This window comes from Rhineura floridana, chromosome 2, assembly GCF_030035675.1.
Source record: "Rhineura floridana isolate rRhiFlo1 chromosome 2, rRhiFlo1.hap2, whole genome shotgun sequence".
NCBI lineage: Eukaryota > Metazoa > Chordata > Lepidosauria > Squamata > Rhineuridae > Rhineura > Rhineura floridana.
This window is the reverse complement of record NC_084481.1, coordinates 29824281-30112638: the sequence shown is the minus strand read 5'-3', so window position 1 is coordinate 30112638 and position 288358 is coordinate 29824281. Positions and strand designations below refer to the sequence as shown.

General features: G+C 41.6%; 3 protein-coding genes and 1 long non-coding RNA gene across 17 annotated transcripts; 2 read left to right on the top strand and 2 right to left on the bottom strand.

The window, feature by feature from the left end:
• Window positions 1-27758: 27758 nt before the first annotated feature.
• LOC133376317 (uncharacterized) lies at window positions 27759-64230 on the top strand. Of its 3 annotated transcripts, none has more exons than XR_009760451.1 (3): window positions 27759-27990; window positions 40401-40475; window positions 64117-64230. It is a non-coding gene; the product is annotated as an uncharacterized LOC133376317 (long non-coding RNA). The 3 variants fall into 3 exon arrangements; XR_009760450.1 differs by lacking the exon at window positions 27759-27990 and adding an exon at window positions 28321-28524; XR_009760452.1 differs by lacking the exon at window positions 27759-27990 and adding an exon at window positions 39993-40114.
• A 5755-nt stretch (window positions 64231-69985) lies between these two features.
• HIBCH (3-hydroxyisobutyryl-CoA hydrolase) lies at window positions 69986-150025 on the bottom strand. 6 transcript variants are annotated; one of them, XM_061612891.1, is made up of 14 exons: window positions 149595-150025; window positions 147458-147500; window positions 145625-145765; window positions 140899-140983; window positions 139377-139457; window positions 133790-133842; window positions 98462-98540; window positions 92141-92286; window positions 91343-91429; window positions 89266-89324; window positions 86796-86877; window positions 77059-77178; window positions 74519-74552; window positions 69986-70259 (listed from the first exon to the last, which is right to left on the bottom strand). In XM_061612891.1, the coding sequence occupies exons 3-14, from the start codon at window positions 145760-145762 to the stop codon at window positions 70141-70143; spliced, it is 1083 nt and encodes a 360-aa protein (XP_061468875.1). In that variant the 5' UTR covers window positions 145763-145765; window positions 147458-147500; window positions 149595-150025; the 3' UTR covers window positions 69986-70140. The 6 variants fall into 6 exon arrangements, with proteins under 6 accessions (XP_061468875.1, XP_061468879.1, XP_061468876.1 ...); XM_061612895.1 differs by lacking the exon at window positions 149595-150025 and adding an exon at window positions 149269-149494; XM_061612892.1 differs by lacking the exon at window positions 149595-150025 and adding an exon at window positions 148753-148776.
• A 31030-nt stretch (window positions 150026-181055) lies between these two features.
• On the top strand, window positions 181056-235708 carry MFSD6 (major facilitator superfamily domain containing 6). 2 transcript variants are annotated; one of them, XM_061608206.1, is made up of 7 exons: window positions 181056-181539; window positions 196390-197989; window positions 210920-211017; window positions 220126-220287; window positions 222240-222338; window positions 230086-230366; window positions 235253-235708. In XM_061608206.1, the coding sequence occupies exons 2-7, from the start codon at window positions 196446-196448 to the stop codon at window positions 235433-235435; spliced, it is 2367 nt and encodes a 788-aa protein (XP_061464190.1). In that variant the 5' UTR covers window positions 181056-181539; window positions 196390-196445; the 3' UTR covers window positions 235436-235708. The 2 variants fall into 2 exon arrangements, with proteins under 2 accessions (XP_061464190.1, XP_061464191.1); XM_061608207.1 differs by lacking the exon at window positions 196390-197989 and having other exon boundaries at window positions 181081-181539.
• Window positions 235709-239205: 3497 nt separating this feature from the next.
• On the bottom strand, window positions 239206-263459 carry NEMP2 (nuclear envelope integral membrane protein 2). 6 transcript variants are annotated; one of them, XM_061608212.1, is made up of 9 exons: window positions 263332-263459; window positions 261090-261205; window positions 254753-254981; window positions 254577-254685; window positions 252827-252920; window positions 249956-250070; window positions 246751-246976; window positions 242434-242610; window positions 239206-240305 (listed from the first exon to the last, which is right to left on the bottom strand). In XM_061608212.1, the coding sequence occupies exons 2-9, from the start codon at window positions 261177-261179 to the stop codon at window positions 240074-240076; spliced, it is 1272 nt and encodes a 423-aa protein (XP_061464196.1). In that variant the 5' UTR covers window positions 261180-261205; window positions 263332-263459; the 3' UTR covers window positions 239206-240073. The 6 variants fall into 6 exon arrangements, with proteins under 6 accessions (XP_061464196.1, XP_061464193.1, XP_061464194.1 ...); XM_061608209.1 differs by lacking the exon at window positions 263332-263459 and adding an exon at window positions 263083-263310; XM_061608210.1 differs by lacking the exon at window positions 263332-263459 and adding an exon at window positions 263083-263308 and having other exon boundaries at window positions 254577-254649.
• Window positions 263460-288358: the final 24899 nt, after the last annotated feature.

The window sequence follows — 288358 nt, the reverse complement described above, 5'->3', positions numbered from 1 at the left end:
TCCAAATCCGGACTATACAGGAGGTACCTGTCGAAGAATTGTTCTCAGGAGCCTACTCCATTCTCTTCGTTGTGCCAAACTGCGACAAGACAGCCTGGAGAGCAAACTTAGACTTGAAGTTCCTGAACCAGTTTGTCCGATACTGAAAGTTCAGGATGGAGTCTCTTTCAACCCTCAGGGAGGCTCTCCATCAAAATGATTGTCTGGCATATTTACAGGCCAGGAGGCCTATTTACATGTTCCTATTCATCCCCAACTAAATGATATTTCTATTTCTCCTACAACCATCAGCACTACCAATACCACAGAATGCCCTTCGGTCTATCATCCACTCCCCGGGTTTTCATGAAGATAATGGTAGCCCTGGTAGCCTACCTTCGTTGCCAGAGTGTCCACCTTTATCCCTACCTCAACAATCTGCTAAGCAGAACGGGGCATTGCTCTTATTCTACAGATTCTGACGTCCCACGGGTTTCTCGTCAACTACACCAAGAGTTATCTGGTTCCCACACAACACCTTCAGCAATTGTGGGTGATTCTTGACATCCAAGAGGCCATGATTCAACTTTCTCCAGAAAGGGTGGGAATTCTGCAAGCGATCTCAAGGGCACTAATCAACTCGATGTCAGCAGAACTCATGCTCCTAGCTAAGGCTCTTGGCCTTTTCATATCCACGATCCAGATAGTTCCGTGGGCATGCCATCATTCCCGCCTGTTGCAGTGGTTCCTGCTTCCTTATCAGCCGGACATCATGGCCTCCAAACACAGTTGGCTATACCTCCCCAGTCATCTCATTCTTATGGTGGATGGCCTCGTCCAACCTCCAGAGGGCCATCCCCTTCCGGAATCCATTGTGGGTGGTGATTACGACAGATGCCAGTATTTCAGGGAGGGGCACACATTGTCATTTCCTATGTCTCCAAGGACAGTAGTCAACAGAAGAGACACAGCACAGCATCAATTGGCCGGAACTCAGAGCCGCCAGATTAGCCATCCAGCACTTCGTTCCAAGACTCCACCTTTGCCACATTCTGGTTCAAACTGACATTTGTACAAAAGCCCATATCAACAAACAAGGAGGGACGCTGTCACAGAGTCTGCAACAAGAGGCTGCCCATCTCCTCACATGGGCAGAACTCCATGTGGACTCGGTGTATGCAGAACATCGCAGAGGAGACATCAACATTACAGGCAGGCACGAGGGTAAGAGGTCAGGGGGACAATTGAGGCAGCAAATAGGCTGGCGAGGGAGGCAAAGGGCAATCGAGGCGGCGAACAGACTGGCTAAGTCGCCAATGGCTTCAATCAAGGGAGTGGAGACTGCATCTGGAGGCATTTGCTCAGCTACAGCACAGATTTGGCAACATGAGGGTGGACCTCTTCACGTCTCCCATCAACCATCAGCTTCCCCGGTTCTTTGCCTGTTACCCATCGAGCCAGGCAGAGGCAGTAGATGCACTTTCAGCCGCCTGGCCCTGGGACTCCTGTACGCCTTGCCTCCAACTCCTCTTTTAGCCCACACTTTTAAAAAGCTGAGGGAGGAACTTGCAGAAATAGTTCTGATAGCATCCTACTGGCCACGCCGGCTGTGGGTTTTGGAGCTAATCCACCTGTCAATCGGCCCACCTTGGAAATTTCAGTCTTACCTAGAACTTCTGACGCAAGGACCGATTCAACATCCAGACCCAACTTGGCTGAAACTGACAGCCTAGTGGTTGAGCAGCACTGTCTAGCCCCCCCATTAAATCATTTTTTAAACTACTGTATAGCACTTCGTAGCTTTAACCCGCCCGTTCAGGATTGCAGCCAATCAGTGAACCGTTTGGTTGACCTGTGGCAGTGTCTAGTAAACCTCATTGCAAGGCCAGAAAATGGTGGTTTACCCCCCTGTTTATCTGAAAATCTCATAAATTGGGTAAGTATATACATTTCAACACCCTAAGGCATCAAGTTTCAGCATTATCATCGGTGTTGTCCTTTTGCCCTTCGGGAGTTACAGGTTCCCATCCTCTAGTACAGCATTTTCTCAGAGGAGCTATGGCCCTGTGTCCACCTACAGTCCACAGATACCCTGCACTTCAGAAACCACCTTTTGAACCTCTTAACACTGTTCTTCTCCATCTACTGTCCTTTAAGGTGCTCTTTCTAGTGGTAATTACTTCGGCCAGATGCTTCTCAGAGCTCAATGCATTGTCTGTAGCCAAGCACTTCTGTATATTTTGCAAGGACTGTGTCATCTTGAGATAAGCGGGGCCCTACTGTATATGGGCTGTATGTATTTATACATCTGCAGTATGTGTGTGTGTAGTCTTTCCAACAACCCGGTGAGGTAGGGTTGGAAACCAAGGCAGCTCACAAGAAATAGAGCCATTTAAGATCCAATAACCATAAAAACAAGTATAAACAGTTGCAAAACAGCGTAAAGTGGCATGATTCAGAATTTTGGGTTGTGTGAATGAAGTTTACCACTTGAGGTTGCAGTTCTGTCCCTATTTGAGTAAGTTCCACTGAATACACTGGGACTTGCTTCTGAATAAATAAACCTAGGATTGCACTATTAATATATTTACAGTTTTTGTAAATAATAAATATATTTGATAGTCATGCTTATATAGATATTTCTTCATTTATCATATTTTTGGTTTTTGGTTAGGAATCCTGACTGGTTGTGAGATGCTTAGTTTTCTGCCTTACTCATAGGAATCTTGTTGTGGTTGGTATGGTATTACATTTAGGAAAGTGTTACTGCCTTCTGTGTCTTTTTTTTCTATTTGCATTTCACTTATCTGTAACCTCACTCCGTTACAGCTATAGAAGCAACAGCAGCATATGCAAGATAATTAACTCCCATTAGTGATAAGAGGAAGAACTTAAAATTATTATTTTAATTAAAACAAGAGGCTTATCAGTACTTTGAAGAGGACCAGATATTTATTTTGTTTCTGAGCCCAGGACTGGGTCTTTCATGATGCCCGGTGGGGGGGGGGAGCAGGAGAGTAGTCGATAAGACAGACATCCTGGCATTGGTAATCTAATTAGCAAGGTATGTGTGGGGTTGTTGCACACTTCCATGCCCAGATTCATTTTGAGTATGGAGGTGGAACCTGTGTAGATGTGGTTGATCAAAGGGAGAAGAAATTTTGAGTTAAGCAAAGCTCTGCTTTTATAAAACCTAAGAAACGCACAGATACTTTGAATGTCTGAGTGCCTGCACCAGTGGAATACGGGAGGAACTTGTAAAACTTGCTGCAACAGTATTTAGAACTGAGCGTGTGGCGTGAAAGACTCCTTTTCCTAACATTTTGGCTTGTTTTTCTCCACCCACCACATCTCTGAAATATGTTGTATACGTAATGGTTAACCGTACTGCTGCCCTGGCTTTCTTTATTTGTTGCTATTTTGTGTTTTTGTTATGTTTTTATATTGATTGTGCAATTTTATTTTTTTTATATATTTGTAAGCTATGCTGAGCTCTGTTTTTAACAGCAGAAGGGCAGGATATAAATCCTCTTAGTCGATCAATCAACATTCCATAGCGTTGGAAACTAGAGTCTAGGCATTTAAGGCTGAAAATGTTAAGTTTTTTTAAAAAAAAGATTTCTCACATCTTTCCCCAGTTTTTGGTGCTAATTCCTAGGCACAAAAACAAAACAACTGGACAATCCAAATATTAATATGCAAATAATTTGCATAATATGCAAATTAGCCTGCCAGATTTGTGGAATATGGCAACCCTAACCCAGAGCCGCCCCGCCCCTAGGCATCCTAGGTCTGGTACGGGAGGAGGTCATGGGGGTGACACCATGAGTTACTGCACCGGGTGATACCAACCCTAGTGACACCACTGATCACTTGCTCAGACCTAGCGTTATAGCTCCTAATTGCTTTTGCTACATCACTTCTCACTATTAAAGCAACCCCATTTCTTCTTAATTTCTCATTTCATGCATAAAATATTTTGTAGTTGCCTGAATGAAAATGTCCCTTTCCTGTCCATTTTAATTCAGTTATGCCAAATATTGTAATGTTGAAGCATTCCATTTCTTGCTTGACAATTTCTAACTTTCCCTGGTTCATGCTTCTCACATTCCATGTTCCTATTGTGTATGTCGTACAACTCCAGACTCTCCTTTCACATCAATCTCTGGGCTTCCTTTCGGCTTTGACCCAGTTGTGTCATTAGTCACAGCGCTACTTGTACTTGTCCGTTGTTCTTCCCCAGTAGCTCACTGAGTGCCATCTGACCTGGGGGGTCTCATCTTCCGGCATTATCTTGTGTCACATTTTGGATGCTCTGTTCATAGGGGTTTTGTGGTAAGAGGTATTCAGAGGTGGTTTACCATTGCTTTCCTCTGAGTCTGGATGCATCTTAGTAATGGTTTCTGCAAATTTTCATGTTCTGTACTTTAATCTCTCTATGGCAGGCATGCACAAATTGAGAGCTAGAATTCAGTTCACAAATACAAATACATATTAAATCCCTCATTTAGAGACTAATATCTCTCCCTACCACCTGATTGCAGGGAGGGAGTGCTCATCCTAAACCGGTGCCTGGAGGCTGTTAAGGGCTGGATGTGGGCTAACAAACTGAAACTTAATCCAGATAAGACAGAGGTACTGCTGGTCAAGGGAAAAACTGCACCAGGGATAGGGTTGCACTCCCCTTGAAGGAGCAGGTCCGCAGTTTGGGAGTCCTCCTGGATCCTGCCCTGCTGCTTGAATATCAGGTGGCTGCGGTAGCCAGGAGTGCTTTTGGCCAACTCAAACTGGTCTACCAGCTGCGTCCATTCCTGGAGGCAGTTGACTTGGACACAGTGACACATGCATTGATGACATCAAGGCTTGATTACTGTAACTCACTCTATGTGGGGCTGCCTTTGAAAACGGTTTGGAAATTACAGTTGGTTCAAAATGCAGCAGCCAGAATGTTAACTGGAGCATGGAGCAGGGAGCATATCATCCCTGTGCTTTATCGACTCCACTGGCTCCCAATTTGCTTCCGATCCCAATTCAAAGTGCTGGTTCTGACCTTTAAAGCCCTAAATGGCCTTGGACCAATGTACCTGAGAGACTGCTTACACCCATATGTATCTGCCTGGGATTTAAGATGATCTGCCTCTGATCTCCTCTGTGTGCCTGGAGTGAAAGACGTTAGACTGACAGGCACGCAGGAGAGAGCTTTTTCAGCTGTGGCCCTGAAGCTTTGGAACACCCTACCCCAAGAAGTCCACTCTGCTCTCTCCCTGATGGTTTTCCGGAGACTTCTGCAAACGATCTTGTTCCGGAGAGCCTTTGGAAGGGACTGAAGGTAGAGCCTGACACTGATTTTATGATTTTATGCCTTCTACGTTAAATTTTACCCTTGTAGTTCCCTTTAGTACCACTCCCTATATATATATTGTATTTTATGTATTTTAATTTTATTTTATGTCTTTTAATTTATTTTAATGTTTTGCGATTTTATTGTTTACAAGTTTATTATGTACGTGTTTGATTTTATTTTTGTAAGCTGCCCTGAGTGCCCTATTACAGGGTAGAAGGGCAGGATAGAAATATTTTAAATAAATAAATAAATAAAATATTATTCCTCTGTGATCTGATTGCTTAGGCTTTGCTCTTAAACACACAATATCATCCTAAAATGCCCTAAAGCTATCAATTGTGTCACAATGGCTGTGTGAACAATGCTTGCCTAGGAAACCTTTCCTGCCTAGTCAAGAGATGGCAGTTAGTGGTGTCAAAAGTTTATCAGAGCTCAGAACTAAGGAACCAGGAACAAAAATAACTTGAAAAGATATTACAGCTCTTGTTTAAGGTACAGTTTTTTATCACCTGTCACACACACCAAATAATGTTACTTTTAATATGCTACTGTATGTTTTGAGCAGATGACTGTTGAAATCAAAATTTGAATAGAATCAGCAAAAAAGAAATCACTAGTTCCAGTTCCAAAGATATGTTGTATCCAGGGTAGTCAGCTTCTGTATTCCAAAGGGACACCCTATTCTCCAGCCACTTGTCTAAGAGCTGGAATAATCTAACACCATCTTGGTTTATCAGGTTTAATAAGTGAAGGTGGCATTACATAGCAGTAAAGGTTTGATTGTCTCTACATGTATCCAGATCTTCATTAAACACCCTTCTCCAAGTTCACATGTGAGGTATAGCAGGGGTTACATGGGAGTGTTCTCAGTGGTGGCAGAAGCAGTCAGCAGGGAGAGGCACCACCAGTGTGACTAAACCACTCTCACCTAACCACCACCCTGCCTCACCCCCCCCATTGTCCTGAGGCAGGACTGGAGGCCAGGCCTGTGCTGGCACCCCTCCACCCTGGCCATTCCTGGTCTCCTGATTATAGAATGCTCTCCCTAGAGAGGGTCCCCTGGTGCCTATATTGATGTCATTTCAGTACCAAGTGAAGTCCTTCTCTGGTCTTTTAATTTTAAGATCAGTGCTATCTTCATTGATGGATTTATGTTTTTATGCTGCTCTTTTAGATTCAGCTGCTTTTAGTGCATTTGTGTTTTCAACTTATTTTGTTATATTCTGAAATTTTGCAAGATCCAGGTGCCCTGGGTATTTAATTGAAGGGTAGGATATAAATCCTGATGATGATGATGACGACAACAACAACAACTTCACAGATATGGAGCACATGATGGTATGTTATCTTAAGGTGGGGAGCACTAAGGAACAATTTTTTTCCTGAAAGATCCCCTTAAGAGGCAGGCTGGCCTTCCAGTCTGTGCCTGAAAGAGCTGTGCATTTAAAAAAAAAAAGTGTTAGGGCTACCAATGCCAAATAAAATTCTTCAGGAGCTATATCTGGTCCATCAGATATCAGTTTATGTTCCAGATTTCAATACCACCTTTCAACAATGTTTTTAGGATGGTTTACAAGAATACTTTAAACAATAAAATCAAAATGTTATAAAGACATGGCAATCATGAAACGATTGTTTTAAAAGCAATTAAAATAAGAACTAAAACAGTTTCAAAAGCCTGAGAGAATAAAAAGGTCTTCACCAAGCACTAACAAGATAATAGCTTTGACATCAGGTAAGCTCCTGTAGGAGAGAGTTCCACATATGTGGTACAACACCAAAGACAGCCCTCTACCAGCCTGCCAACTACCTTGTCTCAGAGGTCAAGTGGCTTGTGGAGGTCTCCATAGCTTGTCTGAAATGTATTACCAGGTTGATGAGGGAGCAGGCATTACTTCAAGTACTTGAGTCCCAAGTGGTGTAGGGCTTTAGGTAAGCAACAGCACTTTGAATTGTGCTTGGAATAGACCAGGAACTAGTCAAGCACTGATGAAATATATTCCCAACTACCAGCAGCTGTATTCTGGAAGACTAACAGTGAAAATCTAGATGATGTGAGAAGGAGCAAGGTAGCAGATCTGCCACTACATCACAAGCCTGGCAGTTTCTGCTGGCTAGCAGAGAGGTACCCCTGCGCCATCTTAACTTCCCTCAGCCATGAACTTTAAAGGTTTAGGATTGTTGTCTAGCTGTAGTTTCCAAGAAGTCTTCAGTGCATTTTGGTAGTCCAACCAGGAGGTTTCCAGAACAGTGACTGCGGTAACTAAGCTATCCCTGTCTAGAAGAGGCTGCAGTTGACACGAGAGATGGGGGAGAATATTCACATATTTGGATGTGATATCTAATTATGAGAGAATCTGCAAACCCAATTTGTCTTCCAATAGGCTCTGACTCTTCGTATCTGTTCGCGGCTGTCAGCGACACCAGCTTTAAAAAAAAAATCCGCACCAAGATTTACATAATTATCTTTGTAATCAGTTGTTAATGATCGCTATTAACAACTTGCCTCCATCTTTTTCTTTGTTTTGTTAATTCACAGCAGTGGCTGTTGAAATCAATGTTTATTTATTTTTTAATGTGTCCCTTTGTTTTCTGTCAAATAGCCACCTCTCTCAGAAACCCTATAAATGTTACAAAAAATGCCTTTTGTTATGTATATATCTATTCCAAATGTTATTATGCAACTCTTTTTGTGGCAATGAGAAACCATTTTTGTTTGAACTGATAAGTTGGCTTTACAGTATTTTATTTTTATTTCATTTGCGTGAAAGGGACCAGCAAGCAGTAGCCAATATAGTCATCATCACTACAACACACAGAGTAAATTGAATTTAATAGGATTTACTTCTGAGTAGATTTGGTTAGTATTGTCCTGTTAGTCACACTCTCGCAAAGGATCTGGGGGGGGGTGTTTTTCCAGCAAACACGATGGAGATATGCTGATATTTTTTGTAAGAGTGACAAGCAAACAGTAGCCCTAGCCAAAATGGTCATTACCACAACACAGCAACCAGACAAGGCAGGACACTACAAATCAGCATAAGATGCCCCAGACCTGAGACTCCCTCATTCAGGAAATGTTTATTTAATTAAAATGCTGAACTGGCTTGACATTTATTTATTTTATTTACTATTACATTTTATGCTGCCCTTCCTCCCAGCAGGAGCCCAGGATGGCAAAGCAGGAACAATCCTAATCTCATCTACCCAGGAGTAAAGTCCATTGAATTTAATAGGATTTACTTCTGAGTAGACATAGTTAGGATTGTACTGTCAGGCTTGTTGGCAGACTAATGCTGAGAAAATAGATCTGAAAAAATGAGACTGACTTTTAAAATGAGAATATGCTGTCATTCTGGGCAGGCATGTGTTTACTTGCTTAATGCCCCCCTCCCATCTTGCTCATAACATCCTAGAAGGGCAGTCTGAACACTCACTACATGCTTAGGATAAATGGAGAGTGATTGCCTCCCTCCCCCCAGTTTGCCCCAGTTTCTGTGGACTCTCTGCTTCAGCATATTGTTAGAGTGTATTAAGCTTATTATTAGAATGTATTAAGTATACTTTATGAGTCAGTCAGTTATACTTTTGTATCATAAAGTAAACCCGGATGAAATCCTAAAGTGCGTGCTTGGGACAAAGTTTCAGTGAGTGCACTGAACATACACATACAGGGAAATATGCATAAGGGGAAAAAGAAGGCTTTCTAAAGATCACTGACTTCACCCTTCATCAGCAAAGGGGACAAAACACTTTTGAAATGCATATAAAATAATGTCAGAAGAAGTCACACAAATATGTAGATGTTGAAAATGTATTGCAAACGTTTATTTAAGTAAGAACTTTTTGTTTAAAAATATGCATTGGCAGATATAATATAAAAACAAAATTAAAAAAACGCTTGCAAAACTACTTTCTCCTAAAAAAATCCAAAACATTCTGATTTAGTTTACAATATGTAATTATGTCTATACATTGAAAGGCACTCTATTAACTCAGCAGAAGTTGTTTAGTTTTAAACTGCAAAATCAGAAGTACTGAAAATGAAATTCCAAAGAAAAAGAATAGTTACATGGGGGGGGGATTCTTGACAGGCTTTGGGCAGCAGGAAGCCTGAGGCAAGATACAGAGCTGATGGGCAATTATATCCCTAATTTACATTTAAATAGAAAAAGAAACAGACAATCAGTAGAAAGAATGATAGCAGCATTAGGAATTATGGAAATAATTGTGTAACTTTTCTGATAGGGAAAAAAAAAGGATCGGCATTCATGAAAACAAAAGGGGGGATGGCGAATCGTAACTGCCAGCCAATCTGTTGGAATGCATAATGGAACATAATCAACAAACATACTCCATCTCTAGTTGGCATAACAGTCTCAACAGGCCATGCAACCGAGCACAAATTAGTTCTAGAGCCAATCCAAGCTGACAGACTCTTTAAGGGGAGTGCAACTCCATTCAGAAAAGGTTGAAAACCAGATCCTTAACCAAATCAAACACCTGCCCATATAACTTAAGGTTGTATTTAACATTGTGCTAAGGAGATTGTTCCATCAGCAAAAACATTTCTGCTTGCCTGACAAAACAATCTCCCTTGTCCCACTCCCTTCTGCACTGGTTAGGAGGTTCTTTTGACCCTCCAGAGCTGATTGGGGGATGTGGGGTCTGCAGGGGTAGGAGAAGGGGAAAGTCTTGTGCTATCAGGCATCCTTGTGCTGGCTTCTGCTAGTACAATTTAGTTTAATACGGCCCGTTGTCTTATCAGTGTTTAATTTCAACTAATTGATTTTTATTTACCAGCATCAGTTCAACACTTCCACTACCTCACTTGATTTATATGTCAAAGAGAAGTAGAGTTGGATATGATCAACATACTCATGACACCTCTGCCCAAATCCCCAGATGACCTCTTCCATGGAAGAGCTGTAGTTCAGTGGTAGAGCAAATATTTTGCATGCAGAGGGAGGGGGGAATAATCTCTGAAATTGCCCAGTCAGCAGTAATTTCCCAGTCCCACATTCTGGAAACAAGTGCAGATAGGATCAGAATCACCATGACACCATTCTCCAACCCCTTTTCATGATACCCACAATCAGCTATCTGAGGAGCAATGCCCCCAAGTTACTGCCTAACTCTAAAGGTGGAACCAGCCCTGACATGGGGTGTCGCTATTCAAGGGGGAAAGGGGGGGGATACAGTTGGTCACACCTAAAATATCTCTAGCAACTCAAGCCAGTATTCATCAATAAAATGTTTGTTTCTATATTAAGAGAGCTGAGACAGATGTTACTTGTTCAAGTGCTTTACTTCTGCCAGCTCCAAACAAAGCTGTCCCTCCCCTTTGATTAGATGGACAGAAGTCATTCACTCTTTCTACACCAGTTTCTAATACAGTTTAAAAATATACTGGTAAAAATCAAAATAACATAAGAAGAAACTGCAGGATCAGGCCAATGGCCCATCTAATCCAGCATCCTGTTGTCATAGTGGCCAACCAGATGCCTATGGGAAGCCTGAAAGCAGGGCCTGAGTGCAACAGCACTCTCCCTACTTGTGATTTCAAACAACGCAATCAGAGGCATACTGTCTCCGACAGTAGAGGGAAAACATAGGCATTGTAGCTAGTTGCCAATGATAACCTTATTCTCAATGAATTTATCAAATCCTCTTTAAAAGTCATCCAAGCCGGAGGTCATCACTACTTGTAGGAGTGAATTCCATAGATTAACTATTAGTACTCATTAGTATGCGCTGTGTGAAGAAGTACTTAGTTGTGCCCTTGTTGTGGCCATGGAACTACTGGACATAGCTTTCTAAAATAGATACTTACTATACATTTCCAGTGAAGGTTTTACAAATATTTCCAATTCTTTGGAGCCAGCACATTTTAGGAAATATTCCTGGAAGAGCTAAATAAATATTTCAGCTTCCTAAGTGGCAACCTGACAGTAAACTGGAGTTTTTCCAGCCCCTGTTCCAACATTATGCTGTTACTGATCTTAAAAGAAAGATGTAACACTACTGTAGTGGAAAATATAGGTATTTCAGGATGCCTTAGACTACACATGCAATAGAATAAGGTGGCATAATCATCAACTACTAGAGTGGAGTGAACTGTACCACTTCAGGATACAGTTGAGGGGTGCCATTTTTAAAGTTTGCCCAAATACAAAAAACTTTGCACATTAAAAAAACCCACAAAAATGTAAGAACAAAAGAAGAGCCCTGCTAGATCAGGCCAAAGACCTACCTATTCCAGCGTCCTGATTGCACAGCAGGCAAACAGATGCCTATGGGAAGCCTATAAGCAGGACCTGAGTGCAATTTTACTTTCCCTACTTCTGAGTCTCAGCAACTGGTATATAGAGGCATGCTGCTTCTGACACTGGAGGTAGAATATAGCCATTGTGGCTAGTAGCCATGATAGCCTTATTCTCCATGAATTTGTCTAATTCTCTTTCAAAGCCAAGTTGATGGCCATCATTACATTTTGTGGGAATGAATTCTGCTGCGTAAAGAATAGTTTTTTTGTCTTTCCTGAATCGTCCAACATTCAGCTTCATTGGATGGTCCTGAGTTCTAGTATTATGAGAGAGAGAAAACTACTCCCTATCCACTTTCTCCACATTATGCATAGTTTTATACACCTCTATCATGTCGCCCCTTAGTCACCTTTTTTCTAAACTAAAAAGCCCCAAAGTTGTAACCTTTCCTCATAGGGAAGTTGCTCTCACCCCTTGATCATTTCGATTGCCCTTTTCTGAACCTTTTCCAGCTCTAAAATATCCTTTTTAAGTTGAAGCAAACAGTACACAGTATTTTGTGTGGCGTTATGATACAGGCAGTTTTATTTCCAGTCTCTTTCCTAATGATCCCTGACATGCAACAAAACAACCCTAACATACAAGGAAGAAATGTGCTAGAGCAGCTTGTTTCCTGTTCTGCTAGGGTTTTTTGCATGCTGGAAAGGGTTTGGGATATTTTTACCTGAGGAATACTCAAAAGGTAGTTGCTCTTGGTGGTCTTTGCGCAGCTACACATAAGATCTGCACTTGTGAGACACTTCAGAAATCTCAAGGGATAAAAGACAGGAGCCAGTTTCTTTAGGAAGGAGATGTGCATGCCTGAAGGACAAGCCACTGCTTGCCCTCTTAGTTCTCTTTTGACTGAATTGCTCCAATAGAGCTACTAGGGAGCTTTTTCCAAAGCTCACTGGGTGACCTTGGGCCAGTCGCCTCTCAGCCTCAGAGGGAGGCAATGGTAAACCCCCTCTGAATACCGCTTACCACGAAAACCCTATTCATAGGGTCACCATCAGTTGGAATCTACTTGAAGGCAGTCCATCATCATCATCAGTTGTCTTCAGAGCTGCTTCTTCGGCTAACTTGATGCTTGGTGGGACTTCATTTTTCTATTTCTATATGGGGCGACACTTTCAAAAGGTGCCATTGTTGCACAGGAATAAATCCAATTTTGGATGGTCATGATTAATGTAGTTTAAATTTGGGTGAGAAACAATGCTAAAACCTGTACCTGCTACCTTAATATATTTATTTATTACATTAGTATCCTGTATTTCCTCCAAGGAACTCAAGGCAGTATACATAGTTCCCCTTCCATTTTATCCTCACAGTTTTGTAAAATAGGTTAAAGTTAGGCTGCAAGAGATAGTGAGTAGGCTAGGGTTATACAATTAGCCTCATGGCTAAGTGGGTCTTTGAAACTGGGTCTCCTGACTCCTGGTCTAACCCCTTCACCACACTGCCTCTAACTCTTTACTAACCAAGCCCTCCAAAATCATGGCTTCTCTTTAGGAGCAGCCAACCCTGGTATCACATCCAGCCTCAAGAATATCGTGTCCTGCTTCCAAGCATTATTTTTCCAAGCCAGATGCTTCAATTTGGTTTGGTGGCTCCTTACACCTTCCTGTAATTCTCCAGAATCAAGTTTGGACCACTTGCACCACCTTTTTGACATACCACACACTTCATGGCTGAGGCATCTTATTAGACATCCAGATAATCCTCTCCTCCGAAGAGAAAATCAAGTATATTTTTACTTTCATCCCTTCCAGATGCTTGTAGGTATTACCTACATCACTATAGATCTGTGGATGACAGGACAGCCCATTAAACAAACTTCTTGCCATTACAGGGGGACAATCATTTATTATGGGATGACCATCTCTGTTATTCCCTACCCCATCTAGTTACCCTTGCTCAAAAGTCATATTTCTATGACACAAAATACTTCTATTATCAGTGGAACTCTGTGAAATACTCTCCTCATAGGGATCACTACTCACAAGGACTATTCTTTTTGCGTATTTTTGTCCTCTGTCTTTGTAAAGCACTGTGCTTTGGATGTGAGGGCCAGATCTGACACAGCATTTGGATAGTCACAGCCTTTTCTCTAGTTTGTCTAAATCAAATACCAGCTAAGTCTTCTTGCTTGTATCCCAAATGTGTGCCTGAACAGAGATATTGAAGAAGAAAAACAGGTTGATTACCTGTAACTGATGTTCTTCAGCTGATCTTATGTGCAGCTCCAAAAGCCAATCCCTTCCCTACTGCAGGCTTCCTGAGCTCATGATAACTAGGACTATAGTGGTCAAGAAAGAACTGAAAATGAAAATATTTCCACACTCCTCAAGGCTTATGTATATTGCAGGGATTTCCCCCTTAAGAACTTGAGCACCTGTTCCCACCTTTTAGCCCTAGACATTCCCAAGATACTTCTATGTGCAGGTATATATACAATATATATAGGTGAATAGAAGACAGAAGAACCATCACGTAAACCTATTTATTACACACACAAACCTCTCTACTGACTGAAATAGTACTATCAAGGCTTTTTTGTAATGGCACTCACCGACACCTCTTTTTTGGCTACCCTGGCAACCATTTTGTGCAGGCATCCATAGCACTTTTATCAAGGTATTAGTACTGGTACCTCATTTTTTTTACAAAACAAAATACTGGGTACTATCCATTTTACCACCTCCTTATGCAGCATGTGTAGAACTTGTATTACTGTTATTATACTTCTCCTTGTGCAGAATGTGTAGATCTTGTATCATCATCATCACAACAGTTTTCTATCTACCAATTGACTCCTGATTTATTTATTTATTACCAGCTGTCAGCCTGACTTCCCAGCTGTTTATGTTTCTGATTTCTGGTTTTTCAATCATAAATCACTTTGATCCTCTTTGGAATATTTTAATAGCCTCCGTTCACTTAATCCCTTTCCTGCTTGGCAGATACGTGCTGTACACTACTCTCTAGAATTCTTGATAATGTTTTCTACTGTGTTGAACGGGGTTTTGTTTGTATTGATGTGAGACTTTAAGAAAACCGATAGAAGAAAAAACTGCTTTTCCTCTAAAAAATGGTATCTCCATTATGGGGGTTAATTTATTATCTTATATATACATAGTCTTGCATGTTTCAATCAGTATTGCCCATTACTGAAATGTTTTAATCAGTTAGTCAGCCTTTGAAGTGGTTTATCAATTTATTTAGTTAAATGTATTAAAATCAATATTCATATTACTAAAATCTCAATATAGGTGGATTTTGTTTTGCGTTTGGGATTTTTTTTTTGAAGGAAGTATGAGAAATTCTAGCTTTTTTGTGTGAATAAAACTATATGTTTTTGTTAGAAAAGCTCATCTTTAATCATTTTTTTACATTGTCTGTCCCAGAGTGTTGGTGAACCTTCTAGTAATAGGCAATTCATCCTTAGCCTCAGAAATCTAAATGTGTTACATTGCTTAATGAACCAAAGCTTAACTAGACTGTGCAGCCCTAGTTTAAAATTTTCATACTAGATGATGTTTTGCAATTCTTAATTGGCCCTGTCTTACAATTTCTTGATTTGGATCCAAACATATTTATACTTGGAGAAGACCCATTGAAATCAGTGGGACTTATTATAACTCTAAGTAGGATTCAACCTAGTTTGTCTTTAACCTAAAACAGTTCTGTAAAATGCACACAAAATGTAGTTAAAATGATTCAGAAAGAGTAGTTAAAATATCCACCTCAAGCTTTGATTTCAATAATACCTTTATTCTATTTTTTCTGTACGTAATAAATTCCAGTGTGAAAGGTGCACATTGTAGTTCTGAGAGGGTAGAGAGTCTATGTGCTTACTAGTCATCTGCAAATGAGATCCCTAAAAAGGGAGGGATCTATAGCTCTACCTGTGGAAAGCACTGCAGCTCTGTGTTTGAAGCAGAAGAGTCAGCTTTCTCCTTGTATAAATGGATTATTCATGAGAAAAGAGTCCAGTCTGCCACTCCAAACATTTGGCTTCCATGCTTCCTTTACAAATAGATTTGTTTCAGAGATAAATATCATCCTGTCTCTTCAAAGGAAGAGGCATTGCAGAGTACTGCATTGCAATTAGATCTTTGTACAGGGAATTGCTCTAGCTTGCCATTTCATACAATAAACTGGATGAAGTGAATGTTCCTTGTGATGTGCATCTATCTTTAATGCAATATTGACTTGCTTGTAACAATAGAAGTGGGAGTCTAATAATTAATACCAATGGAGACCAGATTGCTCTACTTGTTACTCTCTGGTACATCCTGAGAGACATAACCTAGATAAACAGCTGCTGCATGTATGCTGTGCTTTTTATCCATATTTGTCCAGGTCCCAAACAGTCTATGTATTATTTCTTAAGAACAATGAGAGTGATTTTCCCCTTAATGCTAGCATAGCCCCAGTCCATAACTGGTAGCTTGAAAACTGGCCTGCTTAATGGAGATATGGAGGAGTCTTGCTGAAGGAAGGAGAAACCTATAAATGCCTTTGCTAATTCTTCATTGCAGCTTCTTCTCCAGTTGCTGATAAACTCTGGATCTTTAGTGTATTTCGTTCCTAAAGGAAACATTACAAAAGAAAGAAAGATATTGCTGTGAGGAAGTGTTACACTTGCACAATTTTGGGGTACTTTTTTTAAAAAAAGATTTCCATACTTGGAAATACTTGGATATGTCAAGTATTTACCCATTAAATACTTAAAAAAAACATTAAAACAACAAAACCTTTGAAAGAGTTCCAAAACTGCTTGGATCATGGTGGACAATATGGGTGTGGTGGCTGATTGTGTTATTTGTCCTCAGCATTAATATAAGTAGCCATGGCTGTCGCATCAAAATGGATACACATTTATTGCACCAATGCCAATTGCACTGTTGGGAACTAATTCTGCAAAATCTGTTTGACCAAAGACTATAGTGGACAGAAAAAATGAACTTGGGTACTATGGTTAATGAAAGATCAATACCGCCTCTCAGAAAACCTGTCTGTAGTGTACATGGCCACTGTCTATTTTAAGCCATAATTTCCCATATACAAAAATTACTTTTATCAGAAGTCTCAAGGATTGAAATTATACTAGTGTTACACTAGTGGACCAGATGATAAGCTAAGTGTCCATATAATGTCATGCCTTTAGGAACAATTCCACATGACAGATTACTTACAATTGTCAGTTTGTCTTAATTTAAAAGAACCTTACTTACAGTTTGTCTTAGTTTAAAAGAACCTAAGATAACCATTGGTAAAAGTACCTGAAGAGTCACCCAACCAGTAAGTAATGATCATGTGTGTAGATCCTGCTGTTAAAACAACATCACCATGTTGTCTCCTCTCTTCCACTAGTATTTAGTAATACAAAATCAATGACATGATGTTTTTGGTTTCTCCACCCCTGGAAGTGGCAGCCAATGAAGTGAAGGCATGCTCGACTGGTGGTGTTGCATAACAACTTTGTACTACTAGACGATATAGAGAAAGAGGAGGTGCGTGACTCCTACATTGGGCAGGAATTACTGTTGTTGCGTGAAACAGCATACATTACGTTGGAGTTAAGTTGAGCAAGAAACTTCTTCAGAGCATTAGAGCATGTTAAGAGTCTTTATTAAGACATTATGGCCAAAGGCTTAAGAGTAAATACATGTAGAGTTTCTTCAGTCACCCCCCTTCTGGTTCATCTCTCTTCAAAGGTAAACACAGAAGACAACCTCTCAGTTCAGAGGCAATACACAGAAGACTCAGCTTAACACAGATAGCTGCTAGAACTTTTCCCAGTTTATCGCGATGGCTACCATAGCAACGGCCTTGGCAGTCCGTTCCCAGACTGGGCAAAGACATAACTCCCCCTAGTTACAGTTTTTCAGACTTGATGGAAAACAAACTCAGTGACAGTGCGGTTCAATGGTCAACAATCCCCCCCTTTTCCCCATCATGTCTGTAACTCATTACAACAATAACAACAATACATTTCTCCAATACATCTTGCAATACAGTTCCTAATTACATCTCAGTACATTACAGTACATTTCAGAACATCTCTGTACATTTAGCTAGAACTTTATTCAATCAAATTTCAACTCATTCCAAGCCTTGTCACCAGTTTGCCAAATTTCTCCTCACACAAAGGCTTGGTCATTATGTCAGCCACCATGTTTTGTTTCTTGCTGCTCCAGTCAATGCATGACCCGTGCCACATCACAACTATGCCAGAGGTTGACTTACGACTGCTCAGTTCCCCTGCGTGATCTGCATCCACAAAACATTCAAGACCTCCTGTCTTTGCTCCTGACAAAACCAGACTCTTTGTCTTCGTGCCTTTCAGATTTATGTCAAGATCTGGTTTAAATGTTTGCGCTTGTGTTTCTGGACACCAAACTCTGAAATATACATTCTCTTGTGCTCTTGGTGCACGTTTGCCACGTCTCTTACCCTGTGGCTTGTAAACTCGGCTGCGATGCACTCTTTCAGGCATCAGCCTGACTGCATTACATGAATACTGTGGCTGTGTGCTTTTAACAGCTGTCTTCTTACAGCTCTGACCGTCATTCTCTTTCCGCCCCATTAAACTCAAGGCATCAGCACACTTCACACCCATGGTCATTCTAAACTGCCCCTGTGTCATGAATCCCTGGCAGACAACTTTGTCTCTTCTCTGCATAAAACATTTTCCTCTATCAAATGTTACACAATACCCAGAATTCACCAGTTTTTGAACTGATAAAATATTATGAGCCAATTCTGGAACAAACAAACATTCTGACATTATCCCAAGTTTATTAAATCTCACCAGTCCTCGGGCTTCCACCCGTTTCTGTGATCCATCCGCAAGTTGCACAAAATCCTGCACCTCTTCTGAAGCATAAAACAAACTTCTGTCTTTGATTAATATATGGCTTGCCCCGCTGTCAACAAGCCAGTCAATAGGTGCTAAGGTTTGTGGCTTCTGTTTACAAAGTTCACACTTCCCTGCTTCAAGCCTCCGTCCCTGGAGTTTCGCTTGACTGCACAGTCTTTCTGGAGATGCCCACGAGCCCCACAGGCATAACAAGACTTCAGCCTTTGATGCTTGTAATCCTGTTTGCTTTCGGTTGCCCCCTCCGGTTCGGCACTTTTCTCCTCCTTGCTTCTGACAGCTTCCATCAGCTCGGCTCTCTGCGCCTTCTGCCTCCGCTGCCATTCCTGAGACAAATCCTGCAACGCGTCCCACATCTGTTTGGCCGACGGCTCATCTCTCACACACATCAGTTGAGAATCCGATAGAGCCAAGATTATAAACGCCTGCGCCCTCTGATCTTTGCACTTCCAGGCCGCGGTCAATACCGCCGGGGGTGGTTCATCTATAATGTCCCATAAATCCTCTGTTATCAGCAAAGCCCGCATCCTCGGCTTCCAGCTGCCATAATTCTTTTCCGTCAATCTTTCCATTGGCAAGCCTCCCCCAGACAGGTTTACAGCCATGTTGCTCACCTCTGTCTGGTACAATCAATCAAGCTGCCCTCTGGAACTCCATCTGCCGTTCAGACCAGCAACTTACTCCCGTGTAATGCGCTGTGGATCTGGGCCCATAACCCTGTTGACGTGTGTGCGTTGTTGCATGAAACAGCATACATTACGTTGGAGTTAAGTTGAGCAAGAAACTTCTTCAGAGCATTAGAGCATGTTAAGAGTCTTTATTAAGACATTATGGCCAAAGGCTTAAGAGTAAATACATGTAGAGTTTCTTCAGTCACCCCCCTTCTGGTTCATCTCTCTTTAAAGGTAAACATGGAAGACAACCTCTCAGTTCAGAGGCAATACACAGAAGACTCAGCTTAACACAGATAGCTGCTAGAACTTTTCCCAGTTTATCGCGATGGCTACCATAGCAACGGCCTTGGCAGTCCATTCCCAGACTGGGCAAAGACATAACTCCCCCTAGTTACAGTTTTTCAGACTTGATGGAAAACAAACTCAGTGACAGTGCAGTTCAATGGTCAACAGTTACATGTTTGCCCTAACATATCATTTAATATTTCTTAACATTACTTGATGATATTATTGCTTAATACCCCATCCTGATTTAAATATATGCTTCATTTAATTCAACAGGATTTACTCCCAAGCAAATTTATTCATTTATTAATACTAATTATTTATATTCCACTTTTAATAGATATTAAAGTGACTTAAAGAATTAAAACATAATGAAGAAGGGCTAAAGCTCAGTGGTAGAGCATCTGCTTTGCATGAAGAAGGTCCCAGGTTCAATACCTGGTATCTTCAAGTAGGGCTGGGAATGTCCCCTCGCTGAAACCCTGTAGAACAACTGGCAATCATTGTAGACAGTACTGAGTTAGAGAGATTAATGGTCTGATTTGATATATGGTTGCTTCATATATTCTTATGTAATAACAATAAAACATACTGAAACAATTCAGCAACATTAAAAACAGGAGAGCAGCTAATCTGATTAAAAAACAAAAAAAGCAATCCTACAATAATATTCAGTAATACAAAAAAGGTTGTTTTCAGTACCCATATAAAAAGGAGAAGAGAGGAAGCTTCAGATCTCCCTGGGGAGAGAAGACCACAAAATCCCCATCTAACAGCATCATCCCTGGATTACATTTTAGCTTGTTCACGTTCATCCAGACCAGAACGTTCAGCAACAAATTCTCAGAACATCCCTTTAGGAAGGGACTAGTTTTGTTATGTGCCTTCAAGTCATCACTGTAAAATAGTGCATCTCGGTTCTACCGTGGTAATGCACTCCAGAAGAATACTATGGATAGTTATAGCGAAAGCCAGAAGAATCAACAGGATTGCACTCTCCTTGTCCATCACCTGGCACAGGTGATTCACCAAGACAATTTCAGTCCTAAAACAGGATAGAACCCAGACTGGAACGGATTTCAAAGTATTGGTTTTATCCAGAATATATAAATTATTTATATATATGCTGCCCTGGGCTCCTACTGGGAAGAAGGGCGGGATATAACTCTAATATAAATAAATAGATTTAGGATTCTTAGAATTCCTGCAAAGCAAGCAGAAAAGACTTTGTTGTAAGAAGCAGAAAAAAAGAGCTCCAGATTGAAGGCAACCATAAAGGCTTTATTAAATTTAATGTTTAATTCTGATCATCATCAGGTCTGTAGTAACTGTTGGAGAAAATTTGATTGACCAAATTGTAAATCTATCTCTAGTTTATTCTTCATCTTAATTTATTTCACTACAATTTATGTATAGCAAAATCAATAATCATTTGAACCTAGTGCGTAAAATAACCCTTGAGATAACTATTGCTGCTTATCCTGTTATTCCTAAACTCTTCTCCTCAAACATCCTGAAATGCAAGCCTGAAACAAATCAATATGTTGTGTGTTATCTGTAGTAACTGTTGGTAAAAATTTGATTGACCAAATTGTAAATCTATCTCAACTTTATTCTTCACCTTAATTTATTTCATTACAATTTCTGTATAGCAAATCAATAATCATTTGAACCTTGTGCATAAAATAACCCTTGAGATAACTATCGCTGCTTATATGTTTCTTTTAAACAACTTTATTGCTTTCTACATCTTTCTACATCTTCTGTTTGTAGTCATTCGTTGTGTAAAACCAATCTTTTAGTGGAAAGAGTTGGCTGCTCCAAAATAACTGAGTCTGGAGATTAATGATGTGCCCCTAAGTTTATAGCTACTACGCAAGAGACAATTACTGTCAGCAACTGTCATTAAAATGGTTCTAAATTAGGGCAGTACTGAACACTTCAATACAATATGCCAACAGAAAGCCAAACTTATTTTGTATCACCACTATGAGGCTAGCATGAAACGGTGTTCACGTTTTTAAAAAAAGGTTAAAGAAATGTCTTTGAGGGCCAAACTGGGCATGACATTCATGATTTTTGGCCACGTGTGATGGTGGGGGTGGTTTTTAGCAAATAGTTGGCACAGGGACCCCAAGCTAGATCAAGACTGTGGGGTGTGGGTGGGAGGCTTTAATCCTTTGCCTCTGCTATGGTCCCCTTCAGAATCATTCCTCTTCACATCTGCTATTCGGAATTCATGGAAAGTTCCTATTTATACCAATAAGAGCTTTCTTCCCATTGTAAATAACATGCATGGGACCCCCCAATTTGTATCAGGACATTGGCAGGGGTAAATGATTAAAACCTCCCCCCCTTGCTGTGGTTCCAATTACGGATGAATGAGAATTCTGCTGAATTCAGATTTAGAACCAGTGTCCACATATTCTCCATCTTTGCACAGCGATCTTGTTTGTTCTGAATTTCAGTGGCTTTCTCCTAATACCAGATTCCCCCCCCAAATATTCCTTCAGATATATTTTTTTATTGATTTTACTCACAGCACAGCAGTAAAGGTCCCTCTCTCCCTCTCTCCCTCTCCCTCTCTCCTCCCCCCCCCACTCAAATAATCCAAGCTCCAAGCGGGAGGAAGCAAGCCAAACCTATAATAGAGATTAAAAGGCAAGCCTAGCCTGAGAGAGTCTTTAAAGAGCCCTTAATGTGGGTGAGTCTCTCTAGACTTTCCTTCTAATCTCTGTAGTGTTAACCCATTAAATGATTAGAAGGCAAGGCTAGAGAGTCTTGCCCACGTTAAGGACTCTAGGCTTGCTGAGGAGGAGGTGGAGAATGGGGGATACTGAAAGCTGCTTTCCACCTTTCCTTTCCAAAAGGAAAACAGCTGGTCTCTGCTTGCTAATGTGAAAACTGACCAGTCTCAGTCACAGTGGAGGAGGAGGCAGCAAAGCTGCTTTCCTTTATTGATATTTCATTTGTTGATATTTTCTTTCAAAACATTCATATTGCAACAAAGTTAATGGGAGGCAGTAGTGTAGTGGCATATTCAGAAGTTTAGGATCCCTTCTTGATAGTTCATTATTTAATTTATTTATTATTGTATTTATATCCCGCCCTTCCTCCCAGCAGGAGCCCAGTTATGCTATACCCCATCACAGTCACACACCCATTTCCATTTCCCCATGTCTCCCTTGCTCTTCCTGTTGTCTCACAAGTCCACACTTCACTACAACAGCCATCCCTAGGAACCAATCAGCATTAAAGGGGAGGCTGTGTGTTAGCTACTGAGAAGAGTTTTCTCAGTGGCTGACCCACTTCCTTTCACTCTGATTGGCTCTAATCAGCATGAAAGGACAAGGACACTTCTCAGTGCCTCATATACTGCCTATTCATGCTGATTGGCTCATACATAGGGACTTGGCTGGGACCCTGCTCCCCAGAAAATAACAGGTCTGCAACCCCATGTGACTACACTCCTGATGGGAGGCTAAAGTTAAGAAGTTTAAACTTGATTCAGCAAAAACCATACAGCATCTAGCACTGTGTGTTACAACTGCTACAACAGGCAGAAAAATCATTACGCTAAGACCTTGAGCAATTTTTAAGTGATCCATAGGGGGGAAAGTTTGGGATCCACTGCTCTAACTTTTGCAAAATAGTTTGCACTTCTGGTTCTGCATGGTATTTAGTGCTTCCCCTGATTGCAAATCTCCCACAAAATAGAACAGTCCCTGATCGACTACAATTCCTTTTAAGTGGCACCAATAAATCCATATCGTTTGGGGTCGCCAAGTTTCTCCACCTGGCTCAATCCCTACGATGTGAAAATATCACAAACTCAAAGTGATGACAGATGCAACCTCTGCATAACCTGCCACTTTAATCTTATATGTTTGTATTTTTATTTTTAATTTTTAGCTTCTAATATTTTATGTATAACGGGTCTCTGGCCGCACAATAAAATTTGAATTTTGGTATTTAGTGCTTTTCATAATAATCTCAGTAATCTCCAGGGCAACACAGTACATCATCTGAAATGTGCCATGGCTGCAACTGTCTTCTCCCTCCTCCAACCCCCACCTCTACCACCACAGTTTATATCCTCCTCCCCTTCCCTGTTCTTTCTTCCGTCCTTCTCTTCCTGCCTGCCACAGTCTCTCTGGTGCTCCGGGTCCTCCCACCACTGCTGTTTCCAATCTAGGACCATCCTTCCCACTCAATGCCTCACCCCTCAGACCGAGGCATTGTGGTTAAGATGACAACAGAGAGTGCCTGTGCCACTTTGACACAATAGTGGCAAATACTGTTTAAAGTTTAACAAAGACTGTGGCCTTCTCAACCACAATGGCTCCCTCTGGAGAACAACACCTTTCTCAGAGTGGTAAGTGGTAAGGCTAGAGAGGCCCTTTGGAGTGCCAATAGCTGCATTCCTACAGCAATGGTGCTTCACAGCAAGCAAGCAGGTGAGTACCAGTGAAGGCAGCTGCCACTTCAGTAACATCCCGAGGGATGGTGGATGGTGAGCTGGCCACCAGCTGTGGAGCTGGTGCGGCAGCAGTAACAGGGAGGCATGCCAGACCTTTCGTATGAGGTCCCAAGGGGAAGTAGTGAATATTTCAGGTGCAAAGTATTACTCTTTATTTAAAACACTGAGATGACTGATATACTAGTTTCTGAAAGAGAACATCAGTTTAATCTGATGCTCCCCTCCACGCCTTCTCCACAGACAAAATCAGACTTCATACTAGTTTGTGAATATCAGTAAGCAAAATTAGTCAGTCAGGTGGGTTGGCCAGCTACAAGCATTTCTGGATGAAACAGATTATCTAGACCCATTTCAGTCTGGTTTCAGACCTGGATACAGCACTGAAACAGCCCTGGTCATCCTGGTTCAGGAGAGAGATGTGGGAGTGCTACCCTGTTGATTCTTCTTGACCTCTCAATACCATTGAAAGTAGTATAATCTCGACTTCCGGGAAGGGTGACTTCGCTTGTGCCTGCTTTTGAGACGGGCTCCCGCCTCAAAAGAAGCTTATTCAGATATAAATCAGTCAGAACATTTTTTTTTGACTGATGAAATTTCTCCCGGGCAGGGAGAAACGTAGAGATCAACCTCAAAAGCCTGTTTTTGTTGGGAGGACTGGATTTCATTAATTTATGAGAAAAGGTCCAGCCAACAATGCCGGACGGACTTCCAAACTTTTGCTGTATCTGTTTAATGCGATACGTTTATCTTTTCTTCAAAGAGAAAACCGACTAACAGGCAAGCACCCTTCTTTCTATTATTTTTCTTACTTGGTTTAAATTGTTGCAGCAAAAGGAGATTTGTCAGATTGATCGGCTTTGAAGTACTCCTGGGTGAGCTATAACTCTTCTCTGTTATTCACGAAATTAACAGCTTATCTCTGTTTCTGTTGCAAAAAGCTGTCCTGGAAGTGCATTCTAAAGATATAAACAGAAGAGGGATTTCTATTCCGAGGAATGTTATATTGTCTGGGACTATTCTCTTTTTGGTCTATTTTATTTCGACGAATCTGCTTCTTCACGACGCCACTAACTGTTTTGATGCTGGGAACCAAATTTGTTTTGTATTCTTGAACATAGAGAGATAAGGCAGGCTGCTCTGTTTATACTGTGATGTCATCAAGCCTGGAATATTAACCCAATTGTTGCTGAAATAAGAAGTGGTTCTTCTTTACTTCTGTTTTGCTTTGTTTTCGTGGTTTTAAAAATGGCAATCAAGAAAGTGGCTGAGAATCTGGAAGTAATTATGTTTCAGAAAATAATGGATGAGATTGAGATAACGAAACAAACCCTGCGACAGGGCAGTAAGGAGCTGAAAATTGAACTGAGCAAAATGACGCAGGAGCTTAAAGAAATAGGGGATCCTGTGAGAGAGGAGAATGAGATCAGAGATGAGAAAAGAAAAAATAAAGGGAAGATACAAGCCCTGGAGATTGGAACAAATGTGGAATTGGAAAAAGATCTGGAGTTTATGGATATTAGAAATAAAATCTACTGTTTGGAATTTAACGTTATCTCTGAAGAAATTAATGAAGATATTAGAGATAAAGTTATCAATGGCTTGGATAATCTTCTGGACTGGAATGACGTGATGGAGTTTGATATAGTGAAAATCTATGGAATTAACTGCAGCCATGTGACAATGGAAAAACTCTCAAGAGATGAGCCAGTGCATTTTGTAAAAAAGAAGAACAGAGATATGACTTTACAACAGTACTTCAGCAACTTATTCAGAATGGATGGCAAGAAAATATTTGGGATAGAGGAAATTCCCATCAGACTCTTATTATATGACTGTGGCTATGACAGCAAGATTATTATGGAATACTGATAATGGAAGATTGGACACTGAAATTACTGGACTTAACAGGACTATTGAAGATGGAAGATGAAATTAATAGGGATAATGGAATAATGGCTATTGAAATTATTGGACCTAACAGATTTTGATGAGATGGATTAATCGAAATGTTTATTTGGAGAAAAATTGATAGATATATTTCTTAAAGAATTGAAACCTCTCTTTGACTTTTTGTGGAAAGAATAAAGTAATGTTTATGAGATTTGATGATTAATTAAGATAACTACTGGAGGAAAGTGATTTTATAATATAATTTAAGAGACAGGATTGTTATATATTGTAGACCTATAACTGATTTGATCTGTGACAAATGGGAAGTCAATATTTTATTTTTTTTGCTTAATCATTTTTGTTTTGTTTTGTTTTTTGTCTAATGTTTTATGATTTTGTTTTGTATGTTTTATGAAAATTTGAATAAAAATTATTGTAAAAAAAAAAAGAAAGTAGTATAATCTCAGAGTCCTTAGTGGGTTAGAAGTTGAAAGCATTATATTAGTGTGGTTTTGCTCCTACCTGCATGACCACTACCAGAGAGTAGCATTAAGAGCCTTCTGTTTAACTCCTTGGCAGTTGTGCTGTGAGCTTCTGTAAGGTTCTATCTTGGCTCCCATGCACACTGGGAGATGTCATATGGAGATTTGAAGCACAGTGTCACGAGTATGCTGATGGCACCCAGCTCTCTCTCTCCATACCATCTGAGTCAGGGAGGCTGTGTAGGTGCTGGACAGGTGTTTGGAGGCAGTGATGGGTTAGATGAGGGCCAACAGAGATTAATCCTGACAAGATTAAAGCTTTATGGGGCTGGGGCTGAGAATTAGGTAGATGGCCTGTTCTAGATGGGGTAGCACTCCTCTTGAGGACAAGGTATATAGTTCGTGGGTACTCCTAGATCCCAAGCTATCAGTAATGTAGCCTCAGTGCCAAAGAGTGCCTATTCCCAGCTCTGGCTGTTCTTGGGCTGGGACAACCTCCCAATTAGATTATTGCTATGCACTTTGTGCAGGATTGCTGTTGAAGCCTGTCTGGGAGATGCAGCTGGTGCAGAATGCTGCTACCAGTTTGTTATCTGGGGCAGTGAGGTGGGATTTATACTTATTATGAAAGCATCACACTGGCTGCCAATGAGTTACCGGACACAGTTCAGTGTGTTGGTGTAACTGCACAAAGATCTGAACAGCTTGGGACCCAAGTACTTGAAGGAGCTCCTTCACCAATATCAGCCACCTCAGGTTTTGAGATCTGTGGGAGACACCCTGCTTGTGGTGCTCTTAATGATGGTGACTGAGGGCTACAAAACAGGGTCTTCTCAGTGGTAGTATGCTGGCTGTGGAACTCACTCCCTGTTTAGGTCAGGCTGTCTTTTACACTATTTTAATTCAGGAGACAAGTAAAGACCTATTTATTTCTGCATGCTTTTGGAACATTGAGTTCATTGTTTTAATTTTATTGCTGACTATGTTGTTGCTGTGCTGTTTTATGTTATTTTGAATTGTGATTTTAATACTTGTTTTTAAAGATTGTTTTTGTGAGCTATCCTAGGGTCCTGTGTGAGGAAGGCTGGGGTATAAGAGATCCAGTGGTGGTTGTGGTGGTGGTTGGTAGTAGTAGTAGTAATAATGAAGCCAGCAAATATAAATAATATAATTGAACCAGATTACAATTAACTACAGATGAAACTATGCACACTGTCAACCCCCCCACACACACAGATTAATAAAATGTTAGCTTTGAAAATATCTCTTGAAAGTGTGACCATTCCCTAATTTTGTTTCTGACAAATCTCTCACTTTTTCTTTTTAACTGGGCACCTCCTTGAATTGTCACGTTCGTTAGACGAAGCAGCTCCATTCGTCCTCCAGGTGTCGCTGCAGTGCTGTGTAAATGGCACGGTTTGGCGATTGGATGGTTAATTGTACAGGTCAAGTGCAATAAGGCGCGGATGGATTGCACGGAGGTGGCTGGAATTTTCTAAACAACCGGCAGTTTCAATTCCTGATCAGAATAGTCTATAGGATCTATTAACGTCTGTTGCATGCGAGACAGCCCGACCTTGGGCCCGCTGTATACTGTAAAAGATGCATTCCCTAGTCTCCAGGCAAGCAACGTTTGGAGCTGCAGCAACAGCCTCGAAGAGGAGAGTGAGTAGCCTAAGCAGAAGGACGCCCTGTCCTCCAAATCCCTTCTCTTTTCCATAAGCCATCCACTACGAGAGGGGCTGCTGCCGGTGCCCTTCGGGAATGTGGGTGATTGGTAAACCAGAGTTGGAGGATTGTATGGTATCAGCCAATCTCCGTAGCATGCGTGCATCGCCCTGGAAGGCAATTTATCTGCCAGGCGACGTGAGTGAAACGGAGGACGGGAGGGACGCAGGGCAGGGCAGGGCGCTTTCTCAAAACAAGGCTGTAAGACGTTCCCGGGCCACCAGGGGGTGAAGAGCAATTCGTGTGATTTGATCGCGTACGGCTTGTGTGTTTTTTCTGTATAGATATTCCCCACCCAGATAAAAGTATCCGGAAAGCTGTTTGCGTTCACAGGGCTGCCCCTGCCCCACCCATAGCTACTGCTTAATTTCTAATCCGTTTCTTTCCTTCCCCTCCCCCCACCAAGTAGTTGAAAGGGAACAAACCACCTCCTTCGGTTAGCTTCACTGAAGCCAACATAACTAAGGCGGGGTAAGTGGCTTTAATACCAGTGGCACCATCCCTTGCGAAAGGTGGGCTTTTGAATCGTCAGCAGTGTGGAAAGAACGGCTTGACGACTTGTCTAGCCGTCTGTTTTCGGGAGGAGCTAGTGGGACTAACCATCGTGTTCCTTCCATCTCTGCTAGACACATGCAAAACACCATACGTCAAGGGGCATTGATACATGTTAGCCTTCAGGCTTAGAGCTGTCTCTAGTAGCGCAGTTCCTAGCCCGCTTTCTCTGTGCTGTGATGGAAAGCACACATCTGGGACTGGGCTGGCCGATATTCGGGGAGAGTTTCTTGAGTTCTCTTTATTGGGCTTCTTTGATTCCACCTGTTCCCTCCCTTAAAAAAACACCTTAACGACAGAATTTGGAAACGTGAAATTCATAGAGGAAGAGGAGAAGCCAGCAAAATGTGACACTGGCTAAGCTTAGATAAGGCTGTTTTTTACATACGTCTTGTGGACCACTTTTGTGGACAAACTTTATTTAATATACACCAATTTAAGCATACTCTTACCTAGACAAAGGGGCTGTGTTATCTTGGCAACCACTTTTCAAGATGGAGCCTGAATTATAAAGCAACCTGGCTAAGTAAATAGCTTGCAAGTGTCTCTTCACTGCAGCCTAGATGTATAGGCTGATGGTCAAGCTAATAGGTTTTGCACTTTTCTAGAAGGTGACTTAAATTCTTCAATCAAACATGGCTTCTTCATTCAAAATGTTGTGACAAGCTGTAATCATTACTTGCTTCTAGATGGGAAAATGAGGTTGCACTCCTGTAACAACTTGCATGGGAATGTCCCACTGAATTCAGCGGAGTATATTTCTAAGTATGTGTGCATAGGATTTGGCTGACTGGTGATCAAATTATGCTTTGCCTGTTCCAGCTTCATGATTAGTTGTTTTACTCTTGTGCAACTAGATGTGCTGAAAGTAGCATAGCTGTTGCTGAGGCATATGTGAGTTGGCAGAAAATATACCGATGAGTGCAGAGTCTTTCAGCTGCTTTATTTGAAGTCACTTGGAAACCATGGACAAGAGTGTCATATTCATGACTGTGTTTGAAATCATTGTAAGAGACACATTAAGCTTCTGGCTTCTTACACACTTGGAATTCTTACACAATTGGAAATTGCTGTTAACAAAACAAAATTATCAAGAAGTTGGAAAAACTCCCCTATGAGGGAAAGTGGCGTGTGTGGCTTTAAAAGAGGATTAGACAAATTCATGGACAATAAGTTATCAGTGGCTGTGTTCTATTTTCAGAGGCAGTATGTCCTTGAGTACCAGTTGCTGGGAATCACAAGTGAGGAGAGCACTCACATTCTGCTTGAGGGTTTCCCATAGGCATCTAGCTGACCACTGTGAACACAGTATGATGGACTTGATGGGTTTCTACTTCATCTAGCAAGGCTCTTCTTATGGTCTTAGCATTTGCTGTTGTCATGTGCCTTCAAGTCGATTACGACTTATGGCGACCCTATGAATCAGCAACCTCCGGTAGCATCTGTCGTGAACCACCCTGTTCCAATCTTGTAAGTTCAGGTCCGTGGCTTCCTTTATGGAATCAATCCATCTCTTGTTTGGCCTTCCTCTTTTTCTACTCCCTTCTGTTTTTCCCAGCATTATTGTCTTTACTAATGAATCATGTTTTCTCATGATGTGTCCAAAGTATGATAACCTCAGTTTCATAATTTTAGCTTCTAGTGATAGTTCTGGTTTAATTTGTTCTGACACCCAGTTATTTGTCTTTTTCGCAGTCCATGGTATGCACAAAGCTCTCCACCACCACACTTCAAATGAGTTGATTTTTCTCTTACCCGCTTTTTTCACTGTCCAACTTTCACATCCATACATAGAGATCGGGAATACCATGGTCTGAATGATCCTGACTTTAGTGTTCAGTGATACATCTTTGCATTTGAGGACCTTTTCTAGTTCTGTCATAGCTGCCGTCCCCAGTCTTAGCCTTCTTCTGATTTCTTGACTATTGTCTCCATTTTTATTAATGTCTGTGCCAAGGTATTAATCTTTGACAGGTTCAATATCCTTATGGTTGACTTTAAAGTTACATAAGTCTTCTGTTGTCATTACTTTAGTCTTTTTGATGTTCAGCTATAGTCCTGCTTTTGTGCTTTCCTCTTTAACTTTCATCAGCATTCACTTCAAATCATTACTGGTTTCTGCGAGTAGTATGGTATCGTCTGAATATCTTAAATTATTGATATTTCTCCCTCCAATTTTCACACCTCCTGTCCCATACCCTTTCCATTTGAGAACCAATCGGTTTCTCCATATTCTGTCCTTACAGTAGCCTCTTGTGCAGAGTATAGGTTGCGCATCAGGACAATCAGATGCTGTGGCACCCCCATCTCTTATAAAGCATTCCATAGTTTTTCATGATCTACACAGTCAAAGGCTTTGTCGTAATCTATAAAGCACAGGATGATTACCTTCGGAAATTCCTTGGCCCGTTCCATTATTCAACGTATGCTTGCGATATGATCTCTGGTACCTCTTCCCTTTCTAAATCCAGCTTGGTTGTCTGGCATTTCTTGCTCCATATGTGGCGAGAGCCTTTTTTGTAGAATCTTGAGCATTACTTTACTTGCATGGGATATTAAAGCAATAATGTGATAATTACTGCATTCCGTGGGATCCCCTTTCTTTGGAATTGGGATGTATATGGAACGTTTCCAGTCTGTGGGCCATTTTTTTAGTTTTACATATTTGTTGACAAATTTTTGTCAAAATTTGGACAGATTCAGTCTCAGTAGCTTGTAGCAACTCTGTTGGTATGCCATCTGTTCCTGGTGATTTGTTTCTTCCAAGTATTTTAAGAGCAGCTTCCACCTCACATTCTAAAATTTCTCGCTCTTCATCATACAGTTCCTCCATGAATGACTCTGTCATCCTTGCGTCTCTTTTATAGAGTTCTTCAGTGTATTGTTTCCATCTTTCTTTTATTTCATCTCGGTCAGTCAGTGTGTTCCCCTGTTGATTATTCAACATCCCTACTCTTGGTTTAAATTTCCTTTTAATTTCTCTAATCTTTTGGAATAGGGCTGTTGTTCTACCCTTTTTGTTGTCCTCTTCTATTTCTATACAATAACCATTGTAAACGTTCTCTTTGTCCCTACATACTAGTCGCTGTATTGTTGCATTTAGGGTCCATGTTTCTATCTCCTTTTGCTTTTGCTTTTCTTCTCTCTTTAACCATTTTAAGAGTTTCTTCAGTCATCCATTGAGGTCTTTCTCTCCTTTTAATTAGAGGTATTGTATTTTATTTATTTATTACATTTATATACCGCCCCATAGCCGAAGCTCTCTGCAGAGTTTACAGCAATTAGAAACATTAAAAACAAATATGAAAATTTAAAAAAAACATTAAAAAAAAACAATTTAAAACCATGTGCTAAAATGCCTGGGAGAAGAGGCAAGTCTTGACCTGGTGCCAAAAAGATAACAGTGTTGGTGCCAGGTGCACCTCGTCAGGAAAATCATTCCATAATTTGGGGGCCACCACTGAGAAGGCCCTCTCCCTTGTTGCCAGACTCCCAACTTCCCTCACAGTAGGCACCCAGAGGAGGGCCTTAGATGTTGAGCATAGTGTACGGGTGGGTTCATGTCGGGAGAGGCATTATTTATTTATTATTTATTATTTATTTCGTTTCATTTCTAGACCGCCCATAGCTAGTAGCTCTCTGGGCGGTGTACAAAACTAGATTAAAATACAATAATATAATAAAATCAATAACACATAGCAGCAAATTAACTAACAAAAATTAAACGGAAAAACATTAAAATGCCTGGGAGTATAGCCAGGTCTTAACCTGGCGCCTAAAAGAAAGTACCGTAGGCGCCAGGCGTATCTCCTCAGGTAAGCTGTTCCAGAGTTCGTATTCCATCAGGTATTGTGGTCCCAAGCAGTGTAAGACTTTATAGGTTAAAACCAGCACCTTTAATCGAGCTTGGAAACATACAGGCAGCCAATGCAAGCGGGCCAGAATCGGTTTTATATGTTCGAACCGTCTGGTCCCTGTTACCAATCTGGCCGCTTCATTTTGCACTAGCTGCAGTTTCCGAACTGTCTTCAAAGGCAGCCCCACATAGAGCGCATTGCAGTAATCTAACTTGAAGGTTACCAGAGCATGGACAACTGAAGCCATGTTATCCCTGTCCAGACAGGGGCATAGCTAGGCCACCAACCAAAGTTGGTAGACGGCATTCTGTGCCACCAAGGCTACCTGAGCCTCAGGTGACAGAGATGGTTCTAGGAGAACCCCCAACCTATGAATCTGCTCCTTCAGGGGGAGTGCAACCCCATCCTTCAGGGGGAGTGCAACCCACCATCTGGTCAGAAGAACCACCCACTAACAACATCTCAGTCTTGTCTGGATTGAGTCTCAGTTTATTAGCCCTCATCCAGTCCACTGTCGCAGCCAGGCACTGGTTCAGCACATTGACACCCTCACCTGAAGAAAATGAAAAGGAGAAATAAAGCTGCGTGTCATCAGCATATTGATTGTAACGCACTCCAAAACTCCGGATGACCGCACCCAACAGTTTCATGTAGATATTGAACAGCATAGGGACAGAACTGACCTCTGGGGGACCCCATACTGGAGAGTCCAGGGTGCCGAGCAGTGTTTGCCAAGCACCACCTTCTGGAGCCGACCCACCAAGTAGGAGCAGAACCACCGCCATACAGTCCCTCCAACTCCCAACTCAGCCAGTCTTCCCAGAAAGATACCATGACCAATGGTATTGAAAGCTGCTGAGAGATCAAGAAGAATCAACAGAGTCACACTCCGTCTGTCTCTCTCCCGACACAGGTCATCATACAGGGCAACCAAGGCTGTTTCCGTGCCAAAACCAGGCCTGAAACCCAACTGAAATGGCTCCAGATAATCAGTCTCATCCAAGCATGTCTTCCCTAATAACGTCTCTGACTTCACTCCATAGTTCTTCTGGTTCTCTGTCAACTAAGTTTAAAGCCTTTAATCTATTCCTTATTTGATCTTTATATTCTTCTGGGATGTTATTTAAATTGTATTTTGTCCTTACAATTGCTTTGTTGCTTTTCTTTAGCTTTACTCTGATTTTCGATATGACCAGTTCATGATCTGTACCACAGTCTGCTCCTGGTCTTGTTTTCACAGAAAGTATGGAACCTCCATCTTCTCCTACCAATTATATCATCAATTTCATTCCTATATTAACCATCTGGTGATGTTCACGTGTACAGTCGTCTTTTTGGTTGCTCAAAAAATGTATTTGCAAGAAACAAATTATTGGCTTCACAGTATTCGATAAGTCTCCTGCTTCATTTCTATCTCCTCAACCTAATTTTCCTACAATTCCTAGTTCTTCTCTGTTCCCTACTTTTGCATTCCAGTCCCCCATGATTATCAGCACATCTTGTTTTGGTGTGTGATCAATTTCTTCCTGTACTTCTGTGTAAAATCTCTCCAATTCCACTTTTTCTGCATTTGCTGTTGGAGCGTAGATTTGGATGATGGTTATGTTAATAGGTTTCCTGTTAGATCTCATTGATACAACTTGCTCAGACCTTGCATTATAGCTCTTAATTGTTTTTGCTACATCACTTCTCACTGCTAAAGCAACCCCGTTTCTTCTTAATTTCTCATTTCCTGCTTAATATATTTTGTTGCCCCAGGGAAAATGTCCCATTCCTCTCCATTTTAATTCACTCACGCAAAGTATTGTAATGTTGATACGTTCCTTTTCTTGTTTGACAATTTCTAACTTTCCCTGGTTCATGATTCTCACATTCCATATTCCTATTGTGTGTGTCTTACAACTCTGGACTCTCCTTTCGCATCTGTGCACATCAGCCTCTGGGCTTCCTTTTGGCTTTGACCCAGCTGCGTCATTAGTCACAGCGCTACTCGTACTTGTCCTTTGTTCTTCCCCAGTAGCTCGGTGAGTGCCTTCTGACCTGGGGGTCTCATCTTCCAGCACTATCTTGTGTTGCATTTTGGATAGTCTGTTCATAGGGTTTTCGTGGTAAGAGGTATTCAGAGGTGGTTTGCCATTGCCTTCCTCTGAGTTTGGATGCATCTTAATCTGGTGTCTCAGCTTTGACCATTCCGCCTTGGGTGCCCCTGCTAGGAGTCTAGCCTCTTGGTCGAGACTCCTGACGTCATTGCTTTCAGCTTCTTCAAGACTCTTAAACCCCCTCACCACGTTAAGGTGTGTATCCTAGAGGGGGCATAGATCTTAGGTCTTATAGATCATAGGTCTTAGCATAGATAACCTAAATTTTACCTAAATATTTTCCTTTCATACTGTTGCTTGTGAACACCTTTTGTAGTCTAGCATTGGATATGAACTGGGTAGTTTGGTTAAAAGTGGGGGAGTTGATTTATATAAGATAGTAGTAGTAAGGTGGCAGGATTAGGTTGCTGTGTGTGTTAAGCTTGACCAGTGTTTAGTTTGCTACAGAATACCCGTTTAAATGTCTTTGCTTTTAGTATACTGTCCTAAGAGCCAAGAAAATGTATTAGGAGAAGCTGAGAACTGACTTGACTGTTGATTAGTTACTGAAAATACAAGTGCCAGTGCTGTTGCCCCAGAAATCCATGAGTTGAAGAGCTTGGGCATTTTGTTCAGACTGTTAAATCGATAGGCCAGATTTCTAACACAGGCCCTTTCAGCCCAGCAGCAGTATTGTAAGATTTTGGAGTAAGTTGGAGCTGCTACTCTTGGGCATCTTTCTACAAAATTGAGAGCATAAAAAATACTTAGCCTGAGGACTCATCGTGGGTGTCATTGCCTGTGTAGGTAGGTAATTCCTGAATCAATCCCTGAGACTGGATAAATTGTATTGCACTGAAATTATTATTTCCTTCACTTCTCAAGAGAATCTCAGATGTGAGATGTCAGTGTTATTGAAGCGACTGGGAACTGTGAGTGGCTGTAATGCTATAAAACTTAGCGGACAGGTATCAAGGAAGTCCAACGTGACCACAGTTAATTTCAAAAGCTCAAATTTATTAAAAAAATGATTGAATTAGTTAAAAGGAAGTTGAAAGGGAGAGTCAAGAGGGTAAACTCTCTGCATGAGAGAGAGGTTATTGGAGGCTATTTAGAGCCACAATAAGATCAGTTCGAATGTATTCCACAGAGTAGGAAGTACCAATAAATTACCAGCATAGTTAGCAAGGAGATTCAAAAAAACTATAAAGGCCAAAATGTTTTCCTTCAAAAAATGGAAGCCTTGCCCAGATGAAGAGAAGGAAAAAGAGTGCAAGATCTGGCAAAACATATGTAAGATAACAAGAGGCGACAAGTGAAGAAATAATTTGAAGAGTATATTGTTAAAAATATTGAGATAAACAATACAAATTTCTTTAATTGCATCAGAAATAGGAAACCAGCTAGGAAGACGGCTAAGCCATGAGATAATAAAACATGTGCTTGGATGTATTCCGCTCCCCCAAAGTTGGTGTTTGAAGAACAAATCCAGGAGACAAGAGATGAAGTTTTATAGTTCACTGATAAATTAACAAGTCATCTGTCTGGATGGCACCCACCCAAGAATTCTTAGAATTCAGATTTGAAATTTCCAATCTAACAAAAACTAAGCAGCTTTCCCCTAAAATTGGCCTTAGGGTCAAATAATTGGAAAGTACGCAGTGTAAGGCCAACAACAACAAAAATATTGTGTGTGGGGGGGTAGTGAATTACAGGCCAGTTAGTTTAATGTCTGTTCCAGGTAAATTTTTGTGGAAAGCATTAGTAAAGGTAGGATTATTAAGCATATAAGCTAAAAGGTGTTGCTGTGGAAAAATCTCATTGCTTCTGCAAAGGGAAGTCCTGCCTTTCCAACCTTTTAGATGTGTTTAGTAGTGTTGGGAGACTTGTATGGGTTGGTCTGGTACACATGGTATTAAATTTTCTTTTTAACAAAGCTCCCTCATCACAAAGGCTTCTAAATAAACTTAGCGGTTATTGGATAAGAGGATAATACTTCTTATATATTGGTAACTGATTGCAGAACAATAGGAATAGATGGACCGTTATCGCAATAGAGAGAAGTAGGAAGTAGGCTTCTTCAAGCATCTATATAGGGAATGGTGTTTTTAAACTTGTTCTAAAATTAGTTGTATTTATGGGTGAGCTGTGAGATGACCAAATTATTCAGGGTGGTGAAAACCAAAGCGGACTGCAAAGAGCTTGAAAAGGATTTGCCCAAACTGGGTAACAGAATGGCAAATGCAGTTCAGTGTGTGTAATTTTGTGAAGTGATGCAAATAAGGGGAAATCTTCTTAACTTTACATATGCACTGATGGGTTCTGAGGTAGTAGTGACTAACAAGGAAAACGATCTTGGGGTTGTGGTGGATAACTCAGAGCATCAAGCCAGTGTGCGATTGCTGTGAAAAAGGCAAATTCCATGTGAGGAATTATTAAGAGAGGGTTCAAAAATAAAATTGCCAGTATTGTAATGTACTTATGCAAATCTGTGGTGCAGCTCCACTTGGAATAATGTGTGCAGCTCTGGTTACCCCAATTCAAAAAGGATATCGTAGATCAGGGAAACATACAGAAAATTGCGGTCAAAATAAACATATTCTCTATGTGGAAGATCTACAACATTTGTAATTTTTTAGTTTAGAAATGAGGTAATGGGGTGCGGGACAATAGAGGCTTATAACATGTAGTATAGAGAAAGTAGACAGAGAAACTTTTTTCTCCCTCTCCCACAGCACTACAGTACTGCGTAAGCCAGTGATACTGATAGCCAGGAAATTCAGTACATAGAAAAGGAAGTACTTCTTCACACAACTCATAATTAATTTTATGGAATTTGCTGCCACAAGATAGAGTGATGGTCGAAAGCTTAGATGGATTTAAAAACGGGGATTAGACAATTTAATCAGTGGCTATTAGTCATTATTTGAATTTTCCTGGTTCAGAGGCAATATGGAACTGAAAACCAGTTACGGGGGGGGGTGCAGCAACAAGAGAGGGCAATTAACTTTCAAGTTTTGATTGTGGTACACAGAATTGCTGGACTTGATGAACTTTTGATTTGATATGGCTATGTTCTTAAGATTCTGCATTTTGTTTGGAATAGTTCTGATTCATAACATCAGGTGGATTGCCCCAAAGTTGCTAAATACATATGGATTGAACAGATTAGAGAGAGACAGATTGTGCAAGCATAGTAAAGTTGGCTCAAACGCCAAGACCCTGGCATGTAGTGCAGACTTTGCTGTTCAAAATACAAGAAACTTTACTGTTGTTGGCACTAGAGTACAAAAGAACAGAATAGTTTAGCAAAATAGAGAAGAAATCAAATATACTTTTTCATAAAATTGTACAGAAATCTCTACATACGATTACTCTAAATTGCTAACTGTTGATAGCTGCAGAGTTTGTGAAAGTTACTGCCAAGTGGAAATACCGGTGCCAAGCATGAAATCATACTTTTCACACTAAAGATCACTATCTGACCATTCTTTCCCACTATCACACATTACTGAAGACTTTTTGCCTGTTTTGCATTCTGCTCATTTTCTTTGCAATAACCTGTCCTCCATAGTTTCTGAAACAGGCTGTGTTAGTGAAGTGATTGTGACCATTTCTTATTAATGTTTAATATTGCAGTGGGTCTGGCTGTACTTGCTCCTCTAGAATAGCTGTAATCCCATCACATTCAACATTTTGTATCTGGATGAGTGGTGATGGGTGGTGGTGATGGAAGGGAAACTGCATACTGGCATTTTGTGTCCACATGTGAATGTGCACTAGAGTAAAAATGCATCCTCCTATCCCACAAACACTCTTGGGTTTAACTTGTAGAGATTCTGAGAAGAGGCAACTCTTTTTAAAGGCAATCCTAAGATCTCTCTTAAAATGGTGTTTTACCAGGGAAACATACAAAGTAGAGACTTGCTCTAGGAACTGGGACCAGTAAAAGAGTGTGTTACTGTAGAGTTGGCACTGGGCAATTCCATATGATGCTGTATTTAAACACATAACCTACTGATTTAATGCTGAAAGAGAAAATAAATTAAATGCTAATGTACTGATAAGGGCATTTCTGTGACAGTCTTTTCAGACTAATTTTATGAATCTTAGGTCTGAAAGGTACACTAGATTTTGCCTGGGAAAAATATATTTGCTGTGGGAAAAAATGGAAATGGACTGCCTTCAAGTCGATTCTGACTTATGGCGACCCTATGAATAGGGTTTTCATGGTAAGCAGTATTCAGAGGTGGTTTACCATTGCCTCCAGGCTGAGAGGTAGTGACTGGCCCAAGGTCACCCAGTGAGCTTCATGGCTGTGTGGGGATTCGAATCCTAGTCTCCCAGGTCGTAGTCCAACACCTTAACTACTACACCACACTGGCTCTCTATATTTGCTGTAGCCATAGTTTTAAAAGATAATGGTACTATTTTCTGTAATGACAGAGAAAGTGCGGGAGTACTCTTCCACTATATGGTGTGAGCATGGTAAGAGAATTATAGGCTTAGTAGTTAATACAGTAATTTGCTTTGGCTCTTCTGCTTGAGGATTAATCTTCTGTATTTAACCAACACCTCTGTATACCTACAATTGCCACTATGCTTGTGGAAGGGGCTTTATCATGTTTATAGCATCAGCTTGTATTTTGTAAATATGACTGGAGTAATGTGTCTACTTTTAAAGAAAAGAACTTGAGATACTGTCAGTCCAACCCTAACCTACATATTCTTGGAAGTAATTCCCAGCTAGGGTAGCCAGGTACTTCTGTACCTTTAATAGTTGCGTAGAAGACAGAATTTCAGCAGGTGTAACTTGCAAATATTATTAAAGGTGCTGGAAGCTTAGAGTCTTTTTTCACCTGATCATCCTAACTCCCACTGAGATCAGTGAGAATTACTTCCAAGAGACAGTGCTCAGGATTTCAGCCCGTGGTTTTCAAATGTTGTCTGTAGCAGGAGTAGCCATAGTGGTGCCCTCTAGATGCTGCTGGACTATGACTTCCATCATCCTTCACCATTGGCTGTGTCAGCTGAGGCTTATGGAAGCTGAACTCCAGCAACATTCTGGAGAGCACTACATTGTCTACCCCTGGTCTATATCAAGAGCTCATTTTTGTAGTGTTGGAAATGTTATTTTTAATGCTGAGGGGTTATTTTTGACTGTTGAAAATTTAGGAAGCTTTATGTGATATAGGGATAGTTAAACATCCACAGCTGCAGCCTGTCATTCTAAAAAGCCATCTTATTTGACCTTATAGCAGAGTATCCCCTGTTGTCCAAGGAATTGTATGGTAGATTGAATGCGATAAGGTGGCTGCACAATATTTGGATATAAATAATAAAAAGCATCTTGACTTAAAGTGGATATCTTCAAGAGAAATATCTTACCCAGCTATGTTTATGAAGGTCTTTAAAAACGAAAAATAGAAGTCTGGACCTCCCTCTGTAAGAGTTGTATATTTTACCAAGTAGTGCTTTTTCACATCAGAATGCTGTGGTAATAGGAAAATGCATAAATGTCTGCATGTCTGCTCAGAAGTAACCCCCATTAAGTTCATTGGAATTTACTTCTAGGTAAGTCTGTATAGGATTGCTTCCTTAATGTTCTTTTCTGGGCAAAACATACAGGAGCCCTCCTAAGTTTTAGACTTTACTTAAAAACTAAACCACACTTTTCTACACGGAAACCACATTGAAAATGCTTGCCAATTTAAAACTGCAATCACAAGCACACTCTCCAAGAAGTAAATCCCATTGAACTTGGTGGGACTTACTTCTGAGTAAACATAGCTGAGTTGGACTGTAAGATTCATATGAGGTTACTGGGCTTTAACGAGAACAAATTCTCTGCGTTATACAGGAACCTAAACTGGGAGCTGTGCCTCGTATTCCGTGGATCATTAGGAGAAATACAATCAAAGGAAGGTACTAATTGGTAAGTGGCCTCCATAAACATTTAAGGAAAAGGCTGTGGCTAGATTTTCCTCTTTTCAAAAGCAGTATTGGCACATCTCACTGTAGTCTTAGGACAGAGTACTCTGGCAGACAAGGCCCTGTTCAGGAGCTGTAAATTGTAATGAGAAAAATGTTGCATGCCTAGCTGGTCAATTAGGCTCAAGAATGCTTAATTTAATAAAATGAAATAAGCAGGGACAGAAAACCTGTATGGCACAGAATGTAGAACATAGCAGCTTGAGCAGAATGTTAAGATTTTGGCGGTTGTATTGAACTAAGGCGTACTCAGAGTAAACTCATTGAAATTAACGAACCAAAGTTAGTCATGTCTGTTAACTTCAATGGGTCTACTCTGAGTAGGAATAGCACTGGATACCACTCAGGTCCACTTTCTTCACACCATGCATAATCTTATACACCTCTTCCATGTCCCCTTTTATTCACATTTCCCGCCTTAACTAAAAAGCCTCTAATGCTATACTCTTACCTTATAAGAAAGTGGAGTTGCTCCTGCCCCTTGATCATTTTGGTTGCCCTTTTCTGAACCTTGTCCAGCTCTACAAAATCGTTTTTGAGGTGAGGTGAACAGTACTATACAGAGTATTTTAAGTGTGATGGCACTATAGATTTGTATAATGGCATTATCATATTGGCAGTTCTATTATTGATACCTTACCTAATGATCCCTCACATAATCTCTAATGATCCCTCACGTGGAGCTATCCAGTATGGCTCCAAAGTCTCATTCTTGGTCAGTCACTTCCAGTTCAGACATCATTATTTTATATGTGAAATTAGGGAAAAATTGTCCCAATATGCATCACTTTACAAGTGCTTATATTGAATTGCATTTTATTGTCCATTCACACAGTTTGGAGTGATTCTTTTGGAACTCTTCACTGTCTTCCTTTGTTTTAACCAGCCTGAACAATTTGGCATCATCATTAAACTTCGCTACCTAAGTGTTCACCCCTAACTCTAGAGCACTGTTCTTCAAAATTGGGTCCCCGGATGATGGACTACAACTCCCATCATCCTTGGCCATTGGCTGGGGTTACTGGGAGTTGAAGTCTGACAACATCTGCAGGTGTGCATCTGCAGGTGTGCATGCATTTGGGCACGTGGGGGAGGGAAGCCCTCAACTGCCGCAGCATCTTGGAGAGAGAGGTTGGGGAGGGGCAGAATGTAGGTGGAAGAAAGGGAGGACGCTGACCCACACACTTAGCTTCAGAGATGGGGGCGAGCAAGTCCTGAGCTTCCTCTCTTTGGCTCTGTCTGGGCCTAAGGTGAGATTGCAGATGATACAAAATTGGGGGGTATAGCTAATACCTTGGAAGATAGAAACAAAATTCAAAGGGACCTTGATAGGCTGGAGCATTGGACTGAAAACAACAGAATGAAATTGAACAGGGATAATGCAAAGTTCTACACTTAGGAAAAAGAAACCAAATGCACAGTTATAAGATTGGGGATACTTGGCTCAGCAATACGACATGTGAGAAGGATCTTGGAATTGTTGTTGATCACAAGCTGAATATGAGCCAACAGTGTGATGTGGCTGCAAAAAAGGCAAATGCTATATTAGGCTGCATTAACAGAAGTATAGTTTCCAAATTGCATGAAGTATTAGTTCCTCTCTTTTCAGCACTGGATAGGCCTCATCTTGAATACTGCATCCAGTTCTGGTCTCTGCACTTCAAGAAGGATGCAGACAAACTGGAACAGGTTCAGAGGAGGGCAACAAGGATGATCAGGGGACTGGAAACAAAGCCCTATGAGGAGAGACTGAAAGAACTGGGCATGTTTAGCCTGGAGAAGAGAAGACTGAGGGGAGATATGATAGCACTCTTGAAGTACATGAAAGGTTGTCACATAGAGGAGGGCCGGGATCTCTTCTCGATCGTCCCAGAGTGCAGGACATGGAGTAATGGGCTCAAGTTGCAGGGAGCCAGATTTCGACTGGATATCAGGAAAAACTTCCTAACCGTTAGAGCCATACAACAATAGAATCAATTACCTAGAGAGGTAGTGGGCTGTCCGACACTGGAGGCATTCAAGAGGCAGCTGGACAGCCATCTGTCGGGAATGCTTTGATTTGGATTCCTGCATTGCGCAGGGGGTAGGACTTGATGGCCTTATAGGCCCAACTCTACTATTTTATGATTCTATGATCTGGGTGGCTTCACAAATAAGAATAATTTTTAAAAAGAGGTGTCAGCGAAGCAGGAGCCAAGACAGGCAGGCTGACTGCCAGGAAGGAAGGGGGAAAGCAGCCTTTCCTTGTAGCCTTGCTTCTTTTTGCTTTACGAAAAGCCCTCTCCTCTCATTCTGAGTAAGGGCAGCAGCAGCAGCAGTGCGAGGAGACAGGAGTGAGCGATAGCAATCCCCTCTTCTTCCTGGAAGCTTCACCTTCAGCCTCTTTTGGCATCTGCCATATGTTTTAAAGGCAGATGCTTGCCCTAAAAGACACTCTGGTGCTTCAGCAAAAGTTCTCCCCTCTCATTTGGAGCAAGGGGGAGGTGTCATCTGCAGCAGCAGTGGGGAGCAGACAGCTTCCAGGGAGTGAAGACTTTTTAAAAATAATAATAATAAATAATTCATTTCTTTATTGTTCATGGTCCCCTCTGGATTATATCGTGGGCCCCATGGCAGTCACAGCCCCTAGGTTGGGAACCATTGCACTAGCTTTTAGACTTCTAAAGCAAAAAAACTTTTTTTTCATTTAGCACATCTCTCAGCAGGGAAGAAAAGCCTAGTTGCTAATTTCTCCCACAAAAGGCTTAGAGGCAGGTCGGTGAACTAGAGGATGATGATAGTGCTTAGCAGCATAGGTGCCATTAGCAGAGGTTACTGCACACTTTACTAAAAACATATGATTAGATGTTTACTTAGAGCTCTCAACATACAGAAGCTCAGCAGTGTCCAATACTTCTAAGCAGTCAGAATTTTGCAAGCATCTGGCAGTGCTAGACCATCATTAACTTCTTCTATTTAAAGCAGGGATGGAGAAACTCTGGACTGAATTAGGCCCACCAGGGGTCCTAGTTTGGCCTGTGAGCAGTTTTTCTCTAGTCACACTCACCTACCCCACTCCTGATGTGCAGACATGTCAGATATGAGATGTACGTTACAAAGTAGGAGAGGAAAGGACTCTTCAGCAGTGTACCTCAATTATGAAATAGCCTTTTCAGGGAGGCTAACCTGGCACCATCTTTGTGGTCTTTTCGGTACCAGGTGAAGACCTTTCTGTTCACCCAGGCCTTTTAAATAAGTAATCTGGGCCTCTGTGTTTTTTAAATGTTTTAATTTTGTGGTTGTGCCAACCTCTGTGGTTGTGGTGACTTCTGCAGCAGCAGAAAGTGATGGGTGGCAAGGAGGCAGTTAGCTGAGATAGGGAGAGTGGGGAAAGGTACATAGCTTTACAGCAGATCCCACCCCCTTGCAGAAGCACTGCTTCCAAGAGGCTGTTGTTTTTGGGAGACAGTTAACATCAGGACTAGCCCTTGCTGTGGCTCTTTTTCTACTGATGTAGGGTGGGCAGGGCCAGTGCCAGGGTGGCCAGGTTGGACCCTGGACAAGGGCCCTTGAAGGGCCCCTCCTTAGGATGAATGCGTGGGTAGCACTCCTGTTCCGCAGGCATGTGCACACGTATAGTACACATGCGTGCCATCAGTCAAGATGGCATCCAAGGCATCAGCCTCTTAGAGAAGTCTCGGCTGCCATCTTGGTTGATGGTAGGCATGCGTGTGCAGCGCAGCCAGCATTCACCACAGTGGTAGAGGTAGGTGGCACATACCCACCTTGTTAGGTGCGGAAGGCTTTAGTCATGCCTGGCGGCAGCCCTGAAATCAAGTAATAAATTTAATAACATTTATGTAAGCTTTTTTCTTTTTAAGGGTTTTATGTTTTACTTTGTGTTTCTACTTATTTATTGTAAAGTCACTCAAATTTTTTTTTTTTTTTAGCATACAAATGTCAATCAAACGGTGGTGGGAAGCAGTGGTGGTGGCTTTTTAGATCTTCTTTTGTGGTAACTGCTATTGTTTTCTGAGCTAGGACACACATTTCAGTAGATAGTTGAACTGAATGTTTTTCCACCCTTTTTGGAGTATTAATCAGCCTAGTTTGGGTTTAATTTTTGAACCCGTGTGCACGTTGACATCTACAAATATACAAAATATAGATAACAGGCTTACATATACTTTATGCAGCCTCAATATCTACTTTAAACAATATTGTGCCTGAACGTGTGATGTTAACAAAAATGCTGGAAGCAGAATAGGCAAGTGCAGTGTAGGACAGACTATTTTAAATTCAAGGTCAGATTCTAAAATGTATTGAGCTGCTGCTGCTTCAAAGCTACTAGTTTTCAAGAAAACTATTATCCTCTAGTATTCAAGGAAATTATCATTGCACTTCATCCTACTAAGGATCACCCTATGCCATAAACAATTTAACTAATTCAGGAGAGCCGGGGGTAAGGCAAACAAGGAGTTTGAGTGCAACTGTACAGCAGGGGTTCCACTTTACTGAGATTTTACACCAGAAGGATTTATCTGTATTTATCTAAACAACATATCCATACAGACAATAGAAACGACAACAAATGTATTTATCAATGTCCTGTAACCACAATGGAGCACTGGTTAAAATCCATTTAAACTGGAAGCAGTCTTTATCAAGATACTCTTTTATAGGTAATTGGGTCCTGTTACTGGTTGATTTGTTCTGAGGAGGCCCTCACTGTGTTTAGAATTTTATTTACAACATGCATGTTTACTTTTCACATGAGTTGGAATTCATTTGCTAGATAGGGCTGGAGGACATTGCTGGTTAGGGATGACTCCTCCTACAGGTCATGACAGGCAGGGTCTTGAAACGTCTTAGTCTCCTCTCCAGGGGTAGGAGTGGTCCCACCCTCCAGACTGGCCCTGCCTGCGGTCTGTGAAGGTTGGCTCTTTTCTTCTCCAGAACTTCCTTTTATCTCTGTTTTTGCTGTTCTGTTCTTTCTGCTTTCAGTCATTCTCCTCTCCTTAATTTGTTAGCTATTTCTGTCTTCCGTCTCCGTCCTTTTCCATTTGTCTTTTTCTCCCACCCCCCACCTTCACACTGTGTGTCCGGGGCTTGGGAGGATTGTTGAGCCCAGCTGGGCTTTGTGGCGCCATGTTAGGTGTTTTTGACACTGATGGGACTGATGAGACTAGAGACAAGAAGAAAGCTCTACCAATGGCTAAAAAAGATGAATGGAAGAACAGGCAGAATCAGTTTTTTCATTCCTCAAGGTGGTTCTCCAGATTTAGAGAACAGTCTTCCAGCAGGTTTCGCTGGGGCAGACAGAACAGAGGTGGTGGTCACATCTCCTCAACAAAATTGGGAGTCACGTCTTTTTCCTCAGAGAGATCCCAGAAGGGTGCCCAAAAGGACACCTGACTGGTGTCCTCCAGGGGTCTCTCACGGGGTGGGAGCAAGGCTGCTGGAGTTTGTTTCCCCGGTGGAGAGACATCACTTCGGACAAATGGGTGCTGGAGACCATATCCATGGGATATGCAATAGAGTTTGTCCAAGTTCCACACAATCTGTTCTTGTCCACTCCACAGTCTCAAAAACTGGAGAAGCACCAAAGTTACTTGGATGCTATTCAGCATCTACTGAGCATTCAGGCTATCGAGCCAGTAATTCCCTCAGAGAGGAAATCAGAGGTCTATTCATTCTTTTTCTTAGTAGCCAAAAAGAATGGTGATACCCGGGCCATCTTAGATCCATAATGGCTCAACAGGTGGGTGTCCAAAAGACATTTCAGAATGGAAACTCTTCGATCCATAACAGCGGCTCTAAGAAAGGTAGATTGCTTGACCTCTGTGGACCTCTCCGAGGTGTATCTGCACATTCTAATTCACAGGCAACACAGGCGTTTTCTCCAGTTTTTATATGACAACAGACATTTCCAGTACCGGGTGTTGTCTTTTGGCCTCCCCTCAGCACCGAGGGTGTTCACCAAAGTGCTGGTGGCCTATCTCCAGACAATGGGGATCTGCATACATCCCTACTTGGACAATATATTGGTGAGACCACCATCATAGAGCCACTCCCGTATAGACACCAATTCTTGAAGCATTGGCCTGGCTTCAAGGGCTGGGTTTTGTGGTAAACACAGAGAAGAGCATGTTGATCCCATCCCAAGCGATTACACACTTGGGGGTGCCACTGGACATGCACCTCCTCTGAATGAGTCTCATGGAAGAAAGGGCATTGAAACTCAATCAACTGCTTCTGGAAGCAACTTCATCTCCTGAGATGGACCTGATGCTTCTAGCTCGTCTCCAAGGCTCATGGTGTCGTCATATGATGTGGTTCCATGGGCTCAATTCCACTCGAGGACTCTACAACAGCTTCTTCTACCCCACTAGTCCGGCGCAAACACTTGATAATAATTCCTCCAGCAGTGAGGGCAGAGCTCAGGTGGTGGTTGAACTCCCAACAGTTGACCTAAGGGGTCAGCCTGGAAGATGTGCCACGTATAATCATGACATCAGATGTGAGTCTATATGGATGGTGGGCTCACCTGGATCACTGTGTGGCACAGGGCACCTGGTCAGTGGCAGAATCGGAGCTCAGTATAAATGTCTTGGAGTTACAGGCTATCAGGCTAGGCCTGAGGGCTTTCGTGTCAGAGATCAAAGGACAGCATCTCCTTATGTGCACTGACAACTCATCTGCGAAGGCGTATGTCAGCGAACAAGGGGGCACTCAATTGAGGGATCTAATGCTCAAAGCGGAGCATCTGCTCAAATGGGTGGAGCGTGGCTTTCTTGAAGGCCAAACACCTGGTGGGCACAAACAACGTTGTAGCCAACTGGCTCAGCAGGACAGTGATCAAGGAGGCGGAGTGGCAGCTGAACCCAGCAGTTTTCACCAGGTAGTGTGACAGTGGGGTGAACTGATAGCAGATCTGTTCGCCACCCACGAAAATGCGCAGCTGGACAGATTCTTCACTGGAACACCATGTCCCGAGGCCCAGGGTACAAACGCTTTTGAGTTGCAGTGGCCACAAGGCCTTCAATATGCCTTTCCTCCATTCAGGTTGATACAGTGCACAGTTCAGCAGGTTTGGACCTTGAGGGCGGAACTGATTCTTGTGGCCCTGTATTGTCCAAGACGACCTTGGTTTCTGGACCTGTTGAATCTGTCAGTCAGAACTCCATGGCAGCTGCCAACTCAGCCGGATCTTCTGATACAGGGTCCAGTTTGCCATCCTCGCCCAGAACTATTCCAGGAAACAGCGTGGAGGCTGAGTGGCTCTGGTTGAGAGACATGGAATTCACAAGGGAAGGGTTAAACACTCTGCTAGCTTTCTGTAGGCAATCCATGAAAAGGGTCTATTCCTCTACATGGAAGGTCTTCTTGTCTTGGTGTTCCAAGAATGAGGCTGAACCATTGTCCAGGGATGTTCCAAGAATGAGGCTGAACCATTGTCTAGGTCCTCTTGGGGTTTCTTCAGTCAGGTCTGGATAAGGGGTTGAGCGCAGCTACAATCAGGCGTCAAGTGGCTGCCCTTAGTAGCATTCTATTCAGTATGGGGGGGTCCTTTGTTCTCGTCCAACCCTTTAATCAAGCACTTTCTAAAAGGGGTTGTACTTGTTCTCCACAGATGATTCATAGGTTCCCAATCTGGAACATTAGCTGGGTCCTGACGGCGTTAGCAGTTCTGCTGTTCGAACCAATGGCTATCTGTCCCTTGAACTTGCTGACTTTTAAAACAGTATTTCTGGTATCTATTACCTCAGCATGCAGGGTTTCTGAGTCGGGGGCCCTATCTTCAGACCCCCAATTGTGTGTGTTCCATCAGGACAAGGTGGTCCTCCCCCCAGACCCGTCTTTTCTACCTAAGGTCAACTTGGTTTTCCACAGGTCCCAGGAGGTGGTTCTGCCTTCTTTTTGTCCCACTCCCTCCTGCGCTCAGGAATGTAGATGGCATTCCTTAGATGTGAAGAGCGCAGTTCACTTCTATGTAGACTGTACACTAGAGTTTAGGAGGTCAGAGGCTCTCTTTGTGTCTTTATCTGGGAAATTGAGAGGGTGCAAGGTGACCACCTCATCTATTTCCTGCTAGCTAAGGGCTGCTATAGCCCAGGCATATGAGGCATTGGGTAAGGGACCCCCGTTGGGTACAACAGCACACTCAATTCGGGGGGGGGCTGCCTCAGCGGTATGTAAGGGGGGTTCCTGATTGTGGATACCTGCAGGGCGGCCACCTGGGCCTCCCCACGCACTTTCATCAGGCACTACAAAATAGAGTCATTTTCCTTAGCTGATGCTGCATTTGGTAGGATGGTACTCCAAAAGGTGTTGCCTCATTAGACAGAGGAAGCCCACCCTTTGTATTAGTATACTACTCTGTTATATCCCTAACCAGGAATGTCCTCAAGTCCTATCTAGCAAAAACGGAAATTTTCCTTACCGTGATTTTGTTGGTCAGTGAAGCATTATGTGAGACTCACAGACAGGGTTTTTAGCAGAGAAAGGAAAACCTGAAGCAGAAGGGTTAAGCTGGAAGAACAGAGCACCAGGTTTGCCAAGGTCAGCAGCTGGCTGGCAAGCAGATAAGAAGGGATTCTTGCAGAAGCTCTGTGTGGGGGAAAAGTCGTTTTGTTGAGAGAACTGTGTCTAATGTCTTTGCCTAGTAAAGACTCTTACAAGAAACTTGCCTGGCCTGGCTTATTTACTGTTCTATGCGACACTTGGATTTCTTCCTTGTATGATCTCTATACGCACGCACCGACAGGGGTTATGGGCCCAGCTTATCATACAAGGTAACGGGTTCGAGAGTCGTTGACGTGACGTTGTTGCAGAGAGAAATGAAAGTGCGAGAAAGAGGCAAGTAAGAGTGGGCAACATGGCTGTGAACCTATTATCCGGGATGCCGATGGAGAGGCTGAATGCTGTAAACTACTCCAGCTGGAAATGGAGAATGAGAGCAGTTCTGATTAAAGAAGATTTAAATGATGTTGTAGAAAAACCCCCTCCGGCAGCTCCTGCAGCAGCATGGTTGAAGAAAGATGAGAAAGCGAAGGCTTTTATTACTCTGGGGCTGTCTGATTCTCAACTGTTGCTGGTGAGTAATGAGCCAACAGCTAATCAGATGTGGGAGAAGCTAAGAGCCGCTCATGTGCAGCAAACTGCAGGGAGCAGGCTGTGTTTAGCACGGAAACTTTATCAGATGCGTTTTACAGAAGAAGTGACTATGACAGAGCATCTGGCTGAATTTCGTAGATTAAATGCTGAGCTGCAAGATAGAGGAGTGCATCATAGTGACATTCAGATGGTCTATATACTGTTATCTTCATTTGATCAAAAATGGGATGTCATGGTCTCGAGCTTGGAAAGTTTACCAGACGGAAATCTAAATTTGGACTTTGTGGAACAGAAACTTCAACAAGAGTGGAATAGAAGACAAGAGAATAAGAAAACAGAGTTAAAAGAGACTGTGGCTGTACAACAACAACAATATCAAAGAAACAGGCAAGAGAATAAAATATGTTATTTTTGTGGGTCTCGTGGACATATACAGAGACATTGTTTAAAGAAGAGAAATAACAGGGACTTTGGAAGTCAGAGAACAAGCGTGAACTTTGTTACTAAGGAGGACAATAAACTAATTAACTCTAAGTGGCTTCTCGACAGCGGAGCGTCTAATTGCCTGATCACAGACTCTAGTTTATTTTACACTTCAAAGCCGATACAGGAGAAGATTTATCTGGCTGACGGATCGACTCAGGACGCGATTGCAAGAGGCACGCTCAGGTTATGTAATTTGGGAACTATATTGACAGATGTGTTATTGGTTTCTGGTTTAAAATATAACATTCTGTCAGTGAGAAAATTGGCTCAAATAGGTTGCAAAATTACATTTGAAGGGGATAGATGTTTTGTGAGAAAAGATGGTGAAATATGTATGCAAGGGAAATTACAGAACCAAATGTTTATGGTTGAGAGCAAGCTTGATAAACCCACGTGTGCCTGGATAGGAGTTAATAAAAATAAACATGAAAATTGTTTACATGAATGGCACAGAAGATTGGGACACGCACATTTTGAAAAAGTGAAAAACACCCCAAAGCATAGTCAAGATTTGAAATTAACACATTGTGAGCATGTGGATGAATGTGAGGTATGCTATAAAACAAAAATGACTGTGACTCCGGTAAATAAGAGCTGTGAAAGCACGACCACTAAACCCTATCAGCTCATACATGTGGACTTGGCTGGACCTTTCCAGTGTTCAAAAGGTGGAGCAAGGTTTTATTTAGTGATTGTGGATGATTTCTCCAGATTTACACATGTATTCTTATTGAAAAAGAAAAGTGAAGCAGAAGAGAAATTAAAGGCATTTATACAGAGGATAGAGACTCAATATGGGGTTGTTATCAAGAATATCAAATCAGATCAAGGTGGGGAATTTACCAGTAATTCATTTAAAACATATTTGGAAAAGAAGGGAATAATACAAAGTCTCACTGCTCCCTTCAGCCCATCCTCCAACGGAACTGCAGAGAGGAGGAACCGGTCATTGCAGGATTCAATGAGAGTCATGCTAGCAGATGCAGATATGAATAACACTTATTGGGGTGAATGTATTCTGTACACTACATACATTCAGAACCGTCTTGTGCACAGAGTAATAGGCATGTCTCCATATGAGAAGTTGACTGGAAGAAAGCCCAGGGTGAAACACATAGAACGTTTCGGGGCAAAATGCTGGGTACACGTTGCAAAACAGAAAAGGCATGGTAAATTAGGCTCAAGAGCTCAGGCAGGACGCGTTTTGGGATTTCAGAATTCATATTATAGAATTTGGTTGCCTGAGAAACAACAATTAGTGTTAAGCAGAAGCATAAAGGTGATAGATAAACCTTGGAGAGACAGTCAAACAGTTATCCTTGAAGGTGCAAGCAAGCAGGAAGCAGCAGATGTTCCTTTTGGGCATCAAATTCCATTAAGAACTGCATTGACTGATCTAATACACAGTGGCAAACGTACTGTAAAAAGACTGAGGAGTGAAGACATGGCAATGCAAGATACAGAAGTGCCAGGTACTAGTGCAGGTCCAAGTAAAATCGAAAGTGAGGAAGAAATGGAAATAAATAATGTTAGGAGATCAGAAAGAAAAACGAAAGGACAACCACCTCAGAGATTCACATTTAATGTTACACAACAGAATGATGAGACAGATGAATATCCTGTAGAATGGGAAAAAAGAAGGGCCAAAAGATAAAGAAACAATGGATCTCATGTGGAAGTTTTGTATTGAGGAATGAAATATAAAAATGTGTTAACAAATAAAAGTGAACAAAACATTGTGAAACTTGTGTGAATAAAGAAATAAAACCTGAACTGAAAATGTAAATAGAAACTGTAAGGAAACAAACCATGTACTGATGTGTATTGTAATGAAAAGTTAATATTATAGAAATGTAATGATGAACAATGAAGTTTTGTAATCTGTGAGTCTCAGGTGGGGGCTGTTGGTCAGTGAAGCATTATGTGAGACTCACAGACAGGGTTTTTAGCAGAGAAAGGAAAACCTGAAGCAGAAGGGTTAAGCTGGAAGAACAGAGCGCCAGGTTTGCCAAGGTCAGCAGCTGGCTGGCAAGCAGATAAGAAGGGATTCTTGCAGAAGCTCTGTGTGGGGGAAAAGTCGTTTTGTTGAGAGAACTGTGTCTAATGTCTTTGCCTAGTAAAGACTCTTACAAGAAACTTGCCTGGCCTGGCTTATTTACTGTTCTATGCGACACTTGGATTTCTTCCTTGTATGATCTCTATATGCACGCACCGACAGATTTTCTATTTGTAGATCAGGCTGGAGGACATTCCACCCACCTCTCTTTCCTCTGCTACGGCTTTCTGGAGCGAGGGGTTGGGGGCTTAGGGCTTCTGCCAGCGTCTTACATTTTCACATGATGTTTCGTAATGTGTGTCTCCACTACTGTGTGATGTTTTTCTCCAGTTGTCTGGTTCTGTCTCTATTACCTTTTTTCTAGTTATTACCTTGTACAGGCTTCTACTCAAAGAACGTCTGCGTGGTTGGAGTTAATGGGATTGAGGAGGAGTTCTTGCTCTGTCAACTCCATCTGGAGGGTGGGACGATTCCTCCTCCTGGAGATGAGACTAAGACGTTTTGAGGCCCTGCCTGTCATGAGCAGTAGGAGGAGTCATCCCTAACCAGGAATGTCCTCCAGTCCTATCTACAAATAGAAATTCACAGTAAGGAAAACTTCCGTTTTTTCATTCTTCCCTTGCTTTCTTCTTCCTACTGGAGGCCTTAGAGTTCATTACCAGTAGCCTACTGACCTTCTCCCCACTGTATCCCAAATGGTTTCCATGGCCTACATGTAAGTCCTGACCCCCTGGTCTGGGCACTCTCACCTAAAAAAGATGATTGTGATGTAGCACATGGACCAGTACCTTCTAAATTTCTGAGACCTGATGTTACTTGACCCATGAATTTAGCTTAATATTCTTGATGCTACTTTATCTGCAGGTTTTCGTTTCAGAAAAATAAGGGCAATACAGGGCCACTTAGTTCTTATTACATAGCAAGGATCACCGCTTGTTATGTATAAGGCTTTATTTACAAGAGAACATTCATCTGAAGTAGTGGCTGCAAAAACTGCTTCCCACCTACTTGAGAGGAAAAAAGTGAAGCAGTCGAGACTTCTTATAGAATAAAGGTGACAGAGTACAAACAGCAATGGCTAATAATTCTCCATTACTTTGGGTAGCACATTAAAAGGTTCTGAGTTATAAAACTCTGTAATGGTGTTCCACAGAGCAACTGCAATACTTTGTGTGTGTTTAAAGATAGAGGCAAATGCATTTGTTTAATCTATCTTTTAAAAATCTAGAACTTGATTAATCTAGTAACAGGGTGTTGAGAACCCAAGTTCTTTAATTCTGTCCTTTGTCTTAGCATGGCTTTGAAAATTCAGCAGTTTATAAGTTTATAAGTGACTTGGTGAATATTCACACTGCTATGTAATATCTGGGTGTTGGAGGCTTTTGTGTCTGTCTCCATCCCCTTCCTAGTTATCAGGAGATAACATTTGTGAATCTGCCTGATTCACATACAACAGTAAACCATGGTTTAGTGCTACATGGAGGAGCAACCACAAACCAAAGTGTTAGATTCATGTGTTTCCCTTCCCCTTGTCTTGCATGGCAGGAGGACTTATACCTAATTTAATTTCACTTTTAAAGAATCTCAACCTTATACCTAAGAGTAACTTGGGATCTTCGCTTACAACAAACTTTGGTCAGTTTTATAATATATCAACTTCAAACCCTGAGTGGCTTCAAAAGAGAGGAAGCATCTGAAAAATGACAGGACTGGTAAAAAAGAAGTTGAAAGGGAAAGTTAAAAGGTCAAAGAGATATATCATCATTTATTTGTATGCTGCTTTTCCACAGCTGAGCCATGCTCAAGGCGGCTTACAACCTCGAAAAATTACATGATTCATTCTGACAGTTACAAAAATAAAACAAAATATAGTCAAACCACAGTCATAAGCAATAAACTAATGAAAACATCTCTATAAATATACAATAAAATTAAGCAATCTCCACATACTTCATAATAATGTCTAACTATAAAAATACAAAGCTATACTCCCTAAAACAGCAAAAGTGCACCTCTAAAATTAAATCTTGACCCCCAAAAGAACTCCTTAAAAATATCCCCAGTAGCCTATAGACATCCTGAGCAGCAGGTCTTTCAGGTTTAGTAGCAAGATGGCTCCTCGCCCTTTCAGCAGTTGCTGCTTTTGTCCTTGTTGTCTTGATCTTGATCAATGATCTTGTCCTAGTTGAACATTCTGGGGAAATTAGTCCTATTTCCATCTCCATGTCCTCGGGCTTGCTCAGCTGCTGCTCCCTGGGCTTCTGCTGCTGCTGGTTCATGTGTGGTGGTGGCGGGGGGAGCTCGGGCTCGGGGGCCTGGGCCTTGCCTATGAAGGAAACTCCTCCTGCCACTCTCTGCCTTCTACATCTCAATAACCCGATAAAAGGCTATTTGAAATCACTTGACATATAAGACTCCTCCGTTTCGAACACAACGCAGGGGTGGGGTGGGGGAGGAGATTATTGTTTCTATTTTCATTGGCTTTGCTTGCGCCTCCAACATCTCATGTGACCATTGTCAACGGATCAGGCAGCACCGGGCGGAAGTTCCTCTATTCTGAGGATTTATGGTTAGACTAGATATATACTACACTAGATAGATACTATATACTAGATAAATATAGACTATCTCTAGCATCAAAGAAGGAACAGCTTTATTATTTCTGGTTGCAGAAAAAATGTCTGATAATGTTGAATGGCCTTTTCTATTTGAAACCACTGGAAGCATATACATTTGGTGAAAAATTGAAAACATGGCTTCAGGCAATGTACTCAAACCCAAAGGCAATAAGTGTGTATTAATGGGCTATCATGAGAAATGTTTAATTTGACTAAGGATACTAGACAAGGTTCTCCTTTATCCCCACTATTGTTGTTATGGCAATAGAGCCACTTGCAGCTAAAATTAGGCAATGGAAGAACATCAGTGGAATAAAAATAAGTATGAGGAAAAGATTAAATTATATGTGGATGATATAGCCCTAATGTTGACAAAACCTATACAATCAGTCAGGGAGGTAGAAAAACAATTAGCATAATATGGAAATATGGCTGGATATAAGCTGAATAAGCAGAAAACAGAAGTGATTGAGATATGAATATGCAGACTAGTGTTAAAAAACAAATCAATTTCACTGGATGGACAAACAGGTACTTTATTTAGGAGTCAGATTGACAGGCAGGACACAGGAGCTATACATAAATAATTATGAACTGTTATTAAAGGAAAATTAATCTTTAATATAAGAGTGGCAAAAACTGAATTTGGCTTTTTCAGGTAGGATCTCTGCAATAAAAATATTACTGAAAGCTAACTTTTTGTTCAACATAGGGTTGCAAGAATTATATAAATGGAAACAACTAATAAAAAAGCAAGGTTAAAATTCTGTGTGATTATTAAAAAAGGGTGAGTACCCAAATACTGAGTTTGGCTCTACTGTATGTGGCTAACTGTTTGGACTGGATCATAGTCTGGATCCAGTCTGGATTATAAACCCAAACTCTAATATAGTAAAATTTGAGTAAAAATTGTTAATAGTTCCCTTACATCAAACTCTATGGGCAAACACCAAAGATAGATTTTAATAAGTGAAATCTATTTTTTTTAACTAAGTTAATTCTTTAACTAAGGGTTTGGGATAGAGTTAGTATCCCCATTGGAATCTCTATTAGATAAAATAAAGAAGCACACGTCATCAGCATTTCAGCTATGGAAAGATAATAAGTAATTTGGAATATAGGATTTAGAATACATGAGAATGTAATGGATCTTCCAGAATTTGAAAAGCTAATTATGAAAAGCAAAAGCCATACTTCAGCAAAAATCTACTATCGTAACTAAATATTATTTGGAGCCTGACAAGGTAAAGGACATGAAGATCAAATGGGCTCAAAATATTGGGGAAAATGTTCCAGTAGAAGTATGGGAACATCTTTGGAAAACAACACATAGTTTTTCCCTAAACACAACAATTAGATAAAATTGTTACAATATAATAAGCAGATGGCACATTACTTCAGTTAAAATTGAACAAAAAATTGGCAACAAGCTGGAAAATGTCAAAAAGAATCTGGAGAGTACTTTCATTTGTGGTGGAAATGTGAGTAGGAAAACAATATAAGCAAGCAGGTAAATGAAATTATAGGCTATCAAATTTCATTATATCCAGTGATTTACTTAGTGAGTTATGTGAAGGAATATTATCTATTATAGAGTGGTATGATAAAATGTGGGAATTTGCCATAATGCTAATTAACTCATTATTTGAGAAACAAAGAAGGCAAACAAAGTAATAACTGTCTTATAAATAGATGGACAGATTGTATTTCTTACTGTAATAAGCAGAGATGGATATCTAATACAAGTTATGCATGTATAATATTTTCATATGTATAAGGGGATTTATGCTGGCCAGCAGGCAGCCAGGTTGCGCACTGGCTGAGGGGCCCTGGTGCTGAGAGGGGCCCTTGTTGCTGGGGCTGAGTGGGTATAGCTCCTACTCCACTATCCACACTAGCATTGGGTCATGGAGCATGTGCCCCACAACCCTGTGCTGACGTGAGTCAAGTGGCAGCCACCCTCTCAGGACACCCCTTACCACCAGCATGGACTGGTTGCCCAACTTCCTATGGTGCCACAGTGCTGTGTCAGCTCATTGTGTGCATGCTTACTATCACCCAGGGGCATCAATACCCCCCCACTATCTTGGGTTATGGCAGACGTGTGTGTAGTGTGCTGATCCATAACACGGCTGGGCCTATTTAAGCTCTTGGTGGCAGGAGTTGCCAGTGCTGAGGAGTCATGCAGTCTGGTGCCCAAGGACCCACTGCAGGCTGGTGCTGGCCCTGGATTTATGGAACCATTATGGTGAAATTATAAAAACCTGAAAACGTGATCTATTTATTTATTTATTTATTTATTTCATTTTTAAACCGCCCATAGCGAATAGCTCTCTGGGCGGTGTACAAAAGATTAAAAGTACAGAAATACAAAATATCACAATAAATAAACTGAAACAAAGAGATTTAAAATTGTAACATTAAATGCATTAAAATGCCTGGGAGCATAGCCAGGTCTTAACCTGGCGCCGAAAAGATAGAAGCGTCGGCGCCAGGCGTATTTCTTCGGGGAGGCTAGTCCACAATTCGGGGGCCACTACAGAAAAGGCCCTAGATCGAGTAACTGTCCTCCGGGCTTCCCGATGGGTTGGTACCCAGAGGAGGGCCTTAGACGCTGAGCGAAGTGACCGGGTCGGTTCATAGCGGGAGAGGCGTTCCACAAGATACTGCGGTCCCACGCCGTGTAAGGCTTTATAGGTCAAAACCAGCACCTTGAATCTAGCTCGGAAGCAAATAGGTAGCCAGTGCAAACGGGCCAGAATAGGTGTTATATGCGCTGACCGGCTGGTCCTCGTCAGCAGTCTGGCTGCTGCGTTTTGCACTAGCTGAAGCTTCCGAACTGTCTTCAAGGGCAGCCCTACGTAGAGCGCATTACAGTAATCCAACCTAGAAGTTACCAGAGCATCTATCAGGATGTATAAGATTGATGAGCTTCATTTTTGTTGTACTAACAAGTATATTATATAGAATACTTTTATTTGGTATATTGAGCAGTGTAAAGTTTAGTGATTATTCTGTAACAAATAATTTCTGTATGAATATTAGAAAATAAGTATTTATATAAAATTAAAAGCAACAGGACAGATCTGTCCTGTACGGTTGCCAGGTCAGAACAGTTGCCAGAGATTTCAGGGGCAGGCCCTAGTGATGTCATGGGGGTGTGCCCTAATGATGTCATAGGGGCAGGCCCTAGTGATATCATAGGGGTGGGCCCCAGTGATGTCATTAAGCATGATACAATGAGCATCAACCATAGTTGCTTGGAGTATACCACTCAAACAAGAATTTCTCGGATTGGAAATTAAGATAGAAATGTTAGGTAAATGAGGGTGTTTCCAGGTCCAGCTGAAGTGATGGGATCATCCCTTCTCACCTGCTTAGAAAGCCTGAGTAAGGAACATTCAATCTAGCCTACTTGCTTCTGGCAAGAAGGGTTTAAGTGCTGTCAGACCAGGCCAGTCACCAGAAGGCCATTGTAGGACGAAAGCCTAGTGTTATGGAGATGTTAGATGGGATCACTCAGGACTAAAGATGGATGCCCCTGAAGGCCGCAATTCTAAACACATTTACTAAGGAACTAAGCCCCATAGAACTCAGCAGGACTTACTTCTGAGTAGATATGGGTAGGTTTGTGCTGTTGGTCAGGCTTGAGTAGGGATCCTCTGCAATGATATCCATATCAAAGCAGGGTTGGCAACCCCCTGCCTGGAATGCCCTGCCTGCCTTTTAACGTGGCTGCTCCAAACTTTTTTACAAACTTGACCCATCAGTGCAGAGAGAGGTTTGAGAAATGAGTAAGAGTTAAGAAGATTCTCTACTCTTTCCTGCCTATTCTGTGGACTGCTATAAACTCACTTTGACAGCCAATCCATTTCCAGTGAGTAATAATTGACAGAGAGAAAGCACACATGGTTTGGTCTGCCTTCACAGGCAGTAAATTGGGAACAGCAGCAATTGAAGCCACATTTCCCAGTATGTGAATTCTCTTTTACCACTATTGGACAAGAAACAAACCATCATGCAAATAACAAGGTGCATCATCAGTGGGTTTTAAGGGGGTTGAGCTGACCACATGGAACCACTGTTGTTGTTTCTATGGATGTAAGGGAGTAAGGTCAAGAGGTAAATGAAATGCAAGTAGAAAAAGAAAAAAGTGATGATTTCCTAAATGCAATACCATAGCAACCACAAAAAGATTCCTATGAGTAAGACAGAAAACTTAGCATCCCAGAACCAGTCACGCTCCTTAACCAACTAAAAAAATCCTGGCCGCCAGTCAGCCAAGGTCACAGAAATCCCCATGCAGCACAACCTGACCCAGAGGCTGCAGTTAGTGCAGAATGCTGTGGCATGATTGCTGACGTGAGTGAGACCCTATCAGCATATAATACCTCTACTCTGAAATCTGCACTGGTTGCTGAATTGCTGCCAGGCCAAGTTCAAGGTGTGCTTTCCATGTTATAGGTCCCATATAGTACTTGTTCTGCTCTTGTAAGAACTCGATCCTTTAGTGTGGCAGTACCTACACTTTGGAACTCCCTGCCTGTTTACATTAGGCAGGCACTTCATTGTATTTATTTTGGCACCTGCTGAAAACATTTTTGTTTAGGCAAGCCTACCCAGGCATGTAGAAACTATTGTGTTTTTTATCTGTTTTTAACTCATTGTTGGTTTTATTATTTTGAATGTTTTTCAATACCTGTCTTTAACTGTTTCTGCTAATAATTTCATTGTTTTAATTCCTTCTATTAACCACTTTGAGGTGTTTTGTTTTGTTTTTTACAAAACAGCTGTATATAAATGTAAATAAAATACATATATAAATGTTGGAGTCACTGTGCCCCTTGGGTCTCTTTCCTCTTTTAGGCAGAAAGGAATCTGCTTTATACTGAGTCAGGTTGTTTGATACCATCTAGCTCGTTACTGATGATATGGACCAGCATATTGGCTCTCCAGGATTCCAGGCAATAGTCTCTTCCAGAGATTGAATTTTGGATCTTTGCATGCAAATCATGTGCCCTACCACTGAGCTACAGCCCTGTTTAAAAAAGTATCTTTTAACATTGTTCTTTTCAATTCACTAATGGATGCACAGCATTGTAGGGCAAATCTACACCATGCATTTAAAGCACAGTCAACATACATTTGAAGCACATGAATCCCACCACAGAATCATGGGAACTGTAGTTTGTTAACGGTGGTGGGAACTGTAACTGAGAGGGGGGGAAGTACATTACCCAGAATTCTTTGGGAGAAGTCATGCGCTTTAAATGAGAATTGGATGTACTTTAAATGTATTATGTGGCTTTGCATTACTTTATAAACTGTCTGCATATAAATCATTTTAATTACATTTTAAAATGGAAATAAACTACACAGTTTACTGGGTGACCATGGGCTATGCACCATCTCTCAGCCTAACCTGCCCCTCAGGGTGAAAACAACAGAGTGAGATCATGGCCACCCCAAGGAAGAAGGGCACACTTAAAATGTAGAGGAAATAATAATTTGTAAATAATAATTTACAACCATAGTGTGAAATCAGATACATATCAAGACATAGTATGAAGAAATATAAGCATGACTGTCAAAGATTTTATTATTTGCACAACCTGTAAAGATATTTATAGTGCAATCTTATGCATGTTTATTCAGAAGCAAGTCCCAATATATTCAATAGGGCTTACTCAGACAGGGAAGTATGCACAGAACTGCAATTCAGTGATAAGGAACTTCACTCACCCAATCCAAAATTCAGAATCATGCCACTTTAACTGTTTTGCAACTGTTTTATACTCATTTTGTGGTTATTGGATTTTAAAAGGCTTTATTTCTTGTTGTGGTTTCCAACCCTACCTCACAGGGTTGTTGGAAAGATGCCATATACACAAAAATTATTTATTTATTTATTTATTATTTCCATTTATATACCGCCCTTAGCAGAATAGCTCTCAGGGTGGTGAACAAACAAGATAAAATACAATATATCATAGTAAAAAATCACAAAAACATGTACAAACAAACAACAGAAAGCACAACAAAAACGAAATACAACACAAATTAAGAAGGATACATGTTAAAAGTAGAAAGATTAAGAAAATTAAAAGATTAAAATGCCTGGGAGCATAAAAAGGTCTTTACCTGGCGCCGGAAAGATAGAAGTGTAGGCGCCAGGCGTACCTCTTCGGGGAGGCTGTTCCACAACATACACCCTGTATAATAGTTTATTGTCAAAACCTTTCGGTCATTGCAGAACTTTTTTTTTAAGTATTAGTTCCCTGCCACATAAAAGCAGTGATACCTAAGTAAGCCCTGTCTAACTGCTTTTAAAAAAGGATTAGAGGGAGAAAGATTTATAACACAATCCTTTTCTATGTTCACTCAAAAGTCTCATTAATTTACAGCACAATCCTATCCATGTCTACTCAAAAGTAAGTCCTACTGAATTCAATGAGGTTAACTCCTAGGCAGGGCCGGCGCCAGAGGGCGGCCAGGTCAAGCCCTGGCTGAGGGCTCCTTAGGGTGGGTGGGTAGCACTCCCTTCCGCAATGCATGGCAACATTGGTTCCCAACCCTGCTGTGGATTGTGAGAGGGAGCTCCCAGGCACCCCCTACTGCTGCACAGGCCTGCACACCCCCCTGCCTCTCCCTTGACATAAATGCTGGTTACACTGCGGGAGCAAGCCTGCCATCAACCAAGATGGAGGCCGAGATTTCCCTAAGGGGCTGATGCCCCTGCTGCCATCTTGGTTGATGGCTAGCATGCACGCACAGCATGGGCAGCATTCACCAAAGGAAAGGTAGGTAGGTAGGACATGCATGCGGGTTCTGGGGCCTGAGGCAGGCTGGTGACCAAGGGCTTTGATATGCCTGGCGCCAGCCCTGCTCCCAGGTATGTGGAATTAGCATTGCAGCTTTACTCCAGAAAAGCTTAATATTGAGAAGGGTTTCAAAACAGGTTATAAGACAAATAAACGGCCCTCTTCAGCAGTACAGTAAAATTTAAACTTGTTTGACTCCTTAAGTAGAAAAGTATAACACTGCAGCATGTATACTTTTTAAAATGTCTCTTCAAAAATTATTTGAAGATAAAATGTATACCATTTTTGTAAGTAATTACAAAAACGTGCATGCACACTTTTATTGTAATTATAACTAAAATTGTTTACTGTGCATGCCCACCAGAATCCTGTTGTGATCTTCTGTTGTAGTGCAATCCTATGCATTTTTACTCAGAAGTCCCATTCCTGTACAGAGAAAGTATTCTATGCTGCTGAAAGCTATATATATACTGAATTCCTGATGTGAGACAAGCAGGAAAAGGACACTGTGGGTTTAGGTATTGCCTGGGGGTCAACAAATCTTGTCAACCACAACCGTGACTTCACTTATTGGCTAACAACCTGAAAGGGCAGGGATTAGAGCAGCTGGTACTAACAGAAGTTGCGGGGGGGGGGGGATGCCGACATTTTGGTTTATATCTTTTGAACCAGACCACCTAGAAACTTAATTAACCCTATTAATTAAGGTCAAGGAAGCAATTAGAGACAAGGAGACTTTCTTCAAAACTGTTTTTGTCAAAATGAGAACAAAAAAAAGATTACACAGATTAAATAGAAGCAGAAAATAAGGGATGCAAATTTTTGTTATCATCTCCTCTAAAAACAAGCAACAGAATTTCTTTATAAACATCAGAAGCAGAAAACCAGCTGCAGAGGCGGTTGGATTGTTGGATTACAAGGGCTAGTGGACCCTCTGGAGCTGGTTTTAAGGGTGTAGGGGAAGTCCCATTGTGCAAGTGGAATTCCAAATGTGCAGAATTGGATATGATCCTTTTTGTCAGCCTTCAGTGCAGAAGATGTAGGACAGATACTCGTGCTTGAATTGATATTTTCAGAGTGTGTGAAGAACTGAGGCAAATAGTGGTGAGAGAGATGAAGTTCTAGGCCTTATTGATAAATTACAAATGAACACGTCACTGGGCCTGGATGGCACCCATCCAAGAATGCAAATGTGAAATAGCTGGTCTTCTAAGAAAAATATGCAGCTTACATTTAAAATTGGTTTCTGGATGAGGAGATTGGAAAATGCAATCCCACTTTTAATCAAAGGAATGTAAAGGCAATGCAAATTACATTGCCTAAGACCATTAGCATAATGTATGTCCTGGGTAAATTGGTGGAAAACATTGTTAAAGATAAATTAGGCATATAGAATTGCAAGCCATGCTGAAGAATAATCAACATGGATTCTATAAAGGTATGTCCTATCTCACTAACATTTGAAAGTGTTGACAAGCACATGGATTGGGGTGATCTAGTAGATACTGTATACTTGAACTGTCAAAAAACTTTTGAGGAAGTCCTTTACACAAAGGTTTCTAAGCAAACTTAGCAGTTACGTGATAAGAGGATGGGTGCTGTTATGGATTATTTATTGATTAAAGATAAAGTAGGAGAGTGCAGGAATCGATGGACAGTTCATGCAGTAGAAGGAGGATCTATATTCGGACCAATGTTTTTTCAATTTTCATAAATAATCTGGAGTTAGGGATCAGGAGAGCAAGTTTGCCAATGTCACCAAATTATTTAGGGTGGTAAAAACAAAAAGGGACTGCAACTAGCTAAAAGAAATATCTCTAGGCTAGATTAATGGACATTAAAATGGCAGATGCAGTTCAGGGTAAGTAACTGTAAAACAAAATGGCAAAAAATCCCTATCTCATATACACTGATGTGGTCTGAGTTGATGGGCAAATGATAACAGCTCCATAAAAACATCAATTCGGTGTGAAGTGGCTGTGAAAAAAGGCAAATTCCATGTTAGGAGTCATTAGGAAGGGGACTGAAAATAAAACTGAAAATATCATAATGCCTTTATATATACCTATATTGCAATCACATGTGGGATACTGCATCCATATCTGGCCACTGCACCTCAAAAAAGCTACTGTAGAGCTGGAAAGGTACAGAGAACAGCAACCAAAATGATCAGGGGACTGGAGCAAATGCAGTCTAAATCCAGTTAGGCTAAAATGTGCCCGTCTATTCATATCTGGGACTAGCAGTTAAGGTGCATTGAACAACTCAGCAGAAGAAAACGTGCAAATAACAATCTAGCTATACCGTGGATAACAATTACGAAATTAACATTTTCCATTTTTAAAGGCCTAAATAAAAAACAAATCACAAGATTTTTTTAAAACTCTTGACTAGCAAATCCATCTCTTAAACTGCTTTTAAATGTGCAGAATACAAAAGCAAACTGATCAGAACTTCTAAAAACAAGTACTTATCTAAACCCTACTATGTAAACTGTTTTCTTCACAGATATCGGGAGAGAGAGATATTCTCACCTCCACCCACAAGGAAGTGGCGTTCTTGATCCTTCTTCAGTACTTCAAGGTTGACTGTGCAGCTAAATCAAACTTTTTTTTACTGCTGTTTTACCATGGGATGTATTAAATCTAAAAGCCCCTTCCCGCACACTATCCTAGATGATGGAAGCAGGGAAGTCAGCGAATATACTGCTGGATGTAACATAGATAAATCTTCCCTTATCCAGGCAAAGTCTGGGATGTCATCTTCAGCAAATCCTGCGGTGTTGGACTTTGCTCACCGTCTCTCCCTAGAGATTTTGGATCAAGCTGTGAAGCAATGGGCAATGGTTGAAAGCAAATACAGTGGCATCCCCTTCATAGAAAGTGACGATCCATGAATTACAAGGCTTGACTCCTCACTTTGTCAGGCCTCTCATGTTTTGGTGCTAGTGCAAATAAAGCAACATTCATACAACAGCAGTTGTGATTTTCGAAGACACCAGTTGTACAGATGCAGCTAGCCTTGATTGTGGTAATGTGATACCTTGCCTTTACTATTCAATTTTTAATAGAACCACAGCATCAAATGGTTCTAGGACTAGCACGTAACTTCGTGTTTCAGTACGTTGTGTTCAGTATCGACTGCAGCACTAAAAATGAACAAGAACAAGGCATCATGTGTTTAAAACCTGTGGCACAATGGGCATAAGTGGAAAACCAAGATTGAGCCTGGGTCTCAGAAATAAGGTTATGGCTATATTAGCTGTGCTGGTGAAATGGGCATGTAAATTAATCTAAGAGAAAATGGTAAATTTTAATGTGGAATACAGTGTTGCCAAAGTTAAGCACTTTCAGTCCCATTTTATTTCACTAGTAGAAAATTAAGTGAGCTTTTAACTCTCCCACTGAAATTTATGGTATATAAGTGCTTAATATAGGGATTTTACCATGTTAATGGTTCATACCACCGCCAAAACGTCCTTTCCGAGACATATCTGATCAGTCTTGATGAACTGGAGCTAGTTGTTTGCAACTTCAGTTGAACACACAAATCATAACTTTAACCAAAGACTTGCTAATGTAGAGGAGATGAAATAACACAGTAATAACCTTGAATGCTTGTTAAGAAACAAATTACAATGAAAATATGCAACAGATTATGAAAATTCTTGGGTATTGTTAAAAATCATTCCAGCCTGTTTTACGTTTAGTGACAAAGTAGGGCAATATATTTTTTTTACTTTAAAAAATCATATTTTTGTTCAAAGAGCTTTTGTCTAAGCCATAGTAGTCCAGCAACAAGAGAGACTGGTTAAGAGTAGCCATGGTTTAAAACTATTTGAGAGAGATCAAGGAAAATGCAGTAGACAGAATGGAAAACAAAATTAGAAGGAAGATGGAGCTAGATAAGTTACTTTGAGGATTTCATCAAATTACAGACAGTTCTACTTAAAGTGCTTGGAGTGTCCTCACCGCTGTTTTCACTGTAGAGTAAGTTCCAATACAAGGCAAATGGAATGGGGGCTATATCAAAGGCAGCATAGGAGTCATACCAGTAACTGTTCTGGCAATATCAATAGCTTGTGAAAAGGAAATTAGTTACAAATATCCTTGACTTCTCCCTGTTCTTAAACCAACCATACACTTCCACATGCGATACCATTTCCTAACACTGCACTAACATTTCAATATTGAACAGGGGCAAAAAGTGGAATGATCCCCAAGCAGAGCAATCATGTTAGGTTGTCTGGTGTGTCTCACTGTAGTAAAATTATCTGCAACATGTGAAAGAAGTTACCTCTCCCAGACGCTGTATAGTTCCACTTTGGAATAGAATCTCTATCAGCAGCTCTTCGGTGCTGCTAACAGGCACATTGCAATTTGGAAATATAAAGTCTCAAGTGCCCAGGAGCAATAGCAGGAAAGCAGCTGGACTTCTCCAGAACTGCAACACCTGATAAAGTTCTTAACATTTCTAAACATATTTCATTCTACATAATGTCACTAAAGTGGTCCTAGCCCAAATAAAATGTCATGGTAAATACTAGACTGGACCCCATTAGACTTTATCAAAGCTATAGTACAGTGTTATACCAACGTATCACAAAAGGTCTAGCTTCTGCTTCAATACTGTGTAATATAGGAGCTAAGACTCTTAATTTTGAACTTTTTTTTTCATTTTAAATCAGGACAATGATAAGTAAATATGGCAGCTGCCATGCTTTAAAGCACTACTAACAAACAGCACAACTTTGTAAAGCTGGTATTTCAGCAGCACAAGGAAGGAAGCTGTACCCTAAACTATAGCTTATTACAATATATTTTTATAGAATGTATGTTCTCTTTCTGTCCAAATGATTAATCACTTTCAATTGAGTTTGAATAAAGAATATTTCATACTTTTGTGTATTTATCTGGAAAGCAAATATACTTAGGAGAGTTAAATGTTTTTGCCCCCTTTAAAACATATACAACAGCTTGAATGGTGCATGGGGTAAAAACAGGCATCATGATATTGTTGAGACATCAATGTGGAACTAGGTAGTGAAGACATAGCCTGTCTGATATTCTTCCCTTTGACTTGAATGCAAGTATTGAGCTTGTAATTTGGTAGCATTTTTTTCTCAAAAGCTGGATGGGTGCAACTGTGTCACAGTGGAATTTAGCTTTCTACCAAGAATAGCAAAGTCTCAATACAGTAGGGCCCCGCTTACCGGCGCTTCGCTTACCGGTGTTCCGCTAATGCGGCGGCTTTCGTTTTCTATTTTAAAGCCGATTTTTGCTGTTTTGCGACGTTTTCGCATCATTTTTGCGTGACGGCCCCATTATAGTCTATGGGTTCCGCTTTACAGCGATTTCCGCTTTACGGCAGGGGTCCGGAATGGAACCCACTGTATAAGCGGGGCCCTACTGTACTAGTTGTTAACATCTAGAGCCAACAGTGTGCTACATATAGTAATGTATCCATGGTCTTAAACAGAGAGCCAATATGGGGGATAGGCTATTGGATTTGAATGCAAGACGCCCAGGTTTAGTTCCACCCATCCAAATACTCATGGATAGTCTAGGATAAATTGAAAATGCCCATATTCTTTCAGCTCCTTGGAAAAAGAGTGGGATACAAATTTAATAAAACAAGCAAGAAGCTAACAAGCAATCTGCGTTTGGGCTTATTCCCTCCCCCCCCCCCGATGTTCAGGAAGAAAATAGTAGTATAGCAACAATTTTTTCCAAGCTAGGAAATGGCAAAGAAAGCCAAGAAGACCAACATACAAATAAGATCATGCTCTTATCTGCCCCCTCCTATCACATCTGGCTGGAAAATGGTTCAAGAAGAGAGCAAGAACAATTTAAGTGGAAGGAATTGCAGAGAGGGGGTTCCTTCTGCTTACATTCCATGTAGTGCAGCTTGCAAGGAGATGGAGGACACAAGTTGAGGGGGGGGAGACTCTCTAATCTTGGTAACAGAAAAATATACAATAGGTTTGTCTGTAGGTGTATTTTCTTCCCATTTATGGAAATTACCTTCTTAAATCTCTTGACTTGTGGGGCGACAGATGAGTAATGCTGCTCTTTTGTATTTCTGGTTTGTCATTCCAGCCTGTTTCTCATGAACTGTTACTGAACACATTTCTTTTCACTACTTTTTATTTATCTTGACTCTTTAGAGAAATCTAAATTTTGAAATTGTGACATCATCTATTGCCATGGAAACAAGTAGAAGAACAGTAGTTTGACCTGCCTTACTATAAAAAGCATATAGATGTGTGCAACAAATAGAATGAAGAGCCACAGCTAGTTGTGACATGTAAATTTTCATTAGCTATAACTAAAATCAATAGAATCTCGTTGCAGGGCATTGCTACATCTGCAAGAGCCCAAGATACAGAAGAACTGCTTAAATGCTAGCAAACTCATGTGAAGCAGAGAATGTGTAGCCACAGAGCGGGGTGGGTGGGGGTGAGAAGTATGTGTCCACTAACATTTTTTGTATTTGCATTGCAGCTTCTCGAGCCCTCAGGTGTTTCCTGGAGGCCAGGCTGCCTCCTACATCAGTGTCTTGCTTCGGTAATGGACTGGTTGAGAGCCAATAAACTGAAGCTTAATCCAGACCAGACTAAGGCCCTGTTGGTGGTTCTCTAGACTGGATGAATGGGTTGTGGCCAACACTGGATGGGGTTACTCTCCACTGAAGGAGTAGGTGTGTAGCCTGGCAGGGTACTTCCGGATCCATTACTGTCAGTTGAGGCTCAAGTGACCTTGGTGCAGAGTGCCTTCCACTGGTGGCCCAGCTGCACCCATATTATTTATTTATTTTATTTATTATTTAATTTATATCCCGCCCTTCCACCCAGCAGGAGCCCAGGGCGGCAAACAACGCGCTGAAAACACTTTAAAACATCATAAAAACAGATCTTAAAATACATTAAAACAAATTAGTGTTAAAAAACATTTAAAAAAACAACTTTAAAAAAGACTTAAAAATATTATTAAAAAACATATTAAGCAATTCTAACACAGACGCAGACTGGGATAGGTCTCAACCTAAAAGGCTTGTTGAAAGAGGAAAGTCTTCAAAAGTCGCCGAAAAGATAGCAGAGATGGCACCTGCCTAATATTCAAAGGGAGGGTACTCCACGGGGTAGGTGCTGCCACACTAAAGGTCCGTTTCCTATATTGTGCAGAACAAACCTCCTGATAAGATGGTATCTGCAGGAGGCCCTCACCTGCAGAGCGCAGTGATTGACTGGGTATATAAGGGGTAAGACGGTCTTTCAGGTATCCTGGTCCCGAGCTGTATAGGGCTTTGTACACCAAACCTAGAACCTTGAACTTGGCCCGGTAGCAAATGGGCAGCCAGTGTAGTTCTTTCAGCAGCAGGGTGACATGCTGGTGATACCCTGCCCCAGTGAGCAGTCTCGCTGCTGCATTTTGCACCAGCTGCAGCTTTCGGACCAACCTCAAGGGCAGCCCCACATAGAGGGCATTACAGTAATCCAGCCTGGTGGTTACGTGTGTGTGGACAACAGTGGTCAGGTTATCCCAGTCCAGAAACGGCAGCAGCTGTCTCACCAGCTGAAGCTGGTAAAAGGCACTCCTAGCACTGGACAGGCATAGCCTAACTTTCATTGTCTATGCTCTAGGTTAGACTACTGCAATGTATTATACATGGGACTGCCTTTGAAGACAGTTTGGAAACTCCAGATAGTGCCTAATTCAGTGGCCAGATTGCTGGCTCAGGTAGGTTGCTCCATACATGTAATAATACCAGCTCTGGTTCGGCTGCACTGGCTACTATTAGTTTCTATGCTCAATTCAAAGTGCTGGTTTTGACCTATAAAGCCTTATGTGGTTCAGGACCTCAATCTCAAGGACTGCCTCTTCCCATATACCCATAGGTATTCATGGATCTTGCATGTACAGCCCACTCAGATACAAATCAACTCCTGACTCATCAGGAAAAAGCAGTCAGATGTGGCCAAGACAGAGTAGCTACACAGCACACTCTTTTGGTCCACTACTCAATTCTTTGGGATCACAGCTCAACAGCACGGAACAGTCAATAGCAGCTCATCCCTCTGGCTTGATTAACTTTCTATGCACTGTGGTGAACAAAGTAATTGCCATTATTTTAACCTCATTTTATCTTGTAAGCCATCCTGTAATATGTTACAGGATAGCATATAAATAGCATGAACATAAATAAATATGCAGACAGCATTTAGTTGAACCAAGATTATATGAATCTTTATATGAATTAATCTTGTTTATTTAGATGGAGAAGTAAAAATGCAAAAACACAGGTGGTAAAGCTCTAGGATGGCAATCAGGTTAACACCTGATTGGCACTGCCCCAACAATTCCCTCAAACCCAATGCTTAACTCCAAAAACTAAGTGCACTTTATTACATAACAGCAACAAACATTTCACTCAATGCCAGTTACCCCATAGATGCCGAATTCACAATTATTCATTAGTCGTGTTAAACAAAAACTAGAATTAAAACAGATTTAGGCTGGCAGTAATCCAAATCTATTGTAACTTGAGATCACCACTTCCAAGAGACTTAAAGCACAAGTCCAAACATTCATCTGTTATTTCTTCTAGAGCTGCTGGCTTCCACTTTGGGGACTGGTCTTTGTCAATAATCACTACCAGGGAAAACAAAAAAATGAAACATTCAACAGTAATTTTGACAGCCCGCACTGCATGCATCACAACTTTGAACTTATGTCATGCAAAGTGCCAGACCAGGTGATCATAATGGTTCCCCCCTTTCCCCCCAAGAGCCAGAAATTTTGCTTATATTATTTGTTTTTCAAAAACCTGCTATGCTTTATGGGCATTAATATCCCTCTTTCTGTTCTATGAGATTGCCCATGTCTCCTCCAAGGCCCAAGAATCCGTGCTGATTTTTGTTCTGTTTTTTTTGAAAGGAAGTCAAACAAGACTACAGAGGCCTCTTAGTTATGACATTTGCCACAGGAAAAGCAGAAAGACTTTCCCCTAAAATGTAGAATGTCACAAAGGATTCACTGGAGAAGGCTTTTTACCCTTCTTGAGCTACAGGAGGCAGCAACTATGGTTTTCAATAGGCGGAGAAAGAAGAATCTTCTATCCAACACAAAGTAGGAGGGCCAACCAGTGTACAGCACACATAGTCATAATAGGGTATTGCATTACCATCCTGGGAATGGGGAACCCGTCACCCTCTGGAAGCTGTTGGTCTACAACTCCCTTCAGCCCCAACCAGCTAGACCAATGGGCAAGGATTATAAGAGTTGCACTCCAGCAACATCTGGAGGGCCACAGGTTTCCCAGCCCTACTCTATCCTTACAAATTAATGGATAACTAGATTGCAAGAGTTTAAGATTCCCCTCCTGTCAATCACAATGACATCAAGTGACCCATTTCTTTTGCCCATGTAGTTTGAAATCAACCCTGGTCAGCAGTGTCTATGAACTCTGCTTTTTGCTGAGCCACGTCTTTACCTGCCCCACACCTGGCATTACATCTAACATCAGGTGTAGGGCAGGTAGGTGTGGCTTGGCCAAAAGGGCTTTGCAGACCAAATGGGGAATCCTGACAGGCCTAATTAGGCCCATGGGCTGAAGGTTCACTGTTGCTGTATTAATGTATTTTCAAATCAACCAACAAGGTTACATTAAGCAAGCTTTATTGCGAGGGGGTGGGTTTTATTAGCTAGACAATCTTCAGCATGAGCATACTGGGCATAATAAGGTTAGAAATTTTATTGTTCTAGTGACAGTTTGAGAGTTACAGCTGACACCGTCACCCTCAGTTTGGTAGTATTCAACCTTTACGTCAAAAAGAAGCTATTCAAATAGGTAATACATTATCTACAGCTGCTCTGAATGTTTATTTCTCAGTCAGCACTTCATGCAGCTATGTAGATCGGCATGATGAGTAATCTGGTTCTGCCCTCTGTCTGACTCCTAGATGGCTTTAATAATCTTGCGTGTTAACAATGAGAATCACAAATATTGGTATTCCTGTCTGCTTTGAATGAGGGCTCCAGCTTCCATCAACAGCTCTGTCATCACTACTTGCATTTTTCCCCAAGAGGGATAAGAAACAAGTATCTCCCTGTCATAATGGATAACACAATGAAGTACATAACAAATAGTTTGAAAAGCATAGGAACTGTATTATAAACACTTTCATTATGAATCCTATAATTTGCTTGCAAATTTCTACCTTAGATAAGCTGATCGATCAATGTTTCTCAATCAAGGAGAACAAAAGAAGTCTCAAATAAAATTTGAAATGGAACATATCCTGTACCAGAATCTTAATTTGTAAATATGCCCCATTTTCCCATCTCAGGCGATATCAGCATTGATGTGTGTTATGTCTGACCATCATCAATATCCGTCCCACAACAGAATGCTGAGCCACAGCTACTACAGGAAAGGCTACATCCTTCATTTACAGTGAAAGATGCAGCTCTGTGGTGATTATGGCAGATGGTGGACAAATACTATGGCTCCCAAAGGGCACATTTATTAACAGGTTAACAAAAAAAGGCACATAATTAAAAGCAAATGCACATCCATATTCCAAGCAAGGCTCTCAATTTAATTTACAAGGAGAACATTTTATTTATATAAATTATACAACCACAAGAGTGGCTGTATACTATAGTCAGCATGGATTTTTCACATTCTGCAATGTGAATTTTTTTAAACTGTAGAAGATGAAGGTCAGAGTATGGGGCAAAATCAGTAATAGGATTACAGGTATTCTGTAAATATTGCTGATTTTTAATTAATTTCAACAAATTATGACAATTCAGACAGAAAAAAGTCCAAAAGGGGTGTTTTTTCTCTCTCTTTACAATTTGAACTCTCAATTCTCTCTGATTGTTTTGTGTATCGCCATGAAAATTTAGAGAGTTGTTAAGCAAGCATTGCTGAGTACAGGAATATAAGTTTTGTAAGGTTTTGTTTTGAAATGAGTTTATGGGAAGCATCAGAATGGCATGGGGGTATTTTCAGTTTAACATTGCAAAATGCAAAAATCCATGATGGCTATAGTATACAGCCACTCTCGTGGCTGTATAATTATCATCATCATCATCATCTAAATCAGCTCAGTTTCAGGCAAGTCACATCCTATACTATACAATACACATAATGTATTCACAAGTACAGCAAGATAGGATAAAAGCCAGTTTGAACTTGTGAGAACATTCTGAGGCTGCTATTATAAAGCTTCTGTGAAAACATATTTTTTTACCTGAGGCACTCTTGTGATCTGTGTACAGCAGGAGTGGAGAGCCTATGACCCTCCAGATCAGGAGCTGACACACCACACAACCAAGCACACACCACAACCTATTCTATTGGCTATAAGAGAATGCTTCTTTTAAGTCTAATTTCACGGGGGGGGGCAGGAAAGGCCTCTGTAGGCAAATATATGCCCAAGGTATCACATTGGCAACCCCTGATCTACATGTTGCTGGACTACAACTCCCATCATCACTCACCATTGGCAGTGCTCCTGAGTACACTATCATTGAGGGGGCATAGGTTCTCCAGCCCTGGTGTGCATGGTTCATCTTATGATAAAATCTGAGGATGGGGGGTTTATTTCAAGAGCCATGAAGAGTTAATTAAAGGAAATTAATTAGCTCTTCTTTCTCAGAATAACTGTCCATGTAAAACACTTGTATATGCAATTCTGTCTGGTACAATTAGTAACTATTTTAACAATTAGTATTATTATCATTAAAAAGTTAAACAGTACCTCAGATAGGTAGAGGTCACTGGATATTCACATTGCACAACTATCCTTGAGAAACTTGTGTGACTCAAGACTGTTCACTCAAATTGCACTGGGACTTTATATACATGCAATGCCTGAAACAATCCTAATATTCCTGGATTGTGTGCCCTAGCAGTTCAATAAAATAGCTGCCACCTCATTTTTAAAATAAGGCCCAAAGGCATTTGATTGAGGCCTCTAAACAGGTCAAGCCAAATCAATGACAAGGTTGGTATTAGCATTCACATCTCAGTGGCCTGTTTGCTGCTGCTTTCCAGTCTCATCGGCCTTGCAGTAGCCAAGTGGTTCTGGCACAAGAGCGCTTTATTGTGCCCTTTCTCTTTCATATGAAAAAAATGCCCTGAAATACAGTATTCAGGTGACAGCAAAATACAATTCCTGTGCTACCGATGTTGAGCCCTGATAACTGTTACCTTCTATTTTTTCAGTCTGTTAAATCAAAACAGGAATGAAGAACTCCCAGTAGTCCTTGTCACTGGCCTATGATGCAGTACTGAGAGTTGCGTGAAAGCAATTGCCTCTGCTGGCATCTTGGCAAGTTTGAACTTTTGACTCTTCAAAATATTCTCCAGAGTTCACTAGTTTATTAGAAGGAGGCAATAATGAGGGACAGATCTCTAACTCAATTTCTGTCTTCAATCTTAAGTAATAATGGGTCTATATTATCTGCAACTGACCTGCATCCCACAGTAACATTCAGGATGACTAACACACACAAACATTGTGTGCTGCAACTGTAGCTAATGATGCAAGGAAAACATTAAAGAAGTGAGAGTACGATGGCTGCAGTCCATCAAAAATACAGGTTATAAGGCAAATGAATTACTATCCACAAAGCAAGGCTTCAGATATCCAGAAGCCCAATAACCTTGGCATCTTAAACAGGCCTGGTGACTGGCACTTGGGTAGCTGCAGAGGTCAGGAAACAGGGTTCTCCTATCTGGTTTCTAAGTTTTGCAAACATTCTGCACCCATACTGCAAAGGTTTGTGGTACTACAAATCAGTCAAATAGGCTGTTGCTATTTTATCAATGGTAATACAGAAGCAAAACAATTACTAGAGCAAACCCACTAGTTAAGTTGAAATGACCTCCATTTTACCTGCTCGGACACCTTCATAGAAGTCATGGCCTCGCTGGAAGATAAAAGAACTCATTGTAATACAATTCCCTAGCACACTTTGAGAAACAAACTCATCCTGTATTTTGTTCGTAAGGCAAACTTTAACCAGTCCAGTCAATATTAGATCTGGTTGAGATAGCACAATCTGTATAAGTCAAATTTCAACATGGTGTTTTTATTTGTCATTATCACACACAGTTGGATCTTCTATTCGCTCCAGGAATAAATCTCCTGAATCCAATGATAAAATCTTCCAAATATGCTTGGAAGGTCTGCATGGTGCTTTTGTGTAACTCCAAGTGGAACAAAACCTGGAGGGTCTACTGCTGTAGACTAACTAGCATTTTACAGTACTGGTCAAAGAAAAATGTTTCATTCTGTGAGAGTGTCTGAGCTTAATAAAACTGATAGTATGCCGTCTGCTAGACTGAATGTTTACACGTTTTGGTCTCCTCTTTTTAAAGTGACATTTATGCAAGAAATGAAGTTTTTACAATTACTGCCATTTACACCCTAATCCAACTCTAGTTGTATATTAAAACAGTATTTACACATGACTAGTTACATATGAACATTCAACCACACATTCATCAAAAGCAATGCACCATGGATAGACAACCCTGGATACTATCCTGCTGCACAACCAAATTACATCTGCAATTCTTGATCCTGCATCCATGAAATGGATCTCCTTTGAATCAAGGCATTTTAATTGTTTGCCCATACCCAATTCTCTTTTTTTAAATAAATAAATAAATAAATAATGTGAAGACATGTTTGACACAATGCCTTGTGATCTCAGTACAATCACAAATTACCTTAATGCAATTAAAACCATGGGCTGAGCCCCTAAACCTTTACAGTCTACATAGAAGCACCACGACAAGTCAGGGTAAAACTTTGAAAATAGCAGTTCTTGCTGGAATGCTACCAAGGATTATGATTTGTCTAAACAGCTGGAAAACCCAATCACCAATGCTGCATCATCATTTAGAACAGTTTAAAAAAACTCTTCACCACAACTGACTACAAATATGACAACAGGCACTAATCATTCTATTCTGAACGCGGTTATGTGTAACATCTAGACTGGTTCAGAACCTCAGCTTACTTTTTTTGCTTTGCTGTTTCTCTCAGTATGTATCCAACACACCCCATGCATCTCTAAATGGGACTGCCTTTGAAGAGTGTTTGGAAAGTGCAGCTGGTGCAATATGCAGCAGCCAGACTGATATCTGGAATGTGTTTTATGGTTTAGGATCAGGGTATCTGAAATCATGATCATACAGGCCTGCCCAAAATTTATGATACTCATCAGAGGCCCTGCTACAAGTCACAAGCTAGGTTGGTGGGTGCCCAAGACAGCCTTTTTCTGTGCTTGTGGAACGCCTTCCCTAGGCAGATGTGGTTGGCCCTAGCTTTAGCAAGACTATAAAAAAAAGGTTTGTTTCGCCTGTTTTCATGAGTTTTAAATTCTGCTCTCCAATTTTGTTTTAAAAATAGTTTTGTTCTGTTTTAACTGGTATTTTTATCAGTATTGTAGTTTTATATTTTTATACTGTTTATTGCCTTGGGGAACAGAAAGGCAATTTAAAAATACTTTCAACAAATAAGGCTGCAATCCAGTACACACTTACCTGGGAGTAAGTCCCACTGAACCCAATAGAGCTTACTTCTGAGTAAACATGTATTGGATTGCAGCCTAAATCTCTTATTAATGCATTCCAGCCAACACAGGGGACAGATGGCTTCACAACCATTTTATTATTCCCTATATGCTTCTCACACATGGAGACATTATATATGCAGAATTACCCGGGGGGGGCATTCCAGGGGTATCAAGAAAAGGGGTTGTAGGGGGGTACGGAGACAGGGCTAGGAAACTGGTGGGGAAACAGTGTAGGAGCTACTAGCAGGGTCACAGCTTATCTACACAAACGTGTTTGTGGAAGAAATGAGACAATTCCCTCCAATTAAGAACAAATATTTGTTGGCAACAAATACATCTCCTTTGGAGAAGGGGTGAGGGAGAGAGGTGTACCATCCTCCATAATCTAAATCTCATTTCCCCCTCTTCTTGAAGACTTTTTTTATAAAATAGTCCTCTGATCTTCAGCTAGTTTTTTTTTCTAAATCCCCTTTACTGCTCAGTGCCATGGATGCAAAATGCATTTGGGAAACAAAATAAAATATGAACTGCAGCGCGCCACCTCCCCACATCAGCTTTAAGCAAACACCATTTGGTTCTGTATACAACAGTATTATGCAGCTCGTCGGAAAATTATATCCCATGTTAGTGTCACTCAGAGGAGACTTATTCAAATCAATAGGCTTAAGGGCATTGAATTCAATGGCCTACTCTGAGTATGACTAAGGTTGGGTATTACCCAGACTCTCTGCATCAGGACAAACTGGAAGCACTTTTTCTGAATCAGGAAGTTGGACGATTGGCTCTAACTACTGATATAGTTAATACATCACACAGGGCTCAAAAGGCACCAACATGCAAGTCACCTTACCATGCACGCTTGGCTCAGCCTGTACTCCATGGTGAGCACATCTTGCAGGCTTAGGGAAGCTCCTTCTCTAAGCTGCCTGAAGGTCATCTTTAAAGACGTTGGAGACATTTTAGTAATTGTCTGTGGAAAAAGTTAAAACATTTCTTGTGTGAAATTTCCATTTCTAGAGAGGAAGAGCTGTGTATAACAAGTACCCAAACCAAACAAGACTGTCCTGCACAACAACAGTAAAGGGACACATCCTAGTAAGATAATGGAAGTTCATTAGAATGTCCTTTCAAAATATCTAACTGGAATAAATCCAAACATTTGTGTTCATGAAAAGCGTACATTTCCCAACCTCCCAAAAGTTAAGAGCAGCGAAACAGCTTCTGAAGAACAACACTGCCATCTTTGTATTTCTCAAAGGCTTCTAAGGGTTCTCATATCCTCAAGCTCTTTTTTTCTCTTCCTACAAACACTGTAACTCCTCTCATGCCCTTAGGGTCAGAACATAGAACCAATTCTGGATAAAGCTGTGCCCTCTTCACGCCACAAGAGTGCCATTTCACAGGAAGTTCCACAAAACAGCCATCTGTCGGGTATGCCCTAGGTTAGATTCCTGTATTGTGCAGGGGGCTGGACTTGATGGCCTAATAGGCCCCTTCCAGCTCTACTATTCTGTGATTCTAAAATACACAGCAGAAGTAGAGAATCCTTTCTGGCCATTGAGCCAGATTATTATCTCCCTATTCCAGGTGGGCCAAATTTGACATCAGGTGATGCTGCACTTTGAAGCCTGAAATGTCAGGACTTCAAAGCACATGGCTTCTTTGAAAGCCCTTTGCAAGGCTGCTTGCAAAGAGCTTTCAAGCAGCCTTGCGCTGCTCCTTTAAGCCCCCATGGCTTGTTCAAGGACAAGGAAGCTTCTCCCTCCCAGTACTTCTCTTTGAAGCAGGTTCATGCTGCTCTCTGAAAAATCGGAGCAAAGGAGCAGCGTTTGGCTGTATGAAAGCCCTTTGCAAGCAGCTTCACCTTGGTCCTTTAAACCTCTGGTTTTCAGTTATTGAAAAGGAGCAGCATGAAGCGGCTTCCAAGATCAGCACTGGGAGGGAGAAGCAGTTTCCACTGAATAGAAACTGCTTCCCCTTCCCAGGGTGGGGGACAACGTGCCTTGCTGCAACTAAGGAGCAGTCACTTTAAGCTCCTGATTGTTCCTTTGAAGCCCCGGTCCTACCCGCAGCACACCCGATGTCATATATGAAGTCAGGTGCAGGGTGTAGATGTGGCTTCCCCCAAATGGCCTGGCAGGCCAAGTGTGGCCCATGGGCTGGAGGTTCCCCACTCCTAAGATACAGCAAGCCTGACCTGCTAGTTAATAGACCTTAGGGATCATGCTGTTTTACATACATGAGAGGAGTACTAGGCATTTTCCATTAGTTGTGCAGTGTTCACATTTAACATGCTCTGCCTGAACTTTGAACTATACACAAACACCAGAAGGACCCAAAATTATGAAAATACGCTATACTGTATTCAAGAACCATATATGTAAGGGAATAAACAATGATGCAAATAGGATAATAATCAATACACCCATGAAGGAACACCAGTTATGAATTCAACTTTCAACTAAACAGCTACAGCATGTTCTGAAATCAGATTACAGACAGAAAGCTTAAGGATGTCTCATATCTCCTTTAAAAGGGCTGGATACATCATCAAAAGCCATAGTGCTATTGAAATAATTACTAAGTTGTGAAGCCCTATAAGCACTTAGGGAAAAAAAGCCTTCCAGAAATATTAAAGCCTAGATCCAGAATACTGCACAATTAGTTCTGCAATTCAAAGGGGAAAAGGTTCCTTGGGCACACAGAAATAGTTCTTTGGATTTCTGCCTGTGTGTCATCAATTATTTACTACTTTCTACAAGCAGGCAACACGGCCAGCACATCTAACCATTTTTGGGTGACAAAGCCTACTCCGTTTCCCCACTTGCTATGAAAACATGTACATCATTAATCATAACAGCTAAATAACAGTTATACATTATTATTTGTGAGAGGAGAAAAAACATGAAGTTGTGTATATGTGGTTAAAATTCTGCAGAAAGAGAGATATTGTCTTCAGCTGGTGAACCTCATTTCTGGGGATGAGCAAAGGAACATTCTGGAAGTAGGATGTTCCCTTCCTTGGGACCAGAATGTAGAAAGTTGAAATTGGCCTCACCCAAAGGAGGGGGCTCTCTACCCTCGCTCTGGAACAGCAAAAGCTTGGAACATGGACCTTTTAATGGAAAAGTATAAGCAGAACAAGACTCCCATCCAGGAACCCACAGACAAATGGGATTTTAAAAGAGTGGAGACAGAAAGTTTCCTTGCTAATACTCAGAAAAGAGATTTACCAGTTAAAACAGCATCTCTCTAGATAGGGGCAGAGCTGATGACCGAAAAGCCCTCTGGAGAACTCTACAACCTAAGCAGCATTGGACAATGACCAAGATTCACTCTTGAATGCTCAGTGAAGGAATGAACATTTGGCCAGGCAACAAATCCTTTCTATAGGAAAATGACCTCAAATGCTATGAAAGCATTAGACCTTCAACAGCATGGGCAGGAATTGCACTAGGAACTCTTTTACCTTATACTAGATAAGCCACACTAATAGACTTCTTAACTGAGTTGGCCAGCATAGCTTTAAGAAACGTTTGCCCTCTAAGGATCCTGGCTTATAGAAACAAAATGGACTCACTGCACACAATGAGGGATGGGCTCTATTTGACATTCCCCTCACAGAGGACAGGAGTTAGAGATGTGCCTTGGAGACAAAACTGGGCTTTTCCTCCCAGCCTTTGTCTCTATTGCAACTCCCCAATTCCCCGGTTACACTAAGGAGGGAAGAGAATAACTAAGAGAAGGTAACTGGAATTTGATCAGAACCAAGAAGTGAAGTGCTGCACACGCTTACTTCTTAGACGAGCCAGGACAGAGTTGGGGGACAGGGATTCTCCTCTCTTGGGTAAGGTAAACTTAAAGCTTCCTGTCTTCTAATACCAATGGTGGGCATTTCCTCCTTTTGGAATGTCCCTCTCCTCATATCCAAAAATACGCATGCTTGTTCTTCTAGAATGTAAGTATCAAAAAAACCCTGGAAATATCTGACTGGATGACAACATTCAGCATTGCAAGAGATACTTTGCTGGCAAAATAGGAGTAAGCAGATGGTGAGATTCACATACTGTTGTTGTTTTCAATGAGGATATTAAACTCCTAACCCACAGGGGCAAATGGTAGATTTCCAACTATCAATATCAACAGTGTTTCTGGCTCCACTTCACTCAGAGCTCTCCCTCTCTCCAGACGGCAGCTGATAAAAACAGTGACCCATTTTGCCTGGGTCCTGACATCTGCTAACTCCTGCAAGCACTAGCAGGACAGTTTTATGCCTCTGGTTTTGTATACACAAATCACCACCAGCTTGCTTTAGCAGACACAAGGAAAGGACAAACTTTGGTCTGGAAAAAAACAAATCCTAGTTAACAAAATATGCCTTCAACCTCTCTTTAATGTTCCAGTTGTTTTCTAACAATGAATTCCCAAAATCATTGATGAGGCACATTTATGTTACCTTCATGACTCAAAGCATTATTAATTACAAAGCAGGAATCTCTAAACATAGATAGCATCTTAAGTTTCCTTGCTGTACCAAGCAGTAACTCGAGGTAGCTGCAAACTTATCCTAATCACTGGCCAGAGTTAACTTGCTAGAGAGGTTAGCAGAAACAGAAGCCTACATATAATGTGGGATGGAGGGAGTTGGCCGCAACATGAGAATGCAATGGATACATAAAGCCTTGAGAATCTTAAGAGATGCTGGCAAAGTTCACCAGGCTCAGGCCGGCAAAGAACTTCAAGCATTCTACAATGCTTGCCTCAAGACCAGAGCTCTCTAATTCACCAAGTCAGAGAAGAATTCCCAGTTTACACCCACCCCTCAAGTTCCAAAACACCTGGTGGAGGACAAAGCCTCTAACTCTCTCTACTGAAATCACTGGAGACATTGTTTCATTGCTTACCCTTAGGACAAGAGGGTCTCCAGCAGGGCTTCTCCTGCCCTGTGCCCAGCAACAGTTTTCCTAGCTGCAGTCCTTCAAAGCAGCTCTTATGCCAGGGTCAAGGAACCTGTGGCCCCAGACATTGTTGGACTCCAACTCCCATCAGCCTTAGCCAGCATGGCCAATAGTCACCCTGCCCTTCACTAATGGAGGTTGCAGCCTCCATAGTTTTGAATAGGGATTACTTTGAAAGGCTACAGCCAAGAAACTGCCAGCAAATTGGTTCAGAAATTAGCCTAGGGTCAGTCCAGATACTTTCACCAGGGGGTAGTTGCTGCACTATTTTGAAAAAAATCCAAATATATATATGTAATTCCTATCCATATTGAGACACCACTTAGAACTGGAACCTATAGGAATGACCCCCCTAGCCATTTCCCATTTTCAGAGAGGAAATCGGGTGCCTCATTTCCAAGCCAATCTGACATTAAGTCTGGGGAAGTTCACCCATCTTTAGTCTTTAAAATGTTACATATTAGGATGTAACATCCATGCTACTTTCCAGAGGAAGACATCCCTAATGAAGTAATAAGTCTGAAAACATCCAGTATGTAGAATCCCCAAAAGGCTCAAATTGGTGGGGCCTAAGAAGAGCCATGAAGAAGAAAAATGCTGAAAAAGAAATGCCAAAAGAATATTGATGGTGGGTACAATGTAGAAAAATGAATCACTGAGCCTTTCTATAAATAGATATATTATTGCAAGAGGAGGGGGCAATCAGGACTAACAAAATGAATAGAGAATGGATGAAGAGAATTGATCAGTCAACAGGACAAAAGGAAGACAGGAGGCTACCAAGAGGGAATGCATCTCTCAAGTCAGATTAGCCTGCCCCCTATAGCACTGTGCTGGTAGATACATCCGGATTTCTGCTGGGTGGGCTTGAATTCTGGCAAGAAACAGCACACAACATTACAAACACTCAAAACACTCAAGCGGGACTCTCTCTGAAAATTCAGGGTGCTAAGCATTCTCCAGACATGCAGGAACATCAGTTCACAACACTGAGTGCTTTGTAAAAGTGCATTTCCCACTTCTCCTCTCATTGAGGAAAGAAGCATCAGGATTAATGACAGATAAACAGCTGCGCTTTCAAGGGAGGGCTGGAACTGAAGTTGCCCCAGATTAAGGGATCCTCCTTGAAAATGACAGCTTTAATAATCAACCGTTTCTCCTGTTTACGGTGTTTATTAATTTAAAGATGAAAGACAGGAAACTCCTGGTACAAATCTAAGATAAATAAATAAGGTCTAGCTTGAAGCAAACTAAACTATCACCCGCTCACGGATAAGCAAATGCTTCTGAAGGAAATATGACTATGGAAAACATGAAAGCCTCTAAACGGGAAAATTCTTGCAAGCTTACTCAGTAACAATCCCATGCTGTCTTCCAGCCACTCACTTTTGTCCTCACTTAAAGTAAAAAGCTTTACATTTTCCAATCCAAAATATTTACAGTGACATTTTTTTTAACAGACAACTGAATTCAAGTCTGAAGTGACAAAACAAAGAATGTGTTAGTAGCTACTGAGGAGCCTTTAATAATAATAATAGTAGTAGAAGTAATGATGATGATGCCTGGCTAATGGCAAGCTATACTACATTTTACCCACTTGCCCCACAGAGGCTACTTATAAACTCACTGCACAGCAACTTCAATTACACTGGGCACCTTCCATGCCATGGGATAAATTATCAAATCCCTTGTGGGGTGTGTTCTAAAAGTCTCATCTACATCTGTCTAGAATGTTGGGAATGAACACATATCTGCTCTTACACCACAGCAAAGAGCAGCACCCAATTTAAGGTGGCATTCTAAATAATCCGTAACAGAGCAGGCCTATTTAATGTCTACTCAAAGCTAAGTCACTTTGAATTCCATGGGACTTACTCTCAGGTAAGTAGGTATAGGATTGCTGTCTAAGCAGAGAAAGAAAAGATCCCAACTCTGCTTAACTCTTATGTACAAAATCCATTTTTTATAACAACGCCAGAGCTGTATCTGCTAACTCCTGTTGTAACACACACAACCAAGCATTGTAAGAATTATTATTTTCAACAGCGATTATAATTTCTGAAAACATGGAGAAGTACCATATACACAAAAGAAATCTCGATGCTACCTCGCCAGTGGTATTAACTCCTGTGTGAGTATGTCTACAAACAGTGCCTTCAATTTATTTCAGCTGCACATTCTTTATTTATTAGATATCTATCCCACACTTCCTCCCAGTAGGAGCCCAGGGAGACTAGTGGAAGAGTTATTATAACACTTGGCCTATTGAAATGAAACAATTCATGGGATGGCTTTCAACACTTTTTATTCTTGTGCCTATGTATCACCAGAGCTTTGACTAAGCAAGGGGTTCCCAAACTGTGCTCCATGGGTGTCATTCAGGTAGTCCGCGGCTTGTCTGTAAAAATTAAAAATCATGCAGCATCTGGCACAACACATTAGAATTGCTACAACAGGCAGAAAAATCATTACGTGATCCACCAAGAGCCCCAGCAATTTTTAAATAGTTCATTGGGGGGAAGGGCAAGTTTGGGAACCACCGGACAAAGCCATATCCATTCAATATAGCCTAAGCAATCTTTATAATAATTCCAAGGAAGTTCAACACTGTGCTTCATTCGAGTCAGTTTTTAAAGGTCTTTATGTTCGACACGTTCTGAAATGGGATGCCATGCAGATGGCGTATTTCCACACACAGCAGACTTACACACATTGTGCAGTATTCAACTAAAGAAATTCACTAGTAGAAGTACTAGTGCTAATATAATGGGACTTCTCCCCCTCTCCTCAGCCAACCTGTTCTGGCAGGAAAGGGGAACCCTCAGAACAGATCTAGGGAACGCGCAGGGGGAAGAGACAGGAAGAACGTTCCATTATGCAAGGAAAAATTATTTTCATAGCAGAATGATTTGCTTAGTGCTATGTTAAATACAACCCATGGCTCATGATCCAGCCAGCTATACTTGTGTGAATGTCCTTAAATTAGTCACTTTACTTATTTACCTTACAAACAATACTGTACTTTTATAAAAAAAAAAGTTCTTTTTTTGCCCACACTTCATCTAGCTTTTACTGCAAAGGCATAGAGAAATGGAGATATTCCTTTGTTATAGTTATCAGTGCCAACTACCCTGGGGAGGAATTGCATTATTATGTCAAGCATCAAATATTTACACGCTCTTTGATTGCATAAAACTGGTTGTTTTGACTAACAATTCCATGCCCATGTGCACAAATGTGGGAGCAGGGGGCAGGGGAGAGAGAGAGAAAACTTTTTGCAGGCTTTTTTATTTTTCAGTAGAGGGCAGCAGGAAGGAGATGGTTCTTAAGGATCTCTAGTCCCAGCACCTATGTTTCTGCAAAGCCACAAGCGCTGCCTGTATCACTTCCTTTTCCTAAAAACAGAGGATAAGGAACAGCAGGGTACTGATTAGATTAAATTAAATGAACAGTAAACAGGACTTGGGCTTATAAATTGCATGGCTTTGTCAAGACGTGGATTTAAACGTATAGGAGCATCTTCTAAAGCCAGTCAGAATACAACTTTCATTTTGTATTTGCACTGACTATACCAATCAGATCCAATCTCAAGCCTTTCCTATATTAAAGAAAGACTTATTTAGAACCAAAGATAAAGTTGTTAGATCAATGTGTCAGTTAATTGAAGACTAAATCAAAGTGAACCTCTCTAAGCTACACAGGGAGGCTAAAACTAACTTGTTTCGGTAGTATTGTTTACAATAAGACACGTCATAATTCAAATAAATTATTTCAGGAGGACACACACATATATATAGGAAAACACAGCCCGGCCCCATCCATCAGGACTAAAGGACCACTGGGAGATGGTGGTCCCTACCTCCCAGGAAGAACAACATGACAAGGGGAAGACCAGCCTGGCCCCGCCCAAAAGCCAGAGATGAAGCCGCTGCAGGGAGCTTCCTTCTTCCTCTGTGCCAAAAAGAACACTCTGCTCCAAGTGCCACTTGCCCTGACACTGCAGAAGTATGGAGAAGGGCCCCCAGGGCCCCTCAACAGCCAGTGGACTAATGGCTGCTATGTGTCATGCGCATACATACAGAGTTTTCTGTTTGTTCTGTTATTAATTGCTTTGTTCTGTTGTGAGCTGCCTTAAGGATCAAAAGGTAGGGTATAAATCTTCAAAACAGAGCAATAAAAAAATAAATCTTAGTAAAGTCTAGGAATTTTCTTATCTGCAACTGCAGTGTAAAACAAGTGAAGGCATGGGTGGAAGAACAAGAATAAGCAGGCAGCCACAGCAAGTTAATTATTGCCTAATCTATACTGTGATATAACTTGTGGGACACACAGAACAGTACTACTTGGGGCAGGCAGGGGACAAGTATTCATCTGCTTGATCTCCATTATTTCACAACAGAAAAACTATCCAGCTGTGCCCCTCTACACATGAACAAATGCTTGAACGTAGTCAATTTTTACGATACTTAAGTACCATAGTTTTAAAAGGTGACGACGACTGTTTTTTTCTCCCAACACACCAAGTCTTTATCCAGCAGCGCTTTTGCACCTGCTGCCGTCTGCTGCATGATCCAAGACAAACCGCAATTTTACACCTCTGCTGGATCAAAGAGCTTTCCTTAACAGGAAATCTTTGGGATTCAACTCACTGTGAATAACTAAACAAAAGTAAGATTAGCTATGTGCTTTGGACAGAAGCCCTATTGGGTGTCCAAGCTCCTCTTGCATAAACAAACATGCAAAGACAAGCACGGGGCATGCTGTAAGGCCCCGCCCTCTCCAGTTTAGAGTCCTCCAAATGTTTGGGGGCGAAGGCCTAAAGTGGAAAGTCTCCTCTACTTGCAATTTAGAATCCTGATGATGCATTTGTTTATACATGATATTTATTAGATTGAACACCCAAGTAGGGCTAGTGTATTTTTACAAAATGGTACTTAAAAGTCTACATGTACCTACATGTACAATTGTGAGTATGACCAAATCAACAAGGGAAACCCCATTTAAAAAAATCAGAAAAGCTGTGATGTTTGAGAAATGCAAGTCTAAGATGTGGGGGGCACAGAACTACTTAACACAGTTATTTGGTTCTCACAGCCAGTGAACTTAACAGAACTCAGGGTACCATTTAGAGAACAAGTGGTGATCCTGGGTTTAGTTAAAGAAGAAACGCCCTTAGGGTTTTGTTTTAATTGAGTCTGTCAGGTAGGCTCCCTTTTTTTTTTTTTTGAGAGAGAGAGAGAGAGAGAGAGAGAGAAAGAAAGAAAGAAAGAAAGAAATAATCTGAGAGATGGGATTGTGTGTCTGACAATGTGTGGGCAATGTTCCACGTGCATAATGGGGCTTCCCCTTCCTCTCTCCTCCCTGTGCGTATCTCAAAATCTGCTCTAGAGGGCCCCCAAACATCTGGAGCAGATTTTCCAGGTGTGTGGGGGGGAGGGCTGCAGATGACAGGCGAGGAGGGAGAAGTTTTTGCACAAGTGGAAGTTTATTTGCAGAATGGCAGCACTGGATACAACCCACAGTGGTTTGCCCAGTGCCACACTCAGTCACCTTGTCAGCGGTGTGGCAGGCTTAAAAATGATACTTGAGGCATGCAGCCCTAAAATAGGGTAAAAATCTAATACGTTACCTCCAGCTGCTTAAGTGCAAAAGGAGAGCCATCCTTTTTCAGTTTTTGAATGATTTCTTCTATGCTGTTTGCTGAAAATAGACTGAAATAGAAAACGTGATAAACATCAGTCAAGAGGAGAAATGTTTGAGAGTGAAAACGTCTAGCGTTGTTTTTTGGAATACTATATTCCTAAGCTTGGGCAACAAGATGTATACTTATGTACATATTTATAATACTTTGCGATTGAATGTTGTATGTGTACTCCAAGGACATAGAACATATGTACCATTAACTATTTATATGCTAAAATAACTACACCAAATAAAATGTGATGGTTTTGACTCTCTCAAGAAAAAGTCCCCAACAAGGTTTTCCAAATTGAAGAGAGACTTCAAAAGAGATTAAACCACAGTCCTTAAATGTTAGTGCCAACATATCTGCCAAAGAGGTCACCATAATGTAGGAAGTGATGCTCTGTCCTGTTCTCACCGGACTTCTTAAGGAGGCGAGAAGACTCCCCAGCAGAAACACAAGTGAGGGCAGCTGAAGGGCAGTACCCAGGATCAGTCCAAAGGCAGAATACCAGAGTCTGTCTCAAAACCAAGGGGGTCAGAGCACTCTGGGATCAGAAGCCAAGCAGTCTGTAAGCAATGGAACTAAGGGGCAAGGCAAGAGACAGGTCTGGGGTCCACAGGCAATCTTTAGATGGGCGAGGCACAGAGCTGTGTATAGACGTTGTTCCAGCAGCCCTTCCAGCCTAGCACTGGGTTTTTTATGCTGGAGATTCTGAACACAACCCAAACCTCAGCTGATTCCCACTGATCACCTGCAGCCAGACCTTTGCTCCTGAGCAGTCTGGGCCTGTAGTTGGTCACTCCTCCAGATGGGCCAGGTCTCCATCTGGCATCGGAGACGACACCTCTCCCTTGGGCTCAGGGGCTATTCCGCCTCAATGTCAGAGGCTGAACTTGCCCCAGGTGCAGGCGGCCCATCCTGGACCTCGTCATTGGACTCTGGCCCCTCACCCTCAGATGGAACCAGAGCCAGGGCTGGGTCCAAGACTGGTGCCTCCTAGTTTTTCTCCAGTGAGGACTCCTCTGATAAGGACTTCTCTGGCTAGGACCTGACATACGCCTCATCCTACCTGGGCATCAGTGATTAACATAGTCAAAGTGGTATTCAGATACTGGTGTGTGTGTGCTTTTTTAAAAAAAATCTTCACAGGCATCCAGATTTTTATATATGCCAGTTATTATTTACACAAGCAATAGTTACTACAATGACAGATCATCCCTTGCTGTTCACTAATCATTAAAAAGATTGTTGGAGCACCTGCCTTATTCCAGCATTTTTCTGGCAAGCCCAGTTCAACAAACCAATACATTTAAGCAATTTAGCCACTACACTTTTCTATACTCTTCTGAAAAAGTCTATTTTAAAACAAAGTTTTGTGTACAGGGAAAGGCTGTAGTTGAGTAGTAGAACACACGCTTTGCATGCAAAAGGCCCCAGGTTCAATCCCCAGCATCTCCAGTTGCTTTGGAAGAGACTCCCTGTCTGAAACCCTGGACAGTTGCTGCCAGTCAGTATAGACACTGTGTACTGGGCTAGATGGACCAATGATCTGACTCATTACAGGGGTGCTTCCTGTGTTCCTATTGCAGTGTACTATAGGACATTTAGCGAAAAAGGTATGAACAATGATAGAATTAAAGACCTATACATGGTAGCAGCAGGTTCACACTCAAAGTGGGGCAGGATGTTATCCCACTTTTTTTCAGGCAGAAATAATTGAATAATGCCACTTCCTCCTTCTCCCATTTCAGACACTGAATGCAGGTCAGTCAGAACTGTGTGTGAACAGGGAAGGGTGTGTTATGCAGTTTAAAATGCATGTACATGGGGGCCCTGAATCCTCTTTTCTTTCCTAAGCTTCTCACCCACGGGCTCTTCCTCCGTTAGCTGAGTTCAGCTGGAAGAAAAACAACCAGGGGGAAAACAATCTGCAGAAGGAAAGTAGAAGGCAAGGGGAGAATTAAGCATACAAGGAGGCCAGGGTTCAAATCCCCAGTCATCCATGAAGCTCACTGAGTGACCTTGGGCCAGTCACTGCCTCTCAACTTAACCTAACTCACAGGGTCATTGTGAGGAATTAAATGGAGAGGGAGAGAACCATGGAGCTCCTTGGAAAAAAGGCGGGATATAAATACAATAAAAAATAAAATACACATCCCACCCCTACAGCCCTTTTGGTAGTGCCCCCACTATATGCATGATGGCAATGGGCCTGTATATAAAGACACTGCATTTATTGCCATTATGTGAAATTTGGTTCCCAGCGTGAAGCCACAATTATTTAGACACCAAAATCAACAAAGCAGGTCTATGAGATAAATATTTTTGCTAGCATCTTAAAACATATCATAACAAAAAGGTTTACTGAACCCAATCCACAGCTCCCGCTAAACATGAATAAATGACAAAATACCCGTTAATCTTGTCCATGTGTCCACCAAGGATGAAGTCTTTTTCTTGATCAAGTTTGCACTATTACAAAAAACATAAAGCAACACCTTTCAAAAATACAAAAAAGGAACTATTTGCTATGCTCTCTTTTAAAAAAATGCAAGAAGTGGAGTATTCTTTTCAATTCTCTCTTCAAGCTGCTTTTCTAAAATTATAGCTAACCTGTTTTTGTTTTTCAAATGCGTTAGCTATGCTTCTGATTCTGCACAGGGCTCCCAGTGGTCTCCCATCCAATTTATGATCAAGCCTGTACTGTGTATGCTTCAGTGCTGCATCATCAGGTGCTCCAAGACCACTCAATGGGGCCCAGTATCCACATCAAAATAATGCAAGGTCTTCTTTGAAACACAGAGTCCATGATTCCAGCATCCTTTTTAAATAAGTGATGAAACATAAGCAGAGTCCTTTGTGCTTTTAAAAAGAAGCCTCACACACAATCTAGCTACATTTTGACAATTAAAAGAAACCTTATCTACTCTTAGAAAAAGCTTATCTGCGCTTATACAGTATGTAGTATATGATCAGCACACAAAAGACGGCCAGATATAAAGAGCGACAGGGCTGGGAGTATCTGAGGCTGTAACACTGCTAAAGCTAAGCAGGGGCCAACCTGATCAGCCGCTTGGATGGGAGATCACTGGCAGCCTCATGTAACTAAAGAAATATAACACACACATATGGGCACATGCATACACATATACACACTTTTTAAAACAACGGCTCCTGTCCCTTTAAAAGTTCTGGAGTTTGGCAAATGTAGCTGGGCAAGTTGGGGTCAGAAAACCTGCAAACAAGAGAAGCGTCCCCCAGTGGCACCCCCCCCCCCAGTGGTGATAAGCTGCACCTGCTCAAATTCCTCTTCCTAAGAATGAAAGGTTCAGAGGCCAGGCCCTCGTTTGCATCCATCCAGCCTGCAAATTAACCTCCCCTTATCTATCTGCACCAAGACGCAGCAGTACTGGAACTATATTTATACACACTTCGATTGAAAGGAATGTCAATGGTGTAACTAGTATTGACTATTCACTGCCAACAGAGAGGCCCTGCGTGATGTGAAGCATTTGAATTGTAACACATGACAAATGCCTTGAACCTGCAAGCACTGCAGGGGCCAAGGTTAAGCTTCAAACATGTGTTTTGGTTACAACAGCATCAGCTGTGGATCAGAAGCTACTGCCTGTCATTTGTATTCTGGTGGCTCCCTGTGCACAGCTTCCACCCCATTAACTCTCAGCTTGCACATCACTGTTCTCTCTCTTGTGCTCTGCATTGCTGAAAATTGACTACAATGGAGGCAAATTCATTCTGTTAATATTCCCATTGACTGCTGATTAAAGAAGCTTGGCATACAAAACTGTAGCCATATTGGACAAAGAGTAATGAATTTTTCATGGGTCCAGCTTCTTCCAGGCGAGCAATGTTTCCAGCAATACAGAGCTGAAAGTTGCCCTTCATTATTTTCCATCTAAGAAAGCATTCTGTGAAACCCAAAAGGCTGCATGCTTTACATCAATTAATCAGAAGATTAGTATCTTATGGTGCAATCTTATCAATGTCTACTCATTAGTAAGCCCTATTTACTTCCAAGGGGCTTTCTCCCAGGGTGCATACGATTGCAGCCACACACATTTTAACTGATGATATGGAAAGCAAAAATATGCATAAAATGTCCCATATAAGAACTCCAAAGAAGCTAAACAGCAAATAATTTTGACACCAACATTTTTTGGAACACTATCAACTCCCCCTACCTCCCCCTCCAAAAATATGCTCAGTGCTCATACATTTAGAGCTGCATCAGCTGATAAAATGTCAAAAAAGAAGTGTTTTTGTGATTAGCAACAATCAGGGGAAAAACTGCAAGGAGAATAGGACAGAAGTAGATATAGTTTATGATCAATTTTCAAACCTTATTTTATAGCATGGCGCTGAGGTGCTTGGGAAAAAATTGGCAATGTGGGCAAGACTTAAGGGACTTAGTTTCCTGCATAAAGGTTCTCCATTACAAAGTTGCCCATTATTGTTAGCTATCCATTTACCTTGTTATGATACGAGTCCAGCACATCTGCAACATTTTCCTTAGAAGGGGACTTTAATTCTGTTAAATCTTTTTCTAGGGCAGCCATCTGAAATAAAAATACCCAAAGAGTTGTAAAAACAATTGCCAAATGCAGTATTTCACAGGACACTGATATCATGTCAGTATTTTCCCTCACGAATTCTTAACATTCAATTCCCAAGTGACAACCAATGGGGGAAAAAACTTAAGCTAGGATCTTCCTTTTCCCACCTCTGTCAGCAAAAGTGAAGAAGGCATGCTTCATACACCCACAAAAATGAGATCAAAAGACTTAACTACACTGGCCATGTGGAGAGGATCATCTCTCTAATCAATCAACAAGCCAACATATGAACAAGCTGACAGCAGCAAACAACCTCTTTTCTATTAACTATAGCTTCCTGTCCAAACTGGGAAACTACAATTAACAGCTTCAGAACAAACCAGGATATTTAAAAAGGAAGAACTCTCATGAAGGCTACAGAACTCTAGGCCTCAGTCCAGCATGGAGAAAGATGTGCTTAAATCCACTGAAATCAATAGGTTTAAGTGTGCCTAACTCCATGCTGCAGCGTAGCCTGGAAATTTATTTTGAGAGCCAGGATAACTCTAGGAAGATTTGCAGGGAAAAGGAAAAGTTGTTGTCCTTATCAGGAAGTGAAAAGATGAGGGCTAAGAAGACCGTGCACGCACACGCGCACGCACACACACACACACAGAGGCCTCAATGTTCTATTGCAATTATAGCATGGCCAGGTACCTGCTCAGACAGATTTACCTTCTCTGCTTCTACGTAGTGAGTTGCAATTCCCGCTTTCTGCACATCTTTTCCTTTCAACCTGAATCCAGTCAGGGCAAGAAAGTATCCCAACTTCCCTGACAGCCTTGGCAAGAAGTAGCCTCCACCTACGTCAGGGAAAAGACCTGCAATTAAAGAAAACAAAACATTATGAAGATGGACAACAATTCCTCTGAATTCCTCTGAAAAATTTACTGCTCCTTTTTGTAGTTTCCCTACCTTCTCTAGACCTTGTAGGTGGCCCCTTTTGCCTTTAATTAAGACCTCTGTCTGCTTTTCTCATCTTCCACTAAAGCACAGCACACCATTAACGCTCACTCATTTTGTTTATAAACTCTGAAGTCACAGCCTGCCAATTTCAATGACCACATGGTTAGATTCTGCAAAGAGGAGAATTTGATGTTCTCCCTTATCTTGAGGAGCTCATGGGCATTATTATGAGTGCACAAACATTAATAGAGGTGATGCAAAATGCAGTTTGCCACAAAGGAACTGAAAGACACTTTCCTCAATTTCTGCATTCACTTTGATGGACTTTTATAAGCTATGTGTTTAGTCATTTCTCCAATATTAAGGTTGAACTTAACTTTCATCTAGTATTGGCAATGTGATTTTTTTTACTTGTTTAATAAGGTGAACAGTTCTCAGAAACCAAAACAACCATGAGCAATATTTTGCAGACTGAATATCGATTTTAAAAGCTCCATGTTGTTATGCGCCTTCAAGTCGATTACAATTTATGCTTAAAACTTACTTACTTTATTAAGAATTGCAGGGCCATAGGCCAACACAAGTGCATAAAACAGGTACAGTAAAATTTATATAGATTTAAAGCAAAATGTTAAAACAGACAACGAATCCCTAACTATTACATGAATACAACCCATCTATTTCATAAGACGGATTATAATTAGCTCGAAGTTTTCGCGCAGCAATTGCGAACAAGGATACATTGTAGGTCACCTCCAAATTGGAGTCAGACAATAGGAAGGTTATTTTGTCCTCTACTGAATTAAGCAAGTAGGTATCTGTCCATTTCCAAAGGAATCTGGATCTGGGATTTTTATAGATTGGACAGTAAAACATTACGTGAGGAAGGTCCTCCGCCATATTAGAGCCACAAATACAGAACCTTTGATCCTTGGGGATTCCAGAGATCCGGCCCTCTCTATCGGCGTTAGGGAGAGAGAAAAAACGTAGAGCAGTAAAAGCCTGTCTAAGTGCGAGAGGGAGGGGATGTATAAGGTATAAGGAACATTGGTAGTCAAACTTAAACCTCCAAAACCAAGGGGCAACCTTAGAGTTGATTAAAGCTAGTCTGTCTAAATTCATAGAGTGGAGAAAGACAACCTCACGGAGCCAGTTGTTATTTGGAATTGAGGTAAATTCCTGTAGAGAGATATGATATCTATGTATCAGATCATCTAATTTACAACCCCATAAATTGAAGGAAAAGGGGTGATCGAGACAGAGTTTTAGGATTTCCCTGCCTTGGAGTGCATAGGTAGATCTAAAGAATTTCATGAGGGTAAGATAAATGTGCACACAGCGGGGGGAGGCCTGTCTCTGCCCGTAGCATTGCTGCTGATGTACCCGGAGGAAGGGACAATAAGCGCCTAAGAAAGTTGTTTTGGATAGACTCTAGGAAGGTTATATTCCTATTGTCCCATCCCCAAACGGAGACTCCGTACATTATCTGTGGGAGCACCTTAGCTTTAAAGATTTTTAAGGCTGGAAGGATCTGATTACCGCCTGTAGACCGATAACATTTTAGAATAGCACCCACTGTTTTTGCCGCTAATGATTTAATATATTGAAGATGGCATTTCCACGAGAGAGTATCCGAGAAGTATACTCCCAAATATTTATACTCTCGGGACTGCTCTATCTGATGATCTGCCATATGCCAACGGTGGCCTTCAAATCTCTTCCCAAAGACTAAGCCTTTCGTTTTATCGTAATTTATTTTCAGCTTTTCTCCAATACAAAAGGACTGTAGGTTTCTCAGCAGCTTCCGTAGTCCAATGGGAACTAAGGAAAGAAGGACCATATCGTCGGCGTACAACAACACCTTCCTTTGCCCAATGGAAGGTGGAAAATATTGAGGGCCAGATAGAGCGGGGATGATGTTATTTAAGAACAGATTGAAAAGCAGAGGAGCTAAAGGACAACCTTGCTTAACACCCCTCTCTACCGCTATCGGTTCAGACAGAGCTCCAGAATGGTTTGTTCTAACTAAGGCATAGGTGTTATTATATAGAGCTCTAATAAGGAATAAAAGACGAGGGTCAATATTCAAGTTGAACAGTTTAAGCCATAGGGCATTCCTGTCTACCGAGTCGAAAGCTGCGGCCAAGTCGACGAAAGCAGCATATAGATGTTTTGTGGGACCGGCGATGCTTTGTTTTGCCAAGAAGTGGAGAGTTAGGCAGTGGTCAATTGGGGAAGAACCTTTTCGAAAGCCGACTTGTTCAGGGTGGATAATCTGGTAAGATTCCACCCAGTCTACAAGCTTATTGAGAAGAAATTTACTGTAGAGTTTGGAGGCAACATCCAACAAACTGATCGGACGAAAATTTGAAGGTATGGAGGGATCACCTTTTTTATAAATAGGGATAATAATATTACATCTCCACCCTTCAGGTATTATACCAGAGTCGTTTATTCTGGTGAATAAACTTGCCAAGAAGGGGGCCCACCATTCAGGAAATTGTTTGAAAACTTCAGGGGGAAGAAAATCTTCTCCTGGAGATTTTCCGTTTTTCAGTGAGTCAATGAGGAGTCTGATTTCTTGAGCTTTAACAGGGGGCCACGGCGGCGTGTTCGTAATGTCCAGGTCAAAAGCGATGTTATGCGGTGTCGTGGGTGGAGAAAAAAGTCCAAGATAATGGGCATACCAAGTTGAGGCCGGAATGTGCTCCACCTTAGAGGAAGTAATAAAATGAGACCCAGCCTTTACCAATTGCCAAAATTGGCGCTCTTGGTTTTCGGAAATAGCGTTGATTAATCGCTGCCAGCGGGATTCTGCGAAATCTATTTTTTTTTGTCTGAGAAGGCTTCTATAAGAGGCCTTCTTTAATTTAAAGAGAGAGAGAGATTGTTGAGTCGGAAATTTAAGGGACAGGGAGAGAGAGGCCTTAAGCTTTCTTTTTGCTGTTCTGCACTCTTGGTCAAACCAAGAGCGTGTGTGGTTTTTTCTAGGGGGGGCGTTGTTTTTATAGGTAAGGTAAGGCCTAAGTATAGAGAGAACTGTTTGAAAGGCTAATAAGGGGTCTAAAGATTCGTCAAGGACTTTCTGGCGGATTGATTGAAGGGTGTTGCTCCCAAATAAGGATGCAAGAAAAGGACTTAACTTCTCTGACCAATAAACTCTTCTCTCTACCACGGAAGGCCCCGCAAGGGGCAAGAGGGAAATATTACTCTTGGAGATCTTAAGTCTTAGAAGGAGAGGAAAATGATCACTCTCTGTCCTGAGTTCGACTTTAAAATCAGTGATATCCAATAACAGCGTTTGGGACACTAACATGTAGTCAATTAGGCTTACTCCGTGAGTTGACCAGTAGGTATAAGAACCAAAAGAAAGGTCAAATGAGGAGCCATTCAAAATTTCCAGTGTGTGTAATAGGGCAAGTTCGATCAGCAAAGGGCCCTGTTTATTTGACTTTAGGTCTTGCAGGCACTTATGATGAGAGACATTTTGAGAGAGGGGATCCTGATTAGAGGAGTTGATGTTATAGGGCCAAGAGTTGCCTATTCTTGCATTGAAGTCTCCACACAGGAGAATTCTGTCATTCGGGAACTGGGCCTCAAGTTGAGAAAGGACCTCTTCCAACTTGTCCCATAAAATAGTATAACCAGAGGGTGTTTCATAAGAAGGAGGAAAATAAACATTAAAGCAAATCATGGGTTCGTCCCAAAGGCCTCTTATCCTAAGCACCAAACTGAAATTAGAAAGAGTTGAGGAGAGATGTTCAATTGATACATCCCAGGTGTTTGAGATAAACGTGGTAAGACCCCCACTAGGGCGACCCTTCACAAAGTGCTTGATCGCAGGGCTAGAAAAGGAAAGATAGCCTGAGAGAGTCATCCTATCCGGGGAAGTAGCCCACGTTTCTTGTAAGCAAATGATAGTAAAGCTCTTTAAAAACTCTGTAAAATCAGTGTCTTGACATTTATTCTCCCAGCCGTTTACATTCCAGGAGATAATAGAGATGGGTCAGATGGAACTAATCTCATTGAAAAGTGATGAGGGGGCAATACACCCATTTTGGATTGAAGGTACCATTGGGGATTGCATTAGAGGGTCAGCTAAATGTGGTAGAGTGACTGGGGGAGCATTATGATTAAGAGGTGGGCATAAGTTAGTGACAAGAATGGGATTGGGAGATCCCCTTTCCTCAGGTGACAGAAAGCGCATTTTCGCCCAGAGCCCTGGGGGATCAATTTTCGCACGTTTTGCAAGCTCGTAGGAAGAGTTTACAACTTATGGCGACCCTATGAATCAGCGACCTCCAAGAGCATCTGTCGTGAACCACCCTGTTCAGATCTTGTAAGTTCAGGTCTGTGGCTTCCTTGATGGAATCAATCCATCTCTTGTTTGGCCTTTCTCTTTTTCTATGCCCTTCTGTTTTCCCCAGCATTATTGTCTTTTCTAGTGAATATGTCTTCTCATGATGTGTCCAAAGTATGATAACCTCAGTTTCATCATTTTAGCTTCTAGTGATAGTTCTGGTTTAATTTGTTCTAACACCCAATTATTTGTCTTTTTTGCAGTCCATGGTATGCGCAAAGCTCTCCTCCAACACCATATTTCAAATGAGTTGATTTTTCTCTTATCTGCTTTTTTCACTGTCCAACTTTCACATACATACACAGAGATCGGGAATACCATGGTCTGAATGATCCTGACTTTAATGTTCAGTGATACATCTTTGCATTTGAGGACCTTTTCTAGTTCTCTCATAGGTGCCCTCCCCAGTCCTAGCCTTCTGATTTCTTGACTATTGGCTCCATTTTGGTTAATGACTGTGCTAACGTATTGATAACCCTTGACAAGCTCAATGTCTTCATTGCCAACTTTAAAGTTACGTAAAGCTTCTGTTGTCATTACTTTAGTCTTTGTGATGTTCAGCTGTAGTCCTGCGTTTGTGCTTTCCTCTTTAACTTTCATCAGCATTTGTTTCAAATCATTACTGGTTTCTGCTAGTAGTATGGTGTCGTCTGCATATCTCCAAATCAGCATTTTGTCTAAATATGAGGGGTCACAGGGCCAAACTAGGTAAGATGCCATCCACACAATTAGCAATGGTTTTTAAGTAAACAAACTGCAGGAGCTGGGAGCCCAATCCAAAGCAGGACCTTGCCCCCCCCTCCTCCAGTGATCCTGATCCAGCTTGGGCCCTTTACACCTGCTACATGCATTGAAAGATAAGCATCCATTTCTCTTCAAGGGGAACTTTTATTCCAATTCAAACAGCAGCTGTGCAACCCCCTATCCAGGATGGAACCATAGTGATGGCAAATGGGTAATAGCACCCCCTACCTCCCACACTAGGGTCTCAATCTCAGATCAGAGGCCCTGTGCTTGCTCTTTGCATTCATGCAATTCCTAATAGTGTGAATGGGGTCTCATCTAGTTTGGCCCTCAAAAATCAAATAATCAAGTCTGTAGAGAGCAGAAAACAGTGATTCCACTGGGGTCTTGTTGCTCTTCCTACTCCCTGGATTTGTTTCATCAGAGCTGGAGGCATGATATGCAATGCCAATACAGATCCTAGAACTATAGCCTTATAGATCCATGTTTTAAAGGCCAAAACTACACCTTTTTATAAATGTTACTGACCTTGAACCTTTTATGTATCTGTTCATCACACTATATAGGCCTGGACCCAAATTATCCTTCTATGAATGAGCAAAATTACCTCCCCTCCCCTTTCCACCAGCTGAAGCCCCTGCTAAATTTGAGTCCCATTTTTAAAAAATAGAGTACCATTCATGGAAAGTCAGGATCCAAGTGACAATGATTATCATCAGTCATCATCATTCACATTTTATCCCACCCTTCTACCTCCACCGAGCTTAGGGTGGCATACATGGATACGAGTTCTCTCACTTTATCCTCACAACCACCTTGCGAGGTAGCTCAGTTTGAGAGAGTGTAACCAAGGTCACCCAACAAACTTTATGGTTGGGCAGGGATGTAAATTCACCTCCCTAATTCTCTTAACTACTATACCATACTACTTCTCTATCAAAAGTCTTAATGTAGTACAACAGAAAATGTTAACATTCAGTCTTTACCTATGGCTGTTTCCGGCATTGCAAAAAGAGTCTTCTCTGTAGCAACTCTGAAATGCCCATGAACAGAAACACCAACACCCTATAAAAAGAAGAAGGAAAAAGAAAGGCAGAAGCTATATTAAATGTTTGCAACATATGCACATGCATACACATACACAAATCAACTGCTTATCAAAGCCTGTTCATTTATATCCCTCCTTCCTCCAAAAAGCTAAAAGTGGCATACATAGTTCTCTCCCCTTAATTTTTTTTATTATTGACTTACACCGTATTTTACAGCTCCAAGAGGCTCTCAAAGCAGCTTTCAAAAATCTTTATACACAAATCACAGCCAAATCTAGAATTCACATGGTATTGACACAGAACCAGGATTATTTGGGTGGTGTTTTCCGACCTCATCCTTGTCATTTCCTGGTGTCATAGCAGGTAGCAATTCCCTCCAAAATCCCCTGAAGCAAAAAAGTGGGGCTGAGCAGTTGTAACTCATTCAGAGCATAATAAAAACAGTTGCCCCTTCCTTCCAGTTACGAGCCAATAGCTCTCATTGAGCTGTTATCCATATAACAATCCTGTGAGGTAAGTAGGTTCGGCTGAGAGTTAGCAACTGGCCCAAGATCACCCAGTGAGTTCTGACCCCAGGTTTTCCCAGTCTTAGGCTGCTTTCACACATGGGGCTCATTGCGTTAATTTAACGGATTAAAAAGGTGGAGCTTCTGTCCCAATTTCTAAAATCCCTTTCACACTGCAGTACCTCTTGCGTTAAGGAAGAGCAGCTTTTTCAGTCGATATACCGGCATTTTGCACAATGGTCTTTCACACGGCTTGTTTCCGTCCCTCACCCATGCGCACTGTTCCCCACTGAGTAGGAGGTCTACGATCTCATCCCATCATCATGCAAGCCATTTCCCTTTAGGATCTGACTTTTTAAATTGTTTTAGTTGTATCAAGACGGGTGTGTGGGGAAAATGCTGCTGCTATCTGTGCCAATGCTGGAATACCAGTACAGCATTCGTCAGGCAAAAAAAAACCCTGCTTGACTAAAGGGCGGGAACGCATTGCATGCTGGGATGCCTGTCATGTGAGCGGCTGCAGCTAAGCGGAAAAACTCCAGCTTTCTTCCGGGTTCCCAGCCTTGCTAACGGATTATTTCTGGTATCATTTATCTTGGAAATTTGCGCTAAACTTGCACTACATTCCACTAGAATTCTGGAGCTAGCTTGTGCGTCGTGTGAAATATAATGCGCAAATTACCAGGTAAGAAATCGTCAGAATAACGGAATAAAGTGCAGTGTGAAAGCACTCTTAGTTTGACACGCTAACCACTGTACCTGACTGATTCTCAGACATAATTCTCACATCATTCACACACAGACCAACACCAACAGTCAACTAAAATGTAAGAGCTGCAATTCAAAGAAGTCACATTAACCATGAAAAGGAGGTTAGTACATGCAACCAGAACGATGTATATTTACATGCCAGTAGCTCTGACTGTCCTCAAGGCACATGGCTTTTAAAACTGGACAGCACCTTGTTTCGTTGGCAGTCAGAGCTGCTGCAGTGATCAAGGCTCCTTGACAAGCATGTCTGTATGATGTAATGTTTGAAAACAAGTGTTTGTAACATCCATACTTTACATTTTTAGGTGTACCCTTATGGCATCCTAAACATACACCAAACAACACAGGCCCACATCCACACCAGGTATTTATTCCACTTTAAACAAGTCCCCCAAAGAATTCTGGGAAGTGTAGTTTGCGAAGGGTGCTGAGAGTCTAGACTCTTATTTCCGACAGAGCTCCAATGGCCAGAATTCTGGGAACTGGAGCTCTGTGAGGGGAATAATGGTCGCCTCAGCACCTTTCATAAACTATACTTCCCAGGATTCTTTGGGGGAAGCTATGACTGTTTAAAGTAGAATAAATATCTGGTGTGGATGTGGCCACAATGACTCAGTCATCACATAATGGTAAACCAAATTGTGATTTAGTGTGAAAAAGTAAACATGCTGGTACAGAGAGGGGGAAAAACCACAAGCTGCTTCACTCCCCTCCTGGTCCTTCTGAAGGGTGTGACTGGCTTAGTGTAATGTCCCAACAAACTATGAGCAGAAACCAAGGTTTTGTTCTTGGCTTACTGTTCATGGTTTGCTTGGAGCAAGACAAACGAGCCCAGGTTCAGAAGTAACACTAAGGCAGATCATAGCTTAGCTCCCAGCAGTCTTTGAGAGAGGCTACCTATAATCGAGCTTCCTTCAAATACCCATCAAAGGCTATTCTTTTCAAGCAACAGGTTGGGTTTCCTAAGAAGTTTCCAAATGTGGCCTCAACTCCTCCCATCTCTCAGTTGCTGTGGAGCTCTTGCCTGAGCCAGGACTCTTGAGGCAAAACACGGACCTCACCCCACCCCTCAACAACTCAGCACAGCAAGCCCTTTCGATGGGAGCTAACAAGCAGTATTCCCTCTCCACATTGAGCCTTCTGAACTATGTACAGGCCCACCTAGCCCTGCGTCCTTTCCTTTGCATTTGATCCAACTGCCCCCCACGCACAAGACAAATATGGGCGCCAGCAGCTGAGTCAACATCAACTCCCTTTCACCACTTCTGAGAGAGAATGAATTGCAGCCCAGATTTTATTAAGGCTGCAAGACGTAAATTGTTTTCATTGCACACTTAAAAAAATTAACTGAGAAGGTATTCCTCATGAAATAAGGCAGCAAATATATGCTTTTCAGTACATTTACTTACAAAAAGAGCAGATGATACGCAACATCTTAAGGAGCTTTTCTCCCTTCTTTCTTTCTCTCACACAGAAGAAATGCCTCTTCTAACACAATGCCTGCTACAACACGAGTGTCATCTAAAAACAAAGTTGTGCTTCTTGCTTCAGAAATATTGTTTCTTGCCATACAGAAATGCATGCAAATTTTAAATTACTAAAAACACCAATGATTAAACCAACATTTGTTAAATTGGGTTGCAGCCCTAGCTCTGATTTAGGGAGGCTAGCACCTAGACAGTGTCTACCTTTTCATCCATTTCCTCACATCTGCCTTCAAGTTAAAGATGCTCTTGAGAAACAGCCTCAAGAGCTAAGCATATGGAGACGTAACCTTTCCCTAGCTCCAGCACACACCACCTCCACTGGGCTGCCAGAGCCCATGGCGTTAATGACCTTCAAAATACAATAAAAGACTAATTGATTCATTTAGGCTGCTGCCTTGCAGTGCATCTCTGTGGGGAAACCAGATTATTTCAGGATATGGGTTCCCTTATTTCAAGGCTGCTTCATAAATGAACTCCTTTAGCAGGCAACTGAGACTCCCCCAAGAGCACATCATGTAAATAAATGATTTCTTGTGGTTATATAAAAAGCAATTCTGGTAAAAGATGAGCTGATTATTGTTTTTTTGAAAAAAATGTAAGACCAGGAACAAGAAATGAACCACGAATGCAAGATCAAACCAAATCTTTAATGAATGCTAAATGCGTCACTAATTAAAAGAAACCAAAAAGAAAGAGCTTCACTGTGAGATTAGGAGCACTTAAGCAATCATAAAATTTGAGTTTGAATGTCAAGATATATGAGCATGTACCTCTATCTTGCCATCATATGGCTGACCAAGTATGATTTTTCACTCATCAGCAACAATAGGCCACATAACAAAGATAGGGACACAGGGACCAATTCTGCCCCCAGGTCTACTTTGGCAATAATACTAGCACAGGATCTAATAATGGTATCCAGAGCATCAGGGGGGTTATTCACCTGCTCCTCTCCCAATGGTATATATGCTACCATCTGAGCAATGCCCTTTTGCGTTCCACATAGGACAAACAAGTCACTCACTATGCAAAGAAATAAATGGACAGAAACCTGATCTGAGAAATGGCAATATCAAAAAGAACAGAACAGGGGAGGGGATTTTCAACCTCTGTAAGTGATCTTAGAGTGGCCATACTGAAACAGCAGAACTTCAAAATGAAAACTGCAGTCTGAAATCATGGCATTGCAAATAATCAAGAGATTCAATCCTTCCAGCTGTGAACGGAACAGGACGAAAAGATTTGTCATACATTATGTGTTAATTAGCTTACTAATGTGAAGATATCTGTGTTAACTTTTTTTACGAATGGCCACACTTAATAATGTAATTATTACCATTTGTACTTTCCTGCAATTCCTTTCCTTCAGACCTCACTATTGACAAATCCATCCACCTCAAACATATGTGTGCATATCTGCAATTGAGGACAACATTCCATACATCTGATGAAATGTAGTCTGTGATGTCCCTGTATATATAATACTGTAAATATGGTAAGTGTGGGTTTATTAGAGTAAATGAGGTAAGTAGACTGAGTGAGAGAGGGGAGTACATGGGTTGGAATGTTGGTGAGTGTTGTATGATGATTGGGTGTGTTTGAGTGTCTGAAGGTATAAATGAAAGGATGACAGTTGAGAGGGGGTCGGTTGGTTTTTGGTTGGTTTTGAAGAGGGTTGTAGAGTGGGATTAGGTGGGTAGTGAGGCAGGATATTGATGACGAAGAAACAGAGCACCGCATCTTATGAAACCACACGCTTGTTGACTAAACCTTTAAGTAATCTTGTTATTCCCTGTGTATATATATAAATATTTCTTGGTTTACCAAAACACCTGATCCTTGGCTGGGCTTTCAGACCAGAAGGGTGGGCAGGTCATATACCAAGGTTGGGAAACAGTATCAATGGTGGTAGCGGTAAAGAGACAGGGTAACATTATCAGGTATCCAGAGCAACCCAGGGCTGTAATCTTTATAGGCACAAAGATATAGGGGGGTTGAGGCCTGTAAGTGCACCCAGACACAACATAGCAATAAGCCAGGTGGAGACGAAGGCACGGTCTCAAGGCAATATTGTTTACAGGGAGTGTCTGGTGGTGCTGCCTAGCAGCAGGATCTTAAGAGATCTTTGCTAGAGCCAGTGAGAGAACCATTAAGAGACCAGGACCCTGAGGTGGGACTGTGACAAGGTGGTGACCACAGATGGGATACGACATAGTCCACAAAAGCCTACCTTATACATAATAAAGTAAAATGTCATCACTCAGCCCCCATTGGGGGATTTGTATGAAGTCAGAGCGGGGTAGGGGAGCAAAGAGAAGCCAGGTTGCACAACAGCAGTGGCCATGGCGGGGAGAGAGAAAGAAGGGACACTGGCAGGGGGAAAGTGATGGTTAGAAACAACAAGAGGTCTGAATAGATTGGCAAGGGAGGAACATTGAGGGGTGATAGTGGTCTATTTTCAAGTTTTAACATAGAGAAATAGCACAGACACACAAGCAAACACAACAGAGCCTTTCCCAACTCCCTTGTCACTGTACTCAAACCTCTGCTTACTCTACTCAAACCTCTGCTTTCTTTAAAACCACAATTTTTCTCTCAGGGTTTCTCAATCCCTGCTTCACTTAAACCTCTGCCATTATTTAAAACAGTAATTTTTCTCTCAGTGTCTCTAAATCCCTGCTTCACTGAAACCTCTGCCATTCTTTAAAACCGCCATTTTTCTCTCAGCATCCCTCAACTCCTGCTTCACTCAAACCTCCAGCATTGTTTAAAATAGCCACCTTTTCCCTTTTAGTGTTCCTCCTTTCTTGAAGTACTCAAACATCTCCCTTTTTCATTCCTCAGTTGCATCATGTGAAAGAAATAAAGGCTGCGGAGCCCTCAAATATTCCACAGTACCTTCACACAATATATTTCACTCCTGGTACCACATGTTATCTTCAACATGAAGTTCCAGATTCAATGTAGCAATTTAGGACAGATATTTTATTAACAAGCAAACACCCATATACGTACAACATCCATCAAATGAACTGACCTTCTCTAACTGAACAAGTTAAATGACAGGCTTGCTCTTAAGATTCTATTCATATTAAAGACACAGCACCATATATCATCACGGGTGTGGGTGCTAAAGGGGTTGCAGAATAGGAGAGAGGGGAGAAGGCATGGAAATGGGGCTGGTCTGTGTGCCGGGGGGGTTGATAAAAGGAGGAGGAAGAGGTAGGCAAAGGGGTTGAAGGTGAAAATGGGGCAGGTGTGTAAAGGGGGGCTGCAGAATAGGAGATGAGGAGGAGACATGGAAATGAGGGTGGTCTGTGTGCAAGGGGGATGAAGAAAAGGGGGAGGAGAAAGAAACAGTGAAAAGGGGTGAAAGTAAAAATGGGGGTGCAGATGGGAGTTGCAAAAAAAGAGGGAGTAGGAGGTATGGGAATAGGGGTGAACATGAAACTGGGAATATGAAAGGGACTGCAGAACAGGAGGGGGAGTGGCTTCAAAATTGGGTGGAAGGTGAAAAGGATACTTAGTAGTTGAAATCTGTGGGAGGGAGATACAGGAGGTTACTATGGGGTAATCTTTGTGCATGGGGCAGTTGCACAAAAAGGAGAAGGATGCATGGACATGGAGGTGAAGATGAAAACAAGGGTGAAAGCAGGGCTGCAGAACAGAAGTGGCTTCAGACATGGGGTTGGGAAGGTGAAAGGGGAGCTTAGCAGTTGCAGAGGGTATCATGGAATAGTAGAGTTGGAAGGGGCCTATAAGGCCATCAAGTCCAACCCCCTGCACAATGCAGGAATCCAAATCAAAGCATTCCCGACAGATGGCTGTCCAGCTGCCTCTTGAATGCCTCCAGTGTCAGAGAGCCCACTACCTCTCTAGGTAACTGGTTCCATTGTCGTATGGCTCTAACAGTTAGGAAGTTTTTCCTGATGTCCAGTCGAAATCTGGTTTCCTGCAACTTGAGCCCGTTATTCCGTGTCCTGCACTCTAGGACAATCGAGAAGAGATCCCGGCCCTCCTCTGCGTGACAACCTTTCATGTACTTGAAGAGTGTTATCATGTCTCCCCTCAGTCTTTTCTTCTCCAGGCTAAACAGGCCAAGTTCTTTCAGTCTCTCCTCATAGGGCTTTGTTTCCAGTCCTCTGATCATCCTTGTTGCCCTCCTCTGAACCTCTTACAGTTTGTCTGCATCCTTCTTGAAGTGCGGAGACCAGAATTGGACATAGTATTCAAGATGAGGCCTATCCAGTGCTGAATAGAGGGGAACTAATACTTCATGCGAAGATGAAGGGAAGGTGCAGGAAGGGGAAGCTCTAGGGGGTTAATATGGGGGGAGTGGTGAAGGCTAGTGAGCAAAGGAGGCAGAGGCACAGCCCCTAGTGCCATAATAAATGTGTCAGTTTTTAAGGTGTCACAAGTTTCTTTGTTGTTTGTGCAGACACAAAAAAATCAAGGCAGTTTATCCCACACATCAGTTTACTAATTTATTAATAGAATAAAAACACATCCAATGAGTTCAGAACTTTAGGTTCAATGACCGGTCTGTTGTTTTGTCTACATTGCAGTGACTGATTCAAGTATGCCTCTCAATTCAGCATTCAGACAAAAAGAGAGTTGCACTTTGTGCTAAATTTCTACTTGTGACATCCAGTGGGAACCATGTACTGAAATAAACAATACAAAATCTCAAATAATTCCATTCAGATTATAACGGATTACTGGGAACAGACATCTGCTAGAACGTTTGTAAATGTCAGGGGTAACACACAGGACACAATGATTCAGTCTACAAGGGGAACGTGCCAAGAAATGACAGATTTACTGGTTTAGACTAGTGCAGTGTAACAGAACAAGTCAGGGAACTATGGCTATTGCTTCATGCTCTAATCCTCAAAAAAGTCAACAACTTGCTGTGCTTTTCCAATCTGATTAATTATGAGGAGCAGCACAGGCTGTGCCAGCTGAAGCTCCAAGGTTCAATTCCTTGGCATCACCAGTTAAACGGGTATCAGGCATGGGCCTAGTGAATGGCTTGGGAGCACCTGATGCTGCACAGCATTGACCAAAACTAAGTACGTAAGGACCTCATTAGTCCCTTGGACGGGATAACATTGGGAACCTCTTGTCAGAATAGGAGAGAAATGTGGTTAACCATTTTTTAAAATGATCTCAGGTAGCTGTAGACAGCCTTAGGCTAAATGATCTAACTCAGCATACTGAAGTTTCATATGTTAAAAAGCAGCGGGGAGGCCAACAATAATAGCAAGAGGCAGTAACTGCAATTAATAAGCTGGTAGGTTTCCGCCAAGGACTGAAAACTTGGTTGTTTCAGCGGGCATACAAGTCTCCTAGATAATTTTAGTTTACAGTGTATAGATGTAGGTTGGTGGATTATAATTGTTTTATATGTTAAAACTGTATTATATGTTGTATTTTTAATTATGTACGCCGCCTAGAGTGGCCGTTCATTCGGCCAGATAGGCGGCCTAAAAATAAAATTTTATTATTATTATTATTATCTACATGACCCCCAGAACATTATTTTTATCTTGCCCTTGCTCTAAAGAACTCAGGCACCCCAAATTTTATTCTCACAACAACCTTGTGAGGAAGGTTGGGCTGAAGGTGAGTGACTGGCCCAAATTAATCCTGCCAGTTTTATACCTGGGGGCGGGATAGGATTAGAACCCAGATCTCCCCTTTCCTAGTCCATCAATCTAAACCCCTGAATCAGACTGGCTTTTGAAATTCTACAATATGTACATGAGATGTGCACATTTCTCCACAGCACCTTGCCTCATCAAAAGAGTACTAGAATTTGCATGCTCAGGATCTCAAAGGATCTGCCATCAGGCCTGACCGTAACATTTTAATTTAAATTGTGCCTTTATATTGAAAGTACTTATGTAGAGCTGGCATACAGCTTACCTACATATAAAATTAAAGCAGATGGCTTCTATCAAATTTGAGTGAATTTGTTCCCCCTACCCATCTGATAAATTATAGGGAGGGACAGTAGAGCAGTACACACTTTGCAAGCACAAGGTCCAAGGTTCAATTCCTTGGCACCACCTGTTATCTGTTCAAAGAGTAATTTTAACATGCTGGGACAGTGGCAACTATTTAGCTTATAGAACTTTATTTTCAGTAAGCATTTTGTTCCATCTTGCATTTTTTTTTTAAACTATTCCATCTCCATAAAGAAAAGAATTAAAGTACTCTTCACACAACAGAGTTACAGTCAGAAAACTATGCTACTCTACTGAAATGATTTTAATTTTTGCCAGTGTCTTAAACTTTCCATAGAATTCTTCCACAAAACAGTATTTGTTGATCAAATAAACTAATACAAACATCCCAGGAATCAATGTATTAACACTGTTTTTTGTTAATATGTTTCCAGTATCAAGAATTATGACAGATGCCCAGAGATTAGCTACAAAACTAACTGCACCATTTGTCTCTAGGATAATATTCAGGGGCTTAACAGTCAAGCCAATATGCCAGATGGGAAATATACTGAAACATCAGCAAAGATCCAATCCTTTCCAGTCTTGATTCAATGCTGCTTTCAACATTCTCAGACATAAGCGCTAAATGGTATACAGGTTAATCTTGTACAATCTCTATCCATGGAGATTAGTATCCTCAGCACTTCCAGTGTATTTTAGGGTACATTCCGTTCTCAAAACAGCTCAGGAAAACAGAGCTAGAAGTTTATATATCTGTGTGTACAGAACATCTGTCAGAATGGGGAAGCAATATGAGAGGTCAACAAGCAGCTTATCTAATTTTTGGATGGTAACAACTTTGGCCTGAACAGAGATCTTCAAAGCAGATATTACAAACTATTTTATAGATGTGAGACATCACTGATGACTGGAAAGAGGAAACATTCAAGTTCTATAGTCACCCCACGCACATCTCATTCAGTTCATATTAGAGATGTAAAATTTCTGGAAATTTTGAAGCCATGGGGAGAAAGTTTTTTGTTTTTTTTAATGGAAATTTTTGGAAAAATTGAAAAAATGCAGTATTAGCACTTTTTACAGATTGAAAGTCACTTTGTTACTTCAGAAACATAAAATGTAATTATGTACAAGTAGGTTTGGCATAAAATTATCACATTTGGTATAGTAAAAGTACATTTTATTCAAACAATTATTACAAATTGAATTTACTTTTTTTTTTTACTTTTTTCTTTTTTTGTAACAAATGGAGCTATAACCTCCTGAACTGTAAGGAACCTCTTTCATTTTGTCAGTTTATGAGAAGCAGGAAAAAAACATTAAAAAAAAAGAAACCATCAACATTAATAACAAAGAAAATTATTTATGTCTCCACTAGTCCTCCAGAGTGTCAAACAGACATAAAGTACCCATACCCATTAAAAGAATTGCGAAAAAGGGGGGGACCAAGATTCAATGAAACATTTTATTCATCGTGCTAAAATATAACATTCCATAATCCATTTTTCTTCTTTTTTTCAATTTTCCAATATTTCAGAGGAAAAACAAAAAAGGCTTCAGGAAAAAATGTTTTTTTTCTGAATTTTTCCATTTTTTTCTAGGCCTTTACATCTCTAGTTTGTACAGAGGTATAAACAGCAATAAAATTTTTGAATACTTCTCACAATAGTGACCAAGAACCAAGAACTGCTTATAAACAAAGAAAGAGTTATAGAGCAAGGTTCTTTATTAATTAGAAATGTACTTATAAGAACTGGTGCAGTTACTCAGAGCATACATTCCAGTGCAGCTCCTAGTTTACCAAACAGGCTTACCAAAACTTAGTTTAAATAGAATTTAAGTGCCATGAATTGTACCTATAATCCACAATCCAGAGAAATAAATATATATTAAGGGTGGTATCCAACGCTAGTTCTATTCAGAATAGACCTGTTGAAATTAATAAATATGACTAACTTAGCTTCATTGATTTCACTGGGTCTACTCTGAGTAAGCCTTAGTTGACTACAACCCTAGGTTTCAAGTTTTTTAATAGTTCACAGACTTTATTTTATTCAAAACACAAGTAGTACAAGAAGGCCCACTAACAGAATATTTTTCATTGTTAACATTTTTAAAGCAACCAGTATTCTTTAGCAATTCTATAAAATTTGTTTATGAATCAGTATAGCTTGGAATAAACTTTGCCGACAGATTCAGCTACATAAGATTTATTATTTTGGTCAGGGAGACGCATACACAACTCTAAAGACTTCCTGGAAAAAAGAGCAATGTGTAATATGGTTTCTAACTTCACTATCACAAGGACATACACAATTCATATTCCCATTAGGAGCAATGGGAGGAAAAATAAAGAAGAAACTACAGCGAAGAAAAACAAACACCCCTCAAAAAAAGGTAGAAACCCATCCTGCTCTTCCATCTTCAACCCTGGCTGGCACGAGCCCCTAAGCTGAGCCCCATACAGCTTAGGAAGTAGTGGCTCCTCCACCACAGACTCCCCCCCCATAAGAGTGCTCTGCCCAGCTTCCTTCCAAAACAATGGGAGAATACTGAAGGAAATTAACATAAAATGCTTTCCTCTCCCCTTTGACTCCACTCATTGTGTCAAGGTGGGAGTGGAACCTTCTTAGCTAACAATGATGTATCTCAAGAAATTACTCTTTCCCCCAAGAAATAAGGCTGGCACTCTCCCTTTACTCCTTTTGCTATGAAGGGAAAACATTTTTAAAGGCTTTTCACACACTAGTTTTAAATTGTATTTCTGCGGTCAGATTGTACATGCAGCCTAGCTTTTTTATACACAAGACTATTCCTTTGTAATTTGTACATCTGAGTATTTTAAATTAAAAAGAAGTGATAAAAAGCAATTAAGTTTGCAACCTTATAATGGCCTGACAATACTGTCCACTGAACTCAAGGGGATTAATTCTAAGTAGATGCCATGGGCCCCCTGGATAGTTCTTGGTGGAGTGATCAGGAGGAGGAAGAAGAGGAGGCCTGGGATCCTGGAGTGGGCTGTAACAGGAGGAGGCTGCAACAAAAAAAGGCTTCAGCAGTTAGACAGTGATAGCTCTGACTCCTTAGTTCCAGTTACAGCTGGAAATTACAACTGTAGAAAAGCTGTCTGACAAAAAGCTGTCCCCTGTCCTGCCTCTCAATCCTGCCTTGTCATTTGAGCCGTCACTTGTGCCTCCTCCAGAGGAGAGGGGTGTGTCCAATTGCTGCAACATCTTAGCTTGAGTAGTCATGCCTTATTATGCTGTGTGAGATGCAGAATGCTGCATTACCTGTAAACTGATCTATGAAATGCTCTAAGCTGAAATTCCACATTAAACATCACAGAGATAAACACACCAATGAGTCCAATGCTGGCCAGGATAGGAGGCATACACAAGGCTGCACTGTAAATCCCTTCCCTTAGTTAATATTTGGAGGCTATTGGACTTTAAATAAATTATGCTAACAAGATAAAATGGTTAAACAAAATGTCTGAAGAGCACTGGAAGATTTTTTTTCAAGTTAATATTTCTGAAATTGTCAATGAAAGTACAGTTTGGGAGATTAATTTTTGTTCAATATCAATTTATGTTGACGGCATTTTTGAATAAGACAAAAAAAGCAAGAGCACTATATTCAACGTTACTGATACTTGGAGTAGATCCATTGAATTTAATGAGTGTACTCAGAGTATGACTAATGTTAGATATTATTCAAAGAAAGTAAAGATATCTGACAGGAAATAAGTAAATTAGATCACCAACATAAAAAATAGGACAAGCAAAAGTATATAAAAAGTTAGCACCAACTAGAAAAATGTTAGAATTCAAAGAAACCACTGACGCTCATAGAGATATTTATACTTTATTAAACAAAAATGTATATAGTTAAGGGAGGGACCACTGTAAGCAGTATTGACAACCATTGCCAAGATAATTGGAATGTTGGGAAAGGGATAGTTGAGGAAGTTAGACCAGAGGGCAGTGAATAAGGTACAGAGGCCTAGTGAAAAAGTACTGTGAATTTGTGGAGTACATCTGATGAGGGGAAACTGTGACCAAGTGCTAGAAGTGGCTGAAAAAGATAGATATGGAACAAAGCAATGACGGAGGGCAGAATGCTGTGAGATACAAGGGGACTTAGCAGCCTGAAACATCAAGGAGCAGTGTGGGGATATTGCCGCACAGAAACATTCAAGTAACATCATACAGGGCTCATCAGAGGGAAAGGACTGCAGTATCAGTTCACTGTACAACAAATGATACAGCCTTGTAAGGGTATTATTCCTTCCTTTATAATAAAAGTTTGTGGCCTTTCACTTGTTACATTAGATAAATCTGAGGTAGTCCCTTATTCAAGGATTAAATATTCTCAGAATTAATGAAGCCAATTAAAGTCAGTAATTGTATTCATAGATGCTAAAAAAGCATACGACAGAGTAGAATGGCTATTTTAAAAAAAACAGTACGTTTGGGGATTATTTTTTATAAAAGTAATGAGCATTTGTATAACCTCAGCTTTGATAAATTGAGAGGAAAAGTAAAGATGGAAGTGGACAAGCAGATGTATTAAAATTTTCTTACTATGGAACAATAAAATGATTATTCTACCCCAAATCACCCTTATTCTTCAAAACATTCCAACAGTAATAACAAATAGATAAGAAAATGGAAACACATTCTTAATTCCTTTATTTGGGGTGGAGTTATTTTTTATATAATGCGAGGAAAAGAAGTGGAAGCCAGTTTAGCAGTTCCAAATTTAGTTCTATGTTTTTAAGCATATTATTTAAACTAGTTAACAACATGGTACAGAGATCTGATTACTATCGGAGTAACAAACATGAACAGGTGTTTAGCAAGACACCTTTGAACACTGTTATTGTTATCCCCTAAGGAAAGGCAGAAATGTGTAGAGAATATTTTGTTTGATTATGGAAGTCATAGATAGATGCAGGAAAGTTTTCTTGTCAGCTCAATCACCTACAGCCTCAGTTCTTTTTCATCCAAATTAAATAAAGGGCAGCTGGTGGTGGGTGTTTTTTTTTTTTAAGAATAGGCTTATTCATGGTATAACATTATATAACAATTAGATAAGAGTAGTCAAAAGAGATCTTTTGATTAGGTACAACAGGTTATGAGAGGACTGCAGCTAGGAATCCTGAGCAATCAATTAGGGTGGTTTTGTTTTTTGCAATTCTGATACAAAATGACCTGATCTACACCTCCAGGAATATACATGGATCAGAACACAGTTACTGTTCAAATGTCACACTTCTTCAAATTTTACATTGCAGTTCACTGCTCAAAAAGTGTGTACTTTCAGAGTAAATGAATAAAATCACCCGTATTTTGTGAGAAAATTATGTAAAAAAATATTTATTTAAATATGATTTTTTATGCATTTTTAAATTGCTGATTAATGTAGAAATGGGACAGAACAGACTTATTAATGAATACAAGTAAAGCCAACATGGCACAGTAATAGACTGATAGGTCCATCCCTAACTGCAACACACATACACCTTTGGACTATCTAAAATTAGGCACTTTTTAATAAGATCAATGGGCAAAAAATAGTGACAACTTTAAGGGCCCAAGAAAGCCTATCTCACATGTACTTCCTTTTGTTGCATGTTTTAAAAGATATTATAAAGCCACGAGAGTGGTTCTATACTATAGCCAGCATGGATTTTTCACATTCTGCAATGTTCAATTGAAAATACCCCCCATGCCATTCTGGTGCTTCCCATAAGCTCATTTCAAAACAAAACCTTACAAAACATATAGTCCTGAACTCAGAAACACTTGCTTAACAACCCTCTCAATTTTCATGGTAATACACAAAACAGTCAGAGAATCAAGAGTTCAAAGTGTAAAAAGAGAAAGAGGAAAAAATACCCGTTGAACTTCTGTCAAGTGTTCTCATAATTAGTTGAAATTAATTAAAACTCAGCCATGTTCACAGAGTACCTGTAATTCTATTACTGACCTTGCCCATACTCTGACCTCCATCTTCTGCAGTTCAAAAGTTTAAAAAATGCCTAGCTGATTTTTAATTAATTTAAGAAATTTAACATTAAAGTCAATGATAAGCCCAGGCATGCTCAGTAACAACCAACCTTACAGTTAGTTCTTACTAAGCATGCCCGGGCTTATCATTGACTTTAATGTTAATAAAAGCCAGACTCACAGCTGCTTGGCTTGGCTAATCGAGGCCACACCCACACCAGACCTTTATTTCACTTTAGACAGTCATGGTTTTCCCCAAAGAAACCTGGGAGTGTAGTGTGTGAAGGATGTTGAGAGGAGACTCCTATTCCCGACAGAGCTCGAGTGGCCAGAATGGTTTAAGGGTCAGCCGCTCTGATTGAAGCTCTGTGAGAGGAACAAGGCGTATCCAAGCAACTCTCACTATCCTTCACTAACTACACTTCCCAGGATTCTTTGGGAGAAGCCATGACTGCCTAAAGTGAAATAAAGGTCTGGTGTGGATGTGGCCAGGGACAGCTTTGGTTTAAATTTGGGTGGGAGACTACATGTGCCTGTTGTAGAATAAAAAGGTGAAACACTGAAAAGCAATTATACTGTTCACAAAGTTTTCCTTCTGGAAAGGAAAGGAAAGGCAAGGGGCTTCCCCTCTGCCCAATGCCCGCTCATACAATCTTCTCCCCTCCTGCTTCCCCCTCCCCTAGGTCAGTTTCGCCTATCCTAAGCATGATTGCACAGGAGTAAATCCCACTGAACTAAAAAAAGTTGCAAATGATCAAAACCTGCCCTCCCCTCCACCTCCCTCCTATCCCCTTGCTCTTGCCCCTTCCCTCCCCCTTCCTTTGACCCTCCCTCACCTTCCCCCATCCCCTTCCAATCCCCTCCTTCTCCCTCCTCCTCCTCCCCTGCCCACTCCAGGCCACCCCTCCCCATGGTCAGTTTTACCTATCCTAAGCATGATTGCACAGAAGTAAATCCCATTGAACTCAATAAACCTGCAAATGATCAAACCTGCCCTCCACCTCCTGCCTGCTCTCCTCCCCCTCCTCCCGTCCCCATCCCGTGGTCAGTTTTCCCTATCCTAAGCATGACTGCAAGGGAATAAATCCCACTGAACTCAATAAACATGCAAATGATCAATACATTCTCAGCAAACTTGCACAGAATCTCGTTTCTTACCTCATGGATTAAAAAGCATTGAAATTCACTAATAGGCAAAAACACTTTGTGGTTTAAGAACATACCTACAGCCAACAGATATTTCTATCAAACTTTAAAAAGCAGGGAAATTGGGCAGTATAGTGAATGCAGAAGGGCAGCAGGAGACCTGATCTCTCTGAGATATTGTACTGCTCTACAAATTTGTAAAAATGCTAACACAATTTGGGTTGGTCATTCACAGTCAACCCACTTCCTGTGTAGCTTGGAAGAATTTGGTAACATGTGCCTCTGAGCATATGGTGAGTAGTGGCAACACCTGCAATCAGCCCAAATAACAGAAACAACAATGCTTTGATTTGGATTCCTGCATTGACCAGGGGGTTGGACTTGATGGCCTTATAGGCCCCTTCCAACTCTACTATTCTGATTCTATGAAGATATGTGCTCTGCTGCTCTTGTTTTAGCAGAGAGGAAGCAACATTATTAAGACAGTTGACAGAGTTCAGATAGTCACTTTAAATATGTTTGATTTACTTTGTAATTTTAGTGAAGTTTCCTATAGTAAATAATTTTATTTTGCTTCTGTTTCTGTGAATATGTGAAGTATAGCAACACTTTGCAACACTAAAAAAAAAGCTCCAAAAACAATTGTGGAATAATTGCACTGACTATTCTTCAGAATAGTTCCCAATGGACATGAGGAGTGTCTCAGATTGCGCAAGATAAAACAGTGGGAGATGAAATATATTCTAGCAAAATTCTAGGTGTGCTCTATGTTTTTAATTAACTATGCCCACCTTTCCTTAAGTGGAGTGGTTTAAGCATAGCAGGCTGAAAACATGCATCTTGGGTAGGCCAAGTTGGTTTTTTCCAACAGCTAGAGTCATTGCTTAAGTAGCAACATATTATAACCAGTCTGATTTTACATCAAACTGCAGTTTCAGATTCAACTGTTACTGCACCCCAAACAGAAATAGAGCATAACCTCCCGTTTGAAACACAAAAAGCTGTCTTCACCAACATATGACACTGACCAATAAAAAGGCTTTGAAATTAATAAAAATAAATTTGACACAGATTTCTGGGATGAATAATGAGAAAAATAAAATTTTCTAGGTTAGATTCTCTGTAAAAACAGTAGTAAAACAGGAAAGAAGCAAGGTAAGAAGAACACCAACTAACATACAAAAATGAAATTCTCCATCTTTGGAGATGGCAGGTGTTGCCACCACTCACCATATGCTCAGACGAACATGTTACCAAATTCTTCCAAACTACACAGCAAGTGGATTGGACTGTGAAAGACCAACCCAAATTGTGTTTGCATTTTTGCAAATTTGTAGGGCAGTCCAATATCTCAGATAGGAGGTCAGGTCTCCTGCTACCCTGGTGCATTCACTAAATAAATGTAAATGTACTGTCTTCAAGTCGATTCCAACTTATGGCAACCCTATGAATAAGGTTTTCATGAGGCTGAGAAGCAGTAACTTGCCCAAGGTCACCCAGTGAGCTTCATGGCTATGTGGTGATTCAAACTCTGGTCTCCCAGGTCGTAGTCCAACACCTTAACCACTACACCACACTGGCTCATGGTGCATTCACTAGAGCTTCCCAATTTCCCTGCTTTTTAAAGTTTGATAGAAATATCTGTTGGCTATAGGTATGTTCTTAAACCACAAGCTTTTTCTGTCTGTTAGTGAATATGAAATAAAGATAATTGTGTATATGCTGCAAAATGGTCAACTAAGCTCCAACTGAAGATTTCTTTAGAAGATTGGAACCATTTATGGGTAAAAGTCAATAAGTATAAGATAGTGTCATGATAGGAAAATAGCTTTAAAAGTATATGCCAGTGGTATCAGTATTACATTATGTTAATATTGTATAAAATGAGTAAGAATGTTTCAGATTTAAGTTGGACATGTGAACAACAAGAACTAGATTTAGTTACTTTTAGTGGTTCTGTGATTACATTATGGAAAAATGAACACTGAAAGCTAGCAGTGTTATTATGGAGAAAATACTTGTGATGGATTCCAAGACGTTCTTAGTAACCTCTTCAGAAATTACCCACATTTTTAATCAATGTGTAAGCAGGGACTGTCATGCCAACTAGCCCCAGCCTGGGACATTGCAGCAGAAAAGCCTTTACACACACAGCTAATCTATTCTAGCCTTCTGATATCTGCAAGTAGAGCATAAGTGCCTGTAGGAGCTGCCATTTTCAGGAGCAGCTGAGCATTTCATCTTAACTTCTAGCATGGTGCTTCACCATCAAATGAGACTACCTATCTTCCTGTGCAGAAGCTTATGAAGTCTATGCTGTTTGGCAGACAGGCTCTTGCATGTCTATGCTGCCACTGTATACCACACTAATAGCCCAATAGTGTTATGTGCACAAGGCTTAGGCTTGTACATTTCCTCCCTCCTCTAGCATGGCCTTGATGAGGCAACTCTTCATGGCTATGTCTCTTTTTATATGGCCGTTATGTTGGAACCAGAAACGGTGGTTTGTGCTAACTTTAGCTAGTCAAACAAGCAGTAATCACTAACCCCAGTTTGAAGTTGGCTTCTTTCAAATAAACCATGGTGAATAACAACCACATAATGACAAACTGGTTATTTGAAAATGGAACAAATGATTCTGAACTCCTCATGGCCATGCTGCAAGAGGAAAGGGAAGGTCATGAGCCTAAAGCTCATGCACATAACACTATACCATGGTTTAGCAGTGCACCTGAACATAGCCACATACTTTCAAGGCAACTTCATGGCAGCTGTAGAAGAAGAAAGCATGTATAGTATCTGTCAGCTTTAGCTACTCTAAAGATTATCCTCAGAAAGGGGTCATGCACCTCACTTTTAAGAAAGTCTGCTTTAGCAGCTTTTGTGATAAATGTAAAAGGGTTTAAATTCCAGTAGTATAACCACACTATGATATTCTTATCCCATAAGAATTTTATGAAATGCTAATAATTTCCCTGAGATAAAGCTACTCTTCTTGTTAGTTGGTGTCGTCATCCATTTGTCCAAAGTAACTCAGTATTCAAGCACCTATGTGTAGGCTTACGTATCTTTTAAAACTGCATTCTTATTACATTAACTGATGATAGCTCCCACACACTACACATTTCTAAATTTACACAGCACATTCCATTATTCTGGCACTAAACAGTCTGATGTGGCTAAAGGTTATATTTAGCATGGAACCACGTGTTCAAAATGATGCATGAGTAAAATAATCAGCGAAAGCTCCATAAGAATATACAGCTTAAAGGCTGCATGTGTGTGGAAAGAGACGGAGACACAGAGAGAGACACTTTTCTCGAATGATAAAGAAATTGCCAGGATCCATAGAGCCATATGGCCATGGCAACAAGGCTCCTTTGGATCTCAGACACTATTCAATGGCACACTGTTTTTAAATAGATACTGAGTGAATTATTCTATTAATTTATTAGGATACTAGGGCAAAGACATTGAAAAACAGCAAGAGGTACTAAGACTGTCAAGACTGACACTTGGTTTTTGAAAAAATTCAACATCTCAGTGCTCCCTCACCCATCCACCCCAGCAAATGCTCCATTCCGTAAGCAAAACTACTTTAGATTGCACATACAAATTGGTAAATTATACATTCATTTAATTAATGCTTATGTAAAATCCCATAATTACAATCTTCTGTTCCTTTTTTGTACTGGAAAAGACAGAGGCCTGACAAAAACGTCAAAAGTCTTAAAAGTCTCCTATTTCTATAAAACAATCTTACCCCACCCCCTCTTCTGGGCTGGGATCCAAACATCCCCATCCAGGGCAGGAAGTGCACACATAGCGAAGAGGCCCAATATTTTCTTTCAGAAGTAGCCCCTTGTGTCTTATAGGGTGCTGCCCAAACTTGAATGGGAAGAGCTCCCATTGGAAGTAGGATGTTGTGAAGTCCTTGTGCATGGAAACTTCCTAGAGTACACTAGATCCAATCCACTTTTTAAGACATCAAAGTGAACAGTGTTAGCACTATAAGGGTGAAGGTGAAGGGGGAGTATCTTAATAGCTGTTTATATGCAATTGGATCCAGATTGAAAAATGCTTAGAGTAGATCCATTGAAAGCAATGGAATGAGTCCCACTGATTTCAATTGTCAACTTTAACCATGGCCAGTTCTAGATCCAATCCATACTATTTACATTTTCAATCACTAACGACATGCAATTATAGGCCTTTAGTATGTGTATATCATGCCAGTGTCAATAAGTAAATGTTGACATATAATTAAGATTTTGAGGACAGCAGGAAACTCTGATACTTACCCTCATAGCCAAATAAGTATCTTTGGTAGAGTTAAAATTCACCCTAAATTACATCATTTACAATGACTTGGAGGATGTGTCAAAAACAACCTTCATTTTTGACACCAATTCATTTGAAGAAACACTAAAGAAAGAAAAAGGCTGAGTTAACAAAGAGTAGTGAGAAATGGCTGCTGATGCTATCCATCAATTGTAAGTGCTGTTCACTTAGCGAAGGAGCAGAATCGCCACCTTCCAAGTCAGGAAATTTCCAGTCTCTCCTGATACATGCTGATTTCTACCAATAAATGAAGAATTTTGGAATAAAAATTGAATTTTATTTAAAGTAGTCATCATTCCTGAAATTCTACCTTCTCTAAAAAAAAATAATTTTCATAGGTTCTTGAAATGTATTACAATGCCAGAAATAACTGCATCAAGAAGTTGGTGTTTAACATTTATACCTGCTGCATTTTGTACTTTACCAGGAAATGAAGATGGAACTTGCTTCTTTATTCAAGTATAGAATTGGTCTTATCAATAAATCCTGGCATTTTCCTGTAGCCTCCTAAAATCTTACAAGATCTTCCGAGATTTATTGGTAAATATCAACATTCACCGAGTTTCATATTTTGATAACCCATCTGCCAACCATTTCTCAGGGACAGAAATTTATAACCATACCCTGAACACTAAACATGTTTTCTTCAGAAATGTTTTAAAAGACCAAGAATGCAGACAAAATATTGACAAACGAGTGTTCTTTTTAAAACACACACGTTATATGTCCTTAGAAATGATGGAATGAGAGCAACTGGGGCCTCAAAGCATCCAGGAATATGTTTTCCTAGAAATATATTATCAGTATCTTGTGAAGCGTTTATTGCTTACAGAAGCATGAAATCAGCAACATGACAAGTTATTACTTTGTGAACTTAGCCAACCCATTCCAACTGTTTTACCATTCACAGAGGACTTGATATAGTCCCAGAATGAGCTCAGTACTACGCGAAGTGAATCTTCTGGACTTGCATCCCAGCTAGTAACTGCTGGGATAAATTGGACATTCATACATCATCTCATTTGGAACAAAACGTGAAAGAACAACTGTTACTATTGCCCTAAATTAGGTGCAGAGATTTGTTCTGAAATACAGTGGCAAAGTTCATCATTGGAAAATAGCAATGGGTAAGATCCAGAGAAACACCCATGGAAGCGGGTAGTGGAAGATTATTTTTCCAACTCCCCCCTTGCAGTCCTCCTTTATCAGGTGTGGGGAACCTTTGGCCTTCCAGATGCTATTGTCCTACAGCTCCCATCATTATTGCCCATTGGCCATGCTGGCTGGGGTTGACGGGAGTTGTAATTTAGCAACATTTGGAGGGCCAAAGGTTCCCCACATCTGTCCTACATGGACCTTCTTGTCGTTTAAGAGGAGCTGAGGAAGCCCTGCTGGTGCCTGGTTCTAAATAAGTGGCCAGCACTCTAATAAACAAGTGAAGATACTCCTGCAAAACAATGCAATTTTAAAATTCTGTTCATTGCCTCTGAGAAGTGGAAAACCACAATCAATACCAGAGAGCCATGAAAAGATATTGTAATAGGCTTCTTCAACACAACAGCAGTTCAATAGTATTCTTTTCAAGTAAGAAGTCACCTATAGAGCTATATGCAAACCTGTAAAAAAAGATCAGAAAGATACAGCTCATCAGATAAATGCCAAACATCAGTCCTGGGTCTTAAAATAGACACTAAAATCCTACAGGATACATCGATATTCTGAAACTCTTTTTTTTTTTTTAAAGCAGAAAATTAAGGACCAAACGAATACATTTGCTGTTTATATAACTGTGGCTTTCTGATGGAGTTGGAGGAAAAATTACCAACCAGTCAAGCCCAGTGCTGTCAACATTCACTGGCAGCAGGGTTTCAACACAATTCTGCATCATATCTCAGCCAAGTCATCCAAAATTCCTTATTGTCAGGTGCTGAGGATAAACTAGCGCATTGTACATGCACAGTACATTCAGTCAGGCCTTATAGCATTTTCCTAATAACCCATTAGAGATTCCGCCTTACAGTGACCAGCTCCCTGTTTGAGAACAGTCTCCCGACTACAGTATTTTTCCCTAAAAAAATGTGTGTTTGTGTGTGTGTATACTTTCCAGTAATAAACATTTCATGACTGATGTTTCATTATTTATTTGGCAGAGAAGACTATTTTTAATAAAGATTTTACAACTCCTGAGATCTCCCGATCCTAAACTTGCCAAGAGTCAAGGAACCAGAGACAGGGTTTGTTTTTGTAGTTTCTCTCTGAATTCTTCCAGTGTTCCATTATCTACAACTAATAATAGGCAGCATGCGTTACACCAAGGTTTGTAGAACAATAGAAAGAGGTCTGCTCATTTGATTTGCCTTCCACAGCCAGGGACCAGTGGGGCAACTCCATGAGACAAGAATGCATTTGATTGTGGAAAAACAGCTAACTTAGATACTTAGTTAAAAGTTAAAAAACAGCTGACTTAGCTTTGATTTTTAGTTTCCCAGGAAACGACCAGTACTGCCTCTAATCTATTCATTTTGAGTCAACATTACTCATGCTAAAGAAAAGTATGCGTAACCTCCATTTTGCTATAGCATTAACTGTGACATTGTTAACGGTAGGATGACTACCAAAAAACTGATTCTATTCTCACAGGCACAGAGATGTGAAGGCCTGGAGGGGGGGAACAGACAAGGGGAGGGGGAACACGGGGGGGGGAAAGCTTTTCCCCAAAAAATTTTCAGTTTTTTCCCCCTAGGTCTTTACATCTCTCCTCATCTCCTTCTCCTCATCCCGTCTCCTTGTGGGCCCCTAAATCTGCTCCAGGTGGTTGGGAAAAAACCCAGAACATATTTAGGGGGCTGTGTGGGAAGAGAGGAAATGCTGTTGCACAGCCCAAAGTGCAGAACAATTTAATCGGATACCGCCCAAGTTTCTAGCTTTCTTCCCAAGTTGGGCCCAGAAACACACAGGCTTTGTAGCTCAAGGGAACACCTGGAAAGCTACCAACTCAAGAGGAACAGTCTGGTTCCCCAGCAAGAATGCAATGTTGCTCCTCATTCATCAGGCAAGACGGAGGCATCTTCCCATCTGAGGAGAGGATATCTCACTTCCCAAGACTATTCAGTTCTTGGGAAATGGCCATGTCCCCTTCAGGCAATGAAACCGCTTCTCTTGCAACCGCTGTGCAGACTGTGGCTGCACAACTGTTTGAGTGTGGATTGGATGTGATATGTGGCATGAAGAGGGAGAACTAAGAAGAGCACCACAACCTTTATAAGGATTTTCTTTTCAGGTTAAGGATTTGCAGCACAGGGACACACCCCTTGGTTGAAAAAAACAAAACAGAGAGGCACTAGCAAGGCTACCTTTTTTTGCCCATAATTCTTAGGATTGCCTCAATTCATTTTTCCTTTTCTGCCGCTCTGTCCTCTCTCCTTTTTGCACTGTACTTGTTTAGCAAGATTTGGAAGCAGCTGTATTGCTATTCCCCACCCCACCCCTGCTACTGCATCATAGCAGGACTATCTACTCCTTCAATAGAAACCTGTGGACAGTCATAAGGCAAAAAATGGGACAAGAGAGGCTTTGCATAGTCAAGGCAGGCCTTTCTGCTGTTGACCCATTCACTCTTGCCTGATAAGTGGAATGCTTGCTGTGGAAACCTGTGGAAATAATGTGCATTGCTCCAGAAACAAAGAAGCTCCTGATCTGTTCACTCAAGTTCAGCTTAAACACTTTTCCATTTTTGAAAAGGCTGATTTTGCATCTTCCATTTAGACTACATAATGCACATCTGGGCTGACAAGCAAACGTAATTTTGCCCTGTAAAACACAGTGAAAGGCTTTCCCCCACTAAAAGGGGCATTAACAACCTCAGCTTGAAATTTGCTTTCCTACCAACTTTTGAGGGACTGAGACACTTGCAATTCGCTTGAACTTAATGTAGGGCTTCAAAACAGCCTAGAATTGGGATCTCTGCAATCATGCATTTTTAAAGTGTCTACACTTTTCTATTAAAATGCAAATGTAAATATTCTCATAAGTTCTATGCATGTTCATTAATAATATAAATACAGTTTAATTAAGGCAGCCTGCTCTACAACATGGCAAAGAACTACTACTGTAGTCCCCAATGAGGTGTCCGGTGCAACGTCTGCTGCAACTTCTTACTTGTGATGATGCAGCCAGCAACGTATCCTCTCAACCCTTGCCTTTCCTGGCTTATTAAAGCTTGCCAAGGGGGATTGACTGAGTGGATGCAGGGTGTCATCAATGCATCACTGCGGGAGGGAGTGGTTCCAGACGCCCTGAAGGAGGAGGTGATCCGACCACTCCTGAAAAAGGCCACCCTGGACCCATTGGTCTGCGACAATTACCAACTGGTCTCAAATACCCCCTTCTTAGGGAAAGTGATTGAGACGGTTGTGGCGCAGCAATTGCAAGTACTCTTGGATGAAACAGATTATCTTGACCCATCCCAGTCTGGGTTCAGGCCTGCTTATGGGACTGAATTGGCCTTGGTTGCCCTGATGGATGACCTTTATCGGGAGAAGGACAAGGGGAGTGCGACCCTGTTACTCTTACTTGATCTCTCAGTGGCTTTTGATACCATTGACAAGGTATCCTTCTGGGCCGACTTGGTGAGATTGGTATCGGAGGCACTGTTTTATAGTGGTTCCAATCCTATCTCCAAGGTCATTTTCAGAGAATAGCATTGGGTGATTGTCTTCCGCCCCCCTGGCAGTTGTGCTGTGGGGTGCCGCAGGGTACCATCTTGTCCCCCATGCTGTTTAACATCTATATGAAGCCCTTGGGAGCAGTCAGCAGGAGATTTAGTGTGAGGTGTCAGCAATACGCTGACAATATCTGAATCGGGAGAGGCTGTGCAAACCCTTGACCGCTGCCTGGACTCAGTGGTGGGCTGGATGAGGGCAATAAATTGAGTCTGAATCCTTGCAAGATGGAGGAGCTGTGGGTTGGTGGTTCCCAAGTTCAGATAATTGGTCAGTTGCCTGCTTTGGATGGGGTCATACTCCCTCTGAAAGAGCAGGTCCATAGTCTGGGGGTGCTCCTCGATCCATCTTTTTCACTAGAGGCCCAGGTGACCTCAGTGGCTAGGTGTGCCTTTTACCAGCTTTGGCTGGTAAGACAGCTGCAGCCGTTTCTGGACTGCGATAGCCTGACCACTGTTGTCCACGCACTGGTAACCAGCAGGCTAGATTACTGTAATGCGCTCTATGTGGTTGGTCCGGAAGCTGCAGGTGGTGCAAAATGTGGCAGCGAGACTGCTCACTGGGGCAGGGTATCGCCAACATGTCACCCCACTATTGAAAGAATTGCACTGGCTGCCCATTTTCTACCAGGCCGTTCAAGGTTCTAGTTTTGGCGTACAAAGCCCTATACAGCTTGGGACCAGGATACCTGAAAGACCGTCTTACCCCTTATATACCCAGTCGATCACTGCGCTCTGCAGGTGAGGGCCTCCTGCAGATATCTTATCAGGAGGTCCATTCTGCACAACATAGAAAATGGACCTTTAATGTGGCGGCACCTACCTTGTGGAATTCCCTACCCTTAAATATTAGACAGGCACCATCTCTGTTATCTTTTCGGTGCCTACTGAAGACCTTCCTTTTTCAACAAGCCTTTTAAGTTGAGACCGTTTCTGTGTTGGAATTGCTTTTTAATATGTTTTTAAACTTTTTTTAAAAAAATATGTTTTTAACTTTTTAAGATGTCTTTTAAGGATGTTTTGTTTTAATGTATTTTAAAGTCTGTTTTTATGATGTTTTAAAGTGTTTTTAGTGCTTTTGTTTGCCACCCTGGACTCCTGCTGGGAGAAAAGGAATATAAATCAAATAAGAAAGAGAGAAAGAAAGAGAGAAAGAAAGAGAGAGACACACACACACAGAGAGAGAGAGAGAGAGAGAGAGAGAGAGATTTCTGAATCTGCTTTCATATATTTTGTATTTGAAGTTTGTCTTCCAAACCATCAAACCAAGGGTGAAGTTGGTAGCTGTAGAACAAGAGCCACTTTCTGGAAATCCTGAGATTTCTGGAAATCTCTGAATCTCAGAGCTAAAGAGAAGGCAGAGGAAAGCCAGATGGCTAATGGCACCAATTTTCTATTACAACAAGCCACTGCAAGATTGGATTAGAGACAGAAAGGTTTTCCAAAGGGAAAAGCTTTGACTAATCACTTCAATTCACTTTCAGCGTGTAGAATATAAACTTGTGTTCCCAGACAAGTCTGCCTTGGAGACTTTTAACCCTAAAAATGTCCTACTCCCGGCACCAACACAATTATGTCTATTGTATACTTTTACACAGAAATAGGTCACTATAATCTGATCAAGTGTATTGCGTGACCTCATTTGTCCCTGTTCTTCTCCATATGAACTGAGCAACTTATTCTGAAGCCATTACACAAACAAAATAGTATTCAAATGAGGAACTGCATGCCACTGAAAGAACTGTGCTTTTAGAGGGTATACAAGAGAAGCTCTACACCCCCATCTATTGGATGCTTTAGAACTTCATTGAAGAGCAAATCAGCGCCACACATAGCTTTTACTAAGAGGGTTGGTAAACCCAAAGAATTATATATTCCCTTTTCCTACTCATTGTAAGTACCACCAACGATGATACAATCTCTCTACAATATTAAGGTTTTATACGCAAACGTAAATTACAACCCCTCCCAACCAAATGCGGGTATCATTTAAAAGTGCCACCAGACCGCCTTACTAAGGATGTTCCCTAACCACACTTAATTGGAGCACAATATGAAGGACATGTCATAGTAGTAGATCACTTGCTTTGCGTGTAGAAGATCCCAGATCCAGTCCCTGGCATCCCCAGGTTGGACAGGGAAAGTCTTGTACATGAAACCCTGGAGAGCCACTGCCAGTCAGCAGAAGACTTCCTCAACTTGTCTCCCTCCAGTTGCTTTGAACTACAACTCCCATCAGCCCCAGCCAGCATGACCAACAGTCAGGAATGATGGGAGTTTTAATACAAAACATCTAGCATAGACGGTACAGACCTAGATAGGCCAATAGTCTGACTTTGTATAAGGCAGCTTTCTATGTTCCTGTGATGTTACTTTGAAGTAGGGATTGACTGAGCAGCCTAATTCAGTTTCAATAGCCCTCAATTAGGACTGTTCCATCCAGTTTTGTGCAAATGTTTTGAAAAAATGCACAATAAAAGTCCACATTTGATTTGCACATATATTATATGAACTTTCCATGTAAAATAACCATTTTTCAAAGCATTTTCTTGCAAAACACATTTTTGTGTGCACTTTTTGCATGCTGAAAGAACATCACAGAATCTAGAGAAATGTGTAATCCACGTGGAAGCTGTGTTACAATCTGTGCACACTCTTGGGAGCATCAGATCAGGCCAGCCCACTGCACAAAGTAGACTGAACAAATTCCTCTTCCATCCCCAAGTTGAAGTATAGGAAAACAGAATCTGAATCATGTTGTGAACCACCATAGCCTGTGATAACCAAAGACATCTGGAGTTGCATGGAGGATATACAATAAGTAGCTACTCTCCTTTGAGAACCTGCAGAAAATTCCCACAGGCTAAAATGTATCCTCCATATTGACTCTAAATTCTCACCACTGCCAAGTACATTATTAAAAGATCAACTGCACATCGGCTGAGAGTTTTACCAAGTCTGCGAAGACATAATGACAGTGGAATGGTATAATTTGCATCAGTAGCTGTTTACTGAAGTGTACAGATGACAAACTGAATTGTTAGTATTGCAACTCCTACCTGCTGATAGAGAATACCAGCAGGAACAGTCTGCTAAGTGCTCATCAAAATACACTAAACTGCCTTTACCTGTATGCCATTATCACAACAATTGCATGCTACATTCACCTCACAGCTGTAGATGTATGGAAATGTGAAATGAATTCACTTAGCACTAGTGTGCAAAGGAGCTTTGCTAATTGTATGGCATTTAGCTCTGAATGCATTAATAACTACCTTCATGGTAACATTTATCAAGCACTTTCAGTGTGCAAAGTGCTTTCTTCAGATCAGTCACAACCATTCTTTCATTCCTATTATCACAGTCCCTTTTTTCTACTTTTTGAAGGTAAGTCGGAGGGAACAGAATCTTGCCCAATACCATTGCCAGAAAAAAAGGATATGGCTAAAGTCAGGATTTGATACCAGGTGTCCAACTTCAATCATACTGGCTGTAAATGGCCTACAGTGTTGAACCCCCCCCCCAATATAGAGTGCAAAGAACCTGGTATTTTGGTTCACTTTGCTTGTGGTACAATGATACATAGCTTTGGGAAGGGCCATAACTCAATGGTAGAGGACATACTTTGCATGCAGAAGGTCCCAGGTACAATCCCCAACTTCTCTAGTTAGTCAGGAAGCAGGTAATGGGAAAGATCTCTGCCAGAGATCTTGAAGAGTTACTGCCAGTCAGAGCTGACAAGACAAGGCTAGATGGATGGATGGTCTAACTAAGGCAAATCCATGTATCCATACTCAAGAGACTTGACTGAGAGAAAGTGAAAGAGTATACTTTAATTCAAACTATTGTTACCAATTAGGAATTGCACCCAAATTTCTGTGTCCGCCATCTCTTTTCCTATAGAAAAGAAGTCACTTTCCTCTATTTAAGTCAGGAGTGGGGAACCTGTGGCCCTCCAGATATTGTCCAACTACAACTCCCATCATCCCTGACCACTGGCCATGCTGGATGGGACTGATGGGAGTTGGAGTCCAACGACATCTGGAGGGCCACAGGTTCCCCACCCCAGATTTAGATGCATAACCATTAGAGCCAGAGCTTGGAAGTAACTAGTCACAAGTAACGAATTACTTGAAATTCATTACTTTTTTGAGGAACGAGTGGGTAATTCCTTTACATTTTGATTGTAATAGAACTAGGAGTAATTTTACTACTGTTGTGGAGTAATTGTAATGTTTCCAGAATTACTTTTGGGCATTACTTGGGGGGGAGCAGGGGAAGTCTTCTGCTCCTCTGATTTGTGGATGAAAATCATGTCCCTCAAACTGGGTTTCTGTGCAGTGTCGCTCTTTCCTCCTGCTCTGTGGATGGGTAGGAGGCGACGAGGGAGGAGGTGGAAAGTGAGACGGGGTGGAGTGGAGAAAACAATTATTTAAAAAAACAGATACTGGTGGTGAAGAATGGAGTGGAGGGGAAAAGGAGCAGGAGGGCAAGAACATGGATAAAGGAAGAGAAGGAGGCAGCAGCAGAATGGAGATAAAGAACTGTGGAGGTGAAAGATGACAACGTGTGTGTGTGTGTGTGTGTGTGTGTGAGAGAGAGTGTGAGTGTGTGAGAGAGTGTGAGTGTGTGTGAGAGTGTGAGTGTGAGTGTGAGTGTGAGTGTGAGTGTGAGTGTGAGTGTGAGTGTGAGTGTGAGTGTGAGTGTGAGTGTGAGTGTGAGTGTGAGTGTGAGTGTGAGTGTGAGTGTGAGTGTGAGTGTGAGTGTGAGTGTGAGTGTGAGTGAGAGAGAGAGAGAGAGAGAGAGAGAGAGAGAGAGAGAGAGAGAGAGAGAGAGAGAGAGAGAATACTGTGTTTGCACTTGGCACACAAAGTGGCCTCCACCACCCTCTCTGGCTACTGTGCTGCATTTGCAGTGTTTTAACTTTTTTGCATCTCAGGGGAAAATGTTTGCTTGAGTGAGTGTACCCTAGTTGGTGGCAGGGCAGGGTCTGGGAGGTGGTTAAGTGAGAGAGATTATGCTGGCTGGCTGAGGGGGGGGGGGTTGCACTTGGTTTGATGTGCAAAGATCTGAGTAGTGGCTTCAGCCTCCCTTCCCACCTCCCTTACCAGCGGAGAGACCACCATTGCTATCTTATGAATAAAAATAATTATTCTACTACCTCTGTATGTGTTTGTTTATTTTTAATGTTGTTTTAGGCTACTTAGATGTGCGGCAGCCAAGGCCAGCACCTTGCAGGCATTTTTTTAAAGTAACTGAAATGTAATTGTAGCAATTACTTTGGAGGAAAAGTAAAGTAATCAGTTACATTCAGAGCAATTGTAATCGTAACGGTAATTACTACTTTTTGGGCCATGTAACTGTAACTGTAATTTATTACTTTTTAAAAGTAATCTTCCAAGCTCTGATTAGAGCAGTCTTCCCAAACTGTGATCCAGAGCACACTAAATGCCATAAGGGAGACCTGCTAGCGTATTGATAATTAAAGGCTCCCATAAGCCCATAGCACCCACCCACAGAGGTGGCTCTCTGCTGCACCTCTGCATGATTCCACTCCAATTTTCATTCTTTTCTATCAGCCTCCTCAGACACAGGCAGCTTGGCCAAGTCTATGCACTGGATGAGTTTGCGGCATTCAAATACAACAGAGAAGGGCAACAAAATTACCACTGTAGCTTGAGTCTCTCAAGATTTGCCTATTTGCTATTAGAGGCATGCACAGAAATATGGGAAGCAATTCTAACTCTTTTGCATGCAAAAGGAAAGTCTTGGGGGCATCAGAATGAAGTACCTCCCATTTTAATTAAGTAAGGGAGGACAGCCATTTTAATGGAGACAGGGAGGGGAGAAAATACAGTCACTTGGTGCAAGCAGTGGGAACTACAGGAGGGAAGGGCAAATTGGGATCTAAGTTAGCTGGCTTGCTAGCCTCCCCTCTTTCCCACCAGGCAGGCTAGAGCCCATGGCAACTCCCAAACAGCCATTTTTGGGATTTGGATGTAAAAATATATCTTCCAAAAACTCTACAAAACAGTCGTTCAAGAAGGCATTTAGAAGTGCAACAGCAAATTGGGTTGAGATGTTATACATCAAAAAGCCAGTTTCTGAAACACCTTTGTATATTTTACAGCTGAACGATATGCCTCCTTTATGACTCTCAAAAGGAAGCAAGTCCAGTTACTGGCTTTTAGGACAATACATTCTTTCCACCACTAGCTTGCCACAACTGTAGAAACCACAGTTCTGTTAAATAAAAGTGTAACCATCAATCATCTGAAATGTTCCTTGAACGATCCTCTGTAAGACAACTATTAAACCATAGTGCTAAAAGTACAAGGCATACTCTTAACATAAACAACATATTTATGCTGCTTTTCATGCATAAGGTTTATCAGCTATCAACATTGGGAGGGCCGTAGCTCAGTGGTAGAGCATCTGCCTTGCATGCAGACAGTCCCAGGTACAATCCTTGGCATCTCTAGGTAGGTCTGGGAGAAAATCCTGTCTGAAATCCTGGGAAGGCTGCTGCCTGCCAGTGTAGACAATATTGAGCAAGATGGACCAATGGTTTGACTCAGTATAAGGCAGCTTCCTATGAACATAGTTTCCTAGTTTCATTCTGCTGCTTTAAGTGGATTTATTAAGAGAAAAATAATAAATGTAACATTTAATCCCACTGCAATATTAGGAATACGTATACATATATATTACAGAGGGAGGATTTTTAAAGTATCAAATAACCATATGTTTGTTCTGGATCCCAGAAGGATGCACATAATCACTAATACATATTTTATTCAGCAATTTATATTATATTATATAATATTATGCAGTGATTACTTGGTTACTTGCCCTGCTCAACCAAACATTCTCACTGCTGAACAGTCTGCACATTAGAAGAAATTGTTCTCACGAGATCCCCAAACTACGCTCGCTTCCCTGCACAGCTTATTCTTTGCTTACAAAATGGTAGCATAAACCAATGTTACTAATGACTCTATGGCAGACTAACTTAAAAACAAATCCCTTAAAAACCAACTTTGAAAACATTTGCAAGAGGTTATTAGGCCATAAGATATTTAAACCTCTGTTAAATGCACATACGTGAATTCTGATGAAACTATGGCCTGGAAACTAATACGGATGTTCCTAAAAGCACCTCCTGCCAGACTTAAGTGAAAGTGGTCTGTTTTCCATCCTTTCGTACCTCACAGTATTTTATCTTGACAGATGTTTGCCTCTTTCTGCCTCACTTCTATTCTGGCATATATCATCCAAAAACAGATGATTTAAACCAGGAAACATCTGCAGGACTGATTGAATAATCAAGAAAAGGATGATTCAGTTATCTGATATTCCATGATGCACTTTAGGCAAGCAAGACCCTTAAGTGTTAGCAGTGTAAAATGCTACATGTTTGCTTTTTAAATTCAGAAATATTGGGCTGCAGTCAAGTACTCCTTCCATTTGCAAAACAGAGCCTTTGATCTAGCAACACCTCCATTAACTGAACAGGAGGGGAGGAAATGTTTGCCGTTTCATCCTTTCCACTGCACCATTTTCCATGCTGTTCTGGATTGCTCCAGGATTTGGGGACTGCCTGGGAGCTACAGGGAAATAAGGCAATCAGCAAAAATTACTCCCCCTCTTCTTCCAATATCTGAGGCATCTATTGAATCAACAGCCACAGTTGGTAAAAAAAAAAGCACAACTGGATTAATCCCAGTATATTGTATACTTGCAATGAGTAATATTATCAGTATTTAATAACTTATTGGTACCTATTGGCATTTGCAGTTGATTCATTTAATTCTCCTAACCTAAATTTTGCATGTACATGCTATATGTGATATCTAAAGATATTTAGTATGCATACCTTCCTAATGAAAATCGGATCATGGTTATTCGTAAATATTTTTAAAGTAAGAGCAAACAAACTCTACATGTTGGATAAGCAGTTTTGCTTTTAATTCAGCAGTTACAGCCAAAAACTACATATAAAGGTCCAGCCTAATCCTGAGTCAAGGAATGTCAACACAAAAGGCATTGGGAAAAACAGTTGTAGCCCAGCAACATCTGCGGACCCAAAGCCTGGGAAGGCTCCCTATCCCAAGAAAGATGTGGTGTTTCAGAATCAAGTGTTATGCAAGGCCAGAAATAAAAAAGAGCAAGGGAGGCCTGAACAGAGTGAGACTTCCCTCATTTTTTCTACTGTTGCAAAAGGGCTGTAGTTCAGTGGTAAAGGATCTGCTTGGCACACAAAAGGTTCCAGGTTCAATCCCTGGCAAGGTAGGACTGGGAATGTCTCCTGAAATCCTGGAAAGCCACTGCCAGTCAGTGTAGACAATACTGAGCTAGATGGACCAAAGGCCTGACTTGGTTTAAGGCCGCTTCCTATGTTCCTTTGTCTTTCAGAATTGCTGTCACATACATGAAGCCTGATGCCACTGGTCGCCATTTGGCATTATGGCTCACAAAGGGAGCACAGCTAAAGCAACCCACATTGAGTCTCATCTAATTTTTCCTTTGCCTTTCTACCTCCATATTTGCTTGCTTGGTGCTAATCAATCTATAAAATTCAAGTACTCATCTCATTGCCTCTTCAGTCATGCTGCCCTGTTAGGGTTTCTAAACACATATAAGCGGAGAGGACTGTGACAGATAGAAACTGCTACTGAGTGATTGATCAATCCCAATCTCACCTCGCAATAACATACTGGAAAATTGCCACCACCACCATCTCCTTTCAGGAAGAACCATTTCAGAGGCTAGAGTAGGGGGAGCCAATGTGGTACCCTCCAGATGTTCCTGCCCTCCAACTCCCAATAGCCCATTATTTATTTATTTTATTTTATTTATATACTGCCCTAAGCCTAAAAGGCTCTCTGGGCGGTGTACATCAGAAATAAAACAAGCACAATATATAAATACAATAGATATAACAGAATCAAAAAACAAACAAACAAGCAAGGAACCAAACTACACCAAAATACAACAATAATGCAATACTGTTAAAATACACTATAAAATACACATAAGATACAGTTTAAAATGCCAAACACCTCCATCCTTCTTTGCTCACAGACCTCCTCCTATCCCTAAATCTGCATGGAGGCCGTTCTCAGCCAAAGAGTGTTTTCATTTCAACTCACACAAGTGGAATATTGTGAACATTCTAAGACTGAAAACTTCCCTCGGAAGAAAGGGTCTTCGTGGACAGAGCCGCCCCTAGGCACTGGGAAGCGGGGCAGTTGCCCCCGGCCCCGCACTTCAGGGACCCCCGTGCTTGGCGGCCGCAACCGTGAGCCGCGGGGGAAGAGAGCCGCCTCCACGAAGATCAAAGTCATCGCCGCAGCAGACTTCCTTCTGCTGCAGCGAAAAAACGGCTCACTGCAGCATGCTCCTGGCGGCCGCAGTAGGAAGCCACAAGGAGAGATAGTCACGTGAAGAACAAAGCCTCAGTTGGTGGGCGAAGTAATGGCTCAGAAAAGGAGTAAGTCACTGCCGCTGTCCCCCCGGGGCAAAATGAATAGGGAGGAAAACCAAGGAGCAGAGGCAGCACAAAAAGCCCCGCAATGCCCAAAAATAAAGCGGGACAAAAAAGAACAGGAACAAAGGGGGGGGGGAATTTAACAACTGCCCCAACCAGCCCAAAACTATCTCAAAAGACAATTCAAAGGGGAAAAAGGAGGGGAAAACAACTGGAAGCAAAACCAAACGAGCCCCCCAGTCACAACACACACTCTCACAGCAACAGAAGTTAAACAGTAAACTGAAAGGAAAACGGAAAATGCAAGGTGAAGGAAGAAGGGGGGGGAACTGGACACAAAACCAAATGAACCCCCTGTCGACACACTCGCACACACAACTTTCACAAGTTAAACACTAAAACCTTCACAGTAGCCTCGGACGAAGGCAAGAATGAATAAGAAATGGATGTGGAACAGGTTGACTAGAGGCCTATTCCCTGAAGTGAAGGTAATCATATCTATATTTAATAGGTTGTTAGCCTCATATGTAAATATTATAATTACATATATTTGTAAATAAAATATCTCTCTCTCTAAATATATATATATATATAGAGAGAGAGAGAGAGAAAGAATGTGGGGGGCCCCAACTATGCTTTTGCCCCGGGCCCCGCACATGCTAAGGGCAGGCCTGTTCACGGACATTTCACAAGCACTAAAAATGTCAGTTTTATTACAGACATCCCTCTTCGGAACCAATGCAGTTAATTCACTGACAGTTTTAAAACTAGATGAAAACACAAGCTAAGCCAATTTATTTGCCTTAGAAAACATTTTTACTTACGCCTCCCATTGTAATTCCATCAATAAGCGCCACATATGGTTTCTGACAGGTACCTGCCGCCAATGAAACAACACATTTACAAGTTTAAAATAGTTAGTTCTCTCCTATGTTGTTATATAGTACAAATTCAAAAGGCCATTTCATACATCATAAAGCAACGGGACAAAGTTTGCCACTAGGTACACACTCAACAGCAGCTGCAGCCAATCATGGTTCTCTGATAAACATGGATATATGACATGCTTCTTTGAAAACAAGTATTTGTAACGTTCACACATTTTTGGGTGCACCCTTGAAACATCCAAAATGTGCAGTGGCCCCGATCACATGCAACGGTAACCCAAAGTATGGCTAAGCACAAATGAGCAAGTGTGAATCAATACAGAGCAAACACAGCAAACACGTTGCTCCTCCCCTGGTTGCTGCTACTGAACTATCTGGAGCTAAGCCATGGTTTGGTTTAGCATTACATGCTACCCTGAGCTCATGGTTTGTCTTGCTCCAAACAAACCACAGTCTGGGGCAGGGCATGAACCTTGCTTTTCATCATATATATATGACATCTTTGTCGCTGACCTATACAGGCGAGGGGGGACCTCGACAGAAGGTTTGCATTGTCGTTTGTGGAAGAAGCATATGGCCATATATATATTTACTGGTCTTATACGATTTTGAGGTGCTGAACCCGAATCCAAAGAGTGTCACCCTCTAAACCTTGTGGAAATTTCACAATATTACATTTCAACCTTGATTTTAATATTATCTCACTTAAACCCAAGGTTATCAAGTGCCATTACAATAATGTCTTACTGAGGCTGGGAGGCATGCACATGCTTATATTCTTTGTTGGTTGTGTTATGGCAGTACACTAATGAGTGGCAGTGGACCAGAAGACATTCTAAAGTGTGCAATTGCTGGGGTACCAAAGATGCTTTCAGGGCCTAAGTTTCCTCAAAATGTGAAAGCCCTAAGGATGGTCGCAGAAGAAATATTAGGGGAAATTATTAGTGACCTTCCACATGATGAATCTATTAATGATATGGTGGAACTGATTTATAAGAGGTCTGAAAGTAGTCCAAAGCGATGGGTTGACTGCTTTCTGAAGCCTGCTTTTATTATGATGAATTTCATCTGTGCTGAGAGAGAAGGTGATTGGTTACTGGTTATTGGTTTATATGCGGTAGAGTGAATGCTCCCACATTTCTTTGCTGCAGAGCATGTCAACTACACACAATATGGGTCCTACTACTTGAAAACTATGCAAAAACTTGATCAAGACCTATTTATAAAGTTCATAGCAGCTGAACACATAGTTAGGCACAAGAAAGGTATTTGGAATGGGCTATGGACCAATCAGTTTATCGAGACAACATACATGTGATATGGTCATGGTTCTGGAGGCATAATTGGATTCACTCTGAAACCAAAGACTTTGACCGTTTGGGCTCTGTCACAACTCATTTTGGTGAGATTTTAAAAGATCTGGAAGACATAAAGGAAGGGAATGTTGAGAATGCTGTGACCTATCACAAGGAAGAGGTGATGCACATATCAAGGCTGACTGTGCAGACTGCATGAAATCAGGGATTATTTAACAATGTATATTGATCCACTTAATGACAGCAGTCACCCAGTGAATGGTTTAACATAGCCAGTGGCTAAATTCTGAAATATTGCTCATTAAATGTGCATGATGCAGTAGCTGTAGGGAGTAGTCAGCACAGTGAATTTGTTAGCAACTGGCCCTCTGGATTTCATGGAACTACTACTAAAATAAATTAAAACAGTAACGGCAGTCATCAAATCCATGAAGCTGGGTACAGCAGGTAGTCATGAAGTAGTTATGGATCATTCTCTGATTTATGCTCGCACAATGGGATTGCTCACATCATCTTGAGACATCAACATGGATGATGTAGTCATGAACTCGCCCTAGTGCCTACTGCTCTCTTCAACAAAGATGGTAATATGCAGCAGACACCTAAGAGTGTGATCAAAGGAAAAGTTGCCATTACAAGAAGTGCTTGAATGATCCATTCTCTACCCCACACAATTATTCTTGATGTCTGTCCCATGCTCTGGTGTATGTCACGGCCAAAGCAGTCTGCTACTGTGCAAATGTACATAAGTGCATACATACAAAGCAATGGTAGAATGAGAACTGAAAGAAATTCCCATCATGCATGTAGCATATGACAGATACTATGAAAAAGTATCAAAGCTCCAACATGAAAGAAATAATAGGGAGCAAATTCCAGGCAATACCAACTCTCTTGCTTCTCCACTACCAGAAAGAGAAGTGGTACTGAACTCTACGAAAACAAAAAGCCAACTGATCACATTGAATGTTGATGCCATCAAAACCCACAGACTGATTTTAACTGGGTCAGAGCCATCACCAGTGAAAATTAATGTTGAGTTATAGGGCCCATCAACAACACATGAGAAAGCTGACTTAAATGTTGTGTACACAGCCGTGCAGAAGGCGACAAATGCTCAAGATCTTCCATTGCGAGTAAGGTGTGATGACACTGACATCTTGGTGCTGCTGGCATACCATGTATACACCCAACACTTATTAACACCAATTACAGTGGAAGAATGTAGGGGATCCAAACCAGTAATTGACATAAGTGATGTTGTCACAGCTCACAATGAAAAAGTGTGACATCTTTGTTGCTGATCTATACAGACGAGGGGGGACCTCGACAGAAGGTTTGCATTGTCGTTTGTGGAAGAAGCATATGGCCAGCAAAACAGTAACAAACATGTCAACACTTTCTAAGCTGCCTCCAACACCCCATACACCCCATACACTGCAGCAACATTATGAATTATCTCCAAACAGTACTATGGAAGTCTGTGCATCTAATTAGTTCGCCTCCAATGGATCCTCTGGATTTTGGATACGAGATGTTGTGAACCACAACAGAGGAGTATACACCTTGCAAGCTGCCACAAGGTACCCCTCTAACACCTAACACGGTACTGAATCTTATCAGATGTTCATGCACCAAAGGTTGTAGTCATGCATGTGAATGCAGTAAAGTTCAATTAAAGTGTACAACATTCTGCACTTGCCAAGGTGAATGCAGCAATTGAATTATATGGAATTATGATGATCTAGACCAGCCTTTCCCAACCGGTGTGCCTCCAGATGTTGTTGGACCACAATTCCCATCTCTCCTGACCATTGGCAATGCTGGCTGAGGCTGATGGGAGTTGTGGTCCAACAACATCTGGAGGCACACTGGTTGGGAAAGGCTGATCTAGACAATAGCAATGAAGATATTTGTGCTGATACTTAAAATTAATAATGGAAATAACTATAGTAATTTAATTCTTAAATTTAGTAATAAAACACCCAATGCTTTAAAAATGCCATCCAAAGTAAATGCATTAATAAATGTGCTTTTTAATTGGAATTCTGCATTTTTATTTGAAGGTAGGCAACATGATTAACACTCCCAAAGAAGTGCCCCCCAACAGTATCCTTGGATCCACCACTGATCAATGTCCTTAAAACTCCTAAATAATTTTGAGGTGCAGATAATCTAAATTAAGTAAGTCGCATACAGTTGAATAAAACGAAGTATAAAAGAAAAAGGTTCAGTCTGCTAGACTGAGAAATTTAGAATTGAAATTGTGAAATTTTCCCAAGGTTTAGAGAGAGTGGCACTCTTCAGATTCGGATTCAGCACCTCAAAATCTTAAAAGTACAGTAAAAAAAACTTTGTATATGATGAACAGCAAGGTTCAGCCAGAAAATGGCCCTTCAGCCCCGGACTAACATGTTGCAGCTAAGGTTGTTCTTGGTTTACTTCTTGCGGTTTGTTTGTTTGGCCAAACCGTGGTTTAGCTCTGGGTTGCGAAGCAGAGGCCCCAGTTTTTGCTCTTGTACCCACACACTCTTTCATTCACTCTTAGCAATGGTTTGGCTTACTGTTATGTGTAAACAGGCCAATGTGTGAAAGCAGGCTGAATGCTGCTTCCTTTATACATTGTTACCTTTTCTTTGTTAGTGCTTTTTAAACAACTCAGGAAGCAATCCTATGCACACCTGGGATTAAGCCCCACTGAACTCAATGGGGCTTACTTTTAAGTAGGCATGTGTAGGCCTGCATTGTAAATACCCTTCTTCACCCAAAGACTTGGAACAGACTTCTCTCACCAAAGAAACATGGCAGCTGTGCAATACTTGATGAATATCTGAATTTCTAAAACTCATTTTTCACTGCTGATCTGAAGCTTGTTGTTGTTATGTGCCTCCAAGTCGACCACGACTTATGGTGACCCTATGAATCAGCGACCTCCGAGAGCATCTGTCATGAACCACCCTGTTCAGATCTTGTAGGTTCAGGTCTGTAGCTTCCTTTATAGAATCAATCCATCTCTTCTTTGCCCTTCCTCTTTTTCTACTCCCTGCTGTTTTCCCAGCATTATTATCTTTTCTAATGAATCATGTCTTCACATATGTGTCCAAAGTATGATAACTCCAGTTTCATCATTTTAGCTTCTAGTGACAGTTCTGGTTTAATTTGTTCTGTTGTTGTTGTTGTTATGTGCCTTCAAGTCGATTACGACTTATGGCAACCCTATGAATCAGCGACCTCCAAGAGCATCTGTCATGAACCACCCTGTTCAAATCTTGTAAGTTCAGGTCTGTGGCTTCCTTGATGGAATCAATCCATCTCTTGTTTGGCCTTCCTCTTTTTCTACTCCCTGCTGTTTTCCCAGCATTATTGTCTTTTCTAGTGAATCATGTCTTCTCATGATGTATCCAAAGTAGGATAACCTCAGTTTCATCATTTTAGCTTCTAGTGATAGTTCTGGTTTAATTTGTTCTAACACCCAATTATTTGTCTTTTTCGTAGTCCATGGTATGCACAAGCTCTCCTCCAGCACCACATTTCAAATGAGTTGATTTTTCTCTTATCCGCCTTTTTCACTGTCCAACTTTCACATCCATACATAGAGATCGGGAATACCATGGTCTGAATTATCCTGGCTTTAGTGTTCAGTGATACATCTTTGCATTTGAGGACCTTTTCTAGTTCTCTCACAGCTGCCCTACCCAGTCCTAGCCTTCTTCTGATTTCTTGACTATTGTCTCCATTTTGGTTAATGACTGTGCCGAGGTATTGATAATCCTTGGCAAGTTCAATGTCCTCATTGTCAACTTTAAAGTTACATAGATCTTCTGTTGTCATTACTTTAGTCTTTGTGACATTCACCTGTAGTCCTGCTTTTGTGCTTTCCTCTTTAATTTTCATCAGCATTCATTTCAAATCATTACTGGTTTCTGCGAGTAGTATGGTATCGTCTGCATATCTTAAAATATTGATGTTTCTCCCTCCAATTTTCACACCTCCTTCATCTTGGGCCAATCCCGCTTTCCGTATGATATGTTCTGCGAGCCAGCATTTCAGCTTCTCTCGTTATGAGTATTTCAAGCTCTTACCAGGACTACATATGGTAAGGTGCTACCAACCCCACAGGTACTAGTATCAAAATGCAGGCCCCCGCAGCACCCACATTTTAAGGTGGTCTATTGGGTATTGTACTTTTAAATTACTGGTATACAAACCAATGGCATTGTTCAAGATGTATTCTTCTCTGAAAAAATCTTGTGCCAATCTGTCTCCAGTTCTTCCTGCTTCAGTAATAGCTGCAAACAAAACAAATGTCAAACTTAACTACCAAAATATTTTAACAGCCTGAAATAGTAAGAAATGAGCTGTGCAATAAACTTTCATGACCACAATATGCACAACCCAAGTTGGTGGCCAACATGACCTCTTGTGAGAGCAAATCCCATAGTTTAATGATGCACTGTGGGAAGGACTTTCTGTTGTCTGTCCTGAATCTTCCAACATTCAGCTTCATTAGCTGGCGTTGGATCCTGGTATTATAAGACAAGGAGAAAATCTTCTCTCTGCCCACTTTCTCCACACCATGCATAATCTATACACCTCTATTATATCTCTGTTCGCTCTCCTTTTTTCTAAGCTAAACAACCCCAAATACTGTAACCTTTTCTTACGGGAGTTGCTCCTGCCCCTTGATCATTTTGGTTGCACTTTTCAGCGCAGTTAAGCTACGGAACTCACTCCCAAAAGAGGCAGTGATGACCACCAACTTGTAAGGCTTTAAAAGAGGATTAGACAAATGCAAGGAGGATAAGAGGATCAAAGGCTACTTGCCACAATGGCTATGCTCTGCCTCCACAGTTGGAGGCAGTATGCTTCTGAATACCAGTTGATGGAAACTGCTGGAGGGGAGAGTGCTCTTGCACTCAGGTCCTGCTTGCGGGCTTCCCATGGAGGCATCTGGTTGGCCACTGTGAGAACAGGATGCTGGACTACATGGGCCATTGGCCTGATCCAACAGCACTTTTTATGTTCTTAACATATTCCAGCTCCACAATATCCTTTTTTGAGGTGAGAGGAATAGAACTGTACACAATATTTGAAATATAGTTATACCATATATTTGTACAATAGTACTAAGTAACTGGCAATTTTACTTCCTAATGATCCCCAATGTGGAATTCACCTTTTCCCCAGTTGCAATATACTGAGACATCATCAAGCTATACACTACAACCCCAACTGTTCCTGGTCAATCACTGCCAGTTCAGACCTCTAAGAGTACATGTGAAGTTAGAATTGTTTTGTCCCAGTGTGTATCATTTCACACTTGCTTACACTGAATTGTATTTGCATGTTACTGCCCATTCACTCAGTTTGTATACATTCTTTTGGAACTCCTCATTGTCTCTTTTTATCTAAACCACTTGAACAAGTTAGAATCATCAGCAAAATTAGTTACCTCACTGCTCATCCCTAACTCTAGATCATTTATGAGCAAGTTAAAAAGCTCAGGTCTCAACATAGATCCTTGCGAGACTCCATCCCACCATTGGCTGTATTTATTTCTACTCTTTGCTTCCCGTTTCCAAACTGGTTACTGATCCATAAGAGGGCCTATACTAAGTTTACTCAGGAGTCTTTGGTGAGGGACGTTATCAAAATGTTTTTGAATGTTTAAGGGCACAATGTTGACTGCAACTCTTGAACTCTTAACTTGGTGAACACTGAGATCCTTACCTCTGATATCACCTCCTGCACAGAAAGCTTTGTCTCCAGCTCCCTTTATTATTATTAGAAAAGTGTCAGGGTCCTGCTCCCATTTCTGTAAAAATCAAGAGAAAAGGTTAGGTCAGAAAATTAGAAGCTTTTAGATATGCCATCACTTTTCTTTGAAATACGCATTTAAAAAAATCAAGACCAGCATTGGATATACCAAGGAAGAATAAAACACCAGAGCTCTAGAACAACTTCCAGCACAATCCTACAGATTTCCACTCGGACTTACTTCTAAGTCTGACTGAGTCTCGTGGGGCTTACTCCAGGTAAATGTGTACAGCCTTCCAGCACAGTCCTATGCATGACTACTCAGAGGCAAGCCCCACTAAGTTACATGGTTTGACTCCCAGGTAAGTGCATATAGCAGGGGTGGAAACTGTTTTCAGCCTGAGGGCCGCATTCCCTCATGAAGAACCTTCTGGAGGCCACTTGCCAGTGATAGGCAGGAGGAGAGGGAAAGTGAGTACATCCATGAAAGTGACACCTTTGCATACAGTAAGCTACATTCTAGCCACACGAACTTCAGCGGCTTTACACACACATCCTATCTCTTCAACCAGGCAAGCAAGAGGCATTGCCGCAGTTCAAATCAGGCCACATTCTAATCAGGCTAAAGCACTCAAGGTGGGTAAAGAGCATATTGTGGCCCTCCAGGCCTCTCTTTCAGCCTCTGAACCTGAGGCGCCCTTTCCCCCATCCCATGCATAGCAGTGTAGCCTTAGAAACTAATTTACTGGACTTCCGGGAAGGGTGACTTCGCTTGTGCCTGCTTTTGGGACGGGCTCCCGCCTCAAAAGAAGCTTATTCAGATATAAATCAGTCAGAACATTTTTTTTTTTGACTGATGAAATTTCTCCCGGGCAGGGAGAAACGTAGAGATCAACCTCAAAGCCTGTTTTTGTTGGGAGGACTGGATTTCATTAATTTATGAGATAAGGTCCAGCCAACAATGCCGGACGGACTTTCTAACAAGCTCTATCTGCTTAAGCGATACGTTTATCTTTTCTTCAAAGAGAGAACGGACTAACAGGCAAGCACCCTTCTTTCTATTATTTTTTTTACTTGGTTTAAATTGTTGCAGCAAAAGGAGATTTGTCAGATTGATCGGCTTTGGACAACTTCTGGGTGAGATATAGCTCTTCTCTGTTATTCACGAAATTAACAGCTTATCTCTGTTTCTGTCGCAAAAAGCTGTCCTGGAAGTGCATTCTAAAGATAATAAACAGAAGAGGGATTTCTATTCCTGATTTCTATTCCGAGGAATATTATATTGTCTGGGACTATTCTCTTTTTGGTCTATTTTATTTTGACGAATCTGCTTCTTCACGACGCCACTAACTGTTTTGATGCTGGGAACTACATTTGTTTTGCATTCTTGAACATAGAGAGATAAGGCAGGTTGCTCTGTTTATACTGTGATGTCATCAAGCCTGGAATATTAACCCAATTGTTGCTGAAATAAGAAGTGGTTCTTCTTTATTTTTGTTTTGCTTTGTTTTTGTGGTTTTAAAAATGGCAATCAAGAAAGTGGCTGAGAATCTGGAAGTAATTATGTTTCAGAAAATAATGGATGAGATTGAGATAACGAAACAAACCCTGCGACAGGGTAGTAAGGAGCTGAAAATTGAACTGAGCAAAATGACGCAGGAGCTTAAAGAAATAGGGGATCCTGTGAGAGAGGAGAATGAGATCAGAGATGAGAAAAGAAAAAATAAAGGGAAGATACAAGCCCTGGAGATTGGAACAAATGTGGAATTGGAAAAAGATCTGGAGTTTATGGATATTAGAAATAAAATCTACTGTTTGGAATTTAACGTTATCTCTGAAGAAATTAATGAAGATATTAGAGATAAAGTTATCAATGGCTTGGATAATCTTCTGGACTGGAATGATGTGATGGAGCTTGATATAGAGAAAATCTATGGAATTAACTGCAGCCATGTGACAATGGAAAAACTCTCAAGAGATGAGCTAGTGCATTTTGTAAAAAAGAAGAACACAGATATGACTTTACAACAGTATTTCAGCAACTTATTCAGAATGGATGGTAAGAAAATATTTGGGATAGAGGAAATTCCCATCAGACTCTTATTATATGACTATGGCTACAACAGCAAGATTATTATGGAATACTGATAATGGAAGATTGGACACTGAAATTACTGGATTTAACAGGACTATTGAAGATGGAAGATGGAACTAATAGGGATAATGGAATAATGGCTATTGAAATTATTGGACCTAACAGATTCTGATGAGATGGATTAATCGAAATGTTTATTTGGACTATGGTTATGACAATAAGATTATTATAATTATTAACGAGATGGATTAATTGACATGTTTATTTGGAGAAAAATTGATAGATATATTTCTTAAAGAATTGAAACCTCTCTTTGACTTTTTGTGGAAAGAATAAAGTAATGTTTATGAGATTTGATGATTAATTAAGATAACTACTGGAGGAAAGTGATTTTATAATATGATTTAAGAGACAGGATTGTTATATATTGTAGACCTATAACTGATTTGATATGTGACAAATGGGAAGTCAACATTTTATTTTATTTTATTTTTTTGTTTAATCATTTTTGTTTTGTTTTGTTTTTTGTCTTTGAATGTTTTATGATTTTGTTTTCTATGTTTTATGAAAATTTGAATAAAAATTATTGTAAAAAAAAAAAGAAACTAATTTACTTAGTATGGCTAAAGGTTTCAAATAGCACAATCTCTCTCATCTCATATGCATTAAAAAGGGTAGATATATTTTCCTCAGGAAACCCAGAGGAACACTTTGTTTAACTTTTATTGGTTATTTGCTCTCAGGAAGGCCTTTATGCAAGTTAAAATCTTATCAGCACAACCTGTTGTCATGGCAAGTAAAGAGTGAATGAACCACACGTGTGATAAGCCCACTTTTAATTTCATGCAAACAAAGTCAGACATGGTTTCAATATACCTTGCTGAGCATAGCCTTATTCATTACAGAGCACCCATAAAACATGCAAAATGACTGAAAAGGGGGCGGGGAAGAAAAGTCAACAATTCTGCATATATTTCAGATACGCAAAACAGTCATTTTAAATGGTCAAGAGCAGAACTAGATATGAGGGTGGCGGCAGCAGCAACAGCCCCATGTTTTCAAAGATGTCACACTACAGCTGTATAGCAGGGAGGGGGAATTTCTTGCACAGGCAGAAAAGGTGGGAGGAGCGTACTGAACTTGCAACCCCTCTTCCACCCAGTATCTTTTTTCCCATCTGGCCTCTGATACCAGAAATGAACCAGCCTAAGGGAAAAAAGCAGCTTGGGGGGGAGGGGAGGGAAGAGCAACACTCCCCTCCCACTGGCTGCTTTCACATTGGAAGCTCCCCCGCCCCCAACTCTTTACATCTATACAGTAGCAACCCGTATTTGAACACAAGACAGCTGTCACAGCATCCAGTTCCACCAAATACCCTCGGTCTAAAGCCAGCTGTTTCACGAAGCTCCACACCATATGTCATTTCTTGAGCATAGGTCACCTATTCCTCACCCATTCCCTTGTTCACACCTCTCAGGGCAGAGTCAGCACTAAAAGGAGGGGGGGAACCCTGACGGCTCTCTAGCTCACTTGTGCACTTTCCACAGAGATGCAGTGATGCCACACCTGTGGGAGGAGCCAGAGATGAGTTAAGATCCCTCTCAGCAATCCAGTGAAATCCTGGATCCACGCACACTGCAGCGCCCCCTACTGAGCTGTGAGTGGGTCAGGGGATGGTGCAGAAGCCCAGAAGAGTGATAAAATCCCCTAGCTTTGTAGGATTCTAGGGAAAGAGGTTAGGAAGCTTGCACCTCCATCTGCCCTCCCTCCCTCTCTAGCCAGCTTGCAAGAGATACTGTGGCCATCAAGATGGCTACACACACACCTTAAACAAAACTGCACAGCCACTACAAAGCCCCAGCCAGCCAGAGCTCTTTTCCATAATATAGACTCTGTAGATGCAAGTGGGAATGTACCCTACCACAACTCTGCACTTCATGCAGGAATCCCAGAGGCAGTTCCTTCTTCCAGAGGGAGCAATTGCACTCATTCTTTCGTCTTCGAGGCAATATTGACTGCCTTCGTATGAGCTGCTTTCCTCAGCCCTGATTCCCCCTCCCCTTCCCAGTACCTCACCATCAAAATAGGGCTTTCTGTGGCCACAGCTTTGGTGAAGGAAAGGGACCACAATCTGGCTACAACACACCACAGGGTACAGCTGCTGTCACTAACATCACCTCTCTTCCACCGTAAATAAGGAAAAAACTACCAGAAAAAGAGGGGAATAGGTCTCTGCCTATTGCTGAATGAGCCTGGATAAAATCCACTGTTGGTAACATTTCCACCATCTTCCTTTACAGACCTCTCCCCGCTCCCCAGCACATTCCCAGTTAAATCAGAAGAATGTACCTACAGAATTAATCTGGCCACTGGTTAAAAGCCGGGACCTTGGCTTTGCTCACCTGACGACTGCAAGGTCAAGCCACGACTCATGTGTGGGAATGAGCCATCACAGATCAAACACTGCATAAGAACTTTCATAGCACCTCAAACCCGAGGCTTTTCAACAGTCGGTTCTCACATTCAACTGCCAGTGATCAATGTAGAGAGAAATCCATATCCTCAGCATACCGGCAGCTTTGATTTAAAAAGAAAGCCACCAACCTTCAGTTGTGGATGTATCTGTTGAATCATGGGCAGATTTAAAGCATTCAGAGCCTTTGGTCTGTTCATGGTTATAACACCAGCACACCCTCTTTTTTCCAAGAGAACCTCGTCAGAAGGACCCATAGTCTTGGACATACTCTGCATGCAACAACATCAAAACATCAAGATTTTTAACAAGCTAAAGCTGCTGATTACAAGCTGGCTCATGGCTCTATAGCTAGGAAGCAATTCTCTAGAGCAGGAGCAGGGAACCTGTAGTTCTCCAGGTGTTGCTGGACTACAGCTCCCATCACATATGGCCATTGACCATTATGGCTGGAGCTGATGGTAGCTGGAGTCCAAAAACGTCTGGTGGGCCTACAGATTCCCCACCTTTGCTCAAGAAACTTTCAAAAGCTGCAGACATTTGGCTAAAGCTGCCAACCACTCTTTTTAAGCCAACTAACAGTGCAACCCTATGTAAGTCTACTCAGAAGTCAGCCCCACTGAGCTAAACGGGGCTTACTCCCAAGCAAGAGGTACAGGACTGCAATCAAAAGTACTTTCAGACAGAAGAGTCTGATAAGCTGATGTACGTGCTGAACAATGCAAGCCTAGAATTCCCGTTCACTGATGTCACATGTCCACCACCCCAATTCAAACTTCTCCTTAAAGCCTACAACTTCTATAAGGTCTTTGACTTAAACTTTTATTTCTCACTTCTTTGGGGGTTTTGTGATTTATTTTCTTATCCTTTGTAGAGCACAACCCTCCATATCTGCAAATATAAAGGTAAATATGGTGTATTTTTTTAAAAAAGACCTGTGAATCTAAGTGTTCTAATGGAGAAGTACCCCAGAAGCCACATTCTACCTGCCTACATTATGCTCTACACTCTTCTACAGACATCAGTGTCTTAAGAGGCATTAGTCCTTATCAACACTACATTGGCATTTTACACAGGTAAACAAGCCACATCCTTCGTATGATCTGATTTGATTTTGATTTGATTTTAATATTTCTACCCCGCCTTTCGGCCAAAAGGCCCTCGAGGCGGTTTACAAAAGAACACAAATATAGAGATACATCAGTAAAACATCAATAAAACATTAATAAAACAATAAAAACAATACAATTTGCAAAAATTAAATAGTTAACCTTCATTAGATATTGATGGTGGAAATCATACAAATAGCACACGCCGACCTTAGAAAAAAGAACAGCTTTGCGAGCATCTTTTTACAGTTTATGCCTCAGCTAAACAGCAAGTCATCCTGAGGTTTTCTGCTGGTTCTGAAGAAAGCGCAATTGGTATGCCCTTCAAACGTCCCCAGATTCTCAGGTTCCAGAATGGTAGCCATCTTAAGTCTGCTGCCTCTCGGGGAATCCGCCCTCCCTCATATGGGCTGGGAAGGGTCCAATTCAGGGGTAGAGTACCTGTTTTGCATGCAGATGGTCCCAGGTTCAATCCTCAGCATCTTCAGGTACGGCTGGGAGAAAGACTCCCTGTCTGAAACTCTGGAGAGTCATTGCCAGTCTATATAGATAATACTGGGCTAGACAGACCAATGGTCTGGCTTGGTATAGGGCAACTTCCTATATTCCTACCCAACAAGTGACTTAAGTCTCATGCAGGAGCTTATGCACACCGACAGGGACTCCCCTACCCCCTCCTCTTTGAAAAGTAGACCACTATCATAAATTGCTTTTGAAATCTGTAATTTTGCCTTCAGGTATGAGAGGCTATTTGAGGAGCTCAATACAAAAGCCCCCATAGGTTTCCTTTATATCCTTTCTATTATAAATCAACCTGCTAGCTAGCCCAATATGAAAGGAGCCTTCCATACTTACTAAGTGCTGTACTATGACCTGTAATCTGTTGAATGGCTTCAGTCTGAAACAGAAAAATCAAGGTCAGCCATATCTTCTGCCACAGCCAAGTTTAGGCAAATTGTATATGTGCTTTTGTCAGACTTGTTTGTAAGAGACACACTCATGATTATGATAATTTATTAGATTTATTAGTCGCTTGTTACCCAAAGGTCTCCAAGCAACTTACAACACTATTAAAAACAAAAACAAATATATCATACTATAAAAACAGAAAAACAACAAAACAACAACATTCTCATACAGCCACATTTCACTCCATGGTCTAGATCTCAATTTTTAAAAGCCAATCTTATTATATTGCATTTTTCTACACATCAGCATGTTTTTCAACTTCACTTACAGGTATCATTAACAGTGTATAAGCAACTATGGCCGAGATATAAAGGACTGCAGGTAATCATTGGCATATGTTTTTCAAGCCCCATTTTCCCTCTGCAGCCATTCCTCTATCCATTTCGAGAAATCAGTAACAATTTGGGACCCTCTAGAATGGCACCAAATGTAAGACTGGGGCTGTAGTGTTAAGGGGAAACTGGCACAGTCTTGTGAAGGTAAGAAAGCACTTTAGGTTCAGGTACAGGTAACTTTGGATCCCACACATTAACTGAAACATTTAAAAGGGGCAGAGCAGACTACCTCCCCGGTAAGCAGATAGTACTCTTGCAAGAGGGATCAAAAATCAAAAAAGAGAAATACTTCTAGAAATCACAAAAATGAGCCCAATTAGAATGACCTTGCTACACACAATTACCCAGCACTCACTGAGTATCTACTCCATGTTTATTATCATTTGATTCCACCTTCCCAATGCATCAGGCCAATATAACTCACCTGCAAAGTTTGAGGGAAATGCATGTCATCTGACCAAGCTTTCTGAAAATATGCACCTTCTCTTAGACATAAATGTACATTACCTTTCCTATGTTCTACATTTTGTGCACCTAAAAACAAATGCATGTACCAGTGTCACCAAAAACTCTAAAATTACTTTCAGCCAAGAAGGAAGCATTCCACGTAGCAGGATAAGACTTCCACTTGTTTTCTTTTTGGCTGACAGGGCTGCCTACCTCCTTTGTCCCTCTTGAGTCCCACCCTTTAAATTTAGACAATAAGCTGCTATCTATCTTGACTTAACATGACCTTAGCATGCCAGGAAAGGGGCACTTGGTAGAAACTACCAGAAAAACAAGTACCTGACTCTGCATACAATGAACTAATATTTTTCAAAAGCAAAGCATGAAAGCAGTCTTTACGTTAAGAGTCTTTAATCCTGAATCTCGGCAACACTTTTGCCAGTCCCTTCCTTTCTTCCATTCAGGCTTTTACCAACTGGAAAAAGACTAACCAATCTCTTAATACTATGTAGCCTAGCCTTTTTAGCACTCATGATGAGTGCACTGTTGGGTTGCATATTTATGGTTGAAGGGGCAACTGCAATTCACGTTAGGGTAGCTAGCTGGCCGGCCCTGTTTACCATTCCTTTCTAATTATAACCTTATCCAGCTAGGCAAAACGTTATCAATAAAAGCTGCGCAGCACAATGCCAGGCAAGTTGCTCAGAAGTAAGTTCCACTGTGTTCCATACGACTTACTCCCAGGTTGCTATTCTGAACAAATGAACACTCGATTCAAGGGGTGGGCTTAGGAGGTGATCGTGCAAGTCCCAAGCAGAGGGGATGCACTAAGAGTGTCACACTCAGCCCCTATCCCACTTGCAGTGACATCGATGGATAGAGTCCAGCCCCCCCGCACTCCCTGCCGGGTTCTACCTGGGAAGCCGCTGTCTCAGCACCGGAGTCACTGTCAGCCCCATCATGCCACTGTCGTACTCACGCCCACAAACCATATGGTCTCGGGGCGGCCGGCAAGGCGTGGACTGATGACATCACCTGGCTGCGCCGCAACGCAGAAGGGACATAGCGGTCAAAACATTGAAACCTAGATAGAGTGCAGAGTTTGTCGCCTAGAGCAGATAGGGATGGAAACAAGAGATAGGAAAAATGAAGAGACAGCATCTCGTAGACTAGATAAGAGCGTTTCCGAGTTCAAATTGGGAAAACCATGTTTTAAATCGCGGAGCGGAAGTGAGAGTTACCCATAGATGTCAGTGGAGAAATCGGGGATTTTGTCGAAACTGTGATTAGGCAGCGGCGTGTCCAGAAGCTAGTAGCAAAGAAAGGAGTTCATCATGGTCTAACTGCGTGAAACCAATATTTTTGTTTTTAGTCTTTAAATATTTTTGCCAATGCATTTGGTGCTGGAGGCTGCCGGTATGATTTACGACAACCCTGCGGTGTGGTCCGTTCTCAATTCTGCATATTTGGGGTCAGGCTGAGTTTGCAGTCCTATACGCACTTCAGTGGGGCTCACTTCTCGGTAGGCCTGTATAAGATTGCATGGTTAGTTGCACACAACAACCCTTTCAGTGTAATCTTAAACTGTTTTCTCGATGTTGAGAAGAATGTTGCTTACGACGGCCCTGCAACGCAGGCCACTGTTAATATTGCAGGTGGCTTGGGTTTCCAGCTAAAAATCCCGCCCCCCTCAAAAAATAAAACTCCCAGCGGGTTGCAGCAAAGGTTGATCTCTTTATATTGGCCACTCTGTCCCAGAAACACTGCCTGAAACTGGTAATTGAAACTACGTATCCCTTTAACTTTCGCTCACTGCTGAGGAAATGACGTAGTCACTCTTCTCCCTGAGCTAGTTTCTTCTCTATGATCTGGGAGGCCACCCGGTTTCTTGCGTTAGCGCCACCTGGAAGGCCATTGTGGCAGACTGCGCTCTGCCTTCCCCTCCCTGCTCGCTCAGCACATTGCCTCCGCCTTCCGCAACCCAGCCTGCCCTCTTCAATAACGGGCTCGGTTGCGGTATCCGCTGTTGATCGGTTGACAGACTGCACTGACGGTATATTCAATACTTGCATCACAGAGTCGAGCTGGGGATGGAATCTGTCCCCATAAGTATAACCGTATAGTTTTAACCGTGGCATAACAACAAAAATTCAATAGCAGGACTTTTCCATTATGTAGAGCCAGTATGGTGTAGTGGTTAGGTGTTGGACTACGACCTGGGAGACCAGGGTTCGAATCCCCACACAGCCATGAAGCTCACTGGGTGACCTTGGGCCAGTCACTGCCTCTCAGCCTCGTTGGAAGGTAATGGTAAACCCCCTCAATACCGAAGGCAGTAGTCCATTTCCATTTTAGTGATGGACAGTTGCACCTGCTAAATTTCTGCCTGTAATGCAACTGCTAACTGCGAAAGGTATCCTGCAAACGTGTGTATCTGCATGCGTAGAGTTTGAATTTTTATGGATTAGAATTGGATACAGTGCAATAATACACTGGAGATTATTAATGCGATTATTGTTTATTTTGTTTATTATTTATGGCATTTATATCCCACCATTTCTCCAAGGTGGCTTATATGCTTCTCCCTCTCCTCATTTAATCCCCACAACAACCCTCTGAGGTAAGTTAGGCGGAGAGACAGTGACTGGCCCAAGATCATCCTGTGAGCTTCATGACTGAGTGGGGATTCAAACCTTGATCTCCCAGCTCCTAGTCCAACACTCTAATCACTACATCACACTGGCTCTCATTATCTCATTATTGTTGATGTCAATTTTTTTTTTTAAGTGCTTAACATTTTCTTGCCTCTATACAGAGAACAAAAACAAGATAGTTGTATGACACATGGGTAGGGTTTTAAGGGAATTTTCAACCATTAACCTATTTATGGTGAGGATGAAATCAGATCATCAGAAGAAGGAACTCGCAGATGAGCTTTGTTTGGGTAAAATATTTGGGCTGCAATCCAATACATGTCTACTCAGAAGTAAGCTTCACTGGGTTCAGTGGGACTTATTCCCAGATAATTATGTACTGGATTGCAGCCTTAGTCTTGTGCCTCTTCTTTATTTCCCCATCATGGATTTACTGATTTCAAAATCCTGGATAAACTTAGCTTAAACTAAAAGAGAAATCAAAACTAAGTTTAAAAAAAAATGAGTTTTAAAAAACACCTGTGTCCACTGGGACATGTTTTTTACCGAACAAAATTATAAATGCAGGTGAGAAAATTGTTCACGATAATCTTGAACCTGTCTGACACCATGATTTTGTGCCCATTTACTCAGCAGTAAGTACCACTGTGTTCAATGAGTCTAAGAGGGTAATATATACCTGTTGGGGTTGCACTCAACTAATGTCACATCCACACCATACATTTAAAGCACAAGGCTTCCCGCAAAGAATCCTGGGAACTATATTTTGCAACTCATAGAGCTGTAATTCGCAGCACCCTTAACAAACTACAGTTCCTAGGATTCTTTGGGGAAAGCCATGTGTTTTAAGTGTATGGTGTGGAAGTGGCCTAAGTTCTACTCAGAGCAGACCCATTGAAATTAATGGACATGACTAAATAGACCTAAGTTTCAATGGATCTCCTCTGAATAGAACTTGGTTGGCTACAACCCTAGGCTGTCAGTGGCAGGGCTTGATGGAGTAATGAAGTCACTGCCGCATCCATAGCCCACTGTTTGAGCAGACCAGGGCAGAAGTGGGGGGAGAAAAAAATGTCCTTTCCCTGTGCCAGCTCCCAGGTTGGCACAGCAAATAGGCCCAGATTGGTCTTGTTGCCTGATGGCAGCAGGGGAAGCTCCAGATCCAGTGGATCCTCCTGTGACTGCTAGCAGTAGCTTCTGCCCATCCGTCATTTGAGCAGGGGCCTTTGGGCACTTCTTGCCAGTAGGGCTTTCTTGCTGGCAGAGACCAGTGGGGCATGGCACATTGGGTGTTTGGATTGCTCTGTTTCTCCCTAAACTAATAAGTGTGTTTGGGATTGCAGATTTAGGCTGAAATCCTTTGCCCACTTCCCTGCAAGTCGGTCCCGTTGAACCCAGTGCAACTTACTTCCAAAGAGTATGCACAGAAATGTCATGCCCAGCTTTTATTACCAACATTTTCAAAGGCAAACGTTGACAGCTAGCTCACCTCAATGAAACTGCATTCACTCATTCCTTCTGATTACTATTAAATATTTATCTTGCTTTATCATTACAAATCTAGGCAGTTTACAACAACAAAACAATCTGACAAATAATTATAATTTATAAACTGTGTCCTTGCCTGCACAGGCACCAGACAATGGAAGAGCGAAACCAGACAGGGCAAAGCTGAGGCTTGGCTGCAGCACATGCACACAGACCTCCATTTTAGCCATACCACTTGCAATTTCCAAACAGTTGTTGAGGGCAGCCCCACACAGAGCACAATGCAGTAATCAAGACAATGAGCTGTCAAGTCTGAGCCGGGAAAAAAAGCATTCCTGTCCATAGCATATTATCAGAATCCAGCCGCAGTCTTAGATCACAAGTCCTCTAAAAAAACACCATTCAAATGAAGCACAATCCCATTTAGAATAGATGAAACCCCTGATTAGGAGAACTATCCACCATCAATTCTTTCATATAAATTCCATTTTTAAGTTAGAACTCATCTAGACTATAATGCCACATACACATCACTGCTACTCCATAGAGAATAAATAGTAGAGTTGGGTGCTGTATCAGAACATTGATGATGCCACACTGCAAACATCCAGATAATCTAGCACAGAGGACTGATCTAAATGTTAATGGATATAAAAGATATAAAGAGATTTATATATTTTATATATTAATTTTAATTGTGACTACTGCACTTTTAATGAAAGGTTGGGTACTTTGTTTTATTCTGCTATGGCCTATAGACTGATACAATAAACGCTATTCTATTCATAAGATCAACCCTTCAGCGTCTCACTGGATAATTCCCATGGGCTGGACCAGTGGAGTCCTAATGACACTACCTTCCAGGACTGGCTGTGAGATGGGAGGACCAAAATCAATGCAAAGCAACATCCTGCATCATATCCCCACTCCTACACAGGCAGTCCCATGTTTTTATTTTAATTTTTGGTAGGTATGTGGTTCTAATATTTATTTCACCCTTCTAGGGCACAAGATTGTAACCCCCTCGCCACCCACCAAATGGTATCTATATGTTGCATATAGATCCTACTTCTACTTGATGAAAACCTTGAGCAGCTATTATGCCACAGAAAATGCTCAGGGAAAGCCCCAGATGGCAACCTTGCTCTTTTCTTAAAAATGCAGCTCCTCTCTCTGGCTCATTCAGAATCCCTTTAGTAGAATTCAACACAGCCATTGTTAGCTTTTGTTTTTATCATTCCACATAAAAGATTCTAGTGTTCAGACTCAGTATCGTTTCACCCCAGGTTTCAGATTACCAGTTGTACAGGTCAAGCCAAACTGGGTCATTGCCCAGTTGGTATGCTGTCCCAGCCAGCATGGCCAAAAGTGAGGGATGATGGGAGCTGTAGTCCAGTGACATCTGGAGGGCGACAGATTCCCTATCCCTGATATAGAGAATCCATGTTTATATTTAAGTGATGGTCACCTTGAATCAATAATTACACATTTGTGAACAGTACAACAAACAGTCTTGATACAACCATTCTTTTTATTATTACTAATTTTATTTAGTTTTCTTTTTTACACAACAAAAATAGAAATTAGGAAGAGAAGTAATAATGTGGGGAAGACCAGTGTGGTATAGCAGTTAGAGTGTTGGATTAGGATCTAGGAGACGAGAATTGAGTTTCCCACCCGGCCATGAAGCTCACTGGACAACCTTGGGCCAGTCATTTTTCTCTTAGACTAACCTACCTTTGAGCTCCTTGGAGGAAAGGTGGGATGTAAATATAAAAATCCAATACAATAAAGAAAAAGATGTATCCAACAGCTATTCTTCTTTAGAATACAGGAGGGAGTAACGGCGTACATAACAGACATGTTTTGCCTTTTTCACAGAATTTGTCACACCTGTCTTGCAGTATGTTATTCATGGCTGCTCGCCCAACTTTAGCCTGGTAGCATTTTAAAATATCAGCTGCACTGTTGTGAGTCATACTGTTCTAGTCTGTAAAGTGGCTCTCTCTTTAAGCTTGACATTAACTGGTCACCGACTGGGATAAATGGACACAGTTGAACAATTAGGATGCTCTTTGTCTAAAGCTCTTTTGGAATGTATCTTGGGTCACGATAACCTGCAGGGTGAGAAGAGTCTGAAATCAGGTTTGCTTAGCATGATGAGCAAGGATAGCTGGAAAAGTAGCAGTTTCTGGTTTTCACGGGGGTTTGGCAACCTGACTAGGAACCATCAAGCCTATCTTGTAAACACTGCAATGGTGGTCCAACTCAATCTCCTGGGGCCAAGCAGAACACACATATACATACGGTCTGAGTGTCTAGGGAGGGGGGAAATGGGGAGGCTGCTTATGGTGCTTGCAGTGTTCCTGCAACTATTGTCGCAAAGGGTCCAGGAGGTCCACTTAACCCAGGGGTGGGAACCTCTGGCCTTGAGACCAAATGCAGCCCCCTAGGCCTCTCCATCTGGTCCTCTTCTCAGGCCACATCCCTCACCAGCCTTGCTCTGAGGCCACCTCAGATGTGTTTGTCTGGCTGGAAGGTATCCCTGAATTGTGCTAATGCTTGCCTGGATGGAGTATGGAAATATGGTTGTGGGTGTCAAAACCACTGACATTTGCATGGCTGGAATGTGCTTACTGTACAAAGGTAAGAATCACATCCAATGCTCCACCCAGTTTTGACTCTAGCCCCACCCACTGTTGCCTCTGGCCATGCCTACCACTGGCATGCAGCCCCAGAAAGGTTTCCTATGGAGGGATGAGGCCCTCGGGCTGAAAAAGGTTCTCCATCCCTGGCTTAATCTTTCATTTGACTTCCACACTGGCTGGGGTCAGGAAGTGCTAAACTAGAAAGGGGGACTACATATGTGGCTGATGGACAATCATGCCAGTTTTTCTTCATGGTTCCTGTTCATAAAAACAATAAAATAAAATAGAGGGATGCTTGCCTGACAGCCCAACAGCCAAGCAGTGATAATTCCCCCTACTTCCTCTGCCCAGCTATGATGAAGTCCCCAATAAAGTTATTTGGCAGCTGTTGTCATTGTGCTTTAATTCAAAGTAGCCAAAATTTAGGCTGCATACACCCCATACATGTAAAGCTCCTGGCTGCCTAGGATTCTCGGGGGGGGGGGGAAGTCGCGTGCTTTAAATGTATGGTGCATATGAAGACGGTCAGCAAATCCTGCAACCCCCTCCTAGGGCAACCTCCCACTGGCCAGATTCTGCTCATGGACTGTCACTTGCCAGTCTCAGATTTGGTATTTCAGGGCGCTTGCTCTGGGGCTAGGGCTATCTGCCTGTATGATTCTATTGCACCATGTAGTGCAAGATAGAGAATCTGTGGGGTTCCGGGTGCTGTTGGACTCCAACTCTCATGCTGGCTGGAACTGATGGGAATTGGGAAGTCCAATGACTTCCAGAGGGTCACGGGTTCCACGTCATTCCCGTAGCATCCGATCACACTGCTCATTTGTAAACAGATAGTCACGTTCTTCCTTCCAAAGGTTATTTACCTTGAAATCCTTTTCAGAGAAGAGGAAGCGCAAAAATAGGCACACTTGCATCACAATGCTACCGGTTCTGTATAGAGGGCCAGCACAGATCCCATGGGTCATAATCACATCCTCCTTGCTACCTCCTACGCACATCCAGCTTCAACAGAGCCAAACAACAACAACAAAAGAACCCCACCAAACAGACAAGCCACCACTGGAAGTGGCTCACACTCCCTTCTCTGTAAACAAAGCCACAGATTGTTGAAGGATGTGGGAAGAGCTACAAAGAATAACATATGGTGAAGTGGGAAGTGAATTTTCCTTACAGCAAGATCCTATGTACGTTTACTCAGTGGAAGTTAAGTCCCACTTAATGTAGTGGTGCTAACTCCCAAGTCAATATACATAACAGCACCTGACGGTGCAATCTGTCATCATCATTAATTACCTGCCCTTCATCCTAAGGTCCCAAGATGAGTCACCACAATTTAAAATACGTTATGCATGCCTGTTCTCAGAAAGGAGTGCCACTGTGTCCAGGGGGGCTTAGGCCCAAGCAAGTCTGCATAGGATTGGAGTTTTAGTTACCGTGGAGTTTATTAATGAGGGCCATAAAAGGGTCTGTTTGTTGCAATATTAACATGCAGTCCTATACATATGAGTCAGAAGTAAGTCCCACTGCCAGTTCGTTTCCAGGCCCAGTTCAAGGTGCTCACATTAGTTTTTAAAGCCTTGAACAATTTAGGTCACAAATATCTGAAAGACCCAAAGATATCAGGTGTTGAGATCAGCAGAGAGGGCTCTTTTGACAGTTCCACCACCCTTGGAAGTTGGGGTGGGGGGGTGGCCTGGGAGAGGGCATTCTCCATGGTAGCCCTAAACTGTGGAACTTCCTCCCCACTGAGGTGTGCCTGGCAACTTCACTGTACAACTCTTGGCAAATGGTGAAGATGCACCTCTTTACCCTGGCCTTCAACATCTGAGATGTATATTTTTAGGACCCTGTGATGTTCCTATATTAATGTATATATGGTAAGTGTCGTTGTTTTAGAAGATACATGGTAAGTGGAGTGAAAGAGGAGGGGGAGTGAATGGGCAGTAGAATGCGAGATGATTGGCTGAGTGTTTAAAATGGCTGAATGTATAAAAGGAAGAGTGAGAGTGGAATCTGGGGGGGAGAAGAGAACTGAGTGGGTTGCTTGGTGGGGTTTAGAGAGTTGTTTACCAGGAGGGAGGTGGAGTTCGGATTAGTATTGAGTAAAACCATATGCTTATGTGCCTTAAGAAAAAATCTTGTTAATCTTGTTAGCTTTGTTATCTGTAATAAATACTTAATTTGGTTTACCAAAGGCCTGATCCTTGGCTGGGGTTTCACAGACCAGAAGAGAGGGTAAGGTAATGACCAAGGCTGAAGGGGAACTGTAACAAATGGTGGCAGCGGTGAAGAGAATAACAATACCAGTATTCAGAGTCTCTGGGAATACTAGTATTGGGACGTTACTGGTGGTTGCCTAGCAGGGGGATCTGTTGAGATCTGTGCTAGAGCGGATAGGTAAACCATAAGAGTGCGGTCCGGACTGGTGGAGTCCCTGGTGGTGCCTAGAGACAGGCAGTAACCACGAGCAGGTAGGAACCTGACAGGGAGAGCCAGGGAAGGACGCACCACATGTGGTGTCAGTAGCGGTGGGATACGAACAACAGAGAATCCAGATACGAACCAAAGAGAGTCCCAAAGACACGTGGTGACAAAGGAGACTACGTCACAGGTGTTGGCTGTAGCAGTGAGATACGAATACTAGACAATCCCTAATAGTTGTGTGGCAAACAGAAATAACAAAACAAGATTACTTGTGAGAGTGACTGGCAAAGAGTGTGGGGCAAAGAGTGAGTGAACTCAAAAACCATGGCTGAATACATAAAAATGAAAAGAGAGGAGCTGGTGGAGAAGTGCATAACATTCAATTTACCTCACGAGGGTAAAGGGGTAGATGAATTGAGGGTAGCACTTATAGGATTTGCTACTGCCCAGCAAAAACAACCGGTCAGGGAAGAGACCCCAGAAGGATATTTAAGCAATCCCGCTTATATAGAGTACTTGAGAGAGAAGTTGAAGATGGAAACTGAGAGATTGAGGATGGAAGGTGCAGAGAAGGAAAAACAGAGAGAGTTGGAAGCTGAGAGATTGAGGATGGAGGCTGAGGAAAAAGACAAACAGAGAGAGTTGGAAGCTGAGAGATTGAGGATGGAGGCTAAGGAAAAAGACAAGCAGAGGGAGTTGGAAAGAGAGAGATTGAGGATGGAAACTGAGAGAATGAGAGTGGATGCGGAGATACAAGGGGAAAGATTAAAATTGGAAAGAGAGAAGTTTCATTCTGATGAAACAAGAAAGGACAGAGATGGAGCAAAAATAAAAATTACTCCAAAGGACTTTGCTGTCTATGAGCCTGGTCAAGATCCTCAAATTTACCTCAGCACCTTTGAAAAAGCAGCTCAGTTGTGGGGGCTACCTGAAGATAAATACATGCAGTATTTATCAAACCTGATTAAAGGGGAATTGGCTGAGGTATACCAATATTTCCCCTCAGACAGGCCTGTCACCTATGCTGAATTCAAAGAAGCAGTGTTTAAAAGATTCAGACTGGGGCCTGATTATTTTAGAAAGCTTTTCAGAAATTGCCAGATACAGACAGGGAGGTCTTTCGTGGAGCTGGGGGCAAAACTGATGGACATATTTGGGAAATGGCTGACAAGTGCAAAAGCTCAGTCTGTGGAGGAGGTGAAAAACCTCATGATATTGGATCAATTATACCATCAGTTACCACCAGAAATAAGGCTCCTGGTCAAAGACCGTTCCCCTACATCGGTGCAGGAGGCCGCAGAGATGGCGGATCACTTCGCCTCCAACAGAACTGGCTGGGTGGGGAAAACATCAAGAGATTTTAAACCCAGACCATATAACGCTGGCAGAAGGGATGTGGTACCACAGAGAGTGAGTCCTCCAGTAAAATCTGAAGGGCACAGGACACCCCAGAGTGGATCTGTGTACCCTAAAAGTGAGGAGAAATTATGCTACAAATGTGGTAGACCGGGGCACCTACGTTTTCAATGTGAGGTTGCCAACCCCATTAGTAATCCTGCTCAGACAAGGACAGTGAAAACAGAGCCCAAGGCTTTAGAAACAGCGAAAAAGGTTCAGTTATGCCAGATAAACTGGACAGAAGTAACAGACCTTGATTCAAGTCTGAGAGAGGAAGTGAGTGTACAAGGGGCAAATTATTGGGCATTGCTTGATACTGGTGCCACTCAGACATTACTGAGGCCAGATTTAATAAAATCTGAGGTAATATTACCTCAGGAAACTGTGACTATCCAAGGAGTGAGGGGTCAACCAGAAAGTTTGCCTGTGGCCCTGGTGGATATGACTTGGAGAGGCCGAGAGGGCCGATATAAAGTAGGCATTAATGCCCAGCAACAAGAACCAGTAATACTGGGAAGGGATGTAATGGGCGCCCAAGGAAAGATCTATGTAGTGACCAGACAGCAAATTGGCAGAGAAAAAGAAGCCATATTAAGGGGGGCTGAAACAAACAGGGTGGAATCTGTTAACCAGCCTCAGGTCACCATAGCAACCACTAGCAGGCCTGCTGAAGGAGACAAACTGTATCAGCTGGTCTCTGGGGAAGAGACAGAGCATTTCAGAGAAGAGCTGAATAAAGATACCAGTTTGAATCAAATAAAGGAACAAGCCCTGACCCAACAGATTCCTTTCACTGACAAACTGAGGAATCAAGTTGTGTGTGAGAATGGGATTTTATATAGACTGTGGATGCCTGCTGAGAGAAAGGGTGAATGTGAACCAGTGAAACAAATGATGGAAGTGGTGAAAGAGAATCTCAGTCAAGCTCAGCAGAAGCAAAGTTACTGGTATGACAGAACAGCCAGGGAACGTGTGTATGATGTGGGAGATATGGTTACGGCGTTCATACCCAGGAAACATGACAAATTACAGGCTAACTGGGAAGGACCATATACCATCAGAGAAAGGCTTGACACAGTGACGTATGTAATCACCACAGACCAATTAAACAAAAGCAAAGTGGTTCATGTAAATATGTTGAAGCCTTACCATACCAGGGATGCACAGGTGTTGCAAGTTACCTTATTCCCTGAGGGAAGTGGGCCTGAACTTCCAGATTTGGTACAGGAAAGGAAAGACAAAGGAGGGGTAGATCAAGTGGAATGGTCAGAGGAGGTGAAGGAGGAAGTAAAAGAGGAGATTCTGAGAGTTTTGAAAACCTATAGGAATCTCTTTAGCAACAAACCTGGCTGAACCAGTATAGTTATACATTCCATTGATACTGGAGATCATGCCCCAATCAGAACTGTTCTGCACCGTGTGAATGGGAAAGTTTTGAATGAGATCAAAAAGGAAGTGGAAGATATGCTGGAATTAGGAGTGATTAGGGAATCCATCAGTCCCTGGGCCTCAAGTATTGTCCTGGTTCCGAAAAAAGATGGAACGACAAGGTTTTGCATTGATTATCGGCTAATCAATAAAATTACTGTCCCAGATGCGTATCCTATGCCTAGGGTAGACGCAATGTTAGAGTTATTGGGGGCAGCAACCATTATCTCTACACTAGATCTCTGTAAAGGATTTTGGCAAATGGAACTAGACGAGCAATCCAGAGCCAAAACTGCCTTCAGTACACCAGATGGGTTATATGAGTTTGTGACCTTACCCATGGGACTAAGGAACTCACCAAGTTCATTTCAGAGGCTAATCAATACTGTGTTGCGAGGCATGTCAGATTTTGCAGTGGCCTATATCGATGACGTGGCCATTTTTAGCAAGTCGGTGCCTGAGCATGTCCAACACCTGACAACAGTATTGGAGGCCTTAAGAAAAGCAGGCCTCACAATAAAAGCTAAGAAATGCCAGTTTGGACTAAAGGAAGTAATCTATTTAGGACATAAGGTGGGGAGTGGGAAAATCACCCCCTTATGGAGCAAGGTGGAGGCAATACAAGCGTGGCCGATCCCCTTAACCAAAAAACAAGTAAGGGCATTTCTGGGTGTGGCTGGATTTTATAGGAAGTTTGTGAGAAATTTTGGGGAAATAGCAACCCCCTTGCATGAATTAACAAAGAAGAAGTGTTCTGAGTGTGTGGTATGGACGGATGAATGTCAGAAGGCTTTTGATCTACTGAAGCAAGCCTTGTGCCAAGGAGCATATTAATAGCACCAGACTATGAGAAACCATTCATCGTGGCTACAGATGCGTCGGACCTGGCGCTGGGAGTCGTCTTGCTACAGGAGAGAGAAGGCACCAGACATCCAGTGGCGTACCTGAGTCGCAAGCTGACGCCGAGGGAGAAAAACTATTCGTCGGTCCAGAAGGAGTGCCTAGCGGTCGTGTGGGGACTGAACAAGTTGCGCCCATACGTGTGGGGACGAAGATTCACAGTGACTACGGATCATCGGGCCTTGTTATGGTTGCAGACTATGAAAAACCATAACACTATGCTGCAGAGGTGGTCCTGGGCCCTATAGGACTATCAAGTGGACTTCCAGTTCATAAAAGGCAAGGACAATGTACTGGCCGATGGACTTTCCAGGCAAGTGGCTGGGACTGCAGTGACGTGACCAGACAGAGGAACAAAGAAAGACATTTTCCCCATAGAGACTTTTATTTGTTAACGCGACGTATAAATCCTGGAACAGGAATAATACTCTGCTGTTGTTTAAGGGGGGCGAAATGTGATGTTCCTATATTAATGTATATATGGTAAGTGTTGTTGTTTTAGAAGATACATGGTAAGTGGAGTGAAAGAGGAGGGGGAGTGAATGGGCAGTAGAATGCGAGATGATTGGCTGAGTTTTTAAAATGGCTGAATGTATAAAAGGAAGAGTGAGAGACCTCCAAGGACCTCCAGGACGTCCAAGGTGGCTTTCTCTGAAATGCTACCAGTTCCACGCGCAGGACCAGACAGACAGGCCCAGCTTCGCAGTCTCAATGCGTGGATGAGACGATGGTGTCGGGTGGAAGGGTTCGGATTTGTTAGGCACTGGGGAACATTTTGGGACAAGCCGGGCCTGTACAAAAGGGACGGGCTCCACTTGAACCAGAATGGAACCAGACTGCTGGCACTTAAAATTAAAAAGGTAGCAGAGCAGCTTTTAAACTGACTGAGGGGGGAAACCCGACAGGAGCTGAGAAAGGTCCGGTTCGGAATAAACCTCCCCCCTGGGATAAAAACCAAAGAAATGAGGAAATTTTAAAAGGGGTAGGCCTAGAAGTAGGCATTGTGAGAGCAGGGGCACAGGATATAAATTCAGAAGAGCAAAATTACCACAGGCCTAACCACAAGTGCCAAAGACACTTGAAGAGAGACACTGCTTACAAGTGCCTGTACACTAATGCTAGGAGCCTCTGAACCAAGATGGGAGAACTGGAGTGCTTGGTCTTAGAGAAGAGCATTGATATAGTGAGCATAACAGAGACCTGGTGGAATGGAGAAAACCAGTGGGATACGGTTATCCCTGGATATAAACTATATCGGAAGGACAGGGAAGGATGTATTGGTGGCGGAGTCGCTCAAGACGTGAAAGAAGGCATTGAATCCAGCAAGCTCGAAACCCCAAAAGAGGCAGACTCCTCCACAGAATCGTTGTGGGTGGTGATACCGTGCCCCAGGAGGGACTTAATACTGGGAACGATCTATCGTCCCCCTGATCAAAATGCTCAGGGAGACCTTGAGATGAGATATGAAATTGAGGAAGCATCCAAACTAGGAAATGTGGTAGTAATGGGTGACTTCAACTACCCGGACATAGACTGGCCGCATATGTGTTCCAGTCATGACAAAGAAGCAAAGTTTCTAGATATTCTAAATGACTATTCCCTAGATCAGTTGGTCATGGAACCGACCAGAGGGATGGCAACCCTGGACTTAATCCTCAGTGGGGACCGGGACCTGGTGCGAGATGTAAGTGTTGTTGAACCGATTGGGAGCAGTGACCACAGTGCTATTAAATTAAACATACATGTAACTGGCCAATTGCCAAGAAAATCCAACACGGTCACATTTGACTTCAAAAGAGGAAACTTCACAAAAATGAGGGGATTGGTAAAAAGAAAGCTGAAAAACAAAGTCCAGAGGGTCACATCACTCGAAAATGCTTGGAAGTTGTTTAAAAACACTATATTAGAAGCTCAACTGGAGTGCATACCGCAGATCAGAAAAGGTACCGCCAGTGCCAAGAAGATGCCAGCATGGTTAACGAGCAAAGTCAAGGAAGCTCTTAGAGGCAAAAAGTCTTCCTTCAGAAAATGGAAGTCTTGTCCGAATGAAGAAAATAAAAAAGAACACAAACTCTGGCAAAAGAAATGCAAGAAGACAATAAGGGATGCTAAAAAAGAATTTGAGGAGCACATTGCTAAGAACATAAACACCAACAACAAAAAATTCTATAAATACATTCAAAGCAGGAGACCATCTAGGGAGACAATTGGACCCTTGGATGATAAAGGAGTCAAAGGCGTACTAAAGAACGATAAGGAGATTGCAGAGAAGCTAAATGAATTCTTTGCATCTGTCTTCACAGTGGAAGATATAGGGCAGATCCCTGAACCTGAACTAACATTTGCAGGAAGGGATTCTGAGGAACTAAGACAAATAGTGGTAACGAGAGAGGAATTTCTAAGCTTAATGGACAATATAAAAACTGACAAATCACCGGGCCCGGATGGCATCCACCCGAGAGTTCTCAAAGAACTCAAAGGTGAAATTGCTGATCTGCTAACTAAAATATGTAACTTGTCCCTCGGGTCCTCCTCCGTGCCTGAGGACTGGAAAGTGGCAAATGTAACGCCAATCTTCAAAAAGGGATCCAGAGGGGATCCCGGAAATTACAGGCCAGTTAGCTTAACTTCTGTCCCTGGAAAACTGGTAGAAAGTATTATTAAAGCTAGATTAACCAAGCACATAGAAGAACAAGCCTTGCTGAAGCAGAGCCAGCATGGCTTCTGCAAGGGAAAGTCCTGTCTCAGTAACCTATTAGAATTCTTTGAGAGTGTCAACAAGCATATAGATAGAGGTGATCCAGTGGACATAGTGTACTTAGACTTTCAAAAAGCGTTTGACAAGGTACCTCACCAAAGGCTTCTGAGGAAGCTTAGCAGTCATGGAATAAGAGGAGAGGTCCTCTTGTGGATAAGGAATTGGTTAAGAAGCAGAAAGCAGAGAGTAGGAATAAACAGACAGTTCTCCCAATGGAGGGCTGTAGAAAGTGGAGTCCCTCAGGGATCGGTATTGGGACCTGTACTTTTCAACTTGTTCATTAATGACCTAGAATTAGGAGTGAGCAGTGAAGTGGCCAAGTTTGCTGACGACACTAAATTGTTCAGGGTTGTTAAAACAAAAAGGGATTGCGAAGAGCTCCAAAAAGACCTCTCCAAACTGAGTGAATGGGCGGAAAAATGGCAAATGCAATTCAATATAAACAAGTGTAAAATTATGCATATTGGAGCAAAAAATCTTAATTTCACATATACGCTCATGGGGTCTGAACTGGCAGTGACCGACCAGGAGAGAGACCTCGGGGTTGTAGTGGACAGCACGATGAAAATGTCGACCCAGTGTGCGGCAGCTGTGAAAAAGGCAAATTCCATGCTAGCAATAATTAGGAAAGGTATTGAAAATAAAACAGCCGATATCATAATGCCGTTGTATAAATCTATGGTGCGGCCGCATTTGGAATACTGTGTGCAGTTCTGGTTGCCTCATCTCAAAAAGGATATTCTAGAGTTGGAAAAGGTTCAGAAGAGGGCAACCAGAATGATCAAGGGGATGGAGCGACTCCCTTACGAGGAAAGGTTGCAGCATTTGGGGCTTTTTAGTTTAGAGAAAAGACGGGTCAGAGGAGACATGATAGAAGTGTATAAAATTATGCATGGCATTGAGAGGGTGGATAGAGAAAGGTTCTTCTCCCTCTCTCATAATACTAGAACTCGTGGACATTCAAAGAAGCTGAATGTTGGAAGATTCAGGACAGACAAAAGGAAGTACTTCTTTACTCAGCGCATAGTTAAACTATGGAATTTGCTCCCACAAGATGCAGTAATGGCCACCAGCTTGGATGGCTTTAAAAGAAGATTAGACAAATTCATGGAGGACAGGGCTATCAATGGCTACTAGCCATGATGGCTGTGCTCTGCTACCCTAGTCAGAGGCAGCATGCTTCTGAAAACCAGTTGCCGGAAGCCTCAGGAGGGGAGAGTGTTCTTGTACTCGGGTCCTGCTTGCGGGCTTCCCCCAGGCACCTGGTTGGCCACTGTGAGAACAGGATGCTGGACTAGATGGGTCACTGGCCTGATCCAGCAGGCTCTTCTTATGTTCTTATGTTCTTATGAGAGTGGAATCGGGGGGGAGAAGAGAACTGAGTGGGTTGGTTGGTGGGGTTTAGAGAGTTGTTTGCCAGGAGGGAGGTGGAGTTCGGATTAGTATTGAGTAAAACCATATGCTTATGTGCCTTAAGAAGAAATCTTGTTAATCTTGTTAGCTTTGTTATCTGTAATAAATACTTAATTTGGTTTACCAAAGGCCTGATCCTTGGTTGGGGTTTCACAGACCAGAAGGGAGGGTAAGGTAATGACCAAGGCTGAAGGGGAACTGTAACAAATGGTGGCAGCGGTGAAGAGAATAACAATACCAGTATTCAGAGTCTCTGGGAATACTAGTATTGGGACGTTACTGGTGGTTGCCTAGCAGGGGGATCTGTTGAGATCTGTGCTAGAGCGGATAGGTAAACCATAAGAGAGTGCGGTCCGGACTGGTGGAGTCCCTGGTGGTGCCTAGAGACAGGCAGTAACCACGAGCAGGTAGGAACCTGACAGGGAGAGCCAGGGAAGGACGCACCACAGACCCTCCCTATTTTCTGTGATGTTGTTTAGGCTGTTTTTAATTATGTGTTTAAAATTGTTGTAACCCGCCCTGGGACTTTCAGGTGAAGGGCGAATAATAATAATAAAAATAAAAATAAAAATAGGACTTACTTCCAGGTAACTGGGTATAGGATTGCAGCCTTATATACCCAGTTACTCAAAATGTTCCAGCTCTAGACGGAGGCGGGGTACTTGCACTGCAATCCTATGCATATCTCTTCAGAAATGTCCCATTGAGTTCAGTGGGGCTTACTCCCAACTAGGTGGGTATAGGATTGCAGCTTTGAAGTCCCCTTTCTTGGAGTGAGCAAATTTTAGCAACTGTCCATATTTCAAAAAGCTTGGGTGGGTGAAAGGAATTAAGAAACGGAAAGCAGAAATTAAACCCAGTTCTATTTTATGGAGAGCCACAGATGTATCATCTCATATTTCAGCTCTGCATGTTTTCTTCTGCATAATCTTCTAAACAGATTGACTGAGACTGGCATGTGTTTGGGAGCAGAAAAGGCAGGACTAATAGCCAGAGGGCAGAAAGTTTGGATAATTATCCTAGGTGCCTGCATAATTCACGTCTTCCAAAGGGGCCATCAATTTGTGGTAGAAAATGAAAAAATATATATTTTAAAGTAACAATAATAAAATAAGCACCTGTAAGTAACCACGTACATGCCTAATCGACTGCCCCTTAAATAAAACAAGAAGAAAGAATCAGGCCCAGTGGGGCCTGGCATGTCCATGTTGGCCCAGGTGCTGATGTGAGAGCCTGTTTGCCATTGTTCCCATCATCTACCCCTCTCTGGGTGGTCATTGGGGAAGGGGGCTGGCCTATGGGGCCTTGAAGTCCAGCCTAGCTGTACCACTGGCCCTGGGAGCCTGAAATGAATTTGATTGACCACACTTAAGGCATCACACACAGAATGCTTAACATCAGCACCACGATCTGGGTTTCATGTTCACCAGGGAATTGGTGCATCAAGGCTCAGGTTAGCATCTGTTTTCAGTGCTGGGACTTAAATTTGTAAGACACAAAAAGCTGTCTCCCTAGTAAGCATGTTTAGGATTGCAGCCATAGTTATATTCTCTCCTTTCCTCGCAGTGACTTCTACAATACCTGTGCTTCTAGAAATCATATTAGAACCTGCCCTCAATGCATATTGGTTTATGATGCAGTTTTCTTCTGCTAGCAGAAATGTTCTCACGATCTCTGAACCCCAAGCTGTATAGTCAGTAGCTGTCCTGGTTGACTAAATTTGTTTTAACTGAAAAGCCACATAGCAAGCAAGCCACTTATTTCTTCAGCAGCAGCCTTTCATCCCTTTTGCAGTTTTAATTCATGAGGCCTTTAATCTACAGGCAACCTGCGCGTTGTCAGTAAATCTTGCTTCATTGTCTAAAAATACTGCTAAGAGGCCTTTCTTTATGACAAGAACTGGGCTACATGATATTAACAGTGAATTAATAAATCCATGGAGAGGTAGTCTTCATCTTGCAAAAACAACATCAAATGTTTCTCAACATTTTACTTTTGAGAAACACATTTCATATAAGAAGTAGTAAGACCTGAATACTAAATATTTATAATTCCCTCAGTTCTGTCCTACAGAGAGCAAGAGAGAATGCATCACCTGGTGTTTTGTGTGTGCATGTGTGTTTGTTTGTAACAAGATAGGCCTGAGAGATCCTGGTCCTCTGTGGGACTGTTGAGTCATCATAGCAGGCAAAAGCATGATGAGTCCCACAAGGAGTGCCATGTGGTATATAATACAAACAAAACATTACTCTTCCTTTCTTACAGGGATGGAGGATCCTGTGACCCTCCTGGCTGTTGTTGGACTGACTACATGGCCAGTGGACAGGGATGATGGTTGACTAATGTTGACTGAACAACATTTGGGGGACCAAAGGTTCCCCATCCCTGCCTTATCCCTTGCTAATATCTGCATGTGGGGCACACCTGCAACTATCAGTTGGAGGGGAAACAGCAACCCTATGTAGAGGGGACTGCAGTTGCAGTAGCTTTTCTCATACGTGCAAATACAGAACAGAGCATCTGATGAAATCTCCACTTTTCAGAGCTATGAAGAGTACAAGCATTTTGTTCTTTGTTGTACCTCGTCACTCTACCTATGATGAGCACTTATGCACAGGAGGGCAGGGCTTTTGCACCACGGACAGTGGCATTTTAGCCATTGCAAGTTGTCACACAGGACAGGAATAAGAAAAGTTGTGAATAAACTGCAGATTCCCTCTGCTATTTACATAATGATTAAAGGTACAATGTGCAATGTGGGCCTATTTTCCTTTGCAGCTGGCCACTCTAGAATCTTCAGGTAAATGGTAGGCAAAAAAAATCTACCTCACCCCCATTATATCCTGTGTTAAACAAATGCTGTGAAGTTATGAATACATGCTTTCCCACTATGATCACCAATTCTCAATGGAACAGTATGTAATGTAGACTGAATATAATGTTTAAAACCACATGGCTAGGCTTGTCAGCTTTTTCACTGGCCAGTTCCAGAGAAGGGGGACCTGTGGTCCTTCAGATGTTGCTGGACTACAACTCCCATCAGCCCTGTCCACATATATTGATTTCCATGCTGGGAAAAGCTGTATCTGCTACATTTCTGCATGCGACTGCTGTTAAAAATGCAGAAGCATGGCCTAATTTTAAAAGCAACCAACCAACCAACCAAGAAAAAAAGGATTGGTAACACTAATTGCAATCTTCTGCAGTATGTTCCTGTGGTCAAAATAAACATCTGTCTCTGAGAATTTCTAGTATCAACAGGCTGTGTAACCGATCTGCATTTTCATCTAAGGAGAGGTTCTCCTTTGTCTTTCCAATTAAAGCGACAATCAAAGCCAATAATGGACTAGGCTTCCAGTTCAGTTGCCTACATTGTAATAAGCCCCTCTCATTCCTATTTTACAGACAAAGACGCAAGTTCAGAGGCAGGTGACTTCTGCAGGCCTATGTAACAAATAACTCGTACTACTACAGAGTAGGCATTTCCAGCTCCTGAGCCGGTGCCCTTTCAGTTAAAGTGGAATATGGATGGCCTCCCTAAAGGCAGAAGTTAGTAAAAATATATAGTGCAGTGGTCTCTGTTGCATAAAGCAGAGTTGTCACCTTTTTAGTGCATGGCATGTAGGCAAATGCACAATATTGTCAAGAGCACTACTACATTTATAAGTAAATGCAAATGGAAAAACCCTATACAAAATTAAAATCTATTGTCAAGGTATAGAATCAACGTAATGCAACAGCAATAATGTTTTTAAATCAGCAGCGCTGATAACAATAATACTGCCAGTCCATCGATAGACAAATTCCATGATCTTCAGATCTGGAACTGCAAGAGTTGAAATTATTGGTGTTTGTCAATGGAAATATTTGTATAACTTACTGTACTATGGCTATATGAATTACTCACTTGATGAAAATTAAGATTCCCCCAATTTTATTATCATATATAATAGAATTATATTATTTTATTATTATTTATTAAATTGATTCATTGCTTTTTACAAGAATCTCAAAGTGATTTACAAAGATTTAAAGTACAAAAATACTATACATATAAATAGGAAACAATAAAAACATGCACAATACTAAGAGTGTTCATCCACTAACAACATAACAAAGAAATATTTTATTTATATGATCCTTCCCCAACATACTAAAAAATGAACACCAACACAGGCTAAAAACAACATCAATTTAAAAACAACATCAAATGCCAGGGAGAACAAAAATGTACTTGTCTGGTATCAAACAGCTGATAACGCTGGTGCCAGACAAGCCTCCTGAGAGCATGCCACAATATTTTTATACAACTGCTGTGGCATACTGTGTGTTGAACCACTTACAACACACCTTTGTCCCACTGAATTGCCAGCTCACTGTTTCTAAATCACTGCAGTAGACCTGTAAGTTTGCCAGAGAAAATAGTAAAAATGACGTAAAAAACTATGAGCCACTCATTAATTGTGTGTGCTTTCAGATAGACCTTATATAGTGTTTTCCCCACAATTTCTTACATTTTTTTAACAGGGCTTCCACACAACATTGTTATCCCCTTGAAACCATTGATTGATTGATTGATTGATTGATTGATTGGGTTTATTTATATGCCACCTTTCCACAGTGACCTGTGCCCAAAGTTGCTTACAACAAACACTCAAAATAAAAGCACTGGGGTATATCGTGCATTTTCTTCCTTTCATCCATTTTTTTCTGCTAACACAAAAAAATCTGACTTTTATGAAAGATCTGGCGGTACACACAAAAATTATACATTCCTTTGTACCTTTACCCTTCAGGTTTAGGGGTGTGTGATTTTGACATGGGTAGTGACATTTTTGAGGACTATCCTCTAACCCAGGGGTCACCAACCTTTTTGGACCTATGAGCACATTTGGAATTTTGAGTGCATTGGGCACCATCCCTTCTTATTGCTTCTCTTCCTTCCCTTCAGGGTCCCAACAGCCAGAAAGAGAGAAACCATCCTTACACATGCAAGCACATACTCCTTGCTTTTTCAAGATCTTCATGATTTTTACATAGGATGTCAACAAAACCACCAACCGTAGGCTCAGAGATTACCTATATCTTTTATGTTGGTTTTGAAGGCATCTCTTGTAAAGATTATGAGGATCCATAGTGGTCCATGCTTTGGATACACATCTTTGTGCCATGACAGTGCTGGAAAGCACCACATCTGTGATTTTTATGGTTCAGTCAATGGAGACAGGTATAATCTGATGGCTACACAGGAAGTGGATTGGACTGTGAAAGACCAACCCAAATTGTGTTTGCATTTTGAAAAATTTGTAGGGCAGTCCAATATCTCAGAGAGGAGGTCAGGTCTCCTGCTCCCCTGGTGCATTCACTGTAGCTGCCCAATTTCCCTGCTTTTTAAAGTTTGATAGAAATATCTATAGGTATGTTCTTAAACCGCAAGGGTTTTTGCCTGTTAGTTAATTTCTCTGCTTTTTAATCCGGGAGGTAAGAAATGGGATCCTGTGCAAGTTTGCTGAGAATGGATTGATCATTTGCATGCTTATTGAGTTCAGTGGGATTTACTCCCCTGTAATCATGCTTAGGATAGGTAAAACTGACCATGGGGAGGGAGGCCTGGAGTGGGCAGGGGAGGAGGAAAAAGGAACAGGGAAGGGGAGGAAGAAGGGAGAGGAGAGGGGGAGGAGGGGAAAGGCAGGTCTGACCATTTGCATGTTTATTGCGTCCAGTGGGATTTACTCCTGTGCAGTCATGGCTAGGATAGGTAAAACTGACCATGAAAGGAGGGGGAATGGGGGGATTGGAAGGGGAGGGGGTGAAGGAAGGATGAGGGAAGGGGCAAAAGGAAGGCGATGGGAGGGAGGATGAGGGGAGGGCAGGTTTGATCATTTGTATGCTTATTGAGATCAATGGGATTTACTCCCATGCAATCATGATTAGGATAAGTAAAACTGACCGTGGGGGAGAGGAGGAGGAGGGGAAGGGAGGGGTGAAGGGAGCGGGAGGGAAGGGGCAAGAGGGAGGTGATGGGAAGGAGGAGGAGGGGAGGCCAGGTTTGATCATTTGCATGCTTTTTGAGGTCAGTGGGATTTACTGCTGTGCAGTCATGCTTAGGATAGGTGAAACTGACCTGGGGGAGGGGGAAGAGGGAGGGAGGGGAGGAAGAGGGCAGGAATGGGAGGGGGAGGGGGAGGGGATGAGATTGGAAGGGTGGGCACTGGGCAGAGGGGAAGCCCGTTTCCTTAGCAAAATATTCTAACAGTATTATTCTTTTTCAGGGTTTCCCCCACCTTTTTATTCTACAGCAGGCACATGTAGCCTCCCACCCAAATTTAAACCAAAGCTGTCCCTGGCCACATCCACACCAGACCTTTATTTCACTTTAGGCAGTCATGGCTTCTCCCAAAGAATCCTGGGAATTGTAGTTAGTGAAGGGTGCTGAGAGTTGCTAGGAAAGGCCTTGTTCCCCTCACAGAGCTTCAATCAAAGTGGTTGACTATTAAATCACTCTGGCCACTGGAGCTCTGTCAGGTGAATAGGAATCTCCTCTCAGCACCCTTCACAAGCTATACTTCCCAGGATTCTGTGAGGGAAGCCATGACTGTCTAAAGTGCAATAAAGGTCTGGTGTGGGTGTGGCCCCCCGATTAGGCAAGCCTAGCAGCTGTGTGTATGGCTTTTTAGAATACTGACAGTTGGTTCTTACTGAGCATGCCCGACATCATTCAGTTCAATGCTAAATTTCTTAAATTAGTTAAAAATCAGCCAGGCATTTTTTAAACTTTTAAACTGCAGAAGAGAAGGTCAGAGTATGGGGCAAGGTTAGTAATAGGATTACAGATACTCCATAAACATGGCTGATTTTTAATTAATTTCAACAAATTATGAGAACTCTGACAGAAAAATGTCCAAAAGAGATCTGGTTTCTCTCTCTCTCTCTTTTTACACTTTGAACTCTCGATTCTCTCTGACTGTTTTGTGTATCGCCATGAAAATTTACATGGTTTTTAAGCAAGTGTTTCTGAGTTCAGGACTGTCAGGTTTGTAAGGTTTTGTTTTGAAATGAGCTTATGGGAACCATCAGAATGTCATGGGGGATATTTTCAATTTAACATTGCAGAATGTGAAAAATCCATGCTGACTATAGTATACAGCCACTCTCGTGGCTATATAATACCACCGGTATAAAAGTGCATTGGCAACTAGCTTGCATCCAGTCATCTGATTAGCCCCTGGAAATGTTTTTAACATTTAATACCAACATTCCTCCTTTTTATAATTTAATCGCTTTAAGAGGTCAAATGAACCACAAGTTACTAATCAAGAGTCTTTCTTAAATTTCAAGCTGAAGTCCAGCTATCCTTTATACTGTGAATCCTCATCAGTCATTATTCATGCAACTACTGAATTAATATATGTGCACTGAAGCTGTGCCAAAGGAGATAGTCCTGTTTATTTCTTGCAGGAACAAAGGAAAAGAAGCTACTCTCTAGTTGTAATTCAGCAACCATAAATTGCTGTATCTATAGATCTAACCATCAGTAAGAAGTTAGGGCAGAAAAATGCTTAAGACCCCAAAAGGCCCCTTTCTGTCTTATTTACATTGTGTCTATCTGGAGCATTCTCATTTCAGTAACTGGCTAGGCAGGTTCTGAAATTGCTTTGTATTCTGGAAATAGGATCTTGTCTGATGGTATCTAGGATTAGCATAATTGTTGAAATGGTTAGAAAACAGAGGCCACAGAAGGAAGGATAGATGTTAAAAAACAGGGTTGCCAACCTTTTATCTGTAGAGCTCCTGTGCCTTTTAACAATTTTCCAACATTCATCTGTTTTTATTCTCTATGGGATTAAATGCAATCTTTACATTACTTTATATTACGCTTTAAACGGGGGTGGGGAAGCCAATTTCCCAGATACTGTGCTGAAATTGTTCTCTCCCCATGTCCTTATTCCAATGCTCCACAAATGTATGTTATTCTTATTTAATGTAAGCAACACCTTATGTGTCCTTAAAATACTCCTCCTTAACCTGGATTTCAGAGACTTTGTTGTTAGAATGGCGTTGGCTTGCAGAGTTGAGTTTGCCACAACTTCTCCCTTACAATATGCTTTCATTGAAAATATTTGAAAGAGGGGTATCCCCTTCCTCCAATAATTTAATGTTATGCCCTGATAATTGGTAAATTCTTCTCCATCCACATCACTACATTTAAGTTAAGCCAGTTACTCATCTACATTACCAGATACTGTTATCTAGTTTAAAAAAAACACCTGACTGGAATAGATTCAACAGGAGAATTGTTCCTTGTTGAGAAAAAACTAAGTGACAAATGAATTTCTACAGCACTGGAGCCCTGCCAGGAAAAAAGGTGGGAACCATACTTAAATATTAAAGATGTCAAAATTAGATTTTAATCATTGAGACTTTGGGTCATTTTTCAAATGATGCAAGTTGTGCTAAGAACTTTAAATGACAAAGAAAAGAGCTGAGCAGCAAAAGACTATTTTAATTTATTTTATTTGAACAATTTATATACCATTAACACTGTAACTTCTAGTAGTTTTTACCAATAGTTAAGAAAGGAATCTATGGCAGATAAATTCTAAATTGTGCCCATGTCATTCTCATCTATAGCCGAGTTCTGTAATTGTTGCCTATTCCATTGGCAAAACATATACTTTTTGTTGAAGGGCAAGCTACTGTTGAACCACTTTCAGTTAGCGCAATGTACTAAAGGGACATTCTAAATTTTGCCTGAAGCAATGATTGTCATATTTGCATATGAGAATTTCTATTGCATCATCAGTAAGCTGTTTTGGAATTGCAACCTTGTGAAAGTGAAGCCAGAAACCAGACTTGAAGAACTTGTGGCCCACAATGAATGTATGGCAGCCTACTAGGAGTTCTAGAAACCCCCATGCTTTGCTGCCTGTTTAGGTCTCCTGTTTAGAAGAAGCAAGGGGGGGGCTGCATCCAGTTTGGTAGGCCACAGGTTTTGCAGGCCTGCCATATAAACAATCATAAGAACATAAGAGAAGCACTGCTGGATCATGGAAATGGAAATGGACTGCCTTCAATTCGATTCCGACTTATGGCGACCCTATGAATAGGGTTTTCATGGTAAGCAGATACAGAGGTGGTTTACCATTGCCTTCTGCTGAGGCTGAGGCAGTGATTGGCCCAATGTCACCCAGTGAGCTTAATGGCTGTGTGGGGATTTGAACCCTGGTCTCCCAGGTCGTAGTCCAACACCTAGTCCAACACCTTAACCCAGCCTTTCCCAACCAGTGTGCCTCCATATATTGTTGGACCACAATTCCCATCTTTCCTGACCATTGGCAATGCTGGCTGAGGCTGATGGGAGTTGTGGTCCAACAACATCTGGAGGCACACTGGTTGGGAAAGGCTGCCTTAACCACTACACCACACTGGCACTCTTCCGGATCACAATAAGGTCCAATTTAGTGAAAAGCGGTACAAAGGTTAAAATGCCAGACTGGGGAAGACCCAGGTTCAAATCCCAACTCAGGTTACTTGTTCACTCTTTCAACCAGTTATCTGTCATAGGATTGTTGGGAGATGGGACCATGCATGTTTCCCCAAGCTTCTTGGGAAAAGAGCTTTATTAAAATGGAACAAATAAAACATAACATTATTTGCCCAACAATACCCAACACACAGATTACCCTGAGAAGCAAAGAGACTGCATACTGCAGTAGTAATTGTGTATGACACATCCAAATTGTATGAAAATAAATGGCCTTGTACCCTGTGATGCTGCTGCATCTATAAACACTGTAAATAGCTTTAGCTTTTTATTTATTCCAAACCTTTCTGGACTGCTTTTCTATCGACAATATCAAAAGCAGCTTGCAATAACAACTCATATAATAAGCAGACAGATTGCTGCACAAAAATGAATGAAATAATGCTATGTTATCACTATTACAAACTCTATTATTGCAGAAATATTATCCACAAAAGCAAACTTTGGCTTGATTCATATATTTGCAAGGGATAATCTGCTTACTATTGTTTTCCAAGAAGCATTTGGTAATTAATCACACCCCTACTCTTGTGTATTTTGAAGAGTAGAGCTAATGAAAAAATCCTTACACTTAAGTGATCTATTCAAATCCACCACAAGCAAGGCCTGTTGTGTTGGAGAGTGAGGTTAGAAGTACCTTGCATACCCCAGCCCTTCTTAAGCAGATTAGTGAAAGCAGTTCCTTTGGACTTTTTCTAGGCCTTCCCAAAAACCAATTTCCAGAGAAGACATTATGTGAGAATTGCCCATCACTATTCTTCCCATATGGCTGAGTGAGACAATGCCATCCTACATGGCAAAAAAAGGAACACATCAGTGTCTTGGCCTCATTTCTCAAGCCTTCCTGGCTAGGTTAGTAAAATCACAGTTGAAATTTTAAAGCAATGGTGGGAAACCTTTTTCAGCCCAAGCATTCCCTTCTGAACAATCTATTAGGGGCCGCATGCCAACGGTGGGTGTGGCCAAAAAGAGGGAGGAAATGTTTAGTGGCCATGTTTGTTGAAGTGTTTTTTCTTTGGAGTACTCCAGTTAAATTCAAAACAGGATTATTCTGAGTAGTAAAATGAAACACACATGCCTCCAAGCAGGAACATTTAACCTAACTAACTGGTTCTACATTTCTTAAGCAGGTTAAAATTCTTAATGACTTCAGTGCCTTTTTGTGTGAAGTGCAAATGGACTGTTAATCATTATGAAGGAAATCTTAACAACTCTAGTTTAAATAATTACTGGTTGATATGATGTGAATCAAGTAGGCATTTGTTGAAGTGACAAATGCTTATTCCATCCACTCACCCACACATTTCTCTCCAAAGTTTCTGCCCAGTAACTACCATCCACCAAGAGTAGCAGAGGCTGCAACCTCATAGACACTTACCTGGGAGTAAGCCTCATTAAACTCAGTGGGAGTTACTTCTTGAGTATACATTAACAGGGTTGCAGTGTGAGTCATTCATTGATGTCATAATCCAGAGTTTGTGGCAACCGAATTGGTTCCATAATGATAAACTAGGACATCCAGTAACAACTTAAATCAGAAAGAATGCATAAAGATATTTTCTGCTTTTGAAAACAAAAAGCATGCATTCTGAGGGCATATCGACTGCAAGTTTATATCAGTTTTAGGCATCTCTAAGGGCCAAACTACATGGGACATAAGAGATCTGTGATTGATCTCCTGACTTAAAAAAAAAAAAACAATTTGAAAGGATGGGAATGAATTGGAGGAGGACAGAGGGACTGAGATGGAAATGTTTCAACCATTACCTTGGTTGAAATTGCTCCTCTAAAGCTGCTATTAATCCCACCCCATACACAGCTGCTTTTGGAGCAGTAGATCTTTGAAGCAGGGCTAGCAAGGTCTGAATACTCTCATTAAACTACAATTCCACGTGGAACCTTTGGAGGAAGCAAAGAAGGGCTAATAATCACAGCTTATGGGGGTCAGTTTTGTTGTAGAAAGCTGCATGAGAGGAAAGGATTAAACACCCTTCACCCACATCACAGCTTTTCACATCAACTCCCCCCTCAAAAAAGCTGATATTAGTAGGCCTGTCTTTGCTTCCTCTGATGGATTCACATGGAACTGTAGTTTGGTGAGGGTCACTAGCCCTGCTTCAAAGAACTATTGTTCCCAGGGTTCATTTAGGAGAGAAAATATCCCCCAAACAGCTTTTAAGCCTGTGGTGTAGATATGCCTTTACAGAAAGGTACGCATTTCAATTTCAGAAAAGCCTGTAAATTAATGTTTTCCCTTTGACGCTCTGGGCCTTTGCCCCATTCATGATGAAGAACCATCTCATATTATTTTCCAATGCAGTTCACGTGCTTGTTTATTTTATTGTTAGTCATCAGTGTCCATATGAATATTTCCCTCCAAGCTAAGTAAGGGGCAATGATCTCATGAAAGCCTCTGCTGGTTGGAGGAAGAGGAAGCTGCGTTAAGTACCTGCCTGGCACCTTTCCCAGCTCTACTAACAGCTCTGGTCTGGGGCAAGGGTTAGAAGCAGGGATGCCAAGTCCAGGGTCCCTAAACAGACATTCAAAGCACATCCAATGCATATTTAAAGCACATGACTTATCCCAAAGAATCATGGGAACTGTAGTTAAGGGAGCTGGGAAGTTGTAGCTCTGTGAGGGGAAAACCACAGTTCCCAGAATTCTTTGGGGGAAGTCATGTGCTTTAAATGTGCATTGGACGTGCTTTAATTGTATGGTGTAGATCTGTCCAGAGACTAAAACTGAGTCTGTCGACTGTCCTAATTTAAAATAAAGTCATCTCACTTCCTCTTCTCTCCCTTTGAATACTGCAGCACAACCTTGTTGTGAGGACCAAAGATGAGTCCTATTACCTATTTTCCGGAGAGTGTCCCATTGAACTCATTGGGGTTTACTATGCAGGGTTGAATTGTTAGGCTGCAGTCCTAAGCACACTAAACTCAATGGTACTTAAACATACATACGATCTGGTGGCATAAAGTATACCTTTGGAAATGAAAAGTGAAAATAAATATTTTTTCCTAAGTTCCTATGGGGGAATTAACAACTGTATCCTCGGTCCCAGATGATCTATGGGCTTTATATGAGCACCATCATTAGCCGGTTGATGTTCTGTGAGCATGATCTGCAGCTGTGTATTATTATCACAACTATTATTTAACATAATCAGTATTGCAAAGCCACCATCTCCAGGAAAATAAAGTCCATTTTCTGCTTCTTGTAACACAACCCAGCATCCTAAGCAAGGAACCAGCAACCACCCTTCCTTGGCAGCTAGGACACTCCCAACGTTTATTTAGTAAGGGTGGCTTTCTCTCCCTCCTTATACAAATAGAGAGAACTCTGCCCTTCCACGGGGACAAATTCCAGAAGAGCAATCTTGCTAGTCTGTAGCAGCAATAAGTCAGAGTCTGGTGGCATCTTTAAGGGCCAACTGGTATATGGTGCTGTGAACTTTTGCAGTGGACTGAGAATATGGTATCTGTGTGCCCATGAGTTGAGGATACAGTGGAAGGGAAAAACAAGTTAATGAGGTGATATATCATCCAACATACCACACACACACTAACTTCAATCATTTTATGAAATATACCATGAAACCAGCTGTTCTTAAAAGTGCCTTTACATCCCTTCCATAGCATCACCAAACTATCTAAGGACACTTCCCAAATACTTGCTTATTGAGCATTAATTCTGATATGTTTGCACAAAGTTTGTGGGGAGATTATATGACATTTGAGTATTTATTGAGCATTCATTCTGATTGGTTTGCAGAGAGGTTAGATAGAGTTGTATCAAGCAATTGTTATCCCACACTTTCAAAGGAATTTGCCTGTCACTTTCCTTACTGCAAAAAGTCTGGGGTCTGTGGGGAGGTAAAGCAGGTTTGTTACGCAAGAGCTCTACATCAGCTTGAACGGGCAACCTGAATTTGCCGGTGTGCGACTGAATCCCACTCAACCTAAAAAGGAATAGTGCATTATTTTAGTTGCGCTTAAAAATAAAAAATAAAATTGTGTTATCCATAGAAGAAATTATCAGATGTAAGAATCAACATGGGTCTGTCTTGCAGGACTGGCATGAGATAAAGATGGTAAAGCATTTTATATTAGCATAGCAGGAGGAGTAGAAAAAGGGAGGAGAAGGAATACCCTAATGTTTACCGATATCAGATCCCCCAGAAAGGCTCACAAATGTAGGAATAAAAATTATTGCACAGAAGTGTGTTTTTGTCCCTGGCCTCTTCTGTTCTGCAGGGAAAGGATTAATTTCTGCAAAGAGAGGTGCTTGGGGACCCAAGCATCCCTTCATGCCATCTGCTTTCATAATTCCAGACACAAGAAAATTGTGGTTACATAATGGTCTGGATGACGACCAATATACTGAAGCTGAATACAGTCAAGACTAGCGATGCTTCGGATGGTTGGTTTGTCTGCTCAAGGGAGTGGCAGTCAAGAGACTTAGCATGAAGCTTCAACCTATGTATCTACTTTTTCCTTATTTAATTGCAGGCACAGGGTGTGTGAACGTGGGGCTTACCTCTTCCTTCACCAATGCGATCACACCCTGCCCCCCATGTGCAGGTTGGAGCCTTCAAGAAAAAATCCCTATTAGCTCTAGTGGGGTTTCCAACCCCAATCCTGAAAGCTTCTAGCCATGCAAGGTGTGAAAGAAAAAGTTAAGCCTCCTCTTCCCATTAAGTCCCTCCCCCTCAATTCAGTTTTTTTAATGTGTATGTAGCTGCATGCTGCCTATCTAACCAAATGTGTATTTTGGCCCTCAGGCTGATGCACTCCTTCCTGGACAGAGATAGCCTGGCATTTGTTATCCATGCTCTGGTCAATTCCATATTAGACTACTGTGACACATTATCATGGAGCTGCCTTTGAAGATGGTTCCGAATCTGCATTTAATATGGCTGCTAGATTACTAATGATTACTATCATTTTACCCTATGTCCTATTCCAACATTACCCAGTCCTTTTCTGGGCCCAATCCAAAGCCTATTTGAAAAAAAACTTTAAATTCTTGCAGAGCTTAAGACCAGGTTAGGGTACTCAAAGAAACATAAAGATCTTAAGGAGAGGGTCTCTTGTGGATGCCCTTGCCATCTGATGTGAGGGGTTGCTACCCTATTACAGCGTGCAGAGACTCACTTGATGCCTTATGCTTTATTGACTTTTTGGAACCATGAAAAAGCCCTCTCTCTTGCATGCTTTTTAGATGCAATTTTAATGTTGTTGACTGTTCTATGGGGCTTTTGTATTTTTATGGTCTTTTATTTATTTATTTAAAATATTTATATCCCACCCTTCTACCCTATAATAGGGCACTCAGGGTGGCTTACAAAACACGTACATAATAAAATTGTAAACAGTAAAATCACAAAAACATTACAATAAATTTAAAATACATAAAATACAATTAAAATACATAAAATGCAACACACACACACATATACTAAAGGGACTACTGTACAAAGGTAAAATTTAATGCAGAAGGCATAAAATCAGTGTCAGGCTCTACCTTCAATCCCTCCCAAAGGCTCTCCAGAACAAGATCGTTAGTTTAATCTTTATTTTATTTATTAATTTCATTTGGGAAAGACTTCTCATAAAACATCCCAAAGCAATTAACGGTGAAAAAATGATTACAATATTGTATTTTGTTTGCATTTGTTTTATTTTATTGTGTGGTATAGTGGTTAAGGTGGACTACAACCTGGGAGACCAGGGTTCAAATCCCAACACAGCCATGAAGCTCACTGGGTGACCTTGGGCCAGTCACTGCCTCTCAGCCTCAGAGGAAGGCAATGGTAAACCCCCTCTGAATACCGCTTACCATGGAAACCCTATTTATAGGGTTGCCATAAGTCGGAATCGACTTGAAAGCAGTCCACTTCCATTTTATATATCGCCCTGAGAATATGATTGAAGGATGATATAAAAATACCTATAATAAATCATGGCGGTGAGGGGAGAGAGGTACTCTGCACATGGTCTTGGGCACCCTCGATTCCTTCGAATATGCCTATGCGCTGAGCCTTTGCCACTATAAACAGGCTGCGGCTGTGTCAGCGCGCCTGTGTCTGACAATGAAGAATTAGTTCCTCCTGTGAACGGAGAGCGGGAGGAATACAAGGGAAGCAGCAAAAGCCACCGCCGCCGCCGGCACCGCCTGAATGCGCGGCGTGGGAGGGGAAGAGGCGCGGCGCTGGGAAATCCAGGAAATCCAGAAGTGACTTGGCCCCAGGGTCCCCCCAGAAGGTGGTGCTCTGCGGGAGGGAGAGTGGTCTCCTTCCAGGCTGTAGACCAGGGAGGCGGGCCCTGCCGGGTGCGTGTGAGTCGGTGGCGGCCAGACGCGGTGGGACAACAGGAGATGGTGCGCGACGCTTGTCCGCCGCCCAGCAGCACTCGGAGCGCGGCCGGCAGGGCCACCATCGGCAGTCGCTGCGCCCGCCGCCTTGGAAAAAAAGCAGCTGCTAGTGTCATCTCCCCACGCTAGCGGAGCACCCCTCGCAGAATCGAGGTGAGTCTTTCCTCCAGCCGCCGCTCTTCGTTCTTGCGAAGTGAAAGCGAAGAGAAGCCCAGGCTCTCCCTCCCACCTTGCCGAGAACAAAAGGCTCAGGGAATGACATGGGTGGAGCTGCTTTGCAGCTCTTACCCGGGCTAATTATTATTATTATTGGCAAATTAATATAAAATATGTCGGAACGTCAGAGCCCTGGCGTCTGCAATAACAGGTATTGGCGTGTATGTGGATGGGTGAGAGAGATAATTTAGGCGCCCGTCTTTGGAAGGATGAGGCGTCTCTTAAAATAAGGGGCGCCGGGGAAACTCTGGGATGGGCTCCTCCCGTGTGTTTAGAAGGAGGCCGGGGTGTCTGACATGATTAGGGTCCTTAAATTCAAAATAATTCAACGTGGATTAGAATCCTCAATTCATCTCCTGGGAATTCATTAAAGGGACGGCAGACTCAGTGATTAAAACACATGCACAAACTCGGTCAAGTGATCTTCATAGTTCGAACTTACCCACGCCTGCTCGGAAGTAAACCCCATGGAGTACTATGGGACTTACATCCAGGTAAGCGCGTATAGGCTTGCAGCCCTTGAGTAGCATTCTCTAGAATCGCTGAAGCTCTACTTAGCTGAAGCCTGGCTTGTTGCTGTCATTCCATTTATCATGCTTTGCCCCTCCTTTCTGCTTAAGCTCAATTCAAAGTGCTTAAATATATATAGGGAGTTTGGGCTTTTTTAAAAAACAAACAATTATTTAACATGGTGAGCATCAGAGAAGCAGTGGCATCTTTTTTCCTTCCTCTTAATGTTTGAGGGACAGTGGAATGTCAATAAACCCGTCTCGTTGTGTTTGTTTGTTTTTTGTGATGTCCAAGGAGCCGGTATTAACCGGGCGGGGACTTCCGCAAATGTAATTGCCAGTGGAAAGAGAAAACGTTGCAAAAGCAAAAACTACTGGGCGGTTGTTAGCATGGCAAGAGAACTAGCTAGCTGGATTCAGCCAATCGCGTGCATGCTCTCCCCTTTTCATCCACTTGTACGCGATGTAAGGAAACGCCGTTGGTTTTTCTCATCGTTGTTATCCCCACGACCATCGTTTATTGTTTGTAAAAGTAGCTAAAATATAGGAGGTGCTGTGCAGACATAAAAACGCACGGGTCTTTGCTTGCCGGCTCATTATCATGGATGCCCATTTTGGTTTAAGCTTCATAATAACTATTGTAACATTTCTATTGTCACAGCAGACAGATAGGTCCGCCCTAATGGGTTAACATCCTAAATGGCTTCCCCTCCTCCCGTTTGACAATGATAAATCAATAGATTAGAATCGTTTGTTCTGTATTAGAAACCAGCATGTGAAGCTGAAATCTCTTGTAATGATTAAAAAAGGTTTAATCACCTATAGAGTATGATCAGAATAGAATAAACTCTTCTGGGAAAACTGACAAAACTGGCCATGTTCGGTCATATTTGCATGAGTTGCGCTTCCATCTTCATTTAACGGCATTTCACTGTAGGTTTTTGCAGGATTAATTTATTTAAGAGGAGCGAAGCTGCAGATTGATAATCTCTTTGTAAATATCATTGGAATTACGCAGTTTGGGAAGGGGACCCAGACAGACACCACTGGTCTTGAAAACAGCTTCAGCCCCCCCCCCTTTTTAGGAACATAGGAAGCTGCTTTATGTCATCACTATTTATTTATTACTTAAATTCTCACCTGTCATCACTTTTGTGATCCCATGAAAATGCTACCATAGGGGGGTATAAATTGGGAAGACATTCTGGTTTTGCAGAGGAGGAAGCCTATCTTTCAACCAGTTTTTTTGTTTTGTTTCCGTATTCTTGACTTATGTATCTTCTTATATTTGTTTAAGTTAAACTTCCATCTGCGGGGTCCTAGAAGGCCCAGCTGCTATCTCCTTTTTGTAGTATGGTGATTCCGGCTACATTAACATTTGTTGTCTTTTGAGGATTTTTAAAAAAATCGTATCTACCGCTGCACTTAGAATACTTTCTATAGCTGTTTTACAAAAAAAAAGTTGTCCTAGAACTGGAAGGAGAGAAAGGTAGAGAAACAAACAATTAAAAATACTGAGATTAGAGACCTTTTGTACCCCAGAAAAGTCAAAAACATTTGGGCTTTTTTTTTTTAGTTTAGGGAAAAGGTGACGGAGAGGGTATGATTTTTTTAAAGAATATGACTACCATTAAGAGAGGAAAATGTTCTCCTTTTCTCAAAATACTAAAGCTTGGGGTTGCTCTTAGGCTCATTCCCTGTGATTTAACACAGGGATGGGAAATCTAGCTCGCCAATGATGGTGGACTCCCAATTTCTATCACCCCTGACCATTGGCCATCCTTGGTGGGGGTCCAGCAATACTTGGAGGGTGGCCCACAGGTTCCTCATCCCTGATTTATCATTGTGCATGAGCAGTAGCAACTCGGGGTCAGAAGTTCTCCCCTCTCCTTTCTTTAGCGCAGCTACAAGAAGATGATTGGAGGCATCCATTTCGACTTTTAAACCAACTAAAGTTCCTCATAACATTCAAAGAGAGGGAGGTCTGGCTTCTCCAAATAAGCCATGGTCAAACAGTGGCTTATGATCCTGGCTTTTAATGAAGCACAGCTTAAACTAGCCAGAATCGCCCCAATTCAGACATAACAAGAAAAATCTGGTTAGTTTGGAAGCAGAAGTGAAAGCTTGCAACCTCCTCTTTGCAGCCAGGCTGGAAGAGAAGAGGAGAGGAAGGAGTGTGTGATCCTAAGGCTCCATGTTAGTATTAGTGCATGGAGCTTTACGCTATAGCCAGTGTTATGTTCTAAAAGGGCCACTGAAGCTGACTTGGCAGTAAGCTCTAGGACTGTCAAAAAGGAGTTTTCCTTGAAATTTGCTTATAGAATTCACTACTGCAAGATACCGTGAAGCAGCCTTTCCCAACCAGTGTGCCTCCAGAGGTTGTTGGACCACAACTCCCATCTTCCTGACCATTGGCAATGCTGGCTGAGGCTAATGGGAGTTGTGGTCCAACAACCTCTGGAGGCACACTGGTTGGGAAAGGCTGTGAGTAGATTATTAGGATTAAATACAATAATAGAATGCAAGAACTAACAATCAAGAAAGATAGCTAAATGGAGCCTCCACTTAAAGAGGAAGCATGCTGTCAAATACCAGAGGGATGCTGGAGAATAAGCCATTGGCTTCTTTCCATGCTTGTGAGCTCCCAGAAGCTGGTTTGCCATTTTTGGGAACTGAATGCTGGTATAGATAGAACCTGTCAACAAGGCAACAATTTTCTTCCTGTGTTATCTGTATGCTTCTTTTATGTCTTAGATGTTGAGTATTCTCCTAATTTTATCTCTGCTTCCCCTGCTCAAGGCTTCAGAACTGCTCTTCAGATGTTTTTGTTTCTGATTTATCTCTTTTGGAGTCTCTTCATAATATGAGCCTTTCACTGGGATTGTGTCATATGTTGTTGTTTGGAACGTGGTAGAACAGTTTCCTCAACCTTTCCTTCAACCCATGGCATTTGTGCATACATCATCATTCCATCTGGTTACGCTCAGCTAGAGGCTCCACCAGTGACTGTGTTGTAATGTGTAGGTATGTTCTAATGAGGAGGGAGCATTTCTTATCTTGATTTAGCTTGAGGCACCTTCTTAGAATGAAAATTGATGGTTAAGGAAAATAACCCAGGCCCATCTGAGAGTCCCTTCTCACTTTAATTTTGCATCAGTACTGTGATATGCAATCTGAAGTCTGTGGAGATTGTTTCTGCAGTTTGCCATCCTATCTAGCAGCAATATAGAGAAATCTATCTCAGTATTACATATGCCCCATTTGTCACCAGGGATAGTCCCTATATTCCAGTACCTGTTTCTGATAAAACATTATTTTATCCCATTTATATGCCTTTGCTTTATCTTTTGGATAAAACAGAGAGCTTTTTTTGAGAGAGATTTGGGGAATGCCTTTTTGAAAACTAGTTAGTAGAGCTGCAGCCTTTAATCTGTTTAGGTTGCAGTCCTATAGCCAGTTACCTGAGAGTAGGCATACATAGGTTTGCATTGTTTGTTGGTGAGATTAATCTATTAACTTTCTTGAACAGGCAAAAAAATTGGACAAGTGGCTTTTGGAACATTTTTTTACCTCAAGTCAAATTCCAGTATAACTCAGGGTAATGAAACATCCCAGAACCAATCCATATGGGTAACATCAGAAGAAAGGCACCTACCTCTGCTCCCCTGGATCAGTTTTTGTTTGAAACTTCCCATGAAACTTTTTTTTACACCAATACTTCCCGTTGTTTGGGACAAAAAATAAAAGGCAAAAATCAATTGATTTCTTGAGGGGTTTTTCTCCTCTCAGGCACTTTTGTTTTCAGAAGAAAAACATTTTACAGGCACTTCATTACGCTTCCTGCATCAGTTTTTGTTGAAAATGTTTTACTGCAAATCAGCTCAGACAGAAAAGTAGCCCAACAGTAAAAATCAGTAGATTTGGAGGAAGATTTTATGACCCACATGCTTTTTGTTTGCAGAAAGAAAACTATATAAATCGGAACTGGAGAACCTGTAGCCCTCCAGTTGTTCTTGGACTACAGTTCCTATCAGTGCCAGCCTGCCTAGCTACCGGGGAGTTGTGGTCCTACAACATCTGTCGGACCACAGGTTGCCCACTGCTGCTTTAGATATATAGTATTGAAGTCTAAGGGTGAATAAATTAGGCTATGCTACAGAATACAAACATGACTGCTGCTAGAATGGTGGCTGTATTCATAGCATGTCTCTGGGACCACACAACATAAGTAGTGTGTGAACCTTCACGATCTCATGCCTTTTGAGTTCATCCCCTTTCAGAATGGGATATGCAAATTTGACATCTTTCATTGGTTGGATGCCCTTGCATGAGACCTCCATTGCACCTTCCATCTGTCCTCAAAAAGTGGTAGCAGAGAATTTTATTTCATGTTTAATTCAGGTCCTTTTTCATATTACCATTTCCAGCTCATTTTTTTAAAAAAGTGGTGAAATGGCCATATGACTGTTTCAAAATATATCCACGTTGCAAGTATACCACTAAACCCCATCTGAGCTAAAGGCTGCCCAGGAGGCTATCTGCAAGTGATGCACATGATTACTAATCATGACATAGCTTTAAAAAATTAAAGACCAGGGCTGGGAATTCTCTGAAATGCAGCATGAGGAAAGGCTTAAGTCTTTCCTCCAATATTGGCATACGTCTTTCCCCACCAATCTATCCCTCACCCCACTCCTGGACTGCACGTGCAATGGAAATATTTCCTATGTTAACTTTTTTTCCTAATATAAATTACCTTTCCAGGGTGGAAGGGAGGGTTCTCAATGCGCACCTATGAAAGGAAGGCTTAAACTCTCCTTCACTGCATTCCCGAAGGCAATCAGGGGTGAGTGGGTGCTCCTTTTTGAAAGCCACTATGTGATTGCTAATTGCCACATCGGTCGCATTACATATAGGTAAAGGTCACGTGGACAGGTATCCATAAGCCTGCCAACAACCTGATAGCACAACCACAAGCCTCCTGTTCCCTCTGACCAGGGGCAAAGGGGTGAGATGGTGTGCTGTGAGGTAATAATAGAGGAAGGGTTACATAGATGTCACAGTACTGGCAGACTTGGCAAATCACTAAATTTCAGACACAGGTATTTTGAAGGAGTCAAAGCTAAGGTAGGCTTTCATGAGGCACTTAAAATGTGGATTAGTATATGTTGCTAGAGAGGTCTGCGTTGTTGTGCTAATTAATAGCAGGGCTTTTATAATGCAAACCGTTTGTAATGGCAATTCAGATTGGAAATTAATTTTCTCAAAGGCTAAAAGCAGCAGCCTATGAACCCGTCTTTTAAAACTATTTGTGAGGTATTAAGTGCAGAGTGAAGGTTGGGTTCTTAAGAATGATAACTTGTGCTGACATAATCACACTGACTTCAGTGAAGCTACGCTACCATTGTAACAAGTCAGCATATAATTATTTCCATTGAATAAAGGCTGCAGTCTGAAGCACACATGTTAGGAAACAAGCCCCATTGAACTCAGAGGGACTTTCATCTGAGTCAACAAGGTTGGGATTGTGCCTCAAGTTCCCTGAGGCATCCTCTAAAATTGGCCCGCCTAATCGTGTGAATAATAGGACATAATTCTACTGTTGTTGTGGCAATGGTGCTGGTCCCATTATAAATCGTGCATGCTGCCCTTTCTATAAATCAGTCTTTTTAAGAAGATAGTTGTGCTGGATTGACAGTAGTAATGCACACTGATTTCAGTTGGTTTGTGCAGTTGTTTCTACGCTGTTTACTATTACAGAAGAAGCTGCTAATGGGCTTAAAGCCAGATGTGCTGGCACAACAATATTCTGTGTGAGCTGCACTCTGTGTAGCTGCTGTGCACATGGCTTCCTTAGTTTCTGTGATGGCAGCAGCTCCAAAAAGCACATGGGACAGAATATCATGTCGGCGGCGTGTATGACCTGGGTAGTTCTTGTGTGCTAGTGGTTGCCTCCAATATATCTGTCCTAAATATTCTTGTATTGCTCTATGTGAATAGTGGTAACCTCAGTGTGCAAGGGGGGTGGTGAACTGAGTTGTGAGAGGTGCTTCTTTTATCTGCAATATTAATTTGGAGCGGGTGTCTCACATTCCACAAATCAATTCATGTGGGTGGCCTTGATAAGGGAAGCAGATTTGCAGTAGGGTATACTAAGGGAGGTGAATTATGAGAGAGCTGGCAAGAAACAGTTTTATAGGTGAACAAGAAACCAAAGAGGCCGGAATGAGCAAGAATATTGGGAAGTGTTCTTACTATCTTGTTGTTTAGAACTGTTACTATATACTATTACATGCGAACTGGGAGTTCCTTTGAAAGTTTAAAGACAAATGACAACTCCTTCACTAGGGGCACTTCCAGATTCATCTGCTTCACAGCGGGAGCTTCTATCATAGCGCTTGCCTTCTAGTATCCTCCCTCTTGGAGCTTATCTGTATATATCTTTAAGTGTGAAAGACACCTGACTTTAATAAAAAGTTTTGGGAATCGGTACAAGCAAAGGGTAAATCATATTGTCAACTAAATCTGCTGACTCTGGATTTTATGTGTTCATGACAGATGCTCTTGGAGGTCACTGATTCATAGGGTCGCCATAAGTTGTAATCGAAGGCACATAACAACAACAAATGCTTCAACCTGCCCTAAACTTCAGGGTGATTGGGATAGATAAAAGATAGATTTTTTTAACATCAGAGGATGAAGACCCGGGGGGTTAAAATAGTTTTTCTTTCAACCAGAGTCTGTGGTGAAAGTGACTGCAAGGTTTGCAGTTATATGTTGAATGTAAGGAGAAGCTCCTTCTGACTTTGTATGCCTCCTTCAGTTCCATAACGGAAGAAAGGTGGGATGTAAAACAAGCAGTTTGATATACAATTGGAAGTTTAAGCATCTTCATAATTAATAAGATGGGCCACATCTAATTTGATTGTTTGTATTTATTTATTTGTTTGTTTGTTGTATTTGTACCCCACCTTTTCCTCCAAGGAGCTCAAGGTGGCATACATGGTTCATTTAATCCCCACAACAACCCTGTGCGGTAGGTTAGACTGAGATGCAGTGACTGGCTCAAGGTCGTCCAGTGAGCTTCATGGAGCACTTTATATCACTTGCCACTTCGGAATCCACTATATTGAATGAGTTCCACAATGTACTGAAAGTTGAAATTAGAAAACTGGAATTAAGAACATCAGTGGGAAGCATATATCTATTATATATTTATTTATGACATTTGTATGCCACCCCATAACATACAGTTCTCTGGGTTGCTTACAATAAGTTTTTTTTTTTAAACTAAAAACACTTTTCTTTACATGACTCCCTTGCAATTTCTGGTGGTGAAACAGGTGGAATGTGGTAGCAGTGAAAAATGCTAGCTTCTCTTATCTTGATGCATACATTTGATTGAGTGGCACTGCGGGGCAGTGATGGAGAAACATTGCAAGTGCCTTCTCTTCTCCATGCAAATAGCCTTCAGGGTCAACCAGCCAGGCCTTCTGTGTGTACACTCGATGATACAGATGCTCAGGTCACATGCGTCTTTCCCTGTGGAGAAATCCTGAACCAGGCCTCCGAGCAATTAGCTGTTCTTTTTGGAACGCTGTTCCTTCCCCATGGTTATTTCCCCACCCCTCTGCTTGAATATAAATATACACTAGGGCCTGACAATGAATGTATCTCGGAAAGCATCTATTTATTATATTCACTTCAGCTAAGCATTTGTCTTGATTTCAAGGCCTTGCTGTCCTGGCAGCTATTGACATAGTTTAACAGCAAGAACTCTTTCATGCAGGTATAATAGCTCTTAAACAAGAGCAAGGGGTCTCTGCTCAAACCTTTTAGTGCTTTTTAGATAAATGCTGTTTCTTTCTTGAGCAGCATCCATCATTCTTTTGAATCTAGTTTTATCTCTTTACAGAAGCTTCTGAGAAATCACAGTTTCCTTCAGAGACTTGTAGAGCTGTATTGCAGCACATGTAGAAAACCACTCTGTCATTGGGAAACAAGGTGGATGTAAAAATTTTTTTAGAAACAATATGATTTCTTGGAATTGAGGAATAGTTCAGCAAAAAACACTTGGTAGCTTTGTTTTCCTAACATAATCTTTAGAAGGAATGGCATATGGTCTTGATATATGGCCTTATAAGGTTGGCCTGCCGGTCAGTTGATCAGTCAGACATGGTCAGTTGACCAGTTAATTGACGGCTTATTATTTGACTGCAGTCAACTATTGACGAAGATTCCATGAAGCCAGGAATTTTACTATGTAAATAGAAGTTTAATTTTTCTGGTGTGTTGAAAATGGTCAATTGCTGTATTTTGCCTTTATTTTTGTGTTTTTTAATTTTATTGTTTTTCTTTAAAATGTAAGTATAGGTCAGCCTTCTTCCAACTTGGTGCCTGCAAGCTGTTTTGGACTACAGCTCCCATCAGCCCAAACTCGCATGTAGTCTAAATCTACATCCCAGGTTGGGGAACTCAGCTGCAGGTTGATCTGGAGTTCCAGCATAAAAGCAAAAGAAAATAATTGTTCAGTAAATCATTCTCATTTATAGAAATCTTCCTAGCACCATTAAGTCATAAAAATTCATTATAATGCTTTAAAAGTTAAATTTGCTTGTTTCAAATTACTGTTAAGTAATTTATGTTTTGAATTAGCATAAGTATACAACATGTTGATGACTGAAGCATCATGCTCAGAGGCACATGTTACCAAATTCTTCCAAGCTACACAGCAAGTGGATTGGACTGTGAAAGACCAACCCCAATTGTGTTAGCATTTTGACAACTTTGTAGGGCAGTACAATATCTCAGAGAGGAGTTCAGGCATTCACTATAGCTGCCCAATTTCCCTGCTTTTTAAAGTTTGGTAGAAATATCTGTGGGCTATAGGTACATTCTTAAACCGCAAGGTTTTTTCCCTATTAGTTAATTTCCCTGCTTTTTAATCCGGGAGGTAAGAAATGGGATCCTGTGCAAGTTTGCTGAGAATGGATTGATCATTTGCATGCTTATTGAGTTCAGTGGGATTTACACACACACACCAGGCAATCATGCTTAGGATAGGCGAAACTGACCACAGGGGATGGGGAAGGGAGGAGAGGGAGGCGGGAGGGGTGGAAAGGCAGAGGGGAGGACTGGGAGGGGAGCAGGCAGGAGGGGGAGGGGAGAAGGACAGATGTGGTTGTTTGCATGTTTATTGATTATTGAGTTCAGTTGGATTTACTCCCGTGCAATCATGCTTAGGATAGGTAAAACTGACTGGGGGGGGAGGGACGGAGGGCTGGAGTGGGCAGGGAAGGTGGAAGAAGGAAGAGGGGAGGAGAAAGGGAGAGGAAAGGGGAAGGAGGGAAAAGGCAGGTCTGATCATTTGTATGATTATTGAGTTGAATCGGATATACTCCTATGCAATCATGATTAGGATAGGTAAAACTGACCAGGCTGGGCCTGCCAACCAAGACGTCTTCTGTATCTTTCACAGTTGGGCAGGGGGAAGGGATAATTCCACCTTGTGGTTTTTCCCATTACAATGTTGCAAGAACACCAGCACTTGGCTGACTTTCTCTTCTCCTAAAGATACAGGATCAGTCTCAGGCCCTGAACCTGGCAACCCTACCTCCCACCCAAATATAAAACAAAGCTGTCCCTGGCCACATCCACACCAGGCCTCTATTACACTTTGGACAATCATTATTTATTTATCTATTTATTTAGTGTATTTATATACCGCCCCATAGCTGAAGCTCTCTGGGTGGTTTACAATAACTAAAAACATTAAAAACAAATATACAAATTTAAAAACACATGTTTTAAAAACAATTTAAAACAATTTATCATGGCTTCTCTCAAAGCCATGGCTCAAAGCCAATCATGGCTTCTCTCAAAGAATCCTGGGAAGTGTAGTTAGTGAAGGGTGCTGAGAGTTGCTAGGAGACGCTCTGTTTCTCTCACAGACCTTCAGTCAGAGTGGCTGACTGTTAAACCATTCTCTCGGGAATAGGAGTCTCCTCTCAGCACCCTTCACAAACTACACTTCCCAGGAGTCTTTGAGGGAAGCCATGACTGTCTCAAGTGAAATCAAGTCTGGTGTGGGTGTGGCCCTCTTATTAGCCAAGCCCAGCAGCTGTGAGGCTTTTAGAACACTGACAGTTGGTCCTTACTGAGCATGCTCCGCGCTATGATTGGGTCCCAGCCAAAATTTATTAAATTTATTAAAAATCAACCAGGCATTTTTTAAACTTTTAAACTGCAGCACATGAAGGTCAGAGTATGGGGCAACGTCAGTATTAGGATTACAGGTACTCTGTGAACATGGCTGATTTTTAATGAATTTTAACAGGTTATGAGAACTCTCAGAGAAAAAAGTCTAAAAGGGCTCTGAGGTTTTTCTCTCTCTTTTTACACTTTGAACTGTCTATTCTCTCTGACTGTTTTGTGTATTGCCATGAAAATTGACAGGGTTAAGCAAGCGTTTCTGAGTTCAGGAGTATAAGTTATGTAAGGTTTTGTTTTGAAATGAGCTTATGGGAAGCATCAGAATGGCATGGGGGGTATTTTCCATTTAACATTGCGGAATGCGAAAAATCCCCGCTGACTATAGTATACAGCCACTCTTGTGGCTGTATAATATTTTACCTGCTTGCTTTAGAATATTGAGTAAAGTATGTACAGAGTTCCTTGCAGAAAATTGGGTCCAAGAAAGCCTTAGTCCTTCCCAGAGCATCTTTGGTCACCTGATTTGTGTGGTTCAAGGGAAACAAGGAACTGGAGGCTGTATTCTACATAATTATGGGAATTTGAGATCTCCTTAGATGGAGGATGTTTTGGACCAATGTCAAACCAAGCTCTAATGTAAATGGTCAGTGTATCCAATCAGAAACTTTGGATGGTTCCATCTTCCTAATGGGTCTGGACTTCTGTGACGAAAGAGGTAGCTGGTTCAGACCAATTGGCTTGTTATAAAAAGGGAATTAAACTGGTTAAGGGTATTAGATCTAAAACCAAGAATTTTGTTCCATGATGCAGAGGTTTCAGCAGAGATCCAGAGTCCCAGACACTCTAGATCAGCCTTTCCCAACCAGTTTGCCTCCAGATGTTGTTGGACCACAATTCCCATCTTTCCTGACCATTGGTAATGCTGGCAGAGGCTGATGGGAGTTGTGGTCCAACAACAACTGGAGGCACACTGGTTGGGAAAGGCTGCTGTAGATGGTATTTTTGGTCCATGTTTGAATATAAGGTTTCGGGATAGGGGCCATAGCCCACTGGTTCCACCCTTACCATTGTGTCCCCCGTTGCCCAGCCCCTCTGCTGTTCATGTACATAGGGATATGCATGTAGGCTCTCCTTGTGATTGGAAACTTAGCGCCATCATGCAATTATGGAGGAGGTTATGCATATATAGCAGGCTCCCATTTACATACTTTCCCAATTCATGGATGCTGGTGAAATGGAGCTAGTGGGCACAGGCCTGCTCTGCCTCTCCATATGATTACAGTAATGTGGAGGAACAAGTAAATGGGGTTTGTTTCAATACTGGTAGCATTCCAGCAATTTTATGCAACATAAGAACGTCTTTGGAGATGTGTTTGGCTGCCTAGAGAGACATCCTTCTTGCAGCCAAGCTTCAGCACCCACACTGCACTTGAGCATACCTTCACAACCTTGGGATTTAAGTGAGATTATAAGCAATGTCATTTGCTCTTGTGTCCCCTGATTTCAAGAAGTAATGCTGTCATATGGGGATTTTTTTGTCCCAACTGTTTGTAGCTGCATAATGTTTATATGTTGGGAATGAGAAAGGTCTACGTTACAATAAGACTTTTAAGATAAATGAATGGCCAGAACTTCTATAATCTGCTGATGTAGTATTGAGAAGGCAGTCTAGATATGAACTTTCTCTTTGCTGTACTTGCAGCATACAGTGATTTTTTTTCTTGAAAGGAGATTAACATAAGGCAATATGAGGGCCTAGTAGTCCATATACCTGTCCTTTTTAGTTAATACAAGAGAGAGGTAAATAATGAAGATTCTGATTTCTGACCTTGAAATCCTCATAATGTGACCTCATTATTTGCTCTTTGATCAAAATAAAGCCAATGAAAACCAGAATACATATTTGAACATTTGCATACGTTCAGATTCTTAATTGTATGCCGAAAAACACAAACTGCATAATACTTCCTTCTTGAATACTTTATAAAGGCTGTACATTAGTTAACTGGATTCTCTTTGTAAATGTTGAGCTAAGCATCTACTACAAGATCTATTTGTAAGACTTTGCAAGACCTAAACACTTGCAAGACAGCAGCTTGGCAACATTTAAGAAATCTGCAAGACGCCTAATATCCTGTAAAAAGCTTTTTTCATACAGCAGCTGAGCTTCTGCAATGCTTATTAAGACCCAAGCACTTACTTGCCAGATCAAGGCTGTGCACAGTGCTTCTCTTCTTCAAGTTAATGTAGTTTGAACTTTGCAGCCTCTTCATTTTCTAACTAGATAGATCAGCTCTTTGGCAGTTTACATGGTGGGTACTTTGTTTAGGAAACAAGGTAAGAGTAATCAGAACAAAGGCAAATGTGTAAGTTTTGAAAGTGGGACATTTGACTTGTAGCAGAAATTGACAGGTCTAAATTCAGTTTCTCTGTCAAACAGTAGTGTCATTATGTCTTTTCTGGATTTTTAAAAATCCTGAAATGATTTCTACAATGCTGTTCTTCCCCCTTTGAAGTTTGAGTCTCTCTTAATTGTCCCCCATTTTCTTTCCCCCTTCTAACATCTGCCTTGAAGCATTCTTGGATAGAGTGATGGCACTGCCTTGCATCCCACTGTGTCAACCTGCCCACCTCTGCCCCCCCCCCAAATATTGTTGCAACTAGCCATTTATGATGAATAAAGATAAGGTATGCTGGGGATGTTTAATGTGATATATGTTGAGTTCATATCCTGAATTGACAATATAAACACAGTGTCTGTAAAGCATTTAAAAATCAGCAAATTACTTTACAGTCTTTAGCTTTTAAACAGCCCTGGAAGGTAGGCTCTCATTCAGAATCTACAGATGTGAAACTGAAGTGAAAATAGAGACTTGCCCAGAGCACAATAGGTTTGGATTTGAACCCAGATCATGTTCAGCTCTGTCTACTAGACATGGCCCTCTCTTACTGTTTATATAGGCAAGAAGGCATAATTCCTCTGTGTGCTGTTGCTCTGTTAATTCTCTTAGATTGCGTCTCTCAGTTCTCAGCATGCTTGTTGTGAACTGTAAACCTTTTCATAGATCCACATGAAGTACTGGCTGTGACAATGTTTGCTAGTCTGCGTTGAACATTCTGATTTTCTGATCTCCACCTTTGTACTAAGAGATGTAGATCAACTCATTTTGTATAATAATTTTGAAAGAATGAATTCCTTTAGCATTCCTACTTTTTGAAACTGCTAAAAAAGTTTGTGAAACCTGTACACCTATTGGCTCAGCTCCTTTTAGCCCTTTTCCTAAGATGAAGCACCTTCAGTTATCCAAGAACTGTTCCGTCACTTATTAACATGGTTCAACTTCATATTTCTCTCTTTGACAGCATGAGTGCTGTGGACTGTACACATTCTATTTCCAAGATTCTGAGCCCCTATCATTATGGTAGAAGCTGAGCCAATGTTAACCATCATTAAAAAAGAATCAGGGCCTAACCTAAGACTCACTGCTGTTCATTTGACCTCCTCCTAATCTTAATAACCATTCTCCCACTACCCCCATACACTCACACTTAGAGGATGTGAAATGGGTGTAATTCTTCCAGGGGCGGATTTATAGGTACACACAGTAAGCACAAAAGCAGGAGGCATCGAGTTATTTGTATGCATCGTTAACTGAGAGGACACCTTTGAAACATGACTGTAATGAATTGCCATTGTTGGATTCTAGAATTTTAATTTGTTGCATTGTTTCCATTGTTGCCAACTTTGAGCTCAACTTTACCTGTGAATCCTCCTGAAACTACATTCCCTATGACTATGCAAAATGCTTTAAAGGCTGAAGAGGGTGTTGTAACTGACAGTACTCCACTCTTCATTTCCTCTAACTGCCCAATTGTGTATAGTGGCTGTTTTATATAATAGTAATGGTTAATTAATATCCTACCCCCCAAATAAAGGGCTACATGCAGGGCCCCACAGATGATAAATGCACAGCTGGATTCTGGTTCCCCATTCTTGATCTATATTTTCCCCTTGTATATTTCAGTATGGCCCTTTAACTGTGGCGATTCTTGTGTGTTTCTACAGGCTAGTCGAATGAAAGTCGGGAGGGCCAGGTGCATCTCTCATGCTCACAGTAAGTCATGGCAGCCAATGATAAAGTAGCCATTTTAACTGATGATGAAGAAGAGCAAAAGAGGAAATACGTGCTTGCTGATCCTTTCAATGGAATTTCCAAGGAGCAAGACCTCCAAACCCAAAGTGATACACCTTCAACGGAGACCACCACCACCATTCCAGATGAGGAGCTGGATTGGCTTGAAAGGCACTGTGTCAAAGTAAACAATGATCTTCTGATCTCAAAAGTCTTTTATTTTTTCTTTTATGCTGCTTATGGTTCCCTTTACCCTCTGCTGCCCATATATTACAAACAGCTGGGCATGACACCCAGCCAGAGCGGACTTCTGGTCGGTATCAGGTACTTCATTGAGTTCTGCAGTGCTCCTTTCTGGGGAGTGGTGGCTGATCGCTTTAAAAAAGGAAAAGTTGTCCTCCTCTTCTCGCTTTTATGTTGGGTGTTGTTTAATTTGGGAATCGGGTTTGTTAAACCAGCTACCTTAAGGTGTGTACCAAAGTTCCCAGTGCCAGTACCTCCTACCAATGCCAGCCACATCTCAACAACAACCCCACAAAATGTCTCCATTTCTTCCCCAATACCTACTGTCAAGGCTACGTTGCCAGAGGGCCGAACAAAAAGAGACCTGCCTGCTTACAGCTTGCCAACTTTGAGCTCAACTTTACCTGTGAATCCTCCTGAAATTACATTCCCTATGACTATGCAAAATGCTTTAAAGGCTGAAGAGGGTGTTGTAACTGACAGTACTCCAAAAGGTATTGTTACCGCGGGATCATTGGGAAATATAACCACTCTTACAGGGCTGCCTGCTGTCACCACAAAGGCAGTGTTTCCTGATCAGGTCACTCTTGTCTATGATCATCAGGAGGTAGAAGCAATCTTTCTGCTCATCCTTATGGTCATTATTATAGGAGAGTTTTTCAGTGCTTCATCAGTTACTATTGTGGACACTGTCACCCTGCAATATCTTGGAAAGCACCGGGACCGTTACGGGCTGCAGCGCATGTGGGGTTCTCTGGGCTGGGGCCTGGCCATGCTCTCTGTGGGAATTGGCATAGACTCTACCCGTATAGATGTATTTATTGAAGGTCAAGGCTGTAAAGCACCAGATTACAAGAACTACAGGATTGTTTTCATAGTATTTGGTGTGTTAATGACTCTTTCTTTGATTGTGGCAACCCAGTTCCGGTTCCATTACAACCACTACAAGCAAGATGAAAATCAAAGCAAAGAGGGAGATGTCTCCCAGGTGGATAGAAGTTCCTCCACGGACTCCTCCAATGAGGTCCCTAGCGACACAAGCCAATCACAATCTTTTAATTTTTGGGACTTGATAAAGTTGCTTTGCAGTATCCAGTATGGCTCTGTACTGTTTGTAGCTTGGTTTATGGGCTTTGGATATGGATTTGTATTCACCTTTCTTTACTGGCACTTGGAGGATCTGAATGGCACCACTACCCTTTTTGGGGTCTGTTCCGTCTTGAGTCATGTGTCTGAACTGACAGCATATTTCTTCAGCCACAAGTTGATTGAGTTGATTGGACACATCAGGTAAGGAAATGTTACCATAATGTTAAATAGCCATAGGCAACAATGCACCAAGAATATATATAACAGTGTAGGGATGGGGAAAGAGCAGATGTTGCTGGCGGGAGGCTGATGGGAATCCAAAAAACCTGTGGAGAGCCACAGGTTTCCCACCCTGTTTGAAGGTATAAATGAATTGTAATGGCTAACAGTGCAATCCTAGCCATGTTTACTCAGAAAGTCCTATTACATTAAATGGGGCTTATCCCCAGGTAAGTGGATTTAGGATTACAGCCTGAGATATGAATCAGGAAGTCCCTGATTCAAATTTAGCATCTGGCAAGCCACTCTTTCTAAGCTCCCTTCCTCTAATGTGCAATTTGAGACATCATAGTAATGATCAACCTTACAGAGTTGTTGTAAGGATTACATTAGAATATGCCTGTGAAGTGCTTTGAATGCTTGAAAGCACTATATAAATGCTAGGTATTATTATATTTTATCTATTAGATAGTTTAGAATTTGAAGAGGCCCATAGTGTTTCACTATCTTTCTAAATTTTTTAAAAGAATTCTGTTGTTGCTTTCCTTTCTTCCTGATATGTTGGACCAGCTGCTGTTAAGATAACAGATTAATAAATTGGTCTGTATAATAACTGTTTATGAAAATGTCTATCTGAAGGCAGCAAGAAAAGATATGAGAAGAGATCATGCTTTGGGACAGTTGTTAGATGGCATAAAACCAGTCATTCTGATGATGCAGTTTTGTACAGGGTTGGAATGAGGTAAATGAGTCACATTTACAAATGCATTCACGTGTAGTAATCACACAACAAATATATGCATGCAGCTGCCCACCGAATAAAGCCTTAAGTGGATCAACAGGAATGCCTGGGTTGTATCCAGCTAACTTATATGCAGAGTGATTTCAGTGGGTTTACTTTGAATGTGACTTATTTGGATGCAGCCCCCTGTATCTTTAACAATGCAAGCTTATACATGCATACTCAGAAGTAGTAAGCCCCACTGAGTTCAATGAAGCCTCTTCAGAGTAAAATAGTTGTAGGATTATAGCCTCAATTTTAGATCTTCCTGGCACAAATGTATTACACTTCAATACTTGGATAATGACTGCCACTAATGTCAAATAGAGTTGCTAGTGCCTAACCTTGAAAGATGATCTTTTAAAAAGTGCCATAGGGGAAATACTTGGCAGCTGGATGGCTTTGCCTGGTACAGTGCTGTCACATGGGGTGATGTCATATATACTCCATATCTCCCTGCCCTGCTGCTATAAAAGAACCTTTAAGTGAAAGTGCTGGCAACTCTAGAGGCTGAACCGTCATTTCTTCCAAAAAAAAGAGTATATATCTTGAAAGCAATGCCACTGCTGAGAAGTTATCAGGCTTCTAACATAACTTCTAAAAAAAGTTTTTTGATGCAGCACAATATATATAAATGCTTGCTCCACAAAATTAATCTGCTTTTGCTCAAATTTCCAAGTGTTAAATTCTCTGTGGAAGGTAGGATCCTGACTCCCAAATGTGCATGTATTGTATGTGTGATGATCTCGCATGTGTATTTGGCTGCATGTTTATTTTGTGCACGTGTGCTAGGAAGCCTCAGCTAGCTATAGCTTCCCAGTATGTATAAAAGTGGGAAGACACAGTAATCCCACAGATACAGTGTAACAATCTATATCTTGATTACCTAATAATCCTGACATGAGAAGTGATTTCTGTGTCGCAGGTGCGTGATGTGTGACATGGCCCAGAACACATAGGCCTATAAAAGACATAGTTCTGGCTTACAATGTTACTAGATTATATTATGTTAGGTTTTCTGGAAAAGTGCAGCAAAGACATTCTAATATTTGATAGTACAGTATGTAGCAATTTGTTATGTGCCTTCAAGTCGATTTTGACTTATGGTGACCCTATGAATCGGCGACCTCCAATAGCATCTGTTATAAGCCACCCTGTTCAGATCTTATAAGTTCAGGTCTGTGGCTTCCTTTATGGAATCAATCCATCTCTTGTTTGGCCTTCCTCTTTTCCTACTCCCTTCTGTTTTCCCCAGCATTATTGTCTTTTCTAGTGAATCATGTCTTCTCATTATGTGTCCAAAGTATGATAACCTCAGTTTCATCATTTTAGCTTCTAGTGATAGTTCTGGTTTAATTTAATTTAATTGGTCTAACACCCAATTATTTGTCTTTTTTTTGTGGTCCATGGTATCTGCAAAGCTCTCTTGCAATAGCACACTTCAAATGAGTTGATTTTTCTCTTATCTGCTTTTTTTACTGTCCAACTTCCACATCCATACATAGAGATCGGGAATACCATGGTCTGAATGATCCTGACTTTAGTGTTCATTGATACATGCTTGCATTTGAGGCCCTTTTCTAGTTCTCTTATAGCTGCCCTTCCCAGTCCTAGCCTTCTTCTAATTTCTTGATTATTGTCTCCATTTTGGTTAATGACTGTGCCAAGGTATTGATAACACTTGACAAGTTCAATGTCCTCATTGTCAACTTTGAAAATGGAAATGGACTTCCTTCAAGTTGATCCCAACTTAAGGCTACCCTATGAATAGGGTTTTTCATGGTAAGCGGTATTCAGAGCGGGTTTACCATTGCCTCCCTCTGAGACTAGTCCTCCCCAGCTGGCTAGGACCTGCTCAGCTTGCCACAGCTACACAAGCCAGCTCCTTCCTTGTCCGCAACTGCCAGCTGGGGGGCAACAGGGCTCCTTGGGACTATGCAGCGTGCCCACAACTGCACAGGTGGCAGGGCACATAACCCGAGCCACTCACTGTGGGGGTGACCTTTATCTGGCCCTTGACACCAAGGAAACATGAGCGGGGATTTCAACTCACAGACTCTGGACTCCCAGCCAGGCTCTCCTCCCCACTGTGCTATATCAGCTGTCAACTTTAAAGTTACATAACTCTTCTGTTGTCATTACTTTAGTCTTCTTGACGTTCAGCTGTAATCCTGCTTTTGTGCTTTCCTCTTTAATGTTCAGCAACATACGTTTCAAATTATTACTGGCTTCTGCTAGTAGTATGGTATCGTCTGCATATCTTAAATTATTGGTATTTCTCCCTCCAATTTTCACACCTCCATTTTGGTCCAATCCCACTTTCCGTATGCTATGTTCTGCATCTAGATTAAACAAATAGAGTGATAAAATACACCCCTGTCTCACACCCTTTCCGATGGGGAACCAATCGGTTTCTCCATATTCTGTCCTTACAGTAGCCTGTTGTCTAGAGTATAGGTTGCTCATCAGGACAATCAGATGCTGTGGCACCCCATTTCTTTTAAAATATTCCATAGTTTTTCATGATCTACACAGTCAGAGGCTTTGCTGTACTCCATAAAGCACAGGGTGATTTTCTTCTGAAATTCCTTGGTCCGTTCCATATTCCAATGTATATTTGCGATATGATCTCTGGTACCTCGTCCAAGCTGAATCTGGAAAAGGAAAACTGGTATTTCTCGCTCCATATATGATAAGAGTCTTTGTTGTAGAATCTTGAGCATTACTTTACTTGCATGGGATATTAAGGCAATAATTTGATAATTACTGCATTCTCTGGGATCCCCTTTCTTTGGAATTGGGATATATATTGAATGCTTCCAGTCTGTGGGCCATTGTTTAGTTTTCCATATTTGTTGTCAGTTTTGTCAAAATTTGGACAGATTCAGTCTCAGTAACTTGTAGCAACTCTATTGGTATGCCATCTGTTCCTGGTGATTTGTTTCTTCCAAGTATTTTAAGAGCAGCTTTCACCTCACATTCTAAAATGTCTAGTTCTTCATCATATGGTTCCTTCATGAATGAATCTGGCCTCTTTGCATCTGTTTTATATAGTTCTTCAGTGTATTTCTTCTTCCTTTTATTTCATCTCAGTCAGTCAGTGTGTTCCCCTGTTGATTATTCAGCATCCCTACTCATGGTTTAAATTTCCCTTCTTCAATTTCTCTAATCTGTTGGAATAGGGCTCTTGTTCTGCCTTTTTTGTTGTTCTATTCTATTTCTATACAATAACTATTGTAATAGTTCCCTTTGTCTATAAGTACTAGTCACTGTATTACTGCATTTAGGGTTCTGACCATGTTTCTATCTCCTTTTGCTTTCCTTCTTTCTTTAACCATTTTAAGAGTTTCTTCAGTCATCCATTGAGGTCTTTCTCTCTTTTTAACACAAGGTATTGTCTTTTTGCATTCTTCCCTGATAATGTCCCGGAACTTCAGCCCATAGTTCTTCTGGTTCTCTGTCAACTAAGTTTAAAGCCTCAATTCTGTTCCTTATTTGATCTTTATATTCTTCTGGAATGTTATTTAAATTGTATTTTGGCATTTTGATTGTTTGTTGTTCTTTAGCTTTACTCTGATTTTCGATACGACCAGTTCATGATCTGTACCACAGTCTGCTCCTGGTCTTGTTTTTGCAGAAAGTATGGAACTTCTCCATCTTCTGCTACCAATTATATAATCAATTTGATTCCTATATTGACCATTTGGTTATGTCCATGTGTACAGTCGTCTTTTTGGTTGCTGAAAAAATGTATTTGCAAGAAACAAATTATTGGCTTCACAGAATTCAGTAAGTTTCTCTCCTGTAAGCCCCATTTCCCCACTTCTAGTTCTTCTCTGTTCCCTAATTTTGCATTCCAGTCCCCCATGATTATCAGCAGATCTTGTTTTGGTGTGTGATCAATTTGTTCCTGTACTTCTGCGTAAAATCTGTCCGATTCCTCTTCTTCTGTGTTTGCCATTGGAGCATAGACTTGGATGATGACTATATTAATAGGTTTCCCATTCAATCTCATTAATATCACTCACTCAGACCTTGTGTTATAGCTTCTCATTGCTTTTGCTACATCACTTCTCACTATTAAAGCAACCCTATTTCTTCTTAATTTCTCATTTCCTGCATAAAATACTTTGCAGTTGCCTGATTGAAAATGTCCCATTCCCCACTCACGCCAAGTATTGTAATGTTGATGCGTTCCATTTCTTGCTTGACAATTTCTAACTTACCCTGGTTCATGCTTCTCACATTCATGAATGTACAATAAAAAGTTTGAAGGGACTTCTGGACTGTATTCAGACAACATTTTATTTCGTTTCTTTAACGATCCCTTACCTCATAATTTTCACTCCCCCCTTCCATCTTTCACATGATGTGGAAGCCAGTTCTGGAAATCTTACAGAATATAGTGGAAATTTGGTGTTAGTTGATATGATACATGATTCCAGAAACATTCCATTTGAAAGCTCTAAAGGCCGTATGTTTTGCACTGTCATTTTCCCATGATCGCACTACCATCAGTCACGTGACCACCTGGGGTGTGGTTTCCCAGCGTGCAATTCACTCCCATCTTTTTTTTACCTCATGAAAATTGTGCCAGTATCCAGCCTGGTCACAGCTCCCACCACACAAAAATGTCAGAAGCAAAAGGAAATTTTAAAAGGCACACATACACAGTGAATTATGGGAGAACTATAGTGCGCATGTGTATAATAAGTGAACAACAGAAACAAACCGTTCTTTGTTGCGGCAGGGTGAAAGACATTTAGAAGAACATGGTGATATATCAGATGAAAAGCCACAATTCTGTAATGCAACAGGTTCTGTGGCGTGAAAGGAATTTTAGAAATCAGGACAGAAGTGCTACCATTATAATCTGTAAAACTACCACAGTAAGCCCCATATCTGAAAGGAGTCTTGCTCATTCCTAGATTCCACATAACAACAAGCATTTCTCATCTTATCAAATTCTCTTATTATGAATAATCTAGTGAGGGGCACCCCAACCATTGGCCAACTTGAGGTGATCCTCCAGAGGTAGCAGATTTTGGGATACCCTTAAAGGATAACAAATTGTCAGTTAGTTAGTGTATTGCTGCTTTTTTTTTTTTAACCGGTGTTGAAGGGGTGGGGCATGAATAAGATTTTCTGCCTTAGGGCCACAGAGGTAGGTCATGCACTACTAAATATTATAATTTTTTTAAATTGGTAGCAAGATAATACATAATTATCTTACAGCCTGGATGTCTCTAGCAGCTGAGAAAGAGTAGAAAACGAGAAAGGTGACGTAATGAAGCCATCAGGTAATGATGATAAGAATGCTCTGTACAGTTCTCAAACAAATTGTAAGATTGCACCTACCCATGTGCCATGGTTGAAAAGAATTCCAGAGGGACTGTAGCTCAGTGGTAGGTAGAGTATGTGTTTTTCATGCAGAATGCCCCAAGTTCAATCCCTGGCATCTCCAGGTAGGGCTGGGAATGTCCCGTCTGAAACCCCAGAGAGCTGCCACCAGTCAGTGTAGACAGTACTGAGCTACATTGACCAATGGTCTAACTCAATGTAAGACAACTTCCTGTGTTCGTAAGTGGTTATGGTCTGATGGCGCATGAGGCTACGGCATACCTGGGTCTCTTTAGCGCCTGGATTGGAGACGCCCTGGAACCACAAGTTCTAGGATGGAAGAAAGGCAGGATAAAAATTTAAGAAAATAAATACATAGTGGAATCTTCACATGATAATAAAATATTCAAAACTTTTAACTCTAATGCAGGCTGGGAGAACACTAGGAGGATGGTCAGTGAAGTGCAGTGTTTAAGAAGTACAAAACGATGCATATGCGGATAAACAACATCCCACATTTTTTTTACTAACATAAAAAAACCATAATAATTATTTGGAATAAGAAATATCAATAAGAATGATACAGCAAATGTCACTGATGCTCTCCTAGAAATCATGTCACACTTGGTGTCTATGCTTAGTGCTTGTACTTCTGTTACTTTTCTTTGCCTCTTTTCTAGTTAAGAATATAAGATGAACCTGCTGGGTCAGGTCAGTGGCCCATCTAGTCCAGCATCCTGTTCTCACAGTGGCCACCAGATGCCTCTGGGAAGCCCGCAAGCAGGACCTGAGTGCAAGAGCACTCTCCCCTCCTGTGGTTTCCAGCAACTGGTATTCAGGAGTATACTGCCTCTGACTATGGAGGCAGAGCAATAGTTATCATGGCTAGTAGCCCTATTCTCCATGTATATGTCTAATTCTCTTTTAAAGCCATCCAAGTTGGTGGCCATCGTTACTGTGGGAGAGAATTCCATAGTTTAACTATATGCTATGTGAAGAAGTACTTTCTTTTGTCTGTCCTGAAGCTTTCAACATTCAGCTTCATTGGATGTCCGTGAGTTCTAATGTTGTTAGAGAAGGAGAAAAAATGTTCACTTTCTCCATGCTATGTGTAATTTTATACACTTCTATCGTGTTACCTCTTACTTGTCTTTTCTCTAAACTAAAAAGCCCCAAATGTGGCAACCTTTCCTCGGAGGGGAGTTGTTCCATCGCCTTGATCATTGTGGTCACCCTTTTCTGAACATTTTCCAACTCTACAGTATCTTTTTTGAGTGAGGTGACCAGAACAGATTCCAACTGCAATTGCCCCATAGATTTTTATTATGGCATTATGATATTGACAGTTTTATTCTGAGTTCCTTTCCTAACGATTTCTGGCATGGAATTTGCCTTTTCCACAGCTTTTACACACTGGGTCAACATCTTCATGGAGCTATCTATGACTACTCCAAGGTCTTGTTTCTGGTCAGTCACTGCAGTTCAGACCCTATGAGTGTGTATGTGAAATTAAGATTTTTTTGCCCTGACATGTATCACTGTACATTTGTTTATATTGAATTGCATATGCCATTTTACCACCCATTCACTCAGTTTGGAGAGGTCCTTTTGGAGCTCTTCGCAATCCCTTTTTGTTTTAACCCTGAACAATTGAGTATCATTGGTAAACTTGACCACCTTACTGCTCACCCCTAACTCTAGATAGTTTATGAACAAGTTAAAGAGCACAGGTCCCAGTGCCAATTCTTGAGGGATTCCACTTTCTACATTCCTCCTCTGGGAGAACGGTGCATTTATTCCTACTCTCTGTTTCTTGTTTCTTAACCAATTCCTGATCCACAAGAGAACCTCGCCTCTTATTCCAAGACTGCTAACCTTACTCAGGAGTCTTTGGAGAGGTACCTTGTCAAAAGCTTTTTGAAAATCTACTATGTCAACTGATTTGTCTACATTTCTTTTGTGCTATGGTAATTTAAGTGTACACAAACACCAAGTGTGACGTGGTTTCTACAAGAGCATCAATGACATCTGCTCTTTTTATCACTTTTCAAAAAATCATTTCTCCTTGCACAACAGAATGTTGTCCCTAACTCCTCCCCCCCATGCCCCTCAATCCTCTGGAGCAGTTCTGGGGATAGTGCAGGGCACACCTAGGGATGGAAAGGTGGGAAAGTCCCATTGCACTAGTGCAAGAATTTAATTGAATACTGCCTATAGACTGCCTGTCTTACGTGGCTTTCCATTACAGATAGGAAAGAGAGGTGTGGCATAGGAGAGGACCACACAGAAGGCAGTCATGTCATATGGCCAGTGAATTAGGCCTGCAGGAACTGAATTTGCATCCAGATACAGTTCTGCAGATTCCCAGAGACAAAGAACAACAATGTGTCTGTAGGAACAGAGACTGCAACAGAGAAAATATTAGAGCAATATTGGACTGCTTGCTTGGTTCTCTTTCTTGGGTGTAAATTATTTGCTTGGATGGGCTTTCCTTGGATTTCTTCAGTTAGAAAGGGGCAAGCAGGGACCTGTTGGGACATTCATAAATCAGGAAAGATTAGAGGGGGTAAAGGTGAATAGTTTTTCCTCTATATTTCTTGCAATATTTAAACCAGATAAAATTATGTTTGAAAATTGAAAGATTTCCCTCTTTCTCCTAAAGCGCACAATTAGTCTTTTTAACTCATGCAAAGATGTGGCAGTCTTCGATTATGGTGACTGCCAGCAAGCTTGCATCTAAAAGGAACGAGACAAAAATATTTGGACATTATGGTTTTCAGTGGCTGTTGTCTAAGTATTCCATTCAGATCCATTCATATAAATGGTGGACATACAGTAGGGCCCCGCTCATATGGCGGGTTCCGTTCCAGACTGCTGCTGTAAAGCAAAATCCGCTGTAAAGCAGAACGCATTGAGTAACATTGACAAAAATGGTGCCCGACACCCGAAAAACGTCATAAAACCGGAACAAGCTCCGTAGGAGCGGGGCCTTTCTGCAATTGACAACCGCTGTATTGGTCAAACTCTGTAAAGCGGAGTGCTGCAAAGCGGAGCCCTACTTGTAAATGGTTTTCAACAATGTTGTAAAACGTAGATCACTTGATGTGGCAGTGGACTGGTGGGGTCTTCGTATGCTTGTGCTAAGATATCTGGAACTACTACAGGATGTTGAGTTTGTTGAACTGATCAAAAAAGCATGCTGTTTTCAAGTTTAGATTTCCTGATGAATGTTTTCTTGTAATATAAAATGTTTTCATATAAATGAAAAACTTACTGCTTAAATATTGTGGTGATGTACTTGCATAAACAGTTGCATGACAACCCAGGTGTTTGAACAAGCTAGCGTTCAAATGCTCAGATTTGATTCTGAAAGTATGTGAAAGTGAATGAAAAGTTGAGGTTTTCCAAGTCCTTTTGTCATGAATGAAAACAGAATATACTTGGAATTTTAGAAAACAAAGCAGTTGTGATTTCAATGATTGATCTAGTTTGGGCACAGGCTGAATTAATGAAAAGTATGGCAGTATATTGAGAAATATGATTTTGCCCAATGAGATGTAGAGTAAATGTCCATGCTGTTTGGTAAGTAGAGTAATAAGTATTCCTAATTTGAAAGCTGAACATAGTTTAGAATTCAAGTAGTCAGAAGGACATAAAACAGTCTGAGATCCCCCATGTGGGCCCTGTTAATTATTTTGGTGGTATACGTAATCTTACCTCCTGGATCCCAGTGCCTGTGCAAAGAAGTCCACAATAGTAAAGAAATACATTTCATTAATCTAAATCCAACACAGAGTTAGGCATGCTTAATCCCATAGATCTCAATGGGTTTAAGCAAGTTTAACTCTTTGTTGGATTTTGACCATCAAATTAAAAGGGACTCACTCCCTAGTAAGTGTGCATTCGTGATTGCAGCATTAGGCTGCAGTTGAATACATATTGACCTGGGAGTAAGCACTATTGCCACCCTAGGCTCCTGCTGGGAGGAAGGGCGGGATGTAAATCAAATAATAATAATAATAATATTGGATACAGTGGGCCTTGCTTTCAAATAAACATAAGATCTGACTATTGCAAGTATGGGGAACCTGAGGAGGTCCACCAGATGTTGTTAGACTCCAACTCTCATAATCTTTACTACCTAGTATGGCAATGGTCAGGGCTGATGGAAGTTGAAGTCCAGAAACATCTGGAGCACTACAGGTTCCTCAGCCCTGGTCTGTTGTTGATGTTGCTTATAAAGCTTAACCTTAGAAGTCAGATATTTTTCATGCAGAGATATTTACTATAATTGATTTTTGTAAAGAATTAAAATTAATTGATTTTTTTTTAATCGGCCTTCTTTTAGCAAGTGTTTTTTCTTCAGTGGGCTTTGCATTGAATGCAAGCAAACAGTTTCTGTACTTTGGTAACTGGTTGGATATACTTCTTGATACGTTGTTTATACTACCCACTTGACATGCTATGGACTTAGCCTATCAGTTAGATCAATATAAATTAGAGAAAAGTGTAAATAGTGCATGAATACCATAAGTAGTGTCTCCAAAGACTGTAAAGAGATTAAAAATAATTCAGCCAGCTATCTCTCAAACATAAAACATCTACAAACAGCATCTTTAAAAGCCCTGCATATCTAGTTAAGTTTAATAATATTCTTTTACCTGCTGAAAGGCCAGATTTGTGTTCTCTTCATAAAATCCTCCCAATCAGCTGCTTAGCACATAATGCCTAAAAATTAATGCCTAGTATTAAATTTGTAGTTGGTTTTTTTCTTCTGTTGCAGATGATCCAGGTGTTTTCTCTAGGCGACAGTTTCTATTGATGAAGAGCCCTTTCAATGCCAGTACTCTTCTAACTTTTTGTTTATTATTTTTACATTTGTATCCCACCAAGGAGGTCAAAGTGACTTACATGCTTCTTGCCCTCCTTCATTTTATCCTCACAACAACCTTGTGAAGTAGCTTAGGCTTAAAAGCAGTGATTGGCCCAAGGTCACCCAGTGAGCTTCATGACTGAGTGGTCTCCCAGTCCCAGTACTACACTCTATCCACTATGCCACACTGGTTCTCATAACTTTTTGAAAGCAATATTTCTTTTTTCTTTTTCTTTTTTAAACTTCAGTGCTCAAGTAGCCCTTTGGAAATAAAAGGTGTGAAGTTTCAGAAAGTTACAATTCTTGCAACAATTGCTGCCCATTTCATGTATATTGCATTTTATTTTATTTTAGTGCTTTGCAGGTTGTATATTTCCCGCCTGTCCAGTATACAAATACATACCACCCTTTGCTTAACAAAAAATAAGAGTGGTGAATGGGATCCCTTCGAGACCTGGTTTCCCTTCCTCCAGTTCTGTACACAGCAATCTCTTTTTAAGAGACTTGGAGGTGGGGCAGAGATACTGTGCTAATGCTAAAGTGGCAGTTGCTTTCTTTAATACTGTGAGAACTATTTTGTAATATGGTGTACATGTTTAGATGCTACTTTTATAGAATGGTGAATTATAGCATTGCCTGGCATTGAGACACTTGGAAAACATTCTGAATAGAACATATCAACTCTGGTACCATTTTTTTTTTAAATTAAAAACATTCAGTAAGATTTTCTCTAACAGTCCTCAGTAACAAGAGCTCATCTTTTAGCTGCTGAGTTACTTTCACAATAAGTATTATTACTGAACACTTCTGTCACTTTCAGTGGCCAAAATGAGTTACTATTTACTGATCCTCATCATAGTTATTGGAGCAGACTTTTTTATTGTTTTCAATTTTTTTAAAGTGGGAAATTGAAGCTTGATGGCCTATGATATACCCAGGGCCAGCCAGTGAATGTATGGCTGAGCAAGTTCTTCAGGAGTTGGCAACTTGTGGCCCTCCAGATGTTCTTGGACTCCAGCTCCCACCAGCCCCAGCCAGCATGGCCAGTGGTCAGGGGTGATGGGAGCTGTTTGTCCAGCAACATCTGGCCAGCCACAGGTTCCTCACACCTGCTTTAAAGAGCATTTATAACATATATGCTTAGATGAAATAGGTGCATATGTTGTAATGCTAGTTCTGGGCTGAAAATGACCTAATAACATCATGTCATTACATGAAGGCTTGAACTATTTGTTTTGGGCTCAAAAGATAACCTATGAGAAGAGTCATTCCATTTTTGGCTCTCGCTCTCTCGCCCTCGCTCTCTCCACCCCCCCCACCTTTGCTATAATGTTCTTAACTTGCAGGTTCCAGACCAGGAGGCATCTTGTCTGTTGTAACAAAAACAGCAGTCTCCTGTGCCTCCTTAAAAGTCTTAACCAGATATATTATAGCATAAACTGCGGTGCCCACTTCATAAAAAATGTACTGTCTTAATATGTGGGAGTGTTATGGGAGGAAGGGTATGATAGGTGAAGAGCTGTAGACAATGTCTGTGCCTGTGTTGTATTTAATGTAAGCTAAGATGATTAGAAAATCGCACTTTTGCAAGAATTTTCATCCTTTCCAAAAATAAAACCTGGCAGAATCGAAATCCAGCCAAAAAATGTACTCCAAACTAAAAAAATGCAGGCTCCATGATATGCAATGAAATACAATGAACAAATATCACAAAATGCTTAGGTATCAAGTGAGAACTCCCTGTTCTCTTGGTGCACTCGCTGGAGATGAGAACTCGAGTTCATTCAGTACTTGTTTAAAATTACATCCTAAATAAAACTGCAGATAGAACAGGTCTGAAAGTTTATTTGTTAGTATCTGCAAGACATATCAAATGTTAAAGTAGCCAATGACATTTTTATTTCTTTCCTACCTTTAGAGTCCTGTATATCGGCCTTGCTTGCAACACGGCTCGGTATATTTACATCTCCTATCTGGAAAATGCTTGGACTGTTTTGCCGATGGAAGTACTTCAAGGTAAGAACATTGTGCACTTCTGATCCTGTGTAGCATAATTGCAAGGCCTGAATATTATTTAGCTGGGCTATAATTAAGCAGAAGTCTACCCATGTTCTTGTACCTATCAGTAAATAACCCAAGGCATCCTTTTCTCCCCCTCTCTCTTCATAAAATTTTATTGCAAGTGCCTAGAGGTGGTTTCTGCAGTTGACCTGAAATTCAGTGGCTTGATCTAAGCAAACAGCAAGATGGCAAAACACACCCGATAACTAAACAAAGGGACAAGAGTTCAAATGGAAGTTTGTGCCTTTTGCCAATAAGCTGTCTTTGCTGGCAGGCTCCAGCTTGCTTCTGTCTATAAGGCGTTCATCCCTTCAACCTGCTGGTTTTCTTAATGTTATACAACTGAAAGGAGGCTGTTGCTTCTTAGCATTGGATCTAAAAAACAAATGCCTAGGTAAACATTCAGGAATAACCAGTTCTCAATTATCAGTGGCATTCTGCGATTCAGAATGAAGGTCAGTGATATCCTGGGAAATAATTATTGTGAGATGTGGGCATGCCTTGTCTGTGAGAGATTCAATGGGATGTGCCCCACAGCTTCCTGTTATGAAATGCCAATTAGACAGGGGGAGAGAAAGTATAAATGGAAATCTGCAAAGTGGGAGTTACTGCAAACAGGAAATTCAGCCCTGAAAAAAATGACAGATTGGACTGAAAGGGAGGCAGAAGAACTGTGCTTCTAAGATCTTTGGCCAGCCTTCCCCAATCTGGTGCCCTTTAGATGTTGTCGGACTCTGAACTCCCATTAGCCTCAGGCAGCATGGGGTTCAAGAACATCTAGAGGGTACCAGGTTAGGGAAGTCTGTCCTTTGGCATTTTCACACGAGTGTTCTTTTTTAAATAAAACAATATATAATTAGATTGGTGGTCAGATGCTGGGCATGGAAACCAAAACTCAGTGCTTAAAATAAGCAAATTTCATTTGTACTAATGTCCTTAATCTGTCTTATTCATTGGAACTGCAACAATTTCATGAACACTGACATGAGCCTAACCAACAAATAATTGGGACAAGAATGGAAGAATGTGTGTTTGACTCCAGAAATAAAATGTAAGATGGGCTGCAGGAACTTGGTGCCAGGTGTAGGGAAGGGCAATACATCAATCTCGGTTTCTCTTAGTTTCTTATTTTTCCAATCTGAAGTTCAGTTCTCCGCATTCCACATTAGTTGGTGATTTTCATTTTTTTTTTAAAAAAGTCCTCATGAAAATTCATCAGCATTTTTGTGTGAATTTCTTTTAATATGCACATTTTTATGCAATTTTGCCTAATATGCACATTTTTGCAAAGCATATTTCCCCTAATATTTAAGTTTTCTTTATTGGAATGCATTTGTTTTTAAAAATTATTTATATACTTATATACTTAACATAGAAAAATTACATGATACCATAAACGGTTTAAAAAAATGAAAGTCCAGAAATAGTTATACACCTGTTTGAGCTAAACTCAGATTACAAAAAAAAGATGCTTTAGCTTTATGGAATTCATAATTCAAGTAATTGTGAAATCACAATTTCTAATCTATTTCTGAGAAATAATATAATGTATTTCTGTATGTTATTTTTGCTAATATATGCATTTTTGAATATATCACTTGGCTGGAGAACAAATGCATTGCCAAATTTGAAGAAGTGCAGATTTTGAGGGAAGGCTGCTTCAGTTCATGTATTGTTTCAGAAAGTGCAAACTAGGTACACTTGCCTTTAAATACAAACTGAATCAAATTTCTACCCCATCCCTAGCCAGGCATGTGTATGCAGACACACAGAGCTCTTTGCCTGGCTACAGGAATCCTTTCTTTGTCATCTGCCATCCACCCCCACCTCCAGGTTTGGTTCTGAGCTTCCAGAAGGTATGGCACTTTCCAGGTTTCCTCTGCAGCCAGGAGATCACATGTTTTTGACAAATGAACACTGAGATGCTTATCCTAATTTTGCATAAGAGCTCCAGATCTTGTGATTGAATATGCACAGCTGTGCATGTCATGACATTGCAAACTGGAAGACACTTTTTAACTAGCTCAGGAAGAACTGGACACCTGGAAAGCACCGAGTGGGGGTGAAACCTACATTCACTGGGAATGTGTGCGTGTGTTTGCATCCAGATGAAATCCAATCAATTGTGGAGAAAGTGTATTTTGGTGAATATTTTAATTATGTGTAGACTGGAGCACTCATGGAAGTGCTGGCTGGGAAAGGAAAGTGGTAGTGAAAGAGTAGCTCCAGTTTAGGAGATCTGCCAGTCATTTCCTTCCCAACCTGGATGGCAGTGCCTGGATGCAGTTGTGGACTAGATGAGGGCTTATAACCTGCAATAGAATCCTGTCCGGATGGGCACTCTATGGATAGGCAGTTCCCAGGCCTGGGGATTGGGTTGCATGCCTACCTAGAAGATGGGGCTGGATGCCATCTGAAGGAACAGGTGCATATTTTGGTGGTGCTCCGAGATCCATCACTGTTAGCATTTATTTATTTCAAGATATATAAACCTCTACATTTAGCAAATACAAGAGTAGTGTACAAAAACAGAATAAGGTGAACTCAGTAGCTTGGATACCCGTTTCCAGCTTTTGGTTAGTCGCAAACTACAACTGTTCCTTGACATTGATTACCTTGCCAGGGTGGTCTATGCATTGGTAGCCTCTCAACTAGGCTACTGTCATTAGTTATTATATATGGGGCTACCCGTGTTCTTGGATTGGAAGCTGCAGCTAGTGCAAAATGAAGCTGCTAGTGCTATAAGCCCAGCTTTACACACATTGCATTTCTGTTGAAAGATCTGCACTGGCTTACCAAATTCAAGGTTTTGTTGCTGACTCTTAAAACCATAAACTGTTTGGAACCAGGAGACCATCTCTCCCAGTACAGACCAAGCTGATATTCTGTGGAGACTCACTAGAACAGGAGCAGGTGTGCCTGACATTGTCTTGGCCTCCTTCCCTCCCTCCCTTGGCATCCTTCTGACATGACAATTGGTGGCAGATGGGCCTATCGGCGGGGAGAGGATAGTCCAGAAGAAGCAGGCACCTGGGATTGTTGTCACCTGCTTATTCTCCTTCTTCTAGAATCCCACCCATAAGGCAGCTTGTGTTAAATGGCATGTCTTATTTCTGTGCATTATGCTTTGGTTGTGGGTAGCATAAGTAGAGATGCTTGCATTATCTGCAAATTCCAATATGAACTGACATGATCTGTGTCTCCTAGACCAATGTGTGGATCTCAGACATTCTCCTTTGGATTTCATACTTCCAGTTTCTTGATGCAGTACAGAAAGTACCAAAATAGAGAAATGTGTATTTTGGGATAAAATATGTTTAGAAATGTGTATTCTCTGAGAAAATATATCTAAAAATATGTATTTTTATATGAATGTTCCTGCAGTTTTTTTAAAAAAATCATAGATTAATGTAGAAACAGGACAGAACAAACTTAGGAATTAACTTACATAAAATTGACACAGACCTGAAACAGACTGAACTGCCCGTCCCTCCTTATAAGAGCAGATGAGTTAGAAAATGGGAGACTCGTTACCAGTGTCTGTGGCTTTTGGCTTCGGTGGTTCTGTGGGTGGGTATATTGGGTATTACGTTTGCTCCTTAATGATTGCCCTAGAGGCTAATGAGTTAGCACAAATGGCACACATTCCATAGCTAAGCAAAATGGCAGGAGCTGAAATGTGTTGCAAAAACAATCTATGTCGCTGAACTCAAACATAAAATAGTAGGCGTGTGCGGACAGTATGAAATAAAATCTAATTCCTTAGATACGGGAATAGGACACTTCTAATACAAGCAACATGATTTTGCTGGTGGTGATGGGAGACTTTATCCACAACAGTGAAGCAGCTACTATCGCATATCTTGAAATGCCCCAATAAATGGGGCAGAAATCGCTTGATGGTATGGTGCCTACCAATGATCAGCTGTGCAATCCTGTACATATCTACCCAGAAGTAAGACCCTCTGAGTTCAATGGAACTTTCCTATGTAAATACGTATAGTATTGCAGGCTAAACAAGACATCAGTGGGTGCATTTGAGAAACTGCTCATTCCAATTTTAATATTTGAGAACTGGCACTTACAAAACGAAAGTGTGGGAGGCAGAATAAATGGGCAACTGAAGTTGTTTGGTTAGGGGGGTTGGGGGTTTTTTTGCATGGTTGTGTTGTGTGTCAGAAAAAGATACTAAGCACTGCAGGTGTCTGACGTACCTGTAGCTGCTGCTTGGGATTTTATGCAAGCCTGTACAGAAAAATGCTGACTATTTGCAGTGCTTGTACATTCTAGTAGCAGCAGCTCAAGGGTTTTTGAGGTTAAAACTGGTAAAGAGTTTTTGCTGATTTGTCTGGTTTACCATATTACATAAGCTGTGCATAGGAAGACATTTGGGAAAGAGACATCTAGAGCTGGAGAGGGATGAGTTTTAGTGGTGCTTTGCCACGTGTGTGTTTGTGTGTGCATGTGCACATGCAATTTAAGTGCAAGTGTGTGTGCACTTTAAGCTGTAAGGAACAGATTTTTTTGTTCAGACATCCCTGTATGGGGGGAGGGATTTGTGTAAATTCCCCGAAAATGATCAATGAAAATCAGAAGAAAATTAAGTAAAGGTTCAGGCATATATATCTGGACTGATCACCCATAGTATTTGGTGTAACTCGGGTTGCTTCCAGACAACCTGTTTACTGAGCATTCATCCTAGTTTGTTTGCGGGGAGGTTATACAATGTTGCAAACAGCGCACAATGCATGTTTCCAATGCTTTCCTTACAGAAAGAGCTCCAATTTTGAGTGTTGTATGTATGTGTATATTTGGGGGGCAGAGTGGGACCAGGTTTGTTGTGCAAGAGCTCCAAATCAACTTTAATTGTGCAATCTGTATTTGCCAAGATGTGAGTGAATCCCATCCGAAATAGAAATAGTCTGGAAGTGCCCTTAATCTGTGCCCTGATTTCATTATGTTGTGTACCTCCCCATTGTCAACCATTGATGTGAAGCAGTAGTGCAGAAATGCACAATGTAATGATGTCTGGGCATTGGGTAAGTTTCACTAGAATCTAGTGACTAGATGTGGCAGAGGGGAAGGGCACTCAATTTGAGGCTATGATTTTCTGTAACAGCCTCATGTTTCTTGTAATTTTATTACTTTATTGAATTTATATCCTGTCCTTCCTCCCAAAAGGAGCCCAGGGTGGCAATGTGTTGTTCCTCCTTAAATTCCCTGTGGCAGAGACTGCCTTTGTCTTGCACATGCAATTTAAGAACATAAGAGGAGCCTGCTGGATCAGGCCAGTGGCCCATCTTGTCCAGCATTTTGTTCTTACAGTGGCCAACCAGATGCCCAGGGGAAGCCCACAAGCAGGATATGAGCACAAGAGCACTCTTATTCCCCCCCCCCCGATTTCCAGGAACTGTTATTTGGAAGCATACCACCTCTGACTATGGAAGCAGAGCATAGTCATGGCTAGCACTAAGCATCCAATGACATAGCACTGAGAACTTTCAGTTAGGAATATTAGTCTGGTAGTAGGAACAATTACCTCCTGAATTTAATATAAACATATCCCTAGGTTTTGGACTTTTTTTTTTAAGTGGAAGCTGAAAAAGTATCCAGAAGATGTGTGTGGTTCCAAACTCGTTTTACAACTCCAAAACAGTATTGGTTTGAGCTGTTGTCACTTATGTCCGCATAGCATGCAACGTAGCTTGTTGTAAAACCAGTGGGTGGTTTTCCTCGCTTGCGTCTGTAGCACGAGCTCATTTACTGTCTAAGAGGCAGCCATTTCCTTGCATCGCTTCCTCCCTTTATTTCTAGGTGCATTCTGTTCAGGCAGAAGCGATCAGATAATGAAATGTAATTTAATACACACAAGATCCAGATGATGCTATCTATATGATTTGCAGATGTCCTTGAGAAGGAGCCATTAGGAGCACTTCGCTTAGGCCCTTGTTGAATGATGGAAGGGGGAAGGGAGTAATTTCTCAATGGTAGAGTGCATTCTTTGCGTGCAGAAGGTCCCAGGTTCAGCCCCTGCCATTGCCACTTTTCAAGGAACAGGTACCGTATAATGGAGAAGACCTCTGAGACCCTGGAGAGATGCTGCCAGTCAAAGCAGACTATGCTAGGCTAAGCTGACAAATAGCTTGAACTGGTATGAGGCAGCTTTCTCTCTTACCAGATTCAAAGCGTGCCTCTGCCTTCCAGCTTTTGGCAGCCTATCCCTGTGCTCCAGCTGTTACTTTCCTTCCTGTGCCTCTGCAAATTAGTTGATATATTTATCAACATCTGATCCTGCCTAGTTGCCATTCTTTATTGTCTGCATAGTCCTTCTTGCACAATTTGATTACCAACCCATCCTCCCTCCTGCTTTTTCCATAAAGACATCTGTGGGCTATCCCATTCTGTGTTTGGGAAACATTTCCCTCCTATTTGCGTTGAAAACTTTGAGGGGTATAGATCAGGTGAGCTCTGTCCTAAAGGGCCTGTTTGCAGAGTGTATTTGGGATGCCTGTGTTCCTGGCCAGGTTTGTGGGGCCCTTTGAGGCCAGTAATCGGCATAAGCAGGACTTTCGTGTGTGAGAGACAGTACTCACCGGTACTGAGTACTGTCACCTCTTTTTTTTTGCTGCCCGTGTCAAGTCGTCTTTGCTGGCACCCATGGCACTTCTACCAAGATATGAATACCAGCACCTCGTTTTCTTTATATAAAAAACAGCACTAGTCATAAATCTTGGGCTTTCTGTTCACATCTCTCTTGCCCCATGTTCACCAAATTGAAATCTGTGAAAGGATGCAATTGCCTCAGTTCCTTGCAACAGAGCAGCAGGTGGGGCTTCTAGCTCCTTCAGTTACCAGTGTGTACTAAGCAGCGGCACCTGAGCACAGCCACAGAGTCCAACTTTAGCCAAATCCATTAGCTGTAGCTAGTCTCTTTCTCTTGAGCCACACCAGTAGTGTTTACACTGGATGTTGTCTGACTACAGCTCCTATCTTCCTTGACTACTGGTCATACTGGCTGGAGCTAGTGGGAGCTGGAGTCCAACAACATCTGAAGGACCACTAATTTCCCATCCCTGGTTTATATGATCAAGATCACGTGGGCTCACCAGAATCACATAGCTACTATCCACATCTGCTTCCCTTATCTCAGCTCACAAAATCTGATCCTTGTCATGCACCTTGAGAAAAATTGCTTGAAGATGTTTCCGATCTGATTCTGTATTAGAAATCACAATAGAAACCCCAGCATAGCCAGATTAGTCAGGGTCATCTGTGAGACATTGTAGATATTTACCTGGGACCTTTGCCAGCACCAAGGGTGGAGAAGCTGGTGCCACCTGACAGTTAAATAAAAACAGCTTGTAAAAACACGATTAGTCAGAACAGGTTTCACCTAATAAATAATGGTCCTCCTGTATCTGACCCAAAGCAGCAGCGACAAAGCACCTCGGTGCCTTGTTTGCGCATTTTGTTAATGAAGGTGAGAATGCAGAAGAGAAATTATAGACACATGTTCGTGCGCTCTAGCTAAAATAAGTTGTTTATTAGCGGTCTATACCAAATAAAGCACAATTATTAAGCCTGATGGAAAAAGCTTAAGTGCACATGTGATGCAAGTTAGGGCAGTAAACTTTACTGGAAGAACTTTTAACTGTGGATTTGTGCAGTGTATGTATGTCATTTTAACTGCAGCAGTTGAGGTTGAAGGGAAGGTCACTTTGCAGGCAGTGGCACAGATACATAGGCTCCCTTTGCCCTGATGCAGAGCTGATGAATTAGAAGCCTGGATAGCTCTAGTTTGTATCTAATGCTAACAGGTATTTTGCATTTTTGGATGTACTCGCTATGTGTTTCCTTCTAGCAATAGGAATCACAGTCAACTGAAGCTGACAGTGCTCACTTGTAATTAGTGTTTACACAACTATTAAGTGTGGATCTACTACAATACTAATGGAATACGAAGTTCCTAATTTTTGTGCCTGTTTCTAAACTAGGGAATATTACATTTCCCAAAATTGATTTTACAAAGAAAAAAATTATTAAAGATGGCTTTTCCTTATAACAAGGAGCAATAGGCCCTCCCAAAAGTTTGTGCTTTTTAAAAAAAGTTTTACATTTTAACTGAATTTAATGACAATAAAAATGATTTAAAATACATTAGCTAGTGAGACAGCTTTTTGGATGACAGCCTTGAGAACTGCAGTTCATCCATGGCAGTTTTTATACTTTAGCCACTCCCACTTGGCCATGTGGCCCCAGGAAGGTTGACCATGGGTCAGTGCGGCCTTCAGTCTAAAAAAAGATTAACCAGCCCTGCTTTAGAGGGAGTGCAACCCCATTCATAACATTTTCAAGATCATCTGACTGATGCACCTCTCACTAACTGTACCTCTGTTTTGCCTGATTTGAGTCTCGGTTTATTGGCCCTCATCCAAACTGTTTATGTACCCAAGTCCCAAGCACTGGTTCAGAACATCCGCTGCCTCTCCTGGATTTGATGAAAAGGAAATAAAGAGCTGGGTGTCATCTGCATGTTGATGACACGTCAGCTCACACTCTCAGATTCACAGCCATTTCATATAGATAAAATAGAGCTCTGTGGAAACCTCTAGCATAACGGCCATAGGGCAGAGCAGTATTCCCCCAGCACCACCCTATGGAATCGACCATCCAGGCAGCAATAGAACGATTGCAAAGCATTGCCTCCTACACACCACCAACAATCCAGACAGCCTATCCAAACTAATATCATGGTTGATAGTATCAGAAGGAGAATCAATGAGGTCACATGCCTCTCTCTCTCTCTCTTTCTCTCTCTCTCTCTCACACACACTCACACACACACACACCACACACACACACAAAAAAGAGAGAGAGAGCGCACAGAGATCATCCCACAGGACAGCCGAGACAGCTTCCTGTCCTGAGGCCGGGCCTAAAGCCCAGTTGAGATAGATCTAGAAAATCAGTTTCATCCAAGATAACCTGAATCTGGCTAAAGAAGAACAATTATCTTTAAGGAGCAAAGGGCGCTGGATCTCCTCATGTGTTTCTTCTCTGCAGGTGTGACTCATGCAGCCATCTGGGCGGCTTGCATTTCCTATCTAAGTGCTGCTGTGCCTCCAGAATTAAGAACTTCAGCTCAGGGTATCCTGCAAGGTCTTCATCTTGGCTTGGGCAGAGGATGTGGAGCAATGATTGGAGGAGTGCTGGTCAACTATTTTGGTAAGGGAAATGAGATAAATAGTTAGATTACCAGTTTACACTCCTTTCATGCACTTTGAATGGTGTACTCCTTCACCACATGAGTTAGCCGTATGTTACTATCTTGCAATTTTTTTTCAGGGGGTATGCATACACTTGTGTCAGTACTTGACACACCAGATTAGAAGAAATTGTACAGTATCTTCAAAACTTTACCCATATATGTTTATACTGTATTTATTATGAGATCTGAGATGTTTTGTATTTTTATATTCTGTTGTTCACCGCCCAGAGAGCTAATGCTAGTTGGGCGGTATATAAATCTAATAAAATAAATAAATAATATCTTCAAAATACCTTACAGTTGTAGTTAAATGCAGAACAGTTAATAGAAAAGCAACTGTTTCAGCACCAGAACAGGAGAAACCATGATTTTTTAAATATATATATATATTTGCAAGTCCTGTTATACCCATGTGGGCATGCACACGCACATCAAAGGCTGTCACCATCAGCCACCTGACCCCACCTTACTTGTATTGGACACTCCTTGCTGAGAGTTCTCTTGGTTTCATGCAGTCATTTAGAGACTTCAGTTGTGGCTGCTTGGACAGAGAGAAGCAAGACTGCCCGGAAGACTGCCCCACAGTTGTTAGCATCAGTTCTGTGCTTTGAGCAATATGAACATCTTTTATTCACTTTAAGCGGAAGGTAGACACACTTTAGTCCCATTCTAGATTCAAGACATTGTGTCTTAAATACTTTACTTCTGTACCTGCTAACCTATTGGGTAGCCCAAAGGCTCTTGCGCTGGCTTAGAATGCATTAACAGTGCAATCCTTTCTTTGTGTGTCAATTCAGAAGCAGGTCCCTCAAAAGAGAAATGTATCAGAAAACTAAACCTATGAAGATAGGAATCTGCCTTATTTTGAGTCAGGCCTTTGGTCCATCCAACTCATTACTATTGAGTCTGGCTAGAAATGGCTCTGCAAAGTCTGAGGCAGAGGTCATTCCCACTTCTGCTGTCCGAGATTCTTGTAACTCCATACAATGAGACTTACACAATTTCTGTATTCATTGTAAGGTTTTTTAATGTTCCTTGCAAAAGCTATAATAAATAAAGGGGGGGGAATAATCTGACTAAGGCTGCCTGGGAGTAAATCTCATTGAACCCAAAGGAGCTTACTTCTGAGTAGATATCTATTGGATGCAGCCGAAGTCAATATGTTTTACTGAGGGTTATTAAAAAAATAAAATTAAACCCAGGTGTAAATCATGGTGTATTTCTGTGTCTGTATGAATCATTTGTGAGATGGTAGATTATTGTATATAACGAGGATGTCATGGATCTTCTGCAGATTCAGATATCATGAAACTAAATTATAATCCTTTTCCTTCTGAATCTACATGAGATAATGTAGTTTTAAGTGTTAGAAGCAAAGGGGAAAGCTATTCTAACAATAACACTAAGGAATACTATACATCTAGTATTAAAGTAATTCATGTATATGGACAGTGTTCTAGTGGGAACATTTCTCTCCATCTTACACTTTTCATCATAATTCCAGTTATTAACAAGAATTGGCACTGTGTGCAAATTACATTCCAGCGGTCCTTAAGGATGTAACAAGTAAAAAATTAAGAAGCCACTCTGGTATTTACCCAATTACAAGATAAGTCCTAAACATAATATTCTACACTGGGCAGTAATCAAGATATAACAATTGGTAGGGCACAGCTACATCACAATTATATTTGGAAACATTCTAAAAAAAGACCAGATTTGTTAAAATGACAGTTTTCTATGCTTTTTAGAACACCACCCATTCCTGACTAGCTGACATAGCACTGTGTGAGGAAGAGACATTTCACATATACACTCACCCTGTTGAGCTGTTTCCATTCCTCATGCAGACACTGAATTGCTCTTTGTGTGACTGAACTGGTTTTACTTGTTCCACTTTTCTTTACAGGGGCTGCTTCAACATTCAGAGGGATAGGAATGGCCTGTCTTGTGATCCTCTTGCTTTTTGCTTTGCTCCAGTGGGTGGCAGTTCCTGATGAAAAAGAAGGTAAATACATGGAAACAGACTCATCCAACAGCACCCCTTTTGGGTGGTCTTTTCCTTGCTTTGAAGGCCTCTCTTGTTCTCTCATACCATTTGGTTTAATTGATCATTTGGTTCAAGTGCTTTATGGCTGGACTTAATTGTGTGTGTATTCACTAATAGGGAAAAAAAGCTACCTATAGCCAACAGATATTTCTATCCAACTTTAAAAAGCAGAGAAATTGGGCAGCTCTAGTGAATGCACCAGGGGAGCAGGAGACCTAACCTCCTCTCAAATATTGTACTGCCCTACAAATTTGTCAAAATGCAAACACAAATTGGGTTGGTTTTTCACAGTCCAATCCACTTCCTGTGTAGCTTGGAAGAATGTGGTAACGTGCCTCTGAGCATATGGTGAGTGATGGCAACACCTGCCATCTCGAAAGACAGAGCATTACATTTTTGTATGTTTATTGGTGTTCTTACTTTGCTTCTTTTCTGTGTGACTACTGTTTCTAACCTAGAAAACTTTATTTCTCTCATTATTCATCTTAGAAATCTGTATCAAATTTTTATTAATTTCAAAGCCTTTTTATTGGTCAGTGTCATATGATGGGGAAGACAGCCTTTTGTGTTTCAAACTGGAGGTTACGTTCTATATCTGTTTTGGGCGCATTAACAGTTGAATCTGAAACTGCAGTTTGATGTAAAATCAGACGGATTACAATATGTTGCTACTTAAGCAATGACTGTAGCTGTTGGAAAAAACAAACTTGGCCTGCCCAACAAACAAACTTGGTCTGCATGTTTTCAGCCTGCATGTTATACCATGGTGTATATTCAGTTGCTTCCAGGGTCTCAAGTTGTTGCAGAATTCGTCATTCATATATCTGGATGGCTGGATCTGTTGGTCCAGGTGGCATGAATGTGGAGGGAGTTCTAAAATTCGATTGTGCATCCTGGCATGCAGTACCTTGTTTTTGAAAATAATATTTCAATTTCATGTTTTGAAAAAATCAGAATAGATCAAAGCATGTCTGTACTAAATTGTGTTTTGGCGTGGGAACAAATGACAAACCTTTTTCCAGAACTCTCATTTCTGTTTCTGATAATTCTTTGTCCGATAAATTGACAACTATGGTTTCCTTCTCCAGACACACTTTGATCTATTCCGATTTTTTCAAAACATGAAATTGAAATATTATTTTCAAAAACAAGGTACTGCATGCCAGGATGCACAATCGAATTTTAGAACTCCCTCCACATTCATGCCACCTGGACCAACAGATCCAGCCATCTAGATATATGAACAACGAATTCTGCAACAACTTGAGACCCTGGAAGCAACTGAACATAGAAATGGATGCGTTGCAAAAACTGTCAAAGAACGCTGATATAGTCATCAAGGAAGCAGACAAGGGGGTGCAATTGTAATCCAAAACTGTAAGGACTATGAGGCTGAGGTCCTTCGTCAACTACAAGACCAGATCTTGTATGTGCCAATTTGATTTGACCCTACTAAAGAAATAAGTGCACACATTAAAGATATTCTGGAGGAGGGCCGTATCATGGGGTGGATCAGCACTTCTGAGTTTGAATTTTTGGCCAAGAAAAATCCAAGGGTCCCCTATTTTATGTGCTGCCAAAGATCCATAAGGGCATCAGTCCTCCCCCTCGTCGTCCCATTGTTTCAGGCAATGATTCTATACTGGAACCATTGTCTCAGTTCTTTGATTATTTTTTAAAACCTTTCATTCCTTCCATGAGATCATATGTGCGGGATTCCACACATTTTCTACAAAAAGTAGGCCCAATTAAGATCCAGCCAGAAGACATCCTGTTCACCATGGATGTCAAATCTTTATATACAAGTATTCAGCAAGATCAGGCACTGGATATAATTTTTGATGTTTTACAGAAACGTGAAGTATGGAATCCACCAACTCATTTTTTGACCTCCTTGGCCGACATAGCTTTACGGAAAAATTATTTCTCATTCAACAAAAAGTTCTTTTGGCAGACCAAGGGGTGGCCTTGGGATGCCCCATGACTCCAGAGGTTGCCAATCTATATATGCAACATTTTGAATAATAATTCATTTTTGCCAACTACCCGCATAGTAGAAATATAATCTCATGGCTACAATATATAGATTTATTTATTTTATTTATTTATTTTATTCAATTTTTATACCGCCCACAGCCAGAAGGCTCTCTGGGCGGTGCACAACAGTAAGTAAAATACAATAAAATCACATAAAAAACATAAATGATATATTCATGATTTGGCGAGGCACAAACGATGAGTTGAGGGATTTTTTTCAATGGATTGATGTTCAAGATCCCAATCTCAGTTTTGAGACAACTTGCAGCAATGAACAGGTCAATTTTTTGGACATTACAGTCAAAAAATCCATAAGGAGACTAATTACCACCATTTACCACAAACCTACTGATAGAAACACTTTTCTTAAGTATGATAGTTATCATCCTGCTCACCTTAAAAATAATCTACCATACAGCCAATTCCTAAGAATAAAGCGTAGATTAGAATAAACGTAGATTACCTCCAGGAATCCCAGTCTTTAGCACAACGTTTTTATGATAGAGGATATCCTGTAAAGGTGGTGAAAACAGCTATGAACAGAGCTAATGCCTGTAAGTGTGACATTTTGTTATGTCCTCAAAAAAGAACAGTGCAGAACCGCACAGCATGCATCCTTCTGTTCAATCCGATCACTAAGAGACTTCAAACAAACATTCGCTCCAATTGGCATTTGGTCCAGGATCTGCCAGGCCTGACAACACGGCCCATGGTAGCATTTAAAAGAACAAGAAATCTCAAGGACTGGTTGATCCATACAGAGTATGCAAGGAGCGGTGATAACAAGTGTCAATCAACAATCTTTCACACATCTAATCCAACAGGACACTATCCATGTGGCCATTGTTCATACTGCAAATTTACTCAAAAGAAATTTTTTTTGTCAGTCCCAACACTGGAAAGCACATTCAAATCCAAGATTTTTTTACCTGTAATTCTGCAGGAGTCATTTACCTCATTTCCTGTCCCTGCAATCGGATTAATGTTGGGAAGACATTGAGACCATTAAAACTTAGAATTGGGGGACATCTTTGCAATTTAAGACATCAAAGAATGGGCGCTCCGTTGGTGAGACATTTTGTTGAGAAACAACACAAGGCAAATGATATAACATTTTGGGCCATTGAAAGTTGTGGGTAATGACAGACTACTCAGCAGGAGAGAGTTATTCTGGATTATCTCTTTAAAAAGTCTGGGACCTCTAGGGTTAAATGAGGATTTGGATTTTTCCGAGTTTAAATAAAATCAAAAACAAGGGTTCTAAATGAAACTTGGCTTACTTTCTGTAACTACTGTATATGTTAGTTAGTCACTGTAAGTACCATCTGGATCAGTGAAATCTGCAAGTGCTGTGTTTTTGCAGCTGAGCTGATTTATATACTCACCATGAATATCAGCAGCATTTGAGTCTGGTTTGTGTTTAGTGTGGGGCTGGACAAAGAATGTGCATTGCCTGGACAAAGTAAAGGAAACAGATCTCCACAGGTCAGTACAGGGTTATGTCTTCGTGTTTTTCTGGGAAGGGTGAGAGAGTTTCATGTTGAAGTTGTTTTGTCATGGCTAGCACAAGATTCTGTCTTATTTGAGCCACACAGTATAGTTTCATAATATGTCAGTTCAATGTCAATGTTTAGAGATACAACATAATGACAACATTTTAAAATGTGTGTAAAGTGAGTTATATGGAGTGTGGTCTTTAAAAATATTCCGTCAACGTTTAAGACCATGGTGTTGTCTCCACGACATTGATTTAAGTTTGTTTTAATGTTTTTAGTTCCTGAAGAAGGATAATTTCCGAAACGCGTCAAGCTTACAATAAATTTTACACAGCACCGGAGCCTGTCTCTCCTTCCTGTCTTCAGTATGGTGCTTGTTCCCTTTTGTTTCTGCCATTTTCTGAAATCTGTCTCATACTGGTTAATGTTTATATACCTTCCTGCTAAAAAAAAAATCCACATAAAATTAGATAACTATATAGATTTTCTGGAATCCCTATATCCTACTGCAGTGTTCATCATTGCAGGAGACTTTAACGCACGAATGGGAGCTAATGACTTAAATTTATATACTCATTTTAATCAGATATTGGAACCAGATGCCTTTCCTGATTGTGGTAGCTCTCGACTTTCCAAAGAACATAAATCTAACTATGCAGGGTTCTGTCTGGCCCAACTGGTCAGGCGGAGAGACTTGCTAATATTAAATGGTACGGCAGAATAGTCAGTGCCATTATTCCACAATTGTTTTTGGACCTTTTTTTCCCCCAGTGTTGCAGTGTTGCTGTAGTTCACATATTCACAGAAACAGAAGCAAAAGAGAATGATTTACTATAGGAAACCACTTAAATTGCAAAGTAAATCAAACATATTTAAAGTGACTATCTCAACAATATCAACTGTTTTAATATAGTTGCTTCCTTCCTGCTAAAACAAGATAAGCACAGCACATGTTTTGTTTCTGTTATTTGGGCTGATTACAGGTGTTGCCACCACTCACCATATGCTCAGAGGCACATGTTACCAAATTCTTTAAAGCTACACAGGAAGTGGATTGGACTGTGAAAGACCAACCCAAATTGTGTTTGCATTTTGACAACTTTGTAGGGCAGTACAATAGAGACGAGGTCAGGTCTCCTGCTCCCCTGGTGCATTCACTATAGCTGCCCAATCTCCCTGCTTTTTAACATTCGATAGGAATATCTGTTGGCTATAGGTACATTCTTAAATCGCAAGGTTTTTTGCCCATTAGTGAATTTCCCTGCTTTTTAGTCCGGGAGGCAAGAAATTGGATCCTGTGCAAGTCTGCTGAGAATAGATGGATCATTTGCATGCTTATTGAGTTCAGTAGGATTTACTCCCATGCAGTCATGATTCCAACTTAGAGCGACCCTATGAATAGGGTTTTCATGGTAAGTGGTATTCAGAGATGGTTTACCATTGCCTTCCTCTGAGGCTGATAGGCAGTGACTGGCCCGAGATGGCAGTGAGCTTCATGGCTGTGTGGGGATTTGAACCCTGGTCTCCCAGGTTGCAGTCTTAGGATAGGTAAAACTGACCATGGGGGAGGGGGGAGAGGAGGGGAAGGAGGAGGAGGGAGAAGGAGGGGATTGGAAGGGAATCGGGAGGGGAAGGGAAGGGTGAAGGAAGGAAGAGGGAGGGGATAGGCAAAGGGAGGTGGAGGGGAGGGCAGGTTTGATCATTTACATGCTTTTTGAGTTCAGTGGGATTTACTCCTGTGCAATCATGCTTAGGATAGGTGAAACTGACCTGGGGGAGGGGCGCGGGGAGGATGAGGGCAGGGAGGGGAGGAGATTGGGTGGGCGGGCACTGAGCAGAGGGGAAGCCTCTTTCCAAAAGGAAAACATTGTGAACAGTATTCTTTTTCAGGGTTTCCCCCACCTTTTTATTCTACAGCAGGCACATGCAGCCTCCCACCCAAATTTAAACCAAAGCTGTCCCTGGCCACATCCACACCAGAACTTTACTTCACTTTAGGCAGTCATGACTTCTCCCAAAGAATCCCAGGAAGTGCAGCTAGTGAAGGGTGCTGAGAGTTGCTAGGAGATGCCCTGTTCCCCTCACAGAGCTTCAATCAGAGCGGCTGACCCTTAAACCATTCTGGCCACTGGAGTTCTGTCAGGGGAAAAGGAGTCTCCTCTCAGCATCCTTCACAAACTACACTTCCCAGGATTCTCTGAGGGAAGCCATGAATGTCTCACATGAAATCAAAGTCTGGTGTGGGTGTGGCCCCCTGATTAGGCAAGCCAGGCAGCTGTGAGTCTGGCTTTTAGAACACTAACAGTTGGTTCTTACTGAGCATGCCCAACATTATCATTGAGTTCAAGCCAAAATGTCTTAAATTAATTAAAAATCAGCCAGGCAATTGTTTAACTTTTAAACTGCAGAAGATGAAGGTCAGAGGATGGGGCAAGGTCAATAATAGGAATACAGGTACTCGGTGAATATGGCTGATTTTTAATGAATTTCAACAGATTATGAGAACTTGGAGAGAGAAAAGTCTAAAAGGGTCTGGGTTTTTTCTTCTCTTTTTAGACTTTGAACTCTCGATTCTCTGTGGCTGTTTTGTGTATCGCCATGAAAATTTACAGGGTTGTTAAGCAAGCGTTTGAGTTCAAGAATATAAGTTTTGTAAGGTTTTGTTTTGAAATGAGCTTAATGAAGCATCAGAATGAAATGGGGGGTATTTTCAATTTAACACTGCAGAATGCTAAAAATCCATGCTGACTATGACTATAGTATACAGCCACTCTCGTGGCTGTATAATCTTATTTTGCTTAAAGCAGAACTTTGCATGCTTGGCATAGGGGAGAGTTCTTCAGCTTTTTCAAAATAGGATATTCTTAACAGCACAGACAACTCATCCAAAGACAAGGACATGACTACTTGGACTCTCAGCATTTTTTTATGTGTCTGGGAATGGGGCATTAGGAATCAACAAGCTTGCTAAAAATAAGTGTTGTCCCATAAATGAATTTGTCTTGTTTCCTTATGTATAATTCAAGGACATTTTAAAGCACAAGTAGATTCTTGACAAGCTGAGCTGCAGAAAGAAAAGAGCTCTCTATTTAATGAGATCTTCTGGACAGCAAAGGTTGCTAGTGTGCTGCCCACCAAATGTTTTGAACTTCAACTCTAGTCCACCCCAGCCAGCAAGGCCAATGGTTTTGATATGGTATTTGTTTTGTGTATTGTTAGACACTTTGAACTTCCTTTTGGAAGAAAAAGCAGAGTACAGACATGTAAATGAAGGGGATTGATGGAAGACTGCTAAAGATTATGGCAAATGGGGCACTGCCCCACCAACCTCAGTGTGCCATCAGCCTGCCCCCACCAGCATGCCTTCTTATGGGCAGTCCAGGGGGTGGCACTGAAAGCAGATTCCTCCTCCTTAGTCTCCCTGCCTTTTACCCTACCAGTCCCAATGGACACCAGCCTCCACTGCTGCTGAAATAGTGCTCTCTCTCTCAATCCTTTTCAGGCATTCTGTTAGTGTGTGCAGAAAACACATTGGGGACAGGGCATTGCTTTCCAATTTGTGGAAGTCGTCAGTCTGAAGTGGGGAGGCTCCCTGTACATTTTAGACCCCTGGAAAATCAGACTTCTAACATTTATGGGGAATCTCCACAAGTACGGGAGGCTCCCTACTTCACAAGATCACCCTCCAAAGGTTGAAAGACAACCAAATTGGTGACAGGGAGTGGAGCTAGTGTGCTTGTGCCTGTACATGTACCCCCCACCCCATGTTTACTGGACATGCTAACAGGACACCTGAAGAAAATGTCTCTCCCTGAAACTACTCCTTGTTATAACTTGCTGTCGGAACTGCAGCGATGAGATGAAGCTGTCCTGTTAATACTGTTTTTTTAGATTCGGGTGTGAAGCGCTACTGGCACATCTGCATCCTTCCATCCAGGAAAAGCACAGGGGCTTCTCTTTAGTACTTGCACAGCAGCAATTAAGTGCTGACTCCATGGCCCAAGAGGTGGAAGGGACTCCTTGGCTTCTTGGGTCCAGTGATGCTCTGCTACCACTGTTCAACAGAGCATAGGATCAAGCTGTTGGGTTCTGAAAAATGCCTGCACTTAATTGCCCATAAGTAAATGTTGTTGAAACAAACACTGACCTTCAACTATTGCTTAAACCTTCAGAAAAAACAATGCTGGCAGAAAGGATCCCAGTGCCTTCCAGTCCTGTGCCCATAGCCACCATTGATCTTGTACAGCAACAGACTGAAGATATCATGCCCCGACCTGAGCCCAGGCTTCCTCCCAAGAAAACAAAGCACCAAGAAGAACAGGAAGATGTGAACAAACCTGCCTGGGGAATCAGTTCTTCTCCATGGGTTACTCTAGCCTATGCTCTCTACCAGATAAAGGAGATGGTTCAGCTCTCCAAAAGCAATCAGGCGCTTGAGAACCAGCCTTTGCAGGTAACCCAAACTTTAGTGCATAAAAGGTATTTCTAAGAGGGGAGTGAACGTAACCTATGACTGAAGGTTCTAGGGTTCTAAAAAATGAACTTTGGTCCCATGTGATTATTAGTACTTGGCATCTTTTTTCTGTCTAAACATTAGTGCTGTCAAACCAATAGCAGAGAAACAGGTAGCAAAAAAGTTTTTGACTATATGATGTAGTTAGAGATGGGCAACCAATCTGTGGCTTGCAAGCCACTTCTCCAAAAAGTGGGAATGGGTCAACTCATTTCCTAGCATATTCTCCAGTTTTGACAGACGGAGATACTCATCTGACAGTCAGGTATCTATTGCAAGCCTCTCCAATCTGTGTCTGTGAAATGACAGCTTAGCATTCCAGGAGAAATCCTGGTAGGACTTATCATGAACCGTCCCAGTTCAGTCCCAGCACTCAGTTCCCAAATCCAGGGAAATAGATCCTGGCTAGGTACAACCTTTGTCTCCCTTACCAGGGCTGAGTAAACCAACAACAACCCTGCAAGGTAGGTAGACTTTCACCACCCCTTAATCCTGGTCACCCACTCTGGGCCAAGGGGAAACCCAAAGTGCCAGAAAAAAGACTTGCCAAGGATTCCAAAGACAAGAACCAAAAGTCCTGAAGCCTTTAGGCAAAATACCCAAATATCTGGTAGTCTGTGGCTAAATGGCCAAGGTGCTGGACTCAGAGCCAAATCTCCTCTGCAATGAACATACACTGGTAAATAAGAAGTAGCTTTATTAGAATAAAAATATAAGTGCACAAAGATACAGCAGTATAATGATTCCTTAAAACCCACACCGCTGAGGGCCAGGTAAAATACAGAGAAAGTTACAGTCACAAACAAAAATAACCACTGTCTAGCCTAGTCTATACTTACAGCAGAGGTAAACAGCAAGCCACCTCATGGTTCCACATCTCCCCAGAGATGCAAAGCTTGGGTAGCCGATGGAGTATGGAATCCCAACCAGGTAGCACCAGAAACCACTGGAGAACCATAAGGAACACTGGGAAACAAAGGCTAAGGTCTGAATCCTATTCTTATGGGAAAATGCCCAGCAACAGCCAGGAATTAATTAGCCAATCGGGGCTTTCTGATGATCAAACCTTTGGGAGCTTTCTTGCCTGTCATGCACTTACCAACCTTCCTAGGCTGATTGACCTTGAAGTACCAGTCTCAACTGATAAGCAGGTGTTCTTGCTTGTAGCTTGATTAACTAGCTTCAGCTGTGAGAACTGCAGTCTCATGGCCTCTCAGAGGCCTCATTTCAGGCAAAATGTTTCCCCCCACAATTCGTTGCCCCAGAACCATTTTAGTTTTTAACCTTTCAAACCAGGCATTCTTGACATGACTATACCTGGCCATACAAATCTGCCACTTGGCAAGGGGGTTAGGTCTGACTGGGAGTGGTGTAAATTGGGAATTTTTCTGCAACTTTGATTTTCATCTGAGCTGGAAAATAATTTGGGGGTTTGTAGTGGTTGCGTCTTTGAGCCCACAAACTTCATAGGTATCTCTATATGCAATCTGGAAGCTTTTCTGATTGTGATCATTTGATGAAACATATTGGCAGCTGGTTGAGCACTGATCAGAGAGAGTTCGGCTTCATTCAACCACATACTTAATCTGTTGAATGCATTACCACAAGAGGAGGCAGTGTTTATCTTACGAGGTTTTTTGAAAGGGTTGGGTGCATTTTTACAGAGGTCAAATGATCTATTGGTGGAAACTAGCCATGATATTTATATGCAGCCTACATATTCTTTATTTATTTTAATTTATTTATGTGATTTATATCCCACCCTTCCTCCCAGTAGGAGCCCAGGGCAGCAAACAAAAGTACTAAAAACACTGTAAAACATCATAAAAACAGACTTCAACATATATTACAACAAAATATTTAAAAATGTCTTTTTTTAAAAAAAGCTTTAAGAACATCTTAAAAAGCAATTCCAACACAGACTGGGATAAAGTCTGTACTTAAAAGGTTTGTTGAAAGGAAGGTCTTCAGTAGGCATCAAAAAGATAATAGAGATGGCACCTGTCTGATGTTTAAGGGGAAGGAATTCCAAAAGGTAGGTGCCACTACTCTAAATGTCTTCTTCCTGTATTGTGCAGAATGGACCCCCTAATAAGATGGGATCTGCAGGAGGCTCTCGCCTGTAGAGCATAGTGATCGGTATATATATTCTTGGCTTTTGGCATGCAAGTACCTGCTTTTGAGAGAAAATTATATCACGTCTAAAATCCTGAGTTTTTTTTAAGGACTTCCATTGATGAAGATATATTAGTTGGTTAATCATATGAGGTTTAATTGACATTAAATTGCATAAATGTGTGGAAGAAAAATATATGAAAAAATAGCATTTATTTTTAAGCAATATACATGTGTCATAACAGTCACAATCTTAGAAGAGGCATCCCTTCTCATCTAGGAGAGGATGCTTCTTCCAAGATTGCTGTCCCATACCCCTGTGGAAGGGGCACATCATGGGGGCCCTGCTCTATGCCTTTCTATTAGGGCCCACCCAGCAAGGAGGTGAAAAGTAAAGGTGCCAACTCACATCTGTTTAGTTGTAGATGCAGCTTTATTGCAGAAACGTTACTTCACATTATCTGGTGAAGGCCTCACTTCTTCCCAGCCTCACATCCTTTAGCAGACCTCTCCTTTGCCCCTATGCCTCCCCAGGGGGAAGGGTTAAATAAGCCTGGGCTACTGGTAAACCTGCTTTGGCTACATCCAATAGGTTTAGGGCAGCTTTTCCCAACTAGTGGGCCACCAGATGTTGTTGGACCACAACTCCCATGAGCCTCAGCCAGCACTGCCAATGGTCAGGAAAGATGGGAATTGTGGTCCAACAACATCTGGTGGCCCACTAGTTGGGAAAGGCTGGTTCAGGGGTTAGCCCAATGAGGGCCCCCACCGGGGAAGAAAAGACCACCTTTCCCTCCCCTCAGCAGAGGTCTGCTTGCCTAGCCTCTTCCTTGTGTCTCCACAGGTTTCCCTCCTCTTCCCTCTCTCTGAGGCCGTTTACATCTTCCCTGTCTCCTTTCACAGCTGGGCCCTTTCTCCACCATCAGGCAGCTGAGGGAGAGTGCTCCACCCTTCTTTGCCCACAGGTGGAGTCTCCAGACAGTGTCCAAATGAGGAGTCATTGCTTGGGTGTTGCCTGCTGGTACAGATTGTAGCCTACCTAAGGGGCCAGTGGCCAGCACAGAAGCAGTGAGTCCTGGTGGTCCAACAATTGTGCCTATGCTTGCTTATTTTTTTTAAAAAAGTTACAATTTTTCTTGTAAAAAAAATCTCCTGACTAATCAGGTACATTTTTTTAATTAATATAATGAATTGTTGACAGTGTTGTAACCCTACTTTGAACCGATATGTAGCCAGACTCCTGTGTGATTTACAGCACTGGTAAATCAACATTGGGGCAGAAGTAGTCCGGGGCCCCACTCAGCACAAGGGTATGCAAATACAGCAGGGCTGGCTTGCTGCATTTTGAAATAAGTGAGATAATACACATTGCATCTAAAGAGCCCCTCCCCAGGGGTTGGATCATTAAATCCAGAGTCTAAAATAACCTAACTGCACCACTAATTTGTAGGTATGCCTTTAATAAAAAAAGAAGCAAGATTCATATTTTGGTAAGGCAGTGGGAGCCTTTTAACACTGGTGCTGCTTGGAAATGTTTGATCAAGGTTTTGAAAAACTGGTTTGCATATGTCTAAAAGTATTTGTTCTGCTAACTGTAGTTCTCTACTGTGATAAGTTTTTAATGTGATACTACCATTAAACAACATTTGCTTCTACTAAGATCTTCACAACCAACTTAATCAGCCAGTAACAAAATCATTAATTTTGTTCTGTTGATGCTGTTGTTTAGTTTCATCAGTGCGTATCACTTGGTGTTAGTGCCTCATGAAAAACAAAGCCAACACTGAGCAATTGTCTTAAAAATAGATTAAATGTGACCCTTCAAAGGTTGGTATTAATTACAGTGTATTGAAGGTTTTGCACAAGGAACCAATCTGCGACTATCTAAATTCTCCAAGAATAACCATCTCATCCAGTGCTTTGCCTTTGATTGACAGACATCACTCCTATTAAAGTCAGGAAAGAATATGGCCCTTTTACAGTCATGAGGCCCAATCTAACAGGGAGATCTGAACTCACAAGCTTGTTTCCACATGCAGGCTGCCTTAAGCACAGTGAATGTTCAAATTGGGCTATAATGGTCTGTGGGATTTGTGTACTGTTTGGACTTTAGGAAATGAAGTTAACCTTGATCTTTAGATTTATATTTGCATATTCTAGAGATGAGCTTGTTAAAAATACTCACTTGGCTGTTCCGGTTTTTTTTTTAAAAAAAACACCCATTTTTATTAGGAGAGAAAGGCCTGCTCAGCCAGTCTGCTGAAATAATCATAGCCAGCTTCAGAAATAGCAAACACGATGGCGCTATTGCAAAGTATTCCGTAGAAAATATGTCAAGCAAAATAAGTGCAGCTACATAACAAGGAGCATGCAATGTGTTAACAAGCCATAGGAATATTTTGGGGTTTGCATGTATAAAATTTCAAGAAAAAATGGTCTTAAAATACAATAAGCTTTTTTCCTGCATGCTTCTTGGGGAAGAGCAGTTAGGAAAAGATAAGGAAGGTAAGTTTTTGACATCTTATTGTCTGACTTGTTACCTGGATATGATGGCTTCCCTTAATTGCTTTTTATGCTTGCGCACTGTGCTGTGTATGGTTTTTGTTGTCTTTGTTACTGTTATGAGGAAGCTGCCTGGCTTACTTAGAATGACAGAATGCATGTGTTTCCTGGGCAGTACATTTTGATATATAATACTTTCTTTTTCCTAGAATGCCAGCAATAGTCATGACTCTGCACCAGGCAGCCCCCTGAATCAAAGGAACAGTGATGAATCTGTGGAGCCTTCAGTACCTACAGCAGCTCCTGAAGCCCATCCCAGCCCAGGCTGCCCTATGCCAGACCCAGATCTTTCAATTAGCAGTGCTCAGCCTCCTGAGGCAGGGCGCGAATAAGACTTCGCTGTATTTCATCTTGCTGCATTGGATCCTGCTCTTTGGGGAGTGAGAGAGAGGCTGAAACAAGAGCTTGAAACTGCAGCTCCTTTCATCTTGGTGATGGTAACCTGATGCAGCACACACTTTTCAAATATTCAAGGCCTTTTCTGTGTCAAAACCCAATGGGCCTATTGCAGTAAGGACTAAAGCCTAGAAAGGGTAGGCCAGAAGAGGCTGGGTTCAAAATAACTTGCAAAGGAGTTCAATATTCCACACAACCCCCCCTTTTTTCCAACCTGTATGGAAAGGAGGTTTGGGGTCCATTTGTACGTAAACAAAACAAACAAAATCTCACTTGGTGGTGATCTAGATCCATTTGAATTTTTCTTCTCACGAGAAGGAAAAGTCTGCTTTAGTTTCCTCTTGCTTGACATATTTTTAATTAATTCTTGAGGGAAGGGGAAAAGAGAAGAACTCATAGCTATTCCCCACCCAACTACTTTAATTTATTGGGAAGCATATTGGTTTCCCAAGAAAAGTTGCAAAAACTACTGAAACTTTGGAGAGTATACACTCATGAAATACCTAAACGAAGGAGCAGCTTAGAATTCTGTCTTTTGTAAAGACTTTTCAGAAACTTTTGAATAGCTTTTGGCTGGTTGAGTTCTAAGTTAAACTACCTGTTAGAATATTTTGAACCAGCCAGGTTGCTATCGGCTCTTGTGTGATCAGGTCACAGAGCATAGATAAGGGCATTTAGAATTAATTGCAACTTTCAGCAGCCTTCATTTGAGGCTGTGGGTTAGGGTGTATGTGGAAGTTTGGTGTTGTGCTTAAAGACCTTGAATGTGATTGTTCAGTTTGTGAGTACTTATGGTTTTCTATGGGATATAACTGGTGTGATCCAATGAGGGGGATTTGCACACACAAACCATCTGTGGAAGTGGATCTAACCTTTTCCCCTGTGCAGACAGCTATGGTGTGTTTGCGCAGTAGGGGAAGAGCCCCACGACACCCATCTGGAAGCTGGGGCTCCTATTCCAGCTCATATACCATCAAACAGGAAGTCAGCACAGTAAGCTTTTACTTTTTTGGACTGGGGGATACCCATAGCAGGATGCATGTGGTCTATGCTGGCATCACTTTCTCTTTTGTGGGAAAGAGAGGATCCTTGTGTTCAGTGGCCAGTGCACAGACCAGCTGTGTGTCTAGATCCTCTTGATCCTTTTGTTTCACAATTGTGTAAGATTATTTTATTTGGGAAGGGGCTTTAAAATATTTATAGCAGGGTGATGAGCCTATGGTTGTCCAGATGTTGTTAGGACTGCAACTGTGATCATCCCTGACCATTGTTGATGGAAGCTAGAGTCTAGCAATATCTGAAGGTCTGCTGGTTCCCCTAACTTGATGTGTGGAGCGCATTTAAAGTGCCTGTGGGTTGCAGAAGGGGGAGGGGTACAAAATCCTGATGACTCTCGGTTAGGAGAGGGTAATCTTGCTAGCATAAAAGCAGATGGAGTGAGAAAGAGCCATCCTGTGTAAATAGAAAATTGACAGTCCTTTGAGCTGTCATTTTACACTTGTGTTACTTGTCAGACCACTGGCAGATTCAGGTTTTTGTCTTTTCACATTTTCCACATGTTAGTTGAACCCAGCTCTCTTATGCACCTGCTAGTTATAGCTGAGAGAAAAAATGTTAGATTCAAGGCTGATGTCCTGAGAGTGGCTAAAAGCTCACTTAAGGGGCAGATTTGCACATTGCCCTCTTACTGAAAGATGGTATGGAATCAAACCACTGTTGTCTTCAGGCAGCCAAGACAGGTGGCAAATGGCTGTGTTCGTCTCCAGCACTTCCACCCCAAGGTAGGCCAGTGTGTGTACTGGGGGATTAATTTCCACCATTGCCTGAACTGGTTGTTGGGGAAAAGGTAACCTACTGTCATTCCATGTAGACAAGGCAAGTGGCAGCCGCAGGTGATTGGTCCTTTGGAAAGACCAGCAAAAACGCTTTAACTGCACTTCATAGGGCAGCCTTCACCAAACTGGTACCCTCCAGATGCCTTGGACTACAAATCCCATCAGCCCCAGCCAGCACTGGGGCTGATGGTAGTTGTAGTCCAAAAGGTCTGAGGGTACCAGGTTGGAAAAGGCTGTCATAAGGAAAGATGTCAGATTTACAAATCTGTTCTTGGCAAAAGCTGCATGTGGTCAAACTTGGTCTGTATGTGGACCATGTAACAGGATACCCCCAAGGTAGGCTGCAAGGGAAGAAGGGGGAAAGTGCTGGTTCTTGTCTCTCACCGTGCCACATAAGAGTACGGAGGGTGTTCTCATTGTGTAAGCCTTAAAGAACTATAACAAAATCTAGACATTGGATACCTAGGACCAAACAAAAGGGAGTAGTCACTAGTGTTATTGGGAGAGGGGTGTTTTTTTTTTGCACTTCAACTTAAATGTACTGTACTGTAAAACTTTTCAAGACTTGTCTAAGTGTCCTTTTTAAAAAAAGAATCGGAAATGTATTTATTATATTATATCTGAGAGGGAAGGGAGGAAACAATTGAGCAGATGACAAACTGAAAAGAGTTATTTAAAGGAAAAATAAATGAAACCCTCTCTTTAGCTAACTTGTAGAGCTGACAGTAGCACCTGCGTTGTGAGGCATGGAGCTTACACGTTTCGTTTACATGTTTGAATTATCTGTTGAACCTGTTCCTTCATTACATGAGGGTGATGAGATTCTACATGGGTTTTAATATTTGTGAAAATTGTTAAAACATAGCAAGAGAAATAAAATCTCACTGTACATGTAACAATGCCTGGCACTGCTTAATATTATGTTCAGGTTTTGCAACTGCTACAAGACAGTACAATTTAGCTTTAGTTTTTGAGAGACTGGGATTGCATGCTTTTAAAACAACTGGAAAACCATGGGAAAGGGGATAGACTGCTCTTTTTTTGCATACTTATTACCCAGCATTAAGCAGAATGTTTCACTGCTAAAAATCACTCAGACCTACTTTTCTGTAACAGACCATTTTACTGATTTAACGGGGCACATTAAGGCCAATTAAGACATCCCTGATATTGAATAGTACATAATTTTAATACCCACCCTGGTCTGTTCTCCAAACGTCAGCCCACCATTTGCCTATCCCAGCTCTAGCCCCTTAAGGCACTGGGTGATGTATCAGTGGGAGTGGCCTTCACTTACTTCCCTATCCAAACCATTCTGCTCTTCATTCTCAGCAGTCATCAGCTACAGCTGCTCTTTTGCAAGACCACCTTACTGACTGCAGCTCTGAAGTCATGCCTGTCCTCCAGCTCATGCCTCTCCTTCAACTACTTTATAATAGAGTGTTGTGCCTAATGGCTTCCTGACCTTGGAAGTCACCTTGGGTGGTCTAGGAGCTCACCCTTAAAAGCCTCCTTGTTGTGAGAACCTTTATTATTATGCATTCTGGTTGTAATCCCTCCCCCCCCCCGTCAAATCCACTCCTAAGATTTCAGGATGTGTTTATATCTTTTTTGCCTCATTTTTATCTTTGCAGATAATCCTTGTGAGGTAGAAAGGTAAGACTTTGAGCCTGATTATCCAGTTGAGAGAAAGAGATAAACAGATCAGTTTAGGACAAAGTTGTGCTAAATACACCATCAACGGATCTCAACATTGGCCACCTATGCTAACCCACAAGAATCTCTGTACTTGTATTTCATGTTTCTTGTTGAGTGAGCGTTCTGTTGGTAATTTAAGAGATTTTAATAACACGGTCTTTGAAAAATACATGTATATGCACACAGGCTCATTTTATTTTAAAAAAAACATTCAATACAAATGACAAAGCAGAGACTTAGTGTGCACCTGTTACACCACCGTGTATATGTGGAGGGAGGAGCAAGACTGTACCTACTGGCCTACCCCTCCATGCATGCACTCCCCAGACCTGCCCTAGACATCTAAGCATTCAGCAGACTGTTGGGAAGGTAAGCCTGTGTCCATGCAGCTGCATGGATATAGGGCCAGAAGATGCTATGGATCTCCCCACCAGTAGTGAAAAATGCCACTGTCCTACCACAACATACATATCAATTTCCAAACACTCAGGCTATGATAACGATAGAGGGAAGGTGAGAATTGCAGGAGGCTACGGAGCTACAACTCCCTCTTAAATAGCAACTCCACGCACGCTATGTTAAAATCAAAGGCAACAACTTCGGTTTCTCTTTGCCTTTAGGAAGGAAGGGTTAGTTTAAAATGGTTTACACAAACGGCTTTAATCTCTTGCTCAATCGCCCAAAGTCCAGTCTTGACAATTAAGCAAAAGAAAGTCCATGCAAAAGTGGTCCTCTTTTGTCAGTGGAGGCCCTCTCTGGAGAAGAGTTTGCCTTGCAAGCCGCGTGTTCAATATAAAAATCTTCACTTTGTAGAACAGCTGGTTAAACCCATCACCTTTGGGGAGTGTGTGTGTTCTCCAATAAATCTCTGCAACCTTAACAGGTAAAGAGACTGGAAACCAATGAAATAGCAGAAGTGAATCCTTCAGAAAATCTTGGCTGCCCCCTACAGTTCAGAAAGCAGAATCTTCCAACACTGTTCTACGTATCTTTCATTTGCAAAACTGCTGTGCAATTTGCCCCACCTCCTGACACAGTGCCTCAAAACAATTCTCTGCTGTGAAAGTGCACCGTGTTTTGTTGCTGCCTATGTTCCTCCTCTTCGCTGTTCTCCTCCTCTTGAAAGGGGATGGTTTGGTGGTCTGATTCTGCCTCGCTCTCTAGATTAAAAAGCTGCTGTTCTAAGAGGGCCCCTCCAATGCCATACTGTTCCTCATGGGCAGTTGTTTCTTCAGGCGACACATGAGGAAGACCTAGAACAAAGTTTGCAAATCTGGGGAGCGGGGGGGGGGGGGAGGGAGGCATGAAACACTTATTAAAATAGCACTTAAACTATAATGGAACATGTCTACCATGGTCACTGCATTCTTAGTATTGATACCGTTCATTGCATCTTTCAAGATATGTCAGCCAAGAGCCCATTTCAAGATGAGAAAATAAGCAAATCAAGCATGAACAGCCAGCACCAATCACCACTTCTTCATATTGGCAACTCGTATTGCTGGAATAACATAAGAACTTGCTGGATCAGGCCAATGGAACCATCCAGTCTAGCATCCTGTTCTCAGAATGAGCAAACAGACACCTAAGGGAAGCCTGCAAGCAGGAAGTGAGAGCAAGAGCAACTCTCCCCTCCTGAGGTTTTCAGATATTCAGAAGCATACTGCCTCCGACTATGGAGGCAGAACATAGCCATCAAGGCTAGTAGCCCGATAGCCTTATCCTCCAATGCCTGACTCCTTACAATCGACCTCAGTCCCCGAGATCTTCTGATGGGGTACTTTTGGTGGTTCTCCACAACCCTGAGGGTTGATTTGTCTTCACCTGGGACTGAGCCTGTTACGGAGCAGGCCCTGCCCTGTGGAACTCCTTACCGGTAGAGGTTCAGTGGGAACCAACCTATATTGTTTAGAGCAGCCTTTCCCCACTAGTGGGCCACCAGATGTTGTTGGACCACAACTCCCATCAGCATCAGCCCAGCATTGCTAATGGTCAGGAAAGATGGGGATTGTGGTCCAACAACATCTGGTGGCCCACTAGTGGGGAAAGGCTGGTTTAGACAGACCTTTGTAATCTGATTTTTTTTCTTTTAATCTGTATTTATTGATGTTTTTAATTATGTTTTTATGATTGGTTTTACTAATTTCATATGTTGTACTCCACCTTGATATATTCTTATGAAAGTGCAGACTATAAATACGTAAATAAATATATTTGTCTGATCCTCTTTTAAAGCCATCCAAGTGGTTGGCCGTCGCTGCTGTCTCTGGGAGTGAGTCCCATAGCATAACTATGTGCTGCATGAAGAACTTTCTTTTGTCTGTCCTGAATCCTCCCACATTCAGTTTCATGCTGTAACCCTTTCCCATAAACTCCTCAGTTTTGTCAGCTATTGATTGTGCTTCACAATCATTTTTGCATCAGCAAAACTGTAATACAGATATTGGGTAAGGGTAGACAATGTGGTGCCCCCCCCCACTCAGCTGTTGCTGGAAAATATCTCCCTTCGTACCTGGCTGTTGGCTGGCAGGGGCTGACAAGAGTTGAGAGTCTCAACAACATTTGGATGGCCATAGCGTCCCTCCCTCTGCTATAAGCTTAGCAGCATTGCTATCCTTTGTTGCACATGGGAAATTGAAACTAACAAACAGGGTGGCCTAAAGCTACTTCAGCGAGGTTGTCACAGAGTTCACAGCTCATTCTGTGGGCTCCTGCTGGAGGAAGGGTGGGATATAAATCATATAATAAATAAAATAAAAATTCTATTTACCACAATGCTGCAACAGCTCATTATGCCACCCTGCGAATCCTATTTCAGAAGGGCAATTAATAAATTGACAAAAAAAACCTTGCCTTAGCAACCAGCTCCTAGTGACAGAGATTCAGCCTAAAGGGATAGGGAACTTGTGTCCCCATCCCAGACACTGTTGGACTCCACCTCCCATCAGCTCCAGTCAGCATAGCCAAGGGTCAGGGATTATGGGAACTATAGTCCAACAACATCTGGCGGGACAGATTCCCCAACCCTGCCAAAAGCAAGAGAATGCTCCCTTTTAATTCCTACTCCTATACAGGCTTGATTTGCAGAAAAGCAACCCTTTTCCTTTAGAAAGTTACCCTATGGAAAAAGTCTATCTCAAGACTGTCACCAGTTGCCGGACTCAAAGCATTACCATCAGCCAAGGTTTTCTCTTCCCTCTCTCCCATAACCACCTTGCATTGTTTACTGTCTACTCTGGTGAAAAGTTCTGCAGAACTCTCAGGCTTGCATGCTATTTTGTGATATTTTAGTTGGCCTAATTTATCTTAATGGCAAAGATACACATGCATGTGTATACAGATACTTAGATAAACAGATACACATTTGAGATGTCAAAAATGAAAAAAAAAAGTGTTCCTACTTTTGGGGGGACTGCAGCTTCACCACTGCTATCCACGAGGGGAAATTGGGGCTTCTGCAAAAGGTACGTAGCTCTTCCAAGGCTTTGACGGTTTCAGTCTCACTCTGCTCCCGATACTCATCTTCAGTCAGGTAACGAATCTCTATCTTTTCTGATTTGAAGAGCTGATTGGCTTTTCTGGAAAAGAAAAGAAAAACAATCGTTTGGCTTGTTAAAAGTTGGTCTATGGATTTTAAATACAAAAAGGTGTGCAACAACTGATTTAAGTGAGTTTATCGTAACTGGCCACCAAATGCATTGCATCTGGACTACTACAGTGCATTAAGGAAAAATCCATAACAAGAAAATCTGAATAATGTGATCTTGTTCAAATTATGCAGTTTAAGACAAAAGCTTAAAAGAAAATGCATTTGATTTCATTGATTCCATTCTCTCCTTCCCCCACCCCACATTGCTGAGTTTGTTGTTAAGAGCCTTGGCATACAGCCACCATTCCTATTAGCATAAATAGGAGCCCTGGGCTCCTACCAGGAGGAAGGGCGGGATACAAATTTAATAAATAAAGTGTGAACAGTTGTACCACTTAAAAAGCATTTGTGTTTGCAGAGACATTGAAATATCCTAGAAAATATAGCAGAGCAAGTTAGCCCAGGCCTTCACTGAACTTCTCCAGAGACAACACCAGTGTTCTAAAAAGCCAACAACAGAAAGTCTAATTAAATCCACCGGTCAAAAGATTACTAGCAATGTGACAATTTGCCTTATCTTCCACTTACGTCCAACTATTTTCTGTTATCTGTGGTGGGGAACCTGTGCTGCTTCAGCATGTCCAGTGGTCAGGGATGATGGAAGTCCTAGTCCTGCAACATCTGGAGGACCCACAGGTTCCCCATGATTGCTCTACATCAGGAGTGGGGAACCTTTAGCACTCCAGATGTTGCTGGACTATAACTCCCCAAATCCCTGAACATTGGCCATGCTGAAGGATCACAGGTTCCCCATCATAACTCTACGCTATTCTCATTACTTGCATGTCAATCACAGCCCTTCCTGTCATCCCTTTATTGTCAGCCTCCAGACAGGGAGCAAATTAATGTATTATAACAACATTGGGGCAAAATTGACCTCAATGGACGTTTAACAGTAATAGCTCAAATATACTGAACTGCTACCATACGAATGAAAATATGTTTAACAAAATAAAGCTTCCTTTGAAACAAACACACACAGGATGCAGTATCCAAAACTTTTTTGCCCCCCTCCCACAGAAAAAGAAACCTGCACCAGGTTAACCCTGAATTCTGTGCAAAGAAGAACCAGGTTCTGCAACCGGTATATATTATGCAAATTCCAGAATTGATTCTGCTAGCATGAGCAAGTTTGTTCAGTGTCATTGTTAGTTTGTATGCACCTGACTGAAAAAAACCCTGAAAACCAAAGTTCTTAATATGCCCAATACAGATTTCTGTGCTCACACCAAAATCAAAATCTAAGCTATATATATATATAAGCCTATTTTAGCCTTCTCCTCTATTTAGTATTTTTAACAGTCTTTGTTTGCTGAACATTGCTTTTTTACTTTACTGATAGTTGCCTTTAATTTATTTTGTGCTGTACTTTGCCCTGGTATTTGTATTAATGATCACATCAATCTTTTAATCAATTAGTTAAAATATTAGCCATTTAAAGAAGGTATTTTCAGACACAATTCTCACTAGAATGATCCAGTGTAACATGAAAAACATGACCCGAAGTGGATGCAACTCCAACTGGACTTTCTAAATACAAATTGGAACTTTTTTATAGCCACCCTGTAATTGATTCTAAACAAGGGTGTTCAAACACAATGAATTGTGTTCAATAAAATCCTACTCCTGAATGGACCCACTAAATGAATAAACCTAAATCAGTCATGCCCATTAACTTCAACTACTCTGAGTAGGATAAGCTTTGAATACCATCCAGTGCTATTCCATCCACCCGACTATACATAACACCAGGGAAAAGAATTTGAAAGGGAAAAAGGGTGTGAGAGAGTGTGTTTTCAAACAACAAATGCTGCAAGGCAAAATATTTCCAAGCTTTTCCTGCTCCTTAGGCCTGCATGAACTAGAATACTAGCATTTACAAACTAACTCATGTTAAACCATTAAGATCTTGTTTTATTTTTAATTGTATGCTCCAAAAACAATGTCTGCCTTTAAACTGCCCCCGCCATCCTTTGTTGACGCACGACTTCTCAACAAGGCAGAGGGGAAAACAAACAATCCCTTCTTGTGAAAGCAGCTGTACTTCAATTTAACAGGGGACACTGTCAAAGTGAAGATGTACTGAAAAAGACAAACTTGTGCCTTATTTTAGAATGCACCGTTTGTGCAACTTTCTGTGCATCAGCAAGAGGAGGCCAGTGCCAGAGAATAAGCAGAATCTACCAGGGGAGGACCATATTACAGGGCATCTTCCAACCCATGCTTTCTCCAGAACCAATTGAAAGAATATTTCTTAAGTGGCATGCTCCAAGCCAACAGTTACATGTGGGCAGATCCTTTATCTCATACATGGTGGGAGGAAATGCATTAATAAGAGGGAGCTCTTAGAGAAAAGGATCACAAGCTCAAGGACCAATTTAACAACATTTGCTGGAATAGCCAAACCTCTTCAAGCTACTGATTAGAAATCAGAGGCTCACCACAGAGATAGACATACACAAAAGTTATTTTGATGAGGAAATGCATGCTCATCTGCGTTAAGATTTAGAGAACTGGTCTGGGAGGGCTGACTGCCTATCCATGGTGCATTGTGTTCATTTCTACATATGCACCGCTTTGCTGCTGCTGTCTGAGTATTAGACTGAGATGCCTAAAATTGTTAATTTGCAGTTTTATTTTCTGTTTGCCAGCTTAAGCTTGTTCAAGGAAAGGCGCTATATCAATGCTTCAGATAAAACTGACCTGCAGTGCCACCTTGCCAATCCACAGGGACCTCCTTTGTTACCAGTGTGTACCATCCAGTACATACAGGAATACATGCAGAAACTCATTGCATGACCAGCTGATGCACCATAGTGGCTAACAGACAGAGCTGTGAACCCAGGAGCTGCTGGTTCAAATCCCATCTCTGCTCTAGTTAGCCTTATAGGCCAGTTGCTGTCTTTCTGTATCAGACGCTGCCATTTGTAGCAATGCAAATGTTAATCCTACCCACCTTACAAGTGTAATGCATCATGATTATTGCATACAGAGATTTTTCTGATTGGCTTTAGCAGTTAAACTACTTTCTACATGTTTTCCCATGCAATCCTTTATACAGGGCACAGGCACACAAGAAGCTGACTTATACCCTTTGCCCATTTAGCCTGTTATGGTCTGCTTTGACTGGCACAGTGGCTCTCCAGGGTCTTTCTCAGCACCTGTTCCATGATCCGTTTTAAAAGGGAGACGCCAGGGACTGAACCAGAGACCTCCTGCAAGGAAAGGGAGCACATACTCCATTGCTGATCCTCTCTCCAGGATCCCATCTCGGAACAAGCTGCTCCCTGACCTTGCGTGAGCCTGGTCTCCATTAACCTATAAGCATGTCGCCAACAACTAGGCAGCACCAAGAATGGCCCAGTAATATTGTTGAACGGTGATATTATTTTATTTTATTTATTTTATTCAGCTTATATCCCGCCCGACTAGCAAACAGCTCTCTGGGCGGCAAACATAGAAACATATACAATAATAAAATTACAAGATCAATATAACAAATATAAAAGTACATCATCTAAAATACCAATTACAACATTTACATAAATAACAGATTAAAATGCCTCAAAGAAGAGAAAGGTTTTAACCTGGCGCCGAAAATATAATAGTGTCGGTGCCAGGCGTACCTCCTCGGGGAGACTATACAAGCCATCTCTCTCCAAGTATCACATTCATCCGCTATCGTGAACAAAATATACAGCTACACATTTTCCAGAATGTGGGGATGCCACCAAAACCTGCATCCCTGTGTTGCGTTCTCCCTGTAACACTGCATCACTTAGCCTGAACTGGTCTGATTCCTACTCTGTATGATTGGCTGCTGTTGGCTGAGGAAGGAAGAGAGAGTGGGGAGCACCCCATCCACCCTGCCTTGCAACTGGCATGCACAGATTATTGCTGAGGGAATGTGGTCCTCAAGATAAAAGGTCCCTGATCTAAGCTATACTACATGTTACAGTATTCAACACAGGGACGCTGTTTGGGCTACGCTATAAAATCAGCTACGCTATAAAATCAGCAGAGTTGCTTCTTTATTATACAGTGGTGTACCAGTCAAAAGGATACCAACCTGCCAACATAGCAGAATACTCTAAGAGGATAATGCAAGATTTTTGAACAGACCATGGCAACTATTACTGCATATGCAACCTCTGGGATGGCAATGCCAATATAAATGAAGACCAAGCCTGTAACTTGTAGCATCCACATCAAGAGATTCATACTTTGTTCACTGTTGAGTGGTCCGTGTTTGTAACAAATAGCAAAACTGACAAATCCAACTATTAGGCAATACCCTGAAAAGGCAAAACACAAAACCGTATAAAGATCAATAAAGAAGGAACTGTACATCAGTTTATTTGTTGGGGCAATACTTTAAAACACACACACACACACACATACACACACAACAAGTAAACTTACTCATGAAGCCCAATCCTATTCATATTCACTTGGAAGTTCCACTATATTTAACAGAGCTTACTCCAAAGTACGCATAGGATTTCAATTTTATGAAAAGGTCCCACAACAGCTGTTATTCATTGGGCCAATTCGCTCAGCACAGTAAACTATGGTAAATGGTTTGCTGCAGGGGTGGGGAATCTCTGACCTCCGGGCCAATCATAGCCCCCCAAGAGGTCCAATTTGGCCCTGGAGGTCAGTTTCCCCAAAGCATGCCCACCTGCCCAGCAGCTAATGTCAGCTGTGAAGACAGGCATTTGAAGGCTCACTACCATCCACATTTCAGCTGATGGGCTGATTGGAGCACGCCTTTAATTCCCTCTACACTTTTCCAGGTTGGGAGGGGGAGTTAAGAACATAAGAACAGCCTGCCGGATCAGGCCAGTGGCCCATCTAGTCCAGCATCCTGTTCTCACAGTGGCCAACCAGGTGCCTGGGGGAAGCCCGCAAGCAGGACCCGAGTGCAAGAACACTCTCCCCTCCTGAGGCTTCCGGCAACTGGTTCATTCAAAGATTGCTTTGAATTCCCAACCACCCGAGCTTCAAAGGGAAGCATCACTTGATGGCACTATGACATCAGGTGATTGACAGGTGGGTGGGGCTTTGGCTTGCCAGGGGTTAGGAAATGAAGATCTGGCCCTTCAGACCGAAAAGATTCCCCACCCATCATGAAATTGTAAATTTCTATGAATTGTTAAACCTAATTTCTAATATCATGGCTCAGTACAAAGAACTATGGGAGTTACATTTTGTCAGAAGACAGGCCTCTGGAAAGGCAAAAATGTTAAGTTTTGTTTTCAGCTGAAAGCAGTTAGGGAGGCCTGAATAGAAACACCTGGTTATCTTTGCTAATCAGTGAGAGCCTGGTACTCAAGGACATGCAGGCCTGTGAAGGTTAAGAACACAGTAGGGAGGGGGGCCTGCAATGCGCAAAAAAGTGAAGAAGCTTCAAGAAGCGATTACATCAGAAAGCCCCTGATCGCTTAATTAATTCTGGACCGTTGGGTTTCTTTTTCCTTAAGGATAGGGTTTGAGACCCATAGCCTTTGTTCCCTCTGGAAGGTTTCCCTGGATGATGCCTATGGGTGTCCATCTTGCTGGTGGTCGCCTACGTAGGGTTCCATTGTTTTGTACTTGATACTATTCTCTCTGAGGAGAGATGAGATTACAACCAACTACTTCCTAAGTAAGTAGACAGGTTAGCTAGGTTGTTATTTTCTTGTTGTGTGTGTGAATTCTCTTATGTATACCTAAACCCCTGGTTGGGTGTGTGGTTTTGAGGAATTGTTTTGCTGCTATATTTTGATGTGCACTTATATTTTCAATAAAGCTACTTCTATTTAACTTGGTGTGTTCATTGAGGGTAAGGGTGGTTCTGAATCCAGCACCTTGACCATTTGACCACGAAACTACCAAGGATAAGGAAGTTAAGCCTAAATCTATTTGGGGTTTTACCAGAGGTTTCTGGACAAGGAGTGTAAGTTTGGCTCTTGTCTCATTGAACCTTGGTGTACCTATTTCTGGGCTCTGAGTTCCCCTAGCTCTGAGTCGAACCAGTGAAGGGGTGGTGGCAGCCTATCTTCTACCTTGCAGGGTTGGTGTTGGTTTGCACAGCCTTGGTAAGCAGAATTTGGTGATTGGGTTCCAGATCAATTGCCCTAAGGGTGGGAATTGGGTCTGAAGCATGGTATCCGTGCCCTGTGGGGGCGGGAAACCATGACAACCCCTGGTTTACTGTGAACACATCAATCTTGCCCACTTTGCTTTTTCCTGCTAGTGCACAGGAAAAACAAATCACAACCCCTACTTTAGTGTTGCATCCAGATAAAGCACGATCACTCAAACCACAGTCAGTAAGACAAGTACAAAACCTGGCTATGGAAGACAGTTTGTCTGGAGAGAAACAAACCATGATCCCCAGCTCAGGCATAATGCTAAGCCAGGGGAGAGTGCTGTTGCGCCCACATTCTGCTTCTAAGCTTTCCATAGGCATTGGTTGGCCATCGTGAGAACAGGAAGCTGGACTAAATGGAGCTTTGGACTGATCCAGGAGGACCCTTCTTAGGTTTCTTAGGTATTGTGGCACGGAGCAGAGTGGGCTAAATTGGTGCATTCACAATAAACCATAAACTATTATTTACTGTGATGTGCGAACAAGGCCAAAGACTGCAGCACTGCGCAAAGACTTGCCATGTGTAAACAGCCATCACGGACAGAACATTCCTATGACCTCACCTTACCCCAAATGCAATGTTCCCTGGTGGACACTGCTTTTGGTGTCGCATTCTGCAGAGGGTGGCCTCAATCAACGCCTGTCTGTCCCACCCACGGCGGATGGAGTGCTTTTCTACGTCCCCAAAGTAAAAGACTGCCCCATCCTAGAATCTCTAGAAATTTCCATTCTCAGAGCTTCTAGGGTGGGGAAGTTTTCCTTCTCTTCAAAGACAGCGGAGTGAGGATTACGGGGGCGGAGCCAGGACTGGAAATGCACATTGTGCATTTTAAGATAACAGTCTGTTGTACCATGGTGCTTTTCATTAACTTTTTCTCCACTTGTCTAGATGGTGGTGTTTGGCTTCTCTTTTCAGTGTTTCAGAGTACAGCTTAGGCTTTCAGAGTCCCAAGCTTGGCCTGAGGCCAAGAGAAAGTCCCTTCCCTGGTGGCATCGGTTCCTGCCTGGTTACCAGGAGAGGCTCCTTCCAAAAGTAAAAGTCTGCCCCACCCTGTAACCTTCTCTTTTATGCGTGAAGACAGCAACGTTTAAAAAAATGTAAAATTCCATTGCAGATTTCCATTTTGACTCATTCTCTTACCCAGTATGTAGTGTGTATAGTTATGCCATAGCCATTTCAAATCCTCTTTCAAAGTGTAAAAAAAGTAGAGAGAAGAGAACCAGAAGCCACTCATTAAAATCCAGAAGGTGCTTAACTAAAGATGTGGGTGGGGATGGCAGGGAACAGAGAGAGACAATAAAAGGGAGACAGGTGAGCAAGACAGCAATCCCTTTGCTTATACATACAGGTTCAAGCAAATGGGAGCCACCATTTGCTAGATACAATATCTCCCAAGATAACCTGACGCAAAGCCCAGCTCATTAGCCTGATGGTATGTTTCAAAAAACTATCTCATACTTGGAAATCAGAAGTCAAGTAAACAAGGATGTCTTATCAGATTTCCTAAAGGCTGTACAAATGTATGACAGAATTGTCATGATCGTGTTAGCACCCATATCAACATGTTAACCTAATGAGGGAGTTTCGGGGTGCGATAGTTTGGAATGCAGGGAAATAGGATGCAAATGATATAGCTTTGCCTGAATGAGGTAAGGCTACTCAATAAGATAAAGATTGTGTCTCGTGTACTGCTGAAGTTTCACTTTTAATTTTACAGATCCGATTATGTATGTTAGATATCAGGTTGAGCCTATAAATAGGAAAGGGCAAAAGACTCTTTTACAAATCCACTCAGCACCCCTATAATTTCTCAATACTCCTATTATGACTCTCACACAACACAGGCTTCCCATTGTCATTTCCCTTTAAGTCATGCATGAAAGATGCTGGCACCCTGATAATCTGTTAACTAATTATAGCATACGATAGGATGTGGGTGGCTACCTTCTGTACTCTTAAGCGCAGCTCTATTCTTTAGACCAGCCTTCCCCAACCTGGTGCCCTGAAATGTTATCAGACTACCCTATCCTCCCAGCCCATTGGCTGTGCTGGCTAGGGCTGATGTAAGTTGTAGTCCAAAACATCGGGAAGACATCAGGTTGTGGAAGGCTGCTTTAGACTGAGGTCTGGGAGCCCAAAGTAGATTTTACTACAGTATATAAACTAAACACTCATGGATCATCAGGATCTTTGGTAGGGTTGGTACTACAAGGGTTACAGATACAGAAAGTACACACCCAGACATAGCTCAGATATGATACTCAAAACCAAGCAGAGAATAAACATTCAAGTATAAAATGTCCATCTCATACAACTCTCAAAAACCATCTTTATTTCACACAATGAGCAAAAATTTCAACTACCACTTCATTAAAATTTGGTAGGGCCACAAGAGGCCAGAAAGAATAGGCTCAGATGTCAAACATGGTCTATAAACAGCCTTTCCCAACCTTTGAGTCCCCAGATGTTGCTGGCCTACAGTTCCCATAATTCCTGACCATTGGCCATGCTGGCTGGGGCTAATGGAAGTTGTAGTTCAGCAACATCTGGAGACCCAAAGGTTGAGAAAGGCTGGTTACAGACAAGCAGTTGGTCATCCCTGATACAAGGCAAGAACACGATAAAAGATCTGAACAAAACATGCCGTTCTCTTATAGAATATTAAAGAGCTGGAACATTCTGCTATTCCATATAAAGAGTTCGTAAGTTCAGTTCTAGTGTTCATTGATGGAGACAAGAAGGTCATCCTCAACTTCTTGTTTATGCCGTCAGAGGTACTGGAGTTATTGATTCAGAGGTATGATCTTGAATCAAACAGACTTGTTTAAACATACAAGGAATCCCAGGATGTTCTGCTAAATCTCCTAAGATTACTTTGCGACCCACTCAAATATGAGTCATAGGCCAACCATTCCTGACACATCTCTCTATGGAAAACATATATAATTTGTGCCTGCCAAAAGTTTTCTTTTTCCCAGCCAAGTTAACCCTCTTCCAGAACTATTAAACTCAGATGTCATCTGCTTAATGTGAATTTGGGTGTCTATCCCACTTCTTCACAAGGTAAGTCCTCTTCTGGTGTTTGTTACAAATGTGTGAAGAGGGCAGTGAGGCTGCACAAAGAAGGCCTGCCCTGGACATCCCTGGCAAAAACCATCCCATACTGATTGGGAAGTTCTGAAGGGAGACCCTAAGCGCATTCAGCTAAATGTGCTTATAATCCCTTGAGAACTTCTCTCTAAACACATGAAGGAAGGTCCATGGTGGAGCAGGTTGGGTCACTGTGCACAGGGATACTGGGGGCATGGCTAACGCACACACTCCCACACCCTCTGCTCAGGACTGGAATTCCAGGCTAGAGTGATCAGCTGTTGCTTCCAGAATTGCACATGATAAATACAAAGCTATGGGATTTATCCAACAGAACACTATGTAAGCATCTCACCAATGCAAAGATTTCCCCTTGTGGAGTGGGACCTCCCCCCTCCTCCACAGCCCCCCTAAATCTGTTCTAAGGGTTCCCCCAACCCTCCAGAGCAGATTTAGAGAGGGCATGGGGCACACACAGGGTAAGAAGAGGGGGGAAGTCTTGTTGCACAAGTGGAAACCCTTTTGCTAATGGGCTGTGTCAAGAGACCCTAATTACACAAGGGCTCTGTTTACCACTTGCTGCTACCTTAGATTCAGCAACAGTGGGGAACGTGTAGCCCTCCAGTTGTTGCTGGACTACAACTCCCATCATTCCTGGTCACTGTTCATCCTGGCAAGGGCTGATGGGAGATGGAGTCCAGCAACGTCTGGAGGGCCACAGGTTCCCCATCCCTTCCCCAAATGAATAGTATAATGAAATTGTTATTTAAGAAGAACTTCTGTGCGAAGAACAGAAGAATTGATTAGGTAAACAAACAAGCCCTCACACTAATGACAAATTTTAAAAAATTATATGTAAAAATCATAATTTATTTTTGGAGCACAATCTAGCCTGTTTTATGTTTTCAGTGGTACACCTACCTTGGGAATAAATCTTTTAAGCATCAAAAGGAGAAAGACTAGAGTGGCAAGGACACCAAATGTGACTCCAGCAGAATAATAGAACACAGTACTTCTGTTTGAGAAGGGAGACGTCGTTACATCGTTTGCATACAGGAAAACAGTTTCAAGCACATTCTAACCACATATGCCGAAATACAATTTTATTAAAACTCTAAGGATACCTACATGCACATCACATTCCCTACCCTCCAACTTAATGTACCACGAGGAGCACCCTCTCCCCATGCTCTCTCTCTATCTCTCTCTGTCCCCTGCATGGCTAACTCATAAACCCCACTTTTTCTTCCCTTCATTGTCCTGTCCAGGCATTATTAGCAGGAAATATTAACATGAGTTGGAGGAGACATGGGACAACATGCCAGCTCCATTCCCCTCTTCCCATATTGAATGGGGAATGATCAAATCATCCACGTGATAAAGCAGGGTTCCCAATCACACGGAGGCTTAAGAACATAAGAAGAGCCTGCTGGATCAGGCCAGTGGCCCATCTAGTCCAGCATCCTGTTCTCACAGTGGCCAACCAGGTGCCTGGGGGAAGCCCGCAAGCAGGACCCGAGTGCAAGAACACTCTCCCCTCCTGAGGCTTCCGGCAACTGGTTTTCAGAAGCATGCTGCCTCTGACTAGGGTGGCAGAGCACAGCCATCACGGCTAGCAGCCATTGATAGCCCTGTCCTCCATGAATTTGTCTAATCTTCTTTTAAAGCCATCCAAGCTGGTGGCCATTACTGCATCTTGTGGGAGCAAATTCCATCGTTTAACTATGCGCTGAGTAAAGAAGTACTTCCTTTTGTCTGTCCTGAATCTTCCAACATTCAGCTTCTTTGAATGTCCACGAGTTCTAGTATTATGAGAGAGGGAGAAAAACTTTTCTCTATCCACTTTCTCAATGCCATGCATAATTTTATACACTTCTATCGTGTCTCCTCTGACCTGCCTTTTCTCTAAACTAAAAAGCCCCAAATGCTGCAACCTTTCCTCATAAGGGAGTCGCTCCATCCCCTTGATCATGCTGGTTGCCCTCTTCTGAACCTTTTCCAACTCTATAATATCCTTTTTGAGATGAGATTTTTTTGTTTGAATGGTATTTTCTTGTTTGAATGGTACGCTCCAAGCAACTGTGGTTGATAAATGTATCATGCTTAATGACGTCACTAGGGCCCGCCCTGTGATGTCACTAGTCTTCAAGCAAACACAAAACATGGGTTAAAGCCCTGTTAGATGTTCCTCACACAACACAGGAAGGTCACAAACAGTGCCTCCCACTCATGTCAATATTTCCTGTTTGCCCCAATAGGGCAGTGGTATCCTGTTTCTGTCTCTCTGCTCCCTCTTCCTTGATGGATGTGCTGTGCAGCTGTCTCTGTCTCCCCCCTCTGATCAATGTGCTTCTTGCTACAAGGATTCACCCCCAAAATCCACATGGCTAAGGGACCACACTTTGTGCAACAGAAGCTGACCATGTGTAGAAGACACAGGTCCAACCTAATCAACAGGAGACGAGTCGTTGATTTTTCAGAGCAGCAGGAATAATGTGGGGGAGAGAACTTCAACCCTCCCCCATGCCCACTGCTTAACTCTCCAAAGCCTTCCCCCTCACACACTTTCCTCTCAGCCAATCTAGCACAAATTTAGGTGGGATTAAGCATCCATTTCTTCCATGACCAGCAAGTTAAAGCAGTAACAGATAACCAGTAAGCTAGTGCTTACCTACTCAGATTATGTGCGAAATGAAAGAGAAGGCCCCCAGCAACAAACAACAGAAAGCGTTTCCGATCCAATACTAGAACAAAACAAAAAAAAATGGGAGAAGTCCAAACTGTTTCGTTTAAGCGTGCACAATAACACAAGCATACTTTATGAATGGATCCAATAAAATTACTCACTGTTTTGGTGTGCAGTTACAGTGTAGAGTACATTGTTCCTGGGTTGGACCCTGAAACAGGTTTTGTCTCCATACTGGCCCACTGATATGATGGTTTCATTAGACACATCTGATTGCCAAATACTGTTAATCAGGCACTTTAAAAAGGCAAACAGATGTTCATAGTTTTGACAGTTATGTTCCTCTGGGATGGACATCACCTTGAACATTTCAGTGCTGTTTATTTTCACCTGAAAAGAAGTTACCTTTAATATTCATCCTGGCTCATAAACAGCATCTTTACTCCCAAGACGGAAAGAAGTAACAAGGCAGGTTGAGGAAGCAGCAGCAATCATATAACTTAGCCCACTTAACTTTGTCTACAGAGGGATAGGGAACAGGGAACCTGTGGCCTCCAGATCTTGTTGGACACTAACTCCCATAAGCCCCTGCCAGCATGGCAATTGAGCAAATATGATGGGAGTTATAGTCCAGCAACACATGGGGGCTGCAGGTTTCCCACTCCTGGTGTAGAAGATCCTACAATATAAACACTGGCTTCTGAAAATGAACTGACATGCAGCCTTTGGACTCCAATCAGATTCTATTTGGTCATGCTGCTCACGTGCAAATCCTACATGTGAGCAGAGCAAGCGGAGACAAACACCCCAACCTCCATTTTCCTCTGTTGCTCTCCTCATCACCCTCTATGTGTTGGAGGGTGGTATGAAGTGGGGAGCATCTCCTACTCCACACGCTGTGGAGTATCCCTGCTTCAGATTTTGCCCTCCAATTCATGGAGAGTGATGAGGATAGCAACAAGAGAGGGAGGTGTGGCAGAGCTTAAGGTGCTTGTCCCCAGCTCACATGAAGGATTTACATGTGAACAGCATGTCCAAATAGGGCTTATGCGAGAGAGTATTTGAGGATAAGTTCCTTTGGCTTCCAAGTTAAACTATGTTAGGGGGCACTCTCATGCATTTTCTTTTTCATCCATTTGAGCTATTCATCTTTACCAACACAGAAGAGCTGAAGAAAAGCCTTTGAATCATTACATCTTGGGGGTGGGGGGCAACCTGTGGCTGTCCAGTCATTGCTGGATCACTACTTCAATTATCCCTGATCATTGGCTGTTGTGGCAGGGACTGATGGGAGTTGGAGTCAGACACCTGGAGGGTCACAAGTTCCCTATCCTTGTATTACATAGAAGTAGCAGATACTTCTTCCATGCTCCCACTCTTTTCAGAAGGTCTATATGTAGAAGGCCCTCTGATGGATTCCTGAGGGGCACATCTATACCACAGACTGATTTATCAGTCATTTTGCCTTCCCAGAGGACCCTAGGAATTGTAGGCCTATGTATGGAGCAGCTAGGGATCTCTGACAGGTTGCACACTCTCCAAATTACAATTCCCAGGATTCTTGGGGGGGGGGGAGAGAAGTTAGTTAAACTAGTACAAAATCAATATATGGTTACAGGTAAATGCAGTGCGATCCTATGCATGTTTACTCAGAAACAAGTCCCATTATATATAATGGGGCATATTTCCTAGTAAATAGGAACTAGGGAGTTCAATGGGAGTAAGTCCCACTGAACTCAATAGGACCTACTTCTGAGTGACAAGATAAAAGTGTGAAGCATTCACTGGAAGCACAAAAAGGAGGTCAAAGACCAGAATGCTGAAAAGATGAGCTTTATTCTGTGCACAGAGGCACCATAGATTTCTTGTATACAAAAGAAAAAATTTCTGTGTAAAATATGCTAAAGCCCAACGCGTTTCAGCTTGTGCAGTCAAGCCTTCATCAGGGGCTAAAATACAAAATATTAAAAAAATTTTTTTTTTTAAAAACATACTAACAACTTAAACACACACATTCATTTCTGAAAGAACACAGTTACAGAAATGTTGCAGCCAAATGTTGGTTTCATTAATCTCAGAATATAGTTACAAAACTCTAACAACTTAAATACATATTAACATCTTAAACACACACATTTTCATTTCAGGAAGGACACAGTTACAGAAATGTTGCAGCCAAATGTTGCTTTCATTAATCTCAGAATATAGTTGCAAAACTCTGACAACTTAAATATATATATAATTCTAAAAAAACAATTACAGAAATAATATTGCAGTCAATATTACTTCAATATTTTCAAAATATACTTACAAAATTGAACTCTTCAGTAAAATATTAAAACAAACTTTTCCTGGTATCTTCCTTATCGCTGTTGTCATGTAAAGCAAACTGAAACCAAATTCAAAGAAATATAGAACTCTGCAGCATGCAGTGAGTTGAACCTGCTTGATAACTACTTCACCACACCTGACTTAAGTTGACTGTGCTTGTTCTGAATTAGAGTAGAGGTAACAGGTTGAATTCCTCATTTAACCCATTAGGAATCATAGTATCTAATTCCAAAATCCAATATAGTTCTCTACGCAATAAATTGTCTATGTTTTTTCCAAAAACCTTTTCCAAAACCCAAAACTTGTATTCTGTTATAGAATGAGGGCACTGATTATGATGTTCTACAAGAGGCGCCCCTCTTCTGTTATTCCTTAAATTACTCCAATGTTCCCCTATCCTTATTTTCACCATTCTTGAGGTTTGTCCTATGTACAGTTTTTTACATCCACATTGTATAATGTAGATGACCCTATCTGTATTACAAGTGGAAAAGTGCCTCAAATGATATTTCTTCTGATTGGCAGGATTGACAAAAACTGTCATTCTGCTGGTGTTTTTACAAAAAATGCAGTGGCCACAGGGATGATGACCCAGGGGAGGGGTTGTACCTGGGAGTAAGCTCTGTCTATGTTGAGTGATGTCTTTTAAATCACTATGTACTAGAATGTCCTTAAGATTCTTCGTTCTTTTATAAGAAATTTTTATAAGAAATCTTTTCCAATCATGATATCTCCATAGGTTCACACACTGACTGGGAATCTACCACTGCTGATAGCAGTGAGACGGACAACTCTATGTTTTTTCCTCCAACTTTTTTGAACGACAGAGGCAAACAAAAAAGAATCAACTACAGAGGAAATCAGAAACGACGCAGAGAACATTCATCCCCACCGTACAGACTCAGGCAGAGACGTTAGTCGTTAACCTCTCCAGCAGACCCCTTTCAGCAACAGAAACACGTATATTAGATAAAGGATTGTCTTTCGTTCCTACCCCACGACATGACCCAGTGCAAACCAGGTTAGATCTCTTTCGTTTTTTTAGGAATCTTAGATTACGGTCTTATTTTGGAGAGACTCCTCAGTTCACTGATTCAAAAAGGAAATTTAAAATACCTTCAAAATATATGCCACCTGCTCCTACTGAACATTCTATAATGACATTTGAGGCACTTGTACATCGGGATCTTGACAAATTAGAAAAATCCACTCAGCCCTTCTGGAGAAATCTCAATAAGATGGAACAACGTACCTTACAGGAATTATCACAAGATAATTCTATAATTATAAAACCAGCTGATAAAGGAGGGGCAATAGTGATACAAGATTTACAACAATATAAAGATGAAATATACAGACAACTAACGGACTTGACTGCTTATAAGATTTGTCCATATGATCCTACAGATAAGATTATCCAAGAGATTAAAAAATGTGTTAGAAGAAGGAGTTTGTTTGGGGTACATTACAAAGAAGAAAAAAAATTATGTAAAGAAAATCCCAGAATTCCTGCTTTTTATGGTCTGCCAAAAATACATAAAGAAACAAGACCCCCTCCAGGACGCCCCATTGTATCTGGATGTGGGTCAGTCCTAGAACCTTTATCTCAGTTTGTTGATTTCTTTCTAAAACCTTTTATACCTTGTATTCCTTCCTATATTAGAGATTCTACTGACTTTATTAATAAGATACAACATGTTCATATAGATGATGCGGACCTTCTAGTTACTATGGACGTTAGATCATTATACACTAATATTCCTCAGAATGAAGCCCTTGATATCATACGTGCTACGTTGGATTTAAGAACAGAGACTTATCCTCCTACCCATTTCCTTTATGATTTAGCAGAAATAGCTATGCGTAACAATTACTTTAAATTTGATAACCATTATTATTGGCAAATTAAAGGAGTAGCAATGGGATGCCCCATGGCTCCAGAAATAGCAAACCTTTATATGGAAGATTTTGAAAAAGATATCAATAATGAATCTCATGTTGAACAATTAATAGGGTGGTGGAGATATATTGATGATGTTTTTTTGATTTGGAGAGGCACCCCAGAATCTCTCAATCACTTTGTAAGATGGGTTAACAATAAAAACACCAATATTCAATTTGATTATCAATACAATTTGGATCAAATAATTTTTTTGGATTTAGATATTAAGAAACTAAACAATAGTTTACATACAAAAATTTATAAAAAACCTACAGATAAAAATACTTATTTAAAATATGATAGTTCACACCCAAAAGTATTAAGAGATAATTTACCCCATGGACAGTTTCTTAGAATAAAACGTAACTGCACTACAGAGGAAGATTTCTTAACGCAATCTTCATCTTTAAAAAAACAGCTATGGAATAGAGGATATCCATCCTCCATTATTGAGTATAATTTAAAAAAGCAGCTAATAAGAAACGGGAGGAACTCTTCATAAAATCATCACAAAAAGATTCTATCCGTGTAAACTGCATATTAACGTTTGATCATATCACTAATAAGTTAGAGAATAGTATAAGAAAACACTGGCATATAGTGGAACATCTTAAGGGCTGTCAGGAACCTCCAAGGATTTCTTATAAAAGAACGAAGAATCTTAAGGACATTCTAGTACATAGTGATTTAAAAGACGTCACTCAACATAGACAGAGCTTACTCCCAGGTACAACCCCTCCCCTGGGTCATCATCCCTGTGGCCACTGCATTTTTTGTAAAAACACCAGCAGAATGACAGTTTTTGTCAATCCTGCCAATCAGAAGAAATATCATTTGAGGCACTTTTCCACTTGTAATACAGATAGGGTCATCTACATTATACAATGTGGATGTAAAAAACTGTACATAGGACAAACCTCAAGAATGGTGAAAATAAGGATAGGGGAACATTGGAGTAATTTAAGGAATAACAGAAGAGGGGCGCCTCTTGTAGAACATCATAATCAGTGCCCTCATTCTATAACAGAATACAAGTTTTGGGTTTTGGAAAAGGTTTTTGGAAAAAACATAGACAATTTATTGCGTAGAGAACTATATTGGATTTTGGAATTAGATACTATGATTCCTAATGGGTTAAATGAGGAATTCAACCTGTTACCTCTACTCTAATTCAGAACAAACACAATCAACTTAAGTCAGGTGTGGTGAAGAAATTATCAAGCAGGTTCAACTCACTGCATGCTGCAGAGTTCTATATTTCTTTGAATTTGGTTTCAGTTTGCTTTACATGACAACAGCGATAAGGAAGATACCAGGAAAAGTTTGTTTTAATATTTTACTGAAGAGTTCAATTTTGTAAGTATATTTTGAAAATATTGAAGTAATATTGACTGCAATATTATTTCTATAATTGTTTTTTTAGAATTATATATATATTTAAGTTGTCAGAGTTTTGCAACTATATTCTGAGATTAATGAAAGCAACATTTGGCTGCAACATTTCTGTAACTGTGTTCTTTCAGAAATGAATGTGTGTGTTTAAGTTGTTAGTATGTTTTTTTAAAAAAATATTTAATATTTTGTATTTTAGCCCCTGATGAAAGCTTGACTGCACAAGCTGAAACGCGTTGGGCTTTAGCATATTTTACACAGAAATTTTTTCTTTTATATACAAGAAATCTATGGTGCCTCTGTGCACAGAATAAAGCTACATCTTTTCAGCATTCTGGTCTTTGACCTCCTTTTTGTGCTCCTACTTCTGAGTGGACATGTACAGGAGTGCACTGTCATTGTCCTAAGCTTCCCCTGGAATTTGCTTGCTGAACTACAATGCAGACTTCCAAGAGCATATCTAGCTGTACATCTGTCCTTCCTCTAAAGATACGAAATGTTTAGCTGTTAGGAGACACTGGCGGATGAAATATTTATAATACAGTAAGTCGTAACTGATTTTTACATTTATTCTTGTGTTCTTTGCAAAGAGGCCCACTCAAAAGAAACGAGTTGAAATGTCACAAAAGTTCCAACCCACAGGAGAAAGGAAAGCATCTCACAGAAGATCTTGATCTTTCATCTTCTCCTACACAACACCCAATCTGGCATTTTCTAATATTGACATTTGGCAGTTGTCTTCCAATACATTATTTTCCATCTTGAGAACTGTATTCTTTATTGAGAGGAACATTCACCATGTTCCTTTGGTATGAGTCAATGACTGAGTGTACCTGAATAGTTGACCAAATATTTTTTAAGTGTATCACTCCATGTGGAATGTAGCAGTAACAAGCTGATTCTGAATTATGGGTTGCATCCATTGTCTTCAACTGCCTACAATTATAATCTAGACGGGGAAAGAAAAGATGGGTGTGTCACAAGGTTTGGAGAGATGCATGCAAGTTGTTCAGACACTTTTCTGCTCCAATATAATATGCAATTTACAGAGATCTTCCAAGTTACAAAGGTTTATCTGCAACCTGTTTTGAAAGGTGTGATATGCTGGCACTGCAGTCCTCTGCTAAAACCCCAAATTCTTACTGCTGAGACTGATCCTACAGAGAAGCCGTTGTGCAACTTGGTTTTACCTGCTCCTGCCTAGTCCTAGTGACCAGTTTCACACGCCTCCAGCTTTCTCATCCCCCTCCCAGAAGGATTCAATAGTTGAATGCACTTTACTGTGTTAGGCTGAGGGCAAGAGACCAGTGACAAGCTGCACTGGTGCCATTGTCTGGCCTGCAGCCCCAGTGCAAGCCCCTGAGCAAACCAATACGTGGTTTTTCATGTACTACACTGAAATCATGCTAAATTATTCAGGCTGCAATCCTATGGTCCCAGGGAGGGCATTCCAGGGCCATAAGATCTATTTTATCTTCCTCTCCAAAAATAAAGAGCAAGGGCTACCCATGGAGAGGAAGAAAGAATATTGGATGCCTCTTTCATAAGGCTGCTTTTCAAGAAAAAGAAACACCAGAAAAAGCAAAAAAATAATCCCGCCCAGTCCAGCAAAGGCACCCCTGCCTGGCAAGACACTGGTTTGTCCACTTTCAGTTCTCCCTTTCCCCTCTTTTTGGATTGCTCTGCCCACCCTCTAAAGAGTGAATTGCATAACTGAACACTATTTTTATAAGCAACACGCAAGGTATTATATCTTAGGTCTCTTAACACTTCTGATCATAGTCTCATTCGACGGTTTACGTACTAGGTGGCACTGGACTTAGTTTTATCTGGATGGAGCCAGAAGTTTCCCGTTTCTGTTCTGTTCTTGTTGGACAGACACAATAAAGTTCTTGTCCTCTAAGCCTCCTGTGACAGCACCTAACCCTTTTTGCACACCAGTTCATATATCTTAGATCAAGATGGTTGGGGGTAGGGAAGGGCACAGGAAAGGTTGTGGATCTTAAGACTGCACAGATTCAGGAAAGGGCCTACCAACAGCACAGTATCCCAAAGTACTAATTTGATTGTGACCAGAGAATAGTCTTGAAGCATCTGATGAGGCAGACCAGACCAGAACTGTTCTATGAACCTCAAAGTCATAAAACTAGAACAAAATTTTGGCATAGATTTTGAGAGGATACCAGACTTTGGGGTTTGCACTTCACAGAGCTCCTATGTGGATAGGAGATCACTGGGATCCCTATATATAAAATATTATCTTAGCTTATTTTTGCTGGATCAAATGCTTTCCTAAAAGTGGTCAAAAATACAGGAAAGGAAAAATAATGTTTAAACCCAAACCCCTGTGTGTGGGCGTTGATTTTGTTCCATAGAAAGAACACCCTTTTCCCTAAGAAGACTTGCACACAACTAGAACATTTCTGGACAACAAAAACTGTCAAGGCAAAGAACTCACAAAGGAACCACAAAAAACTAAAAGTGCAAGCGTATTTGTTTACTTAGAAATAAAATCCTATGGAGTTCAACGGGACTTACTTTCAGGTAAATGCCCATAGCAAGGAAGAGGAATCTTTGGGCCTCCAGATGTTGGGCTCCCAGCTCCCATCACCCCTAACCATTTAGCCATGCGTGGTGGGGCTGATAGGAGTTACAGGAAAAGGCTAGTTTCCCCATCCCCGAGGTATGGGACTACAGCCTAATACTGGGATCTGATGCACGTTTATTCAGATGTAAGTCCAATGGGACTTACTCTCTGGTTGATTTGTGGCTACAGGATTGCAGCCTAAGAGAAAGCAGGGTTGTTTGCGCCGTCAAGCCGGTTACCTGCTAACAATGGCAGCTCTCCATTAGCCCCGGCCGTTTGGACCAACGCTAGGACGGACAACTGCTGTAGCAACCGCGCCAGATGTGGCCGCTGCTGAAAGCACAGCTGGTGGAAAGAGCTGGAACCCGCGGCCGGCTGCATGTCCCACAACCCGCAACTGTTTGAATAAAGCCGTGCGTCTAGGGAGGGAAAGTGCTGATTGCCGAGGCTCGATGCAACTGAAGCCTTGATGGCAAGAACCAACATACCCGAGCTTCTCCGTCGTGTATTGTTGAGCCATGCTGATGGGTGATCGGCTAGCTGGGACTGGAGGAGGAGATTAATGAACTCACCGGCTCCTCCCTCAAATGGGAGAAGGAAGCCGGTTCATCGAGGGGTAGTAGTAGATTCCACACCGGAAGGAGGGTTTAACTCTATTGAATTAAACGCTACCCACCCTTTGGAGCAGTGCAAGTTTCCTGGGGTGGCGGGAGGAGATCGGACGTTTTACAGCGTGCAGTGTATGGAGAGAGGAAAGCAAGGACGCAGCTGCGCGCTGGACTTTCTGTTGCCCTTTCCCGCTCAGCCTTTGAAGTTTACCGGGTGACGTTCAGCCAGACACTGTTTCTTAGCTTCACCTAACTCACAGGGTTGTTGTGGGGGTATAACGAGGCGGGGGAGAACCATGCATGTCACCTTGAGCTGCTTGGAGGAAAGGTGGGATATAAATGTAATAACAATTGTAATAACAATATAGTAATAATAATCATGTTTGAGGGTGACAAGATGTAAAAGGAGGTAGGGCTCTTTTTGTGCTTTTAATGTTTGTATAGAAGCGAGGATTTCAGGACATGGATCTCTTGAAGTGAGCCCATGAAAGCTTATGCCACAATAAGGCTGCAATTGTGGGTACACTGTGTATACTTACCTGAGATAAAGTACCACTGAACTCAGTGGGGCTTCCTAATGAGTAGATGTGTATATTGTGCCGTAAGTCTGCAATCCATTCCTATGCCACTTATCTGGGATTCAGCCCCACTAAACACTTCTGAGTAGACATGTATGGGTTTGTACTGTAAGTCTGTTCATTTTGAAGGTGTTACCAGACCAATACGGACCTTTTTGCTGACACAGACCAACACAACTATCTCTTGGGCATTAAAGGTGCAGGAGCATTGCCCTCATTTGCATCTGATCATCTTAACTTCATTTGGCCCTGTCCTCATCGCTAGGGTAGCAGCCGTATGTATGTATATTTAACTGGGAATGAGCATTGTTGCACACAGTGGGACTTACTTCTGAGTAAACAGGTATAGGATTGTGCTGTAACTCTTGTGGCATAAACACCTGAAAAGCTAGAAGGCAGACTTCTAGTAATAGTCCCTGCAAAGGTTGCTTCTTCTCTAATTGTGTACTATTCATATGTGATGCATGGAGGATGCAATTAATATAGTACTTTATGCAATTCACCATTGTATTTGTGGCCCTAGGCCCTAGCCAGAAGCAATATGTGTTTATACACAGAACTGAGTTTTTAAGAGGTCAACTGTTATCCCTTTCGGAATATGCAGAGATCAACAGTTTTGGCTGGTTTACAGTGCAGTTCTATACATGTATAACATTTTGATACTTAACTATTAATTGTATTTAAATAACTTTCATATACTATTATTATTATTATTATTATTATTTAACAGGATTTATATACTGTGTAATCATCAAAAACCTCCAAGCATTTTACATAAAGCTGTAAGCGGTTTACATATTGCCAAACATAATTGAAGATAATTTTTTGTCAATAGAAAGGGACTGTTTTTGATACATGTGATATAAGTTTAAATTGAAAAAACAAAAACTACCACCCATTGTCAGAAGGAAACACCTTTTATATTTTTGTTGCCAATTATAATTTACCAGATTCAAAATAGCTTCACAAAAAAACACATTCAAGTAGGATTACCAACTGGCCAAAGCCTGGCCTGCTGCCTTTAACAGTAGCTTGATCTTCACAAGTCAGCAGGTGAATCTTTTCACTGCATAGAGATAGAATATCATCTGCCATATGTTTGCTCAGCAGCTCACTGGTAAGGGCATAGTTAAAGTGGTTAGCTGAAAAGCTCACGATCCTAACTGCAAAGAAATATTGGGGGAAATCCATTTTAAAACAGGGATTGGCAAACCGTGGCTCCCCAGATATTACCTGCATCTGATGTATATGCATCTTATCACTTCCCTTTTTTGGACAGTGCTCCGCTTCCTCATCATGTCCAAAGCCCTCTTAAAAGAGTTTGTGGTTTGTTATTCGTTCAGGCTCTTTAATCAATATGATTAAAATAACTCTTTGTCAACTGGGTAAATATCACTTTCACAAACCCCCACAGGTTGCCCTGTAAGCCCTAGGTTTTTTTAATCGCTACAAGGATGAGAAACATTATTTCTACCCATATGGGTCACAGAGGGTAGTAAATATGCACATAGGACACATAGGTGATTCATGATTCTGCTTTTTGTACTCTCTGTGTAATGTGCAATGTAGAAGCCTGAACATCTCTTTTTCTAACTACCAGGTGAGGGCAATAAAGAGCTTTTTTGCCAGGTGTGCAGAATGATTGCAATTGACAAAAGAGGTACTCCCCTGAGCTAATATATGCATTGCTCATAACAGTAATATGTGTTAAAAGCTTCCAGACAAGCAATGGTTGAAAATTACACATTAAAAAGTATTGTGCTTATTTGAAGGCATGATCCATGAAAATGACATTTTTCTGGATAACATAAACATCTGCTTCTGGCACAGCCAGGTCAGGCCCTACAAAAAGAGACAGTTTTTCATATATATACTTAATTGTGCACAAGAGCCTGTTTAAGATATGCATGTAACCCATTAGGGAACAGTGTTTTTAATTTCATGTTACGTGGAGGATACTGATATTGAGGCTCTAACGCAGAGCTGGGGAACTTGTGATCCTGCAGATGTTATTGGACTCCAACTCCCATCAGTCCCCATCCAGCATGATGGAAGTTGTAGTTGAACAACATCTGAAGAACCACAGGTTCCCCATTCTTGCTCTAATGGTTTTTGTTCCCATTGTCAAAAAACCACCTATAAGATTCCCCTTATATTCTTAGAAGCCTTATCACTGAATGCTTATAGAGGCAAGGTAGTTCCTTCCAGCTGTTATAAACTGATTGATGGAATGTCGTCCTTGGAAATCAACTGAAGGCATCTAAGAGTTCTTGATATACCACAGTCCCCTAGAGCAACATTTTCCTTTGAATTCAGAGAAGCAAACTGCAACTCTGACAGTTATTGCAGATTAAATTGATAGCAAAGTGCAAACACTTAAGAATGAAAACGGAGAGGCAGAAAGTTCAGCGCTGTTCCTTCAGTCGTCATACCAATAGGACTGCTGCTTTCACATAAGTCACAAACTAAAAACTTAAAACATGAAGGTCACATTAAATTTAACACAAAATGCTGCTGATGTTACTGAGTCCCTGAATGAGAGGTGATTACATGGGTAAAAATTAGGGATTTTTCACACATTGCAGTGAGATTAAAAAAATCCCCTCATTTTCCCCCACAGTACTTGTATGGGTGTCAGAAAATAACACTTCTAAACACTTAACCACATAATGCCGGTAAATGCTGTGGGGGAAATCATGATAAAGTGTCTTTGAGGAGGTGGACATAGACCAAGTGATTAGGTCACAGAACTACATTTCATAGGCCTAGTTAACATAGCAGACCTAAGCAGACCCTCCACGTGATCAGAAACCTCTATCTGACTATAGCAGTTATTGGTTCTTCCTGACAAATCTATTTATTTACGGCTAATTTTACCCCATTCGTCTCCCAAAAGGCTGGGTAGTTTCAGGTTTATTGGAAGTATGGAACAAATTTAAGAGGAAAAACATCAATATTATATCGCACCTAATTTGATTCTGGGCAGAGATGGGGAATCTGTGGGCCTCAATATGTTCTTGGACTCCAAATTCCATCAGCCCCAGTCAATATGGCTAATAGTAAAGGATGGTGGAAACTGTAGCCCACACAGTGCCCATCTTTATAAAAGGCTTTAACCTTTAGAATAACAGTCCAACTACGTTATGTTACTTTGCACAAAGCCAGGAAGCTATTTTTAAGAAATAATAATTTTTGGAGAAAGTTACCTTAATACAAAATATAAGTAATCAGGGTAATGTTTTATTTTTGGAAGCTGTTCTATTCTGTACATTCTGTGACAGATTTGCCTGCTTGTTTGGCACAGGCAATGGTTGACTGTCTCAAACCAGGTGCCAGATTAGTTCAGATACCAAATCCCCCACCCAAACTAGATACAGCATCTATTCTTGTACAAAGAATAAGAGCTTAAATTTTTTTCTAATGACCTTGTTAAAGAGAAACAGTTAACATGGCAAACCAGCAAGTTCTTGCTTCTGCCAAGCTTCTTGCTTCTCAGATAAGTAACGCAGAGCTCATGAGCTATTTTCAAACTCACAAGCCAGAATCCAAGGGCTTTTAAAGCAAGAAAAAATGTAAAATCTCACTTTATTCCAAACATGTATCAGAATTATAAATTAATTAGCAATTTAGGCCTTGATAACATGTCTGTGTAATGTCTATCCAGACAGAGATTCTAAAGTAGCAATTTTGTGTTTGATCTATTTCCATTAAACATTGCTGAACATATTCTGCTTTAATGATAAAAAGATGAGCTTAATCAAAGTTATTGAAAATTATTTCATTAATTCTAATTATGCTGGAACATGAAAGAGAGAAGGTGATATTGATTAGAAAATATACTGTACCTTATTGTTTTAGAAGGATATAAAAAGGGCAAATTGCTGATATTAAGGCAGGGTTTTCTTTATGGAAAATTCTCTGCTTGTACGATAGCAAATCTGGTATGCCAATATCATTTTTTGAGTGATTCTTATTTCTGTAAGCCATAAAAATGACAACCTTGCTATTAAAATGTAATCGGTGTCATGATGCTCTGTGACTATGTACTGGCTTCCTTTTTATTTTGTACTTTGAAGAAATTCCTGTTTAGCAAAAGAAAATAACCTTCCATCAATTTTGGTTTGGAATCATATTTTTGTCAATATCTCTATGTGTCCTGATTCTTAGATAAGATAAACACTTTCCTAAAGAAGGCAGCTGCCAGGGAAACATGTATTTCAGTAAAAGGAAGTCTATGACTTCAAAGTACAGAAGTGTAAATTAGGGAATTCTCAGGCAGGACTTAATCTGCCACAGTTGTAAATGGAACTGTATACCCCTCCCCCCTTTTCTGATTTGTTAAGGAGCTCAGAGCACCTTTCAAAATTTAAAATACCTAAAATTTAATATAAAACAACACATTTCTAATAAGGCAGATGCAGATCAGCAAAACAATCAATGCAACCCTATGCATGTTTACTCAGAAGTTCCACAGTCTTCAGTGAGACGTACCTCCTAGTAAGTATGTTTAGGAATACAGCCTAACAGACATAAATAAGAACAGCTGAAGACCCATTGAAATAACATTGTCTGCAGTGCACAGCTTAAAAAACCAGTAAAGTCAGTGCCATGCTGACCTTCCTTGTGAGGGCATCCCACCGTCAAGAACCCGTGCAGAAAAGGAACAGTCCCTTGGGTCCACTCACAGAATGTCCAATCCCAGAGGGACAAGCACCAGTCCTCCGATGCCAATCTAATGTTTGGGCAGGTTTACATAGGAGGGAAGCAGTTCTTAGGGACTTTTAAGGTCTGCATATAGATAGGGATAATGCAGTCAACGCTGGGTACTTAGATTTCAAAAAAAGCATTTACAATAAAGTTTACTTATTTTTATTTTATTTATTATTTCATTTGTATCCCGCCCTTCCTCCCAGCAGGAGCCCAGGGTGGCAAACAAAGCGCTAAAAACACTTTAAAACATCATAAAAACAGATCTTAAAATACATTAAAACAAAACAGCGTTAAAAACTTTTTTTAAAAAAAAAACAACTTTAAAAAAGGGTTAAAAACATTATTAAAAAACATTAAGCAATTCTAACAAAGGCACAGGCTGGGATAGGTCTCAACCTAGAAGGCTTGTTGAAAGAGGAAAGTGTTCAAAAGGCGCCAAAAAGATAGCAGAGATTTGGTTCTTCACCAAAGACTCCTGTGTAAGTTTAGCAGTCATAAGAGGAGAGCTCTTCTTATGGATCCGTAGCTGGTTAAGAAACAGGATGCAGAAATTAGGAATAAATGGACAGTTCTTCCAATGAAGGGACCTAGGAAGTAGAGTCTCCCAAGTATTGGGAACTGTGCTGTTTAACTATTTATTTATTTATTACATTTATATAGAAGGAGCCCGTAAATAATACAGAGTTAGAGTTGAGCAGTGAGGTGGCCATGTTTGCTGATGACACTACATTGTTCAGCGTCATTAAAAAGAGACTGTGCAGAGTGCCAAAAGGGCCTTTCCAGACTGAGTGAATGGGCAGTAAAATGGGAAATGCAGTTCAGTGTGTAAAGTGATGCATGTTGAGGCAAAAAGTGCCTGACCTCAAAAAGATACCGTAGAGCTGGAAAAGATTCGGAAAAGGGCAGTCAAAATGATCAAGGGGATGGAGCAATTCCTCTATGAGGAAAGGTTACAACATTTAGGGCTTTATAGTTAGAAAAAAAGGCAAGTGAGGCGGGGTCATTCTGATAGAGGTATGTAAGATTATGCATGATGTGGAGATAATGGCTATAAGATGTTTTTCTCCCTCGTAAGATTAGAACAGAAGAGTGCAGGTGGTAGCTTGGGATCTACAGGTAGATCTCTGGTAATCTGAAACAGATTTTCAAGGGTTTCTGGCTCCCAACAGTTTAACCATAGTGACAACAAAATGACTCCCCCCCGCAATGAATAATACTAATGAAATGAAGGAAGCTGGCAGGGGTTGGCATAACCAGGAGTGGATTTTTATGTGGAAGGAGTGTGAATTCAGTTCAGCTCTGGTACTCCAAAGTCCTGGCCTCAAGATTCTTTAATTTTAAAGGTATATCTTTTGCATCAGGCTCTGGTTGGTGATTCTCAGGGTACTAGTAAAAAAAATAGATTCTGCATGCCTGAAGTCTCCCCCCACCCCGCCTCCCTGCACTAGAATTCAATAAATCAGAATGGTGAGAGATTCGGGACAAACAAAAAAAGAATATTTTCACATTGTGCAAATTAACCTATGGAACGTGCTGCCACATGATGTCATTATGACTACCCACTTCAGGAGAATCAGAGAAATCCATAAAGGATAATGCTATCAATGACTACTAGTCATGATGGCTTTATTTATGTAGTGGTTTATTTGATTTCTTTATGGCATTTGTATGCCACTTCATAATATAAACCTTTCTGGGTGGGTTCCAATAAATAAGCATGAAAACAATTTAAATATACCATAAAACATAAAATCAAAAGTAACAAAAATACAACAAAAACACCACCTCCACCCCCAATTAAAGCAAAGATTCAAATGGAGCGGTCCAGACTTTCTTCATTTTGTGAGATCACTATATGCAACCACCGTGATCAGAGGCAGTATGCCACTGAATACCAGTTGCTGGGAATGGGAGAGGACTATTGCCCTCATGTCCTCCAAGTGGACTTCACAAGAAGCATCTCATTGGCCACTGTGGGAAACAGGATGCTACATGAGACAGGCCAGGTGTGAGTAGGGTTGCCATATTCCAGTTCCACAAATGCAGGCAGAATAATTTGCATATATTTGCTAATTGTGCAAATTAAGCATATTAACAGTTGAATTGTCCAGTTGTTTTGTTTTTGTGCCTAGTAATTGCCACCAAAAACTGGGGATGTGAGGAATCTTTTTTTTTTTTAACTTACATTTTCAGCCTTAAATGCCTAGATGCTAGTTTCCAGCACTTGGGAATATTTATTTATTTATTTAGAGGATTTATATCCTACCCTCAGGACAGCTTACAAAAACAATAAAAATACAGAATCAGTCAATTAAAAGCAATATGTGACTGAGAAGCTGTCTTAGCAACAATTAGGAAATGTGAAATGAACGCTACAACTTGTAACGCAGGTAGAAATCAAGATTTCAATATTACCAGTTTAGTCAATAATCTTATCTCATTAGTTGCAAAGCAAGCGGTGCTGTCATAGAATCCTTTCCAACACCAGACTATACTCCTGCATAAGTCTGAAGTACTTGAAGACACCCAAGCTTATGCTTATGCTGAGCAGTAAATTGAAGATCACCAAGTAAATAAGAATGATGTATTCTATCTTTTGATTATTTAATATGCCACTAGGAAGAACAGAACCTTGGTGTGCAGCAAGGTTTGCCTTAACCTCAGAGTATTTTGAGTATACACTGTATATGGAGTCCTGCCAAAAATAGTAGTAGTAGTAAAAATATTTATATACTGCTTTTCAACAAAAAGTTCCCAAACTGGTTTACATAGCAACATATATAATGTTTGAAATTTGGCTGTATAAAAGAAGATAACTACAAAACAATCCTTTTCATTTCAAAATTTCAATAAAGGGAATTCTCCCCAGTCCTTACAAAAACAAGAATTAGGCTTTGAATATGTGAAATAGTAATAAAGAAAATGGATCCTCTAAACATGTGCTGAGTGCATTCTACAGCACTAAATTCTAAGCTTGCCTCTATTAATTTGGTATTAGGAATAAGAGATTTCAGCCACTGCCAGGGGGCAGACATGTAGCACCAAGAGCAAAATATACCACATGGTAAGCAAATAACTTTATCCAAGCTGGTGAGTATGGGATGGATCGTTCCGTTCCTATTGGTCTTAAGGGAGGGGGGAAGGTTGCATCCCCCACTGCACTGAATATAGTCTGTGTGTATGTATATATGTATACGTGCATCCACGCACACACATATATCCCTGGGGAGGAAATGAAGTAGGGTGATCTTTGCAGGGAGATGCCTGCCAATCACTTTGAAGAAGGAAATGTATTAAAAATACTTTTTAGCCTTTTCTGAATTGCTGAACAGAGGCTGTGGCAGGCAACAGGATGAACGAGGCTTCATTCCAACGCAACTTTACTTGTGAGTAAGCACCAATTAGCAGGGTGGGGGCAGGGCCGAAAAATGCGAATACTAATACTTCAGCCTTTTCTACAGAGAGGCTTGCTTTTATATTTGTATTTGTTCGGGCAGGGAGCATTTGGTGGATTCAAACCCATTTATTCCACCCTCCATGATGGCAGGCAGACCCCCCAATTGCATTCACCACTTAAGACACATACTCTGCGAAACAGAGGCAATTGAGATGAAGGCTGTTTCTCCATGCTTACGCAACCAGAAAGTCTTAAGGGATGGAGCTGCACGTGTTGATCAAGTGAGCATGTACAGTTTTTTAAACTGCTAGTTTCTGCCTATACAGCAGGTAGGCAGACTAAAATTCTTGATTTTCCCAGGACAGCTGTAGTGTCCCTCATTGGCTAACAACAATGGAAGGCGGGAATAGGCTGCTTTCTCACAAAATGGACAGAAAACTGCCTCCACATTTTGCCTTGTATCTCTGGATCCACAAGGGCTAGAGACTTGCTTTTTTAAAAAAATGAAAGCTGGGAAATTGGGCCATCTAATGGGCTAAGCAGGTACAGCTAGAATCTGGGTGGAACCCAGCTAACTAAGAAATATGGCAACCCTAGGTGTGGGGAACCTTTGGCCCTCCAGAGGTTGGTGAATTACAACTCCCATCAGGCCCAGCAAGCATGGCTAATGGCTAGGATGGGAATTGTAGTTCAGCAACATGTGGAGGGCCACAGATTCCCCACACTTGAGATAGCTGTTGGACTCATCCAGCAGGGCTCCACTTATGTTCTTAACTGGAACCACTGACAATCCACATTGCCCGAAAGAGAACTGCAGGTTTCTTGTTTTTTTATTTGATCATCCAACAGCTGTCAGTCAATTCTTGTCAATTTTAGGGCCCCGTGCATAGCTAAATGGGTGATGCACTCTGGCCTGAAGTAAAATGTTTTATGGTAGGGATGGATTTCCCTCCATTTCAAATAAACATGTTCCCGTTGCGGTTTGTCCCTCTCCCCCACTACTGCTTATTGTTTGTTTTTTGAAAGCTAGAAATAAAAGATAATAAAGCAGCTGAAATTGCTGCATAGCCTCCAAGATGACTAAGGACTTTCCTCCCCTAGTCTTTTCCTTTTCTTTTTACGTCAATGCTCATTATATTTGCTTTGTGAGCTACAGGGTGTTTTATCTTCGGCTGGAACGAAAGTGGATGCAGGTTTGATAGATCTATAGCAGTTCTCTTTCTCAGGGTTGGCAGGTGGGCACTGGATTGTGTGTCATTCGTAGGAGGCGAACGTCAAAGGAAGTGGGCTTGACTTTTTAGAGCAGTTTTGTAACCCAGGTACTTAATATTTGGTTTCCTGAAAAAGAAAGAGCAAAGGACAACCACAGAAGGCCTTGCTCCGTGTGTGTGTGTGTGTGTGTTTTGCCTACACCATATTGACAAAAATGGATGCTGGTATCAGCATATACTTAACCATGGGGTGTACATATGTATCTCTACTATGTGTATATATACATCAAATCATTTTACATTTACTATTAAATGACTTACATTGGACATCAAAATTACAATTAGGTAAAGTCGTTTCACAATACTGTATGTTCATTTCTTTCTGAGAAGCACATTAGTAGGAAATATTTTGCCGATAAAATAATGCAGGGTTTGCTTTTTCTTTTCTTTTTGCTGGGAAAAAAACACACCACAGTGTGATTTACAAGAAAATGGGCAGCAGCGCTTACCATCATAGTACTCTTATGCTGAACTTTATGTTTTGTTTGTCATTAATAGATAGTGGGATGAAGCCTCTTCTGTTGTTAGGAACACTTACCCTAAACTACTATAATATCTCAAGTGGGGTTATGCGGCACTTCCCTTGTGGAATCCTGGAACAGAACATTAACAGGTTATTTGAAAGCTTAGCGAGGTAATGTTTTCAAAGGTTAAGCTTTGTGAGTACACAAGCCACAAAGCACTGAGCCTAGGTAGTTTCTATACATTCCAGTAAGGATCTGTATGCAAATATAGCTTGGTGGACTGCATTAGATACTCTCTTCTTCACTTGCTTCTATACCTTGCATTCTGTTCACTTTTAACAGTATTATTATCTATTAGTTTTATCAGACGCTTGTTACCCAAATGTCTCCAAGCGATTTACAACCCTAATAAAAATAAAACAATAAAACAACAAAACCCCATACATCCACAGGAAGCTTTGGCAGTGTACTAATAACAGACAGCATCATCTCAGTCTATTAAATGCCTGGGGGAAAAGGTTAAGGGCGCAATCCAACTTGTATTTGTGCCGGGCTGAGGAGAGTTAGATATGGTGGACCCCAGGCTGAGCTGGCAGGGTCCTGGCTCTGCTGGGCTCCATCAGCAGAAGTCCCTTGCCCTGGTTCAGCTGGGCAGAACCGGGACCCTGCCAGCTCAGCCAGGGGTCAGCCGAGGAAGCCCAGCCCGGTGGAAGGGGAGCCGGCATGAGACCCGAAAAAAGGGGCATTCTGGGGGCATGTCAGAGGAGGGACTGGGGGGGTACTTATGCAATATCCAACTCCCATTCAGGACGCTCCTGCGGGTCCTGATCTGGGCCAAAGTTACACCAAGAAAAAGGTCAGTCTGAGAAAATAATTATAATGGAAGTCAATGGGGAGTGCTTACTCCCTGGAAGGTATTCATCAGAGCTGCCTTTTTTCAGTTCATGCACACAGCTCCCGGCGGAGCCCATGTTCCGCTGGCCGAGCAGCTCCTGAATGGCCAATGGATGCTGTGGAGCTTCCAGTCAACTCCTCCTCCACCATCACCCCTTCCACCAGCTTCCCCTGAGTTGGATTGCTGTGCCCATCTTTACCTGGTGCTGAAAAGATGACAATGAAGGCACCAGATGGGCCTCACTGGGGATATATTCTAGTGCTTGGGTACTTTGACCAATGCTGCATATGAAAACCGCCACAGCAGAATGAATGGTCGATTGACCACATACACTGTTGGGCACTGGGAATTGTCTTACACCGCTGTTATGCTGGGTTTTTTTCTTGTTCTTCAACCTGTGGCAGCTCCTCATGGAAAGTGGGTCAGTGACTTGGCCACACAAGCTGCCTGTTGGGCCTGAGACTCCCTCTCCTGGCAGATGAGTCGGGGGTCAGTTCAAAGGGGACAGTGGTTTTGTGCCAATAGTTCTCTGGAATGTTTGTGGCAGCTTCGCTTGCAGCTGAGTTGTGTTTGCATGGTATTGCTGTTTGTGCAAACTGCTGGTTCCACCAGAATGATGGTATATAATACTAGTGCTCAGTTTTCCACAGTCGACTGACAGATCTAAAGAGTGCAGCTGCCATTAGTCTCTGTGGCCTTATATACAGTACACTATTCACATGGAGGTGCTGGTTCACACATGTGACTCCTGCAAGAAAGCATGGCTTGGCTGAGAGCCCAGTAACAGCTCCATATGTTACTGAGGGACAGGGCTGGTGTCAGCACTCGGCATCCTTGGGCACTTGCTTTGGCCAAACTACCCAGAAGAGCCCACCCATGCTGATGCTTTGGCCCTTCCGCTGCTTCTTCCACTACAGATTTATCTGGCGGTGACAGCAGCTGAGTCTAAGAAGCCACCTAACATTTTTCACTTCACACAATGCTCTAAAATGCCAACATAACATAACTCAAGTCTAAATGTCCTTGAGTTGGAAAACTTAAAATGGGGGGTGGCTTCTCAGGTGCTGCCAGGAAGCATATGGCAGGGATGTCTTGCATCTGAGGGGGCACCAACCAAAGGGTGCATTTGGGAGAGCTGTTGCAGAGCGGCCTGCTAGTGGATATCTGTCAAGGCACTACCCTGCCACCCATCCACTTTTAGCAGAGGGAGACATGGTTGCCCTTTTCTTCCACTACCCTTTATAACAAAGCTGCTATTAAGGACTCTGCCTACTTCCCCCAGCCTTTGTTATAAACTTCCAGGTTTCCAGTCAAGCCTCAACTCACACCCATACACACCCATATATTTTTATGACTCTCAAAGGTAACAGGCCTGGGTTGGTCCTCTGTAACCTGCTACAGTTACTTTCTCAGGTACTTCACTGCCACCGATATTGTTTTTCCTTTTTCCTTGAATTCTTGTAACGGCTGGCCAAGAACCAGGCGTGTTTAAAAAGAACAAATAAGTTCATTTGTTTAACAGATGCCTCTTAAGCAAGATTGTTTATGTTTCAAGTACTCAAGCATGTGGTTTCTAAATATTTCTTTATTTATGATTTGATTTATATACCACCCTTCCTCCCAGTACGATATTCTTTATTTATACAGTTCCAACAGTCTTTATTGTCAATTAATATTAACCTGTCCATATAACCCTTTGCAATTCCCTCACACCCACACACACCCTCCAGCCGTCTTCCTCCAAATGTCAAACCCTCTCCAACTTCAATCCCTATCCAACTGTCAACTTTCAAATATACTGTGTCAGTCATTCCACATTCACCCAGCCAATCATGCACAGCATTCACCAACATTCCATACCCTCATCTCCCCTCCCAATTGTCACTACTTACCATACTCAACCTATTCAAACCTCACTTACCATAAACATTGAAATAAATCTACAACAATTTTTTTCACAGAAATATGGAACGTTATAGTACCTTTCTGGGGTCTCCTTCCTACCTGGAGAATAAGTGAGGCCATGTATGAGCTGACTCTCAGACAGCCTTCCCTCCACAAAAAGGAATCTGTCACAGGCTGCAGAAAAAAATGACCTCTGCATGATTAGTTGTGTAAGAGCCAACAGAACCCAATTTAGCAGAAAGCATAGGAAGCTGCCTTATACCGACCATCTAGCTCCATATTGCTTACATTGACTGGCAGGAGCTCTCTAGGGTTTCAGACATGGATCTTTCCCAGCTCTACCTGAAGTAGCCAGGGATTGAATGTGGGACCTTCTGCACGCAGAACATGTGGTCTTTCAAGGGCCAGCCCTATCATTAGGCAGAGTGTGGGGGCTACCTCAGGCAACAGGTGTCAGGTGTCATGAAAGAGCAGCAATTTTTAAAATTAATTTCTTGTTGTAGTTTTACTCCCAGAAAAACTTGTGGGTTTTTCTACCTCAGGTGTCAAAGTGACTTGACCAGCCTCAGATCAAGTTACCATGATTTGAAGGAGGGGGTTGCCATTTGCTACACTGACTCAGGGCCCATCCATACGGCTGTATAATCTGCATGTTATAAGCTTTGTGTCCTCATTCATTCACCATCGTCCATATCATGTTGCAAGCTAGTACAGATTTTCATGTTCACAAATCCGCATTAGAAATACCACCAAAAACCCTATATGCTTTCCTGAACTGATAATCAGTCGCATTAACTTGGTGTGCTCGGACACAATGCTGTGGACTTTCTGGCAATAGGCAGTCCAGGGGCATTCCTCTGTCATATGCCAAGCCCCTTGTCTCCTTCCCACCCAATAGCACATCCACAAACCTGTGCATGCATTTGAATAATAATAAAAAAGTTTCTGTGCTCTGCAGAAAAAGTGCGCAAAAAACAAACGACCAATCTCTGGACTTAGGGGAGTGGCCAATGCTAAAGCAATTTTGTTGTTGTTATGTGCCTTCAAGTCGATTACGACTTATGGCGGCCCTATGAATCAGTGGCCTCCAATAGCATCTGTTGTGAACTACCCTGTTCAGATCTTGTAAGTTCAGGTCTGTGGCTTCCTTTATGGAATCATAAACCATCTCTTGTTTGGCCTTCCTCTTTTTCTACTCCCTTCTGTTCACGTATGGATGCTTGATAATCAGGTTTTCACAAAAATCTGACCACAAACAGGAGATGATCTCAAGGCCACCAACCAAATATGGAAAACACGGATTTTGCAGTTAGGTATGGATGGGCCCAAAGGCAGCAATGTGTCTTGGGCCAGGCCTGGCTCACTCTCTCACTAACTTACAATCCCTCCTCAGCTACAGGTACCTCCCCCCCCCCATTTTCCAAAGCACTTTTAACATAAAAAGGTCTCCAGTTAAGACCACATTCCCTGTCATATGTCACAAGTTCCATTGATGAGAGCCTTCTTTAGGCATTCAGTTTGAACATGTGAAGAGAGAAACAGGGCAAGCCCCACCCCCAACATCCCCGTCACTTCTAAATGCAAAAAGGTCTGAAGGAAGAATTTGCCCCCCCAACACCCTTTTTATTGTCCATTAATGATTATTTGTGCTCTTGATGCTATTGGGGTGGCCATATGTTTGCGCATGCACAATGTTTGAGGCAGCCTTGCTGCTTCATTTCCTGTCGGTGCATATCTCATAACTTCCTGTTGAAATCCCATAACTTTTTTTTACCACAAATGTTTTGGTTTATTCTGCTTTTGTTGTGGTACAGCCCCTCCAGACAACAATAACGTAGAAGCATCAGGGAAGCATTGCAGAATTACTATACTAATAGAGCAGAATAGGTCCACTGCTAATGCACTGTTATTGTGTCAAGAACATGTTGCAGAATACATCTGCAATAAAACACCAGGATTTTTTTTTGGCAGCGGGGCTCTTAAAGTGCATTCTCCTGAATGTACTTAGAAGCCTTCCAACCATTGGAAATCCTGGTTGTGTCAACTTCTTCCCAATAACAGAGAGGATCCTAGGCCCATTTAGCTGGATGATCTCCTTTCAAACGGGTGTAGCGACTAGGGGGGCAAATGAGGGCATTGCCCCCCAAATAATACTTTGGCCCCCCAGGACGCCCTGCATGCACAAACTCCACCCCCCCCAGGACTCCCTGCCAGGACCTTCAAACGTTTCCCCGCCAACTTGCTCCCTGCCTCCTGAAGTCGAGCCAGCACCTAGCGAGTCTTTACTATCCAATCAACAGTCGGAGGTTCACCCCACGTGAGACGACGCGAGAAGCGGGACAGTCAGAGGGTGGAACCACGCAAGAGTTGGAGATTACAGGTGAAGACCTTCCCTACTTAAGGTGGCGCCCCCCTGATTGAGGTCCTGAGTCAACTTACTCCACATGCTGCCGAGAATGCTTAGTTAGCATAGTTAGCATCAGTAGTGAGTCAACCTAGATAGGTCTATGAAGCACACAGCTTTTGATGTAACCATGACTCTAATAAAGCAAGAATTATTTCCAGTCTCGCCTCTGTTTCCTGTGTCAGGCTCTGGGCAGAACACAAGGCAGTGCTGTCATAGAATCCTTTCCAACACCAGACTATACTCCTGCATAAGTTTGAAGTACCAGAAGACACCCAAGCTTATGCTTATGCTGAGCAGTAAATTGAAGATCAGCAAGTAAATAGGAATGATATGTTCTATCTTTACAGTATTTAATATGCCACTAGAAGGAACAGAACCGTGGTGTGCAGCAAGGTTTGCCTGAACTTCAGAGTATTTTGAGTATACAATGTACATAAGTCCTGCCAAAAATAGTAGTAGTAGTAAAAATATTCCTCCGAGTGGTTTACATAGCAACATATATAATGTTTGAAATTTGGCTGTATAAAAGAAGATAGCTACAAACCAAATAATTTTCAATAAAGGAAATTCTCCCCAGTTCTTGCAAAAACAAAACTTGGCCTTTGTATATGTGAAATAGTAATAAAGAAAATAGATCCTCTAAATATGTGCTGACTGTATTCTACAGCACGAAATTCTAAGCTTGCCTCTGTTAATTTGGCATTAGGAATAAGGAATTTCGGCCACTGCCAGGGGACAGACATATAGCACCAAGAGCAAAATATACCACATAATAAGCAAACAACTTTTTCCAAGCTGGTGATTGTGGGATGGATTGTTCCATTCCTATTGGTCTTAAGGGGGAAAGGTTGCTTCCCTCACTGCACTAAATATATAAAGAGTCTGTGCGTATGTATTATACAGCCACAAGAGTGGCTGTATACTATAGCCAGCATGGATTTTTTGCATTATGCAATGTTAAATTGAAAATACCCCCCATGCCATTCTGATGCTTCCCATAAGATCATTTCAAAACAAAACCGTACAACTCAGAAACGCTTGCTTAACAACCCTCTAAGTTTTCATGGCGATACCCAAAACACTCAGAGAGAATAAAGAGTTCAAAGTGTAAAAAGAGAGAGAAAACCAGACCTCTTTTGGATTTTTTTCTGTCAGTGTTCTCATAATTTGTTGAAATTAATAAAAAAAATCAGCCACGTTCATAGAGTACCTGTAATCCTATTACTGACCTTGCTCCATACTCTGACCTTCATCTTCTGCAGTTTAAAAGTTTAAAAAATGTCTGGCTAATGTTTAATTAATTTAAGAAATTTAGTGTTGGAGTCAATGATAAGTGCGGCATGCTCAGTAAGAACCAACTGTCAGTGTTTTAAAAGCCAGACTCACAGCTGCTTGGCTTGGCTGATCGGGGGGGGGCACACCCACACCAGACCTTTATTTCACTTTAGTCAGTCATGGCTTCCCCCAAAGGATCGTGGGAAGTGTAATTTGTGAAGGGTGCTGAAAGTTGTTTGGAGACTCCATTCGCCTGACAGAGCTCCAATGGCCAGAGTGGTTTAACAGTCAATTATGTCTATGGAGGGAAAAGCTGGAAATGCACCTGCATTCCCAGGCCAAGGTGTCACAAGGACAGGGTCAGGAGAGATCACCTGAGGGTGAAACCAGTAACCTGGATGATGGGAAGATAATGATCTAATAGGTATAAGGTGCTCCCTCCCAGGGGGTCTTTGGGGTATAAATATAGGACCCCTAGAAAGGGAGACTAAGCCTCAAGGGGGCTGAAGAAGCCTCCAGGGAACCATCAAGAAGCAACATCAAGAAGGCTCAAGAGCTGTGACCCCTCCCAGACAAGAATCCTTGCTATGCTGTTTGTGGGGCTTCCAGCCAGCACACGTAAGATAAGAACAAAGACATAGGGGAGAGGCAGAGACCAGCTAGCTATTCGTTTCATTTTAGTGTTTTATTTCTTGCAAATGACAGTTTGATGTAAACAGCTTGCTAATAAACTATTTACAAAAAGCTTTAAAAACATCTTTTTAAAATGGTTTAAAAACATCAAAAAGCAATTCCACCACAGATGCAGACTGGGATATAGTTTCTACTTAAAAGACTTGTTGAAAGAGGAAGGTCTTCAGTAGGCGCTGAAATAACATAGATAGCGCCTGTCTAATATGTAAGGGGAGGGGATTCCAAACGGTAGGTGCTACTACACAAAAGGTCTGTTTCCTATGTTGTGTGGATGGATCTCCTGATAAGATGGTATCTGCAGGAGACCCTCACCTGCAGAGCGCAGTGATCGAATGGGTAAGGGATAAGACGGTATTTCAGGTATCATGGTCCCAAGCTGTATAGGGCTTTGTGTGCCAAAATGAGAACCTTGAACTTAGCCCGGTAGCTAAGCCAGTGCAATTCTTTCAGCAGTGGGGTGACATGTTGCTGATGCCCTGCCCCAGTGAGCAGTCATGCCGCCGCATTTTGCACCAGCTGCAGCTTCCAGATCAACCTCAAGGGTAGTCCCACATAGAGTACATTACAGTAATCCAACCTGGAGGTTACCAGTGCGTGGACAACAGTGGTCAGGCCATCCCAGTCCAGAAACAGCAGCAGCTGTCTTACCAGCTGAAACTGGTAAAGGCACTCCTAGCCACTGAGGTCACCTGGGCCACCAGCGACAATGATGGATCCAGGAGCACCCCCAGACTACGGACCTGCTCTTTCAGAGGGAGTACGACCCCATCCAAAGCAGGCAACTGACCAATTATCTGAACTTGAGAACCACCAACCCATAGCATCTCCGACTTGCTAGGATTCAGAATCAGATTATTGGCTGTTATCCAGCCCACCACCGAATGCAGGCAGTGGTCCAGGGCTTGCACAGCCTCTCCCGATTCAGATATTATGGAGAAATAGAGCTGGGTATCATCACCATACTGCTGACACCTCGCCCCAGATCTGATGACTGCTCCTAAGGGCTTCATATAGATGTTAAACAGCACGGGGGACAAGATGGTACCCTGCAGCACCCCACAGCACAATTGCCAGGGGGCCAAACAATCTCCCAATGCTATTTTCTGAAAACTACCCTGGAGATAGAATCAGAACCACTGTAAAACAGTGCCTTCAGTACCCTTCTCACAAAGTTGGCCCAGAATGATACCACGGTGAGTAGTATCAAAAGCCGTCGAGAGATCAAGTAAGAATAACAGGGTCACACTCCCCATGTTCTTCTCCCAATAAAGGTGTTCCATCAGGGCAACCAAGGTCAAATCAGTCCCACAACCAGGCCTGAAGCCAGACTGGAATGGATCAAGATAATCTGTTTCATCCAGGAGTACTTGCAATTGCTGCGCCACAACCCTCTCAATCACCTTCCCTAAGAAGGGGGTATTTGCAACGAGGTGGTAGTTGTCACAAACTGGGTCCAGGGTGGGTTATTTCTGGAGAGGTCAGATCACCGCCCCTTTCAGAGCAGCTGGAACCACTTCCTCCAATGATACATTGACCACACCCTGGATCCATTTGGTCAAACTCCCTCAGCAAGCTTTAATAAGCCAAGAAGGGCAAGGGTCGAGAGGACATGTTGCTGGCTGCATCGTCCCAAGCACCTTGTCCATGTCATCAGGCTGCATCAACTGAAACTGTTCCTGAGAAGTTGCAGCAGACATTGCACTGGATGCCTCATTAGGGACTACAGTAGATATGGATGGGGCATCAAGGTTGCTACGGAGCGAGCAGCTTTGCCCTCAAAGTGCCTTGCAAACAATTCACAGTGGGCCTCCGAAAACTCCATTTCCTGGAGCTGATGTCAACAGACCCCCGACAATATGGAAAAGCTCCACTGGATGGCTACTTGAGGATGTGATGGAGGCAGAGAAGTGGGCCTTCTTCACCACCCTCACTGCCACACAGTAGGCACGGATATGATGTTTTACTCGTGCTCGATCAGCCTCACAGCGCTCTAGCCATCATCCAGCCTGTTTCATTGCCCTTAGTTCACTGGTTTACAGACGTGCAAATTGGGCTCCACAATGCCAGAGAGGGTGCTCAGAGGCAACCATGTCAAGAGCCTGATGCGCCTTGCTTTCCAACAGCATGACAAGGGTTTCAACAGGGTCACCTGTTCTATCTACTGGGAACTCCGCCAGGGCATTCAGGAATCCTGTGGATTCCATTAGTCTCTGGGGGTAGACCATCTTATCTGCCGCCACCTCTGCAGGGGAGGATTGGAGCCATAATTTTAAACTTCACCAGGAAGTGGTCTGACCATGACAATAGGGTGACATCCACCTCCCCATCTCCAGATAACCCCTTCCTCCATCTGGAGCAAAAAGTCAAGGCCTATGTGTCGGGCCAGTGACAACTTGAGACAGCCCCATGGTCATCATGCAGGCCATGAAGTTCTGAGCCAGAACACTAGAGGCAGCCTCAGCATGGACATTGAAATCACCCAGGACTATCATTCTGGGCTCTTCCAACACCACAGCCAAGACGGTCTCTGCCAGCTCAGTTAGAGAAGCGCCGAGAGCAGGGTGAACGGTACACCAGCAGCAACCCTAGTTTCCTGTCTCCTTGGCCCAACACCTGGTGCAGGCCCTCACAGCCAGCTCCATGACAGGGTGGTTTCCTGGTGACAGAGATGGAAGTTCAGTAGACCACAGCAACTCCTCCCCTCCCCCTGTCCCTGCAGCCTGTGCTGGTGTTGCACCAAGTTTCCAGGTGAAAGCTGGGTCAGATCAACTCCTCCCAGCTCACCCACCCAGGTCTCGGTAATGCACACCAAATTGGCACCTTCAAACACAATGAAATCATGGATGAGTGTGGTCTTATTGTGTACCGATCTGGCATTAAACAACAACAACAGTAGTTCAGATCATTATGGTAGAATGACTTGCACAATATGCATTTGCTTCCTTGTCACTGTTATTTAATTTACCCAACTATTTTGCATGTGGAAAATACTGTATTTAAATTGATTTGCTTTTTTGTAAACTTCACAAGTCATAATTAAAATGCTTAAATTGGGGTTTTGTGTTTTTTGCCATTACCTATGAAAACCTTTTGCCCAGAAACTTGTTTTATTGTGAACAATGCCCCAACCCTTCTGCCCCTTCCCAGTTTTTTGTCTCTGCGCCCCCAATACAAATTGTTTCGCTACACTCCTGCTTTCAAACCTTCATGCTAAGTTGTGAAGGTCGGCAGTGGAGGGAGCAGGGGCTCAGCATGCAGTGACGTTGGGGATGGTGGCAGCCTCCATGCCGGCTGCACAGTATGGGCTTGTTTATAATAACCCCAAACATGTAAACAGTATACATTACAGGCCTTCCCATTATTCAGGGATATCCTTTTGGAATGCACCTCTCTTAAAAATAAGGCTACAGAAGCACTGAATACCCCAGTGGAATGCCTACACCTGGCTGTGGGATACAGACAGTCCTTTCACTGATGTCTGGCAGGAGAAGGACCATAGGTTGGTGGTAGAGCATCTGCTTTGCAGAAAGTCCTAGCTTCATCCCTAGACAACTCCAGGTTGGACATTCTGGAGAGCCTCTGCTGGCCAGTGTAGACAGTGCTGAGCTAAATGGGCCAACAGTCTGACGTAGTATAAGGCAGCTCCCTAGGTTCCTAGAGCCAGGCAGAACAGGGCAGGCTGAGCCTGGAAAAGAGGAGCACAGGAAGTTGTCTTCCACTGAGTCAGACCATTGGTCCATCTAGCCAGGTATTGTGTATACTGGTCGGCAGTGGCTTTCCAGAATTCCAGACTGGCTACCCTCCCAGTCCTAACTCGACGTGGCAGGGACTGAACCTGGGAACTTCTACATGCAAATCAGATGCTGTACCATTGGACTACAGCCCTTCCTCAAAATAAATTACCAGAATCAGCAGCTTTATAGGGCCTGGTGGAATCTTATTGGGCCTTTCTCTGCTCAGCAGGTAGGTGCAATGTCACCCTTTGAACGTTTGCAGTGTGTGGTCACCGAAGTGGTGTACAGAGTATGCCAGCAGCTCCCTCCTGCAGCAATCTGCTATAGCTGCACAGGATCCTGCCAGAGCCCCTGGTTTCAGACCCTCGGTACCCTATAATGTCTTCCACTTCTCATTGTAAACATGGGGGTTACATAGCGGCAATACTGCTGTTAACAAAGGTCAGGATCTTGATACCCACTAATTATAAAAGGAGTAAGCTGCTCTTTCCATAGAAACATATAGCTGTGGGATGCTAGACAGCTATGACAGACTGCTGCCGACTTTGTGTGAAAGCCCCCAGGGCAGCTCTAGATCTGTAAGAAAGAGTTTCCTCGGAACTTGTTTATTGTCTCCCAAAAATAATGTGTATCTGTTTCAGAGATTCTCGTCTGCTTCCAAACAGGAGCGGAAGGAGCAAAAAAGAAACGAAAAAAAAGAAGGCAAGAGTTTCTTAATTAGCAATTTGGGCTTTCTGACTAATCTGTTCGTATTAAACTGCAAACAGGTCCTTCAAGGACATTGATCAAGAATGGTTAAAATGAGTATTCTAATTAATCAAACAGCCTGCTGTTGAGTCTAAATTCTGCCATCTATAATATTTTATGGGTTCTATGGGAACTTTAAAAGCTTGCCTGACTATCTATGAGAGGGAGATGAGATGCATTCTAGACATTTGCACATGGATTTCAGTATGATACTATTTTGGGGAGCCAGTTAAGCAATTTTGTGTGTGCGCACTGATTTTAGCAGCAGCATCAGTGCACTGGTTCTTTATGTCCTGCTATAGTTTGCGCATTTTCAGCTCCAGGCTGCAGACACAGCCAATGTGAAAACAACTTAAAATGGCTGTTCGTCTAGGTCAGTGGTGGGGACCCTGTTGCCCTCCTGATGTTGTTGGATACCAATTTAATCAGCCTTAGCCAGGGACAGCTCATTTTGCTGCCCGAGGTTAAGGACAAGATGGTGCCCCCTTCCACATACAGAATCTGACTAGACTTGCAGTTGAATGTTATGGTAGAAACCCACTCACTGCTCTGCTGGTTCCAGTGCATCTCTACCTGTCTCTTCTGAAAACAGGGGCACATGATGGTAGTCAAGCTCAGCCCCTTTTTACTGTAAAACCTGATAGGAGCAGCTTGAGTGCATTTTAAAAAAAATAGTTTCAATTTAGATTGGCAGATCAACCCATTCCCCCTCCAGGTGTGGCTAATGGAAGCTCTTTGAACTGGTGACTAATGTGTTTGCAGCCTTATGATGACATTGGTGATGGGACAACATCCTTCACTGCAGTAGAGGCAGCAGGGGAGCGTAGGATGGGCACAGCAAACTAGTTTAGGAGACCTGCCTCATTCTGCCTAATGGGTAAGGGTACCCCTGGGCCGCCCTGAGCTCCTGCTGGGAGGAAGGGCGGGATATAAATCAAATAATAATAAGGGCAGGGCTAGACTACTGCAGTGCTTTATACATGAGCCTGCCTTTGAAGACAATTCAGAAATTCCAGCCAGTGCAGAATTCGACAGCAGGATTGTTGACGGGTAAGTTGGTCTGCACATATAACACCAATTCTGGCACAGCTGCACTGGCTACCAGTTAGTTTCCAGGCTCAATTCAAAGTGTTGGTTTTGACCTATAAAGCCTTATGCAGCTCAGGACCAGAATATCTCAAGGACAGCTTCTCCCCGTATGAAATGACCAGGACCCTGCGTTTGTCATCTGAAGCCTTTCTTTGTGTGCCCTTTCCATGGGGGACTTAGAGGGTAGCAACATGAGAATGGACCTTTTCAGTGATGGCCCCACAGCTGTGGAATGCTCTCCCCAGAGAGGCAATCACCTTCCTTTTCACCATTGACCCTTGATGTGTGCTGTGTTAGTTTTTTCCCCATTTGGGATTTAAGCTTTTTTATTGGACAGGAAAAAATGGACTGCCTTCAAGTCGACTCTGACTTATGGCAACCCTATGAATAGGGTTTTCATGGTAAGTGGTATTCAGAGGGGGTTTACCATTGCCTTCCTCTGAGGCTGAGAGGTAGTGACTGGCCCAAGGTCACCCAGTGAGCTTCACGACTGTGTGGGGATTCGAACCCTGGTCTCCCAGCTCTTAGTCCAACACCTTAACCACTACACCACACTGGCTGTCTTAAGCTTTTATATTACATGTTTTTAAATCTTTTGTAAGTTGCTTAGAAACCATTGGGTATGAGGTAGCTAACAAATGAAAATAATAATGATAATTATAATGATAATAAGACCAGTCCTGGCCTCAACCAGCATAGCAATGGTCAGGGATGGGGGGAATTGAAGTCCAGCAACATCCAGAGCAGAGCTTGGAAAAGTTACTTTTTTTAAACTACAGCTCCCATCAGCCCCAGCCAGCATGGCCACTGGATTGGGCTGATGGGAGTTGTAGTTCAAAAAAAGTAACTTTTCCAAGCTCTGATCCAGAGGGCCACTGCCTACAGGTTCCCTTCCCCTGAGCTAAGTACAAAGTTTTGCACCAAAGGACTTGTGAGAAGAGTTTCAATTACATACACTGCAGGCAATGCATGACTCCTCCTGAATGAAGCAGTTCATGCTCCCAGGTCTAGCAAAAAGGAACATAAAAGCAGCAATGTCCTTTGGATGGTTATCATTGGAGAATGGGCCCTAGGGTACCCAATGTTGACTTTTCCCACTTGGGCAATCCACATTAATTTCTGTGTGGTTTAAAAACATCCCTTACTGTTCAGATATTTGCCCATCTCTAATATAGTTCTGTATACATGTTACAACTTCTGGGATAAAGATGCCATGGCTGGATGCTCCCCAACATAAAAAATATCCACACATCAGGGAGAAGGATTCTGTTACTAGTCATTTTCATCCAGCTGCATCAGAAGGAGGAGGCAGACAGCAAAGCTCACCCCATCATGTCAGTGGGGAGGGACTAACTGCCATTTGGCTCCTCCTCTCTCTGAACCTGTCTCTGCAGTGGCCATTCCAGCTGCCACCATATGATGCATTATGTAACTTTATTTAATTACCTGTTTGCTTGCTTTCCTCTTCCCTCTGCAGTCCCTTTTCTTTTTGTAGCATGTCTGTTAGATGGTTTTTAATGGTAAATATAAGTCTGTTTTAAATCTCTACAGTCCTTTTTAGGTCCTTTATTGTAATAATTATATAATTTAAAAAGCAGTAACTATAGTTATTAATATATTTAAAAATCATGAAAAGTAGTTTACACCCCTCCCCCTGACATTTGCTTTCCACAGAGTGTTTTTTGGTGGTGGTGGTTAATTGTGAGAAGGATTCAATCATGCAAAGCTTGATTTAATTCTGT

What these genes read in the sequence shown, in the direction of transcription:
- HIBCH (XM_061612895.1), bottom strand. Translation starts at nt 149,345, where the DNA reads ATGGTTTGTGGGCGTGAGTACGACAGTGGCATGATGGGGCTGACAGTG. An exon ending in ACTACGTAGAAGCAGAGAAG is followed by an intron (nt 91,430 to 92,140) that starts GTAAATCTGTCT and finishes TTTTTATTTCAG; the next exon opens with ATGGCTGCCCTAGAAAAAGA. An exon ending in TTGCACTTAAGCAGCTGGAG is followed by an intron (nt 77,179 to 86,795) that starts GTAACGTATTAG and finishes CTTTTTCCACAG; the next exon opens with ACAATTACTAAAATGTCTCC.
- MFSD6 (XM_061608206.1), top strand. Translation starts at nt 196,446, where the DNA reads ATGGCAGCCAATGATAAAGTAGCCATTTTAACTGATGATGAAGAAGAG. An exon ending in GCCGATGGAAGTACTTCAAG is followed by an intron (nt 211,018 to 220,125) that starts GTAAGAACATTG and finishes TCTTCTCTGCAG; the next exon opens with GTGTGACTCATGCAGCCATC. An exon ending in AGTTCCTGATGAAAAAGAAG is followed by an intron (nt 222,339 to 230,085) that starts GTAAATACATGG and finishes TTAAACCTTCAG; the next exon opens with AAAAAACAATGCTGGCAGAA.
- NEMP2 (XM_061608209.1), bottom strand. Translation starts at nt 263,224, where the DNA reads ATGCAGCCGGCCGCGGGTTCCAGCTCTTTCCACCAGCTGTGCTTTCAG. An exon ending in TTAAAAGATTTATTCCCAAG is followed by an intron (nt 250,071 to 252,826) that starts GTAGGTGTACCA and finishes CCACATCTTTAG; the next exon opens with TTAAGCACCTTCTGGATTTT. An exon ending in CTATACACACTACATACTGG is followed by an intron (nt 246,977 to 249,955) that starts GTAAGAGAATGA and finishes TTGCCTTTTCAG; the next exon opens with GGTATTGCCTAATAGTTGGA.